This window comes from Moschus berezovskii, chromosome 24, assembly GCF_049115385.1.
Source record: "Moschus berezovskii isolate FMDL1 chromosome 24, NW_MosBer_1.0, whole genome shotgun sequence".
In the NCBI taxonomy this organism is placed as follows: domain Eukaryota; kingdom Metazoa; phylum Chordata; class Mammalia; order Artiodactyla; family Moschidae; genus Moschus; species Moschus berezovskii.
In genome coordinates, this window is record NC_142483.1 from 3,133,733 (window position 1) to 3,377,525 (window position 243,793).

General features: G+C 52.2%; 3 protein-coding genes across 10 annotated transcripts in view; all 3 read left to right on the forward strand.

Moving 5' to 3' along the window:
- CCDC174 (coiled-coil domain containing 174) overlaps window positions 1–21,631 on the forward strand; it is a 21,946-nt gene extending 315 nt beyond the window's left edge. The window contains exons 2-11 of the mRNA XM_055413494.2: window positions 3,146–3,250; window positions 3,793–3,893; window positions 8,026–8,084; window positions 10,509–10,686; window positions 15,179–15,274; window positions 16,251–16,393; window positions 16,879–16,973; window positions 18,384–18,516; window positions 20,081–20,233; window positions 21,311–21,631. Of these exons, the coding sequence (XP_055269469.2) occupies window positions 3,146–3,250; window positions 3,793–3,893; window positions 8,026–8,084; window positions 10,509–10,686; window positions 15,179–15,274; window positions 16,251–16,393; window positions 16,879–16,973; window positions 18,384–18,516; window positions 20,081–20,233; window positions 21,311–21,609 (1,362 nt within the window). The 3' untranslated portion in view covers window positions 21,610–21,631. The remainder of the gene's footprint in view (window positions 1–3,145; window positions 3,251–3,792; window positions 3,894–8,025; window positions 8,085–10,508; window positions 10,687–15,178; window positions 15,275–16,250; window positions 16,394–16,878; window positions 16,974–18,383; window positions 18,517–20,080; window positions 20,234–21,310) is intronic.
- Window positions 21,632–32,185: 10,554 nt separating this feature from the next.
- Window positions 32,186–84,048, forward strand: FAM194C (family with sequence similarity 194 member C). Of its 3 annotated transcripts, XM_088831754.1 has the most exons (16): window positions 32,186–32,793; window positions 33,687–33,824; window positions 36,770–36,895; window positions 39,687–39,731; window positions 48,982–49,060; window positions 50,024–50,308; window positions 56,235–56,387; window positions 57,153–57,273; window positions 61,087–61,218; window positions 66,281–66,404; window positions 67,627–67,879; window positions 73,111–73,414; window positions 75,457–75,564; window positions 76,629–76,771; window positions 83,192–83,326; window positions 83,952–84,048. In XM_088831754.1, the coding sequence occupies exons 1-16, from the start codon at window positions 32,322–32,324 to the stop codon at window positions 84,046–84,048; spliced, it is 2,715 nt and encodes a 904-aa protein (XP_088687880.1). In that variant the 5' UTR covers window positions 32,186–32,321. The 3 variants fall into 3 exon arrangements, with proteins under 3 accessions (XP_088687880.1, XP_055269281.2, XP_088687879.1); XM_055413306.2 differs by lacking the exon at window positions 39,687–39,731 and having other exon boundaries at window positions 33,684–33,824; window positions 36,770–36,889; window positions 48,916–49,060; XM_088831753.1 differs by lacking the exon at window positions 39,687–39,731 and having other exon boundaries at window positions 33,684–33,824; window positions 36,770–36,889; window positions 48,922–49,060.
- A 36,829-nt stretch (window positions 84,049–120,877) lies between these two features.
- Window positions 120,878–243,091, forward strand: FGD5 (FYVE, RhoGEF and PH domain containing 5). Of its 6 annotated transcripts, none has more exons than XM_055413496.2 (21): window positions 120,881–121,062; window positions 132,196–134,710; window positions 178,238–178,373; window positions 195,755–195,813; window positions 195,927–195,957; window positions 212,309–212,469; window positions 212,713–212,869; window positions 213,462–213,546; window positions 215,168–215,218; window positions 215,804–215,862; window positions 221,594–221,665; window positions 222,590–222,658; window positions 227,479–227,562; window positions 229,202–229,281; window positions 230,474–230,573; window positions 230,781–230,981; window positions 232,785–232,914; window positions 233,788–233,918; window positions 236,532–236,660; window positions 240,894–241,048; window positions 241,876–243,091. In XM_055413496.2, exons 1-21 carry the CDS (start codon window positions 121,050–121,052, stop codon window positions 241,910–241,912), a joined length of 4,455 nt encoding a protein of 1,484 aa, XP_055269471.2. In that variant the 5' UTR covers window positions 120,881–121,049; the 3' UTR covers window positions 241,913–243,091. The 6 variants fall into 6 exon arrangements, with proteins under 6 accessions (XP_055269473.2, XP_055269474.2, XP_055269471.2 ...); XM_055413495.2 differs by having other exon boundaries at window positions 120,883–121,062; window positions 213,459–213,546; XM_055413497.2 differs by having other exon boundaries at window positions 120,883–121,062; window positions 213,459–213,546; window positions 230,844–230,981.
- The last annotated feature ends 702 nt before the right edge of the window (window positions 243,092–243,793 follow it).

The window sequence follows — 243,793 nt, forward strand, 5'->3', positions numbered from 1 at the left end:
TGGCGTCTGCCGGGCGCCCAGGCTGTGCCCTCAGACGCCGTCCTGAGCCTGGTGGCCTTTCCGGGTAGGACTGTCCCTGCCGCCCCTCCGCGACGGCGGGCCGGCCTCCTCGGCAGCCTCGTCTCCGCGACCGGCGGAGGGGGACTCCGGCCTCTGCGAGCGGTGAAGGCACGCTCCTCTGGAGCTCAGGCTCCAGCACTGTGCCCCCGCCCCGCCCAGGACATTCGTGTGACTCGTCCCCCGGGGTCTGAGAGGCCCAGCGTCCCCCGGCAGGAGGACGGCTGCTGCTGCTAAGTCACTTCAGTCGTGTCCGACTCTGTGTGACCCCATAGACGGAAGCCCACCAGGCTCCCCGTTCCCTGGGATTCTTCAGGCAAGAACACTGGAGTGGGTTGCCATTTCCTTGTCCAAGGAGGACGGCTAAACAGTTGTTAATACATCCATAGGATGCGCTGCCCGGGAGCTGTAAGGTCTAACGGGATGTAAGCACTTTTGTTAAGTTAGTTACCTCTTGAGAGCCCCTTGGACTGCATGGAGAGCCAACCAGTCCATCCTAAAGGACATCAGTCCAGAGTGTTCATTGGAAGGACTGATGCTGAAGCTGCAACTCCAATCCTTTGGCCCCCTGATGCGAAGAACCGACCCATTGGAAGAGACCCTGATGCTGGGAAAGATTGAAGGCAGGAGGAAAAGGGGACGACAGAGGATGAGAGGGTTGGATGGCATCACCGACTGAGTGGACATGAGTTTGAGCGAGCTCCGGGAGTTGGTGATGGACAGGGAGGCCTGGCGCGCTGCAGGCCGTGGGGTCTCAGACAGCGGGATGCGACTGAGCTGAACGGAGGAGGAAAACCAGTTCTCAGTACTTGTTTGTGCCAGCATTTTATATGCACAGTCTCCCTGAGCTGTACTGAGCGTTAGGAAGCGGGCGCTAGTAATATCCCCACTTTATAGGTAACCCACTGAGGCTCAGAAAATGAGCTGGCTTTCTCCAGCTCACATACAGAGTTCTTAGTGGTAGAACTGGGCTCACTCAGTCTGGTTGACTCCACGGCAGTTGTCTTTTCCAGTATATCAGAGCGAATTGCCTAGCCTTTGGCTTAATCTTGGATTTACTGCAGAATGTTGGGGTGCAAGGAATATGAAGGGAATATCCCAACATTTGAGCTCGTTGCCCCCGTCTCATACTGAAAATTGGTACTAGTTAATAATGTGCTGGAGAAGACTCTTGAGAGTCCCTTGGACTGCAAGGAGATCCAACCAGTCCATTCTAGAGGAGATCAATCCTGGGTGTTCATTGGAAGGACTGATGCTAAAACTGAAACTCCAATACTTTGGCCACCTCATGTGACGAGTTGACTCACTGGAAAAGACTGATGCTGGGAGGGATTGGGGGCAGGAGGAGATGGGGACGACAGAGAATGAGATGGCTGGATGGCATCACCGACTCTATGGACATGAGTTTGAGTGAACTCCGGGAGTTGGTGATGGACAGGGAGGCCTGGCGTGCTGTGATTCATGGGGTCGCAAAGAGTCGGACACGACTGAGCGACTGAACTGAACTGAACTGAATAATGTTTGAGGGCTTCCTGGATGGCGCTAGTGGTAACGAACCTGCCTGCCAACGCAGGAGACGTAAGAGATGGGAGGTTCGACCCCTGGGTGGGGAAGATCCCCTGGAAGAGGGCATGGGAACCCACTCCAGCTTTCTTGCCTGAAGAATCCCATGGACAGAAGAGCCTGGAGGGCCACAGTCCATAGGGTTGCAAAGAGTTTCACATAACTGAAGTGACTTAGCACACACACACATAATGTTTGAGGATTAGGAACCAAAGAGCTATAAAATTAGTTATTTTTTCCTGATGGGTTAACATTAGTAATAGTAATGTGAATGCCATCTGGGAACTGACACTTCTCTGAGCATCTTCCTTTTAAAATGCAAAAGTATAGCAGTCCAAGTCTTAAAAAAAAAAAAATAAAATAAAATGCAAAAGTATAGCAGGAAAATGCAACTAGAAAATTGATGTGGTTAAGAAGGCTTAGAAAAAAAGGCTTAAGTTTTAAATTTGTTTTTTAAAATTGAGAGTATTAGGTTCTGGGATAAAGCAGCCCTTGACGTTATTAAAATCTGTGCCAAACCTATTTTAAATACTTTTTTCCAAAATAGAAATCACTGAATGCAGTCATTTTGATTTCCCTTAAAAGTCAGTCTGTAATGCTGGGCTTTTTAAGTATTCAGTTTACAAATGCCCATGTGTATAAGCAGCTATACTTTGATCCTTAAAAAGGAAACTGCCATTATACCCTTTTGTGCAGAGTAGATAGTGATGATAGATCCAAGTCCCCTGTTCCTTTTGCCCTGGCTTTTCTTGTTCTTGAACTCTGTTAAGCTAAACTTGTGGTTTCCAAAACATACTGAAACAGAATTCACTCAGTCTGTTTTGTTTCTAGCTGTTGAAATCTTGACTATCCTTTAAGGCTCATTTCAAAGCCATCTCTGATCACTCTGGACAAAAGGAAATACTCCTTTATCTGAATTTTTATGCCACTTAATTTCACTCTTAAAGTCACCTATTACATCTGGTGGTGTAAGTTACATTTCTTACTAGATGTAGGTTCTTTGAGGCAGGAGTATGTCTAATTCACATTTGTATTCTGCTCTTCAGTGTTAAGTGCCAGGCACATACTAGGGCTCATATTGTTGCCAATCAAAGACGTTTTCCTGTAGAAATAATAAATGGTTGTAATATTTAAGTGAAATGAAAAAAAAATTTTTTTTTTTTTACTTTTACTGCATGAAAAAGCCAAGTACAATGCCAGTCAGAGAGAAAGTGGTTAATGATGTTAGTTGAATCCGATTCTAGAAAATGCAGATTTGATTTACTTTGCCTTATCATTCTCTCTTTGCCCAGGGGAAAGCCTTGAAGTGTTGAAAATTAAATATGTTTACCACAGAGCTGGAATGAAATATGACTTGGATTTATTTTGTACTAGACTCTACATTTAAACATTTAATTTTATATCCACTTTTGTCCATTTATAAGAGCTTGTGATCTTGTTTTCAGAATTATAAAAACTTAGAAATCCAATCACTCATTAGCGTTAATTGTTTTTTTCTTTTTTTTGCTTATTGGCTTTATTCTAGTTGGTAGACCTTAAGGCTGAACTCTTCCGAAAACAAGAAGAATTCAAACAAGAAAAACTTCTAAAAGATGCTGGAGTTTTGGGAAAACCAAAACCAACTAACAAGGTAAAAATATCTAATTATCTCCATTGACCCCAAACATAGGGGAATTAAACCATAATTAGGTTTTTTGAAAGTGTCCAAGGTATCTGCTACCTATAAATCCTTGTCTTGTATTTGAACATGTGCATAAAATATTTCAAATATTGAAATAGAAATTAGTAAGATTCAAAAACACATTAAAATGCTCTAATTCTTCAGTATGTGAATGTTTTTCCAATTTTATAAGTAATGATATCTATTATTTATATTACTAAATCTGTTATGTATTTTTCACTAAAGTCTTGAATTCAGTTGTAATGATTCAGGAGATTTAAAAAAGTAACTGCAGTTGTATAAAGAAATTTTTAAATGTAATTTAGGGTCTTTTTTTTTCCAGCTCCAGCTTTCCTATGTATAGTTTATTTGCAGGACATAAGTTGGCTGTCAGAGGTCCAATTATTTTCATTGATTCACAAGATCTAATTATTTTTTTCCCCCTTCTGATGTACAAGTAGAGATTTTTTGCAATCAGTTGGTGATTCTGTGTTTTTTAAATTATTCTCCAGAAACCAAGTGTGTGGAGCAAACAGAATGCAGGAGTTTCTAACCGCGCTGAAAAGGATGCTGAACAGAAGATTGAGGAACAGAAGACTTTGGACAAAGCGAGGTAAAGTTTCGCTCTACTAAGTGGAGCTACCTTTGTGGCTCCCTGAGCAGAGAAGTTAAAGTTCACCTTTATTTAATTTACAGTTTTAATTTTGATCGTCTTTCTCACCGGATACTCTATTACCTGAAAATAATATAATTTGCAGACATATTTATAATCTTATAAGAAGACAAGACATATTCTCAGTTTAAAAGATGAAACAGTCCCCCTGTGAGCCCTGCTAGGCACTGAGATCCTCCACAGTGTTTAAGTAGTGTCGACGTGGTGTGGCTCAGGGCTACTAGGCGGTGTGCTGTTGGTAATTAGAGATTGAATTTTTCTCCCAGCTTTTAATATGAAAAGCTTCAAACCAGCGGAACATTTGAAACAAGACTACAGTGAACATTCTAATACTTTTCACCTAAATTCACCACTTAACATCTTTTAAAATTTGCTTCCTCCCCCCCCATCTTTTGTGTGTAGAGAAACTTTGTTAAACATCACTGTACTTTTTATTTCATCGTGTGTCTTCTATACTTTATCAGTGGCATGTTTCTGGGATATTATGCAGGAATAAGGACATTTTCCCGCTTAACCACAATACTGCTGTCATATCCGAGAAATTTGCCACTGATAAAGTAGTCTCATATGGTCCATATTCATATTTCACCAGTTATCCTAGTACAGACATGTCCTTTATTGTTTTTTAAAACGTTTAATTAAAGAGTACGCATTGCGTGTAGTTGTAGTGTCTCTTTAGTCTCTTTTAATAGAAAACAGTTCCTTTGCGTGTTTGAAAGTTTACATTTTTATTTAGTTATGGCTGCCCCGAGTCTTTGTTGCAGCGCGCAGGCTTTCTCTGGTTTCAGCGAGTACAGGCTACTCTCTGGTTGTGGTGAGGGATTCTCATTGTGGTGACTTTCTCTCGTGGAGCACGGGCTCTAGGGCACAGGAAGCTTCAGCACTTACCATGGACTCAGTAATTGTGGCACACGGGCTTCATTGCCCTGTGGCATGTGGGATCCTAGTTCACAGGTCAGGGACGGAACCTGTGCTCCCTACATTGGCAGGCGGATTCTCAACCACTGGGCCACCAGGGAAGTCCTTCCCTTGCCTTTTTGTTGTCTGTTACACCATTGACATCGTTTGAAAAGTCCAGGCCAATTGTTTCTGCGGTGTCCCACAGTCTGATTAGAGTCAGACTAATTACCAACAGTTGTTACACTATCTAGGTGATGATATGTCCTCTTGTTGAGTCACATCAGGAGGTTCGTGATGTCAGCTTAAGTCATTATTGATGATGGTAAGTTTGATCACTCAGTTAAGGTAGATCTGCTGTAGTTTTCCACCGATAAGATGCTCTTCCTCATTTGAAATTAATAATAATCTAAGGAGAGAAACTGAGGCTGTGTGAATATTCTGTTTACCAGTGTGTTTTCATGTGATGATTATGTCATTGCTGAGTCAGTTATTACACTGATGATTCCAAAATTAGAATTTTTCTAAATCTGTCATTCCGTGTGTATAATTTTTTCATTCTGTTTACTAGCTGGCATTCTTCTGTAAAGAAGAGCTCTTGCCTTGTTTGCACTGGCACCCTGGATTCAGAATCCCAAGTTTTAATCTCTGGCTTGACTGCCATGTGTGTGTTTAGATCCACTGCATAATAAAATGTTGGTTGCTCAGACTACTTGGCTCTTCTGGCTCTGAGAGTAAAAGGCAGAATATTAGCCCATTTGGGGATTATTTTCTTAGCGTTTGACCTATCCCCAACAGGCTGGAGACTTTACTTAAAGACATGTTTACTGTTGAGACATTTTTCTCAATGTTGGGTGTTATGCTTAGAATTTTCGTTCTGTTGAAAGATGCTGTAACTTGTATGCTCTATCTGTGTGTTTTATTAAGGTGTAATTGAAAGACAACATTGTATTAGTTTCAGACACACAACAGAGTGACTCGGTATCTGTATCCATTGTGAGGTGCTCAGCACAGTAGATCTAATAATCAACTAACATCTGTCACCACACAGTTCGATCCCTGTGTCGGGAAGATCCCCTGGAGAAGGGAATGGCAACCCACTCCAGTATTCTTGCCTGGACGATCCCATGAACCGAGGAGCCTGGCAGGCTCCAGCCCATGGGATCTCAACGAGTCGGACACGACTGAACGACTAGCACTTAACTAGGAATGTTTGAGATCTACTCATAACAGACTTCAGGTATGCAATACAGTATTAACTGTAGTCATTATGCTGGACATTGCACCCTCATTGCTAACATATTTTATAACTGGAAGTTTGTACATTTTGACCCATTTCATCCATTTCCTTCCCATCCTCCTGCTGCTTCTGGCAACTGCTCACCGTATCTACAAACTTATTTCCTTTTTTTTTTTTTTTGCCATACTGTATGGCATGCAGGATCTTAGTTCTCTGGACAGCCACTTATACAAGAGTGAACCCATGCCCCTGCAGTAGACACGCAGAGTCTTAACCACTGGATCACCAGAAAAGTTCCCATATGGTAGTTCTGTTTATTTTGTGAGGAACCCCATACTCTTTTTTCCTTAGTGGCTGCCCCAGTTTACATTCCCCCCTACACTGCATGAAGATTTCCTTTTCTCCACATCCTCACCAGCCGAACCTTGTTATTTCTTATCTTTTTTTATCAGCTGTTGCGTCAGGTGTGAGGTGACATCTCACTGTGGTTTTGGTCTCCACTCCCCTCATGCGTAGTGATGCTGAGCACCTTTTCATGTACCTGTTGCCCATCTGTGTCTCTGACAAGATGTTTCTTCAGGTCCTTTTTTAAAGTTGCACTGTTTGGTGTTCTTGCTGTTGCGATGTAAGTTCTTTATTTTGGATATTCAGCCTGTGGCAGACATACGATTTGCAAATATTTTCTCCATTCAGTAATCCATTCATCACCTTTCCATTTTGGTGATGGTTTCCTTTGCTCTGCAGGAGCTTTTTAGTTTGATATAGTCCGTCTTGTTTAGTTTTGCTTTTGTTGCCTTTCCTTTTGTTGTCAGATCCGGAAAAATCATTGCCACACTGATGTCAGGGACGTGTTGCCTGTGTTTTCTTCTAGGAGTTTTATGGTTCCATTGTGAATATTTAATTCAGGTGTGTAATACAGTTTTTTAGGTTCATTGTTTTGCATGTGGCTGTCCAGTTTTCCCAACACCATTTATTCACGAGACAGCTCTTTTCCCATTGCGCATTCTTACTCTTCTGCTGTAAATTAATTGACCGTATGTGTGTGGGTTTATCTCTGGGCTCTCTTTCCATTCCATTGATCTGTATGTCTGGTTTTATGCCAGTCCCATACTATTTTGATTACTATGGCTTTGTATTGGATTGACCAAAATGTTCATTTGAGTTTCTCCATTACATCTTATGCCCTATTAGCTAATATCATACTCACCGTTAGAAATGAAATTTTCTACTATGATAAAGTACGCTCCTTCACAAGCAAACACTCAGATGACTTCTTTGGTGCTCTTTATCATCATAAGTATTTCTGGAATAAAAGAATTGTCAGCTCTTAGCCACTAAAGAATAAATGTCACTGGAATTAACATGAGCAGAGAGCCTGCTGAATTGAAATGCCAGGGTTGATGTTTGTTTTCTATTAGCTATCGGTCATGAATGATTTATCTGTGTTCTGTATAAAACAGACATTATCATATTTTTAACAGACTTCTAAGAGGTTGGTCTCTACCTCCCTTAGAGAGACCTAATTAACCAGGGGGAGACCAGGGACCCTTGTGTAAAACCAGTGGTACAGAGTGACTGTGGAATTTGGCGATCAGTGACAGAGCATGTTTCTGTTTAGACCCCCTGTTTTCGGTCTTTAATTTGTTGCATTTGGCGTTTAAGTTGGAATCTTCGTTCATTCACGTACTCATTCCTCAAACACTGACTGAACGTCTGCTACGCGCCAGGCGTTGTTTTTGGCCCTTTAGTACGGTCGTGAATGAAAGAGACACGGGCCAGGCTTTATGTTTAGCTGGCAGAGCAGACCTGGCTGGGTCTGCTCTAGTCATCAGGCTGGGCCCCACTGGCAGGTTACAGCAGTAAGGCCGGGGAGGGCATTTTTACCAGGAGTGGCAGTGATAAGACCATTTTTTATTTGTCTTTTTTTTCTCCTAGGGAGAAGTTGGAAGAAAAAGCCAAATTATATGAAAAAATGACTGAAGGAGACTTTATAGGTAAATATAATTATTTATGTAATTCATACAACTCTGGTATTTTCTTATATTTGTTAAAATAATTATGACAATAGGGAGAAACTTAAATAGATTTGACTTTCTGTATCAGCATCTTCCTAACCCAGGAATCAAACTGGGGTCTCTTGCATTGTCAGCAGATTCTTTACCAGCTGAGCTCCCGGGGAAGGCTTGCGTGTCAGCACAGAGATAAGAAAATCAGCAATGGTTTTTTATTTGCCTCGTGGGTGCTGGGCTTGTTAGGTGCTATAGAGGGACAAGTCAGTACAGTATTAGCCAGATTCTCTGCCTCTGCCCTCAACGGAGGTATCATCAGTGGAGGAAAATGGCGCAGAAGAAAACAAACTTAGGAAACAAGGTCTAAATAGGCCATGATTACAAACAGTTATGGCTGTGTTTAAGGAAAGACAGCCTGAGAGGAATTATGGTTATATCAGAGTACTGGAGTTATCATTCCTTTTCTCCTGTTTTTTTCCTCTGTGTTTAATTTTATTCTTTGAAGTGCTTATATTTGCTTTTGTAATTAATTTTTTAAAAAGTAAAACATTTTTTGCTGTGCTGTACAGCATGCTGGATCTTAGTTCCCTGACCAGGGATCGAACCCGTACCCTCTGCAGTGGAAGCTCAGAACCTTAACCACTCTGCTGCCTGGGAAGCTGGATATAGTTGCTTTTAAGATAATAATTAAAAGATCCTCCCTCCTCATACCTGCCCCACAAAAAGGAAACCCAACCTAGAGTTCAACGACAATGAAAGAGATTTTACAAGGCAGTGCATCTCTTACTACCTTTAAAAGGCATATGTGGAAGTCTTTAGGGAGAAGGTGGCTCTGATGGGGGTCTTAAGGTTTTGAAGAATTGGAGAAGGGCTTCTGCAGGGGGGAATGGGGAGAGCAAAAGGGAGGAGAGGCCCAGAGCTAGCTGGGCTGACTCACAGGGTTAGGGCTGAGGGCCAGGTGGAGGGAGAGGGCGCAGCAGGAGAGGAGGGAGCTGGACCCTGATCATGGCTGCACAGACGGCAGAGCCACATTCCCGTGTGCTGAGAGCCCAGCAGGGCCAGGCTGGGTGCTCACAAAGCTGAGGGCCCTGGGGGAGGCCTGCCTTCCCCCTGAAGAAGCAGCAGGTGTCAGCCAGGAGGCCTCACTGTTTTGTGGTCTTATTTAACCCAGCACTGGGAAAATGTATTTCCCAATTGAATTACGTGTTCTTGTGGCTACAAATAGAGTCTTTTTTCATTTGATTCAAACTTTACTTATATTGTTAATATAGAATCAAGTCAAAGGACTATGTGGGCATGGAGATTTGGTTCTGTCCATACAGGCAGGCCCACCTCCTGATGGGCTTATCGGACCAGCATGTTTGGGCAAGTTTTGGAGCCTCAGTTATTTTCCACTGTACAGTGAGGGAAGCATCAACCCCTGGTAATAAGGGAACCTACCATCTGTTCCTTAGAGCTTAAATCGAGCAGAGTGAAACTTGATGCATGCATTGTTCGTGAATGCGTCCTCTGCTGCTGCTAAGTCACTTCAGTCATGTCCGACTCTGTGTGACCCCATAGACGGAAGCCCACCAGGCTCCCCCGTCCCTGGGATTCTCCAGGCAAGAGCACTGGAGTGGGTTGCCATTTCTTTCTCCAATGTGTGAAAGTGAAAAGTGAAAGTGAAGTTGCTCAGTCATGTCCGACTCTTAGCAACCCCACGGACTGCAGCCTACCAGGCTTCTCCATCCATGGGATTTTCTAGGCAAGAGCACTGGAGTGGCTTGCCATTGCCTTCTCCGGAATGCATCCGCTATCCTGTGTTAAATTAGAATCATGGGTTACCATTTAACTTTCAGTGCAGGTTTCAGCTCAAGTAGACAAGGCCTGCAGACAGATGACACGTCAGACATCTCTGTATGCCCTGAAGACCCTGGCCCCATGTCTCACCTGAAGGTGGTGGTCATGGGTTGAAAGGAATTCAGATGACTTCCTTTACCTGTGTTAGGACGCTTCGAGCACATGGCATCCCGCAGCAGGATACCCAGGGTGATGGGATACGACCCACGTGATTAGAGACGGGGCATCACTGAGTCACAAGGGCTTACTGAGCAATGCTGTTCTGCCTCTGTGTTATCTGATTGGCTAGATGAGTCTCTTGAAGTCAAACACTTTTATCTTCTAGTCTTGTTATTGATGAGGCAGCAGAAAATCACAGGCTTTTAAAGATTGTTTTTATGTGGTATGTGTGTCTTGTGGCCTCTCTACAGCTTCTCTATCAGGTCCCCAGGAGGCTCTGTGCCTTTTGAGCTTTTAGGGGGCAGGTGGAGACCTCGACTGGTGAACTGTCGGGGGGTGTAGCCATCCAGTGGTGACTGTGACTGCTTCATGTCAGTTCCATGCATCTGAAAATCGACTTTTGTGTCCTAGATGAAGAGGTGGAGGATATGTACCTTGTGGATTTCACACAGAAGATGATAGACAAACACAAAGAAATGGAAGCAGTTGGTGCCAATAGAGATTACAGAAGGACTGAAGAAAGACATGATGATGAAGAAGCTCTTTCTGAAAAAGATATTCCTCCTCCCCAGGATCCCAGTGAAGAATGGTTGGTGATATTGTGCCATTTGGTTATGTTAATATTGTCAGGCTTGGGTTTACTTTTTGAGAGCCATGTTATTTTGCTGTTATCAAGCCATTTCTCTCTAGTCTTTCTTTAGAGACTCCACTCTAAGTAGGATTGCATTTGTAGATGTAGACGTAGTAGCTGCTACTTGAAATAATTACAAATAGACTGTGTTCCTGCCATATGCCAGGCAGTGTGCCAGGCGTGGAGGCATTGTCTCCCCTGTTTCATTGATGTGAAAGAGTTATTTAAGCAGAATGTTCCTTTCTACCCACCCTGCTGCCTTACCCAGGTCCTTATTCAAGCATCATCATGTAGATAGCATGAGCCCTGTTTCCAGTGAAAATGGGCTGGCAGAACTGATCCGGTGAGCCTTACCCTGGCTGTGGCATTTTCTGCCAGTATGGTTTAGGGTGTCATGGACCTGTGTCTGGATAGCATGGGCTCTGCCTTTCACCGGTGGTACGGTTGTGATCAGGTTCCTACCCTCTCTTGGCTTCAGTTTCCTTGTCTGCAGACCAGGGATAGTGATGCCTAGTAGGTGAATGATGGGGAAACCAAACTAGTCTTTTCTTTGCAAAGAAACTGCACAGAAAATGCCATGGTGATTTTTCTGTACCTAAGACGTCATTTAGAAACTTGTTCAGAAGGGCTTCTGATTGCATGCAGGTGCACTGATGCTGTGTTCCTGGGAGTAACCCTGCCTGACCCTTCCTGCTGGTGTGGAGCCCACCCCTCCCCACCGAAGGCTCAGATGTCCACGTCATGGGAGTGTTTGTTAGGAACTGCTTAGGGTTGTCAGCAGGACCTGTTGATCTTTTGTCAGCCATTCCCCGCACGGGAAGGAGTCTTTTATGAGTGAAGAGAGCAGTCCCCACTGCTCAGGAACGCAGAGAACTTGCATCTTCATGCTGCAGAAGGGTCTTCTTACCAGCGTTCTCAAACACTTACATCTGAGGTGGGCTCAGTGGCCTTGAGCTTGCTATGGCAGTCACAGAGGAGCGAGTATGATGCCATCCCTTTGGTCATACTTTTTTTCAGCATTTCTAGTCTAAATGGTCTCTCTCCCTCATATGAACTCTGATAGCACTTAAACATACTTCCTGCTCCTTTGGGTCTTGTTGTTAGTCGCTAAGTTGTGTCTGACTCTTTGCAACCCCGTGAGCCTGCCAGACTCCTCTATCCATGGAATTTTCCAAGCAAGAATACTGGAGTGGGTTGTCATTTTCTCCTCCAGGGATCTTTCCGACCCAAAACTTGAACCGACATCTGCATCTCCCTGCACTGGCAGCTGGATTCTTTACCGCTGAGTGACCTGAGAAGCCCATATTGACACATAACTGGCCTCATTACCAGAAAAAGATTGAGGCAGACTTTTGGTACTTTTTATATGGAAACAGTGTCAGACTTTATTTTTTTGGGCTCCAAAATCACTGCAGATGCTGATTGCAGCCATGAAATTAAAAGACGCTTGCTCTTTGGAAGGAAAGTTATGACCAACCTTGATAGTATATTAAAAAGAAGAGACATTACTTTGCCAACCAAGGTCCGTCTAGTCAAGGCAATGGTTTTTCCCGTGGTCATGTATGGATGTGAGAGTTGGACTGTGAAGAAAGCTGATGGCCGAAGAATCGATGCTTTTGAACTGTGGTGTTGGAGAAGACTCTTGAGAGTCCCTTATACTGCAAGGAGATCCAACCAGTCCATTCTAAAGGAGATCAATCCTGGGTGTTCATTGGAGGGACTGATGCTAAAGCTGAAACTGCAATACTTTGGCCACCTCATGCGACGAGTTGACTCACTGGAAAAGACTCTGATGCTGGGGAAGGTTAGGGGCGGGAGGAGAAGGGGACAACGGAGAATGAGATGGCTGGATGGCATCACCGACTCTGTGGACATGAGTTTGAGTGTACTCCGGGAGTTGGTGATGGACAGGGAGGCCTGGCGTGCTGTGATTCATGGGGTCGCGGAGAGTCGGACACGACTGAGCGACTGAACTGAACTGATATCCTACCTGCTCTTGTTAGGAGCGTTTCAGGGGTCTGTGCCCTAACTTCCCCTAGCGTCCTGTGAAGAGGGCATGACTGAGCCGTCCTGTGTTCCCTGCCTGCCTCAGGTGATTGTTTCCCTGAGAGCTTGTGCACTGATTTTTGTTGCTGGCTGCTGTCCTGCCACTTCTGTTTCAGTGAGATCTGTATGTTTTGGAGCCCTTCTCCAGAGACAGAATAGCTTATGATTGCTTTTCATAGCAGAAATCTTGTCTCCTTCGAAAGGTTTAATGTCTTCCCCCCCTTATTAATGCCTGTATGATTACAACCAATCTGTTACTGATTTGAAGACCATGAAGGGCAATTGAAGGTGTCACGTGCCCTGTAGGATGAAGGAAGATGCACTGCAAGCAGTTCTGACACTTTTTTTTGTTTCTAACTTAGGTTCCAGAATTGTAACTGCTTGTAAAATCCTTTTGCAGTTAAGTTCCAGGTGGTGGAAAATCTTTCCGCAAAAATACTGTAAATAATTACTCAGACCATCTGGTGGTTTTGGTTCTCCATTCATTGAAGGAAAAGAAAAAAAGGGAGAAACTGCTTTTTGCTGTTGGAGGTTTTATTTCTGTGGTCACCAGCTTTAGAACTGCAGTTTTGGATTCCCAAGCTCACCTTTTAAATCACAGGCTGACAGTTGGACTTGGCATGTCCAACTGGAAAGAAAAGACTCGCAAAACCATAAGCCACATGCGTGGGAATCTGACCTTGGGTTGGTCCAGCAGCAGTGCTGACCCTTCTGTGCTTTCAGCCTCCTGTCAAAGGATCTGGGGGAGTCCCTGCGTGTAATTTAAAACGTTAAAAATCTTTGCATCGTAATGCAAATGAAATATTATCCATGAAAACCTGCCCTTATTTCCTGTTGTTGGGTTGGAGCGCTTCACTGGCCTTGCTGGCTGCCCGGTTTCCCCGCCTGGACACGGGCCGAGATGAGGGAAGAAGACCGAGGGTGACAGACAGCAGGCTGGCCCCTGGCGAGGCACTTTTGCCGCACACAGCGTGTGTTGCCTTGGCTTCCTCCTCGCAAAACAGAGTCTCTCAGAATACGTCTATTCGGTTCAACTCAGTCGTGTCCGACTCTTTGCAACCCCGTGGACAGCAGCACGCCAGGCCTCCCTGTCCATCACCAACTCCCGGAGTTTACTCAGACTCATGTCCATCGAGTCATTGATACCATCCAACCATCTCATCCTCTGTTGTCTCCTTCTCCTCCTGACTTCAGTCTGCCCAGCATCAGGGTCTTTTCCAGTGAGTCAGTTCTTCGCATCAGGTGGCAAAGTACTGTAGTTTCAGCTTCAGCATCAGTCCTTCCAGTGAATATTCGGGACTGATCTCCTTTAGGATGGACCAGTTCGATCTCCTTGCAAACCAAGGGACTCTCAAGAGTCTTCTCCAGCACCACAGTTCAAAAGCATCAATTCTTCAGCGCTCAGCTTTCTTCACAGTCCAACTCGCACATCCATACATGACCACGGGAAAAACCATAGCCTTGACTAGACAGACCTTTGTCAGCAAAGTAATGTCTCTGCTTTTTAATATGCTGTCTAGGCTGGTAGTAGCTTTTCTTCCAAGGAGCAAGTGTCTTTTAATTTCATGGCTGCATTCACCATTTGCAGTCATTTTGGAGCCCAAGAAAATAAAGTCTGTCACTGTTTCCCTATCGTTACCCCATCTATTTACCATGAAGTAATGGGACCAGGTGCCATGATCTTAGTTTTCTGAATGCTGAGTTTTAAGCCAACTTTTTCACCCTCCTCTTTCACTTTCATCAAGAGGCTCTTTAGTTCTTTGCTTTCTTCTGTATTTCTATTAAGAAATTTTTAATCCATTGGGAAGAATTGTATCAATTGGAAGAAACAAAGGAAACAGCATCAAACTTTGGAAGACTGTGAGGAGGTGAACAAATAGAGTCTGGTACAGAGCATAGTTATTATGATGCTGAGAAGATTTTGGGAAACATGTTTGGTTCAGTCACTCAGTTGTGTCTATAGTTTCTAAAACTAAGATTTAATCAAGGGTGCAATGAACCTATTGTGTGCCAACTTTTAAGTTTGAAGAGCATGTTTGTACCAATGGTGGTGGTCTCTGCGGTTGAGGATTTTTCTTGGTGATGTGTGTTAGTTGCTCAGTCATGTCCAACTCTTTGTGAGCCTATGGACTGTAGCCGCCAGGCTCCTCTGTCCATGGTATTCTCCAGGCAAGAATACTGGAGTGGGTTGCCATGCCCTCTTCCAGGGGATCTTCCCAACCCGTGGATTGAACGTGGGTCTCCCACATTGCAGGCGGATTATTTACAATTTGTGTTACCCAGGAAGCCCTTGGTGATGGGTTTGTGATGGAGCCTATATTAACTTTTCATTGTGCACCAACTCCTTATCTTAGGGAACTGTTTATTATGTACAGTTTTTCATGTCTTTTCACTTTTATTTCAGGGTGGATTATGTGGATTCTTTAGGGCGATCCCGGCGCTGTATGAGAAAGGATTTGCCAGATCTGCTGGAAATGGATAAAAATCTTCAGGGGAGGCTGTAAGTGTGTGACACACAATGCTTTGCCCAGGTCTGACATGTAGACACAGGGATTGTTTTGTGAGTGAGGCTGTTTTTAGTTAATTTTCTTTGGGGCTCTGTTGTAAGAATATTTTTTTAATGTGTAAGAATGTTTGCAGAAGCACTTTTTTGTGGTTAGCTAGCACATACACACATAGTCCACATTCAGAGACCGACCTGAATGATTGATCATCCATACTGAAAAGGAATGAGTTGGAGCCTGTCTGTTTACTTGGGAGCATGTCTGTCTACAGAGTCACAGAGAGTGAGCCCAGAGTAAATGAACAAACCACTGCATAGAAAGTGCATTTAAGAATAGAGATTTGGTTATCCCACAGCAGATAAAGTCATGGACCCAGACAAGGTGGGGGCAGGGAGGGAGGTAGCTTAACTCTTTCTTTATACCTTTCTGCATTTTGACATAAGAACTTATGGCTAGATTTTTCTCTGTGGTGCCTAAAGAGGTGATTTGCTAAAACATCACAGAGAATAAAATTTACCAAGGGCAGCTAGTGTGTGAAAAGTGTTGGGAGAAGCTCTGCCTTGTCCATGTCCAGGTTCTGGTAGGCCTGGGCTTGGCACAGGGAAGGGAGTGGGGAAGCCCTGAGCCACCACCTGGGACACTAGGCCCTGCATGGGAGGCCCCCACTGAAGGCCCATAGTTCCTCTCCCTGCCTGGCCTACCCCTTCCATTCAGCCCAAGACCAGGCTGGGAAGGAAAGGGATATGAGTGCTGAGGCAAGATTTTAACATGGTAATGTAACAAGCTGCCTGCTTGGATTAAAGAAAGGAGGAAATAGTTTTTTGCAGTTTCCCGGGGTACTATGAGTCAGAAATCTCCGTAAGGAACTGTCCTCTTCACAACTAGAGTTACTCATCCGTGACCCCAAATGCCTGAAGAAGCATTGCTATGCTACAGCTCTTACCTAAGATGATTTTTGCTCTATTCTCCTAGTTTTGTTAGTCCTGCAAATGAGAAAACCTTACTGTCTGAAGATATGAGAAAAGAACTCCAGCGCCAGCAATGGGAGGAAGAAGAAAGGGAGGCCCTGAGAAGGCCAATGGGGCCCGTACATTACGAAGACATCCGTGAGAATGGTACAGTCATCTGACCGCTTTTTAAGTTATTTTTTTGTCTTGAACATTTAAATGGTAGGTGGGAAAGGAAGTATTCACAAAGCAGCAGCTCTTCTGTATAAATAAATAATTCTACTTTTGGAGTTGAAAATAACTGTTCACTTTTTTAGCCTTACAAAGGGTCTGTTAATCCAAGTGCGTGCCCCAAGAATAGTGGAGACAGCCTGTGACTAAAAAAATAAATGAATACTTGCTGTATTTATCACTTGGCAAACAAAATGAAAGAAACTTCTAACATTTTTTACCTGCTTCTTAAAGCGTGGAAGATATCCCTGTGTTCCTTTCTGCTTTGGTAGAAATTTGTCCTGAATCTAATTCACTGAGCAGAGAAATCTAATCTTTGTGGTAATTTTTACTTATTTCAGAGTCCTGGCTAGAAATTTGACGTAAATCTAATTCACTGAGAAGGGAAATCTAATCTTTGGGGTAATTTCTACCTATTTCAGAGGCCCGGCAACTTGGTGTTGGATACTTTGCTTTTGCCCGAGATAAAGAGTTGAGAAACAAGCAGATGAAAACCTTAGAAATGCTGCGTGAACAGGTACAGATTAAACTCACTTGACTTGAAGGATTTGAACAGTTGGGTTTCTCATTGAATCATACTGTAAGAAAAAGTAGTAAAATTAATTAGAAATGTACATAGCTGTTCAGAATTCAGTTCAGTAGCTCAGTCGTGTCCGACTCTCTGCGACCCCATGAATCACAGCATGCCAGGCCTCCCTGTCCATCACCAGCTCCCGAAGTTCACTCAAACGCATGTCCATAGAGTAGGTGATGCCATCCAGCCATCTCATTCTCTGTCATCCCCATCTCCTCCTGCCCCCAACCTTTCCCAGCATCAGAGTCTTTTCCAGTGAGTCAACTCGTCGCATGAGTTGGCCAAAGTATTGCCGTTTCAGTTACAGTTTTCATAAAGATAATTGCCATATTATTTTGGTGTTTCAGACTTTAAGATTATAGTTGTTCAAAAGTAACTTGTGTGACTTTGATTTTTTAAATTTAGTTTCCAATATGGCACTTTTGAAGTGGCCTGGGTAAGAAAATGGAAAGTTATTAGAGGGGAATTAAGGAATTGGAAACAGTGTCAGACTTTATTTTTTGGGGCTCCAAAATCACTGCGGATGCTGATTGCAGCCATGAAATTAAAAGACGCTTACTCCTTGGAAGGAAAGTTATGACCAACCTAGATAGTATATTAAAAAGCAGAGACATTACTTTGCCAACAAAGGTCCGTCTAGTCAAGGCTGTGGTTTTTCCCGTAGTCATGTATGGATGTGAGAGTTGGACTGTGAAGAAAGCTGAGCGCTGAAGAATTGATGCTTTTGAACTGTGGTGCTGGAGAAGACTTTTGAGAGTCCCTTGGACTGCAAGGAGATCCAACCAGTCCATCCTAAAGGAGATCAGTCCCGAATATTCACTGGAAGGACTGATGCTGAAGTTGAATCTCCAATACTTTGGCCACCTCATGCGACGAACTGACTCACTGGAAAAGAGTCTGATGCTGGGAAGGATTGGGGGCAGGAGGAGGAGGGGACGACAGAGAATGAGATGGCTGGATGGCATCACTGACTCGATGGGAATGAGTTTGAGGGAACTCCGGGAGTTGGTGATGGACAGGGAGGCCTGGCGTGCTGTGATTCATGGGGTCGCAAAGGGTCGGGCACGACTGAGCGACTGAACTGGACTGAACTGGACTGAAGGAATGGGCAGAATTGGTTGGTTTCCTAAACTGTTGACTCTTCCGGGATGCTCTGTGAACTGAACGTCAGAAAATGTCAGAGGGCTTGTATAAGAGGACTCACACAAGCATATTCATTTTGAACATTTCAACGGATGGCTTCTAAGAGGTGGCAGAAAAGTCAGTTTATTTTTAGAATAAAATTATTTCATCCTTTTCAACAGAAATGTTGTGAATGGGGCTAATCGTTTTCTAATTTTCTGTCCCGTTCAGACAACAGATCAGAGAACAAAACGAGAAAATATAAAGGAAAAGAGAAAAGCCATATTAGAAGCAAGACTTGCCAAACTCCGGCAGAAAAAGATGAAAAAATCAAAAGAAGATGGAGCAGAGGAAGGAAACAGAGGTACATCATGGCTGTGTTTCTGAATCTTAGAAGGAAATATTTTAGTTCCATTGACATCTCAGTAGTGGGAATGGCAGTGTAGAAATCAACCACCTAGTTTTATTTTCTGAGCAAGCAGTGCACCCCTGAGGTACATCCAGGAGCAGGAACAGTGTTTATAACTGAAGTGGTGTGGAATTACACTCCCAAGAAAATATCAGGTTGCAGACAAGGATGTTAGCAGTACAGTTTGTTGCTTCATACAATAGCATGGTTCCTTAAGTGAGACTTAGAGGTAAAATGCTTAAAAGGTATTTTAGGATAAAATTTAGTTGTACATGTACATATTTTAGGCCTATTTTTTTTGGCTGTGGCAGCGGTTTTTGTTGGTTATTATAGCTGTGTCTTAAAGAAGACATGCATACAGAAAGGTAGTAAATAATTTACAGATGTGGGTAGAGACAGCGTACCACATCCGTCTGTTAAAATGCTTGGAAGCACTTCAGTACTGTGGGCAGACACGCTCACTGTGCAAGGTAATGCTCGTCTGGGCTGAACTGCCGAACAGACTCCGTAGACTGGCTCAAACCAGGTGGACATCTGCTTCTCTAGTTTAACCCTGCAGCGGTGGGGGGTGTCCAGGGCAGGTAGTAGCTCTGCCCCAGATGGTCACCTATTCTCCCGCTTCCTCCCGTCTTACTGCTGCTGCCGTTCCCTAGAGGGTTGCTATCACCTGCATGGTCACTAGCTCCCCAGGATCTGTTCATGATTCAGCCCTGGGGAAGAAGGGGCGGGAACCAGCTACCTTTCTAGGAATGTGCGTTGGGATTCCCACACAACCTTCTCACTTACATCCCAGTAGGGCAGATAGAAGCTTCTCCAGCTCTAGCATAAGCCCATGCCATTTTTAAATTCTGAACTCACTTCAGTTTAGCTTTGAAAGGAGATGGGGACACTTAAAAATTGGAAGATGATCCATTTAGTTTTGTATAAATGCTGTCTTCCTGTGACATGTTAAACTCTGTATATTGTTTCTCTGTTTTTGCTCTACTCCTGAACATGTCATTTCCACAAGATGTGAAGTGCCACCAGTGTTTTTTTAAAACACTGTTTTCTTTTAAAATATGGCCAGAATTGAATAGCCTGCAGACTGTCACCAGGCTCCAGCTCTCTCGTCACCCTTGCTTTGCCTGCGACTCTTTCTTTGAGTAGTTGAAGGGTTTCTGGTCCTTCGATTGTTGATCGGGGAGGTGGGGTGGCATAGTGTCAAGCAGAGACTTTGAAATCCATCCAATCTGGGTTTGAACCCTGGCTCTTCACTGTTTACCTTTGTAGCATTTCTGATGTTGATTTTCCTTACCTGTAAAATGGGGATAGAATGGAGTACCAGTCCTGACTTTGTTTGGGTTGTTAAAGAGCTCAGTGAACTACTGTGTGCAAAGTGCTTAGCCCACAACCTGGCATGTAATAGATGCTTAGTGAGTGCCAGTTACTGCTTGTACTCTCAGGGTAAGTACGTGCTGTTCAACTTGTTACAGTGGTCGTAAGCTTTATTGTAACGAAGTCTTATTTCCTTAAAAATTAGATGGAGATGTTATTGGGCCTTTGCCCCCAGAACCAGAGGTCACGCCAGCTCCTCGTACAACCGCCCAGAGTAGTAAAGTAGAAGTCATCGTTCAGGAGAGGAAAGATACCAGACCCGGGGTGCCACACGTCCGCGAGTGGGACAGAGGAAAAGGTGAGGGGTCGGCTCTCCTGAGCAGACTGTGATTCTGGTTCAGGAGGGGAAGGATACCAGACCCAGGGTGCCACATGTCCTCGAGTGGGACAGAGGAAAGGTGAGGGGTCGGTTCTCCTGAGCAGACTGTGATTCTGGTAAGTCTTAGTGTCCTGGGAAGCTTAAAGGATTCCCTGGGTCCTCGAGCTTGTTTCTTCTCAATAACCAGGAGCACTGGAAAGTGTTAAAAAGACCAGGGTCTGCAAGGCATCATGCCTAAAGGATGAGGTATTTTAAAGATGCACATGAGGGCAGGTTTCAGAAATTCCTGCCGCCCTCTTGTGGTTTTACAGCTTTGGGATACTGTTTGTCCAGAACTGCATTTTTAAACTCTTAGGAAAGTTTGGTACTTTAATGTATTCTGTGTTTTTAACAGTCCCTTTTACGCTCGCTTGAAAACAATCTGCGTCCAGGTGTATTAACTTGAATTCACATATGGTTCCACTGGGTTATGCAGAATTTTCTTTAAGTTTTTTTCTGTAAAGACACCATGGTACCTGCAGTAGCCTCTGTTTGGGAAAAGACTCTGGTTTATGCCATTTTGAAAACAATCATTTCAATGGTACATTAGCTTAAATTGTTGAAGCCTGTGAGATCCACGACTCAAGTAAAAGACACAGATGGTGCGTGGCTTTGGTTTGTGCCGCTGTTAGAGGCAGATAGCTCTGGACAGTGCCTTTGTGTCTTGTAAAACTCAAGAGAGGACAAAACTTGTGTTTTTCTGTGAAGTACCTGTAACGTGTCAAGCAAATCATTTAAACGCTTAGTTATTTCTGTTTTAGTGCTTTTTTGGCATTGTCTCTAGAACCTGCCAACCTTCTTTCTCCACAGAACCTTCCTTGAGCTTTTCTCTGTGTGGAACTTTTCACCCTTTTTTTCTTAGCCTGGTTCCTTCCATGTACTTTTGTAGGCATTGCATGTACCTTATAGTTCTCCAGAGAATTTAAGGTGGCTTTTAAGAAATACATATGATAATTAAAAAGTTAAAACATTCAAATGATTCAATAATCAGTTCTAATAACACTTTATTTTTACTAGACTTTTCCTTTGGGTACTGGTCGAAGAGGCAGTCAGATCTCCGGGCTGAGAGAGACCCTGAGTTTGCGCCACCATCGTATTACTTTGTGGACCAAAAGAGGACTGAGCTTCTGAGCAGCCAGGCATGGAGCCGACCTACCCCTGCACAGAGGGACCTGGGGCAGCACTCTGGCCAGAGCCATGACCCCTGCGCGTCACAGACATCATCTGCTCCTGCCCCCAGCAGCCCACCACAAGCCCCGACGGTCACTTTTGAAACTCTGGATGATATGATATCATATTACAAACAAGTAACATGAAGTAAAAACACTGTAACTTGGCTCTGTACTGTTGATGGTGTCTTCCTCTCCCACAGTGGAGAAAATAACTTTAGGGACTGAACTGTAACTCTCTTCCTGTCCTTTCCCTGAAGACCCAGACTTCAGGCTGGATTTGTCAGCAGGGAAGAAAGTGAATGGTACTGTGGGAACCCTGGCCACTTAGCTGTTCATTTCATTCTGATTGGTATGGAGACACCAGTTCATCTGGGTTTAGACATGAGCTGAGATAGAGTAGACGTATTCTGTAATATTTGATACTAAGGAATCTGTAATCCTAAGAAGTCTGTAATCCTGTCTGTCATGCCCACTCCCATGACTTACTCAGATTTAAAGGCTCCATTTCTTTCCTTTTGCCAGTGCTGGCTGGTAAATATCTTTGTTCCAAGCATTCAGCTTCCAAGTCAGTTGATGGAGCATCTGTTAGGAAGAATTTCAGCCTACCAAATGGTAGCACAGAAGGGGACATTGGGGGACGAAGTGATCTGGTTTCCAGGAGGAGCCTGACACTGGTGGAGAATTTAGGGTATCATTTGAAATGATCAGGAAGACCAGGGAGGACTTTGTAGTCCAGAAAAGTAGATGTTGATGTCACTTGCAGAGTAGGCATTCAACAAAGATCATGGCACTGGTCCCATCACTTCATGAGAAATAGATGGGGTAACAGTGGAAACAGTGTCAGACTTTATTTTTTGGGGCTCCAAAATCACTGCGGATGCTGATTGCAGCCATGAAATTAAAAGACGCTTACTCCTTGGAAGGAAAGTTATGACCAACCTAGATAGTATATTCAAAAGCAGAGACATTACTTTGCCAACCAAGGTCTGTCTAGTCAAGGCTATGGTTTTTCCCGTGGTCATGTATGGATGTGAGAGTCGTACTGTGAAGAAGGCTGATCACTGAAGAATTGATGCTTTTGAACTGTGGTGTTGGAGAAGACTCTTGAGAGTCCCTTGGACTGCAAGGAGATCCAATCAGTCCATTCTAAAGGAGATCAGTCCTGGGTGTTCATTGGAAGGACTGATGCTGAAGCTGAAACTCCAATACTTTGGCCGCCTCATGCAAGGAGTTGACTCACTGGAAAAGACTCTGATGCTGGTAGGGATTGGGGGCGGGAGGAGAAGGGGACGACAGAGAATGAGATGGCTGGATGGCATCACTGACTCGATGGACATGAGTTTGAGTGAACTCCTGGAATTGGTGATGGACAGGGAGGCCTGGCGTGCTGTGATTCATGGGGTCGCAAGAGTTGGAGACGACTGAGTGACTGAACTGAACTGAACTGAAGCATTTATTGAGTGACGGGCACACGTGGAGGCTGCTGGGCCTCGTCAGCAGGTGAGATGCTTCTTAGCCATCAGAGTCAGTTTTTTGGCTCCTCCCACTCTTCTGGAGCTGCGGATCTAGGCCCTCATCTCACTCATCACAGCCTGAGTGGGATGGGCTTGGGCTGGAGCGAGGGGCTGCTAGGCCCCTTTGTCTTTGCAGCAGTGGGTGAGTCAGCAGTGCCCCAGAAGGGCCCCTGTGCCTGGCACCGTCTGCTCTCTCCCAGTACCCTCTCCACAGCTGCAGACGGGCAGCAGAAGTTGGCCACCAACCCCACCGGGCCGTTACAGCTTCCTCCCTCACCAGCGAGTCCTGTAAGAAGGCTCTGGAGCATCCCCCAAGGGCCCGCAGGAGCCTGTAGTCTCTGCTCCACAGCACGGCAGTATTGGTGCGAGGGCCCTGTTCTTATTACAGATTGCAAGCTGGAGCACAGGGTCAGCGACTCGTCATGTGGTATCCAGGTGGCGGATGGTTTAGGTGCGTGTTCCAGACTCATGCTTTCTCCAGCACCCTCTGCTCTCTCTGTTTAACTCCAGTATTGAGCAGTATTAGACAAAAATCCCAAATTCTTACAACTTAACCTCTGAAGTCCAGATCAGGGGCAGAGTTGCAGACCTACTAAAGGTCATTTTGTCAGCCTGATCAGGCAAATACATCTCCTAGCAAAAATAATTCATGAAAACCAACTGACCCAGCTTCCTTTTCTGCGGAAATTGTCAAACTCATCCTAAAATTTGTATGGAATTACAAGAGACCCAGAATATCTAAAACAGTTTCGAAAAAGGACAGAGTTGGGGGACTTTCTTCAAGACTTACTACAAAGCTACCAGGATTGAAACAGTGTGGTTCTGATGTATTAATAAACAGTGAAACAGAATTGAGAGTCTAGAAATAAACCCATACATTTGTGGTCACTTGATTTTTGACAGTGGTGCCAAGACTATCCAGTAGGGAAAGAATACCTCTCAGCATGATTCTGAGACAGTCAACTCTCCACCTCCAAAAGAATGGACTTGGACACTTCACTCACGCCGTATACAAAACCATCTCAAAGTGAACCAAAGACTTCAACGTAAAACTGTAAAACCAGCTGAAACAGCTTGTAGGACAAATGGAGAGGAGACAGAAAGATTGGAGTACTAAAAGGAGAAACAGAATTGTTAGATATCCTAGGGTCATAAGGGAAAATAGAAGAAGGCAAATTCCAGGCAAATATGAGGGAGGTGGGAAGAGCATGTATGGGGCAGAGGGAGGTGCAGAAGGCAGTGCACACAGGGACAGCAGAGGGACCGGGGAGGCAGGCTGTAGAGCAGGATGGGAAGACAGGGCGGGCAGCAGTAAGCCCACGAGCACGGGAGGCAGTGGGCTTCCCTGGTACTCTGACAGTGAAAAATCGGCCCGCAGTGCAGGAGACGTGGGTTTGATCCCTGGGGCAGGAAGATCCCCTGGAGGAGGGCATGGCAGCCCACTCCAGTACTCTTGCCTGGAGAATTCCATGGACAGAGGAGCCTGGTGGGCTACAGTCTATGGGGTCACAAAGAGACATGACTGAGCAGCCAACACTTCCACTTCTATGGGAGACAGTGGTTGTGGGAAGGGCACCCAAGTAACCTCCTTGCCCAGGGCACCCACGGTGGAGAGCAGACCAGTTCGTGCACACTGGCTTAGGGTCACTGTCAGCCAACAACTGTAAGTCGGATTTTCTCTAGGATTTAAAAGCCTGTAAGCCTCGTTTGAATTCCCCTTTCACAATGTACAGATTAGTTGAGTGTCTTGTGCCTAGTTGACATCCTGTTCGATTTCAGACCCAGAGTCCTTGAGCGTTATTTCTCTTGGGCCTGTTATGTAGGAGTGTGTCCAGCAGATGGCACTGGAGTTCTTAAACAGCAGACCCATGCTCTGAAACTGCATTGTGCAGTAGAAATGAGGTGTAAGTCGTGTGTTTCGGTTTATTTCCTAGGAGCCACATTTAAAAAGCGAATTCTTTCTGTGCTGTAGTGCCATCTCTCTGTGTCTGCGGGGGTATCTACAAGAGCCTAGATGCTCGAGTCACACAGTCCGTCCTCAGCGTGCGGCTCGTATCCACACATTCAGCCAGCTGTGGAGCATGCAGTGCTGTAGCGTCAGTGAGCGGTCTGCACACACAGACCCTCCCAGGTCACACCCAGGTTATTCAGAGGCAACTCCATTTAACCCGGAATATCCAAAATATTTCAATATTCCATCAGTGTGCAGAAAGTTTAGTGGGACGTTTGCATTTCTTTTCACACCAAGTCTTCAGACCCCATTGTGTGTCCACTCATAGCACATCTTGATTCAGAGGCTCTGTTTTCATCAGGAATACTCCATCTCTATTTGGATTTCACAAAATATGCATTTGAAAAAGTAGATTCACGTACCTAAGTTGATCCAAACACACTTAAAAGCCTTTACGAGTTGGCCAGTAACAAAATTGCTTGTCAAGCTTTGAGTTTCACAGACTTAACCCGTAGCTCCTTGTCATGCTATTCTGCGCTCCAGATGCTCAGACACATGCCTAGTGCTGGAAGTGCGCAGCGCAGCCCTGATCTGTGTTTACCCGTCTTGTGGCTTAACTGTACAGAGTTCTCCTGTTAGTCACTAAGTGATCGGCAAACAGATCTCTTCCAGCCAAACATGAAGCACTCACGCTACTCCTTTGGCTGTGTTTGACTTGGGAGCCACCAGTGCTGAAATTTCCAGTCGGAAAGCATGGCCACACCTCATTCATGGCGTTGTGGAGCTAAGCAAAATGTCTTGGATTAGAAATTGCTTTGAATTATTTGTTTTCATTGTAATCTTTTCTCCAGGCCTTTGTGTGTTTTAATACAGTTTGTTTGAATTGGCTAAATAAATCCTTTGCTTGCAAAAGTCCCAAAGGAGAAACTTTAAATCCATATACATGAGATTCCTGCTATGTTTAGCTGTGCATTTGCCAAAGACTTGTGAGATAATTTATTTCCTCTTAAAGCCATAGTGCAGCCTGGGAGATGGCTCTCAGCTGACCTTGTTGTGACATGCAGATGAGGCAGTAGAATTTAGAATCTGGAATGGATGAGGGTACTGGTCTTTACAGTTAATACAACACAGAGCAGCCACGCCATATGTGTTTAATTTCTTTCCAGCCAGTACATTGAACTAAGTCAGTTATACGTCAAGCACTTCCTGTAAGAAACTATATGGCTAAGGTAAGTGGTGATCATTGAATCGGTTCACCTGCTGAAAACCTTGAGAGAAATGGAACTCCCGTGGTCCCAGCACCTGCCCTGCTGGCTGGCTGGTGGTGAGGTGTTTGCTGGTGTGGGTCTGGACGTTAGCTTGACACACATAGAGCAAGCGTGTGGGCAGAGTGGGGGGAACAGTGGGGTGGTGTAGCTTCTTGTCTAGGAAGCCTGGGGAACCAGGACAGTCAGAGGAAGCAGGGTGTTCAGTGAAAACCTGTCACCCAGGCCTAGTGCTGACCTTTTGTTACTGTTTTGCAGTAAATCTCAGGTGTTCGTCATCTCTCCCACGACAGGAGTGTCCGCAAATATGTTTTTCTACCGTCCGTTTAAACAGCATCTTCCCCACTACATTTCTAACTGCCACATTCTCTCCAATCCTAAGCTCACCTGCTCAGTGGTTTTTTGCTGATGGTATGGCGTGTTCTGTTTCTATCCAGTCATATTCCTTGAGCTTGAACACGGGCATAACTCCTGACCCCTCACTCCCCACACCGTCCTCTGCACAGACAGCCCCAGTTGTTCAGGGTTGATATGGAAACCAGGAAACACGAGTGGGCCCTGCTCCACCCCCATCTCCGTCACGAGCCCATCTGGGAACATGCTGCCATCTTTGCAGGGACCCTTGTTTACTGTTTCCTTTCCTGAAGTGTCATCTTTACCTTCAAACAGAAAGAGTGTGTCTCTGCTTCCCATTATGATCAGCATACATCTTTATGGGATGTGTTGTCATGTAGGCCTACCATCCACATGTTATTTGTAACATTATTTCTCCAAACCGAGCTCAGTTAGTTTTTTGCTGGCTAATGGTTCAAATGAATCTGTGTCGTTAAACACTTCCTCAGTTGTTGGCTGTCTGCATATCTCACTGTGAGGAATGAAGTGGCTTCAGGCTTCTCTTTGTTTGGCTTAACTACGTGTATACAGCTGCCGTCCCTCCTTTTAGAACTGTTGCCTTGGGCACTTCACAACTGAAACCACTGGGTCAGAGGGTTGATCATTTTTATGTCTCTGGATGAGTCTTTCTGGGAGACCCATCTTCAGGGGCGCTTTGGTGCCCCAGTAGATACCGCTGGTGCGATGGAGGTGGTTTTCAAGTGAACTCCACTCGATGACAAGTGGTGACTGCAAGGTTCTAGTCTCCAAGTCAACCTTGCCTGGCAGCAGGCGGTTAAGCTTGAGGGTATGCGTGTGGCCCCACTCTGCTTCCCCTCACATCCACTTCTCTCCATAGCTCAGCCCCTTTTCCTGTCATCCGCTAGAGAGTTCATACATCTGACCAGAATGTTCTTTATGTACTGAATGGAGAGGACAGCATCTGTTAATGTTCCTGTTTCCACTGCTGCCTCTTTCCTCTTGCCTGTCCCAGCCTGAAGCGGCATTTAGTCACAGATAGTGGTCACATGGTTACATCTGGACTGCTCACCATCCTTATCAAAAGCTTTCTGGTTAAAACTGAAGAGAGGCAGAGACTAGAGAGAAGATCTAAAAGCCGGGACCAGGTCACCTGAGGGGGCTGTTTAGTTTTTGTTTTTAAATAGACAGCTGGATACAACTTCTACCCGAAAACGTATTCTTGAGTCAGTGGCACTGACTCAAGAGGGAAATATGCCCTTTTCTCTTTTTTCATATCCATGCCTGAGCTTCCCCCTCAGCTTCCTTTTGGTCAGGTGCCCTTGGTTTTCCCAGAGCCTGTCCAGGACTTTCCCGCTTTTCATCCTTGTTCTGCTGCTCCGTGGTATCCCCTGGGAGTTCACTGGGTCTGTGCCTTCTTAGGTACTCTTTGCGGCGCAGGGGCTGGCGTTGCTTTTTCACTGTCCGCAGAAGTCGGTGCCGTGGGTACAGCTCTCCTCGGCTGACCCCACTGCAGCTGTGTGTCTGTCTCCTGCCCGCCACACTGCCGGCCCTCCGGGAGGAGCGCCCTCTGTACAGACGCCACTTCTGCCTGCAGCCCTTCTGTGGCTCCCCATCACGTGCTGGATGAAGTCCACGCTCAGCGGTTTATACCAGCTCCTCTCAGCAGGCTGCTGCCCAGCCCCAGCGCTGCCCATCACCTGTGGCACCCTTGAGTTACATGCAGTTGCCCACACTTGCCAGGCTGTTCAGAGCCGCCAGCCTGAGCCAGTGCTACCCCATCACTCAGACTGCTCTTCCTGTCCTTGCTCACGAGGCAGCTTCAACTTGTGGACCGGTTTCCATCATTTCCATCACACGGCCTTCTTCAGCCGTTCACTGAGCACTTCACTGGACATCGTGCAGGCCCTTAACACATGCAGCCTCACTGAATCCTCACAGTCCTGGGAAGCAGGGTCTGGAGTCCACAGGTTCCAGGCTTGAGGTCGTGGGGACTGAGCTGTTAGCTACCCGGTGACACTGCCTTTTCTTGGCTTCCCTTCTGCCTGGCAGAGAGCACTCTGGTTTTCCACGCGTGCGCCCCTCTCTCTGTCCTTCTCCTGGCCTGGGACAGACGAGACAGGTGGCAAAACTTTGAAGATGCTGGAATGAAGACGGTCATTTTTCATGTCCGTTGTAAACTTCTCCCGTGCTCTTTTCATTTCCTTGTGGGACTCATTCATTGCGCCTTTGTGTATAGCTGCCTCTGTGGGTCTCTTGGGCTATCTGGTGGACTTTGATGCCATAAATATTTTTCACTTTCTGCCTTGTGGCAGCTTACTTGGTGTCTTACAGAGAGTCATGGAGACTGTAAAAGGGGAATAAGACATGGTGCCTGCCATGGTTTGCAGAGACCACATGGGATGCAACTAGCAGTCAAAGACAACACATTTGAATACTTGCCTGATGGTTATATAACACGCAAATTCTTTGGCCTGGCATATAAGGCCCTTCAAGATCTGATTCTAGACACTTTTTCAGCTTTGTCTGCCACATCCTGGTAGAGCCCCAAGCCCCAACCATCCTGAGGTGTTTTGTGCTTTAAGTGTCTCTGTTCCTTCCCACGCTCTCTTCTTTACCAAGAATGCCTCTCCTCCCTGCCTGCCTGGAGGCTACTTACTCGTCTTCTGTGACAGCCTTCAGTGCAGCTGCCTTTAGGCTTTTGTCTTTGGGTTTTCACAGCCTTTGTCTTTTTTTCTTTTTTGGTGGTGTGACCCTTATGATACAGATTTTGCAAGTCTGTTCTGCCTGATGAATGTTGAGGGCAAGGCCCACGTCTCAGTGATGGAAAAATGAACAAGTGACAGTGAAAATAAGAAACGTGGGAAGGAGGGAGTGATGCTGTTCCTGCGCTGCTGGCTGGCTGGCAGGAGTCACGTTTGGCTGCAGGAATAGAGAGCTGAGTAAAGGGGCTTAAAGAGATCAGGGGTTCATTCCCTCATGTGAGATAGGTTTGGAGGCAGGTGGTTAAGTGCTGGTGTGGGGGTGCCATGATGTCAGCAGGAGCCCTACCCAGCAGCTCCACGTGCCTTTCACAGGCCAGAACGGAGTCACGTCCCCTCCAGCCAAATTTTGAAGAGAGAAATATGTGGTAACAAATGGAAGTTACTTGTGCGTTTAATTTAAAATGGCATTTCTTTAAAAAAAAAAAGTTTTTCAATCTGAAAAGGCTTTTCCCCAAAGAAGATACAAAAGTGGCCAATAAACACACAAAAAGATGCTCAGCATCATTAGTCACTGCTACTGCTGCTGCTGCTAAGTCACTTCAGTCGTGTCCGACTCTGTGGGACCCCATAGACGGAAGCCCACCAGGCTCCCCCGTCCCTGGGATTCTCCAGGCAAGAACACTGGAGTGGGTTGCCATTTCCTTCTCCAATGTGTGAAAGTGAAAAGTGAAAGTGAAGTCGCTCAGTCGTGTCCGACCCTTAGCGACCCCATGGACTGCAACCTACCAGGCTCCTCCATCCATGGGATTTTCTAGGCAAGAGCACTGGAGTGGCTTGCCATTGCCTTCTCCGTCATTAGTCACTAGGGAAGTACAAATGAAAACCACAGTAAGGTAGTACTTCATACCTGCTAGGATGTCGGTGGAATCAAAGCAATATGATAACAAGTGCTGACAAGGACATGGGGAAATTGAAATCCTCGTACATTGCTGGTTTTGCTAAAAGAACTGTAGAACGGTCCAGCCACTTTGGAAAGCAGCCTGGTAGTTCCTGAAAATGTTAAACGTTGAGTTACCATATGACCCAGCAGTTGCATTCCTGGCTCCCAACCCAAGACAGTGGAAGCCTCCATCCGCACAACAACTTGTACCTGAATGTTCACAGGAGCACTGTTCGTAACAGCCAGAAGGGGGAACAACCAAACTGTCGTCAAACACTGGATGGGTCAACAGATTGTGGTCTCTGCACATAATGAGATGTATGAGTGAAGGACCGACACTCCCCGTAACATGGGTGAACCTCAGAAACGCGATTGTAAATGAAAGGAGCAAGTTAACAGAAGACCGCAGAGTGTATGATTCCACCCATGTGCAACGTCCGCACCAGGCAGATATGTAGACAGACAGCAGATTAGTGGTTGCCTGGGGGCAGGAGGGATGGAGTGAGTGCTAATGGGTTTCTTTTGGGGGTGACGAAAATGTTCTAAAATTAGTGGTGATTGTTGCACAACTGCGCCTATACTAAAAACCATTGTACACTTTGAAAAGAGTGATTTGTATGGTATGTGAATTTATCTCAATAAAACTTTTAAAAGCCAGAGTTTATCTGTTTGTAAGGCATGTCTTCCAAATTAATGTCACAAGAAAGGGGGCGGGAGGGGCTCCTCAAACCAGTGAACATTTCACGGATTGTGTTCGTCTTCTCTTCATTTGAGTCCTGGCTTTAAAACAGATCTGCCCTGGCTGCTAGGGTCAGATCCCTCTGGCTGGTTGCCCAGATGACCACGATTCTGAGTGGTCTCTTTGTTCCATAGACTTATCAGTTCAAAAACGAACCTATTTTTCTGAGTCTCCAAAGCTGAGGAATGGAGCCACAGAGGGTCAGCAAATGGATGTAGAAAGCCACTATCTGCAGACCAGCAGAATGTCAGAAGGGTTTGCACTATGGCCCCTTGTTCCTTAGAGATTTTCTTGCTGACGGATGGGCAGGCAGCTGGAAGGCTGTGGGGGAGTCCTGTTTGGAAAGGTCTCTATGCCAGGAGTCTGCAGACAGACAGCTCCTGACGGAAGGCTCCTGTCTCCATAAGCCTCCAGTTCCTCCATTGGTGAAACCAGAGTGATAATAGCCTTATCAAACCAGGGCAGCGTACTGTAAACACTGAGGGTTTGCACCAGGGGCGCGGTTCTGGAATGGCAGACTCGGGCTGGCTCCAGAGGACACAGTGCGGAGTGAAAGGGTGACATTTGTCTGGCGGGACACAGGCCGTGGACGCGGTGGGGAGTGCGCGTTAGGAGGTGCGGTGGCAGAACCGTGATAAGGCTGCAGCAGCGGGAGCTGCCTGAAGTTCTGGATTAAAAAACTCAGCCTCCTCGCTCTCTCCCCTCTGCCCTTGGAGGTACAGGTTGAATCCAGGTCCATCCTTGCCTCGCAGCAGGGAGTTTCCACATCACCTTCCCCAATGAAAGGACCAGTGAAGCATCTTTTTTATTTTTGCAGGTTTTTATTGAGAGACCAGAAGAAGAACGTCCATCCTCAGATCTCTGACTCCTAGAGACGCCACGGACCCTTTTCCCTTCCCCTTCCTTCCTCTTCCTCTAGCCCAGGGTCCCTCTGACTCCTAGAGATGTCACGGGACCACCCCCCTCCCCGTCCTACCCCTCCTCTAGCCCAGGGTCCCTCTGACTCCTAGAGACGCCACGGGCCCTTCTCCCCTCCCCGTCCTCCCCCTCCTCTAGCCCAGGGTCCACGTGGGGAATTTGCTTCTCCCCAGGTCCCTCCCCTCGTGACTCACTAAGCTGGTCTCTGACGTGTCCCTGGGAAGGGAAGCAGGGTGGGGGTGGCATCCCTTTGCCAGGGAGAGTGGCCAGTGATACGTCTGCCCTCCCACATAGGATACACTGGCTCAATGACCTGTAAGGGCCATCTCAGCACGGCCATCTGTCCTGAGACCAGACCTTAGGTGAGAACGTAGGCTCTCATTCAGCCCTCAGGCTGTCTAGCTGCTTACAGCTGCAGGTCCCTCTTGTCTAGAATGGACAGCATCACCTAGCAGTATGCGTGCTCTTGTGCCATGAACGACATCAAGAGTAACCGTGAACTGTACCTGCAGTACACCGCCACGGCCCCCAAGCTGCTGGCCCACATCTCCAGGCTGCTCATCGGCTGCCGGAACGCAGGCATTTCTGTACCCAAGGGCATCAGAAACATCTTTGAGTTCACCTGGGAGGAGCTGATCACCGACCCCATGGTCCCTACCCCCTCCGACATCTTGGGCCTGGAGATCAGCATTGGTGCCCCACCCGTGGTGCTTATGGAATCAGCCCCCATGCAGGCCCCCGTCCAGAAGAAGCCGCCCCCACCAGCGCTCCCACTGCCGATGCTGCCCGCCTCCACCGGGCCAGCCAAATTCACGCACTCTCCCACCCGTGGCCGCCACAGGCAGTCCAGCCAGGAGACCCTGCACAGGTTCCAGCGGCAGTCCATCCACCTGCTGACCGAGCTCCTCAGCCTGAAGATGAAGGCCATGCTGGAGTCTGTGTCTGGTAAGTTGGCCAAGGCTGGCCCTGTGAAGCGTGGCTCATTTTTCTGGGCCCGGAGGGTCTGGCCTGGGCAGGTGTGTGTGTCCACCGTACCCTCCCCAGACAGCTCTACAAGGACGTGCTGTGGAGAGGTGGCAGCCAAGGGTCTGCTTGGAACTTAACTCCTTCCTGAGACCACCCCCAGGAATCATCCATCCCCCTCCCCCTCCGTTCCCCACTTTGTCCTCCCGTCCCCCCAGCTTTGCCAAGCCCAGGTTGAGAGGTTGACGGTGAGCACAGTGTGAGGTCCGAGGTACTGAAGGGCCCAGTTTGTGGCAATGATGCAGTGGTAGACAGAGGCAGTGCCCAGGAGGAGTGGGCTAATTGGCAGGGCTGGTTGGTAGCCAGAACCAGGAGAGTCGTGAGAACCGGGGTCTGTCCACCATGAGGGTCTCTCATCCCACTATCGGGGACCTGGGGACTCATCACTGATGAAGCCTTCTGGGTGCTGTTATTTTAAATACCAGCAGCATCAGCTTAGATAGCATCGCCGACTCAATGGACATGAGTTTGAGCAAACTCCGGGAGACAGTGAAGGACCGGGAAGCCTGACATGCTGCAGTCCATGGAGCGGCAAAGAGTCAGACACAACTTAGCAACTGAACAGCAGCAACAAAAGCATCAGTCTCCAGGCCTGCGGGTGGGGAGAGAAGGGAAGGGGGCAGAGAGCTCGGGGCCACCGGGAGGTCTTTGGAGCTCAAGGCCCTCTCATTAGGAGGCCCCTCACACCTCCTCACCCTGGGAATAGAGCTTCACTCCCCCTTATTTCCAGGGCCACTTAGAGAAGTCCTTTTCTAGAAGCACTTTCCCCACGCTGGAGAAAAGTGAGTAGTTGCCTGTGATGACTTTCTTAGTAGGTGCCAACCCCCTGGACATTACAAAGCGCTTCGTGGAGGCCAGCCAGCTCCTGCACCTCAATGCCAAAGAGATGGCTTTTGACTTCCTGATTGGCACCATCGGGAGAAATTGTGGCAGTTCTGGACAGCTGGGGAAAGGTGGGTACCTGAGTTTCAGCTGTAAGGTGAAAGTCAGACAATACCAACAAGAGTGCAGTGGAAAGGTCAGTCCCCAGCTTAAACGTTTGATGTTTCCAAGAGTTGAGGTGGATGCGAAGCAGAGGGGATTCTCACACGCTGCAGATGAGTGTGCATATTGGTGCAGTTTCCGTGGAGAAAAGGGTGGTGGTGTCTGCGAGGGGGGAGATGCTTTAGCATCTTACCGCCCAGCAGTTTCTCTGCTGAGTCATTCCCTAGAGCCGTGCTTCTTCAGTGCTCTGCGGTGAAGGACCACTCTGTAAAATTTCCAGTCCCTTGTGGATCACCCCGTTTCCAAACATGATGTTGTCACAGGAACATCAGATTGGTACATAGACTTCTAAATGTTTATTCTCAGTTACTGTATTCAGCTGGTCATGGCCTGGTGTGGATTCATACCAGGCCACACTTGAGAACTGCACTGCCCTAGGGAAACTCGCACACACGTTATAAGAAGTCATATCACAGTGTTTATTGCAGAATTGTTTGGGATGGAAAAAAAAAATGGAAACAACCTAAATGTTGATCAACAAGAGAAAAATTACAGTCCTTAGATGATGGAACATAATGGGAAGTGAAAATGAATCAAGCACTGAAGCACACATGTCAACATAGATAAACAACAAATGGTGTTAAGCAAAGAAAAAAAAAAGCAAGTTATAGAAGGATACATTTAAATAAAGTGTAAAATAACAAAATTATAGCATACTGCTGTTGAGTACATTATACAAAGTGTAAGGACCAAAGCTGAACGGGCATAATCAGAGGGCTGGAAGTAATAAATGCAGAGCTAGAGGACACGCTCTGCTAGTGGGAAGGGGAGCAGCTGTGAGTTAAAAGACGGCAGTTCAGTCACATCCATACTGTTGTGGGTGTAGAGGTATTCATTTCCAGTGCCTGGAAGTCCTCGCCGTCAGGAACCTGGATGGGGAAGCGTAGTGAATTTATAAGCCATAACCTTTTGCCCTAACCTACATAATCATCCCCTTCTTAGTGTCTCTCCCGGTCCTCTGACTGATGTCAGGCTTCCCTTGATGGGCAGAGGCTAAACGTCTGATGATGATGCATGAACACACGGGGCAAATAAATTACACAGTAAAACTGCAAGGCTTGGGGGGAAATGTGGGATTTGAACTCTGAGAATGATGTTTGAGAGCTGCTGGGTGTCCACGTGAAGCCCCCGTGTGTGATGCGGAAAAGCGGGACTACTTGTCGCCAGGGGCAGGAGAGTTGACCAGGGTGACCACTCTATGGAGAAAGGATGGCTTGGGTATCAAAGGGTTAACAATACACACAAATTTGGACCATTTTGCAAGAGGCAGATATGAAGGGACTCATGTTTTATTGCTGTCATACAACCACTCAGGAAGAAAAAAATCACACCATCTAAAAAAACCGACAGTTTTTATTTCTTATAAGAATCAGGCATGTGCTTACAATATCAGTGGACTTATGGTAAATATGAGCTAGAGAAGGTTATTTTGATAAACTTTGGTTTCCTTTCCTAAGGTAAAGTCCCAATCAAGCATACCCCAACTGTTTACCATGAAGTAACTTCCCAGCTACATGTCAGGAAAGAAAACTGGACTGCTCCTTGACTTTTAGTTGATGGCCATATTATGAAACAAAACAGCAAAAAGAAAACACAGTCTTGGCACTTTTATATAATAGCTCTTTTTTATTTTTGCATTTCCCTTTATGGTTCTTCTCTCTCTGTGTGTGTATTTGTGTATGTATATATATTTTTCTAAGGACACTATAATTTTTCTATTTTTCAGTTTCCTTTACTCAACAGACACAGTGTATTCCAACATGACTGTACCTTTACAGTTGTCATTCTAAGTGAGTGCAGAGTTCTTCTGATGTTCATGTTCCATCATTAACCGAATGCTTAGGCTTTCAGGTTTCTTGCTATTAGTATAATATGCATTGTAATGTGCAACTTCATGCATATTAGTTCTTATCACTGTTGTGTTGGTTATTAAGATTACTCTCCCAGGAGAGAGGATTACTGGGCAGAAGGTCTCAGGATGTATATAGTTCTTGTTAAATACTGCTTTCTTGATGAATTTCCTCTGCACCAGTAGGACTGAGTGGTTTTATTCCATCTTTCTCAGCATTGGCTATTATTAGTTCTTTTCATGTGGCCCTAATTTCCAGCTTTGTGTTACCAGTGAAGGTGATTGTCTTTGGTCTGTATCATTCAGTGTGCAGTCTCTGGGTACAGGCTTTGTCTATTTAGAAGGTCATGTTTGCCATTTTCTTTATGAATTTGAATGAGCTGTGATGAATTGCTTGACCTTTCCCAACAATTTCATGCCCAACGTGTGAAATGACTGTATTTGGGGGAAGAATAAGCAAATGATTTGATAAAGTTTGTGGAAGAATGACCAAGATTTTCCACAAGTAAAGGGGTGCTAAATTTTAATTCTTAAGTGGTCTGACATCAAGTGATTTCATACATGACAATGTGATTCTGCAAGAGACTGGAAGCATCTGATTTCTGTGGCTTGGAGAAGAGGAAGAGAGAACTCTAAATTCTCTTCTAGCCCCATGTTTAGTCTCTTGACGTAGTGTAGCAGTTATATCTGCATTTATCCTTAGAGTAACGTCACTTTTTGTGCCTGCCTTCTCTTCCCTGCTCTGATGTCATTTCATTCTTGAGAGATATTGGGGGCTAGGCAGGGGGGACACTGTAGAGGAGACTTTTAAAGACTTCTCTTAATCACTCTGAGCCTTCTCCAGCAATAAAAATCTTTCTTCCAGAATTTGGTGGTTTTGTAATGACAGGGCACTTCAGAATATCTCCTACCATATGACTAGGACAGAAAGTTCATTATTGTACTCTTGGTTAAAAAATGAAAATTAAAAAACTGAAAGCAGCATCCGTGTCTGTTCCACTCCAGATTCCTTTACGAATATCCCAGCCATGGGCGTGAACTCGCCTTACCAGCTTGTCTACGAGGCCTCTACTGGCTGTCTGAGCTTTTCCCTCTCAACCGGAAGGGAATTCAAGAAGAAAACAGGTAACCGTGATCCCCACTCCTATATCTTTGGTGGTGGAGTGGGGTGGGGAGGCGGATAGATTTCCTGTGGGGCTGATGAGATGGTTTGGTTTTCTGATAGGAAGGATAGGTAGCTGTCCTGCTGGAGAGCCAGCAGCTGTTGACAGATTGTGTGCCACACACGGTGACATATCTCAACCCAGTCCCTCCACCCTGCAGTCTCATTGTTTGAGTGTTTACAAGCCCTGCACTTCTGTTAACGTGGTTCCTCTTACCTGGGGCAGCACCCCTACCACACCCACATCTTCCACCTACTACGTTATCCCGTACTCACCACCTCTGCCTAGAGACTTGTGTACTCACCCAGAAGGTAGGGGAACCAGTGCCTGAACAGAGGTATTTGGATACCAGACCTTAGCGTGTGTCCCCTGCTGGGCCAGTTTATGTGGGCAGAAAACAGACACAGAGGCTGCTGCTGTTCTATTGCAGAGACAGAGCAGGAGGAAAAGCTTAGAGGAAAGCACTGGTGGCAGCTGAGACCACAGAGTGTAGCACTGGCCATGCAGTCCGGGCTTGGAGGAGGGATGAGCTGGGCTGGAGAAGGCAGAGAAGGGGCTTCTCTCCCTTTGGATCTTCTGGCCCCCCAGGCTGTGATGGCAGAGTGCTGGGGTAGGGGAGGAACTGTGTTCACAGAGGATGCACGGAAGGTTGGGAAGCTCACAGACTCTCTGGTGGCTCCTGCAGACCCTGGAGGTCAGGCTGGAAGTTGAGCAGCTTGGGTTTTATTCCTGAGCCTACCTCGCACGGTCATGAGTTTTGCCTTCCTCCAGGCCTCACTCTTCATATCAAGCCAATCCCCTCACTTTTCTGTCAGTGAACAGACGTTTGCTGAACAATCGCTGGTTGTCAGTCACTCTTCTGAATGCCAGGGCTGCACATGTGGATTCTAAGACGAAGAACACCTTCCTTGCTGGAGCTGACATCCTCAGCTTCTTGTTCCCCTGTTCCTTTACCCCTGTGGATGCATTTTCTCCCCCTCTAAGCATCGCTTCCAGCGTCCCACTTTATATTCTCCTGGTTTATCCTAGCGCCTCCTGAGCTGCCCCTGCATCAGTGCAGTTACTTTGAGGGGAAACAAAGTCCCCTCAGGACACTTAGTGAATTCATGATTTTTCTCCTTAATGACTTCAGTTCAAGGGGGATGCCTTGAGTAAGGTTGTTCCAAAACAGAAGTTCCACATGTCTGCTGATGTCTTTGTCGGTGTGGCTGCTTTCCTCTGCCACCTGAAGGTGTGATCACCCCATGACGCTGCATCACTCTTGCTAGGATGCACACTCAGCAGTGCTGAGCTCCTTATAGGTTCCTGATGTTGTTCAGAGTATTCTCACACATGAGTGCTAGGACGGGTGGTTAACCTTCCCTGATAGCTTGTAAGTGACCACGTGTCCTGGTTTATCCACTGAAGTCCCATTTTATGCTGTTTTCCTGGTATAACTATTAATTATACCCATGTTCACTCTGAAGTGCTCTATCTTAAGGAACATATTGCTGGTGGTCCGGTAGCTAAGACTCCTTGCTCCCAGTGCAGGAGGCCTGGGTTCAATCCCTAATCACACTCCGGAAATAAGTGTTCATATGCCGCAAGGAGAAGATCCTACAAATGCTGAAGAAGCTGAAGTTAAACAGTTCTATGAAGACCTACAAGACCTTCTAGAACTAACAGCAAAAAACGATGTCCTTCATCATAGGGGACTGTAATGCAAAAGTAGGAAGTCAAGAGACACCTGGAGTAACAGGCAAGTTTGGCCTTGGAGTTCCAAATGAAGCAGGGCAAAGGCTAACAGTTTTGCCAAGAGAACGCACCGGTCATAGCAAACACCCTCTTCCAAGAACACAAGAGACGACTCTACACATGGACATCACCAGATGGTCAATACCGAAATCAGATTGATAATATTCTTTGCAGCCAAAGATGGAGAAGCTCTATACAGTCAGCAAAAACAAGACCAGGAGCTGACTATGGCTCAGATCATGAACTCCTTATTGCAAAATTCAGACTTATATTGAAGAAAGTAGGGAAAAACCACTCGGCCGTTCAATATGACCTAAATCAAATCCCTTACAATTGATTAGACAGTGAAAGTGACAGATAGATTCAAGAGATTAGATCTCATAGACAGAGTGCCTGAAGAACTGTGGACAGAAATTCGTGATGTTGTACAGAGGCAGTGATCAAGACCATCCCCAAGAAAAAGAAATGCAAAAAGCAAAAATGGTTGTCTGAGGAGGACTTACAAATAGCTGTGAAAAGAAGAGAAGTGGAAAGCAAAGGAGAAAAGGAAAGCTGTACCCATCTGAATGCAGAGTTCCAAAGAATAGCAAGGAGAGATAAGAAAGCCTTCCTCAGTGACCAATGCAAAGAAATAGAGGAAAACAACAGAATGGGAAAGACTCAAGGTCTCAAGAAAATTAGAGATGCCAAGGGAACATTTCATGTAAAGATGGGCACAATAAAGGACAGAAATGGTAGGGACCTAACAGAAGCAGAAGATAATTAAGAAAAGGTGGCTAGAATACACGGAAGAAATCTACAAAAAAGATCTTCACGACCCAGATAACCATGATGGTGTGATCACTCACCTAGAGCTGGACATCCTGGAATATGAAGTCAGGTGGGCCTTAGGAAGCATCACTACGAACAAAGCTAGTGGAGGTGATGGAATTCCAGTTGAGCTATTTCAAGTCCTAAAAGATGATGCTGTGAAAGTGCTGCACTCAATATGCCAGCAAATTTGGAAAACTCAGCAGTGGCCACAGGGCTGGAAAAGGTCAATTTTCATTCCAATGCCAAAGAAGGGCAATGCCAAAGAATGTTCAGACTACTGCATAATTGCACTCATCTCACATGCTAGCAAAGTAACGCTCAAAATCCCCCAAGCGAGGCTTCAACAGTATGTGAACCAAGAACTTCCAGATGTTCAAACTGGATTTAGAAAAGGGAGAGGAATCAGAGATCAAATTGCCAACATCCATTGGATCATAAAAAAGCAAGAGAGTTCCAGAAAACACCTACTTCTGCTTCATTGGCTATGCCAAAGCCTTTGACTGTGTGGATCAAAACAAACTGGAAAATTCTTTTTTTTTTTTATGATATGAAATTTTTTTTTAATTCATGAACTAATTTTATTTTATTTTTAAAAAATTTTAATTGGAGACTAATAACTTTACAGTATTGTATTGGTTTTGCCATACATTGACATGAAGCCGCCCCAGGTGCACATGTGTTCCCCATCTTGAACCCCCCTCCCACCTCCGTCCCCATCCCATCCCTCTGGGTCATCCCAGTGCACCAGCCCAGAGCATCCTGTATCATGCATCGAACCTGGACTGGCGATTCGTTTCACATAAGATAATATACATGTTTCAATGCCATTCTCCCAAATCATCCCACCCTCGCCCCCTCCCACAGAGTCCAAAAGACTGTTCTATACATCTGTGTCTCTTTTGCTGTCTCACATACAGGGTTATCATTACCATCTTTCTAAATTCCATATATATGCATTAGTATACTGTATTGGTGTTTTTCTTTCTGGCTTACTTCACTCTGTATAATAGACTCCAGTTTCATCCACTGATTCAAATGTATTCTTTTTAATGGCTGAGTAATACTCCATTGTGTCTATGTACCACAGCTTTCTTATCCATTCGTCTGCTGATGGACATCTAGGTTGCTTCCATGTCTTGGCTATTATAAACAGTGCTGCAATGAACATTGGGGTACACGTGTCTCTTTCAGTTCTGGTTTCCTCGGTGTGTATGCCCAGCAGTGGTATTGCTGGGTTGTATGGCAGTTCTATTTCCAGTTTTTTAAGGAATCTCCTCCACACTGTTCTCCATAGTGGCTGTACTAGTTTGCATTCCCACAGTCACCAAGACAGTATGGTACTGGCACAAAGACAGAAATATAGATCAATGGAATAAAATAGAAAGCCCAGAGATAAATCCACGCACCTATGGACACCTTATCTTTGACAAAGGAGGCAAGAATATTCAATGGAGAAAAGACAATCTCCTTAACAAGTGGGTGCTGGGAAAACTGGTCAATCACTTGTAAAAGAATGAAACTAGAACACTTTCTAACACCATACACAAAAAAAACCTCAAAATGGATTAAAGATCTAAACATAAGACCAGAAACTATAAAATTCCTAGAGGAGAACATAGGCAAAACACTCTCTGACATAAATCACAGCAGGATCCTCCATGACCCACCTCCCAGAATATTGGAAATAAAAGCAAAAATAAAGAAATGGGACCTAATTAAACTTAAAAGCTTCTGCACAGCGAAGCAAACTATAAGCAAGGTGAAAAGACAGCCTTCAGAATGGGAGAAAATAATAGCAAATGAAGCAACTGACAAAGAATTAATCTCAAAAATATACAAGCAACTCCTGCAGCTCAATTCCAGAAAAATAAATGACCCAATCAAAAAATGGGCCAAAGAACTAAACAGACATTTCTCCAAAGAAGACATACAGATGGCTAACAAACACATGAAAAGATGCTCAGCATCACTCATTATCAGAGAAATGCAAATGAAAACCACAATGATGTACCATTTCACGCCAGTCAGAATGGCTGCTATCCAAGTCTACAAGCAATAAATGCTGGAGAGGGTGTGGAGAAAAGGGAACCCTCTTACACTGTTGGTGGAAAATTCTTAAAGGGATGGGAATACCAGACCACCTTCTCTGCCTCCTGAGAAATCTCTATGCAGGTCAAGAAGCAACAGTTAGACCCGGACGTAGAACAATGGACTGGTTCCAGTTTGGGAAAGGAGTACCTCAAGGCTGTATATTGTCACCTTGCTTGTTTAACTTATATATAGAGAATGTCATGGGAAATGCTGGGGTGGAAGAAGCACAAGCTGGAATCAAGATTGCCGGGAGAAATATCAACAACCTCAGATACGCAGATGACACCACCCTTATGGCAGAAAGTGAAGAGGAACTGAGGAGCCTCTTGATGAAAGTGAAAGAGGAGAGTGAAAAAGCTGGTTTTAAAGTCAATATTCAGAAAACCAAGATCATGGCATCTGGTCCCATCACTTCAAGGCAAATAGATGGGGAAACAGTGGAAACAGTGTCAGACTTTATTTTTCTGGGCTCCAAAATCACTGCAGATGGTGACTGCAGCCATGAAATTAAAAGTCACTTGCTCCTTGGAACAAAAGCTATGACCAACTTAGACAGCATATTAAAAAGCAGAGACATCACTTTGCCAACAAAGATCCATCTAGTCAAATTATGGTTTTTCCAGTTGTTATGTGTGGATATGAGAGTTGAACCATAAAGAAAGCTGAGTGCTGAAGAATTGATGCTTTTGAACTGTGGTGTTGGAGAAGACTCTTGAGAGTCCCTTGGACTGCAAGGAGATCCAACCAGTCCATTCTACAGGAGATCAGTCCTGAATATTCACTGGAAGGACTGACGCTGAAGCTCCAATTCTTTGGCCACCTGATGTGAAGAACTGACTCACTGAAAAAAATACTGATGCTGGGAAAGATTGAAGGCAGGAGGAGAAGGGGATGACAGAGGATGAGATGGTTGGACAGCATCACTGACTCAATGGACGTGAGTTTTAGCAGGCTTCAGGCATTGGTGATGGACAGGGAAGCCTGGCATGCTGCAGTCCATGGGGTCACAAAGAGTCGGACATGACTGAACAACTGAATTGAACTAACTGAAAAGATCCCACAGCCAAATAAAAAAAATTTTTTTAAAGAACATGTTGTAGAGTCATTGTGGTTTTAAGTCACTCTGGGTTTGGGACTTCTTCTGCCTGTTCCACGTACTCATGCTGTCACACCTTGCCAGCTGGCCCTCTTTGCCATTCTAGGGTCACACAGACATGAAAGGGGGCTGCACCTACTCTCTGAGTGGACAACAGCTATTTCTGGAGCGTATCCCAGCTTTTCAGGCAGAGAACTCAGAGAAGTCTGCCAACAGTTGTTCTTGGCTGTCATACTTTGGGCTCCAAACCAGCCAGGGGCAAGCCAGAAATGAGTGCTCAGGCCAGAAGGTGTTCTAGGAGGTTAGCAGCAGGTAGCTGGGCCTTGGTCTGGTGGCTGGAGGAGTCAGGGAAGGGACTACGAACCACTGAAGGTGGAAGGTATCAGAGATGGTACCCAGGCACCAACCAGAAACCTCAAGTCTTGGCTAACAGTGAGGAAGGCGCCATTCTGAAGCTTTCATGGCTCAGGTGGAGCCTAAGCAGTGCCCCTTTCCTGAAGTCTCATTTTGTTTTTGAGACCAAGGTGAAGATTCTGCATATATCAAAAGAGAGCATATGGCTCCAGCTGAATGGGCAGCAGAGGCTCAGAAGCACGCAGGATCTGAATCGATGTTTCTGGAAATGCAGCCACCGATGGTCACCTCCACAGTTTCACATCATCATATCCTCATGCCACCCAACACTGAAATGAAATAAGCATAAAGTATTGCCACTACAGATTTCAGCAGACAGAAGAAAATCCATGAACTCAAAGACAGGACAATGGAAATTACCGAGTTTGAAGAACAGAAAGAAAAAGATTGAAGAAAAATGAACAGCACATTCAAAGGAGTCCTGCAAAGTGAAATGAAAGGCCACTGGACAGAACCACAAACTCACAGGGAGAAGTAAAGATCTCCATAAAGGTAACACATGGGAAATTGTAAAATTTCAACTTTGAATTCTACCAAACATTCAAGGAAGAACTAATGCCAATCATTCTAAAATTATTCCCCCAAATTGAAGAGGGAACGCTTCCCAACTCATTCCATGAGGCCAGTATTGCCCAGATATCAGAGCCAAAGACACTATAAGAAAACTACAAGAAACCAGTACACCTGATGAACGTTGATGTCAAAATCCTTAGCAAAATATTAGCAAACAGAATTTGGCAGTATATTAAAAGGATTATATAACATGACACCAAGCAGGATTTATTCCTGGAAGGCAAGCATGATTTAACAGATAAAACTCAATCATTGTAATATATCACATTAACAGAATGAAGGGGAAAAATCCACATGATCTTCTCAACTGATGCAGAAAAAGCATTTGACAAAACTTAACTTCCTATGATAAAAAAGCACTCAACAAACTAGGAATAGAAGGAAACTACTTCCACTTATATGAAAGCTGCACAGTGAACATCGTATTCAGTGGTAAAAGATGAAAGCTTTTCCACTACAATCAGATGTGAAACAAGGATGTCTGCTTTCACCTCTATTCAACATATTACGAGAAGTTCTAACCAGAGCAGTTAAGCAAGAAAAATAAAAGGCATTCAAATTGAAAAGAAAGAGTTAAAATGACCTGTTTGCAGATGATATGATCTTATATGGTTAGTGTTCAGTCACTCAGTTGTCTCCAGCTCTTTGCGACCCCACGGACTGCAGTGCGCCAGGCTTCCCTGCCCTTCACTGTCTCCCGGAGATTGCTCAAATTCATCTCCATTGAGTCCATGATGCCATCCAACCATCTCATCCTCTGTCATCCTCTTATCCTGCTGCTTTCTATCTGTCCCAGCATCAGGTTCTTTTCCAATTAGTAGGCTCTTCACATCAGGTGGCCAAAGTATTGGAATTTCAGCGTCAGTCAGTATCCTTTAAGACTGACTGGTTTGATCTTCTTGCAATCCAAGGGGCTCGCAAGACTCTTTTCCAACACCACAGTTCAAAAGCATCAATTCTTCGGTGCTCAACCTTCTGTATGGTCCAATTCTCCCATCCATACATGACCACTGGAAAAACCATAGCTTGACTAAATGGACCTTTGTCAGCAAAGTAATGGCTTTTTAAAAATACACTGTCTAGGTTTGTCATCAGTTCAGTTCAGTTCAGTCGCTCAGTCGTGTCCAACTCTTTGCGACCCCATGAATCACAGCACACCAGGCCTCCCTGTCCGTTACCTACTCCCGGAGTTCACTCAAACTCATGTCCATCGAGTCAGTGATGCCATCCAGCCATCTCATTCTCTGTTGTCCCCTTCTCCTCCTGCCCTCAATCCCTCCCAGCACCAGAGTCTTTTCCAGTGAGTCAATTCTTTGCATGAGGTGGCCAAAGTATTGGAGCTTCAGCTTTAGCATCCGTCATTCCAATGAACACCCAGGACTGATCTCCTTTAGAATGGACTGGTTGGATCTCCTTGCAGTCCAAGGACTCTCAAGAGTCTTCTCCAACACCACAGTTCAAAAGCATCAATTCTTCGGCAATCAGCTTTCTTCACAGTCCAACTCTCACATCCATACATGACCACTGGAAAAACCATAGTCTTGACTAGACGGACCTTTGTTGGCAAAGTAATTTTAGTCTCTGCTTTTTAATTTCTATGCCAAAGACTTTGACTCTGTGGATCACAACAAACTGTGGAAAATTCTGAAAGAGATGGGAATCCCAGACCACCTGACCTGCCTCTTGAGAAACCTGTATGCAGGTCAGGAAGCAACAGTTAGAACAGGACATGGAACAACAGACTGGTTCCAAATAGGAAAAGGAGTACGTCAAGGTTGTATATTGTCACCCTGCTTATTTAACTTATATGCAGAGTACATCATGAGGTACGCTGGGCTGGAAGAAGCACAGGCTGGAATCAAGATTCACGGGAGAAATATCAATAACCTCAGATACGCAGATGACACCACCCTTATGGCAGAAAGTGAAGAGGAACTCAAAAGCCTCTTGATGAAAATGAAAGAGGAGAGTGAAAAAGTTGGCTTGAAGCTCAACATTCAGAAAACTAAGATCATGGCATCTGGTCCCATCACTTCATGGGAAATAGATGGGGAAACAGTGAAAACAGTGTCAGACTTTATTTTTGGGGGGCTCCAAAATCACTGCAGATGCTGATTGCAGCCATGAAGTTAAAAGACGCTTACTCCTTAGAAGGAAAGTTATGACCAACCTAGATAGGTTTGTCATAGCTTTTCTTATATGGAGAAAATCCTAAATAGTCTACACAAAAGAAGCTGTTAGAAATAATAAGTGAATTTAGCAAAGTAGCAGGCTACAAAGTCAACACAAAAGTCGGTTTTATTTCTATACATGAGCATTAAACAATTGAAAATGAAATTATGAAAACAGTCCCATTTACAATAGTAACAAGAAGAGTCAAACACTTAGGAATTAACAAAAGAAGTGAAAAACTTGTGTAATGAAAACTATGAAACATTGGTTAAAGAAATTAAAGAAGACATAAATGGAAACACATTCCATGTTCGTGAACTGGAAGATCTGACATTGTTAAAATATCAGTACTTCCCCAGGTAGTCTAAGGCTCGATATAATCACTATCAAAATGCCAAAGATTTCTTAATTAATTCATTTATTTATTTAGGCCCCACTGGGTCTTCGTTGCCGCGTAGACGTTCTCTGGTTGTAGCGAGTGGAGGCTTCTCTCGTTGCAGTGCATTGACTTCGCGTTGCAGTGGCTTCTGTTGTTGCCACCAGCTCTAGGGCATGCAGGCTGTGGTAGTGGCAGCACGCAGGCTCAGTAGTTTCAGCTTATAGGCTCTAGAATGCGGGCTCAGTAGTTGGGACACATGGGCTTAGTCTCTCCATGACACGTGTAATCTTCCTTGACCAGGGATGGAACCCACATTCCCTGCATTGTCACGCAGATTCTTAACCACTGGACCACTAAGGATGTCCCCTAAAGATGTTTTTTTGAAGAAATAGAAAAACTCATCCTAAAAGTTATAAGAAATCTCGAGAGACCACCGGGTAGTCAAAAAAAATCTTGAAAAGAATGACAGGGGACTTCCCTAGTGGTCCAGTGGCCAAGACTCTGTGCTCCCAATGCAGGGACCTGAGTTCAATCCCTCGTCAGGGAAGTGGATCCCACATGTTGCAACTGGAAGATCGTGCATGCTGCAACAAAGACCGAAGATCCTGCAGGCCACAGCTAAGACCCAGTACAGTCACATAAATAAGTAGAAGCAAATAAATATTTTAAAAAGGACAGTAAAACTGGAGGACTCACAAAGTTGCAAAACTTTCTGCAAAGCTGCGCTCATCAAAATAGCACAGTGTTGTCACCGTGACAGGCACGTTAACCGATGGCATGGAGTAGGGAACCCAGAAATGAGTGCTTACATGTGTGAGCAGATGGTTTTTGACAGGGTTCCAAGGCCATTCAACCGGGGGGTCTTTCAACAAATGGTGATGGGAGAACTGGCTATCCACAGGCAGGAGAATGAAACTGGACCCTTACCTATCACCATATATAAAAATTAACTCAAAATGGATCAGGGACTTAAATATAAGACCTAAAACAGTAAAATGCTTAGAAGAAAATGAGACAAAGCATTATGACATTGGATTTCACAATGATTCATGATTCAGTGAATCCGTAATCCAATCCATGATCCAATGACTCATTCCTTTGGATATGTCACCAGAGGCATTGGCCAAGAAAGAGAAACATAGACACATTGCATTTCATGAATTTTTAAAATTTTGTACATCAGAAGACACTATTGACAAAATAAAAAGGGAGTCCACAGAATGGCAGAAAATAATTGCACATCATGTCTGATGAGGGAGTAATATCCAGAATATATAGACAGCTTCTAAAACTCAAGAACAAAAAACAACCTGATTCAAAAACGGGCAAAGGACTTGAATAGACATTTCTCCAAAGAAGATATAGGCGGCCCATAGACACATTAAAAGATGCTTGACATCACTAACTATTGGGAGAATGGATATCAAAACCACCATGAGATACTACCTCACCCCCCATAGGATGGTTACTGTCAAAACGCAGAAAACACGTGCTGGTGAAAATGTAGAGTTACTGGAACCCTTGTGCACTGTTGGTAGGAATGTAAAATGGTACAGCCAGGTTTACTGTGGAAAACTGTATGGCAGTTCCTTGAAATTAAACACGGAATTACCGTACAATCCAGTGATTTCAATTCTCAGCATATACCCAACAGAATTAGAAGCAGGGTCTCAAAGAGATGTTTGTACAAGTGTTCATAGCAGCTTTATTCACAGTAGCTAAAACATGGGTGGAGCTCAACTGTCCATCAGTAAATGATGGATAAAGAATATCAAGATGCCATGCTTCCAGGGCAGGGGGTATGAGTTCAATCCCTGGTTGGGGAACTAAGATCCACATGCCACATGGTGCGGTCAAAAAATAAAATTTGGTCTGTACCTATGGAATATTGTTCAGCCTTAAAAAGGAAGGGAATTCTGCAGTATTGTTACAACATCAGTGAACCTTGACATTATACCACACGAAATATACCTGTCACAAAAAAGACAAATACTGTATGACTCCACTTATACAAGGTACTTAGAGTAGTCAAAATCATAAAGATAGAAGGTTAGACTGGCAGTTGCCAGGGCCTGAGGGGAGCGGAGAATGGGGAGTTATTGCTACAGTTTACGTTTTACAAAATGTAAAGAGTTATGGGAATAGATGGTGATAACAGTTGCACAACACCGTGAATGTATTTGATACCTCTGAACTGGCCTCTTAAAAATGAAGTTGGAAAGTTTTTGTTATATGTATTTCACCACAAACACACGCAGAAAACTCCAGAACATCACACTCCAAGTCTCAGTCCATACACTCTGCCCTCTGCTGCAGGCTGAGATAAGCCAGCATCACAGAAGTGTCGAAGCCTGTTCCTTGAGCTGGAATTGAGACTTTCTGTCTTGAGTCAGAAGTGTCACAAGGAATCCCTTCTGTATCCGCGGCAGCCATGGGTGTCCTCTCCCTATCCAGAACCAGGCCGCCGTTGGGGAAATGTGGCTGGATTCAGCATCCTGCATGAATGTTCCTGACACAAACTCAGTTGACTCACAGAGTGACGCCTGTTTCCTAAGACCTGCTGGGAGTTCCTGTCTCTGGAAGCATAAATGATCCCCAGTTATTTTGACTCTCAAAGGATGCAGCTTTCCTGCTTTCCCCAGCCCCTCTCCCCAGGTAAACAGGAGCATCTTGAGAAACTATTGTCGCAAAGCACCCCTAACCTCTTCGTCTCCAGTTACAGGCAAACCCAAAACTATGGACGATGCTTTGGCATCCCCACAGCGAGGAGCAGGAGCGGGAGCCTCTGCCTCTGAGGTTGTCGAGTTGAGCGACCCTTGCCCTGAAGCCCGCGAGAAGCTGCAGGAGATGTGTCGCATTATGTGAGCACCTTAGTGGCTGGGGCAGGTGGGACAGGAGGGCAGGCCTGTGTGTGCGGGAGGGGGATCCTGGGCGTGTTGGCCGCCCAGTGGCCCCAGCAACAGTGGAGGGTGACTGTCGTCCCTCACACGCACGTCCCTGGTCCTTCGCCATTCATAGGCCTTTTCAGTCCTACTGTGACATTATGAAGGAGGTAGGTTTATGCTCATTCTGCAGATGAGGAAACTGAGGTACCCCAAGTGCATGGTGGTAAAGCATTGTCTGAGGTCCTCCAGCTCAGTGAGCCTGACCCAGGGCAATGCTTTTTGCCTCCTCACCAGTGAGACCACTTTGCATGGCTTCTTATAATTTACACACCCTTATAGTTAAGCATGTTTATTTTTTAACATAATTTGTTAGATGTTCTCTTTGGAAAAAAAGAAACACCTCTCAAACACAATATATCTACATGGGTGTTTAATGGTATTTATGATTTTGTGGGTCACGAGTCCTAGCAGGTGAACCTGCATGAAGGACTTCAAGCGTAGTCACATCTAAGCATATGTGTGTCCCGGAACTCCCGGCGACTGTCTCTGCAGCTGTAGAGCTTGGGTAGAGGGCAGCCACCCAGTTTGCTCATAACTGTGACATTTCAGAAGGAAGCTGTCTTCCTTTGTAATGTCAGGATTGGGAGGGGATCAAAGCCTCCAGCTCCCTACCCCATTCTGCACACAGGCCCACCCCATGGGTCTCCACTGCTGTGCAAAAGGTGGAAAGGAGGCCAGGACTGGTCTGACAGGGGTACAGCCCTTCCCAGTTCTTCCTAAAAGCATTACCTGTGAGGATGAGGTGTTGGTGGGGGGGAAGGTCCTCTGGGGACAAGGAGATGGGATGGGAGTCTGGGGATCTGGGGAGGGGCTACAGGGAGCCACCCTGGTGAGTGAGAACCAAGCGGCTAGAAGACACGCTGATCTCCTTCCCCGCAGAGAAGCTGAAAGGGTCTCGTGGAAAGGGAAGAATGTCTTCTACCCGATCATCATACGCAACTACCGGGCAAAGATGCCCTCTCATCTAACGTCGACCCCCAAAGGGGATGCTCAGACCCAGAGCTCCCACCACCCTCACCCTCCGGGTGCTCAGACTTCTGCTCCCGCCCCTCACCAGCCTCCTGCCCACCACCTCCACTCCGGCCGGCACTCTCTGGAGTGGAAGGGGCCCAGGAAGGTCATCAAGTTGCATTACTCCTTCTACGATGGGTCCTCCTTTGTTTAGTATCCTTCTGTTCGGTCCTTTCTCCCCATCAGCTCAGCCCAGAGAGCTCCAGGGTTTGACAAAGCTGGGGTGTTTCCTTTGGCTTTTCAGTTGATCAGAGAAGCCTGGTGACACATGCTCCGGGGTATTAAGAATTTGTCCAGGTCAGAGGAAGGAGTCCTGAGAGTTAAGCCTCCAGTTCAGGTCCTGTCAACTAGGATGCAACAAAGCCAGCTGTGTATGATTGTGTGTCAGTCTGCGGTGGGGGTATAGCAGTGGTCTCTACCTTCGAGGCTCTCCCAGGCAAGAAGAGGTTAGAGACACAGAACATCTCTAGCTGAGACAAGGTGATAGGAGACCCTCAGTGCAGGTGGGAGAGTCTTTGTCTTTCTGTTCCAGGCTCATTACATGAGCCCTGTGGTTCTTGAATACTTTGCCCACAAGATCCATGTATTTGGAGTCTAACCCACATCCCAGAACCCCACCTGGCATGTGCCGGCCCAGCTTGCTCTGCAGCAGAGGTCTGTATACGTTCATGAGCATATGGGCAGCTGGGTCCCAGCCTTGGGGTTGGGAGTGGCACAGGGGGACACATTTTCTCTTTGAGGATCTGGTGAAAGGTGTAGCCCCTTTTCCTAGAAACATGCACTGAGACATGCATGAAAAACATTACCTGTGATTGCAGGGGGTCTGCAGACGCCACAACTTGTCTGTGTACCTGGATTTTAGAACGCTAGCTTGAGAAAGCTGAGGTTTCTAATACGCAGATCCTCTTTGGCGAGTAAATGCTGAGGGTTATGCATATTTTAGAGTGAATGGAGTCAGATTGGTTTTTTCTTTCACAAATGTTTTTCGAGTATCATGTGATGATGAATAGAATGATGGTGCTGCTTTACCTTAGGGGGAGCAACTTGAATATGATTGCTTTCTTCTGAAATGAGGGAAAGGAGTTTGAATTTGGGTGTTGATGGTGAGAGAGGGCCCCCTTTGGAGAACAATCTGGGGGAGAAACAGTGTATCAGGAAGGCACCTTGGACCCTATGCTCCTCACAGGGGCCCTGTTGCCCTCTCCCCAACATGCTCTAGAGCTGGACCGGACTCAGATGCACAGCCTGTCTGTCAGCAAGGCTCTGAGGCCAGAGAGGGCGGAGTGCTGACTCCAGACTCTGCAGCCTCAGTTGGACGAGATGCAAAGAGACACCAGCCACTTCTTTCTTGTCCCTTCGTTGCAGCCACAGGGAACCCAAGACCCAGGGGGTGACTCAGCCAGTGCCGCAGGGAAGCTGGTGGCAGAGCCAGGCCTGGGCCCAGCGGCTCCTGGCCTCCATGCAGGGCCCTCTCCCCAGCACCGTGTTTATGCTTTTCAGGAGTATTCCCTCCCGCAGAGAGCAGGACAGGGGTTCTGGAAGCCAGGGGGAAACCTCATGTTACTAATAAAACCACTAAGCATACAGGGTGCACTGCCTTGGGCAGAGAGGGTGGCTCTCTGAGCTGTCTCAACAGGCGGCTCAGCAGGTCTGCCGGCCGTGGCCCCTCATTTTCTTTGGCTTCCTCTCCACCGAACTGGGCATTCAGAACTGCAGTGCCTGTCACAGGAGTCCTGTTGTTTCTCTGGCCATAAATGAGTGCATTCATCACCCTCTGCTCAGCCCTGCGTCCAGGGCATCCTGTATGTTGAACCCAGCACACTCCTTCTTAGGCAGCTGCTGCTCACAGGGGCCGTGGGGCTCCCCCTCTCTGACTCCACGCTGCATTGAATGGGACCGTTCCCCAGAGCTCATGAAGCCTGTGTCTGTGAGTTAAGCTGCCACCAGAGGGGGTGAACTACTATAGATCAGGGGTTTGGGGGACCGCAGCTCAGCCTGCTGGGATCCATGCTCACTCCCCTGCCACAGAATCCTGAAGGTCTCCTGCTGGAGACCTGAGCCATCAACGCTGGTGTGCTTGACCCGATCCCCAGTGATCATCACATCCTGGCCATTAATGTAGTTCCGCTGTGGGAGTCCCAGGAGGCCTGGAATCTAGGCGCAGTTCTTGATGGCCCTGCCCAAGCCACTGCATCCCTCTGGGCCTTACTCCTCTCCATTATGAAATGACAAAGTGGGACCCAGTGATCTTGCAGGACAGCGTCTGTGTTACTGTGACCAGATGGCCAAAACACAAGTGCAGCTGTTGGATTGCGCCTTCCTCCCCACCGCACCCCCCCTTAGTCTAGCTAGAGTTTTGTTAACTTCATAGGTCTTTTCAGAGAAACAGTTTGGGGTTTTGGGGGTTCTATTATCTTTTTCTGTTCTTTGTTTTCTCTTCTTATATTATTTCCTTCTTCTGCTAGCTTTAGTTTTACTTTGCTCTTCTTTTAATAGTTTATTACAGTGGAAGTTTCAGTTGTTGATTTGATATCATTCTCCTTTAATATAAATATATTTTTTTAATTTATTGGAATAGATTTACAATGTTAGTAGTTTCTACTGTACAGTGAAGTGAATCTAGACTCTTTAATTTTTTTCATCTTTTTAAAAATTGATATATAGTTAATTTACTGTATCCACTCTTTCTGAGACTCTTTTCCCGTATTGGTCATGGCAGAGTATTGAGAACAATTCTCTGTGCTACCCAGTAGGTTCTTAGTTATCTACTTTTTATGTAGTGGTGTGCATATGTCAATCCCAGTCTCCCAATTTATCTCCCCCCACACACTTTCCCTCCTGGTAACCACAAGCTTGTTTTCTACATCTGTGACTATATTTCTGTTTTGTAAATAAGTTCATTTGTACCGTTTTTTTTAAAATTCTACATATAAGCAATATCATATGATATTTGTCCTTCTCTGGCTTATTTAACTTAGTATGATAATCTCCAGGTCCATCTATGTTGCTGCAGATGGCATCATTTCTTTCTTTTTAATGGCCGAGTAATATTCCGTTGTATACATGCACCACGTCTTTCTTTATCCATTCATCTCTCAGGGGGCATTTAGGTTGCTTCCATGTCTTGGCTATTGTAAACAGTGCTGCAGTGAACACTGGGGTGCTCATTCAAACCATGTTTTTCTCCAGAGATATACCCTAGAGAGGGATTGCTGAATTATATCATAGCTCTCTGATTTACTTTTCTCCATATTTTCTAGTTATTTTCCTAGTGGTTCCCTGGTGAATTGGGATATAATTGTTAAGATGCAGTCCCATTGAGTTAGAGTGGGTCCTCATCTACTGGTGCCCCTATAAGAAGAGAAAACGAACACACAGAGAAACCAATCATGTGATGATTGAGATAAAGCCTAGAATGATGCGTCTGTAAACAAAGGAACCCTGAAGATTCTTGGTAACCACCAGAAAAATAGGAAGAGGCAAGGAAGTGTTCTTCCCCAGAGCCTCTGAGAACATAGGCCTATCAGCGCTTTGATTTCAGATTTCTCGACTCCAGACCATGAGAGAATAAACTTCTGCTGTTTAAGTCATCCAATTTGTACTTGGTTATAATAGTCCCAAGAAATTAATTACAATTGACAACAAATTAGTTTGAGTCAATACCAACGAAACCTCAATAGGATATAACAGCTCCTATTACAGCTCCATTCCTCCTCCTTTATTTTGTTATTAACAGAAATTAACTCTTTATATAAACATTGTGTGCCATTAACATAGATCTACAATTATTATCTTAGGTAATTGTTCTTTCAAATCATATGGGAAAAAATAACTATAAACCAAAAATAATACAATACTGAATCATATATTTACTTATGTAATTACCTTTACCAGTGTTCTTTGTTCCTTTGTATGTGTCTGAGTTATTGTCAAGTGTGTTTTCACATCCTGGCAAAGTTATGTTCCAAATCCTTCAAACTCAGCTTCAACAGTACCTGAACCGAGAACTTCCAGATGTACAAGCTGAATTTCAAAGAGGCAGAGGAACCAGAGATCGAATTGCCAACATTCATTGGATCATGGAGAAAGCAAGGGAATTCCAGAAAAGCATCTATGTCTGCTTCACTGGCTACACTAAAAGCCTTGACTGTGCTGCTGCTGCTGCTGCTAAGTTGCTTCAGTCGTGTCCAACTCTGTGCGACCCCATAGACGGCAGCCCCCAGGCTCCTCCGTCCCTGGGATTCTCCAGGCAAGAACACTGGAGTGGGTTGCCATTTCCTTCTCCAACACATGAAAGTGAAAAGTGAAAGTGAACTCGCTCAGTCGTGTCTGACTCTTAGCGACCCCATGGACTGCAGCCCACCAGGCTCCTCCATCCATGGGATTCTCCAGGCGAGAGTACTGGAGTGGGGTGCCATTGCCTTGACTGTGCAGATCACAGCAAACTGTGGAGAATTCTTGAAAAGATGGGAGTACCGGACCACCTTAACTCTCTTCTAAGAAACCTGTGTCTGGGTCAAGAAGCAACAGTTAGAACTGGGCATGGAACAATGGACTGGTTCCAAATTGGAAAAGGAGTATGACAAAGCTATAAGTTGTCACCCTGCCTATTTAACTAATATGTAGAGTTCATCATGGAAAATGCCAGGCTGGATGAATCACAAGCTGGAATCAAGATTGTCAGGAGAAATATCAGTAACCTCAGATATGCAGATGATACCACCCTTATGGCAGAAAGTAAAGAGAAAGTAAAGAGCCTCTTGAAGAGGGTGAAAGAGGAGAGTGAAAAAACTGGCTTAACACTCAACATTCAGAAAGCTAAGATGATGGCATCTGGTCCCATTACTTCATGGCAAACAGAAGAGGAAAAAGTGGAAGCAGTGGCAGATTTTATTTTCCTGGGCTCCAGAATCACTGCAGACAATGACTGTAGCCATGAAATTAGAAGACACTCCTTGGAAGGAAAGCTATGACCAACAGACAGCATATTAAAAAGCAGAGACGTCTCTTGGCCAACAGAGCTCCATATAGTCAAAGCTATGGTTTTTCCAGTAGTCATGTATGGATGTGAGAGCTGGACCGTAAAAGAAGGTTGAGTGCTGAAGAACTGATGCTTTCACGTTGTGGTGCTGAAGAAGACTCTTGAGAGTCCCTTGGACGGCATGGAGATTAAACCAGTCAACCCTAAAGGAAATAAATCCTGAATATTCATTGGAAGGACTGATGCTGAAGCTCCAGTACTTTGGCCACCCGGTGCAAAGAGCCGATTCACTGGAAAAGATCTTGATGCTGGGAAAGAATGAAGGCCAAAGAAAGATGAGGCAGAAGATGAGATGGTTAGATAGCACGACCGACTTAATGGACATGCATTTGAGCAAACTCTGGGAGATAGTGGAGGACCGAGGATCCTGGCGTGCTGCAGTCCATGGAGTTGCAAAAAGTCAGCCATGACTTAATGACTGAAAAACAGCAATAAGTTTTTTTCATTTCAGCCTTAAGAACTCCTTTTAGCATTTTTTGTTGGGCAGGTGTACTAGTGGTTAACTCCCTCAGCTTTAGTTTATATGGAAATTTTTAATTTCTCCTTCATTTTGAAGAATAGTTTTACTCAATATAGAAGTCTTGGTTGATAGTTTTTTTCTTTCAGCTCTTTAAATATTACATCCCAGTACTTCTGGCCTCCTTGTTTTTTGATGAGAAATTGGCCAGTTATATTAAGGATCCTTTATACATGGCAAGTCTCTTCTTTTGCTGCTTTCAAGAGTCTTTGTCTTTATGTCATTTGATAATAATGTGTCTCAGTGTGGCTCTGTTTGAATTTATTGCACTTGGAATTTGTTGAGTTTCTTGAACATACACAGTCATATCTTCCACGAAAAGTTTTCAACCATTATATCTTCAAACATTCTTTCTGTCCACCTACTTCATGTTTGGGACTCCTATTATGCATATATTGGGATTTCTTTTAATTTGTATTTTCATTGGAGGAAAGCTGCTTTACCATTTTGTGCTTTCCATGAGGCACCTGAGAGAAGAGCCTGGAGAGTTTCTGTTATTTCTCCTTAACCATTTCTGCCAGCTACCCCTCTGGAAACATCGCCCTGTGTCAGATCCCCACGTGCTGCAGAGGGAGAGCCATCACCTGCCTCTTTAACGACACACCCAGCTTCTCCTTCCTGGCCCTATTCAATGCTGAAGGCCAGGGCTGTGTTCACTACAACCTAAAGGCCCGGTGAGTAGGTGGGAGGAGTCTTGGTCCCATGGAAGAATCTCTGAGGGTAATCAAGTGGGGCGCTGAGGTAGAAAGTAGGAGCCCCTGGTAACAGGAGGGGCCAGGCCGCATCCAGAGGTCTGGGAAGACAGCGTGGCGGGGCCCAAGTGGTGCCTCAGGGACGCGGTGCCCTGAGGCCTGTACTTGCTGGATCCATGCCACAGCCAACGAGAAGGGAAACTCCCCACGTCCCACTCCACTTGTTCCCCCAGAACACTAAGATCTTGACTTTCTGCTCGGGTCATGGAAGAATTCTTTAGGGAAGAGAAGTGTTTTATACTAGGAAACAGTGAGGGAGAGGCCATGGTAGCACATATTCTTGGCAGCCAAATGTAGATTTTGTCTGATACTCTGAAGGAGCTATGTTGGAAGGAATGACTTACTTTCATGAGACATATGTTCCATTTCCCATTTTGGTGCCTGAGATCTTACATGTTCAAGCTCCTGGGCTGCAGGCACACATTCCATTTCTGTCTCCCTTGGGTTTAGCCTGAGTCTCCACCATCTCCCTCAGACCTGTGCTTCCTAGCAGACTCCCCCACATAGCATCAACAGATGTGAAGGGACCTCAGACCATGTTAGGTGGGGGAAGTGGGGATACTTGCAGGAGTCCACATTTCCTCCATCTAGGGCAGAGCCTCAGCGTCCTGCCTGCTGATAGCCTGTAGTGATGAGGGCTTCCTTCAGGGGCATGGAGGCAGCTCCTCATTTATGTATCTCTCCTAGCTGCCCATATGTCTTGGTCTTGGATGAGGAAGGTGGTATCACCAACGACCACAAGGGCTACGCAGTCCACAAGTGGAGCTGGACTTCTAAGACGGAGACTTTACTCTCTCTGGAGTACAAGGTAGGGGTGGGCAGCAGAGCGAGGGCGTTAAGAACCAGGAGGCTGCCTGTGTGACAGGAGCTTGTGATCTCATCCAGAGGTCCCCACGTTGAAGGGCAGTGGCCCACAGGTGGCTGAAGTGAACTTTTCAGTTGCCTGCAGAAGCTGCTGTACTGACCTTTCTTAGTAATAGTCTTCCTATTGTATTTTTATTATTAGCAATATTATGTTTTGTAGTTAAAAGCGTCTTTAATTTTAGGAATTAACTGTTACAGTAGTTGGTAGTTTTATTTTTAATGTCTAACGTGGCAGTAAGAAAAGTTCATATTATTTTGGCCCTTGTCAGCGTTTGTTTTTGTAATTTACTATCAGTGAAATAAAAAAACCTGAGCATTAAAGGTAGATGATAGACAAAAGTCCTTTTTTCATTCTTTTGGTTGTTAAGCTATTCTTCAAAGATTTAGTAAGTAATAAGTTAATGTTTAATTACTAGTACTAAATAATAACTGATTGCACTAATTTACTAATAAAGCAAATTAGGTGTGCTTGTCATTTTACCTAGGGCAGAATTCTCATCCCTGGAACCACTGACATTTTGAGATGGGCAATTCTTTGTGATAACTGTGCATTGTAGGATAGTTATCTGTATCACCCCAGATGCCAGTCACCCACTCTCCTAGTTACGACAACCAAAAATATCTCCAGACAGCACCAGAGGTTCTCTGAGGGGCAAAAATCACCCATTGTGTACAATCATCAACCTGGGGGATAGAAAGGTAGATTATACCCCTCAAGGAATTGAGACGTCTAGGGGAATAATATGTGGTAGAGGAGGGTAAACACTGTGAGACAGGGATTAACTTGTGGGTTGGGATTCAGAGAAAGATCATGGAACATAGAATCCACCCAAGGTAAGCGTTACAGACAGAATCACTCTTGGAGTTTATGGTGGGGCTCATGCATCCTATCTCATGCCCTTCCTGTTCATCCTCTACATTGGCCACTGGATTCTCATTCTTATAAGCCAATTCCGGTAGTCCATACCTCTGTTTAGAAACATTCAAGTCTTTGAACATGACTCACCTTTCCCACCCCATTGACCTGAAATACATCTTCTCTCTCTGCCAATCCAAATCATTCTTCTTCAAAGCCCTGCTCATACTTCCTATCTTTGTGGTTTTCCAGTTCATGCCCATTTCTCTCTTCTTCTAGGGCACTGTCTGGATTAAAAGGTAATCCACACTGAAATGAGGAATTTCAGTCATCAGACAATTAGTTATGCAATGAAGAGGTTCTCAGTTGTGGCTGAATATCAGAATCACCCATGGCACTTTTAACAGACCCCAGACACAGCTCCAGAGAGATCTGGATTCAGTTGGTCTGCCGTGGGTTCTGGATTTTGAGGTTTTCAAAAGTCTTTCTATTGCTTGACCAGGTCCCAGCTCCCCACTCTAGGTGTATTGTTATTGCCTTACTATTTAACATTTTGTAGTTGTATGAAAAGTTTACAATTCAAAAAGATTGTAAATTGCTCGCAAGCAGGCAGCATATGTTATATGTCGGTGTGGCCAAGTAGACAGAGAACTGGGGTGAGGACCTGAGGCACCAAGTACTGATGTCTTGCTGAACCCTGTCTGTGCAGCTTTCTAAAAACCGCTCTACTTCTCTGAGTCTTGGGGTCTCATTAGTACAAGCTGGGTCACCAGAGCCCCGTCCTTGCCTCTGCTTTTGTGAGAACTAAAAGAAGCAGTGGTGGGGAGGGTGCTTTAACATCACTGACGTGTTTCAGCAGCGTGTTTCAGTTCATTCTTCCAGGCCCTAGAGCTGCATGCAGAAATGCACAGCAAAGTCTGGTGCAGCCAGGGGTGGCCTGGAAGACAAGGTGGCCTTGAGGTGTAACACGAGTGTGCGTACTATTTTCATAGATACAGATGAGGCGGAGGGGAAGAGCTCTGGGTAGAGGAATAGCATCTCCAAAGTCAGGTGTCAGTGTGGCATTGTTCAAAGTTCACAGGCGCTTTGTTATGCAAGAAAAGAAGCCGGAGCGGTATGTGTCGTGGGTGGAGGCAAGAGGCATTGGATGTCAGACTGAGGAGTTTGCGTGCTATCTTGAAGGCTGCAGTGGCCAGTTTCTTTCTGCCCAGACGTTTACCATTCCCAGCATTTTCATTCCTCTCTGAAAATCCATTTTCTTCCTGGTATCCTTTCTCTTCAGCCTGAAGTACTTCCTTTAGCATTTCTTGAAATGAATGTCTTCTGGCAACAAATTCTGTTGTTTTTCATGTGGAAAATGTTTTTATGAAAAAATATTTTTTCTGGGTATGGAATTCTGTTTGACTTCTTAAAAAATAAGCGTTTTAAAGATATTCCATTGTGTCCGTCCTCCATAGTTTCTGATGAGAAATCTGTGATTATTTAAATCAGTGTTCATTTTCTCTAGCTGCTTTTGAGATTTTCTGTTTTTGTTTTATGAGCTTGACTATGATGTGTCTGCATGTGGTTATCTTCATATAAACTCTGTTTGGGGTTTACTGAGCTTCTTTAATCTGTAGATTCACATCTTTCATCAAATTTGGGAAGTCTTCTGCCACTGTGGTCCAACCTCTTTCCATCTCTTCTGAGACTCCGATTACATGTAAATTAGACCTTTTAATATTGTCCTGAAGGTCCCTGAAGCTCTGCTGTTTTTGTTGTTGTTCAATATTTTTCTGTTTATTTTTCAGATTACATAATTTACATGGCTATATCTCCAAGTTCACTGAGTTTATTCTGTCATTTCCATTCTGCTGTTGTGCTAATCCTGTGAAGGTTAGAAATTCCAGGTATTTATTTTCAACTCTGTAATTTCCATTTAGCTGTTTTTTATATTTTCTGTTTCTTTGCTGAGACTTCCTAATTTTTTTCGTCGTAAGTGTATCTTTCTTTGCTTTATCGAACATAGTTAAATTAGCTGCTATAAAGCCTTGTCTGCTAATTTCAACATCTGGGACATATCAGACAGGATTGGTTATTTGTTGCCTTGAGAATGGCTCACACTTCACTGGTTCTTCACACGTTGAGTCATTTTGGACTGCCAGCATTGTAGATGTTGTGTTTTGGAGTCTCTGAGTTCCGATGTGTTGATTGTTTTTGTTAATAGGCAGTGGACTTAGTTAGAGTTATAGTGAAAACTTTGTCTCACCAGTAGTGGGCCGCAGCTCAGATCTCAGTTCAGTTTTCTCTTTCCCTGGAAGTAAGCTGCCTTGAGTCTGCACTGTTCACACATGGCCCAGGGATCAGCTGGAGCTGCGGCCTGGTTACCAACAGCATCTGGGGCTCCATTTCTCTCTCCCTTCTGGGAGTCTCTCCTTACTTCCCTGTGACTAGTTTGCCCCAGGTTTTGTCCTTTGGTTCTTTGGGCCAGAAGGAACTCATCCCATGTTGGTCCTTTTAAGTTTTGACTCAGAAGTCTGCCCGCTTTTGCTCACTCTTATGAGCCTTTGGATAGTTGTTTTGTTGTATTTTTTCCTGTTTCTGTGGGGGAAATCAACCTAGTAGGAGCTGACTTGGCTATTGGATCCCTCCATCTCCTTCACAGCTGCTTACAGGTTTGGGTTGGAAAGGGAGGGGTCAGTGGTAAAGAAACATCCTTACTTTTTCTGCTAATCCCTCAAAGAGAAATGGGGATTCTTTTGTCTTCTCCATGAAAGCAAGATTCTAACATAATAAGCAGAAAGATCTCACGGCTCCCTCAGCCCCAGGCCAAGAGGGGTTTTGTGTTTTGCGGCGTGTCAGGAGCAGTAGGCGGGGCGGTGGAAGCAGGGACCCACCGAGTCCTGGTTCCTTCATCCACAGGTGAACGAGCAAATGAAGCTGACGGTGCTCGGGCAGGACTCCATGACGGTCACCTTCACGTCCATGAATGAGACAGTGACGCTCCCCGTGCTGGCCAGCAACTGTCCCCACGGGACACCGCACGACAAGCGGGTAAGGCTCACAGACCAGCCACCGGGCCTGAGCCCCGAGCTTCACCCCAGCCAAGGCCTGACCTCGTCCCCTGCCTAGTGGACCTCTGCTTGTCACTCAGTGTCAGACTCTAGCACTTCCTGCTCTGCGAAACTCGTGTCAAGTGCCTTTCAGGTGCCTCGGAATCCAGTGCAGACCAGCTTAAGCATGGAAAGAGACAGTGTAGGCTCAGTAAACTGAAAAGTCAGTCTGTAGATAGGCAGCGTCAGACAGGACTGGATCCAGGCCCTCAAAGGATTCTAAGATCTTCCCATCCCCTCGCTCTGCCCTCCTCTGTTGGCTTTGTTCTCAAGGAGTTTTTCTCACATTATGGTGACCAGATGGTCATGAGCCTCTCCGGTCTCATTGTTCTTCCAGCTTTGGTTTTCCCAAGAGAGAAAGAACCTCTTTGCTATGTGTTCCAGTAGAGGTGCCAACACCAACATCATTGGCTCCATCTGGTGCCCATGCCTGGAATGTCCTCTGTGGCCAGAAGTGTGTGATGCTGTCACTGGCCACGCTTAGGTGTCATGTCCAACCCAGCAGCCAAGGGGTGTGATCAGTCCCTGGTATACCACTTGAGCAAATGACTAGGCAGGAGTGTGTTCCTGAGGGAAGATTATGGTGCTGTTGCCAGAAGAGGGAGAGATGGTGCCAGGTAGAATCACTGCCTGCGTGTTGATCCTCTCCACCACCTCCTTGCCCGTCCCAGGTGGAATCCTCCTGTCCCCTTACTCAGCCCTCCCAACCGTGACTCACCTCATTCCAACACTGCTTTATTTATAAGCCAGCCTCCTCTACTGAACTGGGGATTTCTGCTTGTGTTTGTTGCCCCAGGACTCAGTATGAGGACTGCTAAGGGCACGGGTGGGATAGTGGCAGAGTCTGGAACCCCAGTTCTTCGTTCACTGGGTCTTCTTGGACCCTCCTGTGTGCCTGGCCCATGGTATCGCAGAGAAATGGGTAGGATGAAGGGGACAAAGTCCCTGATCCCGCAGGAGTTTAAAGTCTAGGGGAGAGCAGTTGACATTCACTGTGAGACACTGGGGTAGCCAAGGACTCCTTGGCGGCACCGGCCACTGGCATTACACACAGGGGACTGGCTGGCTTGCAGTGGAAACAGGGGGACCACACCCCCCAGTCTTCCCCAGCCCAGTCCCGGTTGGCACCTGTCCGCCCAGAAATTATTAGTAGCATCCCTTTCACTCTTAGGCTTCCCCTGTGGCTCAGCTGGTAAAGAATCCGCCTGCAAGGTGGGAAATCTGGGTTCGATCCCTTCGATCCCCGGGTTGGGAAGATCCCCTGGAGAAGAGAAAGGCTACCCACTCCAGTATTCTGGCCTAGAGAATTCCATGGACCATATAGTCCATGGGGTTGCAAAGAGTCGGACACGACTGAGCAGCTTTCACTTTACTTTCACTCTCAGAAGTGTCCCAGTTTCCCTTTCTGCGGGCTTAGGCGAGGCAAACATTTGTTGAAGACCAGTGTTATCTGAGCAAGATACAGAGAACAGCTGTGTTTCTCCTGGAGGGAAGTGCTGCACTGTTTTTTCTTACATTTCGGTAGCATTTCAACTTTTTAAATTGATTAGCTAATTCAGTAAACATAAATTGGCACCTGCCATGTGCTAGATTGGCTGCCAGGGATATTCTAGAAGCCTCACTCTTTCTCGTCTATGAAGTGCACTGAGTCTAACGGAAGGGGCAAGAGTCTCACTGTGGTGGTGATGTAGCTTCAGCAGCTTGGCGTAGGGGAGCGAGGGAGCTGAGGGGGTGCCGGGTTCAGTCAAGGGTCTCATCAGGCAGCCGGGAAACTCAGATGCCTGTGACTTCAGCCTACACTCCCCACACCAAAGACCAAAGCAGCCCCAGGGTTTTGAGTCCCTCTGGGCTGAGACAAATGGCTGTGCTGAGTGCTGAGTCCATTCTGTCAATCTGGTCCCCTGCTCTGACTCTGTCACTTTTGGGTGACTAAGTACACAGAATATACGCGGTCCCATGTCTATATTTCTTGAAACCCTTTTTATAGTGTATTTTTTAAATGTGCATTGACTTATCAAGGCAGTAGGTAATAGAAAAATTTTGTTCCCATAGAATCGCAGTAATGCGTCTTTTTTCTGGCACCCTCCTGTCTGATAATCTTTCAAATTTGGAACATGGCTGAGAACCAGGATGTAAGCAGTTGAAGACCCTCATGAAACAGCCAAGAGAAGTCACTCTAAGTCCACGTACCAAACATGCCCTCTGGGCCTTGGCAAACCCCACAGTCATTCACATCTTATGTTTTCTTAACTAAATGCAGCCTTCGTGAGCTAGAATCTGAGGTCCAGAGCCTTGTGTTCCAACACGGTAGCTGTGAGTCACAAATGCCTATTGAGCACTTGAAATGTGACAACTCGAGGCTGAGATGGGCTGGAAATGAAAGCACACGCTGCATTTCAAAGACTCAGTATGAAAAGAGACTGTCACAGTTCTTGTTGATCGTTTGTTTTGATTACATGTTGCAGTCATATTTTTGATGTATTGTGTTAGATAAATATGTTATTAGAATTGATTTCATCTTCTGAGAACTTTTTAATGTGGCTTCAGGAACATTTAAAACCACATGTGCAGCTTGCATTGTATTTCTAGCAGATCTACAGCAGGAATCTAAAGGCGGAATTCCCACTACAGGAAGCTTGCAGAGGCTGACGGTGCAGAAGGAAGCTGAAAGTTGTTTATTAACAAGAATACTGTAGCTCTTTCTTTTTTATTTTTTTAAATTATTAAAGCATGATAACACATTTATAGGAGATTTGAAAATTACAGAACAAACTTACACACAGTTCTACTATATATTACAACTATTTATTAAGTAGAGAAATTAAGATTTAAGATGGAGTTTCAATATGAAACCCTCAAAAATTAATAGAATGGATTGGAAAAAGTAGAAGAATACAGTAGACAAAGAGCGCTATGAACCAGTTCAACATACTTAAGATTTAGATAGACAGTTTGCACACAACAGCAGGATATAAATTCTATTTAAGTTCCCATAGACTGTAAAGTAGGAAACTCTGGAACATATCCAGCGACAGGAAACAAGGTGCAAATATGTCATGGTCTAAAGGTATTGAAGTCATATACGGACATTATAACTCAAAAAGCATAATTGTCTTGGGGACATTTAGTGTAGGGATAAACAGGCAAATACATGAAACCAGCTTCTGAAAAGCACTGCATTCCAGATGACAGTCTAGATGTTGATGTTGGCAGAGGAAGCTGATTGCCCCAAAGCGTCCTCATCATAACCCCTTCTCTTGAGAATGCAGGGTGGTGTGCTGGATTTTACAACCTTCTGACCAGAACAACAACAAATGAAGAACTGTCAAGCTTATTGTGGGCAGCAGGATTTCCGAATGTCAAGCCCAGCTGCGGGTTAAGCATTGCAGAACATTTTCTGTGGAATCTTGAGAGAGAGAGCCTTGTCTAGCAGGAGGCCTCGGGCCGTCCCATCCACCATCCCTTCCTGGGTCTCATATTCCCCTTTTTATACAGTGATGTGTAAAGGCCCACCCAACTTCCCCACACTTCTTTCCTGGGATTTTAAAATTCCATTCCGCTCCATCGTGTATGTGTGTATTTGGGGCTACCTGTCACCCATCAGCAAACCTGTGGTCATCTAGGGAAGCTGAGGGATGCGGGTAAGGTGGCCTCTTCCCTCACAGTCCCTATCACTGGAAAACTTGTCAAATGGTTCCCCAGACACGCATTACCCTAGAAGGAACCACCCATCAGAGTGACAGGCAGAGTGGCAGTCCCAGATTTTATGGCCCTGCAGTCAGGCTCCTCACTAAATATTTCTATCAAGGCAGCACTTTGGAAGCAAGGGAATGCCTCATTTTAAATGCTTTATTCACCCAGTACAGCCTCAAATCCTTTTTGGAAGCAAGACTGGTTATAAATTAAAAATAAATAAAATTAGCCCAGAGACAGAGGTTGGGACCAACCATCAGAAGGATGGTTGAGGCTTTGCTGTTAATCGGGGCATTCTTTACAGAAGCCTTGCCTGCAGGACAAAGAGGGACATGTAGCTGACGTCACTGTTCTTTGAAAATCTGTCTGCCACCCACCCTGTTCTCTACCTGAGGCTTCAGTTCTTCAGGGGAAAAATTACTTCCCGCCTCTTCTGTGTGAAGTGGGAGATACATCATGGACCCTGCTTCAGGGGACTGGTGAAGTTTTAGGGATAAAGAAAGTAAAAGGTGATCAGAATCCAGGGCAAGAAAGCCAGGAATGAGCAGGTGTGCAAGCTCAGCATGGAGAGTGATTACAGCTGGCTTAGCAAGTCGGCCAGGACTTCCTGGAAAAAGAGTCAGACACTGATTCCATGAACTCCAGAAGCTGAGCCTTGATCCATCCCAGCAGAAGCAGAGGTTGACCTGCAGGATGGCCTCAATTGCCTCACAGGAGCCTTGGAGCCAAGCTGGCCCTTTGCAGTAATCCCAAACTGAGCTAGAGACCTGGCCTGCTGCCCATGGGTACCAGTCAGTCTATGTAACCATGGTACATGGCGGTCTCTCAGCTGAGAGCTGCCAGCAGGATGAAAAGGGTTCTGAGGGTCATGCAGGCAGCAGAGGCTCCCAAGAGGCATTTGTCTATCCAGTTATTCATAATACAACAAGCATAACCTGAGCGCCTTCTGTGTGATTGGCTTCCAGATACAAGGCAGACCAAGAGCCAATGCTTGTCCTCCAGGAGGTTGGAGTCTGGTTAGAGAGACAGGCTCCCATGCAGCTGATCACAAAGGGCTACCTGACCTCTGTCTTCAGACTGCATAGAGAGCACAGTGGGGGTCCAAGGCAAGGAACAGTTCTGCCCAGAGCAACCAGCATCCCTGAGGGTGGGGACATTTGAGGCGGGTTGAGTCACTGGGCCGAGGGGACAAGGTGGGCCCTGCAGGGACAGCACGTCCTGTGCGCCAAGGCCACGCCTGTGGTCGCTGCGCCGGGCAGATGGCTCCCGGCAGGGGTGCTGACAATGCCCCTCCCTCGGCCTCTCCCTAGACAACCCGCAAAGTCAGCATCATGGACGAAAAGATATCTAAGATGAGCCGGGCCCTGGCAGAGATCAAGAGGCGCTTTCAGAAGACAGTGTCCCAGTTCATGAACTCCATCCTACTGGCGGCAGGTAGGGAGGCAGAAACGGGAGTGCAGGTCCCGGGCCACCTTCAGGTCACCTCCAAGGACAGCTCTTCACCACCCCAGGGAGATGGCGCAGCAGGATTCCCCGTTGGTGATGGGACGACGAGGCTCAGAGTGGGGCCGCTCAGCTGATAATGGCGGCCTCTGCCAACCTCAGCTTCTGAGAGCTCTCTGTCTTTATGTCCCCACGTGATTGCTTTTTTCCTGGGTGTCTCTTGGTCTTTCTGTTGCTCTCTCTGTCCTCACGCCCACCCACACAGGGTTCACTTTTTGGCTCCATTTCCCATGTTGTCCATCATCCACTTGCACCCCCTGTTCCTCTCCTTGTTGAAGGTCTTGGTAGAAGAGAGAAAAGCAGCCAAGTCACTAGGCTGACCCTATCAGGCCCGCAGAGTCTCCAGGGCCGGGGTGGGAGGCCTCACGACCCCTCCCATGTCCAGGCTCTCCTCCTCACAGTTCATGGGCCTGGGTACGAGGAAACACTGATTCTCCCACCCCATGCCACCCCCTGGCTGGGCACACAGGGGCTGTGGTACCCCCACGGCCTCCCTGGGGAGTTGTTCCTTGTCCCCAGATACTGGGTTCAGCTACGCCCTGCCTCTGGAAAGCCTTCCCGTACCTTCTAGCAGACTGTCACACACACCTCCGGGCTCCCACAGCACTTTGTCCATGCTCTAATTATAAGTCTTCCCACCTAGCATTATGAATATTTCTTTGTTTTCCCATCCCTGTCCCCAACTCCTGCTTGGAGTTCCCAGAGGCAGGGGGTCCTGTGTGGGTCATCTTTATGCCCAGTGCCCAACACTGAAGAAACATTTGGTAAGTGAATGAAGAAATGAGAGGCCTCCGGCCAGTCTAGTGGAGAAAGCGAGAGGAAAAAACAGTAAGTGCAGCAAAGAACAGAGTTGGAGGCGCCGGGAACAGCGGGGACGCGTTGGGCACCCAGCCTCTACGCTGAGTACTGTAAGAACACAAAGCTGAACGAAACACAGGCCCACGGGGCAGGGGGTCAGAGCTGGGTTCTTCCCTTCGGCCAGCTCTGCCTGACCCAGCGCCCGCACGGGGGTGGGGGCACTGGGCCAGACAGCAGTGTGGGGGCAGCCCTGCAGCAGACTCTGGGGCGCGCAGGCTAGAGCGGAGAGGCGAGCCGCGCACCTCAGAGACGCCACGGCGGTCAGGGGAGTGAGCCCAGGGTCTTCTGTCCACAGGCCTGTTCACCGTCAGATACCCAGCAAAGGGAGAGGCGGAAGTCAGTAGGACCAGACTGAAGTCCGGGCTCTTCCCCGAGCGCAGCACCAAGCTGACTCTGTACTCAGGAGATACGCTCTTATTACGGTCGCAGTCAGCCCGACCCGAGTCCTTGGTTGAAATGGCTTCAAAGGAAGAGCCTGAGTCGGCTCCTGTGAGCCCCACACGGAAGAAGCCCAGCAAGTTCCACACCAAGGCCGTGGCTCCACGCAGGTGGGCTTCATGTGTCGGATGCTAAGATGGGTAGGAGACTCACAACGGTGGACAAAACTGAGGGAGAAAAGATAGAAGAGAAACACGTGAACAGCTGAGACATTTTAGACGGGGAAAGCAGAAATGGGTTAGAGCACAGGCTGGCGAACTACAGCCAGCGCTGAAATCTGGCCCCACTGCCTGCTTTGTTTATGGGCTAGCCAAGACTCTGATGCTGGGAAACGTTGGGGGCGGGAGGAGAAGGGGGCGACCGAGAATGAAATGGCTGGATGGCATCACCGACTCTGTGGACATGAGTTTGAGTGAACTCCGGGAGTTGGTGATGGACAGGGAGGCCTGGCGTGCTGTGATTCATGGGGTCGCGGAGAGTCGGACACGACTGAGCGACTGAACTGAACTGAAGAGTCATTTTTATGTTTTTAAATGCTTGGGAGGGAAGAGTTTTTTGTGACATGTGGAATGATAGGAAATTCCAATGTCAGGACCCATGAGTAAGGTTTTACTGGGACGTGCCCACGCGCACTCACTCCCCCGAGGGCCGCAGCAGCCGCCCTGCGAGGACAGAAATGGGGCGTCAGTGTGAGTGCGACGACTGGCACCGCACAGAGCGGGTAAAGGCCGGCCAGCCCGAGACGGGGCGTGACCGGGCAGGGCTGGGGTGGCCCCCAGGTGGGCGTCGGGGAGCAGTTCTGCAGAGGCCTGCTAATGGAGGCCTGGAGGATTAGAAACAAGCATGGGGGAGGAGCGGGAGGCGGGGGAGCAAACAAGCACAGCGACCCTGAGACAGGAGCACGTCTGGTGTGCGTGAGGGAGGTGAGGAGACCAGGCCGGAGCGTGGTGAGGAAGGTGGGGGAGGGACCAAAGTCCCCACAGAAAGGCAGCGGCAGCTGGGCCAGGTGGACCTGCGAGTCTTAGAGGAAGCCGTCCGTAACTGAGGCAGGGAGTGACACCATCTGACTCAGGAGGTTTTAAGAAAACTTAGAAAAATGCAGAGGATCAAGGTACCTCTTCTATGCTTTAAACATTTTTACAAAATACAGAAAAATGAAAAAAAATCCTAAGTGTATTCTCAGTGTGTATCCCTAAGTGAGCATACCCCATCGGCCCCCAGAAATAGAATTTCCCTTTCATAGCTTAGTGTTTCTTTTTTAACTATTTCGATAGAACCATTCAGTATGTATCCTTTGGGGTCTGGCCTCTTTTGTTCAATGTTATACTGTGAGATTTATCCATGTTGTTCTGTGTGGCAAAATTCTGCCTCTTTTCATTGCTGTGTAATAATCTATTGTAGGATAACACTAAAAATTTTGCACATCCTACTGTTGATGAGTATTTAGGTTGGTTACCGTTTGGGTAATGACAAACCATGCTGGTGTTTGCGTATGTCCTTCTTTCTAGTTGGGATGTTCCTGGACGTGAAGCTGCTGTCATAGAGTATGTGTTTGTCCGCTAGATCCTGTGGGTCCACAGAGGCTGTCCATTTTATTTTATGAGAATCTGTTTTCAGTCCAGTCTCAAAGAGGGGCAATGCCAAAGATTGTTCAAACTATCATACAGTTGCTCTCATTTCACACGCTAACAAGATTATGCTCAAAATCCTTCAAGCTAGGCTTCAGCAGTACGTGAACTGAGAAATTCCAGATGTACAAGCTGGGTTTAGAAAAGGCAGAGGAACCGGAGATCAAATTACCAGCATTTGTTGAATCATAAAGAAAGCAAGAGAATTCCAGAACAGCATCTACTTCTGCTTCATTGACTATTGCTAAAGCCTTTGGTTGTGTAGATCACTGCAAACTGCAGAAAATTCTTTAAGAGTTGGGAATACCAGACCACCTTACCTGTCTCCTGAGAAACCTCTATGTGGGTCAAGAAGCAGCAGTTAGAAACAGACATGGAGCAACTGAGTGGTTCCAAATTGGGAAAGGAGTGCAACAAGCTGTATATATTGTCGCCTTGCTCATGTAACTTCTATGCACATTACATGGTGTGAAATGCTATGCTGGATAAACCACAAGCTTGAATTAAGATTGCTGGGGAAAAATATCAACAGCCTCAGTTATGTAGATGATACCACTCCAATGGCGGAAGGTGGAGAGGAACTACGGAGACTCTTAATGAGGGTGAAAGAGGAGAGTGAAAAAGCTGGCTTAAAACTCAACATTCAAAAAACTAAGATCGTGGCATCTGATCCCATCACTTCATGGCAAATAGATGGGGAAACAATGGAAACAGTGACAGACTTTATTTTTCTGGGTTCCAAAATCACTGCAGATGGTGACTGCAGCCATGAAATTAAAAGACGCTTGCTCCTTGGAAGAAAAGCTATGACCAGCCTAGACGGCATATTAGAAGCAGAGACGTTACTTAGCCGACGAAAGTCCCTCTAGTCAAAGCTGTGGCTTTTCCAGTGGTCATGTACAGATGTGAGTTTGACCATAAAGAAGACCGAGTGCCAGATGATTGATGTTTTGAATTACGGTGCTGGAGAAGACTCTTGAGAGTCTCTTGGACTGCCACGAGGTCAAACTAGTCAGTCCTAAGGAAAGTAAACCCAGAATATTCATTGGAAGGACCGATATTGAAGCTGAAGCTTCAATACTTTGGCCACCTGATGCAAAAGGCCAAGTCATTGGAAAAGACCATGATTCTGGGAAAGACTGAGGGCCAAAGGAGAAGGGGGTGACAGGATGAGATGGTTGGATGCCATCACCGACTCAATGGACATGAATGTGAGCAAACTCTGGGAGACAGTGAAGGACTTGGGAGCCTGGTATGCTGTAGTCCATGGGGTTGCAAAGAGTCGGACACAGCTTAGCCACTGAACAGCAACAACTGAATCTTTTCCTGCTGAGTTCAGTTCAGTCGCTCAGTCGTGTCCGACTCTCCGCGACCCCATGAATCACAGCACGCCAGGCCTCCCTGTCCATCACCAACTCCCGGAGTTCACTCAAACTCATGTCCACAGAGTCGGTGATGCCATCCAGCCATCTCATTCTCTGTCGTCCCCTTCTCCTCCCGCCCCCAACCTTTCCCAGCATCAGAGTCTTTTCCAGTGAGTCAACTCGTCGCATAAGGTGGCCAAAGTATTGGAGTTTCAGCTTTAGCATCAGTCCCTCCAATGAACATCCAGGACTGATCTCCCTTAGAATGGACTGGTTGGATCTCCTTGCAGTATAAGGGACTCTCAAGAGTCTTCTCCAACACCACAGTTCAAAAGCATCGATTCTTCGGCGATCAGCCTTCTTCACAGTCCAACTCTCACATCCATACATGACCACGGGAAAAACCATTGCCTTGACTAGACGGACCTTGGTTGGCAAAGTAATGTCTCTGCTTTTTAATATACTATTAAGGTTGGTCATAACTTTCCTTCTGAGTAGAACTCCCCAAACTCATGGACTCATATAACTTTTGTTTTATTGGGATGGATAAGTAAAACAACCAAAATAGATAGGCAAAATGTATATTGTTTTGGATTGTGAGTGGTGCTAAGGAAAATAGCCAAGGACGGGGGACATTTGTTGGTGGTGGAAGGATGCAATTCCTAATGGGACGGTCAGAGTCAGTGTCACTGAGAAGGTGACATTTGCTTAGAGACATGAAGAAGGTGGGAAAGCAGGTGTCTGGGGGAAAAGCCAAGCAGGCAGCCAGAACGGCAGGAGCAAAGGCCCTGAGGTTGGAGGGTGAGAAAAGGCCAGAGCGGCTGGTGCAGCGAGCAAAGGTGAGAATGCTGGAAGAGAATAAGGGGGATAAGAGAGGAGCCGGATCAAGCGTGGCGTGGAGGGCCTCGCAGGGGCTTTGGCTTTTACCCTGTGAAGATGGGGAGCCACTGAAGGGTTTCGAAGAGGGTAGTGACATGCTGTGACTTGGCTCTTAGAAATTTTTTTTAAGTGTAATAAATTAAAGGGCTTCCCTGGTTGCTCAGTGGTTAAGAATCCACCTGCCAATGCAGGAGATGAGGATTCAATCTCTGGGTCAAGAAGATCCCCCGGAGGAAGAAATGGCGACCCACTCCAGTATTCTTGCCTGGGAAATCCCATGCACAGAGGAGTCTAGTGGGCTATAGTCCATGCAGTCACAAAGAGTTGGATACGATCTAGTGACTAAATACAACAACAGCATAGTTGATTAATAATGTTTCAGGCATACAACGAAGTACACACACACACCTTTCCAGGTTATTTTCCTGAAATAATATTACAGAATTACAGGTTATTGGAAAACACTGAGTTGAGCTCCCTGTGCTACAGAATTCGTCCTTGTTGTTTATCTTTTGTGTACACATGCGTGTGCAGCCGCTCTTTGTGACCCCGTGAACTGTAGCCCACCAGGCTCCTCTGTGCGTGGGATTCTCCAGGCAAGAATACTGGAGTGGGTTGCCATTTCCTCCTCTAGGGGATCTGCCGAGCCCAGGGATCGAACCCATGAATCTGCATTGACAGGCAGATTCTTTACCACTGGGCCACCTGGGAAGCCCCATTTTATGTACAGTAGTGTGCATATGTTCATCCCAGGCTCCTAATTTATCCCTCAACACTCTTTTCCGCTTTGATAATCATAAGTTGTCCATGTCTGGTGTGACTTGGTTAAGAAGTGAAGTGAAAGTCACTCAGTCGTGTCCAACTCTTTGTGACTCCATGGACTATAATACAGTCCATGGAATTCTCCAGGCCAGAATACCGGAGTGGGTAGCCTTTCCCTTTTCCAGGGGATCTTCCCAATCCAGGGATCAAACCCAGGGCTCCCGCACTGCAGGTGGATTCTTTACCAGCTGAGCCACCTGGCTATAACAGGATAATTGAAAGACCCATTAGGAGGCACTTGCAGACAGGCAGGCAAGAGCATTTGAAGTTTAGATGTGTTGCTAAAAGTGCGGGCGGGGAGAGTGGTCAGACCCTCGATTTGCTCTGGAAGTAGAGCGGACAAGCTTGCTGATAGACTGGATGGGGCGTGAGACGCGTGAGAGAGAAAGGCGTTCCGGACGCTGCCAGAGTCTGCTGGGTGGACGAGTTCCCTCATGAATGCCGCTCTGCACCAGAGCAAACCGAGGCACAGAGGCTGGGGCCCCTTGAAGGCAGAGCTGCACACTGGCGGCGGAGGCCAGGCTGGGGCTGCCCGGATCTCGGCTCCAACCCCGCAGTCACGTGGCCTTCGTCCCCCTGGATCAGGGACTGGGCTGCTGGAGCCTGCGCCCCGCCCACTGAGTGCCACCTGCTTGTTCTTCCTGGCAGAGGGAAGGCCAGAGAGGCCCGCAGCCCCACCAGGTGGGCGGCCTCACTCTCCGACTGCCCGCTGGTGCTGCGGAAGCTCATCAGCAAAGAGGACATCCGGGCCGGCTGCAAGTGCGTGGTGCGGGCGCCCCTGGTGTCCGACGTGGAGCTGGAGCGCTTCCTGTCCGCACCCCGAGACCCCAGCCAGGTGCTCGTATTCGGGATTGTGTCGGGCCACAACCCCACCATGTCAGGGCAGCTCCAGTGGCTGCTGGACACGCTCTACAGTCACCGGCAGCAGGGCCGCGCCTCTCCCTGCATCCAGGTGAGCCCCGGCTGGCCCAGGAGGCTGGTGGAGGGGCGACCCCCCGGCGCGGGGCCGGCAGGGCCTCTGCTGAGCGCCTGGGGGCCCTGCTTCGTCGCCTTTCCCCTGGGCCTGCGCACACGCTCTTCCTGCTCTCTCCCACTCAGCCTCCTGTCCCCGAGGACCATCACCACTCGAGGCGGGGGCCTCTTCTGACCTTGAGACCCATCAGGGTGCTGCCGTTTTCTTCCAGACCACAAGCTGCACATGGTGGTCATGCATTAGACTGAATATTTAGAGGAGCCGCGTGCTCCATGGGACCCTCAGGGCTCTGGAGTTTTCGTGGCTGAGCACCCCAGTATGGGTCCCGTGCCCAGGGGGCCACTCATGGCAGCCCCAGTGAGGGCCATGAGAGGACAGGGCCTGTAGGATCCCAGAACAGGGCCGCCCGCCTCAGGGTCAGCCCACGTCTCCCAGGAAGAGAGGCTTTTGCTGGGTGGGTGAGTGTTCCCAGCAGAGGCAGCTACCTGTGCAAAGGTGGGTAGAGAGTGGCCGCTCCAGGTTCCAGCTCACTGTGCTTGAAGTCCCAGCGGTCAGTCAGTCAGGGGTGCATGGAACCCACCCCGTCTCCTTGCTGCAGAGTTGTTGCCGACAGGGTTGGCACGCTCCACGGGGTGGCCCCGTCCTCAGACCACAGGGAGCGGAGGGCCCAGGTGGGAGCACTTTGAGCACGAGAGCTCCGTGTCCTCCTGCTGACTGCCTGCAGAGCCTCGGTCCCCCGGGCCCTCTCAGACCCATTGCTTGGCCCTCTCTTCCTCCAGCTGCAGCCCTGAGTGCTAAGTTTCCACCTATTTCCTGGGGATGCCCCCTCCAGCCCTCTTCCCCAGGTGCCACCTCCCTGACCCCTGAGTGTCACCCCCCTGACCCCTGAGTGTCACCCCTTGTGTCTGCACGTCAGCCAGGGCCCAGGGCTTGGCAGTGGAACCTTTCTGATCAGATGCCAGAAGACTTCCTATGGGGCTCATACATCAAAGCCACGTGTGTTTTCTGGATCCAGTTCCAGTTTCGTTAGATTCCATGAGCATTATTACTGAGTACCTGCTCTGCATCTGCCCATGTATGGAGATCATCCCTGGCCCTGTGGGAGATTAGCATTGACTTTAGTTTATCTCAGGGCTATTCATTGTTCACGAATAATTGTCTGGAGCGGTGGCCCAATATGGGCAGTATAAACGGCACAGGTCTGGCCTGAGGTGATTGAAGCAGTGCAGGAATTCAGCGGGCTTTGAGGTGATTGAGCAGCGGGCTTTGAGGACAGAGGACAGGCCCAGGGCTGGTGTTGGATCTCACAGTGACTCTGGTTCCACAATTCTGGGGTCTTTGGTTAAGGCAGAAATGTTCCCTGATGTTCTCCTGCTCTGATAGCTAGAACCCTGGGTGCAGTTTCACATTTTAAACTGAAAAGGCAGACAGGACAGCTGGGGCACCTGGAACAAAAGATAAAATCAGAAGACGTCACATTACACGGCAGTCATATCAGTGGATCTATAGCGTCCAAGGAGGAGAGGAGAGAGACCAGATTTACTCTGGACTGACCAGGCTGTACCCAGAAGAATATGTTCAGTTCAGGTTCTGGCTGGATTGGGTGACTGGGGGTGTTCAGAGGGGCAGCTAGCCAGCGCAGATAGAGTAGGAAGGAGTCCTGGAAAGGGGGACCCCCGGGAACAGGACTCACCTGCAGATCTCTGCAGGGGTTCTCTCAGGTAAAGGGGAAACAAATCCTGCAGACTCCAGGAGGCTGGCTCGTGGATGTCACGTGGTGTGAGTGGTCATCTTTGCGATGACCTTCACCCGTAGAGGGCCCTGAATGGACCCGAGACATCCTCTGGGGATGGTCAAGGGAGGGGTCAATAGACCGTCACGGCAGGGGCTGAAGGGCCCTTGGGCAGGAGTTGAAGGGGCTGTTATGCGGGGCTCAGGGCTCGGTGGAGCCCCACCTGGCTGGGAATCGCAGCGTGTCTCCTTGGTGTGGGGGCGTCAGGCACTGCTTTCTCTCTCAGCAGTGCCGGCACGACCCCTACCGCCTGCTGCGCTACGACCTGGATGGCCCGCTGCAGAGGGACCCACCGCTGCTGGTGAAGAAGTACGCGGTGATGCAGGGCATGATTCTGGTGAGCCAGGGCCCAGGGGCCCTGCCGCCCGCCACCCGGCCTCCGCGGCTGCTCCCCTCGCAGAATCGCAGGCGTAGGGGCCAGGCCGAGGCCCAGAGAGCAGCACAGACCGAGAGGCCCCCAGCACATGAGCTGGGGCTGCAGCCTGGACCCTCGTCCCCCGAGCCTGGCCTCCCACCCCAGGCTGACCCCACGTGTCCCCATCCCAGGAGGCTGGAGGGGCAGGGGATGCTTCACCCAGAGAAACAAATCCTTGTCACCTCTTTACTTTTAAGTACTGTTTTTCTAAATACAGGATATCATATAAGCATGTATATTCGTTGTAGAGATTTTGGAAAATACAGCTTAGAAAAAGAATCACTCTATCATCTCCCCCAGATGGCCTCATCGCTCGCACTGGGTGCCTGCCAGCACCAGCGCTTTGGGGAGCCCTGGGGCACACCCTGCTCACATTTTGGTATCTGGCCTGTCCAAGAATATTCTGACTTTGAGATCCTACTTTTTAATTATGATTTTTACTTGCAGCATAAGAATCTCTTTATTTCTCTACTCGTGTTCCTTCCATTGAATGTTTGTTATTTCCTTGTTGGTTTGGGCCGTAATAAACAGGTATCCTTGCACAGAAACCTCAGACAGGCCTCTCTTGAGACTGACACACAGAGGGTGGGGGTTCAGAGAGCAGTAGGAGAAACTATGTTTCCTGCCCGCAGGGAGCCCCCGACCGCCGGGACCAGATGATCAGTGATACTGGATAAGTGGTTTAGAGGCAGAGCGGGTCTGAGAAGAAAGACACTTTCTCGCCTCAGGGCTCTGGGAAGGGGCATTTCAGCCAGTCAGGCCTGCAGGGAGGAAAGGCTGGGACGGTGAGGCTGCACTCTGACCCAGAGACCTGGCTAGGGGACAGGCTCAGCCACAGTCACTGGGGCACTTGGGCGAGAGCACACCCTTCCCTGGAGCCACCAAAGGGAGGCTGGGATCCGGGAACAGGCTCTGAGAGCTGGCGGCCTGTCCTGAGATTTAGTGCTGAGGGCTGCTCGCTCTGTTTCCTTCTTGTGTGTCAACAGATGTTCGCTGGGGGAAGGCTACTCTTTGGGGGCTGCGTTTTGAACGGCTATGGCTTCAGCAGGCAGAATCTGCTGAAACAGATCTTCCAGGCCCGACAGGACTGCAAGATGGGCTACTTCCTGCCTGAGAACTACAAACTCAGGTAAAGCGTGAAGCGTGTGGGTTGAGGGCTGGGCACAGGGCAGGGTGGCTGGAAGGGAGGAGCTGGTGCTGTGGGAGGCACCTGGGCCCCGCTTGGCGTGGGAGGAACAAACAAAGGTAGGTCTCTCGGCGGCAAAAGCATATCGCCTGGTCCAGGGACGATCCTGGGGTTTGTGACGCTGCTGGCGATGGTACTGGGAGTCTGCATGGTTTCTTGAGTGCTTGGGCAGCACCTGCCTAAGAAGCATTGCCTGCCAGCCATCACGGGCCAGCCTGTGATTGAGCCCCCACCGCACTGAGTCTGGCAGCCCGCCCCTCCCGCCAGGCCCTCGGTTTTCTAGGAGTCCTGACGCCAGTGTCTCCCCAGGACGCTGAGTTTGGGCTTTGTCAGAATGTCTGCCCGACCCGAAAGAGGTCTGGGGAGAAATCCACTCCTGGAGGGACGTGGAGGTCAGGCCGTGACCCCAGAATCCTGGAATGCTTAGTGGGGAAGGCAGGAGCTGGAGGAGCCTGTGGAAGGGCAGACGCTGACAGTGTGGAAAGGACAGTCGTGGCTGAAACTCAGCGCGGGGGGCTTGGAGGTCCTTGGAGACCAGCTCATCGGCAATCCCGGGGAAAGGGAAGATAGAGGCAGTGGGGCTGCGAGGTCTAAGTAAGAAATACACCGAGACAGGAGGAGGAGGGGAGACATGGCCGGAGGGGCCAAACGGAAGATAAGCCCAGGCCACGGGCGGAGGCACTTTCAGAAACGCTCAGAAGGCCGGCCCTCCGCTGAGGGGTGTTCGAGCTGCCAAGGACTGTTAACCAAGGGATAGCCATCCCCAAAAGGATAAGCTACAAAGGGAAAACGCAGCGTATGCCTAAGATAGAAAGAGGTGGGGGTGGCAGGAGAAAGACCACCGCTGTGTGTGATCTGGCCAAGCGCCTGGGCTCTCTTGGCCTCTGCGTCTGCGTCTGTAAGGTGGGAAGCTGCGAGGAAGCACGCTGCTGCCCCCCCCCCCATCCCAGACTGCGTCGATCAGATGCTCACCAGCGTTTCCTGAGGGGCTGCAAGCTCCAGGTCCCTACTTTGTTGCGCTCAAGGGTTCTGAAGGGAGTCAGTGCTGTGTTTACAACACCTTTTGAGAAATGATGGGGAAAGAAGAGTCATACAGGCGTGCGCTCACGTGTGCGTGCCCACACACACCCCCACTCCCACCGGATCCCCCCCCACACGCACACAGTCCAGGTTCTTGAAATTGGAAAGGGGCAGATTCCTGAAAATATGAACCAGTAGGATGCCTCCTGATTCTCTAAAGGCCTATTAATGTTGACAGTTTAAAGCACTCAGGGAAAAAGGGAATGGAATCTCTACCAGAAGTTGTTGCCATAACAACAGCTCCTACCGTCTGTATCTGCGAAACAAGTCACCCCAGCTTAGCTGTGTGAAGCCAGAGAATTGTCTGTTACGTCTCTGACTGGGCTCAGCCCGGTGGTTCTTGCCTGGGGTCTCTCGTGTCTTGCACTCAGACCTTGCCTGGGGCTGGGGTCCTCTCAGAGGCTGACTGTGACAAACAGAGCATAAGAGTGAGGGTGCCCAGGGCATGGTCAGTGAGGGGGTGCTGCAGGGCTCCCGGGAAGGCCTCAGACTCCTGCAGCCCTGGGGGGGGCGGGGCCGCCTGGGGCTGGCCCTTCCGTGAGGCCCAGACAATGGGTGGGAAGTGGCTGCAGGTCTCAGCATGTGTGCAGCCATCGGAGGGCTGGGAACCCTGCCCCACAAGCCCTGGACCCCTGCTTTCTTGTCTTCACATCCTCAGCTCAGGGCCCAGCACAAAGGAGGCCCTTGGGAAATGTCTGTTGAATGAAGACCGAGGGCTGATTTTGTCCCAGGGTGTCAGAGGCTGGGTCAGAGCAAGAAGAGGCAGGCAAACAGGATGTCTGCTGATCACCGGCCACCTCTGCATGCCTCCAGTGATGGGAGAGCCCTTGCTCCAGAGGCCACCCCTTTGCAGCCTGAAAGTCAGGCCACATGGTCAGTTTCTAATCAGCTGCCGCTTGCCCAGCCTTGCGCTTCACCCTGGGTCCGCCTTGGAGGTGGACACGGCCTGGGTCTGCACCACTTGCTCATCGTAGGGCTGGAAACTGGTGTGAGAGGGCATGAGAGCACTAAGCACTGGAGAAACCACCCGATTCCCATCAGCCGCCGACCAGGAAACAGACAAACAAGTGGGAGACAGCAAGTGCTGGTGAGGGCGTAGAGAAGCTGGAACCCTGATGTAGCGTGCAGCCGTGTGGAAACCAGCCTAGAGGTTCCTAAAACAGACGTAGAATCACCATACAATCCAGCAGGGCTACTTCTGGGTACGCTCCTAAAACAACTGGAGGTGTCTCAGAGAGATTTGCACAGCCTGTTTGTAGCTCGCTGCTCCCAGTATCCAAGAAGTGGAAGCACCCCAAGGGCCCATTGGTGGATGAGTGAAGGAAGAGAGCACGGTCTGTCCAAGCAGTGGAGTATTATTCCGCCTGAAAAAGGAAGGGAATCTACACCCGCTGCAGCATGGAGGAACCGGGGGGCTTATTTCTCTGTGAACTAAGCCAGACACACCACAAATACTGTACAATTGCACTTATGTGAGGCCCCTGCAGCAGTCGGGTCCATAGAGACAGTGGAGTGGTGATTGCCAGGGGCCGGGCGACAGGGAGGTTTGTTTAACAGGGACAGGTTCAACTTTGCAGGATGAAAAAGTTCAGGAGATCTATGGCCCAACAATGTGAACGTACGTCATGCTATAGGCATCACACTATTGAACTGTACACTGAACAGCTGTTAAGGTGATAAATTTTATGTTACACACTTTTAACAGTTTTAAAAGAGGGGAATGGAGATGCTGTGTGGGTGCTTGCCGCAGCAGGGAAGAAAGGGGCTGTTTTCCTCAGCTCGTGGGCTCCTAGGGGCGAGGGCTGGTTTGGTCTCAAAGCCCCCGCTTTCCGCTCTGGTAGCACAGGTCCCATTCTCCCTCCAGCCACCAGATTGTTCCCTCCCTGCCCCACCAACCGGTCCACATCAGTCCCGCAGCTGCCCTCCCAGGGCGAGCCTGCCTTCCCTCAGAAGGTCTCCTGGGTGCTCCGTGCTGCGGCTCCTTCCTCCCACACAGGCCCACCCAGGAGGGAGCCTCCCTGAGCCCCTCAGCACACAGCCAGCTAGGCTGAGTGGAGGCAGGGGAGGAGAGGCACGCTGCGGGCATGGCCCCAGCTGTTGTCTCTGACCCCCAGGACAGGGCCACCTATGCAAGGCCCAGTGAAGGCTCCTGGCCCAGTACCCAGAGTCACAGCTTGGATCCAGGGCCAGCCTGGAGACCAGAGACATCCAGCAGATAGTGAGCCTCCATCCCCGGCAGCCTTGTATTCAGCACGCGTCCACTCCGGCCCAGCCCTCTCCTCACCCCCTTGGCTTCTCTCTGACACACTGTGGCTCTGCAGCAGGGTTCAGGCAGTGGCACAAAGGGCTCGGCGTGCGAGGGGGCCCCCGCATGGGAGGGCTCAGCAGGCTGGCACGGTCACGAGAGCCCGGGGCCTGGGGACAGCAGCTGGGACAGAAGGACAGCTGGGAGGACGCAAGGTGGCGTCCTGGGGAGGTGGCGCCTCATGAGCCTGAGCTGCTGCCACCTGGGTGTTTGGCGCCTCATGGGGCTCAGGCAGGCCTTCTTGTGGCCATGGCAGGCTGTGCCACTGGCAGGCCCTGTGATGGGTGCCTGTGAACAGGGGCACACTGGGCTGCAGAGAGGACCAGGGCAGGGTGGTGACACGACTTGGGGCAGGAAGGACCCCCGTCCCCCAGGAGAGAGCAGTGAGATTCTCCTGGAAGCACCTAGAGGCTCCGGGTGCTCACCCCTGCCCCGGGGTAGGGTTGATGGGGTCTGGGCCACTGGATTCCCAGACCGTGGGTGCAGCTGGCAGCCAGGGGCAGGGGTGGTCTGAGCAGGAGGGTAGCCCAGGCAACTTTGAGGGGCAAGGCCACAGGGGGTGAAGCCCTTGATAGGCCCCAGGTGCTAAGGTCTCCTCAAGGTGGGTTCCGTGGCTGGGGGCTGTGGAGGGCTCGGGTGGGGGCGCCTCCCCATCAGGGTCACCCCCACTCTTGTTGTGAATCCTCCGCTGGTCACCCCTCACCCAGGGTCCTTCCTGCTCTGCCTGGCTCCGCCTCTCCACTTGGTGGTGCTTTGAGTTCCTAAGACATGACGAGCCACAGCCCATCCAGGGCACAGGGGCAGGTTGGGTGGGGGCGAGGGGACCCCACCATGTGTCCAGAGCAGGAAGCCTCAGGAGACGCACCCACTGCGCTCTGCTTTCCTGCCACCTTTCTCTGTGGTGGGTTAGTTGCTAAGCATGTCTGACTCTGCAACCTCATAGACTATAGCCAGCCAGGCTCCTCTGTCCATGGGATTCTCCAGGCAAGAAAACTGGAGTGGGTTGCCGTTTGCTTCTCCAGGGGGTCTTACTGACCCAGGGATTGAACCCAGGTCTCCTGCATCGCAGGCAGATTCTTTACTGCCTGAGCCACCAGGGAAGCCCTGCTACCACCTGGATTCAGAGGGCGTGGGGCCAGGGAGGCAGCCTGGTCCACAGACACAGATCCACCTGCCTCTGTTGTGGTTGCTGCCACCTGGGCCTTCTCACAGGGCCTTGCAGGGGCGGTGGGGAGAGGACAGTGAAGCTGTGGCTCCGGCCCAGCCGCTGGGCGATGTGTCCAGGAGGTGAGCCCCCTACAGTGGCCTGGCAGGCAAGGAGCCCCTCCTGCAGCCCCTCCATTGGCGTAGGGAACAGAGAAGGCAGGCAAGTGCCAGGAGAGGCGGGCCGGGAAACGCCCCGTACCCGGCATCAGGCAGCCCCCTGCCCGCTGCCAGCAGGGAGGAGACCCCGTGCTCCCAGGACTGTCTCGGAGCAGGGAGTCAATGAGTGAGAAGCTCTGAGAGGTGATGTGCTCTGCGCTGACGTCACGCTTTGTAATGTCGCGTGCCCGGTAAGCCCTGGAGCACTGTGCACACGAGGTGAAATCTGAAAGATCAAGCCCTTTGTCAGGTGTCCCAGCCCCGCCAGCCACAGGGGCTGGGAACACTGACGGGCCCCATGGACTCCAGAGCGCCCTGTAACTCCATGTGCCCTAGACCCGAACACGAAGATGGCCTTGAGCTGGGAGCTGGGGAAGTGCTTCATAAACTGTAAGGTACCCGGCACCCTGTGAAGCTCTCTGTCCACCACAAGACACTCGTAAATGCCAGAACCCCTTCTCAGCTGACCAGCTCTCTGTGAAGGGAGCACAGTACTGTAAGCACGCATGGAATCCTTCCCAGGCTCTGTAAACTGTAGTGTTCCGTATAAACTGAAGCAGAGGCTGTGTAAACTGTGAAGTGCCACCGACCATGAGGGGAAGCGCTTCCCGCCTGTGCCGCTTGACAGCATGCCTACATCGGAAGAGGCGGAGGGGCCCCTGTGGAAGGAGGGGCAGCTGGTGGAGCCTCTCCTCCTCGGCTGCACCCCCAGGCTCTGTCCAAGGAGGATGCCGTGAAGGGTGGGCCCAGTGCCAGGGAGAAGCCCGCCCCCGCCAGGCCCTCCCCTGATGCTGCCAGGAGGGAGGGCCCCCTCCGTTCATGCCATCTGCCCTCGGCCCAGGGGAGCCCACCAGGGAGCCGCCTCTGGAGGCCGGGCTGTCCAAGGAGAGTGCGCACCGTCTGTGATGGCTGCAGAGCCTGAGGTGCGCTGAGACCGCAGAGGCCTGAGCAGGTGCCGTCACAAGTCTCGGGGCCAGAGTCCAGAAGGAGGCGTGGCCGCTGCGCTCCCTCCACGGGCACCAGGGACAGGTCTGTTCACGCCCCCCTCCTGCTCCTGGGGGCTCCCGGGCCGGGCAGCACGGCTGTCCTCATGAGGTGTCCACCCGGCGTGTCTGCATCCATGCTCCCCGCTTTGTGAGGACCCCAGGTAGATGAGAGGTCACGCTGCTCTGGTGTGACTCCGTCTCTACTCTTCATTTCAAAATGAAGTCACGTTCTGGGGGTCCCAGCGGTTAGGACTCCAACCTGAGGATTGGGGGGGGGTGCAGTCAACCCTTAACCCAGTACATGGGGCCAACTTGCTGGGCCTCTGGGCCTCTCTCCTCTGCTTGCCCTGCGGAGCCCCCTCGGCCGGCTTTTCCAGTGGTCAGTGCTGTGCATACCGATGTGGCGGACACAGGGTTAAGGGCAGGTCCAGCTGTAAACAGAAGCCAGGGAAGCTGAGCTCCAGGGAGTCTCAGGTCCCAAGGGGTCCTCCCTCCATCCACCTCGGGAGGAGAAGCTCCAGCGCCCTTTTCTCTCGGAAACGGAACCTTGACGTGTTGGCTGGCCCGGACCCCCTCTCCCCCCGCTGTGCCTCCACTGAGCGCTCCCTCCCCTCCCTGCCTCCCCTGCAGCATTTTAGCCTCCGTCCCGGGCCTGGAAGACCCCACCTCAGCCAAGAAAGCAGTCTCGGGGGATGTCCAAGGAAGCCTCTCCTCGTTGGCCTTGGGGGACAAGTTGGAGGAGACCTCCACCGAAGCCGAGAGGAAGTAGGTGGCCACCCCGGCCCAGGGCTCAGGGACCCTCCTGTGGTCGGCAGAATGGGTATGGCTCATGGAAGGGCTCCTGGCTCCACCACAGGCCGCAGAGGCCATGTGGGACCAAGTGGTCTCGGGCAGGCCACTGCCTCCCTGGGCGTGGGTCCTCCAGGAATTCCCGATGTCTGGCCCTTTTTATCAGCACGACATCCAGCTGGCCCTGGAGGCGGCTCCCTGGCGCTGCCGGCGGTGGTCTGGGTGGTGGAGATGGAGGCCTTTGGCAGACTTTTCAGCGAAGCCCCACAGCCCAGGCCCATTGCTTTGAGACTGCCTGACGCCTCCTGGCAAGAAACGTCCTAGGCCTTCAAGATCCAGGGCACTGGCCATGGTAATGGTGAAACAAATCATGTTCTGCATGAAAACCACTTATTTCTCATGAAGACAGAAAAGCCAAACTGAGCATGCAGGAAGGTCACAGGTGTCACCGGGACCCCCGATTGGAGCAACACCCAGGGGCCTCAGCTGCGAGGCGGCGGGGCCCGCCCTGCCCGGCTCAGGCCAGGGAGGTCCAAGTGCCGGCAGACCAGCCCTCTCCACCCGTCGCCCAGCGCCTGCTTCTCTCTGCTTTGGTTTCTAGAATGATCCAGCCTGATTTGGATCTGCGTGCTCTCAACAAAGCCTGGAGGAGCAATAAGAAGACAGCCACCTGGAAGAAGCAGGCCGCCAAGAAGTGATGCCACCCCCGCAGCCACCCAGAGCGCCGCCTGGACGCAGCCCCTCCCACGCCCCTCCAGCCCCCGCCCTGCCTCTCCAGCCTCCCACCCCTTCTCTGAACTCAGCCTAATAAACGAGCGTGCCGCCAGCATCTGGGTGCGGCCGTGGGATGCGCTGGCTCCTACGAAGCTGGAGGCCCTGACAGCCCTTTCCAGGCCAAGGACTTAGAGATGCGGTGCCTCCCACCCAGAGCTTCCTCTGTGGCCAGTGCAGTCAGCCCAGGAGCCTCCCAGGGAAACGAAGGTCTCCAAGGGGCCGAGCCGATGACACGTGAACCCCGGGGAGGTCTCGGGTGGGACTAAGCTTTGCTTAGTGTGGGGCTAAGTGGCCTTTTCTGGGTGGGGAGGGGCCCAGGCTCTGGCCCAGCTGGAAAGCAGGGTGAGAGGAAGAAGAGGAGCAGAGAGAGAGACGAAGCCAGGTGGGGTGAGACGAGACAGAGGGCGATGCAGCGCCCCGGAAGGGGGAGAGGCCGGGGGTGTGCGTGGAGAAACGGGTGAGGCGGGCCGAGGGGCGGGGAGGAGGGGGCAGTGACGGGGCCCACCCTGGGGCCTCTGGTGGCGCTGGGACAGCCAGAGCCCCGTGGCCTCCACGTGCTGGCGTCCCGTGAGCCCAGCCCCGCTGCCCTTTGATGGATCGGATGCCCCCCCGCAGCTCAGAGTTGGCAGCCCCCTCTGCGGTTCCGACTCCTTCTTGGTGGTCCCTGAGTGGGGCCAATGTCACAAGTGTGGGTCCACTTATCACAGGCTGTCAAGAGCCATTCCCCGGCAGGCAAGGACCCCAGAGGCTCTGCCCCATCCGCAAGCCCAGAGGAGCCCTCAGGCCCTGGACTGTGACGAGCTCCACACGTCACTTCTTGCGCTCCCTCTGTGAACAGATGCTGTTTACATTCGATTCTGTGACGTTTAAGTTTTATCCTTTGTATCATTCAGAGGCTTTTTTTTGAATTATACATTTGTTCCCCTAACATGGATTTGAAATGATTTTCTGTGTCCTTCAGCGTGCATCCTCTGACCTTAAGGACCTGGCAGTTGTCAGGGGTCCCGGGCGTCTCACCGCTCCCCCTCCTCCCGTCCTGAGCACAAGGACACAGGACTGGAAGGCGCGGGGAAGCACCGTCAGCCCCTGTCCTGGCACAGGGGCAACCCCAGCCTCGCAGGCAGGGCTCTGGTGAAGGTTTAATGGAGACAGTGGCTCAGCACTGACTTCCCCCACAGATCCGCCCTCGGGGCCTGCGTGCTCGCTGTGCGCCTCAGGGCCGTGTGCACGAGACAGGCATGCATCTGTGAAGGGCGGCCCTGGACCCCACGCAGGGTGCCGGCCGCGCTGGAATGGGGCCACAAGTGAGCTGGCTGAGCGGGGGTGCCTTCCACTGGTGCAGTGGGTAACTTGCCTCTGGTAACTCTACTAGGAAGATGTGTGCAGACAGGAGTTGAATACAGAAAGTTAGAACCTTCTTTGAATTTAACCTGTTAATAAGGTTAATAAGGGCTTCGCCCAGACATTCAGAGAATTGTCCGGTGCTCCCCAATCCAGCCGTCTCCTGGGGAGGAGGCAGGAAAGGGGAAGCCCTCTTTCTCCACGGAAACACCAGGAGAGGGGGCTATGGCGTCACGGCCACAGCAGTGCCGTCCACAGACCAGGCGTGGTGGGAAGGTGTGAGACTATCTGAGGAGGTCGTAGCTCTCCTGTGACTAGAATAGAAGGCATTTTCTTCAGGCTTCCTCAGAGAGTCCAGCTGAATGTGAGCTCATAATCCAGACTCGAAACTGCCAGCCAAAGTGAGTGACAAGAATACCGGACACCGAAACAGCCAAGACTCTGGACGCTGGAAGTGTCGGGCAATATAAAGTGAATACATGTCAACGTTTAAATAAATAGAAGGACCTGAAAATGTATGCAAGGACCAAGATATTATGAAACAGGAAGAGATGGGGGCTTCCAGCACTGGTGGTCCAGTGGTTAAGAACTCACCCTGCAGTGCGAGGGGTACCGGTTGGATCCCTGCTCTGGGAAGATCCCACGTGGCTCGGAGCAGCTCGGCCCGTGCACGACTGCTGCGCCAGAGCTGCAGAGCCCGAGCTTCTCGAGAGAAGCCACAGCAGTGTGAAGCCTGCGCACTGCAGCGAAGGATAGCCCCTGCTCGCTGCGACTAAAGAAAGCCTGTGTGCAGCAGCAAAGACCCCCCACAGCCAAAAGATAAAAATAAATAAGTCTTTTCTTAAAAAGTAAAAAAAAAAGAGAGAGAGAGATGGACTGATTGTTGCCTCCAGACACGTTGGAGAAACTGATACTGGAGAGGTCCTCCTGGCACAACCAACCAGGTCACGAGGAGGTCACTCCTACAGTGTCCCTACACCACCCATCCCAGCTTTCTGCCAGAGATGCTTTCTAAGAGAGCGTGGTCCAGGGAAGGAGAATTCAGGCACGGCGTGCCAGCATTGCTGGAGTGAGGAGAGAGATGAGAGTTTGGGCAGACAGCAGGGGCTGAAATTTGGGTGCAGGCTTACCAAAGGGGGCTAGCTGGGCAGAGAGGGCTCTAGGAGTCTGCACAGAGGTGTCCTTGAGTCTCTGCAGAGTGCTAAACGGCCCACTCTGAGGGCGTGGCTTCATGAAGCCAGGTAAAGAACGCTAGCTGTTCTAAGAGGCATGAGGTGACATCACATTGTGGCTTTGACTTGCATGTCTCTATCAGCAATATTGAGAATTTTTTATGTGCTTGGTACCTATATTCTTTGGAAAAGAATCTTCTGCCCAGTTTAAAATTTATTTTATTTTGTATTGTGTTGTAAGAGCTGTTTGTGTATTTTAGATATTTACTCCTGTTGGTCACATAACTTCTCCCATTCCATAGGTTGTCTTTTGTTTTGTCAATGGTTCCCTTTGCAGTGCAAAGCTTTTAAGTTTAGTTAGGTCCATTTGTTATATTTGTTCTTATTTCTTTCACCTTAGGAAATGGACCCCCAAAATATTGCTGTAATTTATGTCAGAGTATTTTGCTTATGTTCTCTTCTAGGAGTTTTATGGTTTCAGTCTTCCATTCAGGACTTTAATCCCTTTTGAGTTTATTTTTATATGTTGTTTGAGAAAATGTTCTCATCTTATTATTTTACCTGGAGCTGCCCAGCACCACTTTTTGAAGATATGGTCTTTTCCCCACTGTGTGTTCTTGCCTCCTTTGTTGTAGAAGAATTGAGTGTAGGTTCATTGCTTTGTTTCTAGGCTGTCTATTCTGTGTCACTGGTCTATTTGTCTGTCTTTGTGCCAGTGCCATGCTGTTTTGATTACTGTAGCTTGGTAGTCTGGGAGTGGATACCTCCAGCTTTGTTCTTTTTCATCAAGATTGCTTTGGCAATTCAGGGTCTTTTGTGGTTCCACATGAATTTTAGGATTATTTGTTCTAGTTCTGTGAGAAATGTCATGAGTATTCTAATGGGATTGCATTAAGTCTGTAGATTGCTTTGGGTGGTATGTCCATTTTAATATTAATTCTTCCAATCCAAGCACACAGGATATCTTTTCATTTCTTTGTATCATCTTCAGATTTTTATAGTTTTCAGAGTAGAGATCTTTCACCTCCTTGTTTAAGTTTATTCCTAGGTATTTTATTCTTTTTCATGTGATTTTAAATAAACTTGCTTTTTTTACTTTATTTTTCTGAAAAAGAAAAGAAAAAAGATCTTTTTCTGATAACTCATTATTAGAATATATTAAAAAATCAACAGATTTGTGTATATTAATCTTGTATCGCACAACTTCCCTGAATTCACTTGTCAGAGTGCTGTGGCTGGGACTCCCAATGCTGTGGTAAATGGAAGTGGTGAGAGTGGGCATCCTTGCCTCTTTCCTGAGTTCACAGGAAAGGCTTTCAGCTTTTTACCGTAAGTCGGACACGACTGAGCGACTGAACTGAACTGAACTGAACTGATGACACCAGCAGGTCGTTGCTGTTGTCCAGTCATTCAGCTGTGTCTGACTCTTTGCGACCCTGTGGACTACAGAACGCCAGGCTTCCCTGTCCTTCACTGTCTCCCAGAGTTTGCTCAGACTCATGTCCATTGAGTTGATGATGCCCTCTCAACCTTTGCTGCCCACTACTCCTCCTGCCCTCAGTCTTTCCCAGGATCAGGGTCTTTTCCAGTGATTTGGCTCTTTGCATCAGGTGGTCAAAGTATTGGAGCTTCAGCATCAGTGCTTCCAATGAACTTTCACGATTAAAGGTCAATTTCCTTTAAGACTGACTGACTGGCTGGATCTCCTTGCAGTCCAAGGGACTCTCAAGAGTCTTCTCCAACACCACAGTTCCGAAGCATCAGTTCTTTGGCACTCAGCCTTGTTACGCTCCAACTCTCACGTCTGTACACGACTACTGGAAAAACCACAGCTTTGACTAGATGGACCTTTGTCGGCAAAGTGATGTCTCTGCTTTATAATATTCTGTCTAGGTTGGTCATAGCTTTTCTTCCAAGGAGCAAGCGTTGTTTTATTTCATGTCTGTAGTCACCATCTGCAGTGATTTTGGAGTCCAGGAAAATATAATCTGTCACTGTTTCCACTTTTACCCCATCTGTTTATCATGAAGTGATGGGACTGGATGCCATGATCTTAGTTTTCTGAATGTTGAGTTTTAAGCCAGCTTTTTCACTCTCCTCTTTCACCCTCATCAAGAGGCTCCTTCGTTCCTCTTCTTAGGGTGGTGTCATCTGCATATCTGAGGGTGTTGATGTTTCTCCCAGCAGTCTTGATTCCAGCTTGTGAGTCGTCCAGCCCAGCGTTTTGCATGGTGTACCCTGCATGGAAGTTAAATAAGCAGGGTGACAGTATATTGCCTTGATGCACGCCTCTCCTGTTCTGTCCAGTCCCTTGTTCCGTGTCCGGTTCTCCCTGCTGCTCTGTGAAGTTAGGGGCGAGCTGAGCGCGCTGCTGTCAGAAGCTCGGCGTTCAGTCCTCGGTCGCGTCCACCTCTCTGTGACCCCACGGACTGCAGCCCACCCGGCCCCTCTGTCCCGGGACCTCCCGGGCAAGCACACTGGAGCGGGGGCCGTTTCCTCCTCCGGGGGACTTCCTGACCCAGGGATGGAACTCGAGTCTCCTGCATTGGTGGGCGGATTCTTTACCCCCGAGACACCAGGGAAGCCACCGTCAATGGCACTGTAGTAGAAATTCTCAACACTCCATGGAGAGAAATAGAAATAAGAGTGTCCTAGTCAGTTCAGGCTGCGCTTACAGAATACCGCAGGGTGTGCGGCTTAAACAACAGACGTACAGTTCTCACCGTCCGGAGCCTGTGAGTCCAGGGTCAGGGTGCTAGCTCGTCAGGTTCTTGGTGAGGCTCCTCTTCCTGGGCCTGGCTCTCCTCGGTGTGTGCATGCAGAGGGACATCGCTGGCCTCCTCCTTGTTTAGGGGCCCCAGTCTCCTGATGGGGCTCCACCCCCATGACCCCATCTAAAACCTGTGCTGTGTGCTGTGCTAAGTTGCTCAGTCATGTCCAGCTCTTTGTGACCCCATGGACTGTCACCCGCCAGCTCCTCCGTCCATGGGTTCTCCAGGCAAGCATACTGGAGTGGGCTGCCTTCCCTTCTCCAGGGGATCTTCCCGACCCAGGGATGGAACCCGCATCTCTTGTGTCTCCTGCATCAGCGGGCCACCTGGGAAGCCCCGTCTAAGCCTGGTTACCTCTAAAAGGCCGCCTTCAAATACCACCACATTGTAGGTTAGGGCTCCATTATATGAACTTTGAGGAGAAGCACAAGTGTCCATAGCAAAGATTACACGGATGGGAAAGGAAATCATGAGATGATCCCTGTTTGCAGGCGATTCGCTCATCTGCGCAGAGCAGCCGACTGAGAATCGATAGACAGATAACAGGCCTGTATTGCTTCACCGAGGTGCCGGACACGAGAACAATGCATGAAGTCGGCTGTCTCCAGTGAGAAGCAGTGGGCCAGGCTGCCCGCGCAGCAACGCAGGGGTCATAAAGCACAGCCGGAGTGGATGAGAACCGGCTTGGGATGCACAGCAGAGCAGCATTAATGCCAGGAGTACAGAGAGACAGGAGGCAGAGTGGGGAGCTCGCCCGAGAGAGGTTGTGGTTGGGTGGGGGGCGTCCTCTGAGGTCCCTGTCATCCCTCCTGAAAGTGAACCAGAAAGTGTCTCCCCCTCCAGAAAACAAAACCCTGTGCTTCTCCCATCCAAGCATTTGGACTGTGGGCAAGCGATTTTGTCTCTGGGCCTCCACGTTCCCCTCTGTAAAGTGGGGACAATCCCAGTTACAGCCTTCCAGGGCTGTGGATGGATTCCATGTGATAATGCGGAGGAAAGGCTCAGCTCGTGCTCAGTGCACATGGCTGAGAATAACTATTAATAAGTAATTGAAGATCCCCTACCCCCCACCCCAGTGCCAAGCTCCGCTGCAGGGCCTGCCTGCTGGCTGCCTCCCAGCCTCCAGCTCCATCAAGGGTTAATGAGCTTGGCTGGCTGCTGGAAGCAGGACTGAAGCTCCAGCCCAGCATTACTCCCTATCTGTGAGCCATCTCCTCCGCCCCAGCTCAGCCTGCGGAAATGAAAGCCCCTCTAGACCAGGCTCCTCCGCAGGCTGCATCACGATGACTTTCCCGCCGCTGCGGTGGGGGTGGGCCCTGCGCTGCTTCCCCTGTTCCAGGGCTTCAGGGACGGGGAGCTGCCCTGGAGCTGTCAGCTCACATACGGGAGAGAAATGGGGTCTTTCTGTTCCTGGCCCTGTGGGGCTGGAGGAAAGTGAAATGGGGTGGGGGGAGCAGGGAGGGGTGCTGGCGGGTTGGGGAGGACCCAGTGGGTGCGGGCCCCCAGCGCTCGGAGTCTCAGAGAGCAGCACATCCTGCCGGGGACCTACAGGCAATGACCCATTTATGAAATCCATTTACGGGGTTGTGATCCGCATTTTAAAAAAGAGAGCTGGGATAGGAAACAGGGTGCGTGGTGGCTTGTGAAGCCACAAGCTTTATTTCAGTCACCTCGAGTGTAGTGGTCAGAAGCACAGGCCCGGAGCCTGCTGGCCCAGGCCTGTTGCCGCGAGAGCATCGCGCCACCTTCCGGCCTCGGTTTCCCTGTCTGGCCCACGCCTCCACCGTCGTGAGAAACACAGGAGGAGCTCTGGAGCACTCAGGAGCTGTGCATCCATCATGGCTGCCGGCTGTTTGTCTTCACTGTGTAAAACCTTTCTTCCCTGGGAGATGAGTCACAAAAAGTTGAAAGCCATTGGATTTGAGGACTAGGGACAGGACCTGTCTACAGTGAGAATTTGGGGTGCAGGCTTGAGCAAGGGGGGCTGCTCGTAGCAAAAGAGCAGAGAGGGTTTCTTGGGGGAAAAGGAAAAGCCAGAGTTCCCAGAGGCAGGTCTGTGTGTGCACAGCCCTCCACAGCCAGATCAGAAGCCCCCACCGTTTGGTCTTCAAATTAATGGTCTTCAAATAATTTCCTTTGGTCTTCAAATTAATGAACGCTTCTTTCAGACTCTGCACTGGGAGCTGTCCTCACGTGCCCCCGTTCAGGCGTGACATTAGACCCAGAAGGAAAGGACTCTGTTTCTAATTTTTTTTTTTAAAGATAAGCTTTATTTTTTAGAGCAGTTTTAGGTTCACAGCAAAACTGAGCAGAAAGTACAGACGGTTCCCAGTTACTCCCAACTTCCTCCCGGTCCCCACCACACACACAGGCACAGCCTTCCTCCCCATTATCATTGCACCCCCCAACCCCACGACCCCCGCACCCCAGAGTGGCGTCTGACCTGCGCTGACACACCTGTGTCACACAAGCCAGTAGTTTCCATTAGGGTTCACTCTCCATGGTGTGCGTTCTGTGGGTTTGGGCCCACCACTGTGGCATCACAGACCACCCTCTGTGCGCCTTCCCCTCGATCCTCATACCCAGGGTTTGTTCTTTTCCAGAATGTCATGTCGCTGGAATCACACAGTCTGTAACATTTTCAGATTGGCTTCTTTCACTTACTTATATGCATTGACGGTCTCTCCCTGTCTTTTCACGGCTTGGTAGCTCATTTCTTTCTGCCGTTGTCACTAAGTCCTGCCCGACTCTTTGCAACCCCATGGACTGTGGCACGCCAGGCCTCCCTGTCCATCACCTTCTCCCGGAGTTCACTCAAACTCATTGAGTCTGTTGAGTCGGCGATGCCATCCAACCATCTCATCCCCTTCTCCTCACACCTTCAGTCTTTCCCAGCATCAGGGTCTTTTCCAGTGAGTCAGCTCTTCCTATCAGGTGGCCAAAATATTGGAGCTTCAACTTCAGTATCAGTCCTTCCAACGAATATTCAGGATTGATTTCCTTCGGGATGGACTGGTTTGATCTCCTTACAGCCCAAAGGACTCTCCAGAGTCTTCTCCAACACCACAGTTCAAAAGCATCAATTCCTCAGAGCTTCACTTCATTTTAGCACAGAATAATATTTCATCATCTGGACGGGCCACAGTTAATTCATTTACCCACTGAAGGACATCTTAGTTGCTTCCAAGTTTTGGCAGTTATGAATATTAAAGCTGCTGCAAATATCCATGTGCAGGTTTTCCTTTATGTTTCGAAAACAATCTTTCAACTCATTTGTGTAAACACCAAGGAATGTGATTGCTAAGTCATATGGTAAAAGTATGTTTAGTTTTGTAGGAAACCACTGCCTGTCTTACAAAGTGGTGGTAGCAGTTTGCATTCCCACCAGCAATGAGCTGGTTGCTCCTGTTGCTCCACGTTGGGTATTGTCAGTGCCCTGATTTGGGCCATTCTAGCAAAGAGTCGGACACGACTGAGCGACTAAACTGAACTGAACTGAACAGGGTGTAGTATCATCTCATTGTTATTTTAACTCACGCTTTCATCCTAGCGTATGATCTTGGGCATCTTTTCATATGCTTACCTGCCATCGGCACGTCTTTTTTGGTGAGGTGTCAATTTAGATGTTTTGCCTGTTTTTTGCCTGCTTTTGTTACTTTGTCTGCTTCTGACTCTGCTGAGTGTCTGCGGCTGCGCTCGGGTTTCTCTAGTTGTGGCACGGAGGCTGCGCCCTGGCAGTGGGGCGGGGCTCCCATGGCGGTGACTTCTCTCGCTGCAGGGCTCAGGTTCCACGGTGCAGGCTTCAGTAGTTGCAGCAGTGGGCTCCATGGTTGTGGCTCGCGGGCTCTGGAGTGTGGGCTCAGTAGATGACGTGCATGGACTTAGCTGCGCTGCAGCGGGTGGGATCTTTCCAGACCAGGGATCAAACCCATGTATCCTACATTGCAAGACGGACTTCTAACCACTGCACCACCAGGAAAGCCCCCTTTGCCTATTATTCAGTCAGGTTGTTGATTTGTTGTTATGTTTTAAGAGTTGTTTGCGTATTCTGAATAACTCTTTTTTAGGTGTCTTTTGCAAATATTTTTCTCCCAGGGTCCCTTTTCATTGTCTTGGCACTGTCTTTTGCAGAGGGAAAGTTTTTAATTTGAGTGAAACCTTTTGTGTTGTATCTGGAAAGATATCACCTTGCCCAAGGTCTTCCCGATTTTCCGCTCTGTTACCTTCTGGGAGTTTTATAGTTGGCAGTTTGTGTGCAGGTCAGTCCCATTGTGAGTTAATTCCTTCTTTAATATTTATTTTTGCGTGTTTATTTATTTGGCTGCACTGGCTCTTACTTGTGGTGCGTGGGATCTTCAGCTGCTGCTCTCGGACTTTCAGTCACGGCATGTGAAATCTAGTTCCATGACCAGGGATCGCACCCAGGCCCCCTGCACTGGGAGCTCAAGTCTAAGTCACTGGACCATCAGGGAAGTACCCATTTTGAGTTAATTCTTGTAGAAGGATGTGAGGTCTGGGTTTAGTTTTTTTTTGCGTGTAGATGTCCAGTTGTCCCAGCACCGTTTGTTGAAGAGACTTTTTCCCCCGTTGTGTTGCTTTGCTCTTTGGTCAAAGGTCAGTTGATTACGTCTTTGTGGGTCTGTTCCGGGCTCTCCTTTCTGTTGCACCAATCTGTCTATTCTTTTGCCAGTACCATCCTACCTTGATCTGAGTAGCTTTAGAGTAAGTAAGTATGACCTCAGGTAATATCTCTGACTTTACTTTTCTAGGCTCTCCATTTTTTAGAAGTGAAAATTGAAACACCGAAAAGGTACATAACTTGCCCAAAGTTGCACAGTAAACGGCAGAGCCAGGATTTGAACTCAAGCCTTTTGAATTCAGAGTTTGTGCTTAGGACAGAGATTAAAATGCTGGAAATGGGAAAAGAGACTCAGAGGGGAAAGGGGGAAAAACAGGGAAGGACAGGAGAGTGTCAGAAGAATAAAAAGCAACAATTTCCCCCAGAAATACTAACGTGAGTCCCTCCTCCTCCAGTGCTGGGAAGAACAGTCTGGGGGCGAGGACGGGGCTGGGAGAATATGGATGTGTTTTGAAGATGAAGCCAACAGGATTTCCTGACAGGCTGGGTTTGGGTTGCAGAGAGGAGACGGGGATTAGGTGTGACTCCAGTGTTCTGGAAGGATGGCGGTGCCGTTCCAGTGGAGAGGCTGCCTGGGGCGAGGGTGAGGGACGGTGCCCTGGAGCCGCCCAGGTGAATGGGCTGATGCCGCCCCTCCCAGGGCCAGTGGCGAGCGTCAGCTCCGCAGGTGAAGAGGGAGCAAGGGGACCTCTCCGCTCAGGAGGAGCTTTCAGGAGACGAGCGGCACTGGAGCTGCAGGCTGTAAAGGAAGTTCCGAGAGCTGGGGTGTGCTCAGACCCTGGGGTCTCCCAACCTGAGGTCTGGGACCCTTCCCCCAAGCTGGCCTGCTGGTCGTGTGGGGTGGGAGTTCAGGAGGGGACTCCCTGAGGATGACCGGAGTCCTCACCTCACTAGAGCTTTCGAGCACGCGTCTCAGCTGTGTCAGCAGCTGTAAGCAGTTTATTTTGGGCGAAAGCAGCCAGAGCAGAGAGCGAGAAAGCAGCTCCTTCCTCCCCTTCCCGCCCTCCTGTTACAACAGCAGCCTCCAGTGGGCGGCCCCATCTTTAAGCTCTGCCACACTTGCTTCTCCCTTCTTAACCAAGGGACTTTGGCCTGAAGCTCGAGGTCTTTGCAAGCAACAGTGTTTGGCTAGAATTTCACAGGGTCACTCTACATTCCTTCTCCAAAGTCTGCCGTGACCTGTATGAAAGGCGAATCAAACAGTGATCGAAGTTTCTCTTCATTCCACCTAAGTTGGAAATGTGAATGGGTCTGCTATGCAGAGATTCGACAAATGAGTGTGGTGAACATCTAGGCGGTGGCGCGCCACTCTCCAGCGACTGGCGCGGGTCCCTTGATTGGCACGTGTGTGGGATGCTGAGAGGCTTGTCATTGAGCGTGTCCGGGGCACTCGCTGAGTCTGCCTTTGTCTGAGATACTGCTCCCATCTTCTCATCCCCTGGCCATTTCCTCTAGGAAGTGGGATCCGGCCTTTTCTCCCGGCCCTCCCGGGCTCTTCTCTGAGAACCTTGGGTCGGTGTCCTGTGGTTCCCAGTCCACTGGGGGGCGTCTCCATGAGGCCCGACCTGCCCACGCCCGCACTGACCTCACACGGGCCACCCCGATCCTTCCTTCGGGCTCGGGAGCCAGGGCTTCCTGCGTCGTAGCGCTGTCTGTTCGCCCTCTGCCCCTCAGCAGCCCTGGGACACGGGGACCAACCCTGAGAGGTGATGGCGCTGCGAGGTGGCCGGGCAGGTGATCCAGGATAGCACAGTGATAGCAGTGGCAGACTGGGCTCCCAGGCCCCGTGAAAGGGCCACATGGGAGAGGGGGCAGGAGGAAGTGGGGCTTAACGGGGGGGGCTTGGGATGGGGCCTCTTGCCAGCCCTGCGGCTGCCCCACCACACATCTAGCCTGTTAAGGACAAAACCAGGTCCCCAGGCATTGGGGACTTACTGGGAGTCACAGAGAGGGCGACGTTTGTGATGCAGGGCTGCCGTTTCTGGCCTCTGAAAGGTGAGGGCTCCACTCAAAATCCCTTGATAGTCATCGTATTTTTTTCACATTTACTCTGAGCAACTTCCAGGTATTAACGTGCTTACTTCTCCTGATAATCCTATGATGCAGGTGCTTTTATGATTCCCCTTTTGATGATAGGGACACTGAGGCACCGTGAGGCAAAAACCTCACCTGAGGTCCCACAGCAGGTCCGCGACAGAGCCAGGAATCAAAGCCAGAGAGTTTGGCTTCCCCTCTTGTCAAAAGTCACAGGCCAGGGGCTTTCCTAGCAGTGAGGAATCCACCTTGCAGCTCAGGGGCCACAGATTCGATCCCTGATCGGAGAACTAGGCCCCCACATGCTGCAAGGCAGCTGAGCCCGTGCACCCTCCTACCGAGCCTGATGCCGCAACGCAAGAGCCCCAGAGCTGCAGCTAAGACCCGACACAGCCAGATAAATGAGTGTTTAAAGAAGAAGAGTCACAAGCCACGCTGTGGTCTCCACGCCTGCTTGAACCTCCAAGGCCACTGGTGCAGAAGGGTCAAGGCCAGAGCTCCAGAGTCTGGCAGGACCCTGGTCTCTCTGCCTCCCACCCGGCCCATCACCCCTTGACAGCCTCCCTGGTAGGTACCGTGCCCCCTCTGCTTGCATAGCCCCAGTGGAGAGGGGCTCACCCCTCCTGGCCGCCCGGGTCCCCCTGCTCCACTCCGCCTGACACCTGTGAATCCAGGGCCTGCTGGGGTCTGGCACTGCCCTGTGGACCCCAGCTCTGCCCACTGCCCTGCTCTGGGACAGCCCAGAGGGGGCCTCTCTGCTTCAGAACCAAGAGGCTCCTCTGAACCCTAAGGTCTGTGACTCTGGCCCGAGAGGCTCCAAAGATGAAATTATCATGGGCTATGGCCATCTGTCTGTGTGTATGTTCCAGGCGGTGGGCTCTGCTTCCACTCACCCTCCCCCCGACTTTGCCCCCACAGCAAGGCCAGCCTGGTGCACTGTTTCCAGGGTCCAGCTCTTTTAAATTTAGCAGCAGGAAAAAGCAGTTTGTGCGGGTCTGGAACCGTGGAGACAATCAGCAACAGGAAAAAGTCATCTGAGGGGAGTTTTCAGTGAATTATGGAGGCATTGTCCCTGCGCCCAAGGAGCCGGGGTTGCTAGTCCAGCCTTGCTGACCCAGCCCAGGCCTCTGGGGCCAAACACTGCCTGAGCTGCTTCAGGACAACACAATGTAAGCGTCTGAAGGCCAAGGGGGGAAAAAAAATAGAGCAGAGGAAGAAAAATACTGGAAATTCCCTGTGTCACAGCGATGTAAGAACCTTTCTTGAAAATCAACAGCCAGGGAAAGGTTGCAGCCCGCCCAGGCCGGGGGCCTCGGGGGTGGGAGGAAGTCGAAAGCGATATTCTGAGATATTTTCAGTCTGGTGTGATGCCCGTGGATTTTCCAAAACATGAGGACCTCACGCTGGGAGGAGAGTTGAGGTTGGACTGGAGTTGACCGGGGGTGGGGCTGGGCTCAGGATGGGCCAGGACGAGGACATAAACAGAAGCTGACCCAGTTGGAGCGCTCTGGTGTCCCAGCTGGCTGAGGTGCAGGCCCCTCGAAACCCTGGGAGGCCCAGGAGGTCTCCCGTTGATCCAGAGGCCCTTCTGGATCTCACCTTGATGAGAAGACCACACATGAATGCTGGGGTCCCCTACACAGAAAGCTTGCTAGGTGGCTAGGCAGATTCTGCTTGCTCACCTCTTCTGATGGGGAGCTCACTATCTATGGTCAGCCTAACCCGTTTCTGCACAACTCGGACTGGGAGAAACAATAAAATTACTTCTGGAGGGGACACAGTGGTGAACAAAATAGATATAAATGTCTGCACTCAGAGAGCTTTGTGACCCCACGGACTGCAGCACACCAGGCCTCCCTGTTCATCACCAACTCCTGGAGTTTACCCAAACTCATGTCCATTGGGTCGGTGATGCCATCCAGCCATCTTATCCTCTGTCGTCCCCTTCTCCTCCCACCTTCAATCTTTCCCAGCATCAGGGTCTTTTCAAATGAGTCAGTTCTTCGCATCAGGTGGCCAAAGTATTGGAGTTTCAGCTTCAACATCAGTCCTTCCAATGAACACCCAGGACTGATCTCCTTTACGATGGACTGGTTGGATCTCCTTGCAGTCCAAGGGACTCTCAGGAGTCTTCTCCAACACCACAGTTCAAAAGCATCAATTCTTCAGCGCTCAGCTTTCTTTATAGTCCAGCTCTCACATCCATACATGACCACTGGGAAAACCATAGCCTTGACTAGACGTGTTACCCAGGGATCAAATCCACATCACTTGCATCTCCTGTGTTCGCAGGGGGATCCTTTCCCACTAGCGCCACCTAGGCAACCCGGTAAAAATCATAAGCACTCTGCGAAGGGGCTTCCCTGGTGGCTCAGATGATAAAGAAGGTGCCTGTAATGCAGGAGACCCAGTTTCGATCTTTGGGACAGGAAGATCCCCTGGAGAAGGAAACAGCTACCCACTCCAGAATCCTTGTGTGGGGTATCCCATGGACAGAGGAGCCTGGCGGGCTGCAGGCCATGGGGCTGCAAAGAGTGAGGCACGGCTGAGCGACTAACGCTTTCCCTTTTCACTTTCATAAGAAGGAGAATCAGGGAGAGAAGCAGGAGGTGCTTGAGATACAGTTTAAGAAAGAGAAAATTCCTCCTTCCTCTCAGCTGGGAGCAGCCTCACTCTGCCCATGGGCCCACAGCCCGTCTGCTCCTTCCATCCTGGGACAGCCCTGCTCGGTTCCAAGCTGAGCAGGGTCAGCTACTCAGGCGATGGGGGCTCTGGCCCCTCTCCGCCCCTCTCCAGCAGCTCCGAGCTGAGCACCTTCCCCAGAAGCGGGCGCAGTGTTTTCAACCCCCCTCTCTCTGGGCGCACCGCTGTCCCCATCCAGCTGTTTCAGAAGCTGTATCCCACTGTCACCTCCTCTTGAGCTGTGGCCACTCACCCTCCCAGCTGGTGTCAGGACTGACCGCCCGCCTCCTTGCTGGCGCTGAGCAGCCAAGAAACCCCGCCTCCTTCGTCCAGGGTGCTGGGGGTTTGCAGACCCAGGAGTAAGAGTTTGCATCTATTCCTCTTGGTTCCTCTTTTGGAATTCTTTTTGGCACAGAGTTGGATCACGTATGAGAAAGAAAGAGTTCATAGTAATATACAAAGAGTGCCTGAAAACACACAACAAAAATCAAGGAAGAAAAAACAGACAAAGACTCTGATCAGGCCATTCGCTGCTGCTGCTGCTGCTGCTAAGTCACTTCAGTTGTGTCCGACTCTGTGTGACCCCCTAGATGGAAGCCCACCAGGCTCCCCCGTCACTGGGATTCTCCAGGCAAGAACACTGGAGTGGGTTGCCATTTCCTTCTCCAATGTGTGAAAGTAAAAAGTGAAAGAGAAGTCGCTCAGTCGTGTCCGACCCTTAGCGACCCCATGGACTGCAGCCTACCAGGCTCCTCCATCCATGGGATTTTCTAGGCAAGAGTACTGGAGTGGCTTGCCATTGCCTTCTCTGAGGCCATTCGCTACAGAAATGCAAATGGCCAATAAATGAGCGCACAGCCGCTCCTCAGTCAGGCAGTGGTGGAGCGGCAAACAAAAAGAACAGGGAGAAGCCATTTCTCTCCCATCAGATTGGAAAACAATATTAAACATTGATGACCGCCAGCTCCAGCAAGGCGGGGGGCTGTCAAACAGTTTGGACACTGCCGGTGGGAGTGTGAGCTGCCACAATCTTCTGGGACAGTAATCTGCAGTTCCTATTGAAGTTTAAAATGTGTTTGCCCTTTGATCCAGCAATTCCACTTCGGAGAATTTATCCTGCAAAACCGTAGAGACACATAAGGTGCTATGTCCAAGAATATTTGTTTTTTTTTTTTAAAAAAAAGACATGTAGTACATGTTGATCAGTAGGGCAGTTCGTAAATGAACCCTGGGACGTTCATTCTATAAAATATTTGGCAGCTGTATGTACGGACCTGGAACCCTGCTTGTTTATATTACTGGACAAAAAAACCTGTTGCCAAGTCAGGTACATGGCGTGATCTTATTTTTGTAAACATGTTTGAAGAGCAAAGAGTAAAATGGAAAGAACTCGTCAGCAAACGGCTAACATTGTTTACCCCCGCCCGGGGCAAGAGAATTGCTAGGAGCAAGAGTACTGTATTTTTATGTCACTTCTGTATTGTTTTGACTTTCACAGTAAGTTTTTATAGGTCCAATCATTAAAGTAGTAAATATCAACGCTTTTTCTTAAAAAAACCATTTTGAGTGGTTCTTGCCATGTCATCATAGTGGACAAAGGACGGGAGGCTGTCCTCTGTCCGCCCAGCTGGGAGCCAGGCTCACCGCAGACCCTCCGAGGAGTAATCTGGTGGCCACGCCTCACCTCCACGAGCACTGGCATGCCAGCTCTGAGCAGTGGCAGAGGCTGCTATGCAGAAAGGGATTCTGAGGCCATTTCCAGGCTCTGCCGGCCAGAGTGCTGTGATTGATGAGCAATGTCTGCCCTTGTCAGGGGATGGTGGACGGATGCTGGAGATACTGAGGCATCATGCTTGGCTTAGGCCCGCAGTTCCCAACCCGGAACTTGCACAGAAGTCACAGGGGACCTTAATGCGCAGATTCGGGTCTGACAGGTCTGGAGCAGGGCCCAGGAGTCTGCATTTCTGGCAAGCCCCAGGGAGGTTTGGGGCTGCAGGTCTGAAGGCCTTTGCACTCTCCATTCATGGCCACCTTCTCTTCTCCTTCAAGGTTTTTCACACATTTGCGAACAGAACTGAGCAACTGCTCCCCACTGTCCAGCACTGTCCAGATATCCATCGTATCTCTGATCCTTGGAACAGCCCAGGTTATTACCATCTCCCTTGACAGACGAGAAACAGGAGGTCTGGGCTGGGAAAGACATCACCCACGGTCTCCCAGTCGCTGGTGGCAGATTGATCGCCCACCTCCCCCACTCCCAACCATCTTCCTGGAGCCAGAAACCAGCCAGAAAGACCCTGCTGCTCACCGAAAACCCTCGGTCCCGGCCATAAATAAGGCCCCTGCCTGGCCAGGTCCCTCCTCCTCCCTGAGCAACATTTCCCAGCAGGCCGGGGCTGGGCGGCCGCGGAGGGAAGGGAGGCCCGTGGACAGGGTGAGTTATGGGCTCCGGGAAGCCCATTAGTCACCGAAGCGAGAGAAGTTAACCCGAGCTTATTACCTCTAAACGCTTATTATTCACGTTGATCACCCGGCAGACAGCAGCCGCCACCCCAGCCCAGAGCTGGCCATCCATTCTGATGGCAGGATGGTGTTGTGGCTGAAGGGAGTCCTGAGTCCCCAGGAAAGGCAAGCAGAGAGCAGGTAGCCTCCACTGCCCCTTGCAAGAGGCAGGAATGGCTTCTCATCACTGACCTGTCACTCATCCGCTCCCCACACATCTCCCGGCCTGTGTTCTGGGCCAGGCGTGCAGGGTGACCCGTCTCCGCTGTCACAGCCCGGCCACTCGGTGAGCGAGGTGGGACAGCCTGGTGGTAGGTAGCCCAGCCTTGTGGTCTGCCCAGTTTAATCTCCGGCTCCGCCACTCAGCAGCAGGTGACCTTTCGTTTAAGTCCTGTGACTTTTCAGACGCTGCCGTTTGTCATCTATAAAGTGGGGACACGCTCGTTCACTGGACGGATGATTTATTGAGTCCCTATGGACAGAAAGGCTCGCTGCCCTCAGGGAATTTGTATTTGGAGATGGAGACAGAGAGGAAGCAGCTGAAGAACACAAATGGGGAAGAGTCATTTCAGATAGCAGGGAGTGCCAGGAGACACATAACCTGGCTCGCACGGTGGAGAGTGACTAGCAGCGCTGGGGGCACCAAAGGGGGTGGCCCTCGAGCTGAGACCCGGTGACAGGCAGGAGGCAGCCGGGGAGAGAGCTCGGCCAGGGGGAGGCCGGGCAGAGGGAGCAGACTGGGAGGGCGGGGAGAGACGGGGCCCGGAGACGAGGCGGGGGCCTGGGAGTCCCGTGAGAGGAGGGCGGGGAGAGATGGGGCCTGGCCGCCGTGGGGCTGCGGGTGTCAGTGCATGCAGTGGTTTGGGGCTAAAAGAGCTGTCAGGGATGTCCCCATCCTTCACGGCTCTGCACGGCTGTGACGAAGTGCAGTGGGCACCGCGGGGCTGCGGTCTGAGCCCTGTTGCAGGACGAAGCCCCAGTTCCCCAGCTGCAGTGATGCCGGCCGCTAACGGCCGACAGCTGCCCCTCTCCCGAGCACTGCCCTAGGTGCCACCCTTCTCCAGGACCCCTTCCCTCAAGGTGGGGCCACCTCCAGGGTGCTCTTGGCGCTCCAGAGCTGGGGGGGCGGGGGGGGGAGGGGCCGGGCAGAGGCCAGCCTCCAGTGGGGACCACAGCCTCTCTTGGCGTCTTGCCCCGGCCTCCCTTGCTCCTGCCGAGAGCGCTTCTTCAAAAATTCACATGCACCTGGATCCCTGAGCGGGGCTCTCACTTCTAGGGGACCCGACATAAGACCGGAGGATTAGGCCCAACAGGGACTGTAAAGGCTGAACCCAAGGCCTGCCGCGCAGTGGTCACTCAGGGCGAGCAACTTCTCTGCTTTCACCAAGGCATTCAAGCTTCTAGCATCGGAAGCCCTGCCACCCAGGAAGCCCCTTAGTCCTGGGCAAGCCAGGATGGTTGGTCGCTGGTAACTGCTTGATGCGATTCATCCATCCCACAAATGCTGCCTGGCAGGAGCCTGTGCCTGGCTCTGTGAGCAGAGTCACGATCAGATTCTGCCTCACAGAGCTCACAGCCCAGCTCCGGGAGGCTAGCAGTGTCATCAGACCTCACTCAGGCCTGCGGGTCTTGAAGGGGAAGGAGCTGCCACCCAGCGAATGAGGCTGGGGCGGGGCGGGGGGGGAGTCCTCAGGACAGCACCCAACCTGGGGAGCTGATGGTCTGGAAAGCCCCAAGCTTCAGATCTCTGGATGCAGAGAGAGGCAGCAAGAAGCAGGTTCTGGGGTGCCACTGGCCATGCCCTCAGCTGCTCCAGGCAACAGGAAAGCCAGGATGCCTGCAAAGCAAAAACCTCTGGGGAGATCCTTCTGGGACCACTGAGGCCCCTGGGTCACCAGTTAAGATGGTTAAAACAGGACAGGGAAACTCCCGTGAGCCCCACAACAGCCCAGATAAATGGGCTTAGTGTCTCCATTTTACAGACAGGAAAACTGAGGCTTAGAGAGGAATGGTCACTTGTCCAAAGTCACCCAGCCTGTGAGTGGTGCAGCCTTGTGGGGGGATGTCCCAGGACTCTCAGGCTCCACAGCCACCAGGCTACCTCGTTAATTCTCTGGACTAGGAAGGCATTCCAGTCTGCATTTGATTCATTCCTGTCTATACCTCCCCTCTCCTCCCCTCTCTGATTCTAGAGGGAGGTGGATGAAAGCGCAGGTTGCAGAGCCAGCCTGCCTGGGTCCAGACCACAGACCCGCCTTCCCTCTCTGTGCCCCAAGGGCCTCGTCTCTCAAAGAGGGAGTCACAAGAGCATCTCCCTCCAAGGCTATAGCTGTAAAGATTAAAGCGTTAATATATGGGAAGCACTTAGTGCAGGGTCTGGCACATTGCTCAGCTATTATTGCTTTCTTTAGTACCATGACTTAGGACAAGCAAGTCATAACATAAAACACTGGAAACAACCTGAATGTTCGGCAGTGCAGAAGTTAGTAAGCCAGCCATGATTTATCCATTTCGGCGGACACAGTAGTGATGAAGACAGGTGGTCTCGGCGCACTGCAGATGGCTAGACTGAGAGACAAGAACAGCAGGTCCAGAACGAGACCAGCAGGGCTGGGGTCACCAGACGGATGACAGCATAGACCTGCGGTGGAGTAGGATGTGAGGAGGAATTTAAATAGATGCTGCTGGATTGGTTGGATATGCGCATGGAGGAAGAAAGATCCTTGACCTCTACCTCAGACCACACGCCCGCATCTGCTTCGGTGAACTCTGAGCACCGACCGTCCTGACCAGAACACTGGCTCTCTGTATATGAAGCGCCGGGCTGGATGAATCACAAGCTGGAATCAAGTTTGCTGGCAGAAATATGAGCAACCTCAGATATGCAGATGATACCACTCTAATGGCAGAAAGCCAAGAGGAACTAAAGACCCTCTTGATGACAGTGAAAGAGCAGAGTGAAAAAGCTGGCTTAAAAGTTAGCATTCGAAAAGCTAAGATCACGGCATCCAGTCCCATCACTTCATGACAAAAAGGTGGGGAAGAAGTGGATGCAATGGCAGATTTTCTTGGACTACAAAGTCACTGGGGCTTCCCTGGTGGCTCAGAGGTTAAAGCGTCTGCCTCCAATGCGGGAGACCTGGGTTCGATCCCTGGGTCGGGAAGATCCCCTGGAGAAGGAAATGGTAACCCACTCCAGTATTCTTGCCTGGAGAATCCCATGGATGGAGAAGCCTGGTAGGCTACAGTCCACGGGGTCGCATAGAGTCGGACACGACTGAGCGACGGAACGGAACGAACGGACAAAGTCACTGGAGACAGTGCCTGCAGCCATGAAATTAAGATGCTTGCTCCTTGGAAGGAAAGCTATGACCAACCTAGACAGCGTATTAAAAAGCAGAGACTCACTTTGCTGACAAGGGTCTGTCTAATCAAATCTATGGTTTTTCAGTAGCTGTGTATGGGTGTGAGAGTTGGACCTTAAAGAAGGCTGAGTGCCAAAGAATTGATGCTTTTGAACTGGGGTGCTGGAGAAGACTCTTGAGAGTCCTTTGGACTGCAAAGAGATCAAACCAGTCAACTTTGAAGGAAATCAACCCTGGATATTCATTGGAAGGACTGATGCTGGAGCTCTAATATTTTGGCCGACTGATGTGATGAGCCTCAGAGGTTAAAGCGTCTGCCTCCAATGCGGGAGACCCTGGTTCGATCCCTGGGTCGGGAAGATCCCCTGGAGAAGGAAACGGTAACCCACTCCAGTATTCTTGCCTGGAGAATCTCATGGACGGAGAAGCCTGGTAGGCTACAGTCCATGGGGTCGCATAGAGTCGGACACGACTGAGGGACAGAACGGAACGGATGTGATGAGCCGACTCATTGGAAAAGACCCTGATGCTGGGAGTGATTGAGGGCAGGAGGAGAAGGGGACGACAGAGGATGAGATGGTTGGATGGTATCACCGACTCAATGGACATTAATTTGAGTGAGCTCCAGGAGATAGTGGAGGACTGGAAAGCCTGGCGTGCTGCAGGCCATGGGGTTGCAAGGAGTTGGACAGGACTTAGCGACTGAACAACAACGTTTCCCCAGTCTTGTACTTTGAAGAATGTAACCTTATGAGAAAATGTGGGAACTTGGAATAATAAAGCCTCTTAAAGAGCGTGCACAGACTCTGACGAGGAAGCCAAGGCGAATTTCAGAGGCGTCGATGGCTTCACATGAATAAAAATTTCGGCTGTAATGGTTGTCCTTTCAATAAAATGACAGTCCTTTAATCTGAAGTCTGCTCGCATAACTCCTCCCAGTCCAAGATAATCACAAGAGTGGGAAGATGAATTTTAGGCAACAAATAGTCAATAAGAAAGTTCCGATTTCCTTTGGAGAAAAAGGAAAACATGTTTTGTTGTCCCCCGACAGTGAGATGGAAAAAAAAATAACCAAGGGAAAAGTCACCCCACGCTTTCCTCGCGGCCATGGGCCCCCACCACTGAGGCGCCACGAGGAAGTCGAAGGTTGACTGAGCAAAACATGTTTTCCTCCAGCAGGACGTCTGTAGGAACTGTTGGAATCAATTATTGGGAAACACAAAAATAAAACAGGCTTCAGCCCGTGGTAAACACTGCCCCTTCTTTCTGGAATCAGGAAAACAAAGGTCAGGATTGGGGTCAGCCTGGAGCAGTGGACCAGCACTCCAGGCAGGAGGCCGAGATCCGGGCTTTGGTGAGACCCGGCGAGGCTGGAAGCCTTCCCCAGCCTCAGTTTACCTAGCTGCAAGCCCATGATCCTGCGTCCGTGTCACAGAGCTGGGGGAGCTTATTGCTCAGTGCGTGTGTACTTGGCTCCTGCTCACTGCCAGGCTGGGGGCTGGGCGCTCGGAGATGCTGCTCCAGAAGCTCCAACGTGCACAGGGCCAGCTTCACGGGTGCGTGGCCTTCACAGGCACGCACCGTAGGTCAGGAGGGCCCGTGCTCAGTGTAAACCTCTGTATTCTACTGTTGCCGTGTGAAGTTCTTGATTTTTGGACAGGAGGCACTGCATTTTCATTTTGCTCTGGGCCCCACAGCTGCATGGCTGCGCCTGGCTTTTTGCTTGTGCTCTGAGTGTGTCTGACCTCCAGGGCCCCCTCCAAGGCTTGGCACAGACAGGGTGTTGATACAGGGGGTTGAAATGAATGTCAGAAGAGAGGCTGGGGTTACAAATACTGCTCTGCCGCTGCCCCAGATGTGTGCCCTGGTCACAAGGGATCCCTCCAACCCACGTCACTGCCACTGTTTGGGGGTAAATTATCTCCATCTTGTTTGGGAAGGTCCTGAGATAAGGGCCGTGGGAAAAGCATCAGCTGGGGTCACAGCCTCCTACCGCTCTTCTGTTTTCCTGAGCAACTCCCTGGGCCTCAGTTTCCTCACCTGTAAAATGGGCATAGTCACGCCTGTTGCACACTGCCTGTGGTGATTAAACATACTGTGTAAAGCACCACAGCTCCACCAGCTTGAGGAGGCACCAAGCCCACGTCTTGCAGGCAGGGAGTGTCTGCATCCCGAAGGAGACAAATCCTCCTCAGGCTTTAAAAGTAAGTTTGACCAGAGCCTGGGGCAAGGTCTGGACCCTGCTGCCTGTTCACTAGTGAAATGTGAACACAGTGTGTTTATGAATAGCTAAAAATTAGCCAAACTATCAAGTCAGAGAGGAGTGGCGTATGGATTAGACCTCCACAAACACAAGCACGTGTCTACCTGCTAAAAGACCTCAAATCGTAATTGATGTCCTGTCCGTGCCAGGTCCTTCTTCCCTAATAATACTTAGTAATGATACCTAATGTTGCTGTTGTTCAGTCACTCAGTTGTGTCCGACTCTTTGCAACCCCACGGACGGCAGCACGCCAGGCTTCCCTGTTCCTTTACCATCTCCTGGACTTCGCTTAAGCTCACATCCTTTGAGTCGATCATGCCATCCAACCATCTCATCCTCTGTCGCCCCCTTCTCCTCCTGCCCTCAATCTTTCCCAGAATCAGGGTCTTTTCCAATGAGTCAGCTCTTTGCATCAGGTGGCCAAAGTACTGGAGCTTCAGCTCCAGCATCAGTCCTTCCAGTGAATGTTCAGGGTTGATCTCCTTTAGGACGGCCTGGTTGGATCTGCTTGCTGGCTTGGACAGCATCTAACATTCTGATCACTTACGCATTAACAGGCACCAGGCTAAACGTGCAGGGCCACTGTCTTCCTTCGCCTCTCCTAGTGGGCATGCGGGGCGGGTACTAGAAGTGCCCCCTCTTATAAAGGAGGGCAGACACCCAGGGGGACAGGGACTTGCTGGGGGCCTAGAGCTGGGAGGTGGGCCGGGCCTTGGGGCTCAGACCCCAGAGTGTGGTTCACACCTGCATCCCAAAGTCTGAGCTCTGTCCCCGGCTCAGACGGCCAAGTCACGGGGATCCACCAGACCACGTGCAGAAGGCCCCTCCGTCATATGCCGCCCCCCGCCCAGGGGCTCCCCTGAACTGGAGGGGGTCAGGCTATAGCTAGCAGCCCCCTTGTTGGAGGGCAGCTTGGAGGCGTCTCCCGCAGGGTGCCCTGCACGTTGGTCGCAGCCCCTGCTGGAAGGATGGAGACCCCAGCGGCGGTGTTCCCAGACTGAACCTGCTTTGTTTCTCTGTGTCTGGATTTCAGGTAGGAGAGGCTCACCCCCCAGAAACTGACGCTGCCCACGACAGGGGTGCCAGTGCCTCCGGGTCCCTGCGCACAGGTGCACAGGTGCTTATTAAGGTAATTAATACGGCCTTTCCAGAGCCGCTGCTCCCCCACCCTCTGCCACTGGCCAGCAGAGAGATGCAGCTCCACTGTGCAGTTCCACGGGGAAAAATAAACCCCGAGTCAGGCCCTGTGGCTCATCAGAATACCTCTTTTACAATCACCAGCCTCGCTGGTCCGTGAGGGAAGGTGACACCGCCACCTTGGTCCTGCAGAGATGTCCCATGAGGGGATGACGGCCCTGTGAGGACGTGAGCTCCCCGTCGCAGGGGGCAAGTCAGGAGCAGGCGGCCGTCAGGGGTTGGAGGTTGGAATCGGCCACTTGGCAGGCCTTCTGGGGGCTCGCCCAGTGCGGCGGGGCAGGGTTTGGACTTACCCCTGCCCCTTCTGACATTCCTGCACACTGCTGGATTATTCATGGACAGGCTCTCGTCTGATGACCCAGTTGGAACCTCAGGCTCTGTGGCTGGAAAGGGTCCCTGTGCTCCCAGCCTGGTCTCCACTCACAGTGGGGCCTCCACAGCTGCAGCCCTGTGTTTCCCAAAAGGAAGAACCTCCACCTCAACCCCAGGGACTCTTAGCTCACTGGGCCTGGAATGGGGTTTTGGAAGCCATCCTTGAACAGCCCAGAAAGCGCTTCAGACCAGGAGGTTTGTATCCCCCTGGGTTAACCCAGTGATGTGGTCAACAGCAGTGGCCTGGACAAACCCTCGGAGGTTTTTCAGAAAGTCAGTCACCTTTCCTTGTCCGCGTGTGAGGCCCCTTTCAGCGTTCGGAAGGGTAAGGAAAACGGCACAGGCCCACTGGGTTTCCCCTCAGCTCCACCCCTCCCAGCCATGTGGTCTCAGGCTCAAGACTTTGCTTCTCCGAGCCTCAGTTTCCTCACCTGAAAAGTGGAGAGAATGCTACCTGCCTCCCAGTACACTAGCCCCCAGCACAGTTCTTGTGAAAATGAAAACGGTAGTCACTCAGTCGTGTCCGACTCTTTGTGACCCCATGTACTGTAGCCCACCAGTCTCCTCCATCTGTGGGATTCTCCAGGCAAGAGGACTGGAGTGGGCAGCCGAGCCCTTCTCCAGGGGATCTTCTTGACTCAGGGATCAAACCCTGGTCTCCTGCACTACAGGCAAACTCTTTACTGTCTGAGCCAGCAGGGATGTCCCCAACACAGTTCCTGGTGACTGTCAGTTGCTGAACCAAGTCAGTTTCTTTACAGTTCAGTTCAGTCACTCAGTCGTGTCCAACTCTTTGCGACCCCATGAACCACAGCACACCAGGCCTCCCTGTCCATTACCAACTCCCAGAGTCCACCCAAACCCATGTCCATTGAGTCGGTGATGCCATCCAAAGATCTTATCCTCTGTCGTCCCCTTCTCCACCCCTCAATCTTTCCAAGCATCAGGGTCTTTTCTAATGAGTCAGCTCTTCGCATCAGGTCGCCAAAGTATTGGAGATTCAGCTTCAACATCAGTCCTTCCAATGAACACCCAGGACTGATCTCCTTTAGGAGGGACTGGTTGGATCTCCTTGCAGTCCAAGGGACTCTCAAGAGTCTTCTCCAGCACCACAGTCCAAAAGCATCAATTCTTCAGTGCTCAGCTTTTTTTATAGTCCAACTCTCACATCCATACATGACCGCTGGAAAAACCACAGCCTTGACTAGATGGACCTTTGTTGACAAAGTGATGTCTCTGATTTTAATATGCTGTCTAGGTTGGTCATAACTTTCCTTCCAAGGAGTAAGCGTCTTTTAATTTCATGGCTGCAATCACCATCTGCAGTGATTTTGGAGCCCAGAAAAATAAAATCAGACACTGTTTCCATTGTTTCCCCATCTATTTGCCATGAAGTGATGGGACTGGATGCCATGATCTTAGTTTTCTGAATGTTGAGCTTTAAGCCAACTTTTTCACTCTTCTCTTTCACTTTTATCAAGAGGCTCTTTAGTTCCTCTTCACTTTCTGCCATAAGGGTGGTGTCATCTGCACATCTGAGGTTATTGATATTTCTCCCGGCAATCTTGATTCCAGCTTGTGCTTCCTCCAGCCCAGTGTTTCTCATTATGTACTCTGCATATAAGTTAAATAAGCAGGGTGATAATATACAGCCTTGCTTCTGCGCTGCTGCTAAGTCGCTTCAGCTGTGTCCAACTCTGGGCGACCCCATAGACGGCAGCCCACCAGGCTCTCCTGTCCCTGGGATTTTCAAGGCAAGAACACTGGAGTGGGTTGCCATTTCCTTCTCCAATGCATGAAAGTGAAAAGTCAAAGTGAAGTCACTCAGTCCTGTCCAACTCAGCGACCCCATGGACTACAGTGCACCAGGCTCCCCCGTCCATGGGGTTTTCCAGGCAAGAGTACTGGAGTGGGTTGCCATCGCCCTCTCCAATACAACCTTGACGCACTCCTTTTCCTATTTGGAACCAGTCTGTTGTTCCATGTCCAGTTCTAACTGTTGCTTCCTGACCTGCATACAGGTTTCTCATGGGGCAGGTCCGGTGGTCTGGTATGTCTACCCCTTTCTGAATTTTCCACAGTTTGTTGTGATCCACACAGTCAAAGGCAGAGTCAATGAAGCAGAAATAGATGTTTTTCTGGAACTCTCTTGCTTTTTCGGTGATCCAGCAGATGTTGGCAATTTGATCTCTGGTTCCTCTGCCTTTTCTAAAACATGCTTGAACATCTGGAAGTTCACCACTCATGTATTGCTGAAGCCTGGCTTGGAGAATTTTGAGCATGACTTTACTAGCGTGTGAGATGAGTGCAATTGTGCGGCAGTATGAGCATTCTTTGGCATTGCCTTTCTTTGGGATTGGAATGAAGACTGACCTTTTCCAGTCCTGTGGCCACTGCTGAGTTTTCCAAATCTGCTGGCATATTGAGTGCAGCACTTTCACAGCATCATCTTTCAGGATTTGAAATAGCTCAATTGGAATTCCATCATCTCCACTAGCTTTGTTCGAAGTGATACCTCCCAAAGACCCACCTGACTTCACATTCCAGGATGCCTGGCTCTAGGTGAGTGATCACGTGATTATCTTGGTCATGAAGATCTTTTTTGTACAGTTCTTCTGTGTATTCTTGCCACCTCTTCTTAATATCTTCTGCTTCTGTTAGGTCCATACCATTTCTGTCCTTTATCGAGCCCATCTTTGCATGAAATGTTCCCTTGGTATCTCTAATTTTCTTGAAGAGATCTCTTGTTTTTCCTATTCTGTTGTTTTCCTCTATTTCTTTGCACTGATTGCTGAGGAAGTCTTTCTTATCTCTCCTTGCTATTCTTTGGATCTCTGCATTCAGATACTTGTATCTTTCCTTTTCTCCTTTGCTTTTTGCTTCCCTTCTTTTCATAGCTATTTGTAAGGCCTCCTCAGACAGCCATTTTGCTTTTTTGCATTTCTTTTCCATGGGGATGGTCTTGGTCCCTGTCTCCTGTACAATGTCCCGAACCTCTGTCCATAGTTCATCAGGCACTCTATCAGATCTAATCCCTTAAATCTACTTCTCACTTTCACTGTATAATCGTAAGAGATTTGATTTAGGTCATACCTGAATGATCTAGTGGTTTTCTTCAATTTAAGTCTGAATTTGGCAATAAGGAGTTCATGATCTGAGCCACAGTCAGCTCCCGGTCTTATTTTTGCTGACTGTGTGGAGCTTCTCCATCTTTGGCTGCAAAGAATATAATCAATCTGATTTCGGTGTCAACCATCTGGTGATGTCCATGTGTAGAGTCTTGTGTTGTTGGAAGAGGGTGTTTGCTATGACCAGTGCGTTCTCTTGGCAGAACTCTATTAGCCTTTGCCCTGCTTCATTCTGTACTCCAAGGCCAAATTTGCCTGTTACTCCAGGTGTTTCTTGACTTCCTACTTTTGCATTTCTTTATAGGGCAGACATTTAACCCTAGGTCCCCTCGCCTCCCACCAGCTCTTCTTGAGAGCTGCTTTCCAGGTGAGAGACACATGTCTTCAGCTTGTGGCGGTGAGCGGGCCCGGGAAGGGGGGCCTCTGTCGCTGTCATCCCTTAGGTGTGCTGCAGACATGGGAGCGGCACACCACGTGTGCTGCCAGGCTATGCCGCAGGCGCCCTGTCCTCCCGGAGGGACGGTCCAGGTGGGGAGGTGGACGGCACACAGGGAGACAAGTGAAGTCCTGAGACCGTCTCAGGTGTGGGTAGTGGGGGCGGAGACGGGACACTCGTGAGGGGTCAGCGAGGGATGTGCCTGTGAAGAGGTGACACGGGAGACCTGATGGGTGGCGGGGGGTGGAGTGGGGGTCCACCCATCCCTGTGCTGAGCATTTAGGAAGGCATTTTATTTTCTTTTTACCATTAGCCTAGTCATTCTTTCTTGGACCGATCCTAACTTACTCTGAAATCATTCACTTTTTTTTTTTAATGAAGGTATTTATTTTTCGCTGGAGGAGGGTTGCTTCCCCATGTTGTCTGGGACTCTGCCATGCATCAGCGTGAGTCAGCCACAGGCATACACGTGTGCCCTCCGTGTTGAGCCCCTCTCCCACCTCCCTCCCCACCCTGCCCCTCGAGGTTGTCACGGGGGTTGAGCGCCCTGCGTCACACAGCAAATTCCCCAGAACAGACTGTGGCCGCAGCGGGGAAGGACGGGGAGGGATAAACTGGGACACGAACACTGGAACATGCACGTCATGATGGGACGGCGCTCTGGTGGCCGGGATGCTTGTGTCAATCGCTCAGTCGTGTCCGACTCTGCGACCCCATGGACTGCAGCCCCCCAGGCTCCTCTGTCCACGGCATTCTCCAGGCGTGGATACTGCAGCGGGTTGCCATGCCCTCCTCCTGGGAAGGCACTTTAGAGAGCAAGAAGAGTCCCAGGGGCCGGAGGGGGCCCGGCAGGGTCTGGGAGGCAGAGAAAGACCAGTGTGGCCGAGTCAGGGTGGGGGGATGGGGAGTGCGGGGGCCGGAGGTCACAGCGAATGCCACACCGCGTCCTCCTCGAAGCGGGCCTCGGGCATCCGAGGCGGGGAGGGTGGGTGTGTCCTGGTGGACCACTGAGCGCCAGTGCACACGGCCTCTCCCCGAGACTCAGGGCTCTCCGGGGTCCCAGGGCAAGGGCCCCCAGGAAATGCTATCACTCGGGGTGGTCCCTCCAGCCAGAGGCAGGTCTTTAAACACATGGACATGCCCTGCCTGCCTCACCCGCCTGGCTCTGAGGACAGACCTGGCTCCCGGCTGCCCCCTTGCCCTCCTCCGGGCATCAGTGTCCCCAGACGGCACAGCTGCCAGCCCGCCGCCCCCACAGCACCAGTCATTCCCCGTGAGTCTCAGACCTGCATGGACGTGTGGGCCTTGACCACCCCCATCCCTGATGTACTCACTCAGCCTGCGAGGCAGGAGGATGTGCTGTCTCAGCCGCATCCGGGGCCTGGAACAGCACGTGCTGACGAACAGGCACCGCAGCCCTGCGCTGTCACCCGTTTCACAGTAGAGAAACCGAGGCTGGAAGGCTCAGCCACCAGGAACGCCCCCCTACCCCCAGGAACCCAGCCAGCCCGGAGCCAGGCTTCAGTGGAGCCGGCCGACCTCTGACCCCGCCGTGTGCCCCGCTGTACTCGACTCGCCCTCGGAGTTAATGACCTCCACATTGCCATCCATCCAATGGGTATGAAACCTGGGCCCTGCCCCCCGCCCCCGCCCCGCGTGGTGTGAGACTTGGCGGGTGTGCCCTGCGCAGCGCCCCCCCATACGGGGCTGGTAGGAAGGGGCCTCTGCTGGCGGCCTTCAGAGGGTTAACCTGGCCCTTTGTCCCACGGTTGCCATGGGGACAGTTCCTGTCCTTCAGGAAGCAGGGAGAGCAGTTTCCTGTTTTGAAGAAGGCTCGAGGGCTGTTTTCCTCCAATCAGCCTGCCCAGAGAGGGGCAGGAAGCCTAGGGCCGGGCCACCCCTGCCGCTGGGTGTGTGGTGGAGCCATGCCCACGCCCGCTGGCCAGGAGGGGCGTTGTGGAAATGCGGCCTCGGGAAAAAGCCAACAGGGCAGCAGAAAGGAAAAAAAAATGGCTGGCCGGAAGAGGGCGGTCACTTCCTCCACAGACCTTGGATCCCACCCAGTGGTGATAAAAACTCTGAGTGGCCCTGCCCGGCCCGGACTCCACTCCCCCCCACACTCAGCCCTTCCTCGGGGCGTCAGAGGCCCACTGCACAAAGGCCTTCGAGGCCCCTGCTTGTCCCCCTCAGCTGTGCGCGTCCTGGACGCATCAGCCCCCCTGGGCTCCGGCGGCCCCCAGCTCCTACTCCCACCGCTTGCCTCAGCTCCCTCCTGTCCCCGTCCGCTTGGGTGACTTCTTTTTTCAGGGCGCAGAGCAAAGCATGCCTCCTCCTGGACGGCTTCCTTGCGTGCATCTGAACTCTTCAACTTGAATCGGGAGCTTGCATGAACTTGGGCCTAACCTCTCTTGGGGAGCCTGCTCCCAGCCTCCGTGGGTCATCCTGCCTCCAGGCTTGCCCCTCTGGCTCCTCTCCCAGTCTGGCCACCACACAGGTCTGGCCCTGTCACCCCCTCCCTCCCCTATAAATACTCTAAACCTTCCTGTCACCTGCAGGGTACAGTCCAGACTCTTTGGCCGGCCACTGGAGAGCTTGCCCCAGGCCTGCCCTCTTCCATCCCCACAGCCTGTATCCCACCTGGAATGGCACCCTTACCCCTCCCCCATAACCCCGCTTGACCTTCAAAGCCCAGCCCCGTGCCACCAGCCCTTCCCTAGCCCCACGGCCGACTCGTCCTCTGCCTTCACCGCCAGCTCGGCTGCGTCACAGTGAGCTGGCCCAAGCCCCTTTCTCAGAGCGAACCACGAGCCCTTCAAGTACAGGAAGGGGAGAGGGGCTCACAGCCTTCAGCCCTCGCCACGGCCCGAGAGAGAGGTCTCCTTGTTCCCATTCTACAGAGGACAAAACCAAGGCGCATGGAGTCGAGGTGTCTCCCCCCCACAAGGCCACAGGGTCAGGGACTGGTGAAACTAGGGGCCTTCAGGACGCCCCCTCCTCCCTGGCTTCGAGCCTAGCCCCGTGTGTGTGGGGTGGGGGTAGGGGCTGATCTCTGGGGCGCAGGAAGGGAGGGGCGGCCTTGCCAAGCTGAGTCCACCCCAGGCAGGTGTCTGGCTCAGACCTGGTCACCCCTGGAGCCAAAAAGGCAACTCAGTTACTTTCCAGGGGGCGATAAGCCCTGAAGCTGATGCTGTCGAGGCCGCGGGGCTGCGGGACGAGCAGCCCAAGAGGCAGAAGCGGCGGCAGGGCCTGCGTCACTTCCTTTTGAGTACCACGCACAGGGCCTGCGTGGAACCCAGGAAACCAGGGGCGTCTGCTACAGAGAGGGCCGGGAAGGTGGCTGACCCGCGCCCCAGCTTTATGCCAGCACTCTCATCTCGGCCAGAAACAAAACCCCGGGCTGGAGCGGGAAGCTGGGCCGCAGCTCCCCAATGCCCCCGGGGCCTCTCGCCGGTCCTGTCATACAGAGGCAGCTCAGTAAACGCTCCCTCCCGCCCCTCTTCCTTGCCGAATGGGGGCGTGCCTGCCCCCGCTCCCCCGCTCCCCGTGCACTTCGTTTGGCACCATTTGGACACCAGCTATGTGGGACGTGTTCTAAATGATCGATGATCATTTCTGGAGCACCTCCCGTCTCCCCTTCCCTGCTCCTGAACGCTTTAGACAATTTATCTCCTTTTACAACCAAACACAATTATCATGTCCTTGACAGGGCGGCAGAAGTGGGTAAGAAAGCCGGCCCCCGGGCCTGGGTGCAGTCCCCACGACTCACTAGCTGCGCGTCCCCGGGCAAACACCTCAGCCCCTGTGCCTTGGCAGCCTCCTGCGTTGTAACCCGGGGTCATAACATGCCTGCTTCATAGGCTTGTTTGGAAAAATAAATGAGCTACTGAGACACCAAATACGTAAAGAGACTTACGTGCGTGTGTGCAAAGTTGCTTCAGTCGTGTCTGAGTCTTTGCGACCCCATGGACTGTACAGCCTGCCAGGCTCCTCTGTCCATGGGATTCTGCAGGCCAGAATACTGGAGTGGGGTGCCATGCCCTCTTCCAGGGGATCTTCCCGACCCAGGGATCGAACCCGCATCTCCTGTGTCTCCTGCAATGGCAGGCACTAGTGCCACTCACTGAGGGCACCAACTAAGCACTCAGCAAATACCAGCTCTCAGAGGGGACACAGAGGCTGGGAACTGCCCTCCCGCTCAGGCCACTCCGGTGTGGCTCCTGACCACCAAGCCCCACCGCCTGTTCGGGATGCTTGGCCGTGGAGCTCGCACCGCCTGGGCCCTCCCTGTTTCCGCACATCCACCTTCGGGGCTGGCTCTGCCTTTGGCCGAGGCTGCAGGCAGGCGGGAGCAAGGAGCTGGGTTTCAGCAGTCTGGATCTACGGCCACCTAAGTCCTGTGCAAGGCACCTTAGGGTTCCGACTTGGGCCTTGAATGTCAGGAGGTGTGGCTCCCAGCTTTGGAATCCCCTGACTCACCATATGTTTCCCGCTGGGCCTCAGTTCCCCAGCCCGTCAAGTGGGCGTAACGCCGACGGTGAGTGGCTCCTGTCTGCTGAGAGGAGGAAGTAAATTGACGACGAGTGATTGCAAAAATGTGAAATCTAGGCAGCCTTGTGCCCGTCTCAGAGAGAGCAGCACAGCCTCGTAGTTAAGAATGCGTTCTCAGGATGAAGCGGGTGGGAGTGCTGGCTGGACCGGCAGGGCCGCTCAGTTCGCCAGCCTGGGCCTCGGTTTTCCCATGTGTGAAATGGACAGATAATAAACCCTTTACAGGGTTCCTGGGAAGAATATGTGTGTGCAAGGCTCAAAACCAGAGTGAGGGTGGTCATCACCGCCACACAGTATTTACCCCCATCCCTGAGCTCTGAGAGCGGTTATGGCTCAGTTCCACGCAGACTAAGCAAGTCCAACCACCAGTATTAGCTCCGGATGTTTGTAAAGCCCTCTGGTCTCTCCCATCCATTTTCTCGTATTAGGAAAGCAAACAAAGCACTGAGCATTTCAGCTTCACAGCCCATCACTCCACAGCACCGTGTGCTTTCAGCTGAACAAGTTCAGACCTGGGTGGCTTTTTTTTTTTTCCGCAACCGCCCGTGGTGCTATGATCTTTTTAAAGTAGACTTTGCTTAGTCTCAGATCCCAAATTCAACAGCTGTGACAAGGTCTTAGCCCAAGCACCAAGGTCTCTTCCTGCCTTCCCTCCTCCCTTCCGCAGGGGTGGTCCTTGGTTCTTTGGGTTTTACTGCTAGTTCTCAGAAACGATCTCAGCTTTTAAGACGCATTTTCGTGGACGCCTCCCTCCCTCCGCACCATCACCTCCATTGCCCCCTCCTCCGGTGGCACCAGTGACAGCACGCCTGCCACCCTCACTGTGCCTTTCCCAGCTACTCCCAGCGCCTCGCCACCTCCCCCCAACTCCTCCTCCACCACACCTCACCACCTCCATCACCTTCTTCACGGCTTCCACACAGGAATCCAGAAAGTTTACGAAGAGCCTGACTTAAGTGACACAAAGTCCGCCATCACTTTCCTGTTTTAGAGGCAAAATAATTTCCTCACAAAAGGCCAGAGGCTTAAGGACTCTGTGGCAGTTCAGAGACGAAGTCGTTTGAAAGGGTCAAATTCATTTCCGAATCTGGAGAAACAGGGAGGTCCACTCTGGAACCCTTTCCTGAAAGTGTGCATAAGCTGATTCTGTACTGTGGGGTTAAAAGATGGAAAAGTCAAACCCTACTGACCTGGCTGGGTGTGTGAACGTGCTTGGTGAGTGCAAAAACACCACAGAAGCTTTTTCATTGTGATTGGGGGAAACATGCATTGATTCCTGTCTTCACTGTGTGAGCACTGAACATCTTCTGTGTGTCAGGCATCAACTGGCTCATGAAACAATTCAAATCACACCTTCATACAGGTATATATACTTGAGAGACCACCTAATAGGCACCACGGGTCTTCCCTGGCTGCTCAGCAGTAAAAAAAATCCGCCTGCAACACAGGAAGACTTGGGTTTGATTCTTGGGTCAGTAAGATCCCCTGGAGGAGGAGATAGCAACCCATTATTGGTATACAGCTCCAGTATTCTTGCCTGGAGAATCCCATGGGCAGGGGAGCTACAGTCCCCGGGGTTGCAAAGAGCCAGATATGACTGAGGCAACAATCTGCACCTGGAGCTCTGCTGGGCGCTGGCCTAGAAACCTGCCAACCTTCTCATAACGTATTAATAAGGAGACAGAAATGAGAGAATTAAGTTGTCACAGCGATAAGAACCTGGGGAAGTCTTCTCTACTTCTCTGGACTTTGGCAGCACATCTGGCCAAAAGGTAATGGATCGAGTTATCCAGGGCAGGGTTTCTCCAGAGGGATGAACAGATCACCTGGAGAGCTTGTTAAAATGCAGCCTGTGGTTCAGTGGGGCTGGGCTGGGGTCTGAAACTCTGCATTAAGAAGCACCTGAGTGCCGCTGCGGGGCTCCATGGACGTCGCTCAGAGCAGTGAGGTGTTTCATCTATGCAATGAAAGTATCTGGTTCTCTGGGGACCACCTGGACCAAAGGCTGGACCACAGACATCTAGGTTCAGGGAGGATAGCCACGGCTGCAAAAAGCTTCATGTCCATTTGGAATTTTGCCTCCTCGCAAGCTCCCAGCACAGCTGGTCAAAGTCACAAAAATTCTAGTCTCTGCCATTTTCAGTCCCAGAAAATCCCAAACAACTGTCCGAACCTCTGTCCCAGGCCTTTATTTTTGTGGACAACACATAACTTGTGAAGACCTACTAAGTGCTGGGTTCTATATTAGATGCCAGGGCTGCAGGGGTCAGCAGAGCAGACACAGGCCATGCTCTGGAGCCATCACCCTGGCAAAGGGTCATTTCTGGGCCTTTACTCCCCACGTGAGGGACAGGAAGGCACATAGCGGATACACTGGCTAAATTGCCTGGTGGTTGGTGGTTTAGTTGCTAAGTTGTGTCCAACTCCTGTGACCTTATGGACTACAGCCCTCTCCCATGGGATTCTCCAGGCCAGAATACTGGAGTGGGTAGCCATTCCCTTCTCCAGGGGGTCTTCCCCACCCAGGGATTGAACTCAGGTCTCCCACATCGCAGGTGGATTCTTTACCTTCTGAGCCACCAGGGAAGCCTGCTAAATTGCCAAGCTGCCCACCCGTGAGCTCCTTCCATAGGCCGGGGCTGCCGCTGGCCTGCACTCTGGCACACAGTGGGCTCACAACCAAACTACTCCGTGACCAAGCCCACAGCTTGAGCTGGGCCCCGGACATGCAGACATGGAGCAACCACGGCAAGAACCGTCAGACAAGCTCATTTTAACTCTTAGCTTAGTTGTTTTCCTCACCTGTAACATGGGAAGAATTTTGCTACCAGCTTTAGAAGGTTGTGGGGCGACTTAAATGAGTCAACGTGCAGATACAGAACTTAACACTTTGCCGGACCCACAGCAGAGGCTCCGTAAGGGCTGACTGCCAGTTACATATGAGCCAGCTTCCAACAGCTGATAGAAGGAAGCCTTGGTATGACATTCAAAACACCCCACAGTCTGTGCCTCTTCACAGGCGCCGCCTCCCTTTCACCCTGCCTCCCTGAACCCCTCCCGGCTCTTCCATCAGGTGGTGTCTCCTCACACCTCTAAGTCTGTGCCCAAGCTACTCCTTCCATCTGAAAGGTTGTTGCTTTGTGTGTGTGTGTGTGTTTTGCTGGTACCCTCTTCATTCAGGGGCCACCTCTAAGTTCCCCCGAGTTCCTGTGCACACCTGTCCCCGTCCCAGCGCTTGTCCGGGGAAACAGACTTGCCTATGTTTGCGCGGCCAATCCGACAGGGGCTCAAGGGTAAAGGCTTGCGTCATCCGCGTCTGCAAGCGCCAGGCCCGGGTCCCAGCGAGGTGCTGGCCGGTTTGCGCTGAGCAGACAAAGGCTCCTCCTTACCGGGTCTCCCTTTGCATGTCACGGCCGCGGGAGGCCTTCCTTGATCACCTGTTCTGTCCTCCAGAGGTTGTCAAACTAGCTTGCATCAGAAGGATTTCTTACACAGGGGATTTCTGAGTCAGTAAGTCTGGGGAGGGCCCTAAGAATTCGCACTTTTAAAATTAAAAGAGCTGACCGGCTCAGTTCGCGCGCTCCTGTTCTGCCCCCACGACCCTGGTTTATCTCCCTCAAGGCACTCGTAACTCTCAGAAATGTTTATCGCTTATTTCTCTTGTGTCGCCACAGACCTCCCATCTAAGCTCCACGAGGGGCAAGAATTTTGGGTTGTCCGGCGCACAGCGCGGCACGGTGCTTGGCCCGGGACTGAATGAATGAGTGCCCGACGCTGAAAATCAAGTAACAGACGGTCCGCTGGGCGAAGGGACCCCTAGAAGCCCAGCTCGCCGCTTCACCACGCCCCCCCGTCCGAGTCCCTGGAACCTCGCGCAGCTCCCCGGAGCCCCGCCACGGCCCCTTTAAATGTGCGCGGGGACGCCTCGCCCCTCGGCTCCCTCGATCCCTGACGGAGCAGAAAGGAGAAATAAAAAAGGCCTTCCTCCCGGACGTCTCGGAGGGGGCGGAGGAGCAGCGGCGGCACCGGCAGAGGCGCGGCGGCCAGAGCGCAGCGAGCGCGGAGCAGGGCGCCGGGAGCGGAGGCGACACCCTGCGCCGCCCGGCCCCCGCCCGCGGCTCCGCGCGCCCCCGGCTCCGCGCGCCCCCGGCCCGCGCGCCCCCGGCCCCGCGCGCCCCCGCCGCTCGCGCCTCCGGCCCCGCGCGCCGCCCCCGCGCGCCCCCGCCCCGCGCGGCCGCGGCCTGAGTGAGCGCGCCGCCCCCGCGCCCGCCCGCGCCGCGGCCCCGCCCAGCCCCGGAGGCCCGCGCCCGCGCCCCCACTGGCCCTGCGCGCCGCGCCGAGTCCGCGCGCCGGGGGCGGGGCAGGCGCCGGGGGGTGCGGGCCCCGCGGGGCGGCCATGGAGTGAGGCGGCGCGCGGACTCGCGCTCGGACGGACGGAGGCACCGACGGGCGGCCCGGGCTCTGCGCGCTGGAAGATGAACAGAGCAGGTAGGCGGCTCCGCGGGGCACGCGCGCCGAGGGCCCCCGTCCGGCGCTCCAAGTTGGAGCTGCCCAGAAAGCCCCCGACCTTCCGCCTCGGCTGCGGGACGGGCGGGTCCTGAGGAGGCCGAGAGCGGCGGGGGCCCTCAGCCCCGTCCGGGGCGCCCCACCTCGGGGACGCCCCCTCGGTCCCGGCGAGGCCGCACCCCGGCCCCGATAGGCCGCCTCCGGCTCCCACCGCGGCCCCGGCTTGGGGGTCCCCTCGCGACGGGGAAGGACGCTCCCTTCGCAAAAGCGACTCGGTCGCGCCCCTGAATCCTGCCTCCTGCTCCTCGGGGTCCCCTTCAGGCTCTCGCTGGCCCCCCAGAGGCCCTCTTGGCCCCCGGGTCCGTCTGCGCTCTTCCCCACGCCGGGTCTATGCCTGGTCCCTCACTGGTGCGCGGCGCGCCCTTGGCGGCTTCTCGCGCCTCGCCCGCTCCTGGACCCCCCAGGCTTGGAGCTCGCTGCTTTGGAATGAAAAAGCCCTAAACGATCACACCCCGCCCCCGCCCCCCGCTGCGGCGCGCCCCCATCCCCTGCGGGGCCCTGGCCCGGGGCCCCGCTTTGTGCCCAGGGGACGGCTCTCCAGGCGTTCCCTCCCGGCCCTCGCGTCCCTGCCCTGAGAATCCGCCTCTGCCCGGTCGGGGCTTCAGTGAAATCCCGAATGCGTTCGACGGTACAGAGCGATCCCCTCCGAGGAGTGCTGTTTAACGGACTTACAGACTGAACCCCGGAGATGGGCGGTGCCTGGACCCCTGTCCTCCCGAGTCCCGACTCCTCCGCGGGGAGGGCAGAAAGTTGCCTCCAAGAGGCGAGCTTACTTACGAGGAGGCAGTTGTCCCAGCTAACTTCACTTGCCTGCCAAGGAGCGATTATCGCTCTTTTCATATTTTTTTTTTTTTCTCATAGAATTTAGCAGAAGGCAGCTCCCTCTCCGACCAACACCCTTGTCCGAATCCGAACTCCAAAACACACATCCCTAAAGAAACAGGAAGCCACCATTTTGGCTGTCTTAGAACCATATCCTGCTGCCCTGGGTGGGTGTAAAAAAGTGTGTGTGTGTGTCTGTGTCTGTGCGTTGTGGGCTTTTCCTTTCTCAAGTGTTTTTAATGAATAAAATCTTTGTCTGAGGAGTGAGGTGCGGGTGGGAGACGTTTGGCTCATTGATCCGACAAAGGAGACACTTGGGGGCTTAGGAACGAGGTGGCCGCCTCCCTGTGTCCAGGGCCTGTTGCGGCTGGGCATGGACACACCTGGCCCCTGAGTGAGCGTTGGTCGCGGAGTAGGGGTCTGGGGGTGGGGCGGGGTGCCACCTTGGAGAAGTAGAGAGAAGACCGGAGCAGGGTCCCAGTGCCCAGCCAGCCCCCTCCTTCTAGGAAGGAGGTGGCCTGCTGCTTGATCTAGTGTGGACAGAGCCAGGCTGTCTTTCCTACACGCCTAATAAAACTCGCTGGAAAACAATGGTGAGAGCCCGGTGCGGTTTTCCCACGTTTCCCTGCACGAGACTTGGGCAAGCCCTCCATTCTCCAAGACACTCGGGTTTGGAGTGAGCTAGAAAACGCTTAGCGGCAGGTTTGGTCCCAGGAGAACTCAACACTTACCCTCTTGGGTTCCAGCATCCTGTAATTTGCGTCTAGCGTAAATCTCGTTACTTTTTGTGTGTGATGGCAATCATAGACCTGCTATAATGATATGTATGTGCTTGGCTCTGAATTTCTTGATCATGCAGCAGAGTGGTTCATAGACTCCATGGGACTGAACCCCATAACCGCCGTATGCTTAGTTATTGGACCTTGAGCAGGTTATTTAACCTCTCACTGTCTTATTTCTTCATCTTGAAAATGGGGATGAGAAGATCTTTGTTGTTGAGGTCTCATAAGTAAACAAAGCTTGTCAGGTGCCTAGCACAGTGTCTGTCACTCTATGTTGTTATTTAGTTGCCGAGCCGTATCCGACTGACTCTTTGTGACCCCGTGGACTGTAGCCCGCCAGGTTCCTCTGTCCATGGGATTTCCCAGGCAAGAATACCCGGGTGGGTTGCCATTTCCTCCTCCAAGGGATCTTCCTGACCCAGGGATGGAACCCAGCTCTCCTGCATTGCAGGTGGATTCTTCACCACTGAGCCACCTGGGGAGCCCCATTACATTATACCAACAAATTACTAGTTAACGTTGAACCAGATGCTCCTCTTCAGCTTTTACACTTGTATCAGTTCAGTTTTCACAGCGACCTCATCGTGAGTGCTGTTGCCTTTCTCATTTCATAGATGGGAAAACCGAGCTGCAGGGATTTTATGGTTGCTGACCTAATAAGGAGTTGAGACAGGGTTAAACAGACTGTCCAGCTTGAGAGCCTGCTTTATTTATCCAGTGCATTACACCTAGCAGGAGCACAGGAAATGTTTGCCAGTTGACTTTGTTAGGTATCTTATGTGGGTTTTTTAACTTGAACTTCTCAACAGCATTATGTAAAAAGCAGGGTATTTCTTCCATTTTCCCTGCAAAGAAACTGAGGCTCAGAGAGGCACAGTGCTGCGCCTGAGATCACACAGCTGATGTGTGGCGGAGCTGGGGTTGGAGTCAGGTCTGTCCGAGCCATGCCTTTCCCACTTGGATTTTGGGTCGCTGGATTCGCCTGACCGCAGCCTCATTAGAAATCATCAGGCTTGACTTGGACATTCCAGCAGGCATCCAGGAATGAAATGTAAATTAAGATGCAATTGGAAGGTGAAATTGGAAGGTAATTACTCTTGGAACATATGGTTACGAGAGTTCCAGAGGGAGAACAGTGAGCTGCAGCTGCAACAGACGCAGGGGCCCAAGTTGGGGATGTCAGGGAACGTCATCAGAAAAGCCACAAGTTTAAAAGACTGTCGTCGGCCAGAGCAGAAGGCACTTACTGACTGTTGGGTGCAGTCCCCTCACCCTGCAGATGTGGAAACCGAGGCTCAAGGAAAGGAGGGGTCTTGCCCAAGGTGTCCCTTCAACTCATGGCAGAGGCAGCCATGGAGATCAGAGCTCCAACTCCCAGTCCAGTGCTCCTGCAAGTACCTCTTCTCATTTAACCTCTGCATAGCTGACAAGGGAGGCTTCCCTGATAGCTCAGCTGGTAAAGAATCCTCCTGCAATGCAGGAGACCCTGGTTCGATTCCTGGGTTGGGAAGATCCCCTGGAGAAGGGATAGGCTACCCACTCCAGTATTCTTGGGCTTCCCTGGTGGCTCAGCTGGTAAAGAATCTGCCGGCAGTGCGGGAGACCTGGGTTTGATCCCTTGGTTGGGAAGATCCCCTGGAGGAGGGAACGGCTACCAGCAGCATGAATGTGTGAGTGGCAGATATTTAATTAAAATAGAGAGAGAAAATATAAACTGGTACCAGGGGGCTGGCTGGCTGCAGATGATTTCTATCTCCAGAGGCTGTGAAAAATCTCTTCCTCCTGTCACTGTGGCTCCCCACCCGCCACCCCTGCCCTCAGTTAACTCTTGCCATCTTGATTCACAAGGTATTCTGCATTCAGGTCATCCTCAGGGGTAGCGCATGGCCAGAAGGTCTTGGGCATTGGTACCTCAGGGTGGCGAGGGTGTGCTCCCCAGGCTGTGTGTTTCAGGGAGAGAGAAGATCCATCCATGCTCAGTTCTTGCTGTTCAATTGCTCAGTCATGTCCGACTCTTTGTGACCCCATGGACTGCAGCACACCAGGCTTCCCTGTCCTTCATCATCTCCTGAAATTTGCTCAGACTCATGTCTATTGAGTCAGTGATAATATCCAACCATGTTATACTCCGTCACGCCCTTCTCCTCCTGCCTTCAATCTTTCCCAGCATTGGTATTTCAGTGAGTCAGTTCTTCACATCAGGTAGCCAAAGAATTGGAGCTTCAGCATCAGTCCTTCCAATGAATATTCAGGACTGATTTCCTTTAGGATGGACTGGTTGGATCTCCTTGCAGTCCAAGGGGCTCTCAAGAGTCTTTTCCAGCACCACAGTTTGAAAGCATCCATTTTTTGGCACTCACCCTTGTTTATGGTCCAACTCTCGCATCCATACATGGCTGCTGGTTCTAGAGAGTCAGAAAGTTACACTGAACCCAGAGGAGGAAGCCCCTGCTCTGATTTATCCTGTTATTAATCCATCCCCGCCATATTCTAAAGCTCAGCCAAACTGGACTCTGCCATATTTCCAAAGGCCTTGCATCTAACTGCCTCTGGGCCTTTGCACATTCTGTGCCTTCTGCCTGGAACATCTAACCTTTTTTTTTTTTTAATTTTTATTTTATATTGGAGCATAGTTGATTTACAGTGTTGTGTCAGTTTCAGGTGTACAGCAAAATTATTCTGTTATATATATATATATATATATGGTTGGCAAAAAAATTCTTTCATGTTTTTTCACAACATCTTTGACCATATATATGAAATATATATAGGAGCTTCCCCAATGGCTCAGCAGGTAAAGAATCTGCCTGAGACATAGGAGACATGGTTTGATCCCTGAGTTGGGAAAATCCCCTGAAGGAGGGCATGGCAACCCACTCCGCTATTCTTGCCTGGAGAACCCCATGGACAGTGGCAGGCTTCATGGGGTCGCAAAGAGTCGGACACGATTGAAGCAACTGCACACGCTCGAATATTTATGTATAGGTATATGTATTTTATATATATATATTCTTTTTCAGACTCTCATCCCATTTAGGTTATTGTAGAATTTGAGTAGAGTTCCCTATGCCATACAGTGGATCCTTGTTGATTATCTTTCTTATATATAGTAGAGTGTACCTGTTAATTCCAAATTTTAATTTATTCCTCTCCCACCACCACCCCACCATAATCATAACTGTCTTTCCTAAATCTGTGAATCTGTTTCTGTTTTGTAACAGAAGGTTTATTCTTATCACTTTTTTAGATTTAGATGAAAGTGTGAAAGTGAAGGTCACTCAGTTGTGTCTGACTCTGCGACCCCATGGACTGTACAGCCCTTGGAATTCTCCAGGCCTGAATACTGGAGTGGGTAGCCTGTCCCTCTCCATCGAACCAGGTGTCCTGCATTGCAGGCTGAGCCACAGGGGAAGCTTAGATTCGGCTGCCATACAGTGTTCGTCTCTCCCCGCCCGGCTTCCTTCACGTGGCTTGCTGACCTCCAGGCCCATCCGCGCGCTGCGGATGGCATGATTCCGTCCTTTCCCGGCCGAGTGACAGTCCATCGTCTATGTGTGCTGCCCCTTCTTTGCTCACTCCTGTTAGGTTGCTTCCAGGTCTCAGCGGTTGTGGCTGGTGCTGCTGTGAGCATCGGGGTGCATGCATCTTTCTGAACTAGGTTTTCTCCAGATATGTGCACAGGCGTAGGGTTGTGGGATCATAGCCAACTTCATTTTTTTTTTATGATGAAAGTTGTCCCTGTCCTTCAGGCACCCTGGTGTATCTGTCCCCTGGGCCTTCTCTGGGCAGCAACGGTATGAGACCCAGGTAACCCGGCCCTGTGCGCAGGGGCCCTGTGTGGTTCCTCCCTGGGAGGAAGGAGAGCTGGGAGCCGGGTCCCTTCCTCTTCTCTCCTCCTTCGCCGGCTCCTTCTCGGAGCCCTGGGGCCAGTGGGGCTCCATCCCGGGCTCCGCTGTCGTCTCTGCCCCCTTCTCAGTCACTTGGTGATTTCACCCAGCTCGTGCCCTGATCCCGTCTCTGTGATGGCTGCCTCCAGCCAGGCCGCTCCCTGGAACCCAGGCTGGTCCATCCAAGGGCCCGCTGACCGCTCCCTCCAGGGCTGCGATGGGGAAGTCGGACACAGCAGGTGCAGATCGAAGCTCTGGTTTCCGCCCGCGACACCGGCAGCCTTCCCCGGTTCAGCCGGTGGCAGCTTCACCCTGCAGGTTGCTCTGCCTCAAAACCTTTGCGTTGCCCGTGATTATTCTCTCACACCCCACATCCCAACCGTCTGTAAATCCCGCCAGCTCTACCTTCAAATTCAGAACCTGACCTTTTCCTTTCTTTCTTTTTTAACCACTTCCCCCGCTGCAGCCTGGTCCAAGCCTCCATCCTCTCCGGCCTGCATCATTACTGCAGGTGCCCCCTCCCTGGCCTCCCTGAGTTCATGCTCGGCACGGCCGCCGCTTTCAGCACACAGCTGGAGTGGGCTTGGCCTTCTGCTCAGGACCAGGTGGTCATCGCCACTCTCCCCAGGACCCCTCTGCCCTCATCTGTGTCCCTCCTTTGCTGCCTCACCCCCTTCCCGCCGCTCAGACGCCCTTGGCCACGCCGGGGGAGTCCTGACCCCCTCACCTTTCTCAGGTCTGCACTCTGACGTCCTCTCGTTGAGACCCATCCTGGTCGCTCTGTTTAAAGCTGCAAACTCCTCATCTTTCCTCCAGACCCCTCCTAACTCCTGATCTTTTCCCGTGGGCTTCATGATCATCTCACGTGTGACGGATAACAAACCCAGGCTTTTAATCGCCTATCTCCCACTTTTACAAGGTAAAGGCCAGGAGGAATGTGGTCTTTGTTTTGTTTATTGGTGTGTCCAGAGAGTCTGGACGAGGGCCTGGAAGATACGAGGCGCTCCATCGACACTGACGTAGTGGAGCTGGATTAAAGAGAGCGGATGGGGGCGAAGGAGCGCCAGTCGTTCACTTTGTGGCCGCTCGGTCCTTCTGACTCAGCCTGGCGGGAACTTCTCACTTGGTCCGCCGTCCCTGGTCTCTCTGGCCTCAGTCTCTCTGCGTTTTGCCTTTCTCTGCTTCACTAGAAGCCGGGAGCCCCGAGTCTGCTCTGTGGAAGAGCTGCTCAGTAGCTCAGTTGTGTCTGACTCTTCACGACCCCATGGACTCCTGAAGTCCACCCAGGCTCCTCTGCTCATGGAATTTTCCAGCCAAAGAATACTGGAGTGAGTTGCCATTTTCTCCTCCAGGGGATCTTCCAGACCCGGGAATTGAACCTGCGTCTCCTGCATTGGCAGGCAGATTCTTTACCGCTGAGCCACCGGGGATCCCATAGAAGAAACGCTTGATGGCAAAAGGGTGAAGGGACTGGACCAGGAAGGAAGAGACTCTGTTCTGCAGAGGCCCTGCTCTGGACTCGCTGAGTCCCCTGCCCTGCCTGCACCTCGGTCTCCTCTCTCAGTGAAGGGTCGGGCGGGGCCTTTCTGACTCTGCCATCCTTGGACCTCAGAGGGGAAGGGGGTAAAACGCCCTGAGCTCCAGAGCGGGGAGCAGGACGTGGACACTGGGTGCTCGTCACTCGTCGGGGCTCCCTTGGGGAAGGCATTTTCTTGCTGGATCACGCCTCAGACGCCCACTGTAACCTTTTTCCAAGGAGACGGCGCCCGCAGATCAATAGCTTGATTGCAGGAAGGATGGGGCGGGGTGGGAGCGATGCATTTTTCATGGCTGATCTGTCCCTCTGGCAGGCCTGGTGGTGCCTGTGTAAAATACCACCTGTTAGAGATGAGCAGTGAGAGTCCCCATCCCCCGGAGAATAACTGTGTGCCCGTGTCTGACGCCTGACGTTGAGAGCGTGAAGTTCGTGTTGTGTCATGTGTCAGTGTAGACCCAGACTTAACAGCAGGAGACGTCGAGGAGGGGAAGCCTGACTTTATCAGGACAACAGTAGTGTGAGAAAGGGTTGCGCGGTCGTGTCTGACTCTTTGCGACCTCATGGACTGTAGCCCGCCAGGTTCTTCTGTCCATGGAATTTTCCAGGCACAGTATTGGAGTGGGTAGCCATTCCCTTCTCCAGGGGATCTTTCCGAAACAGTGATCAAACCCGCGTCTCCTGCACTGCAGTCAGATTCTTTACTGTCTGAGCCACCAGCGAAGCTCCTGTTTATGGGGAGCTACTAAGCGAAGTCCTGCTAATGTATTGTATATCTTTGGATCTGTATAACAGCCTCTTGTACCCATTTTACAGAAGAGGAATCTGAGACTCAGCTTCATAGCTTATAAGTGGCAAAGGTAGGATTTGAACTCAGATCACTAGGCTCCAAAGGCTTATTATTGTTACTCTATTATGCCACATTGACAGGGAGCTGAAGCCTAGCTGTTTTAAGCTCCAGATATTTCGGGCTTTAAAAAAAAACAAACTAAATTGAACAGAAAAATTTCTAAATTAGGATGTATTTGATCGCGTATAGAAACAAGGAGTTGGAAAGTCACTTCTTTCATCTGGCAGACTTGGGGTTGTTTATCTGGATGCCTGTGGCTTTACTGGGTTGTTGGTGCGGGTGAATGTAGATGTGCGTTAGGGTGTTGAGGAAGTGAGTTGCTTGCATCTTTAGAACCTTTAAAAAAGACGGTTATTTCTTTAGCTGCACCACATCTTACTTGTGGCATGTGGGATCTGGTTCCCCAAGGAGGGCTGGAACCCCGGCCCACTGCGTTGGGAGCGTGGAGCCTTAGCCACTGGACCACCAGAGAATTCCCGAGCCTTTAAAGTCTTGGGCCTCTTCCCTCCCATTCCTGCCGTCAGCTGCCACATCTTACAACTGACAGTGCCCCTGTTCTCACTGCCCCCTCCCAGTTAGCTGTGCGCTGGGAGACCTCGGCAGTAAGCTCACTAGATTTGCATGCAGCACACAGGTGAAGAGACTGGGGAGCCAGGCGCCCCCAGCAGCAGAGTGCCGGGCTTTATGACCCTGTGTTATTGGTATCCAGGGCCTTTTTTATATCCTTTGGGGCCCCTCAGCTGAATTTTTCATAGTCGTGCCAGCTTGGGGAGATGACTCTGACTTTGGCCTCAGATATACTGAAACGGGGGCTTCCCTGGTGGCTCAGAGGGTCAAGAATCTGCAGTGCAGGAGACCCGGGTTCGATCCCTGGGTCAGGAAGATCCCCTGGAGACGGGAATGGCAACCCACTCCAGTATTCTTGCCTGGAGAGTCCCATGGACATAGGAGCCTGGCGGGCTACAGTCCATGGGGTCACAAAGAGTTGGACATGACTGAATCAACTTAGCATGCACGGGCATGCACACACACACACACACACACACATACACACACTGAAACGAAGGGGCCAGTGGGACAGTCCCGTGGAGATGGGCTGAAATCAGTTGGAGCTGTGCTGGCTGCCACTGTGGCCACCACCCTCATGTGCTTCTGAGCACCCTGCGGTGGGGCTGGTCTGAGTCGTGACGTGCTGCAAGTGTGAAATATGCCTTAAATTTCGAGGCCTTAGCATCATAAAGAATGCCAGATATCTCCCGAATGAACTTTGTGTATCAATTACATGTTAATCCAAACATGATTCGTTGATTACGTGATGATATCCAAAGTGATATCTGGGATATGTTGAGTTGAAAAGTGTATTGTTAAAGTGAGTGTCACCTCTCTCTTTTTTACTCTTTAATGTGGCTATGAGAAAATTAATAGTAATTATGTGTGTAGTGATAAATGGGGCTCACATTATATTTGTCAGTCTGCCCTGGATTAGAAATGACTGAGGTCAGAGATGGAGCTGGGAGTTGAACGCCGTGGGAGGGGGTGGTGTTTGCTGGCAGCCCTCCAGGCCAGCCACTCCGTCTTCCCTCTGTCCCAGGCTGAACTGACACGCCTAGCCAGCTCTGTATCAGAGTATCACGCTCATGGCTTAGCGGGGATGGAACTGGGAACTGAGATTGGACTGGAGCAGGGACGTGCACGTCCTAAACCTGGGCAATGGACAGCCAGGCAGTGCTGAAGCGAAGATGGCAGGACGGAGCAGCATCCCTGGGAATCCCCGTTCCTCGCTGTCTGCAGTGTGGATGGACTCGGAAGTCCCGCCGCAGGTGTGAAGGCATGGGCTGGCTGTGGCAGGAGAGGTGCTGAACTTGGAAGCGGGCAATTCCGCCCTTGACCCTCTCGTCCGGGTCCCTCCCGTCCTGCCACAGTGAGCTGCAGTCTCACCCACTCCGAGCAGTCTTCCCTAGCCGCGGCACCCTTGCTTCCCTAACCCCCGGGACACGTGCGTGTTGTCCATCTTCCATTTCGTCGTGGCCGATAGAGCCTCAGCATCCACACGGGATGAGACCCGTGTTGGAAAATACCATGTGCTTTCCCTGTGAGGTTTGGACTCAGGGCAGTTCACTGGACACCAGCCTCGAGTCATGGAGAGTTCAGAGGTGACCCTCGGAAGAATCGTGGTGTCACAATCCCAAGCCTGGTGGTGTGTCATTTTTGAGGGAAGGAGGTATTCTGTCATCATATTCCAAGAGTCTGCAGCTCCTGTGGTTGTTCAGTTAGCCATTTTTGTTTTGGGCTGCCCGGGTCTTCATTGCAGCATGCAGACCTTTTCCAGTTGCAGCCCGTGGGCTTCTCTTGCTGTGGAGCACAGACTCGGCGCGGGCACAGGCAGGCATGGTGGTTGTGGTGCGCGGGCTTCGTGGCCCTGAGGCACGTGGGATCTTAGATGCCTGACCAGGGATTGGAACCTGAGTCCCCTGCTTTGAAAGGTGGATTCTTAACCACTGGCCCACCGGAGAAGTCCCTGTTGTGTCAGGCTGGTCTCCCTGATTCGATTTGTGAGAATTCAACTGCGGCGTTCTTCTCGTCTTGGCCCTGAGAGACTCTGCTGTCTGCGGAGTGGTGTGCATAGAGAGTAGATTGCACTGATGGGAGCGGGGCTGTGGCTCCTTGAGGGCAGCCTGGATGCTGACTGTGAAGGTCTTCGCTGGCTCCTGGGCACGCGCATTTATGTGTAGTAAATGGAAAGCATTTACTACGTACTTGTTGAGCAAATGAGTGCAGAGATGTGGACACTTTTATTGTGAGCACATTTGGGCTCTGTTAGCCAGACTGTGTTTAGAAGAAAGATCTCTTTGCCTTGTCTACAGAATGCATCTTGAGTGGAAAAGGAAATGGCAACCCACTCCAGTGTTCTTGCCTGGGAAACCCCATGGAGAGAGGAGCCCGGTGGGCTACAGTCCCTGGGGTCCCGTAAGAGTTGGACACGACCGAGTGCCTGAGCACATGAGGTTTTAAAGTTGTTGGTGGAGGGCGTCAACCTGGCAGCAGGTGGTAGGTTGGGCTCACGTGGGCTGGGAAGCCAGCTGCAGGGTGTTCTCTTGAAAGGGGTATGTAGGAGACTCTTGAGTGGAAGTAAAGGTAACTGTACTCTCTCCCCTTCTTGTCTGTGTTTTCATCCTTTAGATTCACCCAAACCACCAGTCGCCCCCAAGCCGAAGGCTGCCAGTTCCCTCACGCCACAGACACCACCCAAATTCTGCTCATCGTCACTCCGGCCTGAAAGCCTTCACAGCCCCAACTCCTCCATGTCCAGGGGGCCGAAACCCCCCATCGCCCCCAAGCCCCGGCTGGCCACCCCCAGCGACTGGAGGGCCAGCGTCTACGTGATCAACAGCTTGAACAAATGCAGCAACGGGAAGCTGCCCTGCATAGACAGGGGCCTCTACGAAGACCGCCGGTCCACCCCGGAGTGCTCCGAGTCCGAGGCCGACGAGGATTACATCGTGGCCCCCAGGGCCCCGCCGGGAGAGAACGGAGCCAGGGATGCGGGCTGCGAGGAGAACGCAGCCCCGGGGCCTCCGGGGGCCGGCGAGGAGGAGGAGGAGGAGGGCCAGGATGCGGGCGGGGGGTGCGGGCCCGCGGCCGCAGAGGCCTGGGCGGCGCTGAGCGGACAGGCTGACCACGACGCCCCCGCCCCCGAGGCCGCGGAGGGGGCGGACTGTGCCGGGGCCGCGGGCACCGAGGAGCCGACGCTGGCGAGTGAGGACGAGGAGCCGACGCTGGCGGAAGAACCCAGCGCCTGCAGCCTGGCGGGCGCGGGGCCGGGGGACGGAGGGCCGGAGTCTCCGCGCGAGCGCATCGCAGCCCACGAGGTCCTGGAGGCTGCCGCGCTCGGCGGCGAGGAGGAGCCCGGGGCGCCCCAGGAGGCGGCGGCGGAGGACGCGGAACCTGGCCGCGGTGTGCGCCAGGCGGGCGAGGGGGACGATGCCGGCGAGGAGCCCCCAGAGGCCGAGGGGCCGGCCGCGCGTGTCCCCGAGGCCGAGGTGGCCAGAGACGACCCTGACGTCTCCCGGGAAGCGTGTGAGCAGGCCGCGGGTGCTAGCGGGCAGGATGAGCCGGCCGCCCCGGCAGGAGCCGGGGCGGGGGAGGACCCCCGGGAGGGCGAGGAGCGCGCGCAGGATGAAGCGGCCGAGGAGAGCTGCCACATCATCCCGTTCGAGAGCGACAGCGCGGACGACCTCGTGCCTGCGCTCTCGGCCCGTCCCTACGAGCTCTTCCCCACCGAGAGCACCTCCTTCTGTAGCGAGAGCCACCATCCGCATTCCGAGCCCGCACGAGAGCCGCGGCCGGGAGAACGCGCGGAGCCGGACCCCGAGGCCGGGCCGGGGCGTGAGCGGCGGGGCTCCGCGCAGGGCGGCGCCGCGGAGGAGGGCCCCCCTGTGCCCGAGGACGAGGACGAGGATGCCAACCCCTATGAGATGGGAATCGGCCCGCCCCGAGGGGCGGACCCCGGGGAGGCGGGGGCGCCCGGAGCGCAGGCCGCCCTGCAGGAGCTGAGCCCCGATGCGGAGGGCGGCCTGGTCCCCATCGACAGGAAGAACGTCATGGCGAGGGCCAGGCCCCACTCCGGGAAGGTGGCTGGCTACGTCCCAGAAACGGTCCCGGAAGAAATGGGACCGGAAGCTGCCTCGGCGGCCGCCGGCGTCGGGGCGGACGCTGCGGAGGCAAGGAAGACAGCCCTGTCGCTGGAGGGGAAGCCGCTGGACACCGGCAGGGCCCTGCCGGCAAAGCCCAGAGCTTTCGCGCTGTACCCGCGATCGTTCTCCGTGGAGGGCCGGGAGGTCCCCGTGCCCCTGTACCGGGAACCCGAGGCGCGCGGCCTCGGCGGCCACGGCGTCAAGGGGAAGGAAGACAACCTGTCCCTGCCCTGCGTCATCGGCTCCTCCGGCAGCTTCTCCCAGAGGAGCCGCCTGCCGTCCAGCGGCACCTCCACCCCGTCGTCCATGGTAGACATCCCGCCCCCGTTCGACCTGGCCTGCATCACCAAGAAGCCGATCACCAAGAGCTCCCCCTCGCTCCTGGTGGAGAGCGAGCCCCCGGACAAGCACTCCAAGAAGAAGAAGTCATCCTTCAAGCGGTTCCTGGCGCTGACTTTCAAGAAGAAGACGGAGAGCAAGGTGCACGTGGACGTCAACGCGTCCTCGTCCAGGTCGTCCTCAGAGTCCAGCTACCACGGGCCGGCCCGGCTCCTGGAGATGGACCGCAGGAGCCTCAGCAACTCGCCGCAGCTCCGGGCGCGGACGGGCAAGCCCCGGGCCTGCGACTCGCCCTCCTCGCTCATCTTCTGCCGGGAGGGCAAGAGGAAGGGGGTCCCCTTCAGCAGGACGGTGTCCCGGGTGGAGTCCTTCGAGGACCGCTCCCGCCCCCCCTTCCTGCCGCTGCCCCTCACCAAGCCACGCTCCATCTCGTTCCCCAACGCGGACACCTCGGACTACGAGAACATCCCGGCCATGAACTCGGACTACGAGAACATCCAGATCCCGCCCCGGAGGCCCGCGCGGCCCGGGACGTTTACGAAGCTGTTTGAAGACCAGAGCCGGGCCCTGTCCACGGCCAACGAGAACGACGGCTACGTGGACATGAGCAGCTTCAACGCCTTCGAGAGCAAGCCGCAGAGCGCGGACCCGGAGGCGGAAAGGTACCGTGACAGTCGCCTTCCCTTTGCCGGCCGGCGGCAGTAACCATCCGAGAGGCAAGCTTAGGCGAGGGTGGCGGTCCCCAAGCTTTTTGGTGCCAGGGGCCAGTTTGGTGGAAGACGGCTTTTCCATGGACCCGGGCAGGGATGGTTTGGGGATGAGTCTAGTGTATGACTTTCATTTTGCACTTTATTTCTGTTCTGATTACATCAGCGCCTCAGATGATCAGGCGTTTGATCCTGGAGGTTGGGGATGGGCATAGTGGTCAGAACGGACTGGCTCTTTCGCCTTGGGCTCTGTCTCTCTCTAGCTTTGTGACTTGGACTGAGTGGCTTTCCCTCTCCGAATCCTGGTTGCTTCACCTGTGAAATGAATCTGTGCTACCTCTAGGCAGAGTGTTTGGAAAGATCGGAGTACCTAGTCTATTTGAAAATGTCTCAGATGCCAAATATAGTTCATGTGTATTCCTATTATTTGGGATAGGTTTCTCATCTCTTAGGCAGATGGCTTTACTGCTCCCCTCTGGGAAAGTCGGCAAAAGAGAAGGGCCTGGAATCTTGCCAAACTAAATATCTTTCACCATCAGGAAAATACCCTAAATTAAGATTGATCCCTTTTTATTGTGTCAATATACACTCTATTCAAGGGAACTAGAAAAGACAATTTATTTAAATTGTTTGAAGAGCTAAGGGCGCCCTAAGCTACATTTCTCAATAGAGGTCTTTAAGAGGTACGTCCAAGCTGATTTTCTTTTTTGTTTTTGGACTCGGTCACCTTGGGAATAAGAGTGAAACACTGCAATTATTGACCACAGTGGGGGTTTTCTGACCTGACTGAATGGCCTTATTGATCATCCCAGGTGGGTAATTGCCAAGTCTTGCTGTTTCTTATGCACCGCGGATGCACCTTAAAGGCACTGCGATTCAACCTCCACCACTTTCGCACTCGGGGGCACCTGATCTGAATTAATGCAAAGTCAGAATGGTGGTGATTTTCAGGGAAAGCCTGGTTCCTTCCCCGCATGTACAGTATCTCAGTCTGGTCCCGCACAGCTGTCGCTGCTCCGAACTCCCAGGGGACCCGCAGTAACGACTAGATAAGAATGATTTGCAATTAGCATTAGCTCTTTGTGGAGTGTAGACACTAGGAATGTCTGTGTGACTTTTCTCCTGAATTTTTCATGCGGTTCCCTATCCTGTCTCCCTCTCTCCCTGCCCCGAGTCTGGGTAAGGCTATGAATTGGTTCTTTCTGTGAACTGGTTTGGAGCAGAGGTGGGCGTCAGTGCCGCTAGAGGGATCCAGTTTAATCTGGAGAATGGGGACATGTGCACGCTTTAAGAGGGCGGGAGCAGAAAAGCAGACAAGGTCACTGCATTAGTAGTTATCAGTGGGGTTTGACAAGACCCAACCCCAGTGGGTGTGGGGGAAGCCTCCCAGGTGGTAACGAACCTGCCTGCCGATGCAGGATATGTAAGAGATTCCGGTTTGATCCCTGGGTGGGGAAGATCCCCTGGAGAAGGGCCTGGGAACCCACTCCAGTAGTCTCGCCTGGAGAATCCCATGGACAGAGGAGCCTGGAGGGCTGTAGTCCACAGGGTCGCAGAGAGTCAGACACGACTGAAGTGACTTAGCACGCGTGCACACGACCCTAGGGATGTGCCTCCATCACTAATGGTAATAGAGCCAAGGTTTGAAACCATAAAGTCTCGGTACTGGGACGGACCTCCAAGGGCACGTGGTCTACCTTCCTGCATTTAATAGTCTCACTCCTAACCCGGTCTGCAGCTGAATTCCTCAGGCCCCAGGGAGCTCTCCACCACCCGAGCTGCCGCATGGGTACTTCTGTTTTTCCTTTCTGTCTGAGCCAAAAGCCATCTTCCCATCATGTCCCCACCCCACCGAGGAGAACGCCAACCCCTCTACTATCCCTGCCCCCTCCTGCTGACTCTTCCCCCTACAGCCAGGCATCTGAGCTCATTTCCTCTTTTGCACCACTGTCCTTCGGAAATGGAAATCTGGTCTTCTGTTGAATCACAGAATTGCAGAGCTGGAAGGGAACTTGTGACGACATTTGGTCCTGTTACAGAGGAGGAAACTGAGCCATGAAGAGGGAAAGAGAGTTGCCGCAAATCTCTCTTGGTGGAGAAGTCAGTGTCAGGACCCCGATTCCCTGACTCTTGGTTCAGGAATTTTGTGAAGGATGCTGAGGGATGCCAGGTCTAGTCATGCAGGTTGCACACTGCCCAACCCCAGGGTCACACTCACCTTTTAGTCTATATATAGTGTCCGTGGGATTGTGCAGTGTGCTGGCTGTTTGGCCATATGCAAAGGGCCTGTGGCCTTGGTCTGTTGCTATTTAGTCACTCATTCGTGTCTGACTCTTTTGTGACCCCATGGACTATAGCCTGCCAGGCTTCTCTGTCCATGGGATTTTCCAGGCAAGGCTGCAGTGGGTTTCCATTTCCTTCACCAAGGGATCTTCACAGACCAGGGATCAAACCCACATCGCTTGCATTGGCAGGGGAATTCTTTACCACTGAGCCCCTTGGAAAGCCCACCTTGATCTGTGCTTAGTTAAAAAAAAAAAAAAAATGAAAAACAGAAACAAAAAAAAGCTTCCTTCATCCAAACCAGAATAAAATACCCCAGAAGATGCTAATGCTTTCCATGTCCTGACTGCTTGCTGTGTGCCAGCCACCATGCTCGGTGCTTTCCCCAGAGTATCTCACATCTGAGGCTCCAGCCTGGAGCCTTGGCTGAGTGTCTTGAACCATCACACTCTGTTGTGGAATGGATTTCCCTGCAGGCCAGACTGGCTGGGATGTATCTCCTGTGCAGGAACCACATCCTCTTGGACATCAGTCAGTGAGCAGAGCTTTCTTCCGTTTTCCTGCCTTGAAACAGAGGGAAGCAGAGGGCGAGAGAAATCCCCGCTCTGGGCTGGAGCACGTCTGGGCAAGGGCGGCGCCAGACACACAGTGTCAAGAGGCGGCGGGGGCTGCCACGAGGTGCGGGGGCCCCGGCTTCTTTGCCTGAGAACTAAGCGCAGGGGCGTGCTGCTGACCTGAGACATGGGCCCAGGGGTGCTGGGGTTGGCCGGGACCGGATGAGAGGATGGGAGACCATTCCCTTCCTCCTTCTGCTGCTGTGTCTCCCCAGACCTCGCTGCAGTAAGGATCAGAGGCCGAGGCCAAGATAAATATCAACGCTTCTGAAACAGAGCTGGACAGTGAGCCCCAGGAGGGGGCGTTCAGAGCCCACCCAGCCCTGCCTCCATGAGGGCCCCCGTTTGCTCCTCTGTCCCGTGATCTGACTGGAGATCTGTTATTTCTCAGCCACCCACACTATGGCTCGCTGCTTGTCTTTAGATCAGTCCATCTTTTTCACTTAAAAGATATTTCGAAAGGAAATTCTGTGTCATTGTCGGCAAATGGAGAACCAGTATCAGTTGTCTTAAGTAGAAGGCAGTTGTGAAAATAAGATACAGGACAAAGAACTAAGCCCCGGCGGGTGAAGTCCAGCCTGAGCCTCGTGCCTTGCCGAGCCTGTGAGCGGGAGGCTCCGTCCCTTTGTTGAGCAGCGAGAGGTGTGAGAGGCGTCTCGGGGCCAACATGGAGACAGTCTCCTTGGCGTGGTCAGAAGGATCCAGGAGGGGTGAAAAGGGAACAACTCTCTCGTGGTGTGATTCAGTGTTATTTAAATCCATGTCCTTTTCCTAACGAAAGTGCCTCCCTTCGAGAAATGTGTGGAGTATGTAATGGAATTCAGGGTCTCTAAATCAGAGCAGCAGCTCAGGGTCTGATGGCTGATCGTAAAGTTTCTTCTATGCCGGCACTTCCAGGTTTGTCCACACAGATAATAGCATTTTCCCAGTTAAAACTTTCTTTGTAGCTGTCTTCTGTCTTATATAATAGGGGTGTACACATTGTTACCTGTGTACATTTTCCCCTGGTGTACACAACTTTGGGCTTCCCAGGCAGCACTAGTGGTAAAGAACCTACCTGCCAAGGCAGGAGATGTAAGAGCCACGGGTTCTATCCCTGGGTCGGGAAGATCCCCTGGAGGAGGGCATGGCAATCCACTCCAGTATTCTTGCCTGGAGAATCTCATGGACAGAAGAGCCTGGCGGGCTACAGCCCATGAGGTCACTAAGAATCCGACACGACTGAGAGACTTGGCACCCACACACATACACAACTTTGATTTAAAGTGTATCCCCAAAGCGTTCTTTTTTCCTGAATTGACTCTCATACACAGTATGTGAACCATGAACTTCCAGATGTTCAAGCTGGATTTAGAAAAGGCAGAGGAACCAGAGATCAAATTGTCAACCTCTGTTGAATTGTTGAAAAAGCAAGAGAGTTCCAGAAAAACATCTACTTCTGCTTTATTGACTATGCCAAAGCCTTTGACTGTGTGGATCACAGCAAACTGTGAAAAATTCTTCCAGAGAAGGAAATACCAGACCACCTTACCTGCCTCCTGAGAAATCTGTATGCAGGTCAAGAAGCAACAGTTAGAACTGGACATGAAACGACAGACTGGTTCCAAACTGGGAAAGGAGTACGTCAAGGCTGTATATTGTAACCCTGCTTATTTAACTTATATGCAGAGTATATCATGAGAAACGTTGGGCTGGATGAAGCACAAACTGGAATCAAGACTGCCATGAGAAATATCAATAGTGTCAGATACGCAGATAACACCACCCTTATGGCAGAAAGCGAAGAGGAACTGAGGAGCCTCTTGATGAAAGTGAAAGAAGAGAGTGAAAAATCTGGCTTAAAACTCAACATTCAGAAAACCAAGATCTGGTCCCATCACTTCATGGCAAATAGATGGGGAAACAATGGAAACAGTGACAGACTTTGTTTTTGGGGGCTCCAAAATCACTGCAGATGGTGACTGCAGCCACGAAATTGAAAGATGCTTACTCCTTGGAAGGAAAGTTATGATCAACCTAGACAGCATATTAAAAAGCAGAGACGTTACTTTGTCAACAAAGGTCCGTCTAGTCAAGGCTATGGTTTTTCCAGGAGTCATGTATGGTTGTGAGAGTTGGACTATAAAGAAAGCTGAGCGCCGAAGAATTGATGCTTTTGAACTGTGGTGTTGGAGAAGACTATTAAGAGTCCCTTGGACTGCAAGGAGATCCAACCAGTCCATCCAAAAGGAAATCAATCAGTCCTGGGTGTTCATTGGAAGGACTGATGTTGAAGCTGAAATTCCAGTGCTTTGGCCACCTGATATGAAGAACTGACTCATTTGAAAAGACCCTGATGCTGGGAAAGATTGAAGGCAGGAGGAGAAGGGGACAACAGAGGATGAGATGGCTGGATGGCATCACCGACTCAATGGACATGAGTTTGGGTGAGCTCCAGGAGTTGGTGATGGACAGGGAAGCTTGGCGTGCTGCAGCCCTTGGGCTTGCAGAGAGTCAGACACGACTGAGCGACTGAACTCACTGAACTAAACGCAGGAAAAATGTCCTCAGCAGCCACCTAGTCCAACACTCGTCCTTCTCCAGCAGAATGCTTTGTGTCCTCAGTCAGGACTCTTGGTTGGGGGAACCTAGTCCGTCCTTCTGAATATCCCACAAGACCTTGATATGTTGATGACCTTGATATGCACTAGGAGCTTAATAAATTCATGTTGATGGGTTGGTGATTTTGAGCTTCACGGGGAGAAAGAACTATCATTTACTAAGTATCTTCTGAGACACAGTTTGAGGTGCTTTGTATAAGCTTATTAAATAGCCATTGGATGCAAAACACCGCACACACTGGTCTGTCCTAAGTGTCTCGTTTAAATCCCCATAATGGTAAGTTCGCTTTTTGCACGATGAAGCGTCCACTTTAATCACTCAGTATTATCCCTCCACACAGATCCCCAAGGCCCCCTTTCCGCATTTCATTATGAAGACATTCAAACTTAGGGAAGCGCAGAAAGAGCTTTCCAGTGGATGCAGTGAGTGTCCGTGGGCCCGCCTCGTGGGTCTGCCGGCGCCGTGTTGCCGCAGCGCTGGCTTCTCCTTGCCGCTCCCCGCCGCCTTTCAGACTGCGCTCCCCTCTCACTGTGACTCCCCTCTCTCTGCTCTCCCCACTTCAATGCCTCTTTCCTTCCGCTTGCACTGCCTGGCCTGTGGGATTTTAGTTCCCCGGCCAGGGATTGAACCCACCACGTCCCCTGCAGTGGAAGCGCGGATTCTTAACCACTGGACCGCCAGGGAAGTCCCATGCATCTCGGTTTCCTTATCTGTAAAAGGCGACGCTTGGCGTCGCGGGCCTCTTGGTGTCATTAGGACGAAATGAGTTAATGCAGCGCGGAGTGAGAAGGTCAGTGAGCTCCAGCTGTTAGGGAGACGCGGTCGGGGTTCCACGGCCGTGGGTGCAGGTGCAGAGCCGGGGCTTTCACTGAGGGGGTGTCTGTGTCTCTCCCACAACTTGCTGTGCGTGGGGCAGACCCAGTGTTCAGGACCTCACGTGCATAAACCAGGAGCGGGTGTGAACTCGTGAGCTGTGGGGCGTGGCGTCGCCGTTGCCCCTGCCTTCCGCGGGAGACGAGGTCGGGGCTGCCTGCGCCAGCCTGGGCGCCCCAGGACCCAGATTCTGAGGCCTCACTGTCTTTGACTGTAGCGTTATTTCACTTGTAACTCACGATCAGTGAGGCACCTTAGGGCTTTCCAGTTCCCATTTTCCAGATGAGAAAGCTGAGGCCCAGGAAGGAGATACCAGCCATCCTCAGTCACACAATAAGTCGCCACACCAAGACTCACACTCAAGTCTTTCTGACTCTCCACCCAGTGCCCTTTCCACGCCCCATTCTCTGTGGTTGAAAAATGCCACGTTCACTGGTGCCCTCCGCCCAAGAGCTCCAAAGTGGCTCCCTCGCGGGAGTTAGGCCGGCACGGCCACCACCCACATACTGGCTTCGCTTGGAGGTCCAGAGCCGGGGATGCGAGGGAAAGCGGAGGGACGTCCTCCTTTGGTTTCTGCCCACCAGTGGGTTTGCTGCCGTTTCAGCAGCTTATCGAGAAGGGGGACAGCCTCTCCTGGGACTTGCTGATGAGGTGCTCAGGTGCCGTTCCCTCCCGCCGGGCATGGGGATGGGGAGACCCTTGCCCTCCTGTGGGCCTTGGCACGGGATGAGTGACCAGAAGCTCTGGGTTGGAGCAGTCATCTGTACTGCTCAGAGGACTCAGCCCCGAGCAGCAGTGGCTTCCACAGAAAGAGAGCCCAGCATTTCAGGCTCCTCCAGAGCTGTCCACAGTCAGAACGCAGCTTGGATTACGTGCCCAGATGTTTGTGAGCACTGGGACTGGGGTCATCCAGGTGCCTGAATCTCTTGGCTCCCTGATGACGGCCGTTCGAGAAGTGAGCGCTGCTGTACCAGGAGCCGCGCAGGTGCTGTGTGGAAGGAGATGGAGAGGTGGAGTGCAAGATCAGAAATGCTCTGGACCCAAGAGTAGGCATCCAGGGGAGGGTGGGCTGGCGTCATGGACAGGGGGGCATCTGAACGGGCACTTAAAGAAAAGTTCTGACTGTGGTGCTGGAGGAGACTCTTGAGAGTCCCTTGGTCAGCAAGGAGATCCAACCAGTCCATCCTAAAGGAAATCAACCCTGAATACTCATTGGAAGGACTGATGCTGAAGCTCCAATACTTTGGCCACCTGTTGCAAACTGGAAAAGACCCTGATTGAGAAAGATTGAGGGCAGGAGGAGAAGGGGGCAACAGAGGATGCGATGGTTGGATGGCATCACTGATTTCAATGGACATGAAAGGACAAACTCTGAGAGACGGTGAGGGATAGCGAGGCCTGGCGTGCTGCGGTCCGTGGGGTGGACAAAAATGGGATGGACTTGGTGGCTGAGCAACAACAGGATTTCCCCACACGGAGGCAGAGGAAGGGGTGAGCCCAGGCGGACACGTGGGACTGTGGCGTTGAGCAGGTTAAACCACAGTGAAAGCGACCTACTGTGTTTGGGATTCCCGTGACATCTTTTTTCCTCTGGAAAGCCGTTCCCGTCGTCTGCAGACGCGGAGACCGTGTAGAGGAGCCTGGGTTGAAAGGTGTGAGGACTAAACCCGCACGTCTTTCCCGGATTTCCAGTCTTGTGGTGTAATGTTCCAGCAGCTCAGCTGATCTCACCACCGCCAACCACTCAACACCAGCTGCTGTTCTCAGTACTGGCGTGTGTCAGGGCGGTGGAGGGGGGGATGGTTGCTGCCCTCGGGGTGTTTCCGGCTGGCTGGGGAGAAAGGCTGATAGAGGTCCTTAGAGCATAGTGTGATAAAAGCCGTGTGCAAGGTCCATCCAGGCGGTTCTGAGGAGGGGGCGGCCAGGAATGCCATGCTGGGGGCCCCAGGGTATCTCCAGGGGGCAGCGAGGGAGTCACGATGGAGACACACAGTCCGGGGCAGGGAGCAGCAGACCGGGCGGGCGGCTGGGGTGAGGAAAGACCTTTATGCATTCCGACTGCAGAGCTCGGCATCCACAACGGTGAGCCGACCTCGTGTTTCAGCTAGACACCCTGGGGCCAGGCAGGGCTGTGGTGGGGCTGTTCCTCGCTGGCTGGGACGCCTCGTTGGCAGGATGGAGACTGGAGGGGATGAAGACACGGGAAGCAGGGAGGTGAGCCAAGGGGGCCCCCGGAGAAAATGAAGACCCAGTGGGGCTGCGTCGGGTTCGGCCTCCACAGTGTGCTCAGCTGCCCTGTCCTCCAGCGTCGGTTCCCCCCAGGGCCCCGGCTGTGTCTGCCTTTGCTTTTCTCTTCTCAATCTTTTTTTTTTTTTTAAAAGCTTTCGCCTTTATTTTCTTGGCTGCACCGCGCAACGTGTGGGATCTTAATTCCCCAACCAGGGCTCGAACTCCTGCCCCTTGGAAGGTGGTGTCTTAGCTGCTGGACCACCCAGGAACACCTCTCCACTCGATCTTTTCTTCATCTTTCACAGTCAGTCTGGTCCGAAACAAAAGGTTTGGAGTTAGTTTCCAACAAAAGACGTACGAGAAATAATCAGAATTTAGTCCTGAAACTAAAAGCTAAAGGACACAAGCCAAGTAACAAAGTCGGGGCGTGGGGTTGGGTCATGGTACAGACTGTCCGAACCAAGGGCAGCGGCTGCGTTTAGAACTCTGAGATGAGCAGACTCTAGCATGAGGCCCCTTCCAGCGTCTTTAGAATGCAGTAGGTGTTGTGGTGAAGTGGGTCCCTGAGAGTGAAAACCTTTTTTTCTTTAACAGCCGCAGACAGTGCTGTGGTGACAAAAATACACATCATTGTGAAAATAAAGGTGGTTTACGGCCTCAGCTGTACACCCCTGAGTGGGTAGACAGCAGGGTTGCAACCAAGCCTCCTGCCGACCGAGTCCATCAGTGTCGACAGTTGGCTGGCCAGGCTTTTGGCACATCCTGGTGGTGGTATTCATTGGTATCTCTCTATCTGCCTGCAAGCTGGGAGCCTTCCTATTATTATTATGTATTTGATAAATGAACTCATGCAGAGCTTTCATTAAGTTTCATTGAAAGGACCTGGAAATGCCATAAAAATTATCGTAATCTCAAAACCATCACATTCCTAATGCGTGCGGCTGTGCTTCTTGTTGAAATTGACTGATGAGAATATTCAGTTTTTAATTTTCTGACTTAAAATAAGACCATCTGCAGCTGTTTCTTTTAGCAATAATTTTTAATTAAATGCAATAAAATTTACAGGGAAGGACCCTAATAAGAAAATCACGTCAGGAACACACCGATTGTAACATTTACTAGCGTGAGATGAAAGCCCCATCTTCCCCCGCCCTCCCCTCGGAGAGCTATAATACAGACAACGTCCTGATTAAGTGTTAATCACTATGTGGTTTTTCCTTCATAAAGCCAGGGTCTGCCTCTGTGGGAGGCGTGAGAACAATTCTCACTAATAGCAGACAGCCTTATTGCACGGATTCTTCGGTGAGATGTCAGCGGCTGGTGTCCTTGACCAGCTGAACCCCAGTGGAGGCTTTGTTCCAGCCTGGGTGTGGATGGTGCTGACGTCTGGGCAGGGGGCCTCAGTGTTCCAGCCCGTGGACTGGGGATGAGCATATCGTGCAGAGAGGGTGCAGCCAGAGACCAAAGCTTATCTCTGTCATTCGTGCGTTTCCTCACTGAGCTCGTATCAAGTGCCTCCTCCATGCCTGGTGCTGCTCTGGCCGCTGCAGTGGTGGTAGCGAGTGGTCAGGTCTGCTGTGTCCCTTGGCAGAGAGCTGGTATTCTGCTGGGGAGAGGCAGAATGTAAGACAAACTAAAAAGTCAACAGGAGAATCGTAGATAACGAGACCTTTCTTCTGTGATGAGGTTATTCTTTTGTGAAAAAGAAGGGGAAAAGGTGTGATAGAAAGTGACCGCTGGAAGGGATGGTTTAGACAGGGTAGTCAGGGAGGGCTTCTGGGAGGAGGTGACACTGTGAGATCTGAATGGTGATGAGACATCATCAAGAGGAAGGGCGTTCAAGGCAGAGGGAACAGCAGGGACAAAGGCTCTGAGACTCGAGGCCCTTGGGGGTTTGTGGAGAGGCCTGGAGAACAGAATTCAGTGAGGAGAGTGACCGGGTGCGGGTGGGCAGGGGCCTTTGTGAAGATTTGGATTTTGCTTTAATGAGATGGCATTGAAAAGAAGTGTTAGGATCCAGAATTACTTGAGTTATCTGAAATCTTTCAGATTTGTACGTTTACTTGTATGTTTGGACTTCCCAGGTGGCTCAGCGGTAGAGAATCCGCCTGCCAGTGCTGGGGACACAGGTTTGATCCCTGGGTCGGGAAGATCCCCTGGAGAAGGAAGTGGCAACCCCTTCCAGTATTCTTGCCTGGAGATATCCCATAGACAGAGGATCCTGGTGGACTGCAGTCCATGGGGTTGCAAAGAGTTGGACATGACTGAGCACATGTACACACGTGTTTATGGTCATCAGCAAATAATCTGAAAATGCAGCAAAGAATATTTGCTATTCAGAATGGTCCTGGAGGTATACAGAGGTTTGAATTTGGATCCCAGCTCTGCCCCTGGCTGTATGACTTTTGAGCATCTGAGTCTCGGGTCTCTTTCCCACCTGCAGTTGCTCTGGACTGGCTTGGAGTCCGCAGTTCTGAGGCCCCATCTGAGTGCTCTTAACAGAAGAGGATGGTGGTCCAGGGAGCTGAGAGGACATGTCCAGTAGCGGGAGGCTGGGAAAATCCCTGGAAAGCACTTTGCTGCCTTTGGACTCGTGCTGCCTGTGTGAGCTGATTCGATCTGTGTGCTGTAGGGAGCTACTGAGGGTTTTAGAGCGAGGGGGTGTCATGCTCAGCTAGTGCCCTAGCACAGGGAGTGTGGTGAGGAGGAAGAAGCCTCCCTCCTCCCAGCCGGTTTCTAAACATCGAGGGATCAGGCATGACGACAGGACTCGCTCCGCAGCCTCTGTGATGTGTGGCGTGATGTCCCCCAGCCTCAGCGGCTGCACGATCACTCAGAACAGAGTGACCCAGGACTCTGGCTACTGCCCTGTGGGGGGTCTCGGGGGGGCCTGATGATGGAAGGCAGCGTGGCTGACCGGACCAGAGAGGTGGGCGCATGGCTGCAAGAGAATGAGTTCGAGTCCGGCTCTGCCCCTCATCTGACCCGGGCTGTAGTTTTCTCACTGGTTCCGGTGGTACGGTGGTCCCTTCTCCCTGAGCGGTCCTGGGGAGTCGGAAAGAATCCACAAATAACCCCGTCAGTCTCAGCCTCTGCTGCTGGGAGCCGCGTGCTCCAGGGCTCAGGAGGCTTTGCTGCATGTTCATGAGATGCCAGACGCTGACTTGGACCCTTTATGTGCGTTAAGTCAGTTAATCTGGGTGAGAAATAAAAACGACAGCCCTGCCACACAGATACTGTCTTTTTTTAAATTTGCACCCGGCAGATGAGGAAACCAAGGTACAAAGAAGTTAAGTAAAGGGCTGAAGGTCACACAGCTGCTCGACAGCTGAGCCAGGGCTTTAACCCGGCCGTTGCCAGCACCTGAGCTGCTCTCAGCTATGCTGGGAGGTTGCCTCCCACTTCGTATGCATCGCTCCCTTTAATTTGTCGAATGTCCCTTTGGTTCTAAAACCTCACTGGAAGAGGAAACTGAGGTTCGAAGTGGTAACATGACTGGCAAGGCAGTAAGTGATGGAGCTGGAACAGGAAGGAAGGTGTCTTTAGGGATAAATTCTTCCCTTTCTCTGATTCATCCCCTTTGAGAACTTTCCAACTGGAATCGACCCCCCAAATGTCAAAGGTGGGGACACACACCTTTGAATGAATCTTTAGAACGGAAATGTCCTTAGTACAGGCATTTGGAAAGGACAGCCTGTAATGGCGGTCCCCTTACTCAGATCCACATGGCTGGGGGGTGATGTAAAAGCTATTTATAGAGAGCGCAGCATGCACTATTCCAGTCCCCATCAGAGGGATGATATTGTGAAGGTTAGCGCTTCTTTAGATTGCCCGGCCGGGCTCAGGACGGGCCCTTGGGGGATTTATCATCCGTGCTCACGATACTCCAGGTCAACAGGACAAAAATCTCGTAATAATTTCTGAGTGATGAATTGATGTGTTTCATCAGGCTCCTTGAGAATGTCCCAAGACTGCCCAGCCTCCCGGAGATGAAGGCAGCTGCTCAGCTTGGGGACTTCTGAGCTTGCAGCTGACAATTGCAGCGTTTCTATGTCTTGGAGAGGCCTCCGTCTTTGGCCGTTTTCCTGCAAAACGAACGTCTCGGTTGAGATTGTTGGGGGAATGATGTGGCTGGTCTCTATGTAAACAGACCCGTTCTCTACGTGCGTGGGGCTGGTCTGGAGCCCTGAACGGGGCCCAAGAGAAGTTTCTCCAGGTCAGGGTACGATCCAAGAACTTGAAATTTCAGGGTGCTTGCATCATTTTAATTAAGAAAATAAGATGCACACATTATTTATGGGGGTGGGGGAACCCAACCAGACAAAACCAGAATCTGCTCAGAGACCTTAAGTTCTGCTGTGCTGGCAGCATGAGGGTCTCTCACGCTTTGAGAGGGGTCACACAGGGCTGTCCTGTGGGGTCATGAGCCTCTGTCACGGGCAGCAAGTAAACACCAGTGGAAGGGATACTAGAAGGGATCATGACTTACACACCGGCGAGGAGATCTGAACTCTTGGGCTCATTTTTGGCTGGGCAGGTCGAGTCCCAAGGAAGCAGCTCCTGACGGTGCCCAGCCCCCAGGGTGGAGAGGCCCCGGAGACTACAGGAGGACTCGGCAGCAGCTCTGAGCCGGGTTCCAGAAGGCTCCTCCTGTTACAGCCCACCACATCAGAAGCCTGCGAAACGCTGAAGAGGCAGTCTGTGGGGGGTGCTACCCTGGGGCGGGGGGGAACAGGAGGACCCCTCCTGGAGTTGAGGCCCCAGCAGCACTGAAGCAGAGGGGAAGCTTGGTTATTTGCTCTTTGGGGAGCTCCCTCACATGCTTCGTCTCAGAGGTTTTCAAACTTTCTGTTGCAGCAGGATCCTTTTTTACATGAAATCCTAACTCCGACATGAAATAACTGGGAACCCCAGTATAGAAGGCAAAGCTTTGTTATTATCATTCTCCTTCATAAGTTCAAAAATTTTAACATTTCATGTTGGTGTTCAGTCACTGAGTTGTGTCCAACTCTTTGCAGTCCCATGGACTGCAGCACACCAGGCTCCTCTGTCTTTCACTGTCTCCTGGAGTTTGCTCAAACTCACGTCCATCGAGTCGGTGATGCCGTCCCACCATCGCATCTGTCGCCCCTTCTCTTGCTCCCAGTCTTTTCCAGCATCAGCATCTTTTCCAGTGAGTCGGCTCTTCGTATTAAGTGGCCAAAGAATTGGAGCTTCAGCTTCAGCATCAGTCTTTCCAATGAGTATTCAGGGTTGATATCCTTTAGGATGGACTGGGTTGGATCTCCTTGCAGTCCAAGGGACTCTCAAGAGTCTTCTTATTCATGCGTAATTTAATCTGTGGTTTACAGACCTCTGTGCAGGGGAGGTGGAGAACTGGTGATTTCTGCCCACATTTCAAAAACAGGCCTTTAGTTTTGTTGAAGGGAACAAGGTATAGCAGTTAGAGAATCAGTTGAGGGTAAATAACTGTTGGGTCATAAACTCCTAGGTTATAATAACCCCCTCACCATCTGGTTTACAAGAATGGAAATGAAATTAACGAAATTAATCCCACTGCTTTATACACATTATCTCATTGATTATCAGCCCCATTTTACAGATGGGAAAATGGAGGCGCCCAGATGTCATGTGACAGAGGTGGCAAATAGGGTCTGAGGACACAGAGCCAGGACACACAAGTGGGTCCCAGCTCCACTGAGTGATCCTTGCTCCCAGTAAGAGTTGCCCCTGCACCTTAGGAGCCAATTTCACCCTCACCGTGGGTGTGTGCAGAGGGGCTGGGTGAACCCCTGATGGAAAGGCCATCCTGGGGATTCCTTTTGTGGGCCAGAAAGCTGGACTTGAAAACCCAGGAAGTTCAGAACACCGTGAAACCTCGATGTGGCAGCCACATAGACGTTCACTGCACTTGACAGTTTGCAAAGTTTTTGGATGTCTGCTGGCTCCATTGGTTCTCCCGACAACCTCTGTTTGAAGTAGGCGAGACTCTGATTAAATTAAAAGCAGTATTTTAGCAAAGACCTGAAGGAGGGCAGGAAGTTGTCAGGCAGAGTTGTTTTCTGGGTGGGGCCTGCAGTTAGCCATCTTCCTGGAGCCTGTCCCCATCTCCTCGACTGAAAACTGGGGACAGGAGAGTGACAGGTACCTGACGATTCAGAGCAGCCCACGCCAAGGGCTTGGCGCAGGGCCTGGCATGGAGCAGGCTCTCATTCATTGTGGGAGCCGGGTGGTGGTCGTGCTTCGCTGCTCAGTCGTGTCCGACTCTCTGCAACCCCATGGGCTGTAGCCCACCAGGCTCCTCTGTCCATGGGATTCTCCAGGCAAGAACACTGGAGCGGGTTGCCATTTCCTACTCCAGGGGATCCTCCCGACCCAGGGATCGAACCCTCATCTCTTGTGTCTCCTGCATTGCATGCAGATTCTTTACCCACTGAGCTGTCGGGCAAGCCCTGAATGTCATTATGACTATGGTTCTGATGGTGCCGGAACACAGAAGGGCAGGAGGAGAAGATCCCTGTAAGACTGGGGGTTTGGAATATGCCAGGGAAGAGCAAAGAAGGAGCTGGGGGCTGGGAGAGTGTTGTCCGAGGTCACATAACCGGCAGGTAGGGCTCAGGAGTGCCTGCTGTGAAGCCACCGGCCACATGTTCTGTGCTGAGTGTTGAGCTGGGCAAGGCTGGTCCCATCCGGGACTGACCCCGGACAGGCTGCGGTGGGTCCTGGGCGCCCCTGGAGCTGCTCTGATGATGACAGGGGAAAGGAGGCTGAGCTGGGGGCTGTGCTCGCCCTGCACTCCCCTCCCAGAGAGTCCCTTGCAGATGCAGCATCTGGTTTCCAGGGAGGCCCCTGGTGCAAACCCAAGTTTCCTTGCTGGCCCGAGGCTGGAAGTCAAGGCTGGGTTTAGAGCTGTGGGGGTGAGTCAGTGGCTTAGGAAAGACAAGAGCAGAGGCAGCTGCTTGCCTGTGGGATAAGGAGCCAAACCCAGTCTCGGAGCCCAGGAGGCCCCAGGGTTTCATCCAGGGCAGAGAAGCAACACCAGGGTGAAGAGACGTCTGTGCGTTGCTGGCTTTGACCCGACTTGCGGTCTTTCTTTGACCCTCCCCTGTTCTTGGCATTGGGGAGGGAGGCCCGGGATACCACTGAGCCTTTCTGAACCCCCTTGCTTTGCAGAAGGGGCAAGTTGAGGCCCAGAGAGGGGGCTTGGTTCCTCCATCCCTCCTCCCCTGGATGAGCTGCCACCCTCATAAACGTGTGCGGTGATGAGGGGGATGGTGGGGGCCCTGGGGAGGGCCATGCCACTCTGATGGGGGCGTTCAGACCCCGGATGGCATGCTTGGAGCAGGCTTCCAGAACAGAAAGCCTTCTGCCGTGTGCCCCGGACACCAGCAGGTCAGCCCTGCCCTCCCGCCGTCCCCTCCCCAGGGCTGGTCACCTTCTCTCCTGTGCCTCTGCGCAGCGTCTGCCTGCCTGTGCTGACTGGGAAACGGTCTCCTGTGCTGCACTGCGGGCCCCTCCGTGGCATCACCGCCGCAGCTCATCTGTGTATCCCTGGCCCTTGGCGTAGAACGTGGTACCCAAGTGATGCTTAATAAGTAGCTCCGTGAAGGGATGTCTTCCGGAGGCTGAAGGGCACGGTCGTCCCCGAGCAGCGCCCCACCAGCTAGGACTTCCCACAGATTCCTCCTGATCCGCGTCAGTGCCCTGGGTCCTGGGACAGCAAGGAGACGCAGGGCAGGGTGACAGTCAGCCTGGGGACTCAGACAGGAGAAGCCTGACTGGGCAGCGAATTGCGTAAATTCATCTGTGCTGAGTGCTCCAGAGAAGTGCAGGCTGTTCTGAGAGCTTCTCACGGATGCCCTGGCCTGTTTCTGGCTGGAGAAGAGCCCTGAGAAAGTAAGACGGGGGCTGAGTCCTGAACTGTCACGAGGAATGAACGTGACAGAGGATGCGAGTTGGGGAGGACTCTGAGCAGGACGGACAGTCATCTTTCCCATTATACAGGTGAGGAAACTGAGGCTCAAAGCAGGCACGTTACTTGCCTAAGGCCACGTGGTTATCCAGAGGAGAAGATGGCGTTTGTCCGCAGGTCTGTTAGCTCCAGAGCCCATTCCCTTTCTCCTGCTTGTCTCTGCCCAGGACTCGCAGGCTGGCTGTGGTGGCGTCACGTGTGCTGGGTCAAGGCCCTCCCTTCCCACACCTGGGGCTCACGCACCCCCTGCTCCTTTCTGTTCCCGTTTACCCTGCGCCTCGTCTGTCCCGGCACCCCTGGGTGACCCTGGTCTCTGTTCCCTCCTTGTGCAAGAGAGGGGCAGGTAACCAGCTCTCTCGGGCTCCTGCCTCTGGGATCTTACTGGGTAGAATTCTGACCTTGGGAAGCGTCCGTGAGTCTCACATCTAGAGAGAAATACCCAAATCAACTTAAGGAGCACCCACTGGGCATCTTCTGGGTGCCAGCCCCCTGCAGGGCTGGGAGCTGTGGGTCACGGGTGCACTTCCGACTGTGGCCCAGGTTGGGGTTGGGAGACAGATCCGTGAACAGCTGGCTGGTGTGGTTATAGGTGCAGAACAAGGAGCAGTGTTCCGGCAGCTCAGAAGGAGCCACCAAGCGCGTCGAAGATGGGCTTCGCTGAGGGGTTTGCAGGGTGCAGAGTGGGCCTTGTAGCTGGGCTTGAAGGGCGTGTGAGTGTCTGCAAGGTGAGGAAGCTCAGGAAGGGCATCCCAAGCCAGGCCCAGAGTCAGAAAGGGCCCGGGGTGTCCAGAGACGAGACCCGGGCACCGTGGCCAGGTTGTCTGCGGCAGAGAGTGACCGAAAGCTAGAGGCTCCGCAGGGCAGCAGGCAGCTGCAGAGGCTGAGCGAGGTCGGCACTGGGCGGGACCCCAGCCTGGGATCTCCCTGCCGCGACTGCCTTTATCAGACCGTCCCTGCCCTCTCCAGCCTCCATCGACCTGACCTGGGATTATGTGAGACTCTCATCCCCACAGTGGGGCAGGGGAAGGGTGGATGTAACAGTGTGTTTGGATGTTGGGGTCTGACCTGCCTCCCAGTTATCTCTGGAGGGGCCACTGCTCAGCTCACGGGGCTCCATTCTCATGGTGCTTCTAATCCATGGTGCCCGGGTGGCAGGCAAGAATTTGTGCTCTTTGAATAGGCCAATTTGAGCTAATTGATGGCGGGGGGTGGGGTGTCACTGTTTTTAGGTGCCTTTGGCCGGGAGACTAGAATTCTGGCCTCTGAGTCGGCCTCTGCCCTAAACCTGCTCCTATCCCGTCCCTTTCTCTGTGGCCTGAGTCCAGCCCAGGTGGACTGTCCTCTCACGGAGCTGGAGGCTGGCTGGGACCGCTCGCAGGCTCTCTGGGAATCACCATGTCGGAAGAGGCTGATGATGGCCGTTCACAAAGGTGCTCACTCGCTCCGCAGTGTGGTTTGGGGCACAGAGTCCTGCCTCCCGCTCAGAGCCAGGCCAGAGCCCCTGGGCCCTTTGGCTCCCTCTGTCTCTCTGTCTCTTGCTGTGGAACCTGCATTCTGCTCTCTGGACCTCAGTTTTCCCAATTGGAAAAACGAAGGACTCAGGGAAGTGACTTCTGAGATGACATATTAGTTTTCTATTGCTATCATCACGGTTTATTACACATTTCTTGGCTTAAAACAATGTCTACTTTTTCTTTCAATTTATTTATTTTTAATTGGAATATAGTAGTTTTGTGTGCTGTGTTGCATTTGTGTTGAATATAGCAGTATTGTGTTGGTTTCTGCCATACATCAGCATGAATCAGCCATAGGTATGCATATGTCCCCTTCCGCTTGAACCTCTTTCCCACCTCCCAGCCAAAGTCCCCTTTCTAACATCTCTCAGTTCTGTAGGTCAGAAATCTAGTAGGCTGGGCTGGGTACTGCTCTTAGAGTCTCACAAGGCCAAAACCAAGGTGTCAACCGAGGCAGTTCACCGTCTGACCCCCAGAGGTTCGTGTTCATCCCAAATGCAAAGTTCGCTCCATCCCACGGCCCCCAGAGAGCTCATCCCATGACAGCGTCAGCTCAGCAAATCTCTTCTGAATCTCATCAGCTCAGAAGTCCCAGGTCTCCTCATCTAAACCCTCTCTGTGAGTGTGGGTAAGGCTCTGGCAGTGACAGGTTCTTGGGCTCCAGAATCATCACGGATGGTGACATTAAAAGATGCTTGCTCCTTGGAAGGAAAGCTATGACAAGCCTAGACAAGGTGCCAAAAAGTGGAGACATTACTTTGCCAACAAAGATGCGTATAGTCAAACCTATGGTTTTCTGATAGTCACCTACAGAAGTGAGGGTTGGACCATAAGGAAGCTGTTGTTCCGTCGCTCAGCCATGTCCAACTCTGTGCGACCCCATGCACTGCAGCACGCCAGGCTTCGCTGTCCTTCACTGTCTCCCCAAGTTTGCTCAAACTCATGTCCACTGAGTCGCTGATGCCATCCAATGACAGTGACAGACTTTTCTTGGGCTCCAAAGGAGGCTGAGCACCAAAGAATTGATACTTCTGAACCGTGGTGCTGGAGAAGACTCTTGAGAGTCCCTTGGACAGCAGGAAGATCCAACCAGCCAATCCTAAAAATCCTTCCAATGAATATTCAGGACTGATGCTGAAGCTGAAACTCCAATACTTTGGCCGCCTGACGCAAAGAGCAGACTCGTTGGAAAAGACCCTGTTGCTGGGAAAGATTGCGGGCAGGAGGAGAAGGGGGCGACAGAGGATGAGACAGTCAGATGGCATCACCAACTCAGTGGAGGTGAGTTTGAGCAAGCTCCAGGAGACAGTGGAAGACGGAGGAGCCTGGCGTGGTGCCTGGGGTCACAAAGAGTCGGACACAACTGAGCAACTGAACAAGATCAACAACAACACAAGGCTGCATGTGTCCTTCCTAGGGCTTAATTCCTCGGCAGCTGTGAATCTGGGGAACTAGAGAAACTGTTTGCTCCCCAAATACCAGTTACACACATTCCTGCTCAAACCGGGAGAAAGTGGAAAGTAGAATCCTCCGACATTCCAGGGAGCCTCATCCCCACTCCCCCAAAAGTACAGGCGGGGTTGGGGGGGAAACACAACAGAATCAGGCTGCCGGCCGCCCCCACCCCCCGCAGTGGCTGACTGTATTCTGGCCTTGTCTTCCGGGCATTGGGAGAAAACATCTGCGCAGCTTTGTGTCCATGGATTAGAAGCAATAGGGAATTTAGTTGAAATGGAGCGAAAAGGATTTCTTTCAGTAGAACTTGAGTGATGTTTGATGTAAGAAGGGCTTGTTACCGTGTGTTTGCAGCACCTCCTCTTGCTCCATCACCCGGCAGTAGGAAACGTGTGGATTCTCAGGTTAGATCTGCCCCCTTCCAGCCGAGTAGAATTCGGAAATTTACTTCACCTCCTGTCCTCTCTGTAGACTTGTGGTGAAGGTGCAGTGGGAATAGTGTGTGAGAAGCGTTTTGTCAGCTTGGAACTGTTTGTAGAGAGCAGCTGGACTTGCAGTCTGAGTCCCCAGACCTCTGTGCCCTCCACCCCCGACCCAGGGAGGTTTGACGGCCCAGACCTTGTCCTTTTCACTGGGAATACCCGACCCCCAACCCATGCTAATCTGATTAACTGACCAGTGTTCAGAGGGCGAGAGGTGAGGATCCCACCGTGGGTGGCCCAGCGCAGGGTCACGGGGTCAGTACAAAGGCCAGAATACTGGTCACAAGGAGGAAACCATGCTGTTGGGGTAATCTTTCTCTGGGAAGAGAAATTTGGCCAGTTTATTTTTGGTTCAAAAATCATTTTTCATGTGTTCTGTAGAAGGTAAAGTGCGCCTCAGAAATTCAGATCTGTGGCAGAAAATCAAATCTCACACCACCGGACTTCCGTTCTCCAGCTCCTCCCAAGATGTGTTAGGGTGTGCGGACATGCAGGGACACACCCGCCCATCCTTGACTGCTCCTGAACGTAAATGGAAGCGTGGTGAACACATTCTTCTGACCCTGCTTTTGTCACTCTGTTGACATTGACAGACATTGTTCCCGCTCAGGGCACATAGATCTGCCCCCCTTCTTCATTTAAAAAAATCATTTATTTCTGTATTTTATTTTTGTTTGCACTGGGCCGTCGTCACTATGTGTGGGCTTTCTCCAGTTGTGGCAAGTAGGGGCTTCTCCCGGTTGGGGTTCGCAGGCTTCTCTCTGGGGTGGTCTCTCTTGTGGAGCATGGCGTCCAAGCGCTCAGGCTTCAGAAGTTGTGGCTCACAGCCCCTAGCGCGTGGGGGCTTCAGTAGTTGTGGCTCAGGGGCTTAGTCACTCCGAGGCATGTGGGATTCAAACCTGTATCCCCTGGTGGGCAGGCAGGTTCTTATCTACTGCGCCACCAGGGAAGTCCTGCCCCCATTCTTTCTGATGACTGCAAGGAGCGCCAGTATCTAGTCCCCTGTTGATTCTGGCCTGGAGAATCCTACAGACCACATAGTCCACGGGGTCGCAGAGTCGGACACAGCGAGCGACTTTCACTTTCACTGTTGATGGCCATTGGGGTTGTTTCCAGGCTCCTCTGAAAACGCTGCCGTTAATAACTCTGTACACATGCGCACACTTACACGAATGCTCTGTGAAGGCTTAAAAAAAAAAGGCAGTCCTGACTGACATAATCAGTGCTAGCATCCTAGCATTGGGTTGTATTTAGTCCTTATATGACCCTTATATAGGGTTTATCAAGGATACACTTACCTTGTGCATAAATTCTGTTACCTTGCTTAGCTTCCTAGGTGTCTCAGACAGTAAAGAATCCGCCTGCAGTGCAAGGAGATCTGGGTTTCATCCCTGGGTTGGGAAGATTCCCTGGAGAAGGAAATGGCATCCCATTCCTGTATTCATGCCTGGAGAATCCCATGGACAGAGGAGCCTGGCGGGCTACCGTCCATGGAGTTGCAAAGAGTCGGACACGACTGAGCAGCTAACGCCTTCATTTTATTTTATTTAACTGCACATTGTCTTAAATGATTTGCTCGATTAATGAAGCTGGTAAGGAGAGCGTCTGTTGGCTCTGGGAATACGGCAGTGCCAAGTGACTGCACAGATACTCCCTTTCACCGTGTATACAGGGCTTCGGTGATCACTTGCTGCGTCAAAAAGTGTGCTCAGGTGAACGTATTTTTAGTGAAAGCTTTTTCGGTGTTTACTGGGTTATTTCCATAGGAGAGGTGGCTGGAGACCAGGGTGCTGTCCAGAGGGCCTGCCTGCCCTGTTAGTCCCATCTGAGAGGAGCGCTCGTGAGGACCGCTAACAGAAGCATGACCCTGGGCGCTGGTGGGAGCTGCGCGGCGGCCTCCGACGCTGAGCTCCTGGCGGCCCGGTTTCAGTGCCGCTCTGCCCTAGCTGGTATCAGATGATGGTCGGCGTGAGTAATTCAGGATTCTGAGACACAGAAAGGGCTGCTGGAGCAAGGGAGGGAGATGAACAGGCTTAGTTAAGGAGAAGACGTGTGTTTTTAGGATAAGATTCCAGAAAAGATAGGGAGGATCAGACATCGAAGGACATGGCTATCACCCACCGCTGTCCTTTCCCCCTTATCCAGAGAGGACGCAGGGTGGGGTCCCCGGGGCATCGCCCGCGGATCCGGGTGTGAGAGGAAGCTGATCGCCAGGGACCAGGCAGTGGTGACCTCACGGATAAGATTAAGGGGTCCCTGCCCCCCAAACAAAGATCATGGCATCTGGTCCCATCACTTCATGGGAAATAGATGGAAAAACAGTGGAAACAGTGTCAGACTTTGTTTTTTTGGGCTCCAAAATCACTGCAGATGCTGATTGCAGCCATGAAATACGCTTGCTCCTTGGAAGGAAAGTTATGACCAACCTTGATAGTATATTAAAAAGCAGAGACATTACTTTGCCAACCAAGGTCCGTCTAGTCAAGGCAATGGTTTTTCCCGTGGTCATGTATGGATGTGAGAGTTGGACTGTGAAGAAGGCTGACCGCCGAAGAATCGATGCTTTTGAACTGTGGTGCTGGAGAAGACTCTTGAGAGTCCCTTATACTGCAAGGAGATCCAATCAGTCCATTCTAGAGGAGATCAATCCTGGATGTTCATTGGAGGGACTGATGCTGAAGCTGAAACTGCAATACTTTGGCCACCTCATGCGACGAGTTGACTCACTGGAAAAGACTCTGATGCTGGGAAAGGTTGGGGGCGGGAGGAGAAGGGGACGACAGAGAATGAGATGGCTGGATGGCATCACCGACTCTGTGGACATGAGTTTGAGTGTACTCCGGGAGTTGGTGATGGATAGGGAGGCCTGGCGTGCTGTGATTCATGGGGTCGCGGAGAGTCGGACACGACTGAGCGACTGAACTGAACTGAACTGCCCCCCAAACAGCTGTCTCCAGCCCGCCTCCCACAGTCACCTGAGTGTGCTTTGCCGGGGGATTTGGAACGCACTTCAGCCTATCCCTTCAGTGTGCCAGGGTCCCAGGCCCCCCACCCCAAAGTGTGCCGGGGTCCCAGGCCCCCCACCCCAAAGTGTGCCGGGGTCCCAGGCCCCCCACCCCGAAGTGTGCCAGGGTCCCTAACCCCCACCCCGAAGTGTGCCAGGGTCCCAGACCCCCACCCTGAAGTGTGCCAGGGTTCCAGACCCCCACCCCAAGTGTGCCAGGGTCCCAGTCACCCCCACCCCAAAGTGTGCCAGGGTCCCAGACCCCCCATCCCAAAGTGTGCCAGGGTCCCAGACCCCCCACCCCAAAGTGTGTTAGGGTCTCAGAGCCCCACCCCCGAGCGTGTTGGGGTCCCAGGGCTGGCTCTCCACAGTCCTTTTTTCCCAAAGAGGACTCGGGCAGTTGCTAACATCTGAGCACTGGGCTCACATCTCTGCAGCTCAGCCTGACAGCTAAGTTGCGGGGGTGGGGAGCTTTTTCCCTGGATAGGCATTGGCTTGAGCTGCTGTAGCTTTCTGGGATCCAGGGAAACATCTCCATGTTGAAAACCCAAGGTGTCCTCAAGATGCTGGAGTGGTGATCAGAGCAGCCCCTCCGCCCTGTGCCACAAGGGGCTGAGGGAGCGTCAAGTCTCCCAGTCCAGCCTCAGCATCACAGGCACCCAGAGACCCGCTGCTCCTTGGGGCTGGGAAGGGATTCTCTGGGGGGGCCAGGCGCTTCTCAGAGTAACCTTCTCCCCACCGCCGGAGCGCAGGGATGGCCATCACAGAGACCTCCGGCCTGAGGCTTGGCCCTGGAACCCACTCAAGGCCCGGCACCCTGTCAGGACCCTCTCCTCGCAACATCTCTGCTGCATCCCTCGATCGGCGTTGAGTCTCTCACTCCCCTCACTCCTGCCGAGCCTCGGACTTCTGAGCCCTGGCCCACGTGGTCACTTTCCTCCCAGCTGCTCTGCTCATCTTTCTGCACGTTCTCATTCCCAGGGGCACGGTTCAGCCTGTTTCCAGCGCCACCTTCCCCTTGAAGCCTTCGTGGTATCTTTTTTTGGCCATTAGTGGCATCTCTCACGTCATCTGAATTTTCCCGGTAGGTTCTCCCTCCTCCTCTTACGGCCCCGAGCTCTTTCTGCAGCCTTCCCCGTTTTGGAGCTGTGTGCCTCTTCCTAGCTGTTGGTCCCCTCCACCGCAAACCCAGCGAGCAGGCCCTTCTCCTTGTCCTCGTGTTCGCAGGGGTCTTGCGGGTGCAGTACTGTGTGCGGGTGTGAGGGTGGGTGCTGGCTGGGTGGACAGATGGGCAGGTAGTTGGCAGGAGGCTGGCTGTCAGATCCTGGTCCCACTGTCCAGGGCGTCCCCTTGTCCGAGGCGGCTTGCCCCACCTAAACCTCTGTGCTGTGCTTTTCCCCCGCTATTAACGTTTTTTAAAAAGAATTCTATTTTTTCGAGTTAGTTGTATGTATCAAATGAAGCCTTACGTTTCTTATTCTTGTTTGTAAAAATCCTGAGAATTGACTCCTTGAGGTTTCTTCAAGAAAACAAGAATCTAAATCAAGTCGCCTGTTTTTCATGTTTGACATTTTGCTTGATTTATGTGTTTCCTTTTTAGACTCTGGCTCTCCATGAAAGGGAGGGTCCCCCTCCAGAATTTAGCACAGCCCCTGGCACACAGCAGGGCCTCCGTACCTGTGAACTGCACAGAGACGAACTGAGTCGTCCTGTGCTCAACAGCCGAGGAGCCCTTGGGGTCTCTGCTGCTGGGAGACTGTCCCCCGGGGGCGCTACTAAAAGAGAGCTTTTAGCTGGCAGGAGAGTTAGGCTGGTGTGCTGAGCCAGAATTCCCTGCTGTGATCTTTTCCTCTTGGCCTTGAAATGGGAGGGACCCCTCTCCCCCTTCCCTCTGTAGGCGCTCTCCTGGGGGCTGAGTCAGGCCTGGCTACAGACAGCCGCGTGCCCCAGGGTTCTGCACAGACAGTGCCTGCAGAGCGCCATCTGGGTGCCAGGTGGCCCCCTGCCCCGACTCGGGGGGTGTGGCCCCCTCAGGACAGAGTGCCAGTCCGGTGGCTGGAAGGCACGCTGGTCTCTCGGGGTCCACACCTGGGTACACCCCACGAGCTTCTCTGACTTCCTTCCATGCCCGCAGCAACCACATGAGTTGGCGCGAAGGGATTCCCACCTGACAGACGGAGAAACTGAGGCTCGGGAAGCGGAAGTGGCTTGTCCAGGGTTGCATGGCTAGGGGAGCTGGGCTTTGAACCAGAGTCTCCTGACCCTCTTAGCTGTAGCAGTTCTCAACTCTTCCCATGCCTTTGGAAAAAAAAAAACTATCAGAGATGCAGTTTTCTAGGACCTGTTCCCAGAGATTCTGACCCACAGGCTGTGGGGTGTGGCCCTAGGAATCTGCGTTTATAACAGACCAGGTACCCCAGTGCACCTTGGGAACGCTCCTCTAAGTATCTAACCTCTCCTTCGCTAGGGGCGTGAGGAAGTCGCCTCCCCTTGGTCCGGTCCTTTCCTGAGGCAGGCAGTCTTGGGACCTGGCTGGCACGCCTGTGTTTACGTAAAGGGAGGGTCAGGGGAAGGGTCCCTTTGGGGACAGCTGGCCTGGACAGGGAGATGCAGGTCACACTGCCTGACCATCTTGCTTTTGTCTTGGAGAGACTTTGTTTAAAACTCGGGCTACCGTTTCGCAGCCGTGTGGTCTGAGGTTCCCGGTTTCACGTCTCTGCTCCTCAGAGCCGATAGCCCTGCCGCTTCGGCTTGCTGGGGAGACTAAAAGACTGTGTCTCCAAAGGGGTGGTGCAGAGCTGTGCTTGAATGCACAGTCTCCTAAATTGGTCATGCTCCTGCCTCCATGCCTTTGTTTGTGCTGGTTTTTTTTTTTTTTCTTTCTGAAAAGTCTTTCCCTCACCTTTGCTCTTCCCTGGCTGCTGTTGGTCTGGTCATTTGCGGTAACCCAGGACTGGCGCCTCATTACCTTCTAAGTTGTGTAAGGACATCCCTACGTCTGGGTTTGGAGTAGCTGGGAAATGACAGGTGTCAACCTCAGCCCAGGTTCCAAAGATACTCTTCCATCGCTCACTCAGACCTAGAGCTTTTTTTATTTTGTGGGGTGGGGGTGGGCAGGAGAGTTGGTTTTGTTTTCCTTTTCTGTCACTTGTCCACAGACCCCTCATGATGCCCCTCACCCCACCCCAGGCCCTCTTCATGCTGAATGTTCTGAAGTCAGATAGCGAGTCCCCTGTCCACCCTGTGAGCCGGGGTGGACTGCAGGAAAGGTGCCATCCAGCTGCATTCCGAAGTCATCCTCAACGTGCCGGCCCCATCAGCTCCTAACTTATTTCACTCTGGGAAGCGTGGATTGAAAACAAGTGAAGTCAGTCACTTAGGGGTTGGAAGGGACTTCCGAGATGGGGACGCCCTGCCGCTCACTGGGCGCTTCGCCCTCAACCAGCCGGTGTTTGAGTACCACCAGGGACAGGGTTCTCCTCTCCCACCCAAGGCCATGGCATCACCGCACCTTTATCTGTTAGTTCCTCTTCGTGCTCGCGGAGGTTCGGGAAGTTTCTCGGTCCCGGGGAGTGTGGGAACCAGTGGTGCAGCTGGGGTGAAGGTAGCAGGACTCCTGAGTCTAGGAGGTGAGAGGGTTTAGCACAGCGGGTTCCCAGAGCCTGGAGTGGGCTTGCAAGGTCAGTTCAGTTCAGTCCAGTCGCTCAGTCATGTCCAACTCTTTGTGACCCCATGGACTGCAGCACGCCAGGCCTCCCTGTCCATCACCAACTCCCAGAGCTTGCTCAAACTCAAGTCCATCGAGTCGGTGATGCCGTCCAACCTCTCATCCTCTGTCATCCTCTTCTCCTCCTGCCTTCAATCTTTCCCAGCATCAGGGGCTTTTCCAATGAGTCAGTTCTTCGCATCAGGTGGCCAAAGTACTGGAGCTTCAGCTTCAGCATCAGTCCTTCCATTGAATGTTCAGGAGTGATTTCTGTTAGGATGGGCTGGTTGGATCCTTTATGATGGACTGGTTACCACTTACCCAAAACAGCATGGTCATGGCGGGCCCTGGCACGGCAATCACCCTCCTGTCCTACAGTCTCTGCCTTGATGTGCTTCGTGTTCAGATCCCACGGAGCTGAAGGGAATCCCCCAACTCTTCCCTGACCAGGAGCCGGATGAATCCAGAGCCTGGAGAGGCGCTGAGACTGAAGCTGGGGGCAGGGTGGTCCAGCAGGCAAAGGGGAAGGATGGGGGCTGAGGAGTTGGGGTGAGGCTGGCTTTGGGGCTGGAAAAGAGCCTGAGGTTTCTTTCAGTAAAGGGAAAGAAAGTGAAAGTCTCTCAGTCCTGCCCAACTGTGACCCCATGGACTGTAGCCGCCAGGCTCCTCTTCCATGGGATTCTCTAGGCAAGAACACCGAAGATCCCTAGGGGATCTTCCCGACCCAGGGATCGAACCTGGATCTCCTGCACTGGAGGCAGATTCTTTACCATCTGAGCCACCAGGGAAGCCCATAGCGCCTTTTGGTGAAGGCGACTCTTATGAAAACGCTTCACTGGTTGGTGGTACTTCCAGCTCGTTTCACAGAAGACTTCTCACCTGAATCACCCACTGGGGACAAACTCATCATTGAACCAGGGTGTGTGGTTTGACTTTCACATGGAAGAACATGTTTTGACTGGCCTGGGGGCAGCCCCCCGCCACGGATGGCCCCCCCACCGCCATGGGGACCTGAAAGACGGGTTCGTGAGTGTGGGGCTGAGGGAGGAGTATGCTGAGGAGCATCCCCAAGGGTTCTGTTCCTAGCTTGTTGCCTCTTTTCCAGCACATTCTTTCATCCTGGGCCAGAATGGCCTGTGGGACGGCGGTTTCCCCAGCCTTCCTCTCCCATGGTCTCTGTCCTGGGCATATGGGGGGGGTGGGCGGGCAGTGCCAGCTGGCGCTGCAGCCCAGAACCTGTATTTCAAAGCAGTGACACACACACACGCAGAGCGGGCTCAGCTGCGTGGTTCATCAATACTTCCAGATACCGGGCCGCAGGCCCCTAGAACTTCGCACATGGCACCGGGGTTGCTGGGGCTGATCCTGGGCCGGGACCCACCGCTGCCGTCCGTCCAGGGAGCAGGCATTGTCAAGCGTAGGGGAGAGCTCTCAGCTGGGCCGGGCACGCGTTCTGGTCTCTGTTTCTGCTCTCTAGTGTGGGACCCCCAGGGCAGGTCGCCAGGGCTCTCTGGTCTCGTTTCCTTCTCTCCTACGTGGAGGTGATGATGCCCCCCTCACAGGTTTGTGGGGAGGGTCCACTGAGGTGTTTGCAGACTGTAAAGTGCTGCGCAGGCCATAGCCGGGTGGTGAGGAAGTCCTGTGCAGCCCGTTTTTAGGCATGGCATATTAGAGTGAAGGGTGTCCCACTGGCTCAGTGGTGAAGAATCCTCCTGCCAGTGCAGGAGACAACAAGAGACACAGGTTCCGTCCCTGGGTCAGGAAGCTCCCCTGGAGGAGGAAGTGGCAGCCCACTCCTGTGTTCTTGCCTGGGAAATCCCATGGACCAGGGGAGCCTGGTGGGCTACGGTCGGTGGGGGTTGCCAAGAGTCAGCCGCAACTGAGCAACACACACACGCACACGTTAGGCTGAAGCCTCGGTTCCACCGTCCATGACTGGGCCTGTCTCCAGAGTCCCGGGGAGGTCACATGGGCAGGGGCTTGGCTGAGGCTCGGTACGCAGGAAGCTCTCGGTGTAGCTGTAACGTTAACTCTGCCCAGAGAGAACTTTCAGAGTTTATCGTCGAAGGTGAGGTTTGGGGATGGTCTGCTTGGGAATGTCAGCTTCTGCCTGAAACACCTAACATGTTGAATGCTCTCCTGTCTCACTAGATCTCCCAGTGACTCAGGAGGCGGGCGGAACAGGGCTTTTAATTGCCCTTTTCAGAGATGTACAGCTGTTCGTGGCTCAGGCGGTAAAGCATCCGCCTGCAGTGCAGGAGACCTGGGTTCCATCCCTGGGTCGGGAAGATCCCCTGGAGGAGGGCACGGCAACCCACTCCAGTGTTCTTGCCTGGAGAACCCCGTGGACAGAGGAGCCTGGCGGGCTACAGTACCCTGGGGTCGCAAAGAGTCGGAAAGGAGTGAGCGACTGACACTCACTTTGGAGATGAGGAGACTGAAGCACGGGGGAGGGGAGGGGAGTTGCCTTGCCTCCGGGGAGCTGGGGCTTGAAGACGTGGGCCTGTCCTGCACGGAGCGTTCAGTAAACACTTGAAAACAGCGACAGTAACATAGCTGCCAGCCGCCAGGCACCGTCCTGGGGGCTGTATATGACGGACATTGTGTATCCAACTCACTAGAAGCCGTGCTAGTCACTCAGTCGTGTCTGACTCTTAGCGGCCCCGTGGACTGTAGCCTTGCCAGGCTCCTCTGTCTCTGGGATTCTGTAAGCAAGAATACTGGAGTGGGTTGCTGTTTCCTCCTCCAGGGGATCTTCCCGACCCAGGAATCGAACCTGGCTCTCCTGCATTGGCAAGCAGATTCTCTTTTATTAATTATATGTATTTATTTTTAATTGATGGATGATTGCTTTACAGAATTGGTTTGATTTCTGTCACACAACAGCATGAATTAGCTGCAGGTATACATATGTCCCCTCCCTCTTGAACCTCCCCCCCACCTCCCTCCCCCTGCCACCCTTCTCAGTTGTTACCGGGCCCTGGTTTGAGTTCCCCGAGTCACAGAGCAGACTCCCACTGACTATCTCTCTTACATGTGGTAGTGTGTATGCTTCTGTCAGATGAGTGTATGCTCCTCGGTTCTTTGTCTCGTCACCACAAAGATTTGGAGCGACGCGTCCATGCCACTTGGTCCATTCATCTCGCCCTCTGCTTCCTCTCCCACGCCCTTGTCCATAAGTCTGTTCTCTGCGTCTGTCTCTCCACTGCTGGCAGGCCAAGTCTTTACCGTCTGAGCCACCAGGAGGGAAGCCCACGTCAGCTCACTGAATCCTCACCATGACTCGTTGAGATTGGCACTATTATTCTCCATTTCACAGATGAGAAAACTGAGGTGGAGGTGGTTGCCTGGATGGTAAGCAGCGGAGAACCAGGTTTCTGAAAACGCAGGCAGGCTGGCTTCAGACACTGTGCTCCTGACCAGCGCCCTCACCTCTAGGACTGTACACGCGGCAGTCAGGGTGGAAGGGGCTGGTGCTGCGGGGGCGCCCTGCATGGCCCTGCAGACTTGCCCTGCCCTGCCTGTGCCAGGGGAGCGTCGGACTGTCCAGCTCTCACCAAGGGTGGCATTTCTCTGGGTCTCAGGGAAGGCCCGGGCTGTTGGAGGGGCCAGCCGGAGCCCCGGGCCAGCCATTGTGTGCTGGGCTCGCGGGCCGCCGGGTGTGGCCCTCCCCACTTCTCTCCCCAACACCACCAGGCCCTCCCCCAGAGGAAGTGCTGGTGTTTACAGGAAATGCAGGACAAGGCTGGGAGGTGGGTGGAGGGGCCTGGAAGATGTGTCTTGGCCCGGCTGGTGGGGCTGAGGGCGGGGGCCCCTCTCCCCACCCCAAGGACGAGGCTTTTTGTTGTTGCTGAAGGGAAAGGTCCCACTTCCCGGGCAGCCCTGCCCCTCCCCGGCCTCTTTCCTCCAGGACGCCACACCCTGCCGGCCTCCCAAACCCCCCGCCAGCCCACCCCTCCTCCCCAGGGAGGCTCCTGGGAGCGAGGGAAAAAAGAGCTCTGAGCTGGGTGACAGCAGTGTCTGCCGCTAGTCCTTCTGCTCTGGGCCTCAGTCTCCCCACCTGTTAAATGGGTGGCTTGCTGCAGCCCCAGCCAACCTGCAGCAGTGCTCACGAACCTGGTGCATCCCAGCAGTGAGAAGGAGGGCGGAAGGGCCAGCCAGCCCCGTGACCCCGGCAGTGCAGGCTGGCCTCGCTTATGCTACAGCAGCGTGCCCGAGAAGTCTGTGTGTGTGGAGTTCTGTCAGAATGCACCAGGGAGCACGAGTTATTTTTCAAAGCCTGAATAGGAATTGGAAAGGGGACTAGCATTCTCTGAGTCCGTGCCAGGTGTCAGGTACTGTCTTAGTGGCTTTTCCGTCCCCGAATTCACCCTTCGAGAGACAGGGGTTCTATTTGGACAGGAAGACCTGAATCTGAGTCTTGGGACTGCCCTTTGCTCACCGCGTCACCCTGAGCAAATCTCCCGGCATCTCGGAGCCTCAGTCTTCTCATCTGTGAAACGAGGGTAGTGATAGTTGGCTGTTTCACCTCTTTCCGTCGCACGGACTTGCCTGAGCCCCCGCCTCGCCCGGCCCCACCCAGGCCGTCTCCTCCTGCTGGTCTTCCCACGTGGCCAGGGTGAACTCTCCCAGCTGCCTGGGTCCTTCCCCGGCTATAACCTCCGCTGGCCCCCATCCCTCCCAGGAGGCTTGACTCCAGGGGTGTTTGTGAGCCCGCTGCCCGGCCAGCCCCTCCTCCCGCCCTTCCCTCGGCAGCACACAGGCCCCACCACCTCTCTTCCACAGACATTCCTAGGAGCCCTCTCCTAACTTTTGTTTTCCTCTCCTTCTCCTGTTCAACCTTGAGACTGGCTGGGGTCTGCCCTGGCCTGGAATCCTCCTGTGGCCCTCCCCACTCACCCCACTCCCGCCCCCACAGCTTAGGGCCACTTTGCTGTGTTCACTCAGTCGTGTCCGACTCTTTGCGACCCCATGGACTATACAGTCCATGGAATCTTACAGGCCAGAGTACTGGAGTGGGTAGCCTGGTGCTGGAGAAGACTCTTGAGAGTCCCTTGGACTGCAAGGAGATCCAACCAGTCCATCCTAAAGGAAATCAGGCCTGAATATTCATCGGAAGGACCGATGCTAAAGCTGAAACCAATACTTTGGCCACCTGGTTTGAAGAGCTGACTCACTGGAGAAGACCCTGATGCTGGGAAAGATTGAAGGTGGGAGGAGAAGGGGACGACAGAGGATGAGATGGCTGGATGGCATCACCGACTTGATGGACATGAGTTTGAGTGAACTCCGGGAGTTGGTGATGGACAGGGAGGCCTGGTGTGCTGCAGTCCATGGGGTCGCCAAGAGTCGGACACGACTGAGCGACTGAACTGAACTGAACTGCTGCGTTCACAGCCCTCCGTGCCCCTCTCCTGCGTGTCTATCTGTGTTCTCGCTGGGCTGTGGGTGCCTCAGGGCAGAGAAAGGGCGTCTCCTCCCCGCTCTGCGTCCCCCGCACCGGGGGTGGGGTAGCCGGTCAGCACGCGTGACGTGTCGGGTGAGACGGGGCAGACAGCAGGCGCTCGGCCTGTGGGGAATTGCAGTGCCCGTGCTGGGGGGCAGCTGTGACCGGGGACGAACCCAGATCCGTGTCACTCACAGGTGCATACTCCAGCTGGAGCCCCTTCCCCCAGGAGCCCGCTAAAACCAGCAGGTTGGTGGAGCAGCTGCTGTGTGCAGAGTTCAGCACTGGGGGCTGGTGAGGTAGGGGAAACCTGTGCAGAGCTAAGGCCACAAGCAGTGAGGGGAGCTCGTGGATGCCGGGTCACGTAGCGGGAGCAGGGTCCTGGCAGGCAGGCGGGGCCGGGCAGGACAGATTCTGAAGCGTACATAATTTGGGGAGTCTCTTTAAGATGAAGAGTGTACAACGAAGGATAGAAAATAATCTACAAAGCCGTGAGAGGGACTCGTGCAGGTGTGGGGCCTGAAGCTGAAGTCTCATTAGGTTCATGGTAGACCTGCTCAGTGGTCAGGGAAGGCTTACAGGAGGAGGAGGTGAGGTCGTAGCTGGGAAGGCTTCCAGGAAGAGGGGGTAAGGTCGCAGCTGGGAAGGCTTCCTGAAGGAGGAGGTGAGGTCGTAGCTGGGAAGGCTTCCTGGAAGAGGGGGTGAGGTCAGAGCTGGGCCTGGAGAGGAGAGTTCATCCACCTGGAGACTCGGCATTTCCCAGGCATCTGTCCTCAGCCAGTAGCTCTGCCCTCAAGAAGCAAGGGGCATTCACAGGCCTTTGGCAGAGCATGGCATTTCTCTGGAAGTGTTCCTTCCCCACTGGGGGTGGAGGAGGCTGGTGTTGCTGGGCCCGGCCACAGATGAGTCACATGACAAGAGCATGTGTGCGTGTCGGGTGTCTGGGTCCAGGCCTGTTGCCCTTACCAGGGTCACCCTCCCTTCTGGGTCTCAACCTTAGGGCGATGGTCTCTGTCTGGATCCCGTGTTCCCCATCCAGGCATCCGGCTCCAACCACACTTGACCCACGTGTTCACATGTGTCAGGGCGGCCCCGCCTCCCGCCCTTCCGGTGCCAGCTGCCCTGCGGACCCCGGTGTGTCCAGGCGCCTCTTGCACATTTTCTTGTCTGTCTCGCCGGCACAGAGGGCAGCGGGCCCAGGTGTGGATCACCTGAGTGTGCTTCCGGGTGGGAGAGGCTGAAGGAGGGAAGGCAGACCTGGGGGGTCATGTAGCCCTGCAGAGCCTCAGCATTCCCGGCTGCAGGAGGCGGGTGGTAGCGGGGCTCGTCCCACCAAGTAGCTCAGAGGGTCGCTGGGGATGAGCCCCGCCGCCTGCAGAGGCCCGGCCGGACCCCCCGGGGCTGCTCTTGCTGGTGGAAGCAGTGTAGGGGGGCAGTTACAGGGACGGGCTCTGAAGCCGGGGTCCCTGCATTCAGGTCAGACCCCAGCTCTGCACGTACCCCGTCTCTGCTTAGCTCTTCATCTGTGAAATTGGCACCTTAGCACCTGCAGGACACGGTGGTGGAGAAGGGTTTGTCATTGCTGGTGCGTCGCCAGCACAGCACTCAGGATCACTGGGCTCAGCCTCTCTGACTGTCGCTGCTGCTGCCGCTATTACTGTCCAGCTGTGTCCACGTGGGGCTTCCCAGGTGGCTCGGTGGTAAAGAATCGCCTGCGGTTCAGGAGATGCGGGTTCCATCCCTGGGTCGGGAAGATCCCCTGGAGGAGGAAATGGCAGCCCACTCCAGTATTCTTGCCTGGAACATTCCACGGACAGGGGTGCCTGGCAGGCTACAGTCCATGGGATCGCAAAGAGTCGGACACGACTGAGTGAGCACGCACACATGTCCAGATCCAGCCCACGGTGCCGGGGCTGGGCTCTCCCAACCCCCACCTTCAACCATACTCAAAGCAGTATAAAAAGTACGGCTGGGACTTCCTGGTGAGCCGGAGGCTAAGACTCCACGCTCCCAGTGCAGGGGCCTGGGTTCGATCCTGGTCAGGGAACTGGATCCCACGTGTACAGCTAAGACTGGGCACAGTCAAGTAAGTGAATAAAAATAAATATTAAAAAAGTTTTTTTTAAGGATGGTCTAATTAGCAGAATAGCCCACCTGTGCATTAAGACTTGTCTGGCCGCCTCTCCTTTGGGCTTGGCCTGCCATCTCGAGGGTATACTATGCTTTGTTTGCCAAGTAAAACTCTGAGCTGTTCCCGAGCTCCGTAGATAGTTGTTTGACACGCGCTTGTTGTGTACCTACTGTGTGCCATTCACGGAAGACACCGAAGCGCACGGTGAACCCCTGACTCCTGCCCTCAGAGAGCTGGTGGCTGGTAGGGGAGCTGGCTCAGGGGTGCAGATTTCTGCAGTCGTGTAACTGTGGACGAGAGCCCCATCCCACTGGCGAGGCGGAGAAGGCTTCCCGGAGGAGGCGGTGTGTGGCTGGACCGTGAGGGGCAAGGGGAGCAGGAGGCAGGCAGGGAGGAATTCTGAAACAGCCTCGGAAGAAGCGCGGAGCTGGGGAGGGACGCGGGTGTGCGAGGGGCGGGGCGGTGGTGGTGTGGCCGCATGTGATGGCTCAGAACAGCAGAGATGAGCCAGGAATCACTGGGACGCATCCCCTCAGCTTCCCAGGGGGCCCCTTTGGACGCAAACTCACAGAACGTCGTGGTGGTGGGGCCTGCAGAAGACCTCTGACTCCTCGTGTCGCAGATGAGGAAACGGGCTCAGAGAGAGGAGAGGGTCCACCCAGCAAGCTGGTGACAGAGGTGGGGTTACCACCCGGGTCTGTAAGAGGTCGATACGTTCTGGCCTCTGGCTCACACTGATTGTAGCGGATCCACCTGCCGGGCGCGGTGATGAGCAGTCTACCCGCCTCATGCACACACGTCGTCTCATAAACGCTGGAGGGGGACGTGCTGTTAGCATCTCCATGTTACAGGTGAGGAAGCTGAGGCAGGTTAAGCAGCTGAGCTCAGGGCATTGGGCTGACAAGTGGCCGAGCTGGGGCCTGACCTCGGGAGGTGGAATCCTAACCCTGTGACCTTTAGCGTTGTCCTCTCCCGTGGCCCCAGAGACGGGGTCAGTGGTCCGAGGGGGGCCACCTGCCGACAGTGTGGCCGCTGCTGAGAGCCAGACACGCAGGGGTCTTCACACGTCTTCCCTGGCACGCCACGTTGCAGGAAGCAAAGACTTACCTGAAGCCAGAACCAGAGAGAACGTCACGCTGGCGGGACTGGGGCTCTGGCCTACGGCTTTCCTCTGTCGTTACCTCTTTATATCAGGCTGTCATGTTACGAGGCCTCTGCAGAGCCGTCAGAGGTAGTCACGTGTTCTCCCTGCACCTCTGAACCTCATTTGACTTTCTGTAAAGGAAGCCTTGGGAATCGTACTTACATTTCTCTTTGAATAGGAATTACTGTAGTGTTTGTTTGGGTCAGGAAGAGGCTGAGCGGTGATCAAGGAGAGCAGAATTCTTGACAATCCCCATAAACCGCTTCAAAGCCACTGCTGCTGCTGCTGCTAAGTCACTTCAGTCGTGTCCGACTCTGTGCGACCCCATAGACGGCAGCCCACCAGGCTCCCCCATCCCTGGGATTCTCCAGGCAAGAACGCTGGAGTGGGTTGCCATTTCCTTCTCCAGCAAAGCCACTAGGAAGGCTAAAATAACAAGGACACACAGTAGCAAGCAGGGATGAGGATGTGAAGAAGTCAGAACCCTCAGCGCCGCCAGTGGAGTACAAGATGCTATGCTAAAAGCAGTCCGGCAGTTCTTCAAAATGTTAAACGAAGAGTCACCCTTTGACGCAGCCCTTCCACACCTGGGTGTGCCAAGAGAAATGAAAACATACCTCCCCAAAAACCTCTTACGTGAATGCTCCTAGGAGCACTCTTCAGGCTAGCCACGATGTGGAAACAGCCCAAGTGTCTCTCGAGAGATGGATGGACACAAGCAGAACGTGGCACAGCCATGCCATGGCGTGTTGGTGGCCACTGAACAGAGTGCAGAGCTGTTGCATGGGCCTTGAACACCCTGCAGTGATAGAGAAGCCAGACACAAAAGGACAAAGAATGACTTGACTGTATGATTCCATTGGTGTGAAATGCTTAGAACAGGCAGAGCCATGGGCTTCCCTGGTGACTCAGTGGTAAAGAATCTGCCTGCAGTGCAGGAGATGCGGGTTCGATCCCTGGACCAGGAAGACTCCCTCGAGAAGGGAATGGCAGCCCACTCCAGTACTGTTGCCTGGAGAAGTCCATGGACAGAAGAGCCTGGCGGGCTACAATCCAGGGGGCTGCAAAGAGTCGGACACGACCGAGCGACTGACACTGCTACTCCTACTGGAGACAGAAAGTGAGTTAGCGGCTGCCAGAGATTGGGGAGGAGAGGAATGTGACTGATTGCTAAATGGCACATGGTTTCGCTTTGGGTTGATGAAAAAGTTTCTAAATTAGATAGTGGTGATGGCTGCACAGCTCTGTGCCTACACTGAAAAGCCCCGGATTGTTCCCTTTAAAAGGGTAAACCTTCTGGTATGTGACTTACACATCAATAAAGCTGTTATAACAAGAAAACAAATCCCTGTAAAACCCTGAAGCATGTACGCTTGAGGAAAAGGGGCGTGGCTATCGGAGGATGGAGAGCAAGGATGCACTTCTGTTTCTACTTAGTGCAAGATGGAAATTGAACTTTTAGAAAAGCCTCTCCTTCAGTCGTGTTTCTGGGAAGCATTACGAGCACTCTCCCTTGGCTGACCCCGGGTGTGGGACGTGCTCCCTCCCGAGGGAGCAAAGCAGAGGCTCAGGCCAGGAGAAGACTGCAGGCGGCAGCTGCTCTCAGAGCCTGCCCCCCGCCACCCCCCAGCCAGGCTATCGGGTGCACACAGTCCAGCCTCAACACCCGTTTTTCACAGCTGTGGGTGTCTTCTCCTCCATTTTACAGATGCACAAACTGAGGCCCACCAGCGTGACCGTGCAGCAGGTTAGCGGTGAAGGCAGGACTCTCGGGTCTCTGAGCCCCATCTTCCTGGGCGGTTTCCACTGCCTGAGATTCAAAGCCCCCAGTGCAGGTGATATGTGTATCCAGGAAAACTTCCTGAGCCTTTGAAAAAGGGGGACTGGTGAGGGGTCAGGTTTGAGTGACCAGGAAATAATCAGGGCAGAAGATGTGTCCTGGAGAAGGTCTGGAGGGACGTTTGAGTCAACTCTGAAGGTGCTGAAATCAGGGAGTTAGACTCACGTCTGAGGATTTGGTAATCCCTGGTTTTGCACCCAGCCCTCTCCTCTATCCGCTTCTAAGCTCTTCCAGCCGCCCCGCTAATGAGGATAGTCATATTCGCCGAGTCCGTCATCCTGTCTCCTCCATGTCAAACTTTCCAGCTCCCAGAGATCGCAGTGCTGAAGCCCCTGCACACACACCCCCCGCACCCCCCTGCCAAGCTGGAGAGCTCCAGGAAGCTTCCAGCCTATCTCAGAGGAGCCAGGGGCTGTGACATCTGCAATCTGGCCTCCTCCCACATGTCACTGCACCAGCGGGGGCAGAGCGAGGGCCCTAGGCGCCCGCGAGAGGCTCCCCCAGGGGACAGCCTTCCCGCTTTATGAGTTACGAGGCCCCTTTGGCTGTGCTCAGGGTTGCGGCTCCCAGTGAGTGTCACACCGCGTGGGATTTAACGGGCAGGGCCAGGCCGCCCCGGGCCAGCTTACAAAGCGCTCTTCCCCCCCATGTGGGTACTCATGTCCTTTTATGACTCCAGGCTGCTGGAAGGGACTGTGCTCATTTGGAGGGTCGTTTAGGGTAACAAGCTCTGAGCAGCTTTAATTTATGTTCCCTTTAAAGCCCAAGTCAGCCCAGGGGGAGAACACAGCCCTGTGGAGACTAGTCTGGGGGATTTAAAACTTGGCCCCTCTGCAGGCTGGCCAAAAGGGACATATGACGGTCGAGCAGATGGCCACTTTTACCATCCTGTTCGCCCTGAAGCCCACAGTGAACCTAGATAGTCATCCGCAGTTTGTGGATTAGGAACAGAGGTTGGGTGCCTTGCCTGAGGTCACACAGTGCCTCTCCTTGATGTGATGCCGAAGTTCTGGGCCATCTGGTCTCAAAACCGACAGTGCTGACCACGTGGCATTTTTGTCCGTTTTCCCAGCATGTGTCATTACCCTTGATTTGCAGATTAAAAAAAAAAAAAAACGTGGAAAGCTGCAGTAATTTGCTTGACGTGGTAGAGTTGGGATTCAAACCGGGCTGCCCGAGGTTTGGACCCGTCCTTGCAGCCAGTGCTCTGCACTGCGCTGTAGTCACCCTTGATCCCTTCACGGGCTCGCTCTTTGAAGCAGGTACTGCTTCGGCTTTGGTGAGTGAGGGAGGGAGGGAATGGAAGGATGGATGCTTGGGTTGGATGGATAGAAGGATCGCTGGCTGGCTGAGCGGATGGGTAGTTGGACAGAGGAATGGGTAGGCGAGTGGGTGGATGGAGGGAAGGATGGAGGGAGGGGTGAGTGGCTGTGCGGGCAAGTGGGTGAACAGTGTGCAGACGGGGGAGTGAGCAGGCGGCAGCTGTCTGGGTCAGACGGCTTTCTCACATATCGGTGCGTCCAAAGAAGGTGTGTGGAGACTACACCTCACCTGGTTATGACTTTTTAAACAGAACTTTTATTTATTTATTATTTGATGTTTATTTGTTTGACTGCATCGGGTCTTAATCGCAGCACTCCGGATCTTTAGTTAACAGCATGTGGGATCTAGCTCCCTGACCAGGGATCAAACCTGTGCGCCTTGCATTAGGAGTGTGGAATCTTAGCCACTGGGCGTCAGGGAAGTCCCCCTCGATATGATTATAATGGGCATTTTGACTGGAGAGGCCGTGGAACAGACAATGAGTATTTGTTTGCCATTGTGTTACCAGTACCCACAGATCGGAGTCTGGATGGTCAAAAACCAAACAGATAGGAACCAGATAGCTAAAAATACAGACCTTGCAGCCTTCCTTAGGGCATACTGTGCAAAGGACCTGTCTCCCAGGTTTATATTGACGGACTGGGGAAATGGATTTTCTAGTAGTCATATATGGATATGAGAGTTGGACTATAAAGAAAGCTGAGCGCTGAAGAATTGATGCTTTTGAACTGTGGTGCTGGAGAAGACTCTTGAGAGTCCCTTGGACTGCAAGGCGATCCAACCAGTCCATCCTAAAGGGGATCAGTCCTGGGTGTTCATTGGAAGGACTGAAGTTGAAGCTGAAACTCCAGTATTTTGGCCACCTGATGGGAAGAGCTGACTCATTTGAAAAGACCCTGATGCTGGGAAAGTTTGAAGGCAGGAGAAGAAGGGGACGACAGAGGATGAGATGGTTGGATGGCATCACCGACTCAATGAACATGAGTTTGGGTAAACTCCAGGAGTTGGTGATGGACAGGGAGGCCTGGAGTGCTGCAGTCCATGGGGTCGCAAAGAGTTGGACAAGACTGAGCAACTGAACTGAACTGGGGAAACGGATGAACCCTCTGTGAGGGTTCCCAGTCTGTCCCCCAAGGGAGGAAGTGGTTACTCACTGAGGACATGAGCTCTCCAAGGTCATGAGCTCTCCAAGGTCTGTCGGAGCATTTGGGCAGAAGTTATTAAGAAAACATGTTTTGGAGGTGTTTTTCTTCCCCTGAATTTGAAGATCAGCCTGGTAGCAAATATCAAAAGTGTGTAGACGCAGTTCTGTTGACACTAGTGGTCCTAGACTATTTTGATTTGCTTATTTAACTAATGACTCCAGTCTAAGATAGGGTCTGTCACTAAGATTTCCATTGAATCTGTCAAGGCATGGGATTCCAGTCGCTTTTTCATGTTGTGAAAGCGTATTTTTAATGGCACTTTGCCTCCATCTGTTGTGCCCCTCAATAGGACAGTGAAATTAATGAGCCAGAATTTCATGAGAGCACCCCAGCCCTTGTCTCCTGACTCCCTTGTTAGATCTTTCTAGAAAACAAAAGTGAGAGGAAGAAGTAGATTAAAGAGAGCCCGGGACACGTTTCTAGCCAGAAGCTGAGGCTGGGTTGAGGACAGGTGTGGGTCCGTGCCCCCTGGGTTTGTCTCTGAAGGTCTGTGCGCCTTCGGGGGAGGGCACGGTCATTGTCGTCAAAGACGCCACAGGTGAGCGATCGTGTGGTTTATTAAGAATACGTGCTGTGACTTCACGGGTGTTATCAGGATGAGGTCAGAATAGAAGCAGGTGTTAAAGACGAGCTGACTTGAGACAGCAGTTAGCCCAGCATGGAGCATCTGTGCTCAGCCAAGGCAGGCTGGAGAGCCCCGGCTCTGCTTTGTTGAATTAGTATGTGTCAGGCACTGTTGTGAGTGTCTTGCAGTATAATTCATTGACCCCCTCCCAGCAGCTCAATGAGTTGGGCACTGCTGAGGCTTAGAAAGGTAATATAATACCTGGCCAGGATTTGAATCCAGACAGCCCCACCTGGGAGTTGTGCTAAGCCGCTTAGTCGTGTCCAACTCTTTGTGAACCCATGGACTGCAGCCCGCCAGGCTCCTCTGTCCAAGGCGATTCTCCTGCTGCCGCTCCAAATGGAAATAAAAAGAGCACAGAAAACAAAAGCAAAGCCCATTTGCCCGGTGCACTGAGGGAACCCAACTGGTCTCATTTTTCATGTCTGTTAAATGGGATCAAGTGTTGGCAGAGGCCATGTGTATTGGCCCCCATTTGCCATGTGACCTTGAGCCAGCCCCTCCCAATCTCTGGAGTTTGGGTGTCCATGAGCTCTCTCCCCAGTGTCTGCTTCAAGGAGTCCAGCTGTTGCCTGGCTTGAGGCAGAGCCCCCCAAGTTCCCGGATACCTGGCAGTGTCCGATGCTGGGCAGACTTAAGGGCAGCATCGGGTGGGGCTCAAGGATGCCTAGCTTCCCGCACCTCCAGGTAGTGGAGCTTCGCCCAGCAGGCTGAGCTTCTGGGGCCAAATGCCAGCAGTGCTGGACTACCCCGGACAGTTTCAGCAGGAGGGTGGCAGGATCAGGTGGGGTCTGAGATGGTCCCTCTGGCCACCGGGTGAAGAGATGGGAGGGCAGCCCCAGGGATGGGAGCCAACTGGAAGCGAGTGTTAGAGACCTCCAGGCAGGCGATGGCTTGGGTGCCGAGGCTGTGACCGAGGGGCCAGTGGAGTCAGGGAGGGCGTGAACGTGAACTTGGGAGACGTTTAATGTTCAGGCCTGAGATGTTCGGGTTTCTGACTCGCTGCCCAGGAGGATGGAGGCAATACTGGCCTCATGGAATGAGTTGGGAAGTGTCTCCTCTTCAACTCTGGGGGCAAAATTTTAGAATGATTGGCATGCGTTCTTCCTTGAACGTTTGGTAGAATTCATCGTTGAAGTTCTGCAATTTCCCATGTATTACCTTTATTTCTCCCCGTGAGTTTGTGCTTCTGTCTAGTGTCCTTTCATTTCACTTTGCAGGACTCCCTCGAACACTTCCTGCAGCACAGATTTTGTTGTCACAAGCCGCCGCAGGTTTATTTAGGAATGTCTTAATGTCCAGCGCAGTTCTGAAGGACAGTTGTATGGAATTCAGGATTGATTCTTAGCTGACAGGTTTTTTTCTTTAAGCATTTTGAATATATTGGCCCTCTACCTTGTATCCTTCAAATTCTGACAAGAAATTTTCTAATGATTTTAATGAGATTCCACGTATGTTACAGAAAACCCCAGACGAACTTTGGGGCAATCTCATTATTTTGAAAAAGAGAAAGGCAGAAGTGTGGCCAAAAGGGCAAGCAGTTGGATAGCTGAGCAGGTCCTGGCTTCAGCCTGGGTCAGGGCTGTGCCTCCGCACACAGGTTCATAACGGTAAGCCCACACTACACACACACACATACATAGACACACACATGGCTCCAGCCTGGGTCAGGGCTGTGCGTCTGCACACAGGTGCATGGCTGCAAGCCCACACTACACACACACACATACATAGACACACACATGGCTCCAGCCTGGGTCAGGGCTGTGCCTCCGCACACAGGTTCATAACGGTAAGCCCACACTACACACACACACATACATAGACACACACATGGCTCCAGCCTGGGTCAGGGCTGTGCGTCTGCACACAGGTGCATGGCTGCAAGCCCACACTACACACACACACAGGCCCATACTACACATACACAGACACACACACACTCACACACACCCATCATGACTGCAGCCCCAAATACACACACACACACACAGACACGCACACACACGGCTCCAGCCTGGGTCAGGGCTGTGTCTCTGTACAGTCAGGTGCACGACTGTAAGCCCACACTACACACACACACACACGGCTCCAGGAGTCCAGGCAGGAACAGGCCGCCTCTCCCTGATCTTTCTGGCTCTTGGCCACCGTGTGGACCAGAGGACTCGGGTCCTTCTCCGGGCAGACCTGGAGAGAGGTGTCCATGGTCTTTCTGGTGCCAGGAGTAGCCTCTCCTTGCACCGCAACCTAGCACTTGTGTCCTCTCCTGATGTACCCTCCAGGCCATGCTTCCCCCTGTGTGGACCAGGCCTGAGGCAGGGGTCCTGAGCCTGCCCGTTGAAGGCCTGGAATAGAGTTGGCACAGCCACTCCAGATGGTGGAGACTCCTTCCTCATGGTTGCTTCTCCATCTATCCATCCATCATCCCCAGAGGGCAGGAATCAGTACTGATAAAAATTTAATAAGACGACATGCTTGAATTTTTAGTATGAAGAGAGATTTTATGAGAAGTCATCTGGGACCACGTTGCCAGAGGCAGGAGGGAGCCATTGAAGGTTCTTGAGCAAGAGAGTGAGATGTGGCCTGGTTTGTCTTGTCAGTCAGCCACTCTGCTGTGTAGAGAGAGTGGCTGGGAGCGAGAAGGCTGCTGTGAAGGGGCCAGTCCACCAGGCTTCTCCATCCATGGCGTTCTCCAGGCGAGAATACTGGCGTGGGTTGCCATTCCCTTCTCCAGGGGATCTTCCTGACCCAGGGATCGAACCCGGGTCTCCTTGCAGCTACTGGGGAGAGAGGTCTGTCTTGAACAGCATGTGTAAAGGTCCTGAGGCAGCGAAGAGCTTGGAATGTCCAGTGAACCAGAGCAAACTGGCGAGGGTGGGGCAGGAAGAAGGTCCTGCCTGGTCTTACCTGACTCTGGGTCCCCGTGAGGCACAGAGCATTCGGTAACGGCTCGTGGGGTTGTCGGGGCCCTGGCTGGTTCGCTGTCCCTTGGCCAGACTGGCAGCTCTGACCCTATCTCTCTGCTGTGTCCCCAGCGCCTACACCGAGCCCTACAAGGTCTGTCCCATCTCGGCAGTGGCCCCCAAGGAGGACCTCACGTCGGATGAAGAGCGTGGAAGCTCGGAGGAGGAGGAGGACAGCGCTGCAAGAGACCCCAGCCTCACCCACAAGGTAGGCGGGAGGCCGGTGGGGTGTGGGAGTCAGAGACGCGAAGGTGGAGGGAAGGTCCACTCCCCTCCGTCTCCGGGCGGAGGGAGCTCTTTGCAGACAGCTGAGCCCTGGATGGACGCAGAGGCCACATCTCGTTCGGCGCTGCTGCCTGAAGACACACGGCAGACGGGGGCCACGGGATGCTGCGGGGATGACTGCTCACGTCCGCCTGGGTCCCCAGAGCCTTGGTGGGGGGAGACGTGGGACAGAGCTGCCTGACTTGAGTCGAGGCAGGGGCTTCCATGGTGGCTCAAATGGTGAAGAATCTGCCTGCCATGCAGGAGACTGGGGTTCAGTCCCTGGGTGGGGAAGATCCCCTGGAGAAGGGCGAGGCAACCCACTCCAGTATTCTTGCCTGGAGAATCCCCACGGGCAGAGGGGCCTGGCGGGCTGCAGTCCACGGAGTCACAAAGAGTCGGACTCGACTGAGTGAGTGCACACGGGCTCGATTCCAGTGACCTCGGGGCCCTGGGCCTCGGTTTCCTCAACCGTGAAGTGGGAATTGTGAGGGTGCGATGAGTTAGGCGTGTGAGTGAGTTTCACGAAGATGTCCTTACTCCCTCCAGTGATGCTGGAGTGAGGGCTGGGGAGGTGGGCGGGGCTGAGAGAAAGTGAACCTCACAGTGTCGGTCGCTCAGACCTGTCCGACTCTTTACGACCCGATGGACTGCAACTGCCAGGCTGCTCTGTCCACGGGATTCTCCAGGCAAGAATACTGGAGTGGGTTGTCTTGCCCTCCTCCAGGGGATCTTCCCGACCCAGGGATCGAACCTGGGTATCCTGCATTGCAGGCGGATTCTTTACCAGCCGAGCCAGCACGGAAGCCCTGGAGGTGGACGGTGAGGCGCGGGGCCCAGGTCTCAGTCGAGGCCCGGACCCTGTGATTAGGCGTCAGGCCCTGTTCATGGCGGTGGTGACACCCGCTCGCCACCCGGTGCTGGGGTGAGCCCATGCCTCTCGCCATTCCCGACCCAATCTCCGTCCTTTCCCGCACCGCCAGGACACACGGGCTGTTTTCCCGTGTTCAGGTTTGCAGAAGCGATCCGAGCCGAAGAACGTGAGTGGCCGCACCGATGTTACTGGTATCCCCCAGGCAACATCACGAGGTGCTGGGGCCCAGGAGTTTAGACCAGGGTGACACCCACCACTGGGCTGCCTGAGACCAGCCTGGGCTTCTCCCCTCATCTCCTGGGCCCCCTCCCATCTGCCGGGGAGAAGGAGCCCGAACGCCAGAGGAGCAGGCTCCTCCCTCGGCACCTGTTCCTCTCTGTCCCCCACCCCGGGCAGGCGTTTTCCCCTCCCAGCCCAGGTGAGGTGGTCCACTCTGACCACAGGCTCTTCCTCTGGGAGCGCCAACCCAGGTGCCTGGCGCTTACCGAGCAGTTGACAGATGGGCACGAGTTTCATTTTGTCTGGTGCGTTTGGTTTCTTTTAAAAGTTCACTCATCTGTCTGCGCGGTGCTTTTCACATCATCTGCCCGGTGCTGAGAGGATGCTCAAGGGTTAGGGTCAGGGTGAGGGTCAGGGGGCTTTCCGCCAGCTTGGCCGTGGTCCATTCCCCTTCCCTGCTCTGCCTGCTCCTCACCCTCTGGGCAGCGAGCTGTGTGCGGGGCGCTCAGTGCTCCCAAGTCCGCTCTCTGATTGCTTATAACAGCGCTGAAGTCGGTGGCACTCTCCCTGTTCTGCAGTCGAGGACATAGGGGTTCAGAAAGGTTAAGTCACTTGCCCAAGGCCGTGACTGAAGGGGCTGGAAACAGGGCTGACTCCAAACCCAGTCTGTCTGTTCCTCTGCTGTGATCCTGGTGGCCTTCTCTCCCTTCTCCGCTTCCTCCCCTCCCTCCGGGAGGAACTCCTGGCTCAGGGAGGGGTGGGCGTGTGGGGAAGGGAGGTGAGCTCTGACTCTGGCCCTTCTGGGCATCACTGGGGTCGTGGAGCCTGGGAGTAGAGCGCCTTCGCTGTCCTCGGGGGGTCGGTCCTCACGCTGACGCTGGGGCTGGGGCTGGGTCCCCGCAGAGCCGAGGGGCTGAGAAAACAGTGGGGCCCCCCTGCATGCAGCCCTGTGTACCCCATGATGGTTCCCCACCTTCCCCTGGGACCACCTGCGTCTCCCCACTCCCGCTGTGTTGCCGGCCACTTCCCACCACGAGAAGGACCGTCCCCGGCGTCTCTGAGCGCCCAGAGGGAGACGTGGCAGGCCAGACCCCCCCAGGCTGGTCGCTCCACTCTCGGGAGCCCAGCCTCCTCACCTGCCAAAGGGACTGCGTGCCCGCCCCCCGCCCCCCGCCCCCCAGCGCCTCCCTGTGAGGCCTTGGCGATACTGCGGCCGTGCAGGCCACTAAGGTCTTCCTCCCCCGAGGCGTGCCCCGCTGGGGGGTCCTCATCACGTCTGAGACCCCCGCAGGCGAGGGCTCCGTACCCGGGGGCGCCCCTTCCCGGCCCCGGGCCCTCACCGAGGCACCTGGTGCGCAGTCGGCTGCGTGTCCTTCCGCACCTTCTCCCTTGAATTCCACCGACAGACATCATTCATGAAGCGTCGGAAATGGACGCAGCGGATGGCATTATTTGTGGCGCTGTGGTTTTTACTTGCCCCGTAAGCCGTATCAAGCGCTGAGAAACAGGGGCGCTCACTCAGTGGGGTTCATTCGCTGTGTCTTAGACGTTGCCCCGCGTCGGTGCAGGGAGCGCTCCCTCCACCCTTTCCGTGCCCGCCTCTCCCAGAGTCCGCATGTGCCGCCATTTTTCTGCCCTCCCCTCGCTGAGGGGCACTTAGAATGTCTCTGGTGTTTGGGAAATAGCTTATTTATTCGTATGCACATAGGATCCCCGGCCTTCATTGCAGCGTGCAGGGTCTTTTAGTTGAGGCGGGCAAACTTTTAGCTGCAGCACGTGGAAGCACGTTCCCCGACCGGGGATCAAACCCCCAGGCCCCCTGCATTGGGAGCGCGGGGTCTTAGCCACCTCTGCTCTGTGGACAGCCCTGCAGGGCACCTGTCCATGCCCCCCCTCACACACGTTTCTTCCTGCGGTGGATCCCGGGAGAGGGCGGAGCTGAGAGCAGGCCGGTTTCAATCAGTGTCCGCGCCTCCTGAGCAAGCCCCCACCGCCGGCTGTTGCAGGGCACTCCCTGGCAGTCCTGAGGGGTGAGGGCCCCTCGACCACTGGGAAGTTTCCAGACGGAGTAGTCCTTCCTGGGGTGGGGAGGTGGAACATGCACTTCTTACTCTTCCGTCTTCCATCCTCTCTGAAAATTCTGCTTCTCCGAAAAGCAGACCTCAATTCTCTGTGCCTCTGCCGCGTCCTGGGGGCAAGGGGACCCAGATTTCCACTCCAGCCATCTCAAAGGGGCAGCCTTGGACTGGGATGGCCTCCCGTGGACCTTGGGCGTGTGTGGGGATATGGTGGTGTGCCCCACCCTTCCTCCAGGGTGATACGGTTTACGTAACAATAAATAAAAAGTGCTGAGCCCCACCCACCCTTCCCAGATGTTTCGGGAGGACCCAGGCGGGAGGGGAGAGATTTTTGCAGCAGGACAGGAAACTGAGCCCAGCTGGTCCACCCACCTGTCTGACCTCTCTCGCTCCCACTCGCGGACAAAGGGTGTGGGTTGAAGGAAAGGGGGAAAAAAAGAGAATCGAGATGGACCTAAAAATAGATCCAGCTTCGAAAGGAGACATTCACAAGCTGGCTGGCCAGTTCCCCTCCTGACAGTGCACCTGGTTTTCAAGCTAATGGGGACCTTTCAAGCAACATACCAGCTCCCCCGAGATCAGCCTGGGAGTCGACGGCCCCTCGGGTTACCTCCTCCCTGGCCGGAGTCCCGTTGTCACCAAGGATGTTGTTTTCTTGGACGGGTCTACCCCTGAACCCAGCCCTGTCCTCTGGAGCAGACCCGTCCTGTCTGCCCACCCTCTCTGATCCCCACCTAGGCAGGACGCCCCCTCCCGGCTGCACCCAGGGTCCCGGGGGCCGCCCCCTTGCTGGCCTCCTGCCCCCAGCTTTGCACCTGCGACCTCGCCCTGACCGTCTGTCGGGGTTAAAGGATCCGCTTGAGCCCTGGTCATCTCCACGGGGCCCGCCCCCAGCCCATGTTAAATGTCGCCATGCACCTTCTCCACGCCACATACCCTGCACCCCGTGTTCCAGCGCGCGTTGGCTCCACTGCAGACATGCTCCTCCGGGCCCGGGAGGCCGGGTCACACCTGCCGTAGCTTCCTCCCCTGCAGCCAGCTCGCCTTCCCAGAAAACCGTCTCCTGTCGGACAAGAGCACCCTCCCGTCTGTACCGCCTCTCTCCGTCCACACCCAGTTCCACCCGGCTCTCCTCTTCTTCAGCAGGTGTCTTTCTTTGTCAGTTATTTCCTGAGCACCTACTTTGTGCCAGGCACCCCTCTAAGGGCTGAAGAAACAGCAGCCACAGGTCAGACCGGGTGTCTCCTGGCTCTGCTGGAGTGCATCTTCTAGAAGGTGATGAGCAGTCGTCCAGAAAACTCCCTAAGATGGGTTGCGGTGGTGAAAGTGCTGTAAACTACGCAAACCAGAGAGGTGGGGGACAGGGCACCGGGGGTGAGGAGAGAGAGGGGAAACTTTGGGAGGCTGAAGAAGGCTTTTCTTTCCTCCATTTTTAAGAGTTTTGTTGAAGGACTTCCCTGGTAGTCCAGTGGCTAAGACTTCATGCTCCCAATGCAGGGGTCCTGGGTTCAGTCCCTGGTCAGGGGATTAGATCTCACATGTTGCAACTAAAGATCCCACGCACTGCATTGAAGATAGAAGACCCCATGTACTGCCGCTGAGACCTGGCACAGCAAAAAAAAAAGGGGGGGGGGAGTTTAAAATGCACATAGCATAAAATCTTCCACCTTGACCATTTTTAAGTATACAGTTCAGTAAGCGCCAAGAACATTCACATTGTTGGGCAACCATCCCTACTGTCTATCTCCAGAATGTTTTCATCTTCCCAAACTGAGACTCAGTGTGTCTTAGAGAGCGACACCCCTCCCCACTGCAGCCTCTGGCACGCACCATTCTACTCTCTGCTTCTAGGATGGTGATCACTCTAGATACCTCCACTGCGTGGACTCACCAGGTTCCTATTTCTGTGTGTCTGGTTTGTTTCACCTGGCGGAATGTCTTCAAGGTTCATCCGTGTTGTCACGTGTATCAGGATTTCCTTCCCTGGAAGGCTGGATGGTATTCCATGATGTGTTCATGTCACGGGTTGTCAGCTCATCCGTCCATGGATGCTCGGGCTGCCTCCACTTTCCCACTACTGTGAATCGCGTTGCTGTGAACTTGGGTGTGCAGATCTCTCTTTAAGACATTGCTTTCAGTTCTGTTGTGTATGTGCCCAGAAGGAGAATTGCTGGATCACATAGTCATCCTTTGTTGTTGTCAGCGGCTCACTCACGTCTGACTCTGTGACCCCATGGGCTGCAGCCAGGCTTCCCTGTCCTTCAGTATCTCCCGAAATTTGCTCAAACTCATGTCCATTGAGTCGGTGATGCCATCCAACCATCTCATCCTCTGTCGTCCCCTTCTCCTCCTGCCTTCAATCCTTCCCAGCATCAGGGTCTTTTCTAATGAGTCTGCTCTTTGCATCAGGTGGCCAAAGTATTGGAGCTTCAGCGTCAGTCCTTCCAATGAATATTTAGGACTGATTCCCTTTAGGATGGACTGGTTGGATCTCCTTGCAGTCCAAGGGACTCTCAAGAGTCTTCTCCAACACCTAAGTTCAAAAGCATCAATTATTTGGCACTCAGCCTTCTTTATGGTCCAACTCTCACATCCATACATGACTACTAGAAGAATCATAGCTTTGACTAGATGGACCTTTGTCAGCAAAATAATGTCTCTGCTTTTTAATATGCTGTCTGGGTTGGTCATAGCTTTTCTTCCAAGGAGCAAGCGTCTTTTAATATCATGGCTGCAGTCACCATCCACAGTGATTTTGGGACCCAAGAAATTTTTTGAGGACCTGCCATACTCTTTTACAAGCTGGCCCATTTGAGGTTCCCTCCAGAGATACAAGAAGGTTCCAGGTTCCCAGGAAGCCTCTGTGATGAAGAGGAAGCCTTTGAGCTGGGAGCTGGCTGTTAGGAAGGAGGAAGAAGATGGGAAGGTCTGGGGACAGCCTTGTGGGCAGAGAGCAGCAGTGCGGAGGCGGGAGATGGGAGTGAGCCCAGGAGGCCAGCTGGGGGGCAAGGGAGGAGGGGGTGGGCTGGACACGTCCTGCAGGCCTTTGCTCCCCCCACAAGCAGATTCCTCCCACGTCCTCGCCCCCTCCCTGTCCCTCGCTCTGCATACTGTCCAGCTTGGACACTGAGCCTCCACTCTGGCGGTCTCCCCGCCCCAGAAGCAGCCTCAGAGTCTCAGGCTCTGTCTTCTCCCTGCTTCCCTGACCATCCTCTCTGCCCACGGCTCCATGGAGGTGTTGATTTCCTGGGGCTCCTCCAGCCCCGCTCTCTTCCCCGTCCTCTGCTCCGGCAGCCACTTGCGGGCCAGTGGCCAGCCCTTCTCAGGTGTGTCCCTGGAGCTGACCTCCCGCCCCACCCCTCCCTTTAGCCGCACTTTCCAGCTGCCACCTGCTTTAGGGGGCCCTTCTCAGAAGCCCTGCAGATGCCTCAGACTCGGCACATCCCCAGTGGAACTCGCCACTTTTCCATGCGCCCTAACCCCCACCCCCAAGTCCTTGCCTGTCCTCTCGAGTTTGCTGTTCTGGCGATTGGCACCAGGTTGGAATGACTTTAAAGTTGTTGGCATTCCATCTCCTGTTGCCATGTGTTAATCATGGATGGGATGGAATTCAGCCACAAAGGCTGCAGAATGAGGCGGTCTGTTCCTTACCTGCACCCCAGGGCCTTTGCACTCGCACTTACTTCCACGCGAGACGCCCTTCCTGCCCGTGGCACCGCGGGCCGCAGGGCTCCGAGCAGACGCCGCGTCCTCCGAGAGGCCTCTGCCTGCTCGCCCTGCGCACTCCTGTCCTTCCCTCCACCCGCCTTATCTCAGGCTGTGAGCGCGTTCTGTATTATTTCTTCTGCTTCATTGCATACTGTTTACCTTCCCCTCTCAGAATAGCTCCAGGAAGGCAGGGACCGTGACCACCCTATTCGCAGTTACGCGGCTGCTGCCTGGCACATGAAATAGCATTTGGTAAATATCCTCGAAGAAACTGATACATAAATGAACGCATTACACCCAGGTCCTGCATTTAAGCACAGAAAACGATCGCAGATGAAGGACAGTTTAATGAACAAAAGCACCGCTTCAGTCATGTTCAATTTACAGAGCACGGCGGTTCGGCCAAGTTAACACAGAGAATTTATTTTCAGACAGTTGAGTGGAAGAGGATGAGGATGAAGACTCTCAGAACCTAAAGCAGAAGGGAAAGAATGGGGGCGTAGGGGTCCAGGGGGGTGTCCTCGCTGCCTGCCACACATCCTTGCTCAGGGCCCTTGACGGCTTACGGGCTGTCCAGACTGGGGATGGTGGCATTGGGACACCCCGGTCCTCAGAGAGCTTTCCTCTGTGCCTGGTTTCTCTCTCTGCCAAGGCTCAGACCCCTTTGACCAGTTTAGAGCTGGGGCCGCGAGGTCACCTTTGCCCCGCTTTCTCCTTCCTGACTCTGTGAGCGTCACCCTCTGTGCCTGGTCCACAGCCCGGCTGCTCAGAGTCTGACCTGCGGGCCTCCAGCACGCCAAGCCCCTAGATTTGTCCAGTGTCTGCATGTTAGCAAGGGCCCCCCGGCGGCTCGTATGCGCTCGGGTTTGAGCTTCGGTCTGTGTGTCAGCCATCCAGTCTGTGTGGAGCATCATCCGCAGTGCCTTCTGCTCCCCAAGGTGCAGGAAAAGAAGCCAGTGGGGTACCCGACGTGGGGACTTGCAGTCCGGGTGGAGGATGAGAAGGCCCCTCGTGTGACAGTCTCTAGGCGCCACATGTTGTGCGCTTTCATGAAGGTTCCGCATCACAGTCATTTACAGAACAGAGGCCGCGAGGGGGGTGGAACAAGTAGAGGGTCTCAGCCGTGTCACTGGGCCTAAGCCCTGTGGGTGTCCCCAGTCTTAGCGTCAGGACAGCCCAGGAGGCTTCCAGGAGGAGGTGAGGCGTAGTGCGCTCTGTGAGGGAATGTCGGACGTGGCTGCGTAGGGAGGAGAGAGGTGTGTGCGAGGGCAGAGCACGCAGCGTGAAGGCGGGGAGCGCAGTCGTTGCCTGGCTTCCTGACCTTTGGGTGGTCCTTTCTCAAACTGAAGTCACAGGACAGGACCCCTTTGATTTTCTTACGTCATTAAGAGCACTTAATGTGAAATATACCCTCTCAGTGTCCATCGAAGGATGGGTGTGCACAAGAAGCGTGGTCTTCACACACAGTGGAATAGTACTCAGCCTTTAAAAGGAAAGAAGTCCTGCCACGTGTACAGCGTGGACTGACCCCAAGGGCACGGTGCTCAGTGACGTCAGGGAGCCAGAGAAGGACAAACACCATGTGACTCCACGTACAGGAGGAGACTCAGCCAGTCAGAGTCACAGACGCAGAGAGAATGGCGGAGACCAGGGCCCAGGGATGGCGCGGGGACTGGGTGTGGGGTCTGTGACACGGGACAGCCCTTTGTCTCCCAGGAGAGGAGACCATGGCTCTGGGAGAGGCCGCCGCTCCCTCGAGGCTGTCCGGCAGGTTGGAGACCGAGTCAAGAAGTCAGGTCTCCGGAAGCTTTGTTGGACCTCCTGAAGCTCCGAGATAACACGCCGTCAGCATCACAAATCGCATCCAGGACCAGAAACTCTCTGCGATGCTGGAAGTTTTCTGAAGAATCTGGGCCAAACCCAGACTCACTGCAGCCTGTGCTCAAGAGCTCGAGTTAGGCTGGGAGTCCCAGGAGCGGAAGCTGATTCCTGGTTCCTCGGGGAGGGGGAGATGGGGGGAGAGGCCCCATTGGTCCCACCTACTTCCCTCCTTATCCTGCAGGTGTGGCCTCTCCCTGGCCCGCCTCATCCCTTCTCTGCCACTTGTGCAAGCACAGGTGGCAGCAGAGATGAAAGCAACCCTCCTCTCCCCGAGCACCTGTATGAACCTCCCTACAGCCGCCGAAGTCCGTGCTGGAAACCCCGGTGCGTCCCAAGGGGGACGATGCTGTCCGTTCTGGCGGTGCCCTCCGGGGGCCTCGGAGACAGCGTTCTCATGGGGTCCCTGCCACCCGTGTCAGTCTTGCTCCCTGAACTCCGGACATGACCTCAGGACACTCCAGCAAGGCCCTTCGCTGGGACCCTCAAAATAGCTAAGGCTCATTAGGAATATTTCCCAGGGTTTGAAACAGCCCTGGTCAGCAGCCCCTTCTCTGTGTCCGGATGTGGTCCCCCCACCCGCCACCCACAGGATATGTGGTCGAGGAGGCTGGCGGGCATGGAGCATCGGGGGCCCACCCTGGCGCTCTGCCCAGCTAAGGTTTAGCCAATGACTTAGAGACATTTCATAGATCACAGGGAAGTTCTGGACACAGGAGCCTGCATGAGCTGGAAAGCCCTGAGGTACAGAAAAGCTCGGCGAGCTTACGGAATAAATCTGAGTTCCATGGGATAGGGAGGAATGGAGGAATGGGAGAGGGATAGAACTTCCCTGTGCCTCAGTTTCCCCATCTGTGAAATGGAGGCAAGAATAATAGTGCTTACCTCATATGCTGTTGGGAGGATTTAATGAGATAATCCATGTAGAAAGCTCAGAACCATACTTGGCACACACTAAGTCTTCAAGCAAAAACCTCACTTTGCCAGCAAAGGTCCGTATTTAGTCAACGCTATGGTTTTTCCAGTGGTCATGTATGGATGTGAGAGTTGGACTGTGAAGAAAGCTGATCGCTGAAGAGTTGATGCTTCTGAGCTGTGGTATTGGAGAATACTCTTGAGAGTCCCTTAGACTGCAAGGAGATCCAACCAGTCCATTCTAAAGGAAATCAGTCCTGGGTGTTCATTGGAAAGACTGATGCTGAGGCTGAAACTCCAATACTTTGGCCACCTGATGGGAAGATCTGACTCATTGGAAAAGATTCTGATGCTGGGAAAGATTGAAGGCAGGAGGAGAAGGGGTCAACAGAGGACAAGATGGTTGGGTGGCATCACCGACTCAATGAACATGAGTTTGAGCAAGCTCTTGGAAACGGTGATGGACAGGGAAGCAGTCCATGGGGTCGCAAAGAGTTGGACATGACTGAGTGATTGAACAACAGTAGCCGTTACATTGTCCGAGAAGCACCAGCTGTTATATTACTCAGTAGGTATCATTGTTCTCCCTGCTTTACCGATAGGGCTCAGAGAAGAGAAAGAACTTGTCCAGGTGTGCAGGTGTAGGAAGGGGTGGAGCCCACGCCTCGAACCAGGTCTCCTGACCTCAGACCACAGGCGTCAGCATCGGGTGGGAGGGCAGGTTCTCTCGGGGGCTGTGAGGCCGCTCGGGGCTGCAGGTGACAGAGAACGGCAGCCCCCCAACCTTGGGTGGACTGGAGTAGGCCCCTGGCTATAGTTCTCATGAGCTAAGAGGCAGCTCAGCTGAAGCTTCTGTACGCTCGGGAGCTCAGGTCTGAGATGATGACCAGAGAGTGCCCACCCACTTAGAGCAAGGCAGTTCTGAGCGGGGACAAGGCCTGGGTGGGTGGAGCAGGCATAGGTGTCGATGACAGTCAGCTGAGAAGGAAAGATGTCTCCGGGAGGCAAGAGGCTGAGGGTTACGGTGTGGGGAGTGGTGTGCCCAGCTGACCGCGGGCAGGGGCCAGGTGTGCGTGTGGGAGGGGGCACTGAGCCAGGCCCTGGACGTCAGGACTCGGGGCTCTGCCGGGAGCTGGCAGAGATGAGGGTGAAGGAAAGAGGCAGCTGTTCAAAGGCTGAGCAGGTCTCAACCCAGCAGGCCTGCAAGCAGGGAGAGAGATGACAAACAGGAGCTTGGGGGTGGTTTCTCCCTCTGCCGCAGGACAGGACGCTGGGGAGAGAACGGTGACCCCGGGCATACATGGGGCCATGCTGAGGGCCAGGCCAGGCAGCCTGGGGCTCATTACCCTGCTTCTCACAGCATCAATGACAGTGATTGCTATTATATTACAGGGGCCGCGAGACCTCTCCGCCTTTGCTCTGCACTGAGAATGCAGAGCGTTTCCGTCCACAGTCCTCTGTGATCAGTGTGACTCTCTGTAAAACAGTGCTTCTTAAAACCTCTTGGTCTCAGACCCATATCTAGCCTCTTAAAAATGATCCAAGGCCCCTAGGAGCTTTTGTTTCTGTACGTTGTATCTGTCCATGGTTAGCACCTGAGAAGGTAGCACTGAGCAAAGCTGAAACGTGTATATTTTCCCTCATTCTGAACAGAGTGGCAAGAGACCATTTGAGGGCTTCCCCGGTGGCGCTTGTGGGAAAAGAACCTGCTTGCCAGTGCAGGAGACACAAGTTCGATCCCTGAGTCGGGAAGATGCTCTGGAGAAGGGAATGGCAACCCACTCCAGTGTTCTTGCCTGGAGAAGCCCATGGACAGAGGAGCCTGGCGGGCTCCAGTCCACAGGGTCGCAGAGAGTCAGACATGACTGAAGCGACTTAGCACGCACAGACCATTTTATGTTAACATAAATAGCACTTATTATGAAAAGCGGTTATTTTTCAAAATGTTTAGTGAGGTAGTAATGAAGTTTCTCAGTCATGTCTGACTCTTTGAAACTCCATGGAGAGTATAGCCTGCCAGGCTCCTCCATCCATGGAATTTTCCAGTCAAGAAAACCGGAGTGTGTTGCCATGTCCTTCTCCAGGGGACCTTCCCAACCCAGGGATGGAACCCAGGTCTGCCGCGCTGCAGGCAGGCGCTTTACCGTCTGAGGCGACAGAGAGAAGAGTAACCAGGTTTTAATCTCTGTTTTGACTTTTGGCTGTGCCAGTCCTTCGTTGCGGTGCACAGGCTTCGCGGCCCCATAGCACATGGGATCCTAGCTCCCCGACCATGGCTAGCACCCTCATCCCCAGCATTGGCAGGTGGATTCTTAACCACTGGACCACCAGGGACATCCCTAGGTTTCACATTTTTGCAAACATGTTGTTCATGTCTCTCTTTGCAGGAGACACCTGGATTCTCCTCTGTTGAGGAGAATTCCATCTGTTCAAAGTGTTGTTTTGTTCAACTTCAGTGCAAATCCAGGCTCTCACAGATACATAGTTGGAAAAGGAAGGTGGAGCCCCACAGTTTCTCAGACCAGACTTAGGGGACCGCTTTTCTAGAAGGAGACAGAGAGCTCCTGTCGTCGAGCTGGAGACAACTGAGCCCCGGGCAGAGGACCAGGGCTGCCAACTCTTCCTGCATCTGTTTAGCCAGGAGGGTCCCTAAGGGAGGCCTTTTCCCCTCCCTCCAGCCCTGCCTTGGTCCCAGGACAGCCAGCGCTGGGCCGGCAGGTTTGCTGGGGCCTGGGGCGGAAGCGCGGCTGGGTGGCCCAGGGGAGCAGCGGAGATAAGCGGCTGGGAGCTCCCAGGGCAGAGGGGTGGCTGCCTGGCGTAACACCCACAGCGCCAGCCTGAGAAATGCGATAGCGCAGGCCCCGGCCCCCACGCTCCTGGGAGGAGCCCTGTTCCCAGAAGTCTGTCCCTGGACACTGCCGTCAGCCTCGGAGTTCATTTCCTGGTTAAACAAACATCTGTATGGAACGGCCCCAGTGGGGCCACGCCCAGGAGCAGCTTCGGAGGAGAGTCCTGGGCACATGGCTTTGCCAGGCCCCCTTCTTGTCCGGCTGGTGAAGACGCATCCATCATGGGCACAATCAGAAAGCAGGACAGTCCCCGCGTCCCACCCGGAGTCGACCGGTCTGGCGGGAGGGCTGGGGAGGGACGTGCGGAGTGGCTCATGCCCAGAAGTGCCTCCCGACAGCCTCCAGCCTGTGACAATGGCAGTGGCGACAGCTCCAGAAGCTTGGGCGGGACGTGACCCCTCCGTCTATCACCTCCTCATCCGGGCTGTGCAGTGGGGGACGCCGACCCCCATCTTCCCGATGAGAAAGCAGGCATCTGAGTGGGACTTAAACTCGGTCCTGCCGGGCGGTGGGTCGACTTCCAGCCCTGTTCTCCTTGCCGGGTGCCAGCATGGGCACTGCTCTGAGGCTGGGGGTGGGCACCAACCCTGGGCGCCCCTGCAGTGCTGGACTCCTGCCGCCACCCTCACAGTGCAGGTCCAGGACGGGTGTTGATTGGGAAGCTCCACCTCCTTCAGTTAACGAAACAGCATTTCCTGAGCGCTTGCCGAGTGCCGGCACGCCAGGCAGCGCCTCAGGGTTGGAGCTGACTGCCTGTGGCTGAACAGGCGTCCGCCCCGACAGAAAGTGACTCTGAGCAAAGAGTCGGACCGAGTTGTGCCTCAGTTTCCTCATCTGTAAAACGGCTCATAATCGCAATTACCTCCAAGGCTGTTGGGAAGGTTCGGTGAGATAATAAATGTGAAAATCCAGAGCTAAACTTCAGTGTTCAGTAAATGCTGGCTGCTATGTTATTGCTATTCTTTCCTGGTGGCTCAGATGGTTAAAAAAAAAATCTCCCTGCAATGCAGGAGACCGGGATCAATCCCTGGGTTGGGAAGATCCCCTGGAGAAGGGAATGGTGACCCACTCCAGGATTCTTGCCTGGAGAATCGCATGGACAGAGGAGCCTGGTGGGCTTCAGTCCATGGGGTCGCAGAGTCAGATCATCAGTAGGTTTTATTATCAGCCGTGCTTTCCAGATGGAGCTGGGAGAAGAGGAATAACTTGTCCAAGGGTTTGGGTGTAGGAAGGGGCGGAGCCCAGGACTTGAACCCAAGCCTTCCCACCCCGGAGCACAGGTCTCGGCATCAAGCTGGACGCAAGTGAGAATGAACGCACGCGCCCCTGGAAGACTGGCGGTCGTTTTGACTCTCATCCTCATCTCATAGAATGCATCTCTTGACCCCTGTCCATCCTCTACAAAGTGATTCTCATTACGGAAGCTTGACCACAAGGTTTCCTTAACTGTCCAGGCCCGTCCCGGCAGGATACGTTTCCAGGCGTGAGGGTTTTGTTTCCGAAGCCTTTCGCGTATGGGAGTCTGCAGGACCCCTCCTTGGGAGGTGGGCTGCCCTTGGGGCCACAGAGCCCACGCCAGCCCTGCGGATGCAGAAGGCAGACTTCAGCATGGTGCCCGTTGGGGGCAGGAGGCCGGGTGAGGCCTCACAGGTTTCCCTCCTGCTCTGCAGCAGAGGGGGCAGTGAGAGGCCAGAGGAGGACTGACCACGGACCCACGTTCTGCTGGATTTGGGTGGCCTTGGTGAGACCGGGATCTCCGAAACACTGTAGTCTTACTCAGGAAGCAGTTAGCGACAGACCACTCGAGGAAGCAAGCTCATTTATTGAGCGCGTACTGTGTAGCTCAATTCCATTCGTTAATGCCAGCGTGTCTTGAACTTCTGTGTGCCAGGGCAGCATTAGGTAGTGTGACTGCCGTAAAGAAAAGGATGCAAGAAGCAGGTTAGAGCGGAGGTGCTCACGGGGGGCGGGCTCATGCCCCAGGGGCCATCCGGCAGTGTCCCGAGACACATCCAGTTGTCACAGCTCGGAGTGGGGCTGCAACTGCCATCCTGGCAGGCAGAGGCTATGGACGCTGTTGACGAGCAGCGAGAGCCGTGGGGCCCAGAATGTCAGCAAGGTCAAGGCGAGAACCCGGGGTGAGACTGGTCATGGATGGCCACAACGAGGGCGTGTGTGGCTTTTGAGCAGAGACCCGAAGAAGTCCGGAGGTGATACCAAGAAGGTCCGGGACTTCCCTGGTGGCCCAGTGGCTAAGGCTCCACGCTCCTGATGCAGGGAGCCCAGGTTCCATCCCTGGTCAGGAAACTGGATCCCACATGCCGCAACTGAGAATTCACACGTGCTGAGCTCAGTCACTCGGTTGTGTCTGACTCTTTGCACCTCCATGGACTGTAGCCTGCCAGGCTCCTCCGTTCATGAGATTTCCCAGGCACGAATACGGCGTTGGGGTGCTATTCCCTTCTCCAGGGGATCTTCCCGACCCAGGGATCGAACCTGCATCTCCTGTGTCTCCTGCATCAGCAGGTGGGTTCACATCCCACAACTAAAACCCTACATCTCACGGTGAAGATCAAAGATTCCATGTGCCGCAGCTAAGGCCCAGTGCAGCCAAATAAATAAGAATACATTTTTTTTTAATTAAAAAAAGAATGAGAAGACCTGGGGAAGAGTGTCGCAGGCAAAGGGAACAGCAAATGTGAAGGCCCTGAGTTAGGAGGGCATCGTCCCAGAGCCAGCATGTGAGACTGGCTGGTCGTTCTCCATGTGTTTCAGGTGAAGAAGCGGAGGCCCAGAGGCCGTGATCCGCCGGCCGTCTCACGAGTACACGGTGCCGGCGCCGGGGTTGGTACCCGGGGGCGCTCAGTTCCAGGGTCCGTGTGCGTTCCTCTGCCTCAGCCGCTGCTGTCGGAGGAGTGGCTCGGCCTTGACCCAGCAGTGGAGGCCTTTCCCTGCTTGTCCCTGTAGATGATTTGTTCCTGCTCCATCCCTGGGTGCTTGGTTCCATTCCTGGTACCTCCTCAGGATACAGAAACCACAAGCATCAGGACAGCTGATGCTTCTGCAGTGTTTACTGTGTGCCAGGCCCTGTTCCAGGCGCACAGTGCGGATGCATATCCAGACACGAGGAGAGAGCTTTCTCTGTGTGCGTGTGTGCGTGTGTGTGCGTGTGTGTGCATGTGTGCGCGCGCGTGTGCATGTGTGTGTGTGCATGTGTGCGGGTGTGTGCGTGTGTGTACGTGTGCGCGTGTGCATGTGTGTGTGTGCATGTGTGTGTGTACGTGTGCGTGTGTGTGTACGTGTGTGTGTGTATGTGTGCGTGTGTGTGCATTAGTCTCAGTCATGTCCAGTTCTTTGCAGCCCTGAGGACTGCACCCTGCCAGGATCGGGTGGCCATGTCCTCCTCCAGGGGATCGTCCCGACCTGGGGATTGAACTCGGGTCTCCCGCATTGCCGGCAGATCCTTTACTATCTGAGCCACCAGGGAAGCTCTGTGTGTGTGTGTATATGTACACAAACGCTTGTTTAAACTTCACGATATGCATGTGTGTGAGATACCACTTATAGGGCTGTGCCCATTTTACAGATAGGAAAGTCGAGGTATGGAAAGGTTAAATGACTTTTTTAACAAGTGCAAGGCAGAAGGTGGGATTTCAGCCCAGACTGCCTGGTTCTGGTGTCCGAGCAGCTGCTCCTTTGACAGGCGGTGCATTTCTGGTTGTGGGAGTAGATCATCACTTCTCAAGTGTAATAGCACAGAGGTTGAGCAGAGAAGGGCCTTCAGAGGTCACTCTGCTCACACACGGGAAGCTGAGGTCTGATCTGCGAGGCCACATGGGGAGGCGGCGGAAGGCCAGGAGCCGTGGGTCCCGACGCCCTCTGCTCCACCGCGACCCCAACGGCCAGCCTTGCCTGCACAGAAGCCGTGTCCATCCCCTGTCACTGGCCCACAGGGTCTCTGCTGGTCCGGATCCTCCACAGTGTCTGATACCGGGCAGGTCTGGGGCCGCAGGGGGTGCCCATGGCAGAAGGCCCGGGCCTCAGCCTCCACCCCCGCCCTTACCCACCCTTCCTGTTTGTAGACAGACTCTCAGATGTTCTCCTGTCTCAGAGGTGCGGAGGCTGCGGTTCGGATGGGTTAAATGGCTCACCTCCGTGGTCAGCCAGGAGAGTCAGTGCTTCCCAAGTGGCGTAAACAGTCATCATTCACTCACTCGGTCAGTCTTTTGGTAACGGAGGAGGGGCAGCCCCATGCCGGGTACTGGCCGCAGAGACGCACCTCCCAGGCCCTGCCTCCAGGGAGAGGTAATCAGTACCCTGAGAGAGGCCGCCTAATCCAACCAGTTGGGGAGGGAGTCCAGAGGGCTCCTTGGAGGAAGCGATAGACACCGTGGCCAAGTCTCCAAGGATAACTGGGAGGTGGGCAGGCAGAGAGGGGAGAGGCCACTGAGGGGACCCAAGTACAGAGTCAGGACGAGAGGGCTCACTCGGCACAGAGAACCACAGGTTGTTCAGAACCTTCCCAGCTCTGGGCAGAGGCCCCTTGGGCAGCTTACTGAGCCCACAGGGGGCAGCAGGCACTGGGCTGGGCATGAGATGCTGCTGATGTCCCGTCCCCATTACAGGTGGGGCAGCCAAGGTGCGGCGAGGCTGAACACCGCCCTGGTGGTGACTGACGGCGGGTGGGGTGGCTGAGAAGCGTGACAGTCCTTCTATTAGCCTGACTGGCGCCTGTGGAGCTGGGCTTCCCGTCCTGCCATCCCCGCAGGTTCAGCCCTCCTGACGGCTCTCTTTCCCCCCGCAGGTGGAAGGACAGTCCAGAGCCCACATCATCGCACAGGAGCTGCTGTCTTCAGAGAAAGCGTGAGTCCCTGAGCCGCGGCCCGTGGCCTTGAGCTTGATAACAGAGCGTCAGCCCCTGCCCGGCTTGTGCAGAACGAGAATTAATGCCCACTCCACCCTCTCTCCCCCTGCAGATACGTGGAGATGCTCCAGCACTTGTATCTGGTGAGTTAGTCACTTCAGTTGTCCAGAGCAAATTGCCCTCTGACACGGCTATGATACAAGGGGCAGAAAAGCAATTGAGGAAACAGAGGTGCCTTCCACTAGCAGAGACACCGTTCACCGGGGCTCTCAGGGAAGCCGGTCCCCTGGTCCCTGTGCTTTGGGGGCGGATGGCATGGGCTTCCCATGGAGCCGCACTCTGCCTGGGTGGGGAGGGGCGTGTGGGGAATGTGCTAAGGTTTCCAGGAGGGTGTTTGCCGTCTCCTCGGCCCTCAGGCTGAGGAAGACAGAAGGAAGGTGGGTGTAGCTCTGGGTCGAAGCTGTGTGTGCTGAGCTCAGATGTGTGGGGTGGGGGCATGCATGCGTATGTGTGTGCATGCACTGTGTGTGTAGGCCTCTGGGGAGAAGGTGATGTGTTTGCACGGTGACCCAAGCAAAGCTGGGGTAGTGAGAGGTTGTCGCAGTCACCCTGGCATTGGGACAGCAACGCCTGAGCCCTTGGGTGGGGCGGGGGCAGTCCTCTGGACTTTCAGAGGAAAGGAGGCCAGATTGGGGACTGCGTGGACTTGTGGCTTGACCACCCTTCACATCCCGGCACGCTGCCTGCAGTCTCCCTGACCCATCAGTTCCCTTCAGTTCAGTGAAAACGCTTTTTGGACACACTCTGTGTGACAGGAGCTGGGGGTGGAAAGTGGGATCAGACAGGGCCCTTCCCCAAGGGCAGTCTGGCCAGCGAAGGAGACAGCTGAGTGAGATGGGTAATCATCCGGAGCATGGGGGAGTAACTGACAACCTTAGGAGTCTCGGCAGGCTTCCTGGAGGAGGTGGCGTTGGGACTGAGTCATAAGGAGGGGGCAGGGAAGAGGGCACAGCAGAGCCGTGAGGGCACATGTCACATAAAGGCTCTGGCGACAGCTCCCGGCTCGGCCGAGCTCTCTCACCATCTGCGGGCTCCTCGGAGGTTACCTTCTGGTCCTGCGCTGCTCTGTATCATCCCTTGTGTCTTTCCAAGAACATCAGAGCTGGGATCATCCATCCTGAATGTTCCATGGGTGGTGCCATGGAGGCCCAGGGGGAGTGACTTGGCCAGGGTCACGCGGTGACCAAGCCAGGATGAAGCCCCGGGTCTCCTGATTCCTGGTGTGCTCCCATCGCGTGTCGGGAGCGCCTCAGCACGGGGGCCTCCCTGAAGACAGCAGACACCGGCACCCAGCCAGGTCTCTGGTTGAATCTTGCTGAGGTCCCTGTTGGTGACATCACCCTGGTGTCCTGTTGCTGCCACCCAGGTCCCCGGAAGGGGGACAGAGCGTGGCTGGTCTGTGCTCCCAGCCCCTGGTTTTTGCCCTTCTGACTCAGGACATTTTGCGCAAGGTTAAACCCCCATGCCCTCGGGTGTGAAGTGTACGAGCCCCAGGGATGAACCTCAAAGACGCATTTAGCAACGGCGACAGGAAGCAGGGCTCTCCAGTGGCTGATGCTCTCTCGCTTGCTTCTGAGCCGGCCGCGTGTCCAAGGGGCTGGGCCTTTCTGTTTTATGACTTCATTAAGAGGGTTCTAACTGGGACGTTTCCATCTGGGCTTGTACTGCTTCCTGCCAGTTGGAAAGATGCTGAAGCTGCTGGTAATCCCTGACAATATCCTGAGGAGGGGAAAAAAGAGCCCATTAAAAAAAAAACCCAGAAGCTAGTGTGGGAAACTGTGGTCTGGATCCGCACTGTGACGTCAGTGCTTATGGGGAGAGAAGTGGCAAAAACACCCCAGTGTGACTCTTGAGTCCTAGCCAGGGACACCGGTCCAAAGGAGACCACAGACTTTGGGATGCTCTCCACTGCTGCCCTCCCCCAGGGTCTTAGATGGCTAAGGTTGGTGGGGACTCTGAAGAATGTCTCCATGGAGATTCGCTGCTGTTGAAGTCCCAAGGCTGCCCCGTCGTGGCGAGGGACCAGTGGGCCCATTCGTTCCACTGTGCTCTTATCGCGAGGTGGGTGGCAATGGCCTCTGACCTTCTGTGTTTCAAATTCAACTTCGTGTTTCTCATATGGTCAATGGAGCTACCTCTGGGATTCGTAAAATTTCTGGTTATCCAGAATTGAATTCTGATGGTCAAGATCTTGTTTTCTTAGAGCCTATGAACTAAAAATGGATTTCACATATTTTAAACACTTGTGGAAAAAAGAGGCAAAGAAGAATTATGTGACTGAGACCATATGTGGCTCACAGAGTCTGAAATATTTATCATCTGGCCTTTACAGGAAATTTTGCTGAGTTCTGGTTTAAAGACTTGTTCTGTCCTTCCATGAACCAAGTCCTAAATAGATTCATCCACCTGCCTACCTGTCTGTATGTTCAATTTCTCATCCACTCATCTAGCCAGGACTTCATCCACTCATTTTCCCTTACATCTTTGCATGCAGCTAATGATGTATGCATCCACCCAGTCGTTCATCAAACTCCTATCCACCCATCCATCCATCTATCCAGCCAGCCAGCCATCCATCCATCCATTCAGCCATCCACCCACCCATCTATCCATCCAGTCATTCATCAAACTCCTATCCACCCATCCATCCATCCGTCCATCCATCCGTCCATCCATCCGTCCATCCGTCCATCCATCCGTCCATCCATCCATCCATTCAGTTGTCCACCAACCCATCCATCCATCTATCCACCCAGTCATTCATCAAACTCCCCATCCATCCATCCGTCCATCCATCCATCCATTCATCCAGCCAGCCAGCCAGCCAGCCATACACGTATCCATCCATCCAGTCATTCATCAAACTCCCCATCCATCCATCCTTCCATCCATCCATGCATCCATTCATCCACCCACCCACCATCTATCCATCTGACTTACCCGTTCCTTCTGGACAGAACATCACAGGATGTTTCCAACACTGTAGGCACTGAGATAGGCCTTGGGTCCCCAAGATGGAAAAGGCCCAGAACCTGCCGTTGAGTAGGTGTCTCTTTCTCTGTTGAGGGAAAGGGTGGAAGTCGGGAGGAGAATTGCACACGTGAGCCATGGTGCTGCTCTGTATATGAGTGTGATTTGTGCAGATGTCCTCAGGAGCATGGGGGATGGACAGGCTTATTCCCCTTGGGTGGATCCAGGAAGGTTGGCAGAAGAGCTTCCACGGACACAGAGTTTGAGGAAGTCAGCAGGCCTGGGTGGTGGAGGAGGGCAGGTGGTCAAGCCAGGAGCACTCCCGGGCCTGAAGGTACATGGTGACGTGTGGAGAATGGGCCCTGTCAGCACCCTTAGCATGGGTGCATTCGGAAAGGCAAGTTGGAGATGGAATGAGGGCTCAAGTGACTGGTCCAAAACCAAGGTCAGAACCAGACTGAGGTTCCCCTAAAAATGCCAGGCTCGGTGGCTTCTGCTTTTCCTCGTATAAAGTGAGTCACTGGAGATTTTGAAGCGATGTGGTCCCTAGACACCGTCAGTTCTCGGTTTTCTCATCTGCAAAGCATCCCTCTCCTGGCAGACGCAGAGCATTCCCACCCTCGATCTCTCCTTTGGGCTAAGACGTTGTAGGCCTGTGCGGAAGCAAGCACACGCCTGGGAGAGGTGACTCTGGAAGTTGTCACTGTCTGAGACCCCGGGAGAGGCCCCTCCCTGGAGACCCTCCTTGACCTGATCCTCACCCGTGTCTGCATCGTCTCCTCTGAGCGTTTCCTCCCTGCTGTCCTTCAGACGCTGTAGATGCGTCACGTCTGTGGGTTTTGCACCTGGGGGTGTGGGGGAGCCCCGCAAGGCAGGCTGGGCGTTTGGGTTCGATCCGCTGAAGGTCCATGGGAGGCTGTTGGGTGACCCCTGCAAGAGTGCCAGTGGCCTGCAGCACTGCGGGCTGATTTGAGGACTGTGAGCCTGGCGACCGTGGGCTGTTGTGTGCGGGACGGGGAGGGCCGGCTGACTTGGTGGCTCATTAAGGCAGCAAGCGCTGGAGTGGACCAGGCTAAGCCTGGGGACAGATGGTGAGCTAAGTTGCGGGGGCGGAGGGTGCGGGCTTGGGGAAGGGTGTGCATGGGCAGCGTTAAGTGGGGAGCGGCTAGCTGACGCTCCAGGAGAGGGCTCTCAGGGACCCTGGGCAAAAAGAGGTGCCTGCGGCCGGGGGCCTGAGGACTGGCAGGGTCTCAGGAGGGAGCTGAAGGCCTTGGGGAGGGGGATTGGGCAGACACAGTGCAGAAGGGCAGGGAGAGGCTCACAGGTCCTCCCGGATCCCTCCCTCTGACAGCGACTCCCGCTGCCCCCCCTTCTCAATGGCGGTGACCGCGGGGAGGGTGTCGGGGACATCAGGAGCACTGTGGGCCCAGCCCGACTCCCCACACTGCGCAGAGACAGCGGGGGCCACTCGGAAGCCCTCTGTCTTATCAGCACGTGGGAGGTTCATTTGGCGGCAGCCTCGGTGCTGACACGAATGACTGGGACAAACCCAGGATCCTGAGGGCCTTAGCGGCAGATTTAAGGCTTTATTCACCTAAAGTGGCGTGCTGGCAGTTTGAGCCCGTAGGCCCCCTCTCTCCACCCAGCCAAGGGGCCTTTGCTGGGCTCCTCGGCATGTGCCTGGCGGTTTACTCCCACCAGCTCGTTCAATTGCACAGTTTGTGCTCAGTAACTATATCTCAGGGGGTTGTGTGGATCCAAAACTGAGTCCCAGGGAAGGTGACTTGCCGAAAGTCACACAGCTGGTGAGAAGCAGAGCCAGGCATGTCTGACTGCAGAGCCCTGAGGAACTTGTTCAGTCGCTCAGTTGTGTCCAACTCTTTGTGACCCCATGAACTGCAGCACCCCAGGCTTCCCTGTCTTTCACTATGTCCCGGAGCTTGCTCAGACTCATGTCCATCGAGTCGGTGATGCCATCCAACCATCTCATCCTCTGTCGTCCCCTTCTCCTCCCGCCTTCAACCTTTCCCAGCATCAGGGTCTTTTCAAATGACTCCATTCATCAGGTGGCCAAAGTATTAGAGCTTCAGCTTCAGCATCAGTCCTTCCAATGAACACCCAGGACTGATTTCCTTTAGGATGGACTGGTTAGATCTCCTTGCAGTCCAGGGGACTCTCAAGAGTCTTCCCCAGCACCACAGTTCAAAAGCATCCATTCTTTGGCGCTCAGCTTTCCTCGTGGTCCAACTCTCTCGTGCGTGTCCGCTAAGTCATTTCGTGTCTGACTCTTTGCAACACTGTGGACCATAGCCCACCAGGCTCCTCTGTCCATGGGATTCTCCAGGCAAGAATACTGGAGTGGGTTGCCATTTCCTTCTCCAGGGGATCTTCCCAACCTGGGAATTGAGCCCTCGTCTCTTACGTCTCCTGCATTGGCAGGCGGGTTCTTTACCACTAGCACCACCTGGGAAGTCCCCAACTCTCACATCCATACACAGAGAGATGTGAGACATGCCAGTGAGGTGGCAAGGAGCCTGAGGAGGGAGGAAGTCATGTGAGCAGGAGGAATGAAGTCGAGGGAGGCTTCCTGGAAGAGGAGATGTTGAGATGGACGTGGATGGATAGGAAGTAGAAACAGGCTTTTCGGCAGGTAGAAGCAGCAGAAACAGGTTCACAGAGGGGAGGGCCTGGGAGTGTGGGCTGTACAGGAAGTGTCTGGGGGGCTGCTCTTCAGGCAGAGCCTGAATGCCACGATGCTTCGTGTTTCAAAAGGGAAATATAGGAATCTGCAAGCCCTCAGGACTCGAACAAGACAGGTGCAGGGAAGGAGTTGTAGGGGAGGTTGGACTGGTGGGTTTGGTGGCAAGGAGTGGCACTGGGGAACCCCAAGTATAAGCCCCCAAACTGCTTCATCCTGGGAAAGTGGGTGCAGAACCAAGAAAATTCTGTTTCTCAGGGACAGGGAGAGTAACTGTCTCTTATCTTTGCAGCCCCTGCCCATTCAGAAATAGTTTTTAATCAGCTTGGAAGGCTAGGGTGGAGGTTAGGTTTCTAAGTCTTTGCTGGGCTCTTCCAGGGCAGAGGGCGCATCGATCTTTGGGACAAGCAGAGAGAAGCAAATTTTAGTCGAATGTGAGAAGATGTGCCTTCTTTCCCCCTGACCTGATGGGGTGGGGGGGTGACGGGCTCCCCATGCTGGGAGGTGTGAAGGCAGTAGCTGTCCGGGGCATCTTAGGAGAGGAGGTGGTTCCCACTCTAGGCATTGGCTCTCCCTTTTATATTTTCATGCGATGCAGGGAAAAAATTGCTGTGCAACCTTGGAGAGGTTGCTGCACCCTGAGGTGACTGGTGGGACTCAGATGTCTTTAGCCACGGAAGCTTGTTCTCAAAGGGAATGCCACTCAGGACGCCAAGACGAAGAGTGGGTGAAACAGAAACACTTTTGTTCAGAGGCAAAGGGAGGCCACCGTCGCCTCTGCCTCTGCCTCCCTTCCCCCGGGTCTCTGAGGATGACACTGTGAGAAAGACTCGTCTCCATCAGCGGGTCCCAGGGTGCGGTCCCTGAACCAGCAACGTTAGCGTCTCCCGGGAGCTTGAGGGAGAGGAGTATCCTTAGGTCCCACCCCAGATCTGCTCGGTCAGAGACTTGGGGGGTGGGGCCTGGACATCTGTGTCCTCAGGACCCTGCAGGCAATACCTGTGTTGACACTGACATTTGAGACCCACAGATGGGTGATCCTTTCCTGAGCACAGGCTGCCCGTGCCTGGGTTACCCAGGAGCTTGAAAAAACACAGATGTTCAGGTCGCACCCTCAGAGATTGGCGATTCTTTGGTCTGGAGTGCAGCCTGATCATTGGGAGTTGAAAGGCTGCCCCTGAAACCGAGAGCCTAGTGAGAAAGTAGCAAACATCCATCCAGCACAGTCTGTGAACAGAGCCGGGGCAGTGCGAGAGCGAAAGAAAAATGAGTGAGACAGTCTGCTCCCTGCTTGATCGGAGGGACGGTAATAGAAACATGCAGAGACGGGGAGGTAGCCTGATAGTGCAAACTTCTGTGTAGTCCTTACCTTCCAGGCTGGGGAACACGTGAGTCCGCTCCAGGTAGACAGTAGCTGGCCTGCGGAGTAGTTGAAGTCCCCAGAGAAACATGGCACGTTTATCAAGAGCCTCTGCTTTGCTCTAGATACGTAATTTTAAATAAATTGGACATGGATATATTTGGGTGCTTCCCTGGTGGCTCAGATGGTAAAGAATCTATCTGCAATTCGGGAGTCCTGGGTTCAAGCTGTAGGTCAGGAAGATCCCCTGGAGAAGGGACTGGCAGCCTACTCCAGTATTCTTGCCTGAAGGATCCCATGGAGAGAGGAACCTGGCGGGCTACAGTCGACGGGGTCACAAAGAGTCGGACACGACTGAGTGACTCAGCACAGCACACTGGGGAAAGCAGTGTAAAATACGCATTTGTTTTTAAGCTGAAATAGGACACTTCAGAGACATGCTGAGGTCAGGGTGGCTCTCCTCAGGCCATGACCCCAGACCTCTGGAGCCCACCCGCCACAACTAGAGACCACACACACGATGCCGTGAAGATCCCACGTGCCTCAACTAACACCCAGGGGCTAGTCGCTCAGTCGGGTCCCACTCTCTGCGACCCTGTGGATTGTAGCCCGCCAGGCTCCTCTGTCCATGGGACTCTCCAAGCAAGGATACTCGAGTGGGCAGCCACTTCCTTCTCCAGGGGCTCTTTCGGACCCCAGGATTGAACCCGGGTGTCTCGCGTCCCCTGCATTGGCAAGTGGATTCTTTACCACTGTGCCACCTGGGAAGACAGTGGAATTGTCGGGCCATAGGGTGAGCGTAGATGTGACTTCATTAGAAGCTGCCCAGTCGATTTATAGCGTGGTTGAAGTGGCACACACCCTGACTCCCAGCATGTGGGTCTGCACCTCCCGGGCGCGCCGGCCAGCATTCCCGCACTGTCAGTGCTTTCACTCACGGCTGCTGTGCCAATCCATGGGGGTTTCCCTGATGATTAATGAAACTGAGTATCTTTCCTCTGTTTACTAGCTGTTTGGAAATCCTCCTTTGAAAAACGTCCTTGGCCTGTTCTTTCATTGGGTTGTCTGTCCTTTTCTTACCGATTTGTGGGAGTTATTTAACTATTGTGGACACAAGGCCATTTTCAGATACGGGATCGAACCCTCGTCTCTTGCATCTCCCGCACTGGCAATGACTCTCTGCCACGAGCGCCTTCCCACCGGCGCAGTAGATCGTTCCAGTTCTCCAGTTCCTTGCAGTGCTTCTTGTTACGTCGTTTCAATCACAAGCAGTATCAGTTGCGGCTTTGATTTTGCATTTCCCTGATGACTAACCAAGAGAAGACTCCACACATGGACATCGCCAGACGGTCAACAGCGAAATCAGATTGATTATATTCTTTGCAGCCAAAGATGGAGAAGCTCTATACAGTCAGCAGAAACAAGACCTGTAGCTGACTGTGGCTCAGATCATGAACTCCTTATTGCCAAACTCAGACTGAAATTGAAGAAAGTAGGGAAAACCACTAGACCGTTCAGATATGACCTAAATCAAATCCCTTATGATTATACAGTGGAAGTGAGAAATAGATTTAAGGGTCTAGAGCTGATGGATAGAGTGCCTGATGAACTCTGGATGGAGGTTCGTGACATTGTACAGGAGACAGGGACCAAGACCATCCCCATGGAAAAGAAATGCAAAAAAGCAAAATGGTTCTCTGAGGAGGCCTTACAAATAGCTGTGAAAAGAGACATGAAAAGCAAAGGAGAAAAGGAAAGATATAAGCATCTGAATGCAGAGTTCCAAAGAATAGCAAGGAGAGATAAGAAAGCCTTCCTCAGTGATCAGTGCAAAGAAATAGAGGAACACAACAGAATAGGAAAAACAAGAGATCTCTTCAAGAAAATTAGAGATCTCAAGGGAACATTTCATGCAAAGATGGGCTCAATAAAGGACAGAAATGGTATGGACCTAACAGAAGCAGAAGATATTAAGAAAAGGTGGCAAGAATACACAGAAGAACTGTACAAAAAAGATCTTCATGACAAAGATAATCACGATGGCGTGATCATTCACCTAGAGCCAGACACCTTGGAATGTGAAGTCAAGTGGGCCTTAGAAAGCATCACTACGAACAAAGCTAGTGGAGGTGATGGAATTCCAATTGAGCTATTTCAAATCCTGAAAGATGATGCTGTGAAAGTGCTGCACTCAATATGCCAGCAAATTTGGAAAACTCAGCAGCGGCCACAGGACTGGAAAAGGTCAGTCTTCATTCCAATCCCAAAGAAAGGCAATGCCAAAGAATGCTCAAACTACCGCACAATTGCACTCATCTCACACGCTAGTAAAGTCATGCTCAAAATTCTCCAAGCCAGGCTTCAGCAATGCATGAGCGGTGAACTTCCAGATGTTCAAGCATGTTTTAGAAAAGGCAGAGGAACCAGAGATCAAATTGCCAACATCTGCTGGATCATGGAGAAAGCAAGAGAGTTCCAGAAAAACATCTATTCTGCTTTATTAACTCTGCCAAAGCCTTTGACTGGGTGGATCACAATAAACTGTGGAAAATTCTGAAAGAGATGGGAATCCTAGACCACCTGACCTGCCTCTTGAGAAACCTGTATGCAGGTCAGGAAGCAACAGTTAGAACTGGACATGGAACAACAGACTGGTTCCAAATAGGAAAAGGAGTATGCCAAGCCTGTATATTGTCACCCTACTTATTTAACTTATATGCAGAGTACATCATGAGGAACGCTGGGCTGGAAGAAGCACAAGCTGGAATCAAGATTGCCGGGAGAAATATCAATAACCTCAGATATGCAGATGACACCACCCTTATGGCAGAAAGTGAAGAGGAACTCAAAAGCCTCTTGATGAAAGTGAAAGAGGAGAGTGAAAAAGTTGGCTTGAAGCTCAACATTCAGAAAACAAAGATCATGGCCTCTGGTCCCATCACGTCATGGGAAATAGATGGGGAAACAGTGGAAACAGTGTCAGACTTTATTTTTCTGGGCTCCAAAATCACTGCAGATGCTGATTGCAGCCATAAAATTAAAAGACGCTTACTCCTTGGAAGGAAAGTTATGACCAACCTAAATAGCATATTGAAAACCAGAGACATTACTTTGCCAACAAAGGTCCATCTAGTCAAGGCTATGGTTTTTCCCGTGGTCATGTATGGATGTGAGAGTTGGACTATGAAGAAGGCTGATCGCTGAAGAATTGATGCTTTTAAACTGTGGTGCTGGAGAAGACTCTTGAGAGTCCCTTGGACTGCACGGAGATCCAACCAGTCCATTCTAAAGGAGATCAGTCCTAGGTGTTCATTGGAAGGACTGATGCTAAAGCTGAAACTCCAATACTTTGGCCACCTGATGCGACGAGTTGACTCACTGGAAAAGACCCTGATGCTGGGAGGGATTGGGGGCGGGAAGAGAAGGGGACGACAGAGAATGAGATGTCTGGATGGCATCACCAACTCGATGGACATGAGTTTGAGTGAACTCTGGGAGTTGGTGATGGACAGGGAGGCCTGGCGTGCTGTGATTCATGGGGTCGCAGAGAGTCGGACACGACTGAGCGACTGGACTGGACTGAACTGAACTGAACTGAATTTATCTTTTCTTTCGTCCCTTGTGCTTCTGGTGTCGTATCTAAGAAAGCTTTGAAAGTGAAAGTCGCTCAGTCGTGTCCGACTCTTTGCCAACTGTATAGTTTGACTGTATAGTCCTTGGAATTCTCCAGGCCAGAATACTGGAGTGGGTAGCCGTTCCCTTCTCCAGGGGATCTTCCCAACCCTCGGATCGAACCCAGGTTGTGCAAAGAAAGCGTTGCCTGACCCCAAATCATGAAGACTTACTCTCATTTTTTAAAAGAGCTTTATAGTATTAGCTCTTACTTTTAGTCTTTTATTTTGAGTTAACTTTTGCGTATGAGCTAAAGAAGGAGTCCATATTCACTCTTTTGCATATGGATATGCAAATAGCACCATTTGTTGAAAAGATTATTTTCCCATTGAATTTTCTTGGCACCCTTGTCAAAAAATCAGTTGACTATAAATGTGTGAGGATTTATTTCTGGATTCTCAGTTCCATTCCATTAACCTAAATATCTTTATGTCATTACCACACAATCTCGGTTCTTGTAGCCTCATAGTAAGTTTTGAAATCAGGAAGCGTGATTCCTCCAGCTTTGTTTCTTTTTAAGATTGTTTGGACTGTTGTGGACCCGTTACATCTTCATATGAACTTGAGGATCAGCTTGTCAATTTCTGTAAAAAAAATAAAAGGCAGCTGGGATCTCGATAGGGGTTGATATGAATCTGTCAAATCGGAGTGTGCTGATCTGTTAACAGTATTAAGTGGTATACTTTTCTGTCTATTCGTTCTGTTAATTTTTGAGAGCTCAATATTGAAGCTCCAACTAAAAATATTAATTTATCTACTTTAAAAGATAGTTGTAATATATAGTGGAACTAGAGATCTCTTCAAGCAGATAGGAGATCAAGGGAACATTTCATGCAAAGATGGGCACGATAAAGGACAGAAACAGCAAGGACCTAACAGAAGCAGAAGAGATTAAGAAAAGGTGGCAAGAATACACAGAACTGTGCAAAAGGTCTTAATGACCCGGATAACCACGATGGCGTGCTCACTCACCTAGAGCCAGACACCCTGGAGTGCGAAGCCAAGTGGGCCTTAGGAACCATCACTACGAACAAAGCTAGTGGAGGTGATGGAATTCCAGCTGAACTATTTCAAATCCTAAAAGATGATACTGTGAAAGTGCTGCACTCAATATGTCACCAAATTTGGAAAACTCAGCAGTGGCCAGAGGACTGGAAAAGGTCAGTTTTCATTCCAGTCCCAAAGAAGAGCCATGCCAAAGAATGTCAAACTACCGTGCAGTTGTGTTCATTTCACGTACTAATAAGAGTATACTCAAAATCCTTTAAACTAGCCTTCAGCAGCATGTGAACCGAGAACTTTCAGATGTACAGGCTGGATTTAGAAAAGGCAGAGGAACCAGAGATCAAATCATCAGCATTCACTGGATCATGGAGAAAGCAAGGGAATACCAGAAAAATATCTACTTCTGCTTCATTGACTACATCAAAGCCTTTGACTGTGTGGATCACAACAAACTGAGAAATTCTTAAAGAGAGGGGAATACCGGACTTATCTGCCTCCTGAGAAACCTGTATGCAGGTCAAGAGGCAACAGTTAGAACCAAACATGGAACAATGGACTGGCCACCTCCAGTTTGTTCTCCCAGCAAAGTGAACTTTTAAAGAGAGGTATCAGGTCATTTTGCTCCCCTGTTTGGCACCCTTTAGGATTTCCCATCAGCCCAGGATGAAACCCAAGTCCCTTTAGAAGCCTGCAGGGCACCTGTGGGATGGGTTCCGTCTGACCCCTCAGCATCCTCACCTTCCAATCCTGAGTGCACACATACTTGTGCTCACTTAGCGACACCCGTGACACTCAAACCACACCCAGCTCAGCTCCTCCCCCACCTCAGGGCCTTTGCACCTGCTGTCCCCAGGCACGTACCCCTCCCCCATCTTGTCTCCAAGGCATGGCCTCCCTGGAGCTAAGCCAGGTCTCCTTCCCAGGGTTTGCACGGCCCGGCGCTTTTCCAGTGCGACACTTACACCCTGTGTTGACATCATCACGCTGCTCTCTGCCTTTCCCCAAGACTGCAAGCTCTTTAGGGGCAGGGCAGCATCTCTCCTGCTCCCACCCTTCTTCCCTGACAGCTCGGAGCAGAGCAGGTGCTCAGGATACTTGCTGAGGGATAAAGAGATGAGAACCACAGACCCACTGCGCCTTTCCTCTGTCTGTGGTGGTGGCCGGGCCCCCAGGTGCAGTGACAGCAGAAACCGTCCAGGGAGCCACGGACGGCGTGGCGGGCTCTCCGCACTTCCAGTGAGTTTGCGGAACCGATGTCTGAACAATTCCCATTGTGCCCCAGTTTATGGAATGACTCATGTTGATGGTGGCCGTCCTGCCCGTTGGGACCGAGCCAACTGAGTGAGAATTAATTACAGGTGAGAAGCCAGCTTGCGAAGCCATTAATATTTCCGCTGGAGTGAGACGCAGATGCAGCCGTCAGCCTGGTCTTTGCCCGTCCTTCCGCCTCCCTCTCCCCGCTTCTGTGTACTTGGTCTGCATGTCAGGGTGACTCAGTTCAGGTCTTGGCTCCCCCATGACTCACTCTCCTTTTCTGCTAGATGAGGGTCCTGCCATCCATCTATCCGCAGGCGTCATAAAACTCCTCTGTTGATAATGCACACCCTGCTGGATGTCAGAAGATGGGAGGGAACATACAGACGTGGCCCTGTTCTGAAGATGTCTTATCTCAAGCAGAACCAGGGCTTGCCAGGTGGCGCAGTGGATAAGAATCAAGTGCAGTGGGACACAGGTTCAATCCCTGGTCCAGGAAGATCCCATATGCTGCACAGTAGCAGCCTGTGCGCCTGGAGCCCGTGCTCTGCAACAGGAGAAGCCACTGCAGGGAGAAGCTGGCGCCCCACATCTAGAGAGTAGCCCTCACTCACCCCAGCTAGAGAAAGCCCTCGAGCAGCCACCGAGACCCAGTGTGGCCAAAAATAAATAAAGTTACTTTAAAAAATAAAGTAGAAGCATTGCTGCTGTGGGAATAGCACTTTACAGTTTACAAAGCAGTTTTAAACATCAGGAGGAGGCTCTCGGGAGCCTCACGCTGTGTATACTTGGTGGCACTGTCATCCCCATTTTACAGATGAGGAAATTGAGGCTCGGATAGCTTGGCAGTTTGCCTGTGATCACTTCTGGGGTAGCTGATCTGGAACCTGCCCAGAGCTCATGAGGGAGTGTGTTAAAGTCCACTGCCAACCAGCTGCCAGCCAGGAGGGGCGATCGGCCATGTCAGCATGTTTTCTCTCTTTCTTCGGGATGCCAGGGCTGAGAAGTCCCTTGGACAGCCAGGACATCAAACCAGTCTGTCCTAAAGGAAATCAACCCTGAATGCTCATTGGAAGGACTGATGCTGAAGCTTCAATCCTTTGACCCCCTGATGCGAAGAGCTGACTCACTGGAAAAGACATTGAAGCTGGGAAAGACTGAGAGCAGGAGGAGAAGGGGACGACAGAAGATGAGATGGTTGGACGGCATCACTGACTCAGTGGACATGAGTTTGAGCAAACTCTGGGGGATGGTGAAGGACAGGGAAGCCTGGGGTGCTGCAGCCCATAGGGTCACAAAGAGACATGACTGAGCGACCGAACAGGGCTTAGGAGTCCCTGTGGGGCTGGAGGCTGACTCCTAAAAAACACAGAGACCTGGAAGGAAGGAGTGGGTGGGTCCTCCCGCACCAGGTCAGCAGAGAGACCTCCCCTCCAGGTTCAGAACGACCCTGGGGTCCCAGAGCCAGCTCTGGGCAGAACTGAGAATTCGGAACCACCGCCCTCTGGCTGCCGACCCCACCCAGCTGGCCTCTCCCTGTCACTCATACTTCCTCCACCCCCGGGACCGGCTTTCCGGAAAGGCTCTGGCTGCTCAGGTACAATGGAATTCGGTTTCTAATTATGGCTCGAGCGTGTGGCCTCCGCTTAAGGACACACATGCTCTTGTCCCAGAGGACTCAGAGTTTCTGACTTGAGTGATAGGGACCAAGCTCATCCGCACTTCTCGAGACTGCGAACAGGGTGACCGCCCTCCCAGTGGCCCCCTTGCCGTTCCTGGCAGAGAAAGTGGTGGCGTCCAGGAGGCCAGCGTGCAACAAGATGCAGTGTTGAAGTGGAGACCTCTGCAACCTCATACCTGCCATCCTGCCTGGAGCACGGTGGCCTCCTTGCCTATGTTCTGGGGCGGCCAGAGAGTCTCGCTGGGTCCCTGCCCCGCTCCCGCCCGCTCCTGTGATCTGTCTCACTCCCTCCATCCATGCCCCTTCCTCTGCCTTCTCGTTTCCCTCTCTTTCCCTCTCCTCCGCTCCCTCAGCCCCATCCCACCTCCCTGCCTCTTGGGCACTTGCCCTTTTCAGATATCTGTGTAATGAAAAGCTTCTCTAACGGTGACAGCTGTTCAGCGATGGGATTAACCGTCTTGCCCGCTGATGAGTCCCCGTCAGGGAGGCAGTTGAACAAGGCAGGGTGGTTATCCTCCCTGAATGCTGGCAAGGCAGCTTGACCTTCTGGATTTGGGCTGGATGAGTACTTTGGCCACCTGATGCGAAGGGCTGACTCATCGGGAAAGACCCTGGTGCTGGGAAAGATGGAGGGCAGGAGGAGAAGGGGGCGACAGAGGGTGGGACGATTCGCTAGCATCACTGACTCAACGGGCATGCATATGAGCAAACTGCGGGGTGGCGCCAGTGGTACAGAATCCAACTGCCAGTGCAGGTAGATGTAGAAGATGTGGGTTTGATCCCTGGGTTCGGAAGATCCCCTGGAGGAGGGCGTGGCAGCCCACTCCAGTATTCTTGCCTGGAGAATCCCATGGACAGAGGATTCCTGGGCTACGGTCCGTAGGGTCACATGACTTAGCGACTGAACATCAACAACTGCATGGCTGGACCATGATTTTGATGCTGAGGTTCACCTGATGTTCGTCGCTTCGTGATTCAAGGTGGCTTCAGGATATTCCGTGTGTTTATAACTCTTAAGTGCTGAGCCTCGTGTAAGGGCCTGTGTATTTGAAGATCAGATATTTTTGTTGTGAGAAAGAAATCTTACATTCTTTATAATGTTCATGTTTATTTAATTTTTAAAGTACCTAATCGTTTCACAGAAGTTTTAGAAAACAGAGACAAGAAGAGGGAAAATAATCGATTCCTAATTCCATACCCCCGACACTGTCTCTGTTTACATTTCATCCCACTTCCTTTCAGCCTGTTCCTTTGTTCGTTTTCACACAGCTGTGCGGTGGTGGGAAGGCAGCTTTTTCTTGATTTCTTAGCCCTACGTGCGGATGTCTCTACATAGTCACCATCTTCACTGTTTTTACACCCAGGAGCGGACGCCTGTGGTTTCTTTAGACTTGGTTGTGAAAACGCAGCCCATGAACTTCTTTAAAGATGGATAGTTGTAAAGCCAGAGCTGTATAATATTTCCTCAGAGAAGGAATTATCCCACTTCTTACCCATCCCATAAAAGAACAGGGTACACCCAAGGCAGGGGAGTGCCCACAAGGAAGGGGTGGAATGAACAAGCTTTAGACCTGCTCCATGCCAGGAGCTCGTGGGGGCTCCCTGGGCACCCGTTACCTGTGATCACCAGGGGCGTGTTGTCACCCCTGGATTCCAGGGTATGAGACCCTGGCAGGAGGTCCCTGGAGTCAGCGCAGAGTCGGGACTCCAGAGCCGCGGGGCGGTTGCCAGGGGGCCTGGGTTCAATCAGCCCTGCGGGCGTGCGCGTTAGTAACAGGCCTCTCCGGGTTTCAGGATTTCCACGGAGCGGTCGTGAGGGCCTTGGATGAGACAGACTACGAGGGCAAGGACCCGGTGGCCCGGGAGGAGCTGAGACGCGGCCTGAGTGAGCTCCCGGCCATCCGCGACCTTCACCAGGGGATCCTGGAGGAGCTGGAGGAGAGGCTGGCACACTGGTGAGCGGCCCCGGGCCCCCACCCCCACCCCATTGCCAAGGGGAATGCTGGAGGGGGTGGGCAAAATCCCCCCAACCACGTAAAACGGGCGGGGGCGCCGAGACACAGGGGTGCCTGGTCCCTCGCCCGCTGCGGGAGGGTCCACCCGGGATCCACCACCCGGGATGCTGTGCCGGTCCTCACCGTCCTCGGGGGCCACGAGGCTGAGTTCTTGGGGTCCCATCCCCCTCTCCTTGACTGCAGGGAAGGCCAACAGAAGGTGGCTGACATCTTCCTGGCCCGGGAGCAGGAGTTTGAGCACCACGCCACTCACATCCTGCAGTTCGACAGGTACCTGAGTCTGCTCAGTGAGAACTGCCTCCATACCCCACGGCTGGCAGCGGCCGTCCGAGAATTTGAGGTGGGTCCCTTGGTCCTCCCAGGAACCTATTCTCAGGATGCAGGGGTGGGGGTGGGCATGGAAGGGCTTCATGCCAATCAGGGGAAGTCAGACCTGGGCAGGGTGGGGAGGAGAGGGCGACCCAGCAGAAGGGAAAACCCAGAACATCCCCCTTGGGCCATCACTGACAGCTCCATAAGCACCAGCCATGGGAAGGGTTTTAGCAGCTGTTCTCCTGTCCCGGGAGAGAAGCACAAAGCAAGCCGGGGCCCTAAAGCCATTGGAGTGAGCAACAAATGGCCACCAGCTGAGGATCAGTAACCGGCTAGCTTCATGGACTTTTCTCTACCACTAACAGGGGCTGGGAGAGACATATTATGAGTGTAGGTAGCAGTGTGTGAGCCTGAGGGAACGAACTGTCAGAGTTGGGCAGAGCTAATCTGAGAGGATTTCCTGGAGGAGGGGACCCTGGTTTTGGAGATGGCTCAGCCTGGCCAGGAGAAGGCATGGCCAGGACGTGTGTGGCCGGGCTCACGTGGGATGCCGTGAGCCCGGAGCCGGGGGCAGGGGTCCCTGATGGAGTCTTGTTGTCCTGATCTCTCGGGAGCAGCAGAGTCAGCAGGGAGGTGGCCAGAACGTGAAGCACCGGCTGCTGCGGGTGGTCCGGCGCCTGTTCCAGTACCAAGTGCTCCTCACAGGTGGGCCGTCGGGAGGGTGGGGTGCACTGAGGCCGGGTGGGGAGAGCGGAGGGGAGGCACCTGCGGGGCCGTGGGAGAGACCCAGCAGGTGTGCGTGACGATGACCTCGCCTCCCGCTGTGGCTGGGCGGGGTGGGGAGGGTCTCTCAGTCCTGCCCCCCGCCCCTGGGAAGGTGCCAGGCACCCAGCCCCGCTTCCCCCCGCTGAGCTCCGGACCCCCACAGCCACGTGGAAACTTGCTTGAGTGCCTGGCTGCTGCATCTCGCTGCAGGCTCTCCCAGCCAAACACACAGCATCTCACGTCTTCCCCTGGTCCGCATTTCCTCCCTGGCTTCTGTGGGTCTCGTTTCCCTAAATCTGTTCTCATCACCAGAGCCCTCCTGAGTCAGCGGATGTTTTCCCCTCGGACCTGCTGGCCCCCTCTGTGGCTCTGTCACTGGCCGCTTCCTGCTTCTCGAAGCCCTTTCCTCCTGGGCTTGTGATACACGCTCTCCCCTCCTCCTCCTGACCTCTGACTCTCCTCCCTGTCCGCCTCGTGGCTCCAGGAGTGTCAGTGTTTCTAGGGTCTCAGCCCCAGATCCTCTTTGCTTCCTTCTCTACAAACTGTCCCCTGGGAATGTCATCCCCTCCCCGACCTCTGTCCTGAGCAACTGCCCCCCAAGTGGACGACCCCCTGGCCCAGGAGCTGATGCTCTGTTGGGGAGAAATGGAACTGCACCCGTAGAGATATGCATGTAACCCCAGAAAGCGATCAAGCTGTAAGAAAAGACATTTGGGCCAGGAGATGGAGGGTTTGCGCATCTAATTCAAGCAGGATTTATTCAGCACCTACTGTGTACCAGACTCTGCTGGACACTGAGGAGGGAGAGGTGAATCAAACAGCCAAAGCCTGTGGCACTGTGAGCTTACACTCAAACAAGCAAACAAGGAGTTAAAAATAGATATTATGTCCGTGGTGAGAGCTCTCAGGAAAATGAAGGCCGATTAAGGACATTCAGGGGGACATGATGCTGTGTTAGATCCAGGCCTCAGATAAGATTTGTCTGAGGAGGTAACACTGAACAGAGATCTCAGCGAAGTGAGGGCGTGAGCCATACGACCATCTGAAAGAAGAGCGTACCAAGTGGAAGAAATTGTACGTACAAAGGCCCTGGGGTCTGAGCAAACGTGGCACATTCGAGAAGTAGCGAGAATGCCAACCCTGCCCCAGTGAGCGAGCAGCGTGGAGAGGTCGCTAGAGTGAGACCAGCTTGTGTCAAGCGGTTGTGGGTGTGAATGTGTTAAGCGGTCTCGCTCATCACACTCTGCCGAGTGGTGGGCACATCTGTGTCCCCCCGGCAGACTGTGTGCCTCTTCAGGCCTTGCTCAGCACCAGGCACACAGCAGGCGCTCAGTCAGCGTCTGTGGATGGATGAATGAATGACTTGCGGCGGCAGGTGCCATACTGGCGGTGATGCCGAGGGCCCGGCTTTGTGCCCAGTCGGGCTGACAGGAGAGAGGCGGCTCCCCTCATCCTTCCGGAAGTGTTTCTCCATCTCTGGAGACTGAGGGTCTCCTGTCGTGGACCCCAGGGGTAGGCCTCACCAGGGCAAACTGACTCCCGACTCTTGTTCCATCCGCAGACTATTTAAATAACCTTTGCCCGGACTCAGCAGAGTATGACAACACGCAGGGTAAGTCTGCGTGTTAACCCGGAGGAAGCGGAGCTTCGGGCCCCCCCATCCCCCAGCTCTGGACTCCACCCCAGTTCCCAGGTGCACAGCGTGGCCCCCTCCCTGCTGGCTGGGCCTGCAGGGCCAGGAGGCCTCCAGGGCTGTTGAGTGACACCCCCTTTTCTTCAACCGTGGGGACTCCCTGGGGAGTGGGCTAACATCCAGTCAGAGGAGGAGGAGGAGGGGCGTGGCCAGAGTTTGGTGATAGGAGGGGTGCCGGGTCTAAAAAACTCCCTGGACTCCTGATTTCCTCCCCATTCTGTGTGGCCATCACTGCATATGGCTTGCCAGGGCAGTCTCTATGTTGACACGCTCCATACGCAGCCAGGGAAACTGAGGCATGGAGGGGTCACCCTGCTGTCAAGGGCACTTTAGGCAGTAGCGGCCAAGCTGGGGTTGGACCAGTGCCCTCACCCAGCCGTGGGAAGGATTGGTGCTACCCCCATGCATGGCCCTGCAGAGGGACCTCCAGGGCAGGAGGCGAGCAATGTGGCAGCTAGCTCGGCCCTGCCCTGTAGGTCCAGTGCTCTCTGCTTCTCTCCACAGGTGCGCTGACCCTCATCTCCAAGGCCACAGACCGTGCCAATGACAGCATGGAGCAAGGCGTAAGTCTGGCCCCGGGCACCTTCCCGTGGGTGCCGGTGCCAGGGGCCCCTCCACCCTGCCCAGGCCTGCCTTGTGATACCCCCACTTCTTGGTGGGGAGCACAGGCCATCGTGTGTCTCACGGGACCCTGCAAAGAGCCGTGGTTTCTGGCCCGGACACTTGCTGTGTGACTTCAGGCCTCGTGTGTCCCTGTCTGAGTCTCCAGTTCCCCATTTATTGGAACAGTGAGGAGGGCTGCAGACTTGCACAGACCGGATAAGTAGAGTCTGGTCTGAGAGCATCTACATCAGCGCCCGGGGTTCTCTGTAAACTACAGGTTCCTGGACATGCCTTCCGGTCTTGCCTGCTGGAACTTCTGGGTAGGGTTCAGAGATAGGCAGTTTTAACAAGCACCCCAGGTAAATGTCTGGCCCACAAAAGTTTGAGAGCTGCTCGTGCACGGAACCACGTGAGCTCTAAGCACACGCCAGATTCTGACGGTGTGTAACTTCATTCGGGAGACACCGATCAGATGTTTACTGGGTGTCTGGAATGAACAGCTTTATCCCACCTCCCAACTCTGTTCTAGTGGTTTCCACGGCTACTGCTGTCTACGTTTTTTTTCTACTCCTTTAAGCTGTAAATAAGCTAGAGCTGTGTGTTGGGAATGATTCTGAGGCTGATCCTGGCTCGGTGGGGAAAGTTCAGTGATCGATTAGTGATGTCTGACACCGGCAGAGGTGGGAGTGATGGTGGTATGTGTGCCAAACTGTTGCTTGGCTTTGCTGTGGCAGGTGCACAGAGCATCCTTATAGCGAGTCATCCACAGGTAAAAAGGGAAAGGGAAGTAACATCTCTTGGACCCCTGCTGTATGTCAGGTCTTAGGTTAGGATCTGGAAATACAGAGATAAAGCCATGAGTCCTGGCCCTTGAGGAAGTCACTGCTTAGCAGAGCATTAAGGACATGGACACGAAGAATCATGATAAACATCATGAGAGAGAGAGAAAGTGCTACAAGTTTCAGAAAAGGGTTCCATCTCTCCCCGGGGATGCCGAGACACAATGATACGGGAGGTGCCCCTACAGGGAGGACTGTACGCATGCCATGAAGGCAGAGGGGGCCGAGGTGGTCCAGGAGGAGTGCCTGGATACAGGCATGAAGACAGAAAAGTGCCGGTGTGCCAGAGCTCAGAGGGTCACCCAGTGAGGCTGGAAGATGGGACCAGTGTAGGTGCAGTTGGAAAAGAGTTTGGGGGGAGACGTCAGGGTAGCTGATGGAGGAGTCTGCAAGCCTGGAGGCTAAAGCCAGTGGGGTGGGAAATCCGGTGGGTCATCGGGCCCTTTCCCGTCTCCCGATGTCCAGGAGCTCCCTGCTCTGGCATTTTGTATAGACAGTGAGATTTCCCTCAATGTAGCCAAAATACAGAGGCACTTTGGAGTCGGTGTAGCAGATGTAGCAGCAGATGAACCAGGGGCTCCCACTTCCTGTTTGGGGGGATGTCTCTGCTTCCAAAGAGAAAAACTGGGTCAGGAAGGGCCACTTCTTCCCTCCCACGCTGAGCTGTCATGATTAGACTTAAGTTTATAGTTTGGGCTTCCCAGGTGGCACTAGTGGTAAAGAACCTGTCTGCCAGTGCAGGAGACATAAGAGATGCAGGCTCGATCCCTGGGTCAGGAAGATCCCCTGGAGAAGGACGTGGCAACTCACTCCAGTATTCTTGCCTGGAGAATCCCATGGACAGGAACCTAGCAGGCCACTGTCCATAGGGTCGCAAAGAGTCGGACAGAACTGAAGCAACTACGCACACACGCATGCGTGCATAGTTTACAGTTTAGGGGGAGAAAGATCACAGAAAACACCACTCTCTTAATATCAAATGAAGGGCACATACTGGCAACGTGACGTATGACTGTCGATGTGAGCTGTGATTATCTGGTCACGGTTGTGCTGCTTGGATTTCTACGTGTAAAGCTCCACCCCCACCTGCCGGTCCATGCACGGCCCACACCTAAGGAATGGGGAATTACACTCCCTCTCCTTGAGGAAAGAGTATCTACCTAAATTATTTGGAAATATTCTGCAAGGGAGATTGGCCTCTTCTCCTTTGTTTATTAATGTGTTCACTAGTTCTGAATTAATTTATATCTAAATTATTTGTATCAGTAAGAACTCATGGATCCATATTTATGTTTGACTTCTAGTCCCATGCACCTGCTTTTATTTCTCAAATTGTCCCAGCTTTGGCCATTAGGAGCTGGCCAATTGGTTCCCGTGTCCCTTTCACATGCCCCCATCAATGTGGGTTTGGGTGGGGATTTTTGTTTATTTTTTGAGCACTTCCTTACTTCCTGGCACTGTGAGATGCTCCAGGTTCATGTTGCATGTTTCCTGCCCCAGTCCTGGAATCAGCTGTTTCTCTAGAGAGCCTTGGTTTGTTTAATTGGATAATGGTTTTAGAAACCAGGATGCGGGCACCAGGTATGTTCACTGCTACTGAGGTATCATTTCTTCTGATTCTGTCAGCTACAAAGCAAAGACTTATATGTGTATTTACTGTATATATTTAGCTGTTTCTATACATAGCCATCTGTATTAAGCTAAATATGAGTGTCTTACTGAGTCTTCAACTCTACTTGTTACCAAGTGGATCATTCCAGCCTCCTCCCCTGGCTTCTCTGTAAATTTCCTCTCCCAAGAGGAGTGTTGGAGTGGAAACCTGGCTCCTAGCATCCAACATCCATTTATTTAATTGATCAGTTTATCTTCCTTTTTGAAAAATGTTTTTCCTGGGTATAGAAATCTGGGTTGACCAAAACTTTCTTTCAGTACTTTAAAGATGCCACTCCACTGTTTTATATCCTGCCTAGTTTTGGAGAAGAAATCTGCTGCAGTGTTTATGTTTACCCTCTTTATGTGATGGGTCCCATTTTTACTGGCTGCCTTCAAGATCTTCTCTTTACACTTGACTTCTAGAAGTTTGACTATTATGTCTAAATATGTGTGTTTTGGAGAAGTAGTGGCATTTATCCTGTTGTGATTCTCAAGCTTCCTGGGCTTGTGCTTTTTGTCCGTTAATTTTGGAAAATTTTCTTGGCTGCTCTGTTCTTTCCTCTGCCCCCTACCCTGCACTCTTTCTCTTTTTGTTTCAATGTGGTGAATCTCAGCTTGAAAAGAAAGTGAAAGTGGCTCAGTCGTGTCCGACTCTGCGACCCTATGGACTGACTGTACAGTCCATGGAATTCTTCAGGCCAGACTATTAGATTGGGTAGCCTTTCCCTTCTCCAGGGGATCTTCCCAACCCAGGGATCGAACCCACATCTCCCACATTGCAAGCGGATTCTTTACCAGCTGAGCCGCAAGGGAAGCCCTCCCCAATTCATTCATTCGTTCCTGAGCTGTGTTCGATTGGCTGCTGAGGTTGTCGTAGGAATTCTTCATTTCTGATAGCACATTTACCGTGCACACGTCCATCTCTTGTTTGCCCCGTCTCTGCTGAAACTCCCTCTGTGCATGCGTGCTGGCTGTCTTTTCCAGGGGCTCCTTTGACATAAGTATCACATAGTTATCGTGCTGTCCCTGTCTGATGGCCCCAACATCTGTGTCACCTCACGTTCTGGCTTTCTGGAACACTTTATGTCTTGAACGTGGGTTAGGGTTCTTCCTTGCCTCCCGTGTGTTTCCCATGTCTGACTGAACACCGTCGTGTGCAGAGGATCTGTAGACCCTGTGGAAAATAGTATCTGCCTCTAAAAGTGGACATGTCTCTGTTTCTACTCCGGCCATTCCCGTCAAGGGTGGGAACTGAATCAGTGCAGTCAGTCGTTGAGCTGGGTTTAGGTTTTGTCGTCAGCCGTCACCTTCAGACCCCCACAGATGTCATGCTCCTCCGGAAGGTGGCTGCTGTCACCTGCTGCTGTGTGTGGGACCCAAGGGCCCAGGGACTTTTCCTGCTGCGTCTTCAGCCTTTTGCAATCCCTGCACCACGGAAGGGACCTCTGCGTCCGTCCCCTCCTCAGGGCTAGACCACTGCGTCCTGGTACGCAGGGCTCGTGGGTCACGGCTCCCGTGGACAAGCCTCAGTCTCAGGGAGGGCCTGTGAGCCTGGCTCTCTCTCGGCGTCCTGCCCCTCCTTCACGGGCAGCCGGCCTCTGCTGTGTGTCAGTGGCGGGTCTTGGGCAGCTTTCTGCTTTGTCTTGGTGTGTGATCCCGCGCCTGAGAGGTCACCCGGCTCTTCTTGGAACAGGTACCTCTAGCTGCTTCTACCCTTGCCTCGGAAGCCATGGGCTCTTTGCCTCAGAGTCTGGGAGTGGAAGGGCTGCCTCACCTCCCACGGTGGTGGAGGGTTTTATAGGAGAGAGAGCCCTGGGGAAATGGGCTGGGTTTCGTGCCAGCCCCACAGTTGGCAGCCTGCACCCTTCAGCACCAAGAGGAGATTCTCTCCGCTCCCACTCGTCCTTGGAAGCAGCGGGCAGAAACTCCTGGAAAGAGCTTGCGAGGGCCTCCACGTGCCCCTTGGGTCTGGGGCTCCCTCTATTCTAAAGCCGTCCCACCAGCCCGCACCTGACCTTTCAGAAGCCATTAGCATTTTAGCTGCTTTCTTCTCAGCCTTCTTTATGCCGACCACCTCCTCTCTGTGTGTTGCCAGAGGCGCGATACCTCATTCATCTCATGTGTCCTGGTGGGGTCCTGGGGACCTCAGCGCTCAATAAACATAAGCAGAGTTCTGCTTTTGTAGATGATGTGATTCTTTTTTTTCTCCCTGTTAGGGTGGGGGCATTGTTTCCTTGCAGCTCCTACGTCATAACCAGAGGTAGAATAACTTTTACACGTTTTCTGATGGGTAGGATTTTATGCCCTAAACTGACCCTGACGCTGGGAAAAATTGAGGGCAGGAGGAGAAGGGGGCGACAGAGGATGAGATGATTGGGTGGCATCATCGACTCAAGGGACGTGATTTTGTGCAAACTCTGGGAGATGGTGAAGGACAGGGAAGCCTTGTGTGCTGCAGTCCATGAGGTCGCAAAAGAGTCGGACACGGTTTAATGAATGGACTAAACTGGGGACAGTGTCAAGGCCTTTTCAAGGCATTTTCCCTGCACACAGTTTTCACTGTGTTCGTTGACTTTAGACCCAACCCTGCGTGAGGTTCAGGGTCATCTGCCCTTCCAGTACCCCGGGCCACTGTGACCAAGGAGGGGGCCCGGGACCGTACATGTTGTGAATTCCAAGTGAGCTCCTGGGCACACGTGTTTCTTCAGGGAGCCCAGAGCGTTTCTTCTGCAGGCACTGTGTTTTCTCGGTCACTCTGTCTCAGTAACCGAGCTCTCCAGCAAAGGCTTTAAGCCCACAGAACCAGTCCGTCCTGAGGCTTCTGTCCCTTGTGGGTTATTGCGATCTGGATACTCCAGGCATTACGGGGGACACAGGATAGAGTTGGAGCAGTGGCCCCCAGATAAACGGGTATCAGACGGCACAGCAAGGCCAAGTGACCATCTCCACGGCGTGCAGACAGAGGGCGCTGTCACATCCCAGGCCCTCAGGGACTAGCCGGATTGCCGGGAGTCCACACAGGTGGCATCCCACGGACCCAGGCTCGGTTCCCGGTCCCACCAGCTACAGGAAGTCGGACTGGGAGCAGGTCCCTCCTGGGCTGCGTTTCGTCCTCTGAAGTGGAAGCAGGGCCACCCGCTCCTTACAGAGGAGATGAGGGGCCCTGACCATCTCACCCTCGCCCTGCTCCCGCCCACAGGAAAACCTTCAGAAGCTAGTCCACATCGAGCACAGCGTTCGGGGCCAAGGGGATCTCCTCCAGCCAGGAAGGGTGAGTGCCTCCACCACGGAGGGCGCCGGCAGGCAGGTGGGCGAGGCCCTGATAAACCCCATTGTTCAGCCAGGCTGGCCCCAGACGGGCCTGGCCGCAGGTGCCCACAGGCAGGGAGGGAGGGGGCAAGGGGAGGGCAGGGCAGGAGGGCAAGGGCTCTGCTGGGCTCAGCAGGCCCTTGGCTGTCTCCCCTAGGGCTTTCTGCTCTCAGGGCCTTTAAAAAGCGGTGCCATTGGGGTTCCAAGTTCCTCTGAGAAGAAGAGACACCAGTATCCTCAGTTTAGTCCAGTTGCTGGGAAATCTGAGAAACCATCTCTCAGGAACCCCAACATTTTTTAAAAGACAGATTTACCCACTTTTAAGCTTCCAAATGGAAAACACAAAACTCAGTTCAAGAGTAGTTAAAAAAAAAAAATTGTGTTCATGACCTATTGCAGTCCACGAAGGACAAGAAGCAAAGGAGTGAGAGATGGGGCTGAGGGGTAAACTCCACTTAGTGTTTTGGCCAGAGTCCTCGGCATAGTGAGTGTGTATCAGACATCTGTTTGTGTCCTCCAGAATCGAGGGGGCTGTGGCAACTGTTCACAGGTCTTCAGCCGCTTTAGCAAACTGGTATCTCAGAGGCTCCGTTCTCATCGGACGCCCGTGGCAGCAAACCAGGGACGAGTCACTGTTGGGACCACTCTGTGTCTGGGTTGGTGTGGTTCAAAGAGGGTGCTCCCAAAAGGCCAGCGGCCTGTCTCTAGGGCTGCCCCACCAAGCGTGGAGCACGGCTCCAGCACAGGGGGCATCTGCCATGAGCCACTCTCCCGAGCTCCGGGAGGCACCGTAATTGGTTTCCCGCTGAAGGGCCTCCTCCCAGCCTTCTCCAGGACAGAGCGGGGGGGTCAGCCTGACCACTGAAGTCTGCTTCTCTGCTCACAGGAGTTTCTGAAGGAAGGGACGCTGATGAAAGTGACAGGGAAGAACAGACGCCCCCGGCACCTGTTTCTGGTGAGTACCCGGCCCTGAGTCAAGCCTGGACTGCGGGTTCTGTGACGCGTTCGGGGGCTGTTACCCAAGGATGGCAGGAAGGCCGTGGAGACCAGAGCCGAGCCCTTAGGGTGAGGATCGTCGAGAAGAGACAGGCGTCCCCGAAAGCCAAGGGCTTTCTAGCCTTTCCCTCAGGTATTACTTTTAAGATTTCATGGGAATGTTGCTGAATGTAATGTAATTATTCATGTGCTCATCCTAAAACCAGGAGGGTCTTAAACTGGGAGTGACTGTTCAGCTGCCTTGTCTGACATGTGATTGACCAGAGACCCAGAAAGGAGAGGTGACCTGGCCGGCCCTCCCAGCAGGTCAGGGGCGGAGGCCCGAAGGAAGCCAGGGCTCTGAGCTGAGCCCGGCCCTGTCTGCATTCTGCACAGGGCGGGACAGAGGGACGTCCTTAATGACGTCCCGGCCCAGTCTTGAACACCGGGACACATCCAGGCCTGGGGGGAGAGCCAACTCACTGGAAAAGACCCCGATGCTGGGAAAGACTGGGGGCAGGAGGAGAAGGGAACGCCAGAGGACGAGACGGCTGGACGGCATCACCGCCGCGACGGACATGAGTGTGGGCGAGCTCCGGGAGTTGGTGACGGACAGGGAGGCCTGGCGTGCTGCGGTCCATGGGGCCGCAGACAGTCGGACACGACGGAGCATCTGGTCAGCAGCAGCCGATGCTGAGCTTCACGCAGCCCTCGGCCGCAGTCCCGAGGCCCCGGGTGCTTTGCCTGCTAAGTTCCTCTCTCTGCTCCTTCACCGTTCGCTGTCAGCTTTTGTCCCTGCTGTCCCTGCCTCCTTACACTTCGTTAGAACTGTGTGCAAAGTCAGAGCGCAGAGGCTGTGAGTCAGTGGGTAGGAGCTCTGTCTGTTGAAGCCCCTCCTGTCTGCTGTGTGCTGGAACCCAATAGCCAGGAGTCCCCTTCTCTGCCCTCAACCTCCGGTGTCTGGGGTAAAGATTGAGTTATGAGAACAGTTTGGGCAGAATCTTGGGGACGAGGTGGGTGGGATATGGAAGGGAAGAGAGGATCCAGGAGCGTGGAGAAACAGGAAGGTGCACGCACAGTGGCAGCTGGCGCTTGCTGAGTGTTCACTGGGTGCTGTGCCATATGCTGAGTGTTTTGTGTATTTTCTTCCTGGGGAGAACCATATCCGCACTAAGCTTGGAAGTAAGGATTGGGGTTTGTCAGGCGGGTGAAGGAAGGGCGTTTCAGGAGCAGGAACAGCAGAAGCAAAGCATGGAGGTGCGAGGAGCATGGTGCGTCTGGAGCGCCTCTGTTGGCCTGGTGGAGTCGCGGGTGCAGATGGGCGCTTCCGCTCGTAGGGCTGGCCGGGTGCGGTGGTCTCCAATGGCCCTGCCACCTGGGGCGCTAAATTCCAGATTGGCCTCGCAGTCCTCAACAGCAGAATCGCGAGCCTGGCTGGAAGCATCTTGTCCGTGGCCGCCTGCCAGGGTTTGCTAAACCTCTGTGGCCTGTGCCCCAGGGCCTTGGCCCGGCCTCAGTGGTCACTCGGTTCCATATAAAGACCAGAGGAGCCGAGTCCAGAGGCTCTTCTCCCTCTGCTTCATCCTCCTCACCACCTGTCACCTCCCCTGAGAAGCCCTCACTCTGGCAGGCTGGCACTGCCGTGCAGGGAAGCCATGTGGTCCTGGACCATTCACAGAGCCCTCAGTGCCAATGGCGTTGCCATGGCAGCAGTGGCTCCAGGGGCAGCCACGGAAAGGCGGGGTCACCATGGTGACACAGGTGGGTTCCCGGGGGGGGGAGCGGGGTGTGCACACCACCCTGCATGCCCTGGAGGCACCTTCATTCACTCGTGATCCTGACCCCTCCACGGATGAGCTCTGTAGACCTGGGATCGGGGATCTAGCCCATCTGTGGCTCAATTTCCCCTCTGCGCCTGCCTGAGGGGATGCTGGGGGCCAAACTGAGATCCTTGCTGCCAGGGGCTCAGCCCAGCGCCTGGCCTGGCCAGTTGTTCTCGTCAGTGTTAGAACAGAGCCGGACAGGGCTTGGAAGCTTCCTCTGGCCTGGTGGTTGGCCGGCCGCCTGTTTTGTTCAGAGAGGTCTCTGGGAGTGCAGCCTCACGCGTTCTTCCTTGAATGTCGCTGGTGCCTGCTTTTGGGAGAAGATGGCTGAGTCAGGCAGTTGAAGCAGAGATCATCTGGCCCACTAAGACTGAAATACTTACTTTCTTTGTTGTTCAGTTGCTCAGCCAGGTCCAACTCTGTGCGACCCCATGGACTGCTGCACACCAGGCTTCTCTGTCCTTTACTATCTCCCAGAATTTGCACAAACTCTTGTCCATTGAGTCAACGATGCTGTCCAGCCATCTCCCCCTCTGTTGTCCCCTTCTCCTCCTGCCTTCAATCTTTCCTAGCATCAGGGTCTTTTCCGATGAGTCATTTCTTAGCATCAGGTGGCCAAAATATTGGAGCTTCAGCTTCAGCATCAGTCCTTCCAATGAATATTCAGTGTTCGTTTCCTTTAGGATGGACTGCTTTGACGTCCTGGCAGTCCAAGGGACTCTCAAGACAGTTTGAAAGCATCAACTCTTCAGCGCTCAGCCTTCTTTTCGGTCCAACTCTTACATCTGTACATGACTATCTGGCGCTTTACGAAACAGTTTGGCGATCCTGGTCTGTTCCAACTCTGTTCAGACAGTGAGGCCCTGAGAGAGGAAGGGCCTGCCTGAGGCTACACCACGGCTCAGTGCCCAGGCCAGTCCCAGAAGCGCCAGGAGAGCCAGTGGCAGGAAAACTCGCCCATCCCGACCCCTCTGCAGACCCGGTCTGAGAGGAGCACCGCTCCTGAGTTCCTGCCCCCGCTTCAGATCACATCTTCCTGATCCCCTTTGGCTCCCACGCATGGGGCCTCCCCAGGGGTCGCTCTCCCTCGATACTTGTAGTGAAGTTGGGGTGGGGGTGTCCCCCACTTGGCAGGTGGGGCGGCTGAGGCCCCAGGGAGCGCGACAGCTTGTCTGGAGCCACTCAGCTCCTGCAGAGCAGGGTCGGGACGGACGGCCCATAGCGCCACCTGGGGGAGCCATCGGCTCTTTGCACTGTGCACTTCAGTTCAGTTCAGTTCAGTTCAGTCGCTCAGTCGTGTCCGACTCTCTGCGACCCCATGAATCACAGCACGCCAGGCCTCCCTGTCCATCACCAACTCCCGGAGTACACTCAAACTCATGTCCAGAGAGTCGGTGATGCCATCCAGCCATCTCATTCTCTGTCGTCCCCTTCTCCTCCCGCCCCCAACCTTTCCCAGCATCAGAGTCTTTTCCAGTGAGTCAACTCGTCGCATGAGGTGGCCAAAGTATTGCAGTTTCAGCTTTAGCATCAGTCCCTCCAATGAACATCCAGGATTGATCTCCTTTAGAATGGACTGGTTGGATCTCCTTGCAGTATAAGGGACTCTCAAGAGTCTTCTCCAACACCACAGTTCAAAAGCATCGATTCTTCGGCGATCAGCCTTCTTCACAGTCCAACTCTCACAACCATACATGACCACGGGAAAAACCATTGCCTTGACTAGACGGACCTTGGTTGGCAAAGTAATGTCTCTGCTTTTTAATATACTATCAAGGTTGGTCATAACTTTCCTTCCAAGGAGCAAGCGTCTTTTAATTTCATGGCTGCAATCAGCATCTGCAGTGATTTTGGAGCCCAAAAAAACAAAGTCTGACACTGTTTCCACTGTTTTTCCATCTATTTCCCATGAAGTGATGGGACCAGATGCCATGATCTTTGTTTTCTGAATGTTGGCCAGACGGAAAAGGCAGAGTGGCTGAAGTTTCTGCATGTCTGCCCTGCATCGGGGCAGCAAGCTTCAGGTGTTCATTCAACAAACCTTAATTGAGCATCGGCTATGTTGCTGGAGGTGCAGCAGTGAACGGGCTTCCCTGGAGGCTCAGACAGTAAAGGATCTTCCTGCAATGCAAGAGACCCGGGTTCCATCCCTGGGTGGGGAAAATCCCCTGGAGGAGGAAATGACAACTCACTCCAGTATACTTGCCTGGAGAATCCCGGCGATTCTCCAGGCAAACACAGGAGCCTGGAGGGCTACAGTTCATGGGGTCACAGAGAGTCGGCCGTGACTAACGCTGACTATCTAATTGCAGTGAACAGGACCCGCCAGCTCCCCTTCCCTCCCTCCCTTCCTTAACTCTGCCTGTTGGAGGCTGACTTGACAGAGAGTTCAATGCATGTTTCAGTGTCTGTGTCGGCCTGTTGACAACTGCATATCGTCGTGTGACCACCGCTTGGGTCAAGATACAGAGCGTATCTGGCCCCCGGGACGCCCCCCGGGACGCCTCCCCGCGCTGTCCCCCAGGCACCCACTGCTCTTATTTCCATCAGTGCAGATTAGCTGTTCTGAAGCAGCGTGGACTCCACAGTCCGGCTTCTTCTCGCTGGCATGTGCTGGAGGTTGAGCCCTGTGTGTACCCGTCTGCCCGCTGGTGGCTGTGTGGCTGTGAGCTGTGAATGTACCGCCGTTTCCATGTCCTGATACCGCCGGTAGATGTTTGGGTTGTTTCCCTTTGGAGTGGTGCTGGATAAACCTCGTACCGACATCCCCGTACCGGACGTGCTGTGCGCATATGTGCATTTGCTCCTCTGTGTCCATGTGAAATTGTGGAGAAGGGGTCTCCTGTTTCAGCCCAGAGTGCCCTTGCTCCCCTGGTCCCTGGGAACACGAGATGCTTGCGCTCAGTGACGCTCTAGGACACGCCCAGCACGGGCTTTCTGGGCCCAAGACACGTCTGATGGGGTCCCCTCTCCCCAGATGAGCGATGTGCTGCTGTACACGTACCCCCAGAAGGACGGGAAGTACCGGCTGAAAAGCACGTTGGCGGTGGCCAGCATGAAGGTAAGACCCCAGGGGTGGGGGCCCTAGGGGGGGCGGGGGCCCTGGGGACAAGGAGACACAGCCCCGCCTGTGGAACTCACAGCGTGTGGAGGAGGAGGACCCCGGCTTGTGAGTTGCCCCAGGATTCTGTCGTGGGAGCTCAGGGAGGGTGGGGTGAGGGAGGGCTGCCTGGAGTGGATAATATTTGGATAAATGCGGAAGAGAGACAAGGAAGGGGGTCCTAGGGGGAGGAGAATGCGGAGAGAGGAAGCAAGCAGGCGTTTGTTTGTCGATCGTGGTAAAATATATGTCATGTACATTTACCGTTGGAACCACGTTTTGAGCGTACAGTTCGACGGCATCGAGTACATTCACGTTGTTACACTACCGTGGCACCAGCCATCCCCAGCACTCTCTTCATCCTTCCAGTCTGAAACTCTTTAATTCTCCCTCTCTCCTCCCCCAGGCATTGGTAACTACCATTCTGCTCTTTGTCCCTATGAACTCAGCAGCTCTAGGGACCTCGTATAAGTGGACTCGTTCGTAGGCAATGCTTGTCCTTCGGTGACTGGCTTCCTTCACTTAGCGTAACAGCCTCAGGGTTCATCCATGTGGTAGCAAGTGTCAGAATCTCCTTCCTTTTTGGATAAAGCGTCTGCCTGCAATGCAGGAGACCTGGGTTCGATCCCTGGGTTGGGAAGATCCTCTGGAGAAGGAAATGGCAACCACTCCAGTACTCTTGCCTGGAGAATCCCATGGACAGAGGAGCCTGGCGGGCTACAGTCCATGGGGTCACAAAGAGTGGACATGACTGAGCGGCTTCACTTTCTTTAGTGCTCCATCGTGGGTGTAACCTAGACCACACTTTGTGTACCCGTCGTCCATCCGTGGACGCTAGAGTGGCCCCCACCTTTTGGCTGCTGTGAGTAACGCACGCGAGCGTGCAAATGCCTGTTCAAGCGGCAGCTATTTCTTGAGAGAGGCTGGCTCAGCTAGACAGGCTCATGGGTGAGCTTGGAGAGACAGGAGGGTGACTGGGTCAGCTGTCAGCTCACACAGTGTAACCGGGGTCCCAGATACGGGGCTGGTTGGAGCTGATGGGGATTTTCGATGAGCCGGGAGTTTTAGGAAGGTAATTCCCGCCCATCATGGGGACGGGGTCAGAGAGGGGGGCACTAAAGTAGGGGAATGGGGTGCGTGTGGGCTTGGGAGGGCGGAGGGCTGGAAGGGAGGAAGAGCTGAAGGGGGCCTGCAGGGGACTATCTCCCTCCTGAGGCTCCCAACCTGGAGAAGGGTGACCTCGCTAACCTGGGAGGTGTCTTCCCCTTTTGGACCAAAGCATCCGTCCGCTCAGGAGTCTGACAGAGGCCATGTGGGAGGGTGCCCACTGGGCAGGTGCTTGTCCAGCACAGTGGGCTCCGAGAAGGATGCCTTCCTGGGGGTCAGCGGGTGGCCCCAGAGTCAGAGTCAGCAGCTGGGCTCCCACTGTGCATACGCGCACACAGAGACACAAACACACACGCACACACACAGACACACACACACCCCACCTTCCAGGAAGGAAAGGTTTGCCCTTCTCAGTGAGGAAGCTCAGGCTCAGAGTTGGGTGCTGGCAGGACCCCTGCCGTGCCCATCCTGAGGGGCCGCTCCCGGTTTCCAGGTCAGCCGCCCTGTGATGGAGAAAGTGCCCTATGCCCTGAAGATCGAGACTCCTGAATCCTGCCTGACTCTGTCTGCCAGGTACGAGGAGAGGAAGGACTGGGAGAGGGCAGGAATTTGCAGGTGGGAATGTTTGGAATTGCAGACGCTGAATATGTTGTCATTTTTATTTTGGTGTCCTTTTTGGGTAAATGACTTTTGTTCCTTTATTTCTTGTCCCTTTTTGGACAGTCATGTGGCGAATCTGATAAAACCATGGCTTCTCTCCCCAGAAAACATGTGCATACACACAAAATTTTGCATGGACTCTCAGGGGTTTCCAGAGCCCATTGCTTAAATATAACAATATCTCCTCATTGTAAAACCCTATGGATTATTGGGTCTTTGCAGCAGTAAGAAAGGTTAAAGCCAGTGAAAAGTGCATGGTGCACCTTAGCTCATAAAATAGTCTGTGTTTAGGCTGCTAGGTCTGAAGAGTTAGAGAAACATCAGGGGTGAGCATTCATTACTTTATTTTCCCTTTTACTTTTTTGGGGGTGAGGCCTTTCTATCAGAGATGGCTGTTTTTTCCCAGGCCCTCAGGCTCTGCCCCGGGGTCCCCGTTTTGTTGGTTTCTGGCAAAGAAACAGTCCCCCCGACCTCCTTCCCAGGACAAGACCAGCTGGAGCTGGGACAGGGGCTCGGGGCTCAGAAATCAGGAAGGGGAATCCCGCCAAGAGCTGCTCTAGGCACGGTGGCGGGGTTGGAGCGACACCTAGTGGGCTCCGTGAGAATTTCCACCCGGCGGCTGCTTGGGGGCATCACCTCTCAGGAGACCCTGCCAGGCCCAGAGGGGAAGGTGGGATGTCTGCTTTCCGAATGAGTGAGTGACTGGGAGGGCGTGTGGGAAACTGAGGAGGAGGACAGAGCACCTGCCCACTGCCCCCAACGGCACCTGGCGCTCTGCCCACGGTCAGCGCACCCCTCCAAGAGTGCGGGACCCCGTTCTTCTGGAGTCCTCCACTCCCAACGTGTCATCTGGTCCCTGCAGCCGCCCTGGGAGTTAGAGGAGGAGTGTTTGATGTTCCCATGTTTACAGGCCAGGCCCAGAGACACCTCACAATCGAGGCCGCCCGCTTGGAAGCAGACATGCCACCGTGCAAGTCTGGCGGGTGGCCGGGTTGGGGTTTCAGGTGTGAGAGAGTGCTGGGGTGGGGGCACAGCGGGGGCCACGGGGACGTGGTCCACCCTGAGAGGGTGCACAACCCTCGCTCAATCCGACTCATGCCCACAGCTCCTGTGCGGAGAGGGACGAGTGGCACAGCTGCGTGAGCCGAGCCCTCCCCGAGGATTACAAGGCCCAGGCGCTGGCTGCCTTCCAGCACAGCATGGAGGTGAGCGGGCCTCCCCAGGCCCCCGCGAGGTCGAGCATCTCCTTCCATCAGCACCACCAGGTCCTCCCCGCGGCCCGGCTCAGGGCAGTCCCCGTGCAGCCCAGAGCCTGGCACCTCCGCTCTGTTTCTGAGGTCGGCGCCCTGGAGGGTGCGGGGTGGGGGGGTGTAGAGCGCCCCTCCCATACACACACACACACACCCCTACAGGAAGGGGAGCGCCGGCCCAGCTGGCCTCCTGACCCCGCTGCCTGCGTGACTCCATTGCTCCAGATACGGGAGAGGCTGGGGGTCAGCCTGGGGGAGAGGCCCCCGACCCTCGTGCCGGTCACGCACGTCATGATGTGCATGAACTGCGGCTGCGATTTCTCCCTCACCCTGAGGCGCCACCACTGCCACGCCTGCGGCAAGGTGAGTCGCGGAGATGTGTGCGCGGGGCTGGGGACCAGGGCGGCGTCCAGCAGCTGCTGCGGGTCGGGCTCAGGGTGAAATTAATTTCATTCACGCCCATGAAATTAATTCACCTTTTACTGATGCCCTCCCACCAGGGATCCAAACCCCAGACCCGTTCCAGTCCACCACCCTGCCCCCCAATGGAAATTGTAGCTGATGGGGTTGTTGTCCTGGGAGGAAGAGTATCCCATCTTGGTTAAGGGTGCAGGCTCATCAGAAAACAGAAAGCGTACGGCTCGGTGATAATAGTCAGCAAAACTGTGTTGTAGAGATATCCCTAGTGGTCCTCTGGCTAAGAGCCCATGCTCCCATGCAGGGGACAGGATTCAGTCTCTGGTCAGGGAACTAGATCCCCCAACTAAGACCCGGTGCAGCTAAATAAAAGCTAAATTAATTAATTTTAAAAAGCTATATTGTATATGTGAAAGCTGCCAAGAGAACAGATCTTTAAATTTCTTAGCACAAGAAAAATAATTTGTAAACTATGTGTGGTGATGGATGCTAGCTAGACATTGAGATTTCACCATATAGTCTCCCTTGATATCCACGGGAGACTGGTTCTAGGATCCTAGGATCCCTATGGATACCAAAATCCAGAGACACTTACGTCCATCATATAAAACAGTGTAGCATTTGCATGTAACCTACACACATGCTGTAGCATACTTCAGATCATCTCTAGAGCGCTTGTAAAAAGTGAAAGTTGCTCAGTTGTGTTTGACTCTTTTGCGATCCCATGGACTATATATAGTCTGCCAGGCTCGTCTGTCCATGAGATTCTCCAGGCAAGGAATACTGGAATGGGTAGCCTTTCCCTTCTCCAGGGGATCTTCCCAACCCAGGGATTGAACCCAGGTCTCCCACATTGCACGGTGATTCTTTTCCAGCTGAGCTACCAATGCTGTGTAAATAGTTATAAATACAGTGTAAATTCCATGTGAATAGTTGCCAGCACGTTTTGCTTTTGAAACTTTGTGGAATTTTTTGAAATCTTTCCGATCCACCATTGGTTGAATCTGTGGATGTGGAACTCGCAGACATGGAAAGCCAAACTATATTACATACATTGAATCACTGCAATGTATACCTGGAACTATTAATAATATAATGTTATATATCACTTGTATTGGGCTTCCCCGATGGCTCAATGGATAAAGAATCCGCCTGCATACAGGAGACACAGGAGACGCGGGTTCAATCTCTGGGTCAGGAGGATCCCCTGGAGGAGGAAATGGCAACCCACTCCAGTATTCTTGCCTGAAAAATCCCATGGAGAGAGGAGCCAGGGGGTTGCAAAGAGTCGGACATGACTGAGAGACTTTAACTTTTCACACAGAACTTTCGTTTTATTAGGTATTATAAGCAATTATAGGTATTATAATATTAGGTATATAATATATAATATTAGATATTATAATATTATATTAGGTATTATAAGGTATTCGATATTATATTAGGTATCATATGCTACAAATATGATATTATAAGCTACAGTCCATGGGGTTGCAGAGACTTGGACATGACTGGGCATGTCCAAGCATAAGACAGGAAATCACTTCTATAATTTTGGTATATCTTATTTTATAATTTTCTATAATTTTTAAAAAAGAAAGATAAGGACCTGCAGAGAAGCATAGCGACTCTGCTTAGAGCACGAGGCCCTCGAGGCGGTGGGGGCGGGTCGGCAGGGGGTCGGACGTGGTCCTCTGCTTGGGCTGGGAGGGTGAGAGCCTGTGGCCTGCGGGCCCCCGTCCCCCTCAGATCGTCTGCCGAAACTGCTCTCGGAACAAGTACCCTCTGAAGTACCTCAGGGACCGCATGGCCAAAGTGTGTGACGGCTGCTACGGGGAGCTGAGGAAGAGCGGCGGGGACGCCCCAGGCCTGAGGAGAGGTACCGCGGACCACCCTCTGCTTCTGCCCCACACGGCTTCTCCCGGCCGCTTTCTTAGGGGGCCTCCGGACAAAACGCTGCCCTCCAGGAGGAGACAGGGTTTAAAGCCTGCTCTGGGGCACCTTTTCCCCCACAGTTGGTTCTGTAGAAAATCCAGAGGTGCCCCCAGAGGAAGGGTTCCAGAACAGCTGAGTCTGGGGCATGTGTCTGGGACACATGTCTGGGTCCATGTGTCTGGGTCCATGTGTCTGAGACACGTGTCTGGGTCATGTGTCTGGATCCATGTGTCTGGGTCATGTGTCTGGGACATGGCACGCTGGTTCTGTGCATCTCTGTGACAAGACCAGTAGGCAGGCACTCACATCGCTCTGCACAGTGGCCCTGTTTTCAGGCCTGGGTCCCCTGGGGCCCTCTTGGAATGAGAATGTCGAGATGGAGACCAGAGGCATTGTGGTCAGGGAAGGGGCTGAGGGTCCTCAGATAGCAGAGCTCAAGGTGGCTGAGAGGGCCTGTGAGTGCCTGTGCTCAGGATTGGCTAGAGGGCGAGCAAGATGGATCTTGGGCCTGAAACCAGAGACTCCCCTCGGTCCCCCCCACCCTAGGGCTGCCCGGGGCCGTGGAGAGGACCACCCGGCCTCAGCAGACACGGGGAAGAGGGCATAGCCAGCACCAGGAAAGCCTGCCCCCACTCCAGCCCTGGGTTAGCAGGGGGGCCGCCCCTTCTCTCGGGTCACACGGAACCCCCACCCCTCCCCACCTCTCGTGGCTGGGTGCCGTCTCGGGAGGGCCGGGAGCTCAGGTCTTGGAGGCGCCTGTGTCGCCTGCCGTGGGCGCGGAAGCTCACCGCCCTCCCCGCGGCTTGTCTCGCTGCAGAGCGGCCCCTGAGCATGAGCTTCCCTCTCTCCTCCGCCCGCTTCTCGAGCAGCGCCTTCTCGTCCGTCTTCCACAGCATCAACCCCTCGGCCTTCAGGAAGCAGAGGAAAGTCCCGTCGGCCCTGACCGAGGTGAGGCGGGTATAGGGCTGCCTGCCTGGGGGCCACGGGGATTTAGAAGGTTCTGGGTCCTCAGACCCCCTTGCCCCAGCCGGACCAGGCTCTTGCAGATACGTTAGAGAACATCCCTCACGGGAGGCATTCTGGCTCGTGCTCACAAAGGCCCCCCTGAAGCACAGGCCGTCTCCTGGGTATGACCGAGAAGACCCCTGCCAGTGGCAGAGAACAGGAGCCCAAGTGGCTGTCAGAGGTGCAGGGAGACACATTCCCCCCCCCTCCCCAGCCTAGAGCCATCCTAGGTGCATACAGCGCTGCAGCACTTGGGTCTAAAGCTGCTTGGCCTGGCTCAGCCCTCCCGAGTCTGGTCCCCTCAAACTGCATCCCAGGTTCAGGCAGTAAGCCTCCTCAAGGCCATAGGACTCTTTCCAGGAAACCTCAGAATTAGCCCAACTCAATTCCTTTCTGCAGACAGAACCAGATTATTGACTGTATTCTAATCATAGCCACAAACAAATGTGTGCCCGTGAATATACAAGCTGTCAGAAGAGTGAGCAGCTGTTACCAAGTATTTTTAAATATTCATTATTGAATAGCAGGTGGCAAGGGTTCAAAAAGTGTTAGGGATGAAAATTTTAAGTGAGCATGGTTCTATCCATTAGCTTAATTCCTTTTGCATCTTGAAAATCTTGGAAGTTAACACTTATGTGATAACAACTTTTTTTTCAAAAACACAGAAGAATGTGTGATGAGAATTGAGTTTCTCTCTCCCTCCCCAGACTCCTTCAGTCCCACCCCTCAAAGTTAACTGCCGTCAGATTTCTTATGGATCCTTCCAGAAATGTTTATGCATATACATCATAGACGATCACAGATCCTTTTTTAACTCAAAAGATGATACGCTGAATCTTCCATACATTTCTTTCACTTAATTTATCTTTGATATCGTAATTTCACATTAGCTTGTCTGCATAAACCTCACACTTCTTACACTGTATGGCTGTCTCGTCATTTATTAACTAGTCCCCTCCCACAAATTGAGAAAAGACCACCCTCTCAGTCCCACATTCCTGCCAACATGAGCTGAACTCACGGAACCTGAGTGTACCATGGGTACAGAGTTTGAGAACCACTGTTCTCACTTTTCGGACATCAGGCCACCATGATCCAGGTGCCATGTGGACCTGCCCCAAGCCATGTTGGCAGGTTTTGCCCAAAGCAGCAACCTTTTTATTACTCATCAAGGGCTACACCATGGGCTCCTCAGCAGCCCCAGGAGAAATGTGCCCCTGTCTCCCGCCGCCCTCTCCCCCACCCGGCAGTGAGACCTGCTGCCCAGGGGAAGGTCTGCTGGAGTGCTGTCCCGGGAGCATCTGATGGGGGGCAGATTTCAGACTGTGGGAGCTGCTCTGACAGGTCAGGTGTGGGGAGAGGAAGTGTGTCTGAGTTAGGTGGGTCCTGGGGACCCACGAGGGGTAGGTTCCTTGCCCGGTATTTCTAAAAACACCTGGCTGGTTGTAGCTTCCTCTCCCTACACTGGAGTTCCCTGACCTTGAGAACATTTGCCGAGAGCTCTGAGTTCTCACCCTCTCTTCAGCTAAGTTGGGATTTCATCTTTGTTAGAAACCCCCCCCCAAAATTCCTCTGGGCCTCAGTTCCCCTACCTATGGACTGAGAAAGTCAGATGAAATTATTTTGTAACCCGGCCTTCTTGCTCTGTATTAAGGTGAATGTTTATGGAGCACTTGACTGTGGCTCGGGCACTGTACCTGACGGGTACCTGTCTGACATCATTTGATTCCAGTTTTAACTAGTCAGGACACTGAGACGTACAGGAAGTAAGTGGTCTCACATCACCCCTCTTGTGGCTGCTAGAGTCTGTGTTGGAACCCGAGATGGATCTTACTCCAGGCCTGTGATCTTAGCCCCCGTGAGAGGCTTGTTCAAAAGACCATACCATTGATACAACTAAAAGAAAGTGAAGTCACTCAGTCGTGTCCGACTCTGCAACCCTGTGGACTGTAGCCCGCCAGGCTCCTCTGTCCATGGGATTCTCCAGACAAGAGTACTGGAGTGGGTGGCCATTCCCTTCTCCAGGGGATCTTCCCAACCCAGAGATTGAACCTGGGTCTCCCGAATTGCAGGCAGACGCTTTACCCTCTGAGACACCAGGGAAGCCCCGATGCTACTAAGAGGAGTTAACAAACTCATTAGGCAGGAGATCATACAACCTTTTAGGGAAACAATTTAAAAAGAAAGGATCCCCTCTTAAATGTGAGAAAAAAGTAAGCTGAAAAGCGTCAGAGTCAGTTTTATGAGGAAGAAACTTTGAGCCAGATAGATGCTGCAGTTCTGTGATTTGGGGTCAGCAGGGCTGAGAGCAGGGAACCCGGAATCGGACTCGGCGCCAGAGGGCAGCACTCCGGCAGGCAGTTTTCCATTCCCGCGTCTCGGGTCCCTTCAGTCAGCCCTGTCTCTCTCACGGTCCTGTATGCGGCCTTTGAGGGGCCGGGTGCACCCCGAGTCCCCCCAGGCGCGCCCCGCCGGCCGCGCGGCGGTGCCACCCTGGCGCCGTGGGAACCGCGTGCGCCCCCCGGCGCCCTGACCGCCCCGCTTCCTTCCCGCCAGGTGGCCGCCTCCGGAGAGGGCTCCGCCATCAGCGGCTACCTCAGCCGCTGCAAGAAGGGCAAGCGGCACTGGAAGAAGCTCTGGTTCGTCGTCAAGGGCAAAGTGCTGTACACCTACGCGGCCCGCGAGGTAGCCGTCCCCGCCTTAACGCGCGCCGCGCAGGGCCGCTCCGGGGCGCCCCGCGGAGCCCCGGCCCCGGCGGTGCAGCAGGCACGGCCGGTGCCCGAGGCCTCGGCGCGCCCCCGGGGCGGGCGGGGGGCAGGCAGCAGCCTGGGACGGAGCCCAGGAGCCTGAGGAAGCTGCCGTCCCCTGTGTCCGAGCATCGGTCAGGGAACCGTACTGCCTCGTGCGGGGCAGCCCTTCTGCCAAAGAAGCCCGACGTGCATGAGTGTCTCAGCTTAGACTTCCATCTGCTGAAATGCAGCGGGGAGACGGCCTCGCTCCAGCCTGCTTCTGCAGTGCAGAGGCGTGAGCGTGGCTGCGCGGCTCGGGGCGCTCTGTCCCAGCCCGGGCTGAACCTGTGGGATAAGGTGAAGGGTTTCCCAGGTCCAGACCCCACCATCTATGTATGGTATGATGGTTTCCGCAGGCGAAATCCGCTTTGAAAAACGGGCCTTACGTGCATTCTCCCCACCTGCAGAGGGTGGGTGCTTCACCCACGAGGATGACCACATCGTCACAGGGCTGGCCCTTCTCCTCTGACCACGGATGCTGGCGACCGGGCAGAAGGCACGTCCCCCTTGGGGGCATAAAGCTCCCCTCACGAGGGACCTGCAGCTGTGGCGGCTGCAGTCAGCCGCGTGGTCCAGGATCCCAGACACACAGAGGGGACCCCCTGTGGGCCTGAGTGACACGGGTGCTGTGTGAACCACGCCCTACCCGGGGAGGGGGTGGCCTCTGAGACCTGGGTTCTGAGAGAACTGAGGGGACCGTTTGTGAGACTTCTTCACAGCAGCACTTTTGAGGGGATGCACAAGGGTGTGTGGTGGGTCCCCAAGGTGTGGAGAGTGCCCAGCTGTCCCGAGGGCAGGCCCTTCCTCCACAGGGCATCTCGTGGAAGACACACTTGGGGAACAAAAGCTATTGACAGTTAACCAACCATCAGAGTGTGGATCCTCTCTGAGAGCGGAAAAGCCAGAGGCTCTATGTCCTGAGCAACGGTTGTCATGGAAGTGACAGCGTGGACTGGTTTTCAAAGATGGATTTCAGGATGCTTCCAAAGCCACTTCTTCAGAGAGAGGAACTTGTACAATTGCCCAATAAGCCTAAACCAGTGACAGGGCCAAGCTTTCAAATTCCATCAGAAGAAGGAAATTTGGTAAAGTGGGTGGGCAGTGCTACTGCCATGCACCCCTATCATGTAACCTGAGGTAATCCAAAGCTGATGTAACTTGCTACTCAGTATCAGCCCTGGGAGAGAGTGCTTGTCAGAAATATATAGGAGTCTTCTACATTTTTTTCCAATATTTTATTATGTAGTTAATTTATTTATTATTATTATTAATTACTACAAAAAATTTCAAGCATAAAGAAACATTGAAGGAATTTTGATTATATAGCTAACATTTTACTGTATTTAATCAAGTATCTATTAGTCTCTCATCCATTTTGCTTTTTGATGCTTTTCAAGTATAATTCCCCCTGAAAAGTGAAAGCCGCTCAGTGAAAGTGAAAATCACTCAGTTCTGTCCGACTGTTCTCGACCCAGGCCAGAATACTGGAGTGGGTAGCTGTTCCCTTCTCCTTCCCAACCCAGAGATCGAACCCAGGTCTCCCACATTGCAGGTAGATTCTTTACCAGCTGAGCCACCAGGGAAGCCCAAGAATACTGGAGTGGGTAGCCTATCCCTTCTCCAGGGGATCTTCCCAACCCAGGAATCAAACCGAGGTCTCCTGCATTGCAGGCGGATTCTTTACCAACTGAGCTAATTCTCCCTAAAAGTTCAATATTTGTGTATCTTTTTTTTTCTTTTGAAGTACAACTTATATATGATGAAGTACACCAATCTTGATACTATTTGTTAAGTTTACTAATGCATACCCTGTAAATCCTCACCTCACCCCCATCCCCAGAGGCAACACACTGTGTTTTATTTTTTTCCTACCATATATTAGTTATATCTTTTAGATCTTCAGATAAATGGAATTATGGATGATTTTTTCCACTCAGCACAATGTTTTTAAGAGTCATCCATATGGTTGCATACAGTTGGTCATGCCCTTTTATGGCTGAGTAGTATTCCATTTTGTGAATATACCTCTTTGTTTATCCATGCACCAGTTGAAGGACATTTGTTTCCAACTTGAGATGATTATGACTAAAGCCAGTTTAAACTTTTGCATACAGGTTTTTGTGTGAAAGTAAGTTTTCATTTTACCTTGGGTGAATACCTAGGAATGGAATTTCTGGATCACAGAACGATATACATATGGTCTTTAAGAATTTACCTGGTAGTTTTCCAAAACGGTGTGGCATTTTACAGTCTCTGCAACAATGTAGGTAAATCTGGGAGTTCTGTTTGCTCCATGCTTGTTAGCACTTGGAATTGCCAGTCTTTAATTTCAGCCATTCTGGTGAAAGGGTAGTAGTATCTTAGTGTGGTTTTAATTCTTTATAGTAAGCCTTGTGTAAGTCCTCTAGCTTTGTTCTTTTCAAAGGTTATTTTGGGTCTTTTGTGTTTCCATATAAATGTGTCAATTTCAATAAAAATGTATGTTAAGTTTATGACAGGGATTATTGAATCTATATATCAATCTGGAGAGAACTGACATCATAGCTGTATTGAATCTTCCAGTCTGTGAATAATTCATTTATTTAGTTCTTTAAATTCTGCATTTAATGTTTTGTACTTTTTAGTATAGAGATTCTTATACTTTTCTCATTTCTGTTACCTTTATTCCTAAGTATTTTATTTTGGGATGCAGCTTTGAATGGAGTTTATTTTCTAGTTGTTCACTGATGGTTCAGAAATATTTTTAAAAAACAACAATTAATTATCCTGTGACATGCTAAATTCATTATTAGTTCTAGCAGTTGTTTTGTAATCAAACGTGTCCTTTTTAAGCACAGGTAGTTTTGCTTCTTCTTTTCTGATCTTGTTGTCTTTTATTTCTTTTTCTTGCCTTAATGCAATGGCTAGGATCTCCAGTGCAGTGTTGAATTTAATTGGTAACGGGCAGTGTCCTCTTGCTTTGTCTCAGTCTTAGGGGAAAAGCGTTAAGTATTTCGCTATTGAGTATGATGTTATTGGTGGGTATTTTATAGATACCCTTTGTCATATTAAGGAAGTTCCCTTCTGTTTCTTTATTGGCTGCACTGCGTCTTTGTTGGTGCACGAGGGCTTTCTCTATTTGCAGTGGGCAGGGGCTACTGTTCTTTGTGGTGAGCTGGACTCCATGGTTTCTCTTGTAGCAGAGCCCAGGCTCCAGGCATGCAGGCTCAGGAGTTGTATCACATGGGCGTAGCTGCTCTGTGACATGTGGAATCTTCCTGGAGCAGGGATCAAAGCCATGTGCCCTGCATTGGCAGATGGATTCTTATCCACTGTAGCACTGGGAAGACCCAGGAAGTTCCCGTCTATTCCCTAGTTTGCTAAGAGCTTTTATCATGAGTGGATGTTGAATTCTGTCAAATGTTTTTTTCTGATCCAGCAGTCTTAGAAAATTGATTGCCTTTTATACCCAAATTTAACTCCCCCTTCTCTCCCAAAGTCATTCTAATGTGCTTAACCACTTATCTCTGTTCATGTATGATCTTATTAAGTTGTATTCTTCATAAAAGTGAACTTGTACATAAATATGGGTGTGTTTATTATAAAAAGTTCTTTATCTACATACAAGAAGCTCTTTCCTTTTCCACCGAGCTCCTTGATTTTAAGATCTGTGTGTGTTCTGTGAGTGCATCTCACCAAATTGTTATCAGCTTTGCAGCACGGACGCCCTGAGTGCTCCGCATTGAAGCACTGTGAAAGAGACCATGGGGAATACAGTAACAGGGTATTAACCGTGGAAAATCTGAGTCGCTGACACACCGAATCAGTGGAAGGAATGCACAGTTTTAGGTGTTTGTGAGTTCCTACGCTGGCCCTGCCCCTTCCACGCTGAGTGATCTTGGGGCGTTATTTACCTTCCCTGAGCCTCAGTTTCTCCTTAGCGTGGGGGTGACACCTTCCATGACCGTCATGAAGATTGAACAAGATAATGTGGAAGTCCCAGGACTCTGTAAACACTGTCGCAGTGTTAAGTCTCTTTTCCTCCTCGTGACTGGTGCTGGCAGGAAGTGGGGGTGAAGAGCGTGGGTGCTCAGCTGCTGATGGGCGTCTTGCCGTGTTTAACGTCCGTTTCCCCTCTGCCTCTCTGCAGGACACAGTGGCCTTGGAGAGTATGCCCCTGCTTGGCTTCACCGTCATGCCAGGCAAGGAGGAGGGCAGCAGCGAAGCAGGACCTACTTTTCATCTTTACCACAAGAAAACCCTATTTTATAGCTTCAAAGCCGAGGATAGCAATTTGGCTCAGAGGTACCAAAATAACTAGTCCTGCATTTCCCCGTCTCCTCTCTCAGAAAGGAACCAGCTATCTATCACCCTGGGCTTTGGCTTCTGTTCTTCTCCAGCCCTCCTGTCCTGTCAGGTTCCCTTGGGCCACAGCAGAAGAGCAGATCAAAGTTCCCAGGCAGACCTCAGACAGACTGTGGGTGGGGTTCCGGACCGGGCAATGAAGCGCAGGCGGCAGTCAAGGGAGTCCCAAGCTTTTTGGTTTCCCAGCGCATACTCAAGTTATGTTTATCCTGTAGTCTGTTAACTGTGCAGTTGCGTTCTGTCTACAAAAGTGCACATTCCTTAACTGGAAAATACTTTATTGCTAAAAGTACTAACCATCATCTGGGCCTTTTAAGAAGTCATAATCTTTTTATGGTAGTAACATCAAAGACCACTGGTCACAGGTCACCACAACAAATCGACTAACAATGGAGAAGTCTGAAATATGGTGAGAATTGCCAAAAGGTGATGCAGAGACACACAGTGAGCAAATACTGTTGGGAAAACGGTGCTACTTTCTAGACTTGCTGGACACAGGGTTTCCACAAACCTTCAGATTTAGTGTCTCTGAGCACAGGAAAACAAAGCAAGATAAAGTGGCGTCTGCCTGTATTACGACTCATCCATACAGGCGTGCATTGATTCAGCAACTGTGTGCTGCACTCCGGGCCTTCTGCTAACTGCTAGGGAAGCAAAGAACAGGACTGGTCGCTCGCCTTGGACTGACGACAGGTTGTCTCATCGCTCTTGGGTTCCGTGACCAGAGGTCCAGGCAGAGCCTAGTTCTCGTCTCTTCTGTGTTGCAGGTGGGTCGAGGCCATGGAAGATGCAAGCGTGTTATAGCAGTCACCTAGCGTGCGGACTCAGAGCATACTTTTAGGGTGACGTGTGGACCCTTCCAGAAGCCAGTCCGAGCCTGTACCCGTCCGGACACACATCTGGATTCAGCGCGGGGCCTGGCCTTCTTGGCTGTCGCCCCCTCTCTCACACCTTCACAAGTGGACCCCTTAAGGGATATTTATGGACCTTTTCTGCCCTCGTGTTTTCTGCCCTCCCTACTCCAGCGTAGACTATTTCCCTTTCCAGTAGCGTGTTAAAATTTAGTAATATGAGGACGTGGAGACCAGTAGAGAAGTACGTTGTAGAACTGCAGGCTTCTTAGTAGAAACAAGCTTTTACAGTTTTTTTTTACTCCTGGTAAACATGATCGCCTTTCATGTCGTTGATGTCGGTGGCTCAGGTGAAATGAAAAACAACCAGTAAATAACAGCTGCTCTCATCAAAAAGCACTTTATTGTTTTACTGAGCAGCAACCTCCGGTTTGATTTTTTTTTTTCCCCCAAGGGACTTCCGTAAGTCAGTGGTAGATGGAGTCCTGTGGACTAATTTGCCACCAGCACTGGCTGTGGTGTACCATCAGGTAACACCGGAAGGGTCCCCCGGCCTCGGAGGGTGCAGGGCCGGGCGGCCCTGGAGCAGAAGCGGAGGACTGTCTCCTCCAAGCGACCACTCACCCTGCAGACCAACGCGGCTTCCGGAAGGAGGAAACTGCCTCCTCCCTACAGCGGCCCTGACACCTCACCGGTGCTGGAAACTCGGCTGCTGGCAGACCCGGCCCCCACCCTGGAGGCCTCTGCAGACCCTCCCGAGAGACAGGGTCTGCTTTAATTTATTGCGTGCCTTCCTGAGTTTACCCCGCACAGGCCGACAGCGATATGCTTGTGAGAACTGTCCTTGTTTTCGACATCGTGGTCCTTCTGCTGTATTCCTGAAGCCTTGAAGGAGAGGAGAGGAGAGAAGACAAGACGCAATGGGAAGGTGAATTCGTGGTGTTGGCCACTGGCTCTGGACACAGTTGAGGGAGCCTAGAATTGTGGCTTGAAGATGCTCTGTGGGCGCCTGGGGCTTGATCCCTTCCCGCTGATGACTGCTGTTCACAATGCTGGACATGTTTTTACATAAAGCAGAGTGGCGGGGGGCCTCCTTGTTACTCTCATCGAAATAAAAAGCAATCATATCATTTTCTGATGTCTCGTCCCCACCTTCCTGTTGCCCTGTTCCCTAAAAAAAAAAAAAAAAAAGGCAGTTGCTAACCAATGTTTTATAAAAAGCACCATCTCTAGGAATTAGCTTACATTAAATATTTTCAGGGGGATTTTTTTTTCTAGTTTGCAATTCTTTAAAAATGTTTGGTTAAACATTTTGAGGACCTCAACTAAGTGATAAGAGAGGTCTTCTTGTTAATTTTTGAGGACTTAACTCCCATGGAATCCTTTTCATCATCAGGCATATTGAGATGGGCCTTCTAGACTCTTTGAGCCTTTAAAAAGCATAGCAAGGGACTTCCCTGGTGGTCCAGTGGCTAAGGCTCCATGCTTTCAATCCAGGGGCCTGGGTTCGATCCCAGGTCAGGGAGCCAAATCCCATATGTTGCAACTAAGAGTTTGAATGCCATACCTGCAGGCTGCAATGAAGCTCTAAGGTCCTGCCTGTACAGCTAAGACCTACTGCAGTCAAATAAATAAATTAAAAAATTTTAATTAATAATTTTAATTTAATTTATATTTAATTAATAGGTACATTTTTTAAAGTGCAGCAGGACTTCAGAGAGGAAGTGGGCACATCCCCAACCTGCCTGTGCTTCGGCCCCGTTGTCAGTTTCTGAGCTCCAGGTAGCATGATGTGTCCAGAAGTCCCTTGAAGGTTTCTTCCCCCGAGTAACAT

Coding starts and splice junctions, on each gene's coding strand:
- FGD5 (XM_055413495.2), top strand. Junction 213,547..215,167: donor GTACCAAGTGCTCCTCACAG/GTGGGCCGTCGG, acceptor TTCCATCCGCAG/ACTATTTAAATAACCTTTGC. Junction 221,666..222,589: donor ATCTCCTCCAGCCAGGAAGG/GTGAGTGCCTCC, acceptor CTCTGCTCACAG/GAGTTTCTGAAGGAAGGGAC.
- FAM194C (XM_055413306.2), top strand. CDS start 32,322: ATGAACGACATCAAGAGTAACCGTGAACTGTACCTGCAGTACACCGCC. Junction 33,825..36,769: donor TTCTGGACAGCTGGGGAAAG/GTGGGTACCTGA, acceptor GTTCCACTCCAG/ATTCCTTTACGAATATCCCA. Junction 76,772..83,191: donor CCTGAGAACTACAAACTCAG/GTAAAGCGTGAA, acceptor CCTCCCCTGCAG/CATTTTAGCCTCCGTCCCGG.